At 33.7% G+C, this 288,358-nt stretch overlaps 1 protein-coding gene across 6 annotated transcripts; it reads right to left on the bottom strand.

Annotated features, from left to right (window-relative positions):
* Nucleotides 1-47,160: 47,160 nt before the first annotated feature.
* On the bottom strand, nucleotides 47,161-171,844 carry PI15 (peptidase inhibitor 15). 6 transcript variants are annotated; one of them, XM_074278913.1, is made up of 6 exons: nucleotides 171,644-171,844; nucleotides 170,754-171,098; nucleotides 138,228-138,346; nucleotides 133,868-134,000; nucleotides 133,637-133,752; nucleotides 47,161-47,565 (listed from the first exon to the last, which is right to left on the bottom strand). In XM_074278913.1, exons 2-6 carry the CDS (start codon nucleotides 171,024-171,026, stop codon nucleotides 47,514-47,516), a joined length of 693 nt encoding a protein of 230 aa, XP_074135014.1. In that variant the 5' UTR covers nucleotides 171,027-171,098; nucleotides 171,644-171,844; the 3' UTR covers nucleotides 47,161-47,513. The 6 variants fall into 6 exon arrangements, with proteins under 6 accessions (XP_074135014.1, XP_074135015.1, XP_074135012.1 ...); XM_074278914.1 differs by lacking the exon at nucleotides 47,161-47,565 and adding an exon at nucleotides 105,550-105,592 and having other exon boundaries at nucleotides 171,644-171,843; XM_074278911.1 differs by lacking the exon at nucleotides 47,161-47,565 and adding an exon at nucleotides 118,250-125,338 and having other exon boundaries at nucleotides 171,644-171,842.
* Between the last annotated feature and the right edge of the window lie 116,514 nt (nucleotides 171,845-288,358).

The following is a 288,358-nucleotide window of genomic DNA, read 5'->3' as shown; positions in this document are numbered from 1 at the left end:
TATTGAGTAAATAATTTGAGGGTACTTAGTGAACATCTAGGAATGAAAATATTAGCTTTGAAGAGTGAATGTAACTCAACAAGAAATTTTTTTATAAAAAATTATTTTCAGACCACATGCATAGATAATTTTTTAAAATTATTATAACTTTTTATTTACAAGATATATGCATGGGTAATTTTTCAGCATTGACAACTGCAAAACCTTTTGTTCCAATTGTTCCCCTCCTTCCCCCTACCTGCTCCCCAAGATGACAGGTGGACCAATACATGTTAAATATGTTAAAATATATGGTAAATATAATATATGTATGCATATCCATGCTGTTATTTTGCTGCAAAAGAAGAATCGGACTTTGAAATACTGTACAATTAACCTGTGAAGGAAATCAAAAGTGCAGGTGGACAAATATAGAGGGATTGGGAATGCTATGTAGTGGTTCACACTCATTTCCCAGACTTCTTTCTCTGGGTGTAGCTGGTTCTATTCATTGCTGAACAACTGTAACTGATTTGGTTCATCTCACTGTTGAAAAGAGCTATGTCCATCAAAACTGATCATCATATACTATTGATGTTGAAATATATAGTGATCTCCTGGTCCTGCTCATTTCACTCAGCATCAGTTCATGTAAGTCTCTCCAGGCCTTTCTGAAATCATCCTGCTGGTCATTTCTTACAGAACAATAACATTCCATAACATTTATATATCACAATTTATTCAGCCATTCTCCAATTGATGGGCATTCACTTAGTTTTCAGTTTCTGGCCACTACAAAGAGAGCTGCCGCAAACATTCATGCACATAAAGGTCCCTTTCCCTTCTTTAAGATCTCTTTGGGATATAAGCACAGTACTAACACTGCTGAATCAAAAGGTATGCACAGTTTGATAACTTTTTGAGCACAGTTACAAATTGCTCTCCAGAATGGCTGGATATAGTCACAATTCCACCAATAATGTATCAGTGTCCCAGTTTTCCCACATCCCCTCCAACATTCAGCATTATCTTTCCGTGTCATCCTAGCCAATCTGACAGTGTATAATGGTATCTCAGAATTATCTTAATTTGCATTTCACTGATTAATAATGACTTGGAGCATCTTTTCATATGGCTAGAAATAGTTTCAATGTCTTCTGAAAATTGTCTGTTCATATCCTTTGACCATTTATCAATTGAATAATGGCTCAATTTCTTATAAATTTGAGTCAATTGGTATAGCACTAAATAAATAGATTAGTTTAGGGAGTATTGTCATCTTTATTATATTTACTCACCCTATCCAAAAACACTTAATATTTTTTCAAATTGGTTAGATCTGACTTTATTTTTGTGAAAAGTGTTTTGTAGTTTTGCTCTTATAGTTCCTAACTTTTCCTTGGCATATAGATTTCCAAATATTTTATGCTATTGGTAGTTACCTTAAATGGAATTTCTCTTTGTAATTCTAACTGTTGGATTTTGTTAGTGATATAAAAGAATGCTGATGACTTATGGGGCTTTATTTTGTATCCTGATAACATTGCTAAAGGTGTGAATTATTTCTAAAAGCTTTTTAGTGGAATCTCTGGGATTCTCTAAGTATGCCATCATATCATCATTAAAGAGTGATAATTTCATTTCCTCATTACCTCCTCTAATTTCTTTAATCTCTTTCTCAACTCTTATCACTAAAGCTAGCATTTCTAATATAATATTAAATAGTAATGGTGATAGTGGGCAAACTTGTTTCACCCCTGATTTTATTGGGAATGGTTCCAATTTATTTCCATTACATATGATGCTTACTGATGGTTTTAAATAGTAAATTATTTTAAGGAAAAGTCCATTTATTCCTATACTCTAAAGTGTTTTTAATAGGAATGGATTTGGATTTTATCAAATGTTTTTTCTGCATCTATTGAGATGATCATATTTTTTTGTTAATTTGATTATCAATATAGTCAATTATGCTAATAGTTTTCCTAATATTGAACCAGCCCTGCATTCCTGATACAAATCCTACTTGTTCATAGTGTATTATCCTGGGAATGATTTTATCATATTTTGCTAATATTTTATTTAAGATTTTAGTATCAATATTGATTAGGGATATTGGTCTATAATTTCCTTTCTCTGTTTTCAACCTATCTGGTTTAGGTATCAGTACACAGACATAGTACCATATCTGTGTCATAAAAGGAATTTGGTAGGAGTCCTTCATTCCCTGTTTTTTCAAATAGTTTATATAGCATTTGGAGTTAATTGTTCTTTAAATGTTTGATAGAATTCACATGTAAGTCCATGTGGTCCTGGAGATTTTTTCTTAGGGAGTTGACTAATAGCTTGTTCTATTTCTTTTTCTAAAATGGGACTATTTAAGCAACTTATTTCCTCCTCTTTTCATCTGGTCAGCTTATATTTTTGAAGGTAGTCATCCATTTCACTTAGGTTCTCAAATTTATTGGCATTAAAATTTGGGCAAAGTAACTCCTACTTTGATCAATAATAAGTTACATCAAAAATTTCCTCTTCATTGGTGGAAAGTTCTCCCTTTTCATTTTTAAGACTAACAATTGGATTTTCCTCTTTCCTTTTTCTTTTTCTAATCAGATTTATGAAAGTTTATCTATTTTATTTTTTCATAAAACCAACGCTTAACTTTATTAATTCAATAGATTTTTTGTTTGTTTGTTTGTTTGTTTTTTACTTTTCAATCTTCCCACCCTCTTTGAATCTCTTCCCCTTTCTTTTTTCTTATTGCTCTTTTCCTTTTCCCTTTTCCTCTCCCACTTTTTAATTAGGTGAGATAAGTTTCTCTGTAAAACAAATATGTCAATTATTTTCTCTTTGAGCCAAATCTGAGAAAGTAAGGTTCACACAATGTTCCTCCCCTCTCTAAATTCTCTCAGATATGATAGGTTTCCTTTGGCTTTTTATGGGATGTAGTTTTCTTCTTTTTATCTCCCCTTTTTCCTTTTTCTGATCTACTGTTTTGCAACCAGAGCAGAGCAAACAATCTGTGGTAGAGTCTTTCCTTCAAATTCTCCACCTGCACAGAGACCACCCCCTTCAGCTCAGTGTGCTAGCTTCTGAATCTGCCACCCTGCCTGCTCTGGCCTGCTCCTGCAAATCAGAACAAAGCTTTTCTGGCAATCTTCTAGATTATCTTCGGCTGGTAATTTGTTGTACTTCCAGTATTTGTGGATTTTATTAATCAAGCACAATTTCTGAGGCTGAATTTGGTAATTAATATTGAGGGTAGAAGCGAAGCTTAGAATGAAGCCTGTGCCTTCTCCATAGATCTTGGCTCTGCCCCCTCCATAGATAATTTTCAACATTCATCCTTGCCAAACCTTGTGTTCCAAATTTTTTTGTCCTTTGCTTTCCCTTCATCCCCTCCCCTAGATGGCAAGTAATCCAATATACATTAAACTCGTGGAATTCTCCCATACATTTTACACAATTATCATGCTGCACAAGACAACTCAGATCAAAAAGGAAAAAAAAAAGAGAAGTAAAATAAAATGCAAGCAAAATGCAACAAAATTCTATATTATGATCTACACTCACCCCCCACATTCCTCTCTCTTGATGCAGATGTCTCTCTTCATCACAAAAACATTGGAACTGGCCTAAATCACTTTGCTGTTGAAAAGAGCCATGTCTGTCAGAATTTGATCATTGTATAATCTTCTTTTTGCTGTGTACATGTTCTCCTGGTTCTACTCACTTCCTTCAACATCAGTTCCTGTAAGTCTCTCCAGATCCTGAAATCATTCTGCTGATCATTTCTTATAGAAAAATAAAATTCCATAACATTCAAGTCCCACAGCTTATTTAGCCACTCTCCAACAGATGAACATCCACTCATCTTTTAGTTCCCTGCCATCACAAAAAGGGCTGCAACAAACATCTTTGCACATGTGGATCCCTTTCCCCTTTTTATGATCTCTTTGGGATACAGGCACAGTAGAGACACCACTGGATTAAAGGGTATGCAAGGTTTATAGCCCTTTGTGCACAGTCCTGTATTGCTCTCCAGAATGGCTAGCTAAATTTACAATTCCACCAACAATGTCCCAGTTTTCTCACATCCCTTTTAACATTCATCATTATCTTTTCCTATCATCTTAGCCACCTGAAAGGCATGGTACCTCAGAGTTGCCCAGAATTATCTTAATTTGCATTTCTCCATCTAGAAATTTTTATCTCAGAATGGAAACCAAGCTTACTTTTATTGATAGGGTTACTAAACTCAAAAATTTGTTATAGATGAAGTTTACCTAGATATTAGCAAAACATTTGATTAGATTCCTTTTGTCATTCAATGAAAAAAGTATTTGTTAATGTGTCAGATACTGTTGTAGCTGTTATGCATATAAAGACAAAAATTTAACAGACCATAGCTGTCAAGGAGCATTAAATTTTAGTGAAGGTAGAGAAGACAATGCATTTATATAAAAATCTACATTTTTACAAAGGTAACTTTGGATTATGGGGAAGCATTAATAGATGAAAAAGTAATAAACTTCATTTAGGAAGTTTTACTTCAACTTAATTTTGAAGGAAACTTGAGATTTTAAAAGGTGAGAATAAATTTCAGGCATGAGTTTGTGCAAAGACAATGAATAGTTAATTAGTTTATGGAGTTATTAGTTATTAATGAAGAAACATACCTGGTTTTTCAGGTACTTCCGGGGGGGGGGGAACCAGTGACAGTGGAGAGTTATGCTTCAGAGAACAGAAGTAAATGACATAGAAAGTAAAGAAATGAATGAAGTGGGGGGTAAAGAGGCAAGGAATGTGTGGATGGCGATGGGGTATTGGAGAAATAAAGGAAGTGTATGGAAGAATATGGGAAAGAGGAGACTCACATATGTAATTGGATTGGCATTGGGAGCATTTGGGCAGCATGTACCCATAGAAGATTGAACACTGCTTAGAGGTCAGGAGATTCTGGTGGGGGGCATGGTCAGACTAACTTTTATACATAGCATCTTGGGGTTAATTCATTAACATAACCACATCATCTCAAAGTTATCACCAACATCTGGTATTGTGCTGGATTTACTATGAAGATCTGGAACTTCTATAAGGCCTGTAGACTGGAGCAGTTAGCAGAACCAAAAACTTCCAGCAAGGCCTAATTGTCTTCTCCTGTTTTAGCACATCGTCTTAGGATATGATGTGTAGTTAACATGTGATACAACCTGACAAGTAATTGTTATTTTCTTGTGATTGATAGAGGACAAGCTATAAGTGATTTCTATGTTGCCCTTTGAAATGTTCCTGTTGTTGTTACTGTATACTTTAGTGTTACTATATACTGGCTACTAACTAAATATACTGGCTGCTACTAAAAAGTGGGAGTGGTCATCAAGAATACTAGTATAAGATATAATTTCATCAGAGCCACAGAGAAAGAAAATAAAATGACATTTGTTAAGAAAAACAAGTTGAAGAGTTCAAATGAAATGTGTAGTTTATATTTTACAAGTTTGAAAAAGTATATGGGATTCAGATGAAGAAGATATTTGTCACTGATTTGAAAAGCATTGAAAGCCTCCAGATTTTTCTGAACAAGGGAATGATTTGATCAAATATGGGCATGAGGAATATCAATTTAGTATCGGTGAGGCATCTAGGTGCCACATTGGATTCTGAATCAGGAATACTCAGATTCAAATTTAGACTCAGACACTTACTGGCTATGTTACCCTGAGCACATCACTTAAATTCCTTCTTTCTCGATTTTCTTATCTATAAAATGGGGATGATAATAATATCTTCTTCCTAGGGTGGTTGTAACAATGAGAAATTTTTAAAGTATTTTGCAAAGCTTAAAGTTTTCTATAAATCATTATCTGTATTGTATCATTATTATTGCTTTTTAATATTTTAAAAAATTTTTATTTCATAGACGAAAACAAGCATTTCCAAACTATAGCAAAATAAAATGCACATGAAATCACAAATCCACCATGGACAATTTTCTATTTTTTACAAACATGCAACAAAATTATCATAAGTTTCTTTCTCTCTCCCTTTTTTTCCCTTCCCCTCTATCCTAGAGATGGCTACCATTAGAACAAATAAGTTTGTTTGGGTGGGGAGTTACAATACATATAGATGTTTATGTAACATTATTCTATATATACTTCTATTTATCACTTCTCTCTCTGGATGAAGATAGTGTCTTTCTTCATTTATTCCTCATAGTTAATTCAGAGATTGATAATAAACATGGATAATGACTCATCAAAGATCACATTTATATTAAAATGAATAATAAGAAACAGTTTCATCAAAGCTAACATAGGAGAGCACAGAGAGGAGAACGTGTCAGTAGAATCAAATGCTATATGGAGATCAAGAATGATGAGACTTGGAAAAAAGTCCCCTGAATTTGGTAAGTAAGAGATCTTTATTAAGTAGAGGTAAGTATAGATATGTTTTAATCAACCAATACTTATTAATGGTGTTCTACAAGCCAGTCTAAAGGTTAGTTATACAAAAAAGGCAAGGGGAAGCTAGGTGGCATAGTGAATGGAGCACCAGCCCTGAAGCCAGGATGACCTGAATTCAAATCTGGCCTCAAGACACTTAACACTTCCTATCTGCTTAATCCAGGGCCAGTCACTTAACTACTTAACTTCATTTGCCTCAGGAAAAAAAAAAAAAAAAAGCAAAAACAATTTTTCTCTTCAAAGAGCTCACTGCTGAGGGAGATACTTTACAAACAAATATGTGCATAGAAAATATGTAATGGTAAATTGGAGATAGTCTCACAAACAATACACTAAAATTAAAGAAAATTTTCTCACAAAAGGTGGGATTTAAGCTGATGTTAGAAGGAGGCCAAGAAAACCAGGAGGCAGAGATGAGGAGGGACAGCTTTGCTGAAATGGCAGATAGTCAGTGAAAATTAATAGACTTGGGAGATCAGTTGTCTTGTATGAGGAACTGCAAGAAAGCTATTGCTGCTGTACTGTAACTATGAAGGATATAGCCTATGTTTCTGGTAGCACTTGACCCCATATTCTTTATACTCCTATGTTGGAATCTTTGGGAAAAGTTAGTTTCAATGGGGTTAATTAGTCCTGGAAATCAGAATTGCAACCAGTGTAAGTAAGAAAAGAGGAAATGTATATTGTATATAGATAGTTTTATTCTAAGCATTTGGCTATAAAGGAGAAGAGTAATATAAAATGAAAACTTGAGTATATGGGAATGATAGAGTCAAGTGAGTGGATTTTTTGTTTGTGTGTGTGTGTGTGTGTGTGTGTGTGTGTGTGTGTGGTTTTTTTCCCCCCAAAGAATAGGGTTGGGTGTGTTTAAAGAGAGAAAGTAACATAAGGAGAAATTGAAGATTAAAGAGAAAAGGGATGATTGTGAGAGCAATCTATCAGAGGAGAAATAAGGATTTTTGGTCAAGGGTACAAGTAAAATGATACAAGTTGAATTTTTGGTAAGAAGAGTTACCTCTTCATCAGAGAAAAGTAGGAGAGAAGAATGGGGAATATTATCAAATGGTCTAGACTGTCAAATGCTCTTCCTGATGGGGTGATAGCCCCTTTAAGATTCCTTTCCTGATTTCCAACTTCCTTTGGGACTGATCTTTGATTTCAAGATCTGGTCAAAACAACCCTTTTGTATTCCTAAGGGAAAGATCTGTATCTGAGCCAGTTTGGGCTTTTACCCAGCCCCCACTGGATCTGAGCTGGCTTGGATTTTCTCAACCCCCCAACTATCTGCTCAGGTTTCCCCAAAACAGTTTCTTCCTTATCTGAAAAGCTCGGCAAGAACTTTGCACTGCCCTAGGCTTCTTGAAGCAAATGAAAGAGCCAAGGTGGAATCATCCCTTGGTGGAGAATTGAAGGATACCAGAAACCATGCTTTGCATAAGAGACTCTCTGTCCCATTGCTGCCTGTGGTGTATTTCTTCCTCCATCTAATACCTTTACTAACCAGACTTTAACCTTGCTTCCAAACCTTGCAATAAACCTCTTTTTATCAATCTAGGTTTTGGGGCCTGTAAATTCATTTACAGGGGACTCTCGCCTCCACTAGACCTGATTAACTTTGTATCCTTGCGCCGAATCCAAAGGGGGTTGCAGGGGAGCTCCATGAGACTCCCCTGTACCCCAATCCTGCCACTAGACCTCAATCCTAATTTTAATGAGGTATAAACCTCATCATTATGTATTTACCTCATCACCTGCTTCCCACTTTTCCAGTATCCTCACCTTCAATGACCTATTCCACATTATCCCCATCACAAGCAAGAACAATCACCATTTTGATAAACATCTCTTACAACTACTTCCATAATTAACAACTCTATAAATCTTTATCCTATCATCACTCCTTATCATTTCTTCTCCTTCTAAAAGTATTCTTTATCCTCACTAAGAGCTTCATTTGTTCTCTCTAACCCTTCTTTTTCTTTCTTTTTCTTTTTTATAATAGTTTTTATTATATTTGCATGGATTTTACAATGTTGACAACTGCCTAAACTTTTTTTTTCCCTCCCCTCCATGGCAGGTTGACCAATACATGTTAAATATGTTAGAGTATAAATAAATACAATTAATGTATATATGTCCAAACATTTTTTTTGCTGTACAAAAAAAAAAAAATCAGACTTTGAAATAGTGTACAATTAGCCTGTGAAGGAAATCCAAAATGCAGGCAGACAAAATAAGTGGTTCATAATCATCTCCTAGAGTTCTTTTGCTGTAACTCTTATTTTTCTACCAAACTATCATTCTTGACTCAGCTTTGATTTTCTCTATTCCCAGTTTTTACTTTTATTTAATCAAGTCACCATCTACAATACTTCATCACTCAAAATGCTAAAGGATTCAAGGTACATTCTTGGCATCAGAACATCCTTGCAATAGTCTCCTAGATGCTTTGCCATCCCATTCCATAGTGAAAATTCCCATCTCCATGGCAATTCTTTTTCCAAGAAATTTTTCTTCTAAAACATTACCTGTGATCATTATCCCACTTTTGACACCAATTTAGATTTTATAAGGAGGACACAAAGCTACACAGAAATATCAGGTAATAAAATTTTATTATACACATATGCCATCAAGGGACAATGTTATTGTTCATTTCCAGGCAAGGGCAGCACACAGCTGGTGGCTTAGATTATGAAACCATGAAATGATTACTGTATTCTTTTTGAAGTCCCCCTCAGAACATAAAATTTATAGAATTTTAGACAAAAGATCACCTTGGCACCAATATCTTGTTCTGTTATCTATAGGATTATAGTCAACACCAGTAAAATAAGGGTATTTGTAAATTGCTTAATAAGGATTGAAAAAAGAAAGGAAAAGATATAGGAAACTTATAAGTTCCCTCTGTGCCATCCAGAAAGATACTAGAGAAGGGCTAATTTCTATATTATTATTATACTTCTAGTACCTGTATGGTGCTTAGAATATAGTAGTGCCCTAAGAAATGTTTATTAATCCCTGATGTCAAACATGAATTCTTGGGGGCAAGGGGAGTATGATCTTATCAGTCAAACTAGTTTTCATCAGTTTACATGTTTTTATTCTCTTGATAACTCTAGTACATATTTCCTATTTCTTCCTGTTAGCCTGTTTTTTCTTTTTTTAAACGTTATTCAAAACCTCTATATACAATGCACACCAGCATACACATGTGTGGGATAAAGACTATTGATTCAAATAATCATAGAGACTTCTCAAAGTAAAAGAAAAAAGGAATTTTATTACAATTTCACAAGAAAGCACATCTCTCTCCCAATAAGCGGTTAGGAAAGGAAAGGCAATTACAGAAAGAGAGCACTAAATTATACAACCCTAATGCAGAAATCCTCCACTCACCACTGGCCTCCAATCCTGGTGCAGGCTCATAATCTAAACTAAATTAAAATATAAAGAGTAAGGAAACAAATTAACTGATACAAACTCATAAAAGCATTCATAACCATATTTTCTATATCTCCCTGCTAATCAGACAAAGTCTTACAAAAGCACTCAGGGAGGGGAATTTCCTAGAGTCCCTGTTTCTTATAAGTCAGATTACTTCTGATAAACTGAAGCCTAGGGTTTGAATAAATTTATCCTAGTGACCCTGAGAAGTTTTTGCTTATCATTTTCAATCCTTCTTCTTCCAACTCTTTGAATACTTCTCACACCATTGCTTACATAGTTTATTTACTTCTTCATTATCAATTCCTCTTCATCAAAGTTAGACCTTTCTTTCACATCAACAGAAGCCCTTCTTTGACCCTAAGAACAATTAACCTGACAGATCCTCCAGCCTGGTCCTCCATTCTTTCTTTCTTTCCTTTTTTTTTTTTTTTTATTTTTTTTTAATTTCTTTTTATTTATTTATTTAGTAATTATAACATTTTCTTTGAGAGTACATATGCATAGGAATTATTTTTTTTACAACATTATCCCTTGTACTCCCTTCTGTTCTGAGTTTTTCCCCTCCTTCCCTCCACCCCTTCCCCTAGATGGCAGGCATGCCCATACATATTAAATATTTTATAGTATATCCTAGGTACAATATATATGTGCAGAACTGAATTTTGTTACTGTTGTTGTTGCAAAGGAAGGATTGTATTCTCAAGGTAAAAATAATCTGGGAAGAGAAACAAAACAAAACAAAACAAAACAAAACAAAACAAAACAAAACCAATGCTCACAGTTTATACTCATTTTCCAGTGTTCCTTTTCTGGATGTAGCTGATTCTGTCCATCATTGATCAATTGGAATTGGATTAGCTCTTCTCTATTTTGAAGATATCCACTTCCATCAGAATACATCCTCATACAGTATCATTGTTGAAGTGTATAATGATCCCCTAGTTCTGCTCATTTCACTCAACAGCAGTTGATGTAAGTCTCTCCAAGCCTCTCTGTATTCCTCCAGTTGGTCATTTCTTACAGAACAATAATATTCCATAACATTCATATACCATAATTTACCCAACCACTCTCCATTTGATGGACATCCATTCATTTTCCAGTTTCTAGCCACTATGAAAAGGGCTGCCACAAACGTTTTGGCACATACAGGTCCCTTTCCTTTCTTTAGTATTTCCTTGGGATATAAGCCAAGTAGTAGTACTGCTGGGTCAAAGGGTATGAACATTTTGAAAACTTTTTGGGCATAATTCCAGATTGCTCTCCAGAATGGATGGATTCTTTCACAACTCCACCAACAATGCATCAGTGTCCCAGTTTTCCCATAGCCCCTCCAACATTCATCGTTATTTGTTCCTGTCATGTTAACCAATCTGACAGGTGTGTAATGATATCACAGAGTTGTCTTAATTTGCATTTCTCTGATCAATAGTGATTTGAAACACTCTTTCATATGAGTGGAAATAGTTTTAATTTCATCATCTGAAAATTGTCTGTTCATATCCTTTGACCATTTATCAATTGGACAATGGCTTGATTTCTTATAAATTAAAGTCAATTCTCTGTATATTTTGGAGATGATGCCTTTATCAGAACCTTTAATGGTAAAAATGTTTTCCCAATTTGTTACTTCCCTTTTAATCTTGTTTGCATTAGTTTTATTTGTGTAGAAACTTTTTAATTTGGTGTAATCAAAATTTTCTATTTTGTGATCAATAATGGTCTCTAGTTCTCCCTTGGACACAAACTCCTTCCTCCTCCACAAGTCTGAGAGGTAAACCATCCCATGTTCCTCCAATTTATTTATGATTTCATTCTTTATGCCTAAATCTTGGACCCATTTTAATCTAATCTTAGTATGTGGTGTTAAATGTGGGTCCATGCCTAGTTTCTGCCATACTAATTTCCAGTTTTCCCAGCAGTTTTTGTCAAATAATGAATTCTTATCCCAAAATTTGGGATCTTTGGGTTTGTCAAACACTAGATTGCTATTTTTTATTTACTATCTTGCCGTGTGAACCTAACCTATGCCACTGATCAACTAGTCTATTTCTTAGCCAATACCAAATAGTTTTGGTGACTGTTGCTTTATAATACAGTTCTAGATCAGGTACACCTAGTCCACCTACATTGAATTTTTTTTCATTACTTCCCTTGAAATTCTCGACTTTTTGTGGTTCCATATGAATTCTGTTGTTATTTTTTTGAGGTCATTAAAATAGTTTCTTGAGAGTCTAATTGGTATAGCACTAAATAAATAGATTAGTTTAGGGAGTATTGTCATCTTAATTATATTGGCTCTGCCTATCCAAGAGCATTGAATGTCTTTCCAATTATTTAAATCTGACTTTATTTTTGTGGCAAGTGTTTTGTAATTTTGCTCATATAATTCCTGACTCTCCTTTGGTAGATATATTCCCAAATATTTTATACTATCGACCATTATTTTCAATGGAATTTCTCTTTGTATCTCTTGCTGTTGGATTGTGTTGGTAATGTATAAAAATGCTGAGGATTTATGTGGATTTATTTCGTATCCTGCAACTTTGCTAAAATTCTGAATTATTTCTAATAGCTTTTTAACAGAGTCTTTAGGGTTCTCTAAGTATACCATCATGTCATCTGCAAAGAGTGATAATTTGATTTCCTCATTTCCTACTCTAATTCCTTGAATCTCTTTCTCGGCTCTTATTGCCGAAGCTAGCATTTCTAGTACTATATTGAATAGTAATGGTGATAGTAGGCAACCTTGTTTCACTCCTGATCTTACAGGGAAAGGTTCTAGTTTATCGCCATTACAGATGATGTTTACTGACAGTTTTAAATACATGCTCGTTATTATTTTAAGGAATAGTCCATTTATTCCTATACTCTCAAGCGTTTTTAGTAGGAATGGATGTTGGATTTTGTCAAATGCTTTTTCTGCATCTATTGAGATGATCATATGGTTTTTATTAATTTGATTATTAATATGGTCAATTATACTAATAGTTTTCCTAATATTAAACCAGCCCTGCATTCCTGGTATAAATCCCACTTGGTCATAGTGTATTATCCTGGGGATACTTTTCTGAAGTCTTTTTGCTAATATCTTATTTAAGATTTTAGCATCAATATTCATTAAGGAAATTGGTCTATAGTTTTCTTTCTCAGTTTTCGATGTACCTGGTTTAGGTATCAGTACCATGTCTGTGTCATAAAAGGAATTTGGTAGGACTCCTTCAATCCCTATTTTTTCAAATAGTTTACATAGCATTGGAGTTAGTTGTTCTTTAAATGTTTGGTAGAATTCACATGTAAATCCATCTGGCCCTGGGGACTTTTTCTTAGGAAGTTGGTTAATATCTTGTTCTATTTCTTTTTCTGAGAGGACTATTTAGACTACTTACTTCTTCCTCTGTTAATCTGGGCAAGCCATATTTTTGAAGGTATTCTTCCATTTCATTTAAGTTATAGAATTTATTGACATAAAGTTGGGCAAAGTAGATCCTAACTATTGTTCTAATTTCCTCTGCATTAGTGGTGAGTTCTCTCCCTTTTCATTTTCAAGACTAACAATTTGCTTTTTCTCTTTCCTTTTTTTAATCAGGATTATTAAGGGTTTGTCTATTTTGTTGGTTTTTTCATAGAACCAACTCTTATTTTTATTAATTAATTCAATAGTTTTTTTACTTTCAATTTTATTAATCTCACCTTTTATTTTTTGAATTTCAAGTTTTGTGTTTGTCTGGGGGTTTTAAATTTGTTCTTTTTCTAGCAATTTTAGTTGTAAGCCCAATTCGTTGGCCCTCTCTTTCTCTATTTTATGCAAGTAGGCCTGTAGAGATATAAAACTTCCCCTTATTACTGCTTTGGCTGTATCCCACACATTTTGGTATCATGTCTCATTATTGTCATTTTCTTGGGTGAAGTTATTAATTATGTCTATGATTTGCTGTTTTACCCAATCATTCTTTAAGATAAGATTATTTAGTTTCCAATTATTTTTGGTCTATTTTCCCCTGACTTTTTATTAAATGTAATTTTGATTGCATTGTGGTCTGGAAAGGATGAATTTACTATTTCTGACTTACTGCATTTGATTTTGAGTTTTTTATGCCCTATTATATGATCAATTTTTGTATAGGTTCCATGAACTGCTGAGAAGAAAGTGAACTCCTGTCTCCATTTAGCTTTCGCCAAGGACCTATCATGTCAAACTTTTCTAGTATTCTATTTACCTCTTTGACTTCTTTCGTATTTATTTTGTGGTTTGATTTATCCAATTCTGAGAGTGCAAGGTTGAGAACTCCCACTATTATAGTTTTGCTGTCTATCTCTTCTTGCAGCTCTCTTAATTTCTCTTTTAAGAATTTAGATGGTATACCACTTGGTGCATATATGTTTAATATTGATACTGGTTCATTTTTGATGCTACCCTTTAGCAGGATATAATGCCCTTCCTTATCTCTTTTAATTAGATCAATTCTTGTTTTTGCTTGATCTGAGATGAGAATGGCTACCTCTGCTTTTTTGGCTTTGCCTGAAGCATAGTAGATTCTGCTCCACCCTTTTACCTTTAGTTTGAATGTATCACCCTGTTTCAGGTGTGTTTCCTGTAAACAACATATAGTAGGATTCTGACTTTTAATCCAGTCTGCTAACTGCTTCTTCTTTATGAGCTAGTTTGCCCCATTCACATTTATGGTTAGAATGACTAATTCTATATTGCTTGCCATCCTATTAACCCCTGGTTATGCTTTTCCCCTTTACTTCCCTCTTACCCCCCTACCCAGTATTAAACTTGGGAACACCACTTGCTTTTCACAGCCCTCCCTTTTTAGGATCCCTTCCCCACCTTAAAGTTCCTCCCCTTATTTTACCTCTTTTCCTAACAATTTCTATATTCCCTTCCCCTTAGCTTATTCCTTCCTTCTCACTTTTCAATGAAGTGGAAGAAGTTTCACCATAAATCGAATATGTCTATTGATACACACTATGTTCATCTCCCCCCTTTCTTTCTCTTAGATATAATAGGTTATCTTTGCCTCTTCATGAGATGTAGTACCACCCCTTACAATTTATTATGATATAATTTCCATTCCACCTCTAGTTTCTAGGACAAATTATACATAAGTTATTTACATATTTTTTATGGCAGAAGTATAGTTCTCAAGATTTCTTTTTACCTTTTTAGAAATCTCTTGAGTTCTGTATTTGAAGATCAAACATTTTATGTAGGTCTGGTTTTTTCATCAAGAATAGATGGAATTCATTTATTTCATTAAATGTCCATCTTCTTCCCTGGAAAATGATGCTCATTTTTGCTGGGTAAGTTATTCTTGGCTGCATACCAAGTTCCTTAGCCTTTCGGAATATCATATTCCTGGCCCTTCGTTCTTTTAATGTGGACACTGCTAGATCCTGGGTTATCCTTATTGTCACTCCTCCATATCTGAATTGATTTTTTCTAGCAGCTTCCAATATTTTTTCCTTTGTCTGATGGTTCTTGAACTTGGCCACTATATATCTTAGCGTTTTGATTTTAGGGTCCCTTTCAGTAGGTGATTGATGAATGTTTTCAATGTCTATTTTACCCTCTGTTTCCAAAACGTCTGGGCAGTTCTCTTTGATTATTTCCTCAAAAATAGTGTCCAAGCTCTTTTTTTCCTCACATTTTTCAGGGAGTCCGATTATTCTCAAATTGTCTCTCCTGGATCTGTTTTCCAGGTCTGTTGTCTTTCTAATAAGGTACTTGACATTCTTTTCAATTGTTTCATTTCTCTGATTTTGCTTGACTACCTCTTGGTTTCTCCTTGAGTCATTCATTTCTACTTGTTCCAGTTTAATTTTCAATGATGTATTTTCTTCACTCACTTTTTTTTATATCTTTTTGTAATTGTCCAATTGTGTTTGTATCTTCTATGGAATTTTTTTCCATTTTATCCATTTTATTTTTAGAGAGTTGATTTCTTTATCCAGCTCACTAATCCTGTTTTCCTTGGAGTTGTTTACCTTTTCCAGCTCACTAATCCTATTTTCCTTGGAGTTGTTTGCCTTTTCTAATTCTCAATGATTTGATCTCTTTATCCCCTCTGGATGACTTCTCCAGGCTCTCTTTCCAAGCTTCCCTTTCCTTTTCCCATTTCTCTTCTAGCTCTCTTGTGAGAGCCTTTTTGATTTCCTCTATGAAATTCTTTTGTATTGAGGAACAGATCATATCCCCCTTAGGGGATTCCTCTGGGGACAGTCTGTTTTTAGTCTCCTCAGTATTTGAAGTCTGTTCTCTCTCCATACAGAAGCTGTCAATGGTTGGAGCCCTTTTGAATTTTTTGTTCATTTTGTCAAGAGCAGAATGGAAGAAGACAAATTGACAAGAGAAACAATTGGTCTGTTTTGGGAGGGATGGGGCTGGATGGTGTTAATGGGCTTCCTCTACAGACTGGGGGTAGGGCAGCAGAGAGCCACTAACAGAACAGTGATGGCTGCGCTGAGTCTTCGCTCTGAGTCTCTGAGAACTCAGAGTCACTCCAGGTGGGGGTTGGGGGTGGCTGGGTCCCAGAGAGATGCTAGCTTTCTGTGGTTTTAATCTTCACCTCTGGTGTTTACACCCTCTCTGCTGCTCCTGGCTTGTTGCCAAGATGGAATATCCACACTGGGGTAAAAGTCTTTTTGCAGAAACAGCAGAGATCTTACCCCTCCCCCCTCTGGTCTAAGCTGTGTGAGTTGCCTGTCTTGCTCTGGCTTGCCTGCCCTCAGTCTGGGGCCAGTCTGTTCGACCCTCCCCCGAGCAAACACAGACGTTCTCTGGTGAATTTCAAGGATGTCGTCTCTTGGTGATTATTTGTGGGTTTCTTTTCCGGTCAAGCATTAACTCTGAGGCTTGTCACGAAGTAAGTCCTGAGAGAAAACATGGAGCTCAAGCAGCTGTCTGCCTCCAAGCTGCCATCTTGGCTGGAAGTCCTGGCCCTCCATTCTAATGATCTTTTCATGATTAATCTTATAGAGGATGGAATACAGATTGGGAGTAGAACCCCAAAAGCTATGAAAATGACCTATAAAATTTGTTTTCACTAACACCCTCCAAACCAAGACCATCAACAAGTATTGAGGGTGAAGACCAAGTTTTAACTTGGGATGTGCCCTTAACTTTCTAATACCTGCTCTTATTTCCTTACCTTTCCATTATTATCTATTTTGATAGCAGAAATTAAACTTTGCACATACTGCTTCTTCTGCCAATAAATAGTCCAAGACCAGCCTATGTTGGAGGACTGCTTCTCTAGTCTGTGTAACTTGATCAGCTAACTAGTTCAGTACCTGAGCTATTTGGTTAGTAATGATTTCAACTACAGCTTACAGCCTAATAATCCCATTTAACATATAAGTTAGTGTTCTGTATGCCCAGTTCCTATTCTGACCCCATTTGCCTGTCATTATGTGTGAATAATTTTTTTCAGGAGATCATGAATCACTCCACCCATTGGTATTCCCAGGAACAGTTAAAGAAGTATCTATTCCTCTCCTAGTCCTTTCTAGTTCATCATACAAGTTCACCCTCAGATGCCCTCCCAACTGAAGTGACAAAAAGAAAACAAATTTTGTCTCACCTATCCAATGTGAGAATTTCTAGCCTAGTTTTTAGGAATGTGGGTGTAGGCAGTGAACCCACAAATCCAATAGTGTCCCTTTAGTGCCCTCCAGTTGCAAGTAGTTGGGAAAGTAGTCTACTAAGTTCTAAGAGGTAGGTATACTGGGTCTTATTTAGAGTAGTATCCTCCTACCATCCCCCCCAGAGGATTCCTTTGGCACTTCTCAGGATCACTCCAAGTGTATTTCCACAATTTGCTAGTAAGTTTGATCACACAATTGGCCCCCATTTCACTCATGTCAATTGTTGCACAGAAATTGGGAAAGCACCACTGCACCAGAGTCCCTATATTCTCTATTCAATACCTCCCTTGGACTCACAACCTGACTTTTCAGTTTTCTTGGGCTTTGTTTTTTTTTTTTTTTTTTTTCCCTGTAAGGTGGCCAAGTAACTTACTAATAAGTCAATCTGTGCCTGAACCTTACATTTTGGATCTTGTAACAGATGTTCACAAGATTCCTTAGTTCTTCCCTTCCTAATGATGTCTCAAAAGTCAGCAGGATCTGGAATGGCCTTTCCTGCATGGGGATGAGTTTCTCCTCATTCCAGGTCTTAATAAGGACCCACTCTCTTGGATAGAACCTATGGACTAAAAATTCTAATGGTGGGGTTTGGACAATTAATCCTTTGAGCTGCAATTTCTGGAGATGTTGAGTTAGTGAGGAATGTCTTAAGTTAATTGTTTTTCTGGTTTTGCAGAGAGTCACAGTTTCCCTCATTCCTACGTGGGTATGGGTACCCAAAAAGGAGTTCTTGTACCTTCTGGTTTCATCCTAATCCTGAGCAAAGCAAGAGGAAGGCACTTAGTCCAAGGAAGTTGAGTTTCAAAGCCAATTTTGTGTGAGCTCTCTTAATATTTTGATTCCTCCTCTCAGTCTTAACCAAATGAGGGAGGGTGCCAGGGATTAATATCCAAAGCCCAAATAATGGCCTGCAGGACCTTTGCTGTAAAATGCATTTCCTGATTTGAATCTATCTGTCCCAAACCTTGGAATAATCTGTTCTGATAAAATCTTCCTTACAATTGAAGTGGTAATGTGGGGTGATGAAAAGGCCTCTACCCAAGTGGTTAAATGGTCCATTATGACTAATAGGCATTTGAGACATCACTGTGGGGATAGATTTCTGATGTCTATCTGTATGCTTTGGAACAATCTTAGTCCTGGGGGCCTTCCTCCTGACTGTTGGTGCAAGAAGAAGAGCTTATTTGTCCTTCAAAACCCAAGGTACTCATCCACCAACTGTCTTGCCAGGGTATGTGTATAAGCTAGGAATATATACCAGGTTACAACATAATCATACAGATTTAGGATGCCCCAATGACTACCTTGTTGTAGGTACTAGAGGACCTACCTCATACCTGCTTTGATCAATATTTCTCTTCTATCAGGGAGGACCCATGTTCCATCCCATTCTTGGACCCAAATGATTAGGACTTTTTGCTTTCCTTCCTCAGTATAGGAGGGGGATGGGAGACTCAGAAAAGAAGGGATTAACATCATCAAGTTTTCTGAAGCTTGGGTTCCACTATACCAGTTCTTCATGCTTCCCCTTATGCAAGGAGATCCCCTTAGGGCCTCAAAGATTTGGTGTCCCTTAAAGTGTACCACTGCTATGCTTTGGGGCAATAATAAACTTTCCAAAATTTTGGTAGCCATGGTTGTTAAGTGCCAGGTCCTTTTCTTTGCTATTAACTATCCCTCTTTCTTCCCAAATCTTTCCAAATACGTGTACCACTCCACAAACATACTTGGAATCTCTATAAATATGTCCTTCTTTTTCTTGTAATATCAATGCCTGGTTTAGGCCATAAAGTTTGCAGATCAAATGTTTGAAAATTTCCAAAATTCAACCAGGGAATCTTGATCCCCATCAATAATTACATATCCATTAGTCCTCTTTCCCTCACCCATCTGTGGGGAGTGATCCACAAATAGATTTATCACCCCAGGAATTGGAGATTTCTGAAAATCCTCTCTCACCTGAGTCTGGAGGTTGATAAAATCAAAACAATAATGTTCCAGTTCAGCTTTCCCATTTCTGGGACCAAAAAGGAAGCCAGTTTATGTTATTATCCTGCAAGATCAGGTCATCCTTTTCTAATAGTATTGCCTCATATTTGAGAATTCTTGAACTCCTGAGCCACCAACCTGCACTCTGGTTTAGAATGGTATGAATTGGATGAGGGACAATGACAATCAAACTCCCTCCAAATGTCATTTTTCTACTTTCTTCTATCAGAAAAGCAGTGGTTGAGACAGCCTGAATACAAGAGAACCAGCCCCAAGCCACTGGATCCAATATTTTAGATAGTTATTTTGCTGCACAAGAAAAATCTGACTCAGACATAAGGTAAAAATAACCTGAGAAGGAAATAAAAAATACAAGTGGACAATAACAGAGGAAGTGGAAATGCTATATTGTGGTTCATATTCATTTCCTATAGTTCTTTCACTAGGTGTAGCTTGTTCTCTTCATTATTGAACAAATGGAACTGATTTGGTTCATCTCATTACTGAAGAGAGTCATGTTCATCAGAATTGATCATCATATAGTATTGTTGTTGAAGTATATAATGATCTCCTGGTCCTGCTCATTTCACTAAGCATCAGTTCATGTAAGTCTCTCCAGGCCTTTCTGAAATCATCCTGCTGGTCATTTCTTACAGAACAATAATTTTCCATAACCTTCATATACCACAACTTATTCAGCCATTCTCCAATTGATGTGATTTCCATGCAAATTCCAGTTTCGAGACACTACAAAAACATTTTTGCCTAAACATTTTTGCATATAGAAGTCCCTTCCCCTTCTTTAAGATCTCTTTGGGATATATCCATTAGTAACACTGCTGTATCAAAGGGTATGCACAGTTTGATAACTTTTTGAGCACAGTTCCAAATTGCTCTACAGAATGATTGCATTCGTTCAGAATTCCACCAACAATGGATCAGTGTCCTAGTTTTCCCACATCCTGTCCAACATTAAGCATTATCTTTTCCTGTCATCTTAGCCAATCTGACAGGTGTGTAATGGTATCTCAGAGTTTTCCTAATTTGCATTTCTATGATTAATAATGATTTGGAGTATCTTTTCATATGGCTAGAAATAGTTTCAATTTCTTCATCTGAAAATTGTCTGTTCATATCCTTTGACCATTTATCAATTGGAGAATCGCTTGATTTCTTATAAATTAGATTCAATTCTCTCTATATTTTGGAAATGAGGCCTTTATCAGAACCTTTGACTATAAAAATGTTTTCCCAGTTTATTGCTTCCCTTCTAATCTTGTCTACATTAGTTTTGTTTGTACAAAAGCTTTTTAGTTTGATATAATCAAAATTTTGTATTTTGTGATCAACAATGATCTCTAAATCTTCTTTGGTCACAAATTCCTTCCTCCTCCACAGGATTGAGAGGTAAACTATACTTTGTTCTTCTAATTTATTTATAATCTCATTCTTTATGCTTAGGTCATGAATCCATTTTGACCTTATCTTGCTGTATGGTGTTAAGTGTGGGCCAATGCCTAGTTTCTGCCATGCTAATTTCCAATTTTCCACAGTTTGTGTCAAACAGTGAATTTTTATCCCAAAAGCTGGGGTCTTTGAGATTGTCAAACACTTTGACTATTTTGTCCTGTGAGCCTAATTTATCCCACTGATCAACTAGTCTATTTCTTAGCCAATACCAAATGGTTTTGGTGACTGCTGCTTCATAATATAGTTTTAGATCTGGTACAGCTAGGACACCTTCATTTGATTTTTTTTATCAGTTCCCTTGAAAGTCTTGATCTTTTGTTCTTCCAGTTGACTGTTCTTGTTATTTTTCTAGGTCATTAAAATAGTTTTTTGGGGAGTCTGATTGGTATAACACTAAATAAATAGATTAGTTTTAGGTAGTATTGTCGTCTTTATTATATTGGCTCAACTTATCCAAGAACACTTAATACTTTTTTCAGTTGGTTAAATCTGACTTTATTTTTGTGGAAAGTGTTTTGTAGTTTTGCTCATATAGTTCCTGACTTTCCCTTGGCAGATAGATTCCTAAATATTTTAAACTATCAGCAGTTACTTTAAATGAAATTTCTCTTTGTATTTCTAACTGGTGGATTTTTTTAGTGATGTATAAGAATGCTGATGACTTATGTGGATTTATTTTGTATCCTGCAACTTTGCTAAAGGTGTGGATTATTTCTAATAGCTTTTTTAGCAGAATCTCTGGGGTTCTCTAAGTATACCATCATATCATCAGCAAAGAGTGATAATTTGGTTTCCTCATTACCTATTCTCAAGGAATCATTCATTTCTATTTGTTCAGTTCTGATTTTTATTATGTTATTTTCTTCATTAACTTTTTTTACTTCTTTTTATATATGTCCAAATGAGTTTTTAAATGAGTTGTTTTGCTGTATGTAATTTTTTTTCCATTTCACTAATTTTTTTTTACTGAGTTATTTTCTCTTTCCAATTCACAAATGCTACTTTCCTGGGAGTTCTTTATCTTCTCAAATCATACTTTCTTGGGAGTTCTTTGTCTTTTCCAAATCATTAATTCTGTTTCCCTGAAAGTTCTTTACATTTTCCATTTCACAGGGACTTGTTTTCTTTTTCAAATCTTTCTTTTAATGAGCCTTTTCTGTACTGTCTTGCTCAGCTTCTCTTTCCTTTCCCCATTTTTCTTCTAGCTCTCCTTTAAGATCTTTTATAATTCTTCTAGGAGAGCCTTGTGTGATGGTGACCAGGTTACATCCCATTTTGGGGTTTGTCTGGAGACTGTCTGCTATTAGTCCTCTCAGGGTTGGAAATATGCTCTCTTTCTGTATAGAAGCTATCTATAGTTAGAGTTTGCTTGGCTTTTTTACTCATTTTATTAAAAACCTGTGGGATCTGCCTTCAGGTCAAGGAGGTTCTCAGATTTCACTACAGACAGGGATAGAAGAACAGTAGCTATCCTGCTAATGGCTGCAAAGAGAAGAGCGACCATCTGCTGCAGAAGTGTTGTTGCCCTGAACAGAGCCACCACTGTGCCAGAAGTAATACTGCCCTGGGAAGAGCCCCACTGTGTGGATCAGCAGCTGCCCTGGGACAAGCAACTAAGCAGCGAAAATGTGACTACCCTGGTGAAAGCCCAGCCTGCGGACTGTGGCTGCACAGCTGCACTGTGATTGTACTGAGTCACTTCTGGTGCTGGGTGGGAATGGTCAGTCCTGTTTAACTCTGGGGTTTGGGGCACACTCTACCTTTGGCATTTGTGTACTTTCTCTGCTAATCTGTTTTGCAACCAAAGCAGAGCAGCCAACCTGTGGTAGAATCCTCCCTCCAAATTCACCCATGGAGATCACACCCGTCCCTGGTGCACTCAGTTTGGGCTAGCCTCTGTGTTTTGTCTCCCTGCCTGTGCTGGCCTCCTCCCACCTGATCAACACAGATCTTTTGTGGCAATCTTCCAAGTTATCTTTGACTGGTAATTTGTTGCACTCCCAATATTCATGGATTTTACTATCCAAGCACTATTTCTGAGGCTGTATTAGGTAATTAGTAAGTGAGGGTAAAAAGGAGCTCAGAATGATATCTGTGTCCTCTCCACCATCTTGGCTCCACCCCTCGAGAATGCAGTATGTTTTCAAGGACCTGACCAAACAAATTTGGGAATTCATGTATTCCTGACAAATTGATAGTAATATTGCTATTTTCTTCCCTTTTTCAGAGTCCTCCCAATCAAATGCCAATTTCTCAGCTTTCTGAGTCTAGAGGACAGGCTTAGAATGCATCTTTAAAGTCTATTACACTAAACCATTTGCTTCTTTCAGTTATCTTCATTAAAATGGTGTAAGGATCAGTGACTACAGAATGTGATGGTAAGACAATCCTTAATTTCTCTTAAATTTTGTATCAGTCTATATGTCCCATGTCACTTTCATATTGGCAAAATAGGAGTAATATAAGGAGAAATACAGGGTTCAATGAAAACTTTCAATAGTCCCTGAATCACAGGTTGAAGTCTTCTCCTTTCTTCCAGAGAAATAAGCTATTGTTTTACCCTCACTACCATTTTAACAGGAATGATTTGGGTTCCTTCAGGAGTCATTTATATGATTTAGTAATCAAATTTCTTTCAAGTAAAATTGTTCTGGCTTTGGGAATCAAAATAGTCTGTTTAAGATAATCATCCCCTCACATTCAAATTTTAATACTTCAGTGAGGAAAACAGTAAAATTTCCACCCTTGACCCCAGAGATCCTAAGATTATTCTAGGAGAGTTTAATTCCCTGGGGCAGTTGAATTACAGGTGAATAGGCAGCTCTGGAGCTTACTAAAAATACTATGTAATCTCTCTATGGTCCCCCTACTCAAGTTTATCAAGGGCTCTGGGTGGAACTTTCTATGAACCCCTGACACCCCTATTCTTCTAATTCTACCAGGAAAAAAAAAAGCTTTCTGCTCTGCGTGTTGTCCAGGACAGTCCCTCCTTACAAGTCCAGCAAATAAGGGGTTCCTGGTCCTTTCTTTTTTCCCCCACTCTCCTTATTGTCTTCCCTCTCTCTCTTTGGTGGGGAGGGGAGGAAGCATTCCATGTTTCTTTGGTCTATTTTGATCCAAGACTGGGGTAATACTCCCTACAGTCTGGACCATGATCTTTGCTTTTTGCTTTTGCTTCTCATCATCTCTCCTTATATAGATGTGTGTAATGTTCTCTATCAAGCTTTCCAGCATTCTCAATCTTCTAAATTTTTCTTCTTATGTCTGGCCAAGCATTAGTGGCAAAATTTAAATTCAGGATGTCTTGCATTGCAGGGTCAGACATATCCAGACCTGAGTATTTCTCCATATTTTCCTTTAAATTTTCTTTAAAATTGAGGGGTATTCATCTTTCCCTTGTTCAAGACTAAAGGCTTTTCTTAGTTTTGGGATTCTTGGGGCCACATGTTTGATATTCACAATCACTATTTCTCTTAGATCTTGCATATGGGTTTTATGGCCCTCATTATGATGATTTCACTGGGGATCAGAAGCAGGATATTTTTGGTCAATAAATACTACTTCCACCACATAAAGATGTCTCTTTTCCCATTCTACTATAGCAGTCCTCCTAATCATCCCTCTTTTCTCAAGGGGGGTTGGGCTAGGTTTGCTAAGCTGTCAAGTAGTCATCAGGCACATATCAGTGGAAGTACTATTTGAAGGCCTCGAGTAAGGATTAAGGTTCGGCTGTGGACTCATAGTTAGTATTAACTATGAGAAAAAAAGATGTTCAGGATGGACATAATTTCATTCCAATTATAAATATTGGGTCCCAAGAAATTATCTAACTCTTTTGATAATCCCCCAGGTGTTCCATAAGGGTTTTCATTTCCCTTTTAAAGTTCATCACTTCAAGAGTACTGAGGGAAGCATTAACAAACCCAGTTTTCCTGGGCCCTAGGGAACCTCTTGGAAGGAAAACAAGGAGGTGTTTTGGATTATAAAGGGAAGTTATTTTTTTCCTATATAAGTTTTTCCGATTCCCTCCTGAGGGGACCATGGGGAGACTTTCTAAGAGTAAATTAATTTTCTCCATCTTCATTAGGGACTCGAGAGGCAGTAGCTACTGCAGCAGGAAGAGAAAGTACATATGGAGTGGGAGAGACAGAAGTGGATCTCACAATGGGGCTTCTGTTCTTACCTCTTTCTACTCTCCTTTTGCATCAGCAATTTTTGTTCCCCTGGCAACCAAGGTACTGCATAGAAGTTTGCCTCCCTACTGAAAGGCTTCTTAGCATTCACAGATAAGTTTAAATTTTGACTTGCCCAAGCTTTGGAGGAACCATACTTGGCCAAATGCTGACCCTTCCAATATAATGTTCTTCCCATACAGAGCTACAATGTTTGATCATTTTCCTTTTATCTCTCGATTTATTTTTAAGGGAGTCCATCCCAATTCTGAAGTTTATTTCCCAAGGGGCTTTCTACAAGTATCTCAGGTTTAGACTCTGACTTAATGGGTTTAGAATGTTACTTGCCCATTTAACTGAATTTGGTAAAGATCTTCCTTACAAACCAATTATGGAGGGGTCTCCCCCTTTCGTCAGTCACATATGGGCTTACTAAGCATTGCCCCTTTCTCTAGATTTCTATCTCTAACAATCCCAGGGTCCCTGTTTAGCTTAATTCTCAATTACACATGTATATCTTATGTGAATGATCCACTCACCAACTGATCAAGGTTTCATTATGTACAATCACAGTCTTTGTTTTGTTTTGTTTCTGCTTCATTGGTCATTCTTTGGTCATTTAGCACACCAGGAGGCAAAGTCCCCTCCAGATCCGGGGACCACCAAACTCAAGCAAAGCACACCTATCCCTGGCTTCAGAGAGAAAGTTCTTCTCTTAACTGGGTGTCAAGATCTCAGATGTCGTGCCCTCATAAAATGTGTAGGATAAAGATAATTCAAACAATCAAGGATATTTTTCTAAGTGAAAGCAGAAAGAAATTTTATTTAGATTTCACAAGTAAAGGTATCTCCCACCCAATAAACAGGTAAGGAGAGGCAAGTTATAGAAGGAAAGTACCAAATTATATACTTCTAACTCAGAAATCCCCCATCCACCACTAGCCTCCAATCCCAATGATGAGGGTGCAAGCTCACAAACTAAACTTATCTAGATACAAAGAATAAGAAAATAGAAATTAAACAATACAAACTCATAAAGACATTCATGACCTTATTCGGCTTAACTCCTGCTGAAATGGCAATGTCTTACAAAAGTATTCAAGGGAAGGGGACTTCCAAGAGTCCCTGGTTCTCATAAATCAGATAATTTCTGATCAATGAAACTGAAGCCTAGGGTTTGAACAAATTTATCCTAGTGACTTTAAGAAGTCTTTACTTATTACATTCATATACACACAAACATACAAATATATATGAAAAATATACACATACATGTGTGCATAAAATCATTCTATACACACTTCTATTTATTAGTTCTTTTTCTGGATGCATATACTATCTTCTTTCATAAGTACTTTGCAGTTGATTTGGGTATTTATAATGGCCAAAAAGATTTAGTCACTCAAAATTGTTCTAAAAACAATATTGCTTCTATTGTATACAATATTGTTTTAGTTCTACTTATTTCATTCTTTATTATTCCATGCAAGTCTATCCACAATTTTTACCTTCTACCATTAATGAACTCAAAATTTCTCATAACATAGTCATATTACATAATGATAATATGCAACAATTTAATTTATATAGCTAATCCTCAACTGACAGGCATTTCCTGCAGTTTCCACTTCTTAGCCACCATAAAGGGAATGACTACAATTATTTTAGACCATACAGATTTTCTTTTTTCTCTAATCATCTTTGGAAATAGACCTAGTAGGATATGGAGCCAAGATGGTGGAGTAAAAGCAAGGACTCATCCCTTTACTTCTCCAAAAACATTTCAAGTTGTTTTAAATAATGACTAATAAATTTTAGAGCTTCAGAACCCACAGAAAGATAGAGTGGAATAATTTTCCAACTCAAGAAAACTTAAGAAAGTTGAGACTGAAGCACAATACTGGCACAGGCCTTGACAGGACAATCCCAGGCTCATCAAGCCAGCAGTGCACCTTGTGGCCTCCAAAGCAGTGGTAGCACCAGTAATAACCCACAGACATCAGGGATAATTTGAAAGTTTGTCCAGAAGAGTTTGTGGAACTAGAGTGTGATGGGATAAATCCCCTAGCAAATCCAGAACAAGATTTGGGAGCCCCTGAATCAATAGTGGTGGTATCAGTTACAGCAAAGACAGCAGCAAAAAGAACAGCAGTGAGAGGGAGAGCAGAGGCTGCAGCATCCACAGCTCTAAGCTCACAGATAAAGTTGGGCTGCTATCTCACAGTATAAGTCCCTAGAATGATGTCTGAAGAGAGCAGCCTTAAATCATGAAACTTGGGATATTGTACCTTCCACCCTGGAAATAGAGCCCTACTTTAACCAAGAGTCAAAAGTAAAGTAATAGCCTGGGAAAATGAGCAGATCACAGAAAAAGTTACCATACAAAGTTACTATGGTGACAAGGAATATCAAAATACACACTCAAAAGAAGATAACAAAATCAAAGTTCCTACATCCAAAGCCTGCAGAAAAATTCTAATTGAGTTCAATAAAATAAGGGATTTTCAAATATTCTTGATGGAAAAAAACAGCTGAATAGAAAATTTGATTTTCAAATTCAGGACTCAGGAGAAGCATAAGGGTAAGGAAAATAATAAGGGACTTAAAATAGATTAATCTGTTTACATTTTTCATAGGAGGATAATACTTGTAACTCAGAATAACTTTATCATTAAAGCAGTTAGAAGAAATATATACAGAGGGCATAGCTGTGAGTTGAATATGAAGAGATAATATTTTAAAAAATAAAATTAAAGGTGAGAAAAGAATATATTTGAATAAAAGGGAAAGCAATGGGTAGAATGGTATAAATTGTCTACCACAAAAGAGGCAAGATAAAGCTTTTGCAATGGAAAGAAAAAAAGGAAAAGAAAGGAGAGTGAGTAAACCACTTTCTCAACAGAAGTGGCTCAAAGAGGAAATGACATACATAGGTGATATGAATATAGAAATCTATGTTGTCCTGCAAGAAAGTAAGATTGGAAGGGAATGTGAGAAGGGGGAAGGGTAATAGGATTGAGGGCATATTAAAGGAGGGGGTCATCAGTAGTAAAAAAAAAAATTGAGGAAGATCAGGATGAAAGGAGATAGAGAATAAAATTAACTAAATGGGGGATACAGTTAGAAATTGTAATTGGGAAAGAATTTTCAGGAAAGTTTCTCCGATAAAAGTCTCATTTCTCAAGTGTACAGGGAACTGAATCAAATCTATAAAATAATAAGAACCATTACCCAATTGATAAAAGATTGAAAGATCTTTGCTCAAAGGACTATGAAATCATACATATACTTTAATGTCATAATTCCACTTTTAGACATGTATCCCAAAAGCGTTTTTTTTTTTAAAGGAAAAGGACACTGGAGAGACTTACATGAACTGATGCTGAGTGAAATGAGCAGGACGAGGAGATCATTATATACTTCAACAAACAATACTATATGATGATCAATTCTGATGGACAAGGTTCTCTCCAAAAATGAGATGAACCAAATCACTTCCAATAGAGCAGTAATGAACTGAACTAGCTATACTCAGCAAAAGAACTCTGGGAGTTGACTATGAACCACTATATGGAATTCCCAATCCCTATATTTTTGTCTGCCTAAATTTTTGATTTCCTTCACAGGCTAATTGTACAATGTTTCAAAGTCCGATTCTTTTTGTACAGCAAAATAACTGTTTGGACATGTATACATATATTATATTTAACTTATACTTTAACATATTTAACATGTATTTGTCAACCTGCCAGGTAGGGGAAGTGGTGGGGGAAAGGAGGGAAAAAGTTGAAACAAAAGGTTTTGCCATTGTCAATGCTGGAAATTTACCTATGCATAAAATTTTTATTAAAAAAATAATTTAATTAATTAGCTAATTAATTTTTTTAAAAGGAAAAGGACCTATGTAAAAAATATTTATAGCATTTCTTTTCTCAGGACAAAGAATTTGAAATTGAGGTGATGCCTATTGGGGAATAGCTAAATAAATTTTGGTATGTGGTTTTGATGGAATACTATTATTCTGTAAGAAATTATGAATGGAATGCTCTTAGAAAAACTGGAAAGTTCCTCCACGAGCTCATGCAAAATGTAATGTACTATATACAAAATAATGGCAATGTTGTGGGCTGATCAATTATGAATGCCTTTGCTATTTTAAGCAATGTAATGATCTACCACTACCCTGGAGGAAATATACTATCCATACCCAGAAAAAGAACTGATTGTGTCTGAAGACAGATTGAAGCATATTTTTAAACTTTTTTTTTCCTTGAGGGATTTTTTTTGGGGGGGGGGCAGAAGGGACTAGCAGAAGACTCACATTTGATGGAAATGTTTTACATGTCTTTTTATGTACCTTCTCAATGGGGGCTTCAGAGGGAAGCAAGAGAATCTGTAGCTCAGTTTAAAAAACAAATATAAAAATATTATCCTACATATGACAGGGAAACTAAAATATTAAAAAAGAAAAAAATCACATATTGATGCTAAAAGGAAAAACTAATATTTCTAATATTTCTGGGTCAAAGAATATGGGCAGTTAATAATTCTTTGGACATAATTTCAGATTGCTCTCTAAAATGGTTAGATTAGTTCAAAACTCCACACACACTGAATTAGTTTCTAAATTTTTCTCCAATTCCTCATTTGTCACTTTCCTCTTCAATCATTTTAGCCAATTTTATAGGCATAAATTAATTTTCAGTTTCCTAATAATAATGATTTAGAATATTTTATATGACTATAAATTATTTCTTCATTGGAAAAAAAAAATTTCTTCATTGGAAAAATTGCCTGTTCATATCCTTTGACCATTTATCAATTGGGGAAGAAATTACTTTCTTATAAAATTGATAAAGTTCTTTATATATTTGAGATATGCTTAAATATTTGAGCATAGCTTTATCTGAGAAACTGTTTATAAACCCACCCCCAACAGTTTTTTCCTTTCCTTCTGATCTTGGCTACATTTATTTTATTTGTACAAAATCTTGTTTAATTCAGTGAAATGGAAGTTATTCATTTTACACCTCACACTGCTTTGTATCTCTTGTTTATTTATAAAAACATAAATCATTATGTTTCATGTTCTTCAATTTTTTTTGTATCTTTCTTCATATATAGATGACATGTCATTTAATTGATGATCCTCACAACATCCCTTTGAGTTAGGTTTTCTTACTTTACAGATAAGGAAACTGAGCGGTTGAATATTTTGCCCTAGGTCACAAACAACTAATAAGCTTCTGAGACTGCATTTGAACTCTGTTCTTCCTAACACTAAGGACAGTTGTTTACCAATACAATAATTTAGCTTTAATGATACTAAATTTAATGATACTAAATAGTGAGCTCCATGAAGACAGGGACTGCATTGTATCTAAATTTGATACTTGACTCTGTGCCTGGAATGTTGTTCTTTATGGAGCAGGTAAGGTAATTAATAAATATATTATATTGTTTGTTGAATCAGTCAATGGAGGAATCACTAACCACAGCTTGAAGCTCCCTTTCTTTTTTCCAACTTTTCTCCATCAAGTTTTTACACTGGAAATATTTAAGAGTACAGTACCATTATCTCAACTGCTAGAGTGGTGACTTCTCATGCAAAGGAAGGATCCATATAAACATAGCATAGCAGAACATTTATGCTGAATTGAAAAGACAGGAGATCTGTTAATGTGCACTCTGTTTTGTTTTTGTTGTTGTTGTTTTTATCATTGTAGACTTCTCTTGGGTGATGGAATGGAGCTGCTCTGGCTGCTGGTTGGCTCTGACTATAGGAAGATAGTTCCCATAAGCACTCTAAGTCAGGACTACAAATGTGACAAGCCAAGTTGTTCAGGGTTACTGCAAATATTTCTGCATTAACACAACTCTTTAGACTCTTGCAAAGATTTTATAATTCTGAGTATTAAAGAAGGACTTTCATACAGTGGCAGAGGTGTGAAAAGAGCATTCATGTAAATGTTATTTTCTTTGGCAGTAATCTTCCCAATACCAAATTCTACTTTTAACAGTATGAGTGTATAATTTTTCACTTTCAATTTTTAGTAACCATTGTCTTAGATGGGAGTTCCCAATTTGTTGGAGAAATGATTGAATCCTCAGGAAATTGAGTTAAAAAATAACCCCAACAATTTAAGTATTTGATAATATGGAGTAAGTTTCAGCAAAGGAAAACAAGAGAAAGTATGGGATGACTGCCTGTTCATTTAATTGCCAGAAAACCACCCAGTTGCTGGCCAGCACTCTGTTTTTTGGTGTTTCTTTACTCTCTATGGAAGTGTGTTGACTGTGATCACATGTTTGATGAGTCCAGAGAGATGAACTCCAGTGGTTGGCAGAAGGGAGATAATAAAGAAAAGCAGTGTTCAATCATGTGGGAGTCTCATGAATTCTGATGCTTTTAATAAAAAGGGGAAAGTTAAAGTTACAGAGAAAGTGAGAACTTTTCACATATCACAAGTCTTGGTTTTAATAAAAAAAAAAAAAAAAAGAAAAAAGGCAGGAAGGCTGAAAGAAGAGGAAAATTACAGTAGTTTTTAAATTCTGCTCCCTGATTCTTACAGGAATAGTTCCTTCCTGCTGTTCTCTAACCACCACCACTCAATCTGTGTTCAGAGCCATTTTGTCAACACAATGATATATCATTCATGTAGGTGGTTTTCAAAAATTCTTCCAACTTCTTAGAGCTGCCAGTGGGTTTTATCCACCTTAGCCACAGGTGATCTATTCATCTGTTTGGGCTGTTTAAGCAAATGAAAGGGATGACCTTAATTTGCCGTGCTAGTTTTCTTATTAACTAGGAAGATTTGCTGTTCCTTCGGATTGCTCTGTGTGTGTTTGTGTGTATGTGTGTGTGTGTCTGTGTTTCTCCCTCTTCTTCTTTTTTCTTCTCTCTCTCTTTTTTCCTATCTTTATCTAACCATCATCCATCTATCCATCTATCGACCTATCTATAAAAGAATATTATTTTTACACTAGTAATTACACTAGTAGTGATAAACATTCAAAACTGTCTTTTATGACCAGAAGGAGGGGAAAAAATTCTATCTTAAAAAAAGCCAAACCAAATCAAAACAAAACTAAAAAAGCAATCAAAACCTTCCCCTCCTGTCTTCTGATAATTGTCTCATAAAAGAAGCAGTATGATATAAGGGAAATAATATAAAAGAATCTCAGACTTGGGCCTGATTTCTATATTAAATACTATCTGTGTACCTTTGGGAAGGGTACTTCTCTACTTTAAATCTCAATATTTTCAGCTGTTAAAAGATAATGATGATTTTTATACTTAAATAAGAAGGCTGTTGTTAAGATCAAATGAAAATATATGAAAAATATTTGTGACTACTTGGTAACCATATAAATAAAAAATATAAATAAAGTATTAGGTGTGCTTGAAATTTAAAATATTATCATATATCTGCTCTTATCAGCTATAATTGCTCTTAGTCACCTCTAACCATTGCAGACAGCAGCATTTAATATTTTCAGTTGGAAATCCAAATTTTTATTTAAGAAATTTAACATAAGAAAACATTAAAATTTAATCTTTATTTTTCCCCCCCCTGAGGCTGGGGTTAAGTGATTTGCCGGGGTCACACAGGTAAGAAGTGTTAAGTGTCTGAGACCAGATTTGAACTCGGGTCCTCCTGAATTCAGGGCTGGTGCTCTATTAACTGCACCACCTAGCTGTCCCAAAAGCATTAAAATTTGAAATAGAAATTTTCCATAGGTTTTGTCATATCCTTATTCCCAAATTGTCACAAATTCATTTATTATCTCTGAGTGTCACTTTCCTTAGCTGAAGAATAGAATATATCTAGTATTTTCCTATAAATTTTATGATCATATCAATATTAATATGTACTATCGTTTTATAAGATTAGTTTTTCAAGTCTTCTAATCAAAAGCTTTTATTTTATTTTACATTTTCTTCTCTTTTTTCATTTTTTTGTTTTTGTTTTACTGAGTCTTGATGTTTCATTCAGTTATTCACTTCCATTTGTCCAATTCTAATTTTGAATAAATTATTTTCTTCAGTTGACTTTTTAAACCTCCTTTTGAATTTGCCAAGTTGAACTTTTAAAGGAGTTGTTTTGTTCATTAGAATTTTTCCCCATTTCACCAATTCTAATTTTAAGGAATTATTCTCTTTTTCCAATTCACCAATTCCATTTTCAAGGAGTTATTTTATTTTTCCCATTTTGCCAAATATATATTTTGATAGATTTGGGCTTTGTGATGTATTAGAAAACAGAATTTGTCCTTCTGGGAGTGGAGTGAACATGATGGAGTAAAGTCTGGAAGCTCTTTGAACTCTCACAGTTTCCCTCAAAAAACACATAAAACAGCCTCTGAACAGAGTCTGATGGAATAAAATCATTCTCCAGCTCAAGACAGATTGGAAAAACTTCAAGAAAGGTCAGTCTCAGTGGTTTGAAAGGGGTGTTCAGTCCATCTCAGATACACTCTAGGAAAGCTGGTGAAAGGATCTTAATCACAGTAGATCAGCAACTGAGAACTTTAATCCTGGCTCAGTAGAAAAGCAGATCAGTGGGACAGCCTCCAGTAGAAGATCAGAAAGGAAACTTAGGAAAACCAGACTGATTCCTGAACAGAATAGGCAAAGATATGCCCTGCAACCACAAAGGGTTCCCTGGTGCTCAAAGCCAAGGCTCAGAGCTGTACAGGAAGCTTGGGACATTACCCCTTTTACTCCAAAAGCAGAGCTTGACCATAAAAGTTTAAAAAAAATGATATACTAAAAGAAAAGGAAAGAAAATGGACAAGAAATAGAAATAAACTTTGACCATAGAAATCTACTACTATGGTGCCAGAGCAGACCAAAACACCAACTCAAAAGAGGAGAAAATGTCCACAGAGGAAATCTCAAAGAATGACATAAATTGGTCTCAAGCCCAAAGAGATTTCTTGAAAGTGCTTATAAAAGAGTTTAAAAGGCAAATAAGAAAGGAATAAGAAAAAAATGTTAAACTAAATGAGAGGTATGCAAGAGAGAGTCAACAGCTTGGCAAAGGAAGGGGGAAAAATGACTCCTTAAAAAATACAACTGGTCAAATGCAAAAAAAAAAAAAAAACACTGAAAAAAAAACCCTTCAAAAGTAGAATTAACCAAATGGAAAAAGCTAGGTGAAGAAAATCACACAATAAAAATTAGAATGAGGTTAATGAAAACTAATGGATCTATGAAACAGCAACAATCAGTTAAACAAACTAAAAAAAAAAAAAAAAAAAAAAAAAAAGAAGAAGAAGAAATGGAAGAAAATGTGAAACATCTCACTGGAAAAACAGCCAACTTGGAAAATAGATCCAGAAGAGACAATTTAAAAATGATGGGCCTACCTGAAGGCCATGACCAAAAAAGGAGCCTATACAGCAAACTTCAAGAAATCATCAAAGAAATTACTTTTTTTTTTAAGAATCTATCAATCACCTTTGGAAATAGATCCAACAAGGAAAAGCCCAATGATTATTATTGCAAATCTCCAGAACTACAATCTCAAGGAAAAAAATACTGCAGACTGACAGACAAAAACAATTTGAATATTAAGAAACAACAGTCAGGCTTGCCCAGATCTGGCAAATTTTACAATAAAAGTTTATATGAAGTGATGCTAAGCAAAAGAAGCAGAACCAGAAATATATTATGCACAAGAATAAGAAGAATGTGCAATGATTATCTATGAAAAATGTTATTCTTCTCAGTGTTTCACTGATCCAAAACAATCCCAATAGACTTTGTACAGGAAATACTATCTGCATCCAAAAAAATAACCATGGAGTTTCACTATAAAACAAAACGTGCTATGATCACATCTTTTCCAGTTTTTTTTTTTCCCTCTCCCATGTTTTTTCCCTTTTGCTCTGATTTTTCTCTCCAACATGATTCACAAGAACAATGTGCATTAAAAATAAATTAAAAAAAAAAGATACATGAAAGAAAAAAAAGAAAGAAAAAAGAATTAAAAAATACATTACTTACTAAAAATACATAATGATTTCTCCCAGGGAAAATATATTTAAAACTTAATAAAATAGAAGTGGTTTCCTTTAGTGTGTGTGTGTGTGTGTGTGTGTGTGTGTGTGTGTGTGTGTGTATGTGTATATATATATATATTTCCATTTCATCAAAAGCATTTTTAAGGATATTTTTTCCTTCAGACAATTTCTGTGTTTCTTTTTCCAAATTCTCCTGCAAAGCTCTAATTTCTTCTCCCCATTTTTCTTTTAACTCTCTTTTAAGATCCTTTTTGAATTCTTCCAAGAGAGACTTTGAATTGGAATTTGAAACTTCATTTGATGGTGTTTTGCCTTTAGTATCCTCAGGGTTTGAATTCTGTTCTTTCCTATCTCCATTATAGCTTATGTTTTTCAGAGCTTTTTTTATTTTTTTTGCTCATTTTTAACAGTTGCTCTTAAGGCACAGGGAAGATTGTCCCAAGATTCTTCTACAATGTGACAAAGGTTTTGCACTGTCCTAGGACCAAGCTGCCTCCCTGTGCTGGGTGGGCCTGGACAAGACCTGCCTACTAGGCTGGGACTCAGAGACTCACTATTTGTCTTCTCTACTTGCTTTGGAGGTCTCACACTTAATCTGCTGATCCACTGACTTTTGAACCAGGGACAGAGTAGCCAATGCTGCTATATTTTGGCTAATTGCCTCTCATTAAGTACCCTTAGGGGATCCTTTTCTCCCTGGGCTTCCTTGTGCTGGACCATGTTCCCCTCACTCCTGCCCAATTGAAACATGTTTCCTAAAGTCATTGCAAAATATATTCTGATGGAAATTTGTTATATTCCAAATATCTGTGCATTTTGTCACTGCAGAATGGATTCAGAGGCTTGATCTAGTCTTGATTCTGAGAGAAGCCCAAAAGAACTCAGGCAAAGTCTTGTTTACTCTCTGCCATATTGATTTTATTTAGATATTTTCTTCCAGCTGACATTCATTGTCATGTGGGTAACCTGTGGTGCTTCAATTTTTACTACAGAAAGCCCTAATACATGTATTTAAAATATGGCAAACAATAAAATCAAGTCAAAGAAATACTAAGGCAAGAAATTGGAAACTGAATGGATATCCTTCAGTTGGAAAATGGCTGTTACAATATATGGAGGTTATGGAATATTATTGTTCTATAAAAATGATTAGCAGAATAATTTCAGAGAGGCCTGGAAAGACTTACATAAACTGATGCTAAGCTACTAAGTAGAACCAGGAGAATATTGTACACAGTAACCAAAACATTATATGATAATCAATTCTGATGGACATGGCTTTTTTCAACAGTGAGATGATTCCAATGTTCTTATGGCGAAGAGAGCCATTTGCCCCCAGTGAGAAGAATATAGGGACTGAATATATATCACAACATACTATTTTGACCATTTTAAAATGTTGTCTGTTGCATTTTGTTTTCTTTTTCATTTTTTTTTCTTTTTGATCTGATTTTTCTTGTGCAGCATGATAATTGTGGAAATATATATTAAAAATTGCTTAGGTTTAGCATATATTGGATTACTTGCCATATAAGGGAGGAGGTACAGGAAGAGAAGAAAAAACTGGAACACAAGCCTTTGCAAAGGTAAATGTTTAAAATTATGTGTATGTTTTGAAGATAAAAAGTTTTAATAAAAAAGAATAAAAAGAAACTTTACAATAAAAAATACTAATACCTAGATTCACTTTCTGACAATTTCTTGATTATTATTCAGTGCTTTATCTGGATTTAAACTTTCACTCTGAATCATTCTTTAAGAAAGGATCTTTCATGATCCTAAAATTTGAGAGAAGCCTTTGGGGAACATGATGAGTTCAATAGGTACTCCTAATGGACATTTAACTGGATCTAGCATTGAATAGAATAGATTAAATCATAGAATCATAGTTTAAACTTTTTCAACATAAATTGAACTTTAGCCATCTAATTATTCATTTTCTTTTATGTCTTTTTTCCTTTTCACAATTTAAAAAAATTTTTCAAATAACAAGTATTTCATATGTATTTGTCCCTTCCATTAACCACCTCCTCCACTAAACAAAACAAAAAAACTTCAATGTATATTTGTAGCAAAACAAATTGCTACATTAGCCAAGTCCAAAAATGTATATCTTATTCTGATCACCATTCATCAGAAGAAGAATGGCATATTTCATTTTCATTCTTTTAGACTTGTGGTTTATTATAATTCTAAAGTATTTCAAGGTTCTTTTTCTCTGCAATGTTGTCATTGTATAAATTGTTCTTCTACCTCAGCTCACCCTGATCTGCATCAATTCATAAAAGTCTCACCAGTTTCCTATGAAATTACACTTCATCATTTCCCATGGCACAACACTTCACTATACCCACACACCACAACTTTTCCACTCATTCCCCAAAAGAAGAACAATCCCTTAGTCTCCAACTTTTGGGCACTATGAATATTGCTGGTACAAACAATTCTGCGCATATAGATTCCTTCCTACCTTCCTTAATTTCCCTGGAACATAGGACCAGCATTGGTATATTTGGATCAAAGAGTATGTATATCCCAATAACCTTCTGGTCATAGTTCTAAACTGTCTCCACATAATAATTGGATCAGTTTACAACAGCATCAATAATATATTACTGTACCTGTTTCCAATAGTCCTTCAAACACCAGTCATTTTTTTTCTTCTCTGCCATCTTTGCTAGTCCAGTAGAGGTGAAGGAGAATCACAAAGTTCTTCAAACATCTTCTGTTTGTGAAGATAACCCAAGGAACTAACCTCATCATTCTCCACTTATCTGATCTCCTAAATTTCATGACCTCTAAAAATTCATCATTCTATAAGATGAAATAAACTCTGAAACTCACACCTCCTTATTGACACAATCCTGCCTTCCCCTTTCTGATTAGAGGTGGTAAAAGTTGATTATTTTACAACTCTTCCCCAATCCTCCACCATTTAAGGAGGACACTGAGAGCATTCACTTCATCATTCCTCACTGTATTGATTTTCTGTATTTTATGATCTTCAGAAATTAATCATTCTGTTTGATGAGTTCAACTCTGTAACTCATACCTTTCAGATCATTTCACACTCCAGCTTCAGGACTTCATCATGATCCAACATATAATATATTTTCTTCCCTTCTCTTCTTCTTCCTACTTTTTAAATTCTTTTTAAGTGTTGTTTCCTCCATTAGATTTGGTTAGATTAGTTCCTCGATAGCACAGACTGTCCCATTATTCTTTGTATTACCAATATTCAGTATAGTTCTTGGCACATAGTAGTTTATTGACTCCAATTGTTTGAAAAAGCAAGATTTGTTACTTAATGATCAAATATCACATAGATGATCTGCAGTGATTCAAGGGGCACCTATATTAAAGTGATCATGGCTCCAGCTAAGCATCTGATTATGAAGTTTAAAAAATAAAACTTTTTTTTTTTTTAAGAGTGAAAATGCTATATTGAGATCCACTTTCAATTCCTACAATTCCTCTCTCTGGGTGTTGATTGATCTTTTCATCACAAGGACATTGGAAATAATCTGAATTGTCTCATTGTTGAGAAGTGCCATGTCCATCAAAATTGATCATATAAACTTGTTATTGCCATATACAATGATTTCCTAGTTCTGCTCATTTCACTTAGTTCAGTTAATGTAAGTATCTTGAGGCCTCTCTAAAATCATTCTCCCAATAATTTCTTATACAACAATAATATTCTATAACATTCATGTACCATAACTTATTCAGCCATTCTCCAACTGGTGGGCATTCTTTCAGTTGCCAGTTTCTTGCCACTTAGAAAGGACTGTCACAAACATCTTTGCCCATGTGGGTCCCTTTCCCTCCTTTAAGATGTTGTTGGGATATAAACTCAGTAGAAACAGTGCTAGATCAAAGTTTGATAAGGCTTTGGGCATAGTTTCAAATTGCTCTCCAGAATAGTTGGATCACTTCACAACTTCAGCAACAATTTATAAGTGTACCAGTTTTTCCACATGCTCTCCAACATTTGTCATTGTCCTTTCCTGTTATCTTAGCCAATCTCAGAGGTGCATAAGGGTATTGCAGTTGTCTTAATTTGCATTTCTCTGATTCATATAATTAGAAATGGCTTTCATTTTTTTTCATCTGAAAATTGTCTGTTCATATCCTTTGATCATTTATTCATTGGAAAGTGGCTTAAATCACTACAAATTTGAGTCAATTCTCTATATGTTTTAGAAATGAGGCTTTTATCAGAACCTTTGAATGTAAAAATGTTTTGCCAATTTATTGTTTACCTTCTAATTTTGTCTGCATTACTTTTGTTTATACAAAAACTTTTTAAATTTTATATAATCAAAATTATACATTTTTTGTTCAATGATGATTTCCATTTCTTCTTCACCACAAATTTATTCCTTCTCCACAGACCTGAGAGGTAAACTATATTTGTTCTTTTAATTTGTTTCTAATATCACTCTTCATATCTAAATCAAAAACCCATTTTGACCTTGTCTTGGTATAGGGTGTTAGGTGTGGGTCAATGCCTAATTTTTGTCTTAATTTTTTTTTCAAAAAAAAAAAACAACAACAACAACAATGCTCACAGTTTACACTCATTTCCCAGTGTTCCTTTTATGGATGTAGCTGATTCTGTCCATCATTGATTAATTGGAATTCAATTAGCTCTTCTCTATATTGAAGATATCCACTTACATCAGAATACATCCTCATACAGTATCATTGTTGAAGTGTATAATGATCCCCTAGTTCTGCTCGTTTCACTCAGCAGCAGTTGATGTAAGTCTCTCCAAGCCTCTCTGTATTCCTCCTGTTGGTCATTTCTTACAGAACAATAATATTCCATAACATTCATATACCATAATTTACCCAACCATTCTCCAATTGATGGACATCCATTCAATTTCCAGCTTCTAGCCACTATGAAAAGGGCTGCCACAAACATTTTGGCACATACAGGTCCCTTTCCCTTCTTTAGTATTTCCTTGGGATATAAGCCCAGCAGTAGTATGGCTGGGTCAAAGGGTATGCACATTTTGATAACTTTTTGGGCATAATTCCAGATTGCTCTCCAGAATGGTTGGATTCTTTTACAACTCTACCAACAATGTATCAGTGTCCTAGTTTTCCCACAGCCCCTCCAACATTCATCATTATTTGTTCCTGTCATCTTAGCCAATCTGACAGGTATGTAATGACATCTCAGAGTTGTCCTAATTTGCATTTCTCTGATCAATAGTGATTTGAAACACTCTTTCATATGAGTGGAAATAGTTTTAATTTCATCATCTGAAAATTGTCTGCTCATATCCTTTGACCATTTATCAATTGGACAATGGCTTGATTTCTTGTAAATTAAAGTCAATTCTCTGTATATTTTGGAGATGAGGCCTTTATCAGAACCTTTAATGGTAAAAATGTTTTCCCAATTTGTTACTTCCCTTCTAATCTTGTTTGCATTAGTTTTGTTTGTGCAGAAACTTTCTATTTTGTGATCAATAATGGTCTCTGATTCTCTCTTGGACACAAACTCCTTCCTCCTCCACAAGTCTGAGAGGTAAACCATCCCATGTTCTTCCAATTTATTTATGATTTCGTTCTTTATGCCTAAATCTTGGACCCATTTTAATCTAATCTTAGTATGTGGTGTTAAATGTGGGTCCATGCCTAGTTTCTGCCATACTAATTTCCAGTTTTCCCAGCAGTTTTTGTCAAATAATGAATTCTTATCCCAAAATGTGGGACCTTTGGGTTTGTCAAACACTAGATTGCTATTTTTTATTTACTATCTTGCCCTGTGAACCTAACCTATGCCATTGATCAACTAGTCTATTTCTTAGCCAATACCAAATTGGTTTGGTGACTGTTGCTTTATAATACAGTTCTAGATCAGGTACAGCTAGACCACCTTCACTTAATTTTTTTTTCATTAATTCCCTTGAAATTCTCAACCTTTTCTTGTTACATATGAATTCTGTTGTTATTTTTTCTAGGTCATTAAAATAGTTCCTTGGGAGTCTGATTAGCATAGCACTAAATAAATAGATTAGTTTAGGGAGTATTGTCATCTTGATTATATTCACTAGGCCTATCCAAGGGCACAATCTGACTTTATTTTTGTGGCGAGTGTTTCATAATTTTGCTCATAGAATTCCGACTCTGCTTTGGTAGATATATTCCCAAATATTTTATACTATTGACCATTATTTTGAATGGAATTTCTCTTTGTATTTCTTGCTGTTGGGTTGTGTTGGTAATGTATAAAAATGCTGAGGATTTTTGTGGATTTATTTTGTATCCTGCAACTTTGCTAAAATTCTGAATTATTTCTAATAGCTTTTTAGCAGAGTCTTTGGGGTTCTCTAAGTATACCATCATGTTATCTGTGAAAAGTGATAATTTGATGTCCTCATTTCCTATTCTAATTCCTTAAATCTCTTTCTCAGCTCTTATTGCTAAGGTTAGAGTTTCTAGTACTATATTGAATAGTAATGGTGATAGTGGGCAACCTTGTTTCACTCCTGATCTTACAGGGAAAGGTTCTAGTTTATCGCTATTACAGATGATGTTTACTGAAGGTTTTAAATACATGCTCCTTATTATTTTAAGGAATAGTCCATTTATTCCTATACTCTCAAGCGTTTTTAGTAGGAATGGATGTTAGATTTTATCAAATGCTTTTTTCTGCATCTATTTAGATGATCATATGGCTTTTATTAATTTGATTATTAATATGGTCAATTATACTAATAGTTTTCCCAATATTAAACCAGCCCTGCATTCTTGGTATAAATCCCACTTGGTCATAGTGTATTATCCTGGGGATGATTTTCTGAAGTCTATTTACTAATATCTTATTTAAGATTTTAGCATCAATATTCATTAAGGAAATTGGTCTATAGTTTTCTTTCTCAATTTTCAATCTACCTGGTTTAGGTATCAGTACCATGTCTGTGTCATAAAAGGAATTTGGTAGGACTCCTTCAATCCCTATTTTTTCAAATAGTTTACATAGCATTGGAGTAAGTTGTTCTTTAAATGTTTGGTAGAATTCACATGTAAATCCATCTGGTCCTGGGGACTTTTTCTTAGGAAGTTGGTTAATATCTTGTTCTATTTCTTTTTCTGAGATGGAACTATTTAGACTACTTACTTCTTCCTCTGTTAATCTGGGCAAGCTATATTTTTGAAGGTATTCTTCCATTTCACTTAAGTTATAGAATTTATTGACATAAAGTTGGGCAAAGTAGGTCCTAACTATTGTTCTAATTTCCTCTTCATTAGTGGTGAGTTCTCCCTTTTCATTTTCAAGACTAACAATTTGCTTTTTCTCTTTTCTTTTTTTAATCAGGTTTATTAAGGGTTTGTCTATTTTGTTGGTTTTTTTATAGAACTAACTCTTAGTTTTATTAATTAATTCAATAGTTTTTTACTTTCAATTTTATTGATCTCACCTTTTATTTTTTGAATTTCAAGTTTTGTGTTTGTCTGGGAGTTTTTAATTTGTTCTTTTTCTAGCAATTTTAGTTGTAAGCCAAATTCGTTGGCCCTCTCTCTATTTTATGCAAGTAGGCCTGTAGAGATATAAAACTTGCTCTTATTACTGCTTTGGCTATATCCCACACATTTTGGTATGATGTCTCATTATTGTCATTTTCTTGGGTGAAGTTATTAATTATGTCTATGATTTGCTGTTTTACCCAATCTTTCTTTAGTATAAGATTATTTAGTTTCCAATTATTTTTTGGTCTATTTTCCCCTGGCTTTTTATTAAGTGTAATTTTGATTGCATTGTGGTCTGAAAAGGATGCATTTACTATTTCTGCCTTACTGCATTTTATTTTGAGCTTTTTATGCCCTAGTATATGATCAATTTTTGTATATGTTCCATGAATTGCTGAGAAGAAAGTGAACTCCTTTCTGTCTCCATTTAGCTTTCGCCAAAGATCTATCATATCAAACTTTTCTAGTATTCTATTTACCTCTTTGACTTCTTTCTTATTTATTTTGTGGTTTGATTTATCTAATTCTGAGAGTGCAAGGTTGAGATCTCCCACTATTATAGTTTTCCTATCTATTTCTTCTTGCAGCTCTCTTAATTTCTCTTTTAAGAATTTAGATGCTGCACCACTTGGTGCATATATGTTTAATATTGATACTGCTTCAGTATTGATGCTACCCTTTAGCAGGATATAATGCCCTTCCTTATCTCTTTTAATTAGATCAATTTTTGTTTTTGCTTGATCTGAGATGAGAATGGCTACCTCTGCTTTTTTGGCTTTGCCTGAAGCATAGTAGATTCTGCTCCACCCTTTTACCTTTAGTTTGAATGTATCACCCTGTGTTTCCTGTAAACAACATATAGTAGGATTCTGGCTTTTAATCCAGTCTTCTAACTGCTTCCTCTTTAGGAGGCAGTTTGCCCCATTCACATTTATAGTTAGAATGACTAATTCTATATTGCTTGCCATCCTATTAACCCCTGCTTATGCTTTTCCCCTTTCTTTCCCTCTTACCCTCCTATCCAGTATTAAACTTGTGAACACCACTTGCTTTTCACAGCCCTCCCTTTTTAGGATCCCTTCCTCACCTTAAAGTTCCTCCCCTTATTTTACTCCTTTTCCTCACAATTTCTGTATTCCCTTCCCCTTAGCTTACTCCTTTCCTTTCACTTTTCAATAAAGTGGAAGAAGTTTCACCATAAATCGAATATGTCTATTGATACACACTATGTTCACCTCCCTCCTTTCTTTCTCTCAGATATAATAGGTTACCTTTGCCTCTTCATGAGATGTAGTACCACCACTTTACACTTTTTTATGATATAATTTCCTTTCCACCTCTAGTTTCTAAGACAAATTATAGATATATTTTTTACATATTATTTTGGCAGAACTATAGTCCTCAAGATTTCTTTTTACCTTTTTAGAAATCTCTTGAGTTCTGTATTTGAAGATCAAACATTTTATGTAGGTCTGGTTTTTTTCATCAAGAATAGATGGAATTCATTTATTTCATTAAATGTCCATCTTCTTCCCTGGAAAATGATGCTCATTTTTGCTGGGTAAGTTATTCTTGGCTGCATACCAAGTTCCTTAGCCTTTCGGAATATCATATTCCAGGCCCTTCGTTCTTTTAATGTGGACGCTGCTAGATCCTGGGTTATCCTTATTGTGACTCCTCCATATCTGAATTGATTTTTTCTAGCAGCTTCCAATATTTTTTCCTTTGTCTGATGGTTCTTGAACTTGGCCACTATATTTCTTGGTGTTTTGATTTTAGGGTCCCTTTCAGTAGGTGATTGATGAATGTTTTCAATGTCTATTTTACCCTTTGTTTCCAAAACATCTGGGCAGTTCTCTTTGATAATTTCCTCGAAAATAGAGTCCAAGCTCTTTTTTTTCCTCACATTTTTCAGGGAGTCCGATTATTCTCAAATTGTCTCTCCTGGATCTGTTTTCCAGGTCTGTTGTCTTTCTAATAAGGTACTTGACATTCTTTTCAATTGTTTCCTTTCTCTGGTTTTGCTTGACTACCTCTTGGTTTCTCCTTGAGTCATTCATTTCTATTTGTTCGAGTCTAATTTTCAATGATGCATTTTCTTCACTCACTTTTTTATATCTTTTTGTAATTGTCCAATTGTGTTTTTAAGTGAGTTTTTTTCTTCTATGGAATTTTTTCCATTTTATTTTTTAGAGAGCTGATTTCTTTATCCAGCTCATTAATCTTGTTTTCCTTGGAGTTGTTTACCTTTTCAGCTCACTAATCCTGTTTTCCTTGGAGTTGTTTACCTTTTCCAATTCACTAATCCTGTTTTCCTTGGAGTTGTTTGCCTTTTCTAATTCACTAATTTTATTTCTCAATGATTTGATCTCTTTATTCACTCTGGATAACTTCTCCAGGCTCTCTTTCCAAGATTCCCTTTCCTTTTCCAATTTCTCTTCTAGCTCTCTTGTGAGAGCCTTTTTGATTTCCTCTATGAGGTTCTTTTGTATTGAGGAGCAGCTCATATCCCCCTTAGGGGATTCCTCTGGGGACAGTCTATTTTTAGTCTCCTCAGTATTTGAAGTCTGTTCTCTCTCCATACAGAAGCTGTCAATGGTTAGAGCCCTTTTGAATTTTTTGTTCATTTTGTTAAGAGTGGAATTGAAGAAAACAAATTGACAAGAGAAACAATTGGTCTGTTTTGGGCGGTGGGGGATGGGGCTGGATGGTGTTAATGGGCTTCCTCTACAGACTGGGGGTAGGGCAGCAGAGAGCCACTAACAGGACAGCAATGGCTGCGCTGCATCTGCGCTCTGAGGCTCTGAGAACTCAGAGTCACTCCAGGTGGGGGTGGGGGTGGCTGGTTCTGAGAGACACTAGCTTTCCGGGGTTTTAATCTTCACCTCTGGTGTTTACACCCTCTCTGCTGCTCCTGGCTTGCTGCCAAGACAGAACATCCACACTGGGGTAAAAGCCTTTTTATCAGGAACGGCAAAGATCATACCTCTCCCCCCTTTGGTGTGAACTGTGTGAACTGTCTGTCTTGCTCTGGCTTGCCTGCCCTCAGTCTGGGGCCAGTCTGTTTGACCCTCCCTCGAGCAAATACAGACCTTCTCTGGTGAATTTCAAGGATGTCTTCTCTTGGTGATTATTTGTGGGTTTCTTTTCTGGCCAAGCATTAACTGTGAGGCTTGTCATGAAGTAAGTCCTGAGAGAAAACACGGAGCTCAAGCAGCTGTCTGCCTCCACGCCGCCATCTTGGCCGGAAGTCTCCAAAAATAAAACTATTAAAAGGCTTCAAGGCAGAACACAAACATCAACCTAGATTCTAAGTACCCTCCTGGAATCCCCTATTTTTCCAATATCTTTAATCTATGTGCTAGAAGTTGGCATTTACTCGCAAATTTGAAAATAAAATATTAACAGAGTTCCAACGTTGTTTAAAAGTCATTAAAACTTACATCTGTATGTGTGAGTGTATATATAGATACATATGTATATGTATATGGTGCTATATGTCTATATATAGAGTCATATATGATGCATGCACTTTTGTATTTTTTTGTTCATACATACAGTGCAAACATATTATGTATTTGAAATAAGTATATGGTCATTACACATGTCTAATATGATGAGAATAAGGGTTCTAAGACCCCAGGAAATTTTCTTGATGACTGACCTTTATTTCTTTGTTAGAGGCTTTTGAGTACTTTTATATGTTTTTTTTGTTTTGTTTTGTGGACTGCTTTTATCTTTTGGCTGATTCGCTTTACCTGGGGGTATTGAATAGGTTTTTATTAAAGAAATTATTTATCTGAGTCTTCAGGCTTTGAGTGATCCATTGTACCAGATATGGAATAACTATGGGACACCAGTCTTCCATGTGCTGGATTGAAATCAAAAGAGAATAGGATGTGTCCTCTGGCTCACACACCAAAAAGGACATATCTGTATATGCTTTAAGGAAAAGACCTTCAATTTCCAATCTTCCATTCCTATGGAAATAATGTTATAGAAAGAAATAAAATTTTAGTTGTGGAATTTCAGAGATTTGAGAAAGGAATGTAATAGATAGCTTTCTTGGATAGGGTCCTTTCTTGTGCCTCTGAAATTATACTACATTTATATGTATATTTATATCTAAATATTCATCTATATATATTGGCCTGGCAAAGGAAAATAAGGCAAAAGAAAATTCACTCCTGTGTAGAAGTAAATCATTATAACTCATTCAATGAAGGAGAGAACAGAGCACACATCCCAAGCACTTATGTTTATTTACAGTTTATGCTAAACATTACCTATTTCATTAGGCTAGCTATGAATATTAGCTAAAATAGATTTCTAAATACCATCACTTTCTTCAAGCAGTATTGACATTTCAAAGATGTTTTGAAAAGCACAATTTAATTAATTCTTTGTGTTTTAAATTCCTACTTTGAGACAAACTGATGATATTGATATTAATCAAACTAATAATTAGTGTTAATCATTAAGTAATCATGATAAATTAATAACACATAAACTAATGTGAATGAGATCCTTGTTGAATTGTCACTGGTGGTAATTTTTGAAGATGCTTACTGGAGCACAATTTGAAAATATAAAAGAATCTCACACCTTTTATTTTATTTACTTAAGTTTTCCTCTCCATTTCCAACTTCCATTTTGTCAACTTGGCTTAGACATCTTTGAGCTAATGCTGGCAAGATTTTTAGTTTTTCTTTTTTTGAATACATAAACATTCTATTAGCTAATAATCCAACCCAGGCTTTGTCTAGAAATCATTGTCATTTTTAAAGTGAAATAAATTTTCAGCATCTTGTCATTCTTTTGTTCCCCTATTTGAACCTGAGGTATCCAGAAAGAATGAGTACCTGAAATTGCAAATTTTAAATCTTGAAAGGAAAATTTACCTAGTATGTTATCATTAGAAGTTAATTGCCAATAGAGAAGACATGCTTGATTTTCTTTTTAAAAAAGTCTAATACTTTTATGCCTAAGTTTCATTTAAACTTAATTCATCTTGATTTATTTACATGGTGAGTATTCTGAAACATTTTAAATGCAGTTGATATCCAACAGATGGCAGTGAAATACTAAAATATATATATAGTTTTACTTGAGTATTCTCTGCACTATGGGTTCATCTATTACCAATTACTTTTCAAAAAGCAATCAAAAATTTCTCAAATCCTGAATCATTTTGTAACCATATTACTTTTCTAATTTCTGTGAGGTCTTTGGATGGTTTGTATAGTAGAAATAAACTGTCTATTTCTTGGAGGTCATTGTGGCTTTGTGGTAGTTAAGGACTTGCTTGAGGTTACCAAAGCATTTGTGGTAAGCCCTACAATGGAATGACTGATTCTACACTTTTAGTTAGAATTCTAGATCTTTCTTTCCACCCTGATACTATTTGAAAGACTGAATCTGAATTTAATTGGGGATAAGGATCTGTAAATCCCAACTTTTTATTTTAATATTAATTGAAAATAATTATACCAGAAACTCTGAAAATCTGACTATATTTGAATCATCATCATTGGCTTTTCCTCTATATAATTATTTTAATATTTTCTATAGTATGTTTCTTTGCTATTAATTAATGAATTATGCCTTGAACTACTTTAAAATTGCATGCAATGTTAAATCACCTCCTATCATATTTGCTTGGCATGAAATAGTCCATTGTATAAAAGTATTCAATTAACATGAGTAATACTTCACTAAAGCAATTTATGATGGCATGATTAGTCTCAACATTCAATTCAATTAGCATTCATTGAGGATATCTGACATTAGGTGCACACTAGATAAACAACCTCAGTAATGTTCTAGTTTCTGTATTAACATTATAGCTCACACTTGTTTTGTATTTAACTTTATGCTTGTAGAGAAACAAGATGTTGTTTTATTATTAGCCTTTAGAAGAATGTAATTTATACTTAGTTCACCAGGTGGTGCTATACTTAGCCCTCAGCCCAGGAAATTATTTCATCTGTGATAAATATACCACTATGAACTAAGGGTTCCAGATTAAAATATTAGAATTCAAAATATACATTGTATGTATGAATATATGCATATATCTTTTATAAGCTATTGATTTTCCTTGTAATTTCTCTCTCTCTCTTTCTCTCTCTCTCTCTCTCTCTCTCTCTCTCTCTCTCTCTCTCTCTATATATATATATATATATATATATATATATGTATATTGATATAGATATAGATATAGATATATAGATATATATCTATAAATATATATATATGTATATATAAATTTTAAGCATTTAAAATTATTCTAAGGGTGAAATGCTCCATGACAGAGGTGTGCTTGACAGTTTCTTTAGTTTTAATTTGTTATGACCCATAAACAATAAAATGATGGAAAAGTCAAATGTCTTCATTATTTAAATATGGAAGAATGGTCTGAATCTGAGACAAATAGAGACTGTGCTGAGATATTTTTTAAAAATATCTTAGATCAGGATTTCTTAACTTTGTTTTATGTCAAGGACCCCTTTGACAGTCTGATGAAACACATGAATTCTTAGAATTGTAGGAGGGACTAGGGGTGGAGTAAGACAAGCCAGAGGGACTTTGGTGGTAGAGAGAGAGGAAAGGTCATGCAGATCCTGAATTTAATCCAATTTTACATCTATCCCTAAGACAAAGAATAAAGACCAAGGACTTTTGCTTATCCTGACTCTGGCTGATTCTAAAGTATCCAGGGTGCTAACTTGGTCTTCATATTTGGTGCCCAATGTGTGGACCAAAGACCCTACTTTCACTGAAGTCCCCAGTGAACAGGAAATTAGGTGAGTATTTTAATAGACAAACAAGGAACTTACTTTGTTAAGGGCTAAACTAGTAATTTTTCTAGCTGAAATGGGGCAGATATTAGGAAAAGATTCTCCTCCACCCCCACCCCTGCCCCGAAGGGTCACTATAGAAAGCATACTTAAGTTGATCAAGGGAAAAGGCTTAATTGTAACCTGGGAGCAGATCAGTGGACTTTTGGGACATTAGAACGCAGTCCCTTTGGTTCTTAGAGGAAGAAGAAATAGGGCCAGATAATTGGAAACTAGTAAGAGATCAACTATGTGAATACTACAATGATAAAGGTCCTCATTCAATTTCCAAGAAAGCATTCTATACATACAACATAATACAATTGGCCTTAAAGAATCCTGTAAGTTTATAAAAAAGAAGTTTTAGGAACAGCCAGATGAGGAAGTGTGAGGAAAAAGAGGAAGAAAAGGAACAAATTAATGACATTATCACCTGGAGGCATGAGGAATTAAGTCAAGTTCAAGGTCATGGTGATTCTCCTTCTCATAAGGCAGCTTCAACTCAGGCTACAGAGCAGATCTTCTACACACCCTGTCAACTCCACCTTCTGGGATGGAGGGAGGAGGAGTAGTGAGAGGGACAGTGATATCACTAGAACCTCCCCTCCCAGCAATCACCCCCTGCTATGACTAGATTGCAAAAGGCAGTACTTAAAGCCACAGAGGAAGGGCAAGCTCTCTGAAAATAGTAATGTATCCTGTGATTCAACAGTTTAACTCTTCAAGTCAAGAAAGTAGAAGATACACTCCTTTTGATATAGGAATCCTCAGACACTCTTTATGGGGCTACATGAGCTTATATTAAGATGTTATTATAGAATTTGGCTTATGAAGTCTTAACTCCTAGTGACTGGAAATTTATAACAAGGGCATGCTTAGAACCTGGACAAAACTTGTTGTGGCTTTCTGAATATAATGAGCTCTGTAGGATAGAAGCCCAACAAAATAGTCAAAGTGGAGTTAATCCTCCAATCACCTATGATCAATTAACAGGTGTATGTTCTTATGCAGATATTTCAGTACAGATTAATTACCCCATAGCAGCATATGAGCAAATTGCTGCTGCTGCTATAAAAGAATGGGCTTTTCTCTCCAATAAAAATGACAAGAGAAAGGCCTTCAGAAAAATAGCACAAGGGCCAAATAACTGATTTTGCAGGATGTTTGCAGACAGCTATCATATGAAGTAATGGTGAAAATGCAGTAACAGACATTATGATAAGGCAACTTGCTAAAGAAAATGCTAATGAGGTTTGTAGAAGGATTATACTAGGATTATGCAAGGTTGCTCCTTTAGAGGAGATCATAAGACACTGTGCTACAGTGGGCAAAATACCTTTTAGAGCCAGGCTATGATGCAGACTTCCCAAGATCTCAACATGGGAAGATAGGGTCCCTTTTGGCAAGGGACTTCTAGAGAGACTCATCAACGCTTTCAATGTGGTACAGTAGGGCATCTGAAAGCTCAATGTTGGCATGGAGACATAGTAAGAAAACAGAGTGGGAGAGCAAGACCCAATACCCCATGTCCAAAATGCAACAGAAGCTTCTATTGTGCATCAAAATGTAGACTGATTCAGAGAAATGGGATGAGGGGCCCAGCCCCAGGGCCCAAGGCAAAAAATACTTGGGGCATGATGGCAGCCAATGCTACACCCAGAGAGTGCCTAGAAGTTCAGTACCCAGACATGACCAATCAGCCAGGAAGCCATCTAATGCGAGAAAGGGATTACATAATCAATCAGCCAGGAAGCAACCTGATGGGAGAAAAGGATTACAATTGGGGAGGATAGAGTTGTATGCAGCTGGGACAACTGAGATACCCCCTAAAGAGGTGAAATCTGTTCCTCTCCAGCCTATGGATCCCTTGCCTCCAGACACAGTAGGCTTGACCATCTGACCTCCTGAGAATACTTACAAAACAGTATTCATCCATACACTGATGTGGGAAATTGGGAAATGTGTAGCTAATATTCTAGTCACTAATAGAGGTAAACAATGTGTGACTTATCAACCAGGAGAAGTAGTAGCATCAGGTTTATTGATACCCCTAATAAGCAATCTAGTGATAGTCACCTAGAGTCTGACTCCAAGCAACAAAATCCAGGAATATACTGGACATCAGCTGTTTCAGCTGACTGACATATGCTCACTATCTATATAAATGGCATACCATTAGAAGGATTGGTAGACACTGGTGCAGATTGTACAGTCATTAGAGGTGCCAACTGGCCCAGTCACTGGCCAAAGATTAAGGCAGATACCTACATGTCTGGCATAGGAGGATCAATAGCAGCTGAAGTTAGTGCTACCCCTTTGAGATGGACTTTTGAAGGTGAAACAGGAGTTTTTACTCCTTTTATAGTTGAAAAAATCCCCATCAATCTATGGAGAAGAGATATTTTACAATTAGGATTAAAAATGAGTAATTCAGTTTTTTAGGCAGGGCTGCTATTGAAGGCCTGCCAACACTTTTACTTGGTTCTATCCAATGGAAAACTGATTCACCAGTGTGGATAGAACAGTGGGAGTGATAAAAATCAGGGCTTATTAGATATAATACATGAGCAAATTGACCAAGGACACTTACAACCTGCTTTAAGTCCTGGACTTCCATATCCTACTCAATTGTCTAGAGAATGGCCTCTTTGGGTTATAGACATTAAGAATTGTTCTATTCTATCCCTTAGATAAGGAGGATATGAAAAGATTTGCCTTTTCAGTGCCCAGCATTAACTTAGCTGAGCCTTATAAAAGATATGAATGGACAGTTTTGCCACAGGGAATTAAAACAGCCCTACTATGTGTCAAATGTACGTTGCTACTGCTCTTACTCCAGTAAGAAAAGCATTTCCAAAAGTAATGTTATTATATTACATGGATGATATATTAGGATGTGTACCTGAGGAACAAATGTTAGACGCATATCTACAAAAGACCATAGAAACACTAAGGAACCACAAATTGCACATAGCTCCAGAAAAAATGTTTCAATATTCAAATATTAAAAATGTTCAATATTTAGGATATGAAGTATACCCTAAGGTACTTACAGTACAAAAACTTTCCTTAAGAATAGAGAAACACTTTAAATGACTTTTAGGAATTGATAGAAGATATGCAGTGGATGTGTCCAGAGTTAGGCTTGACTACCTATCAGTTTCAACCATTGTATGACATTTTAAGAGGAAACAGTGCTTTAAACTCACCACACCAGCTTACAAAAGAAGCTCAAGAGGCTATGAGACAAGTTGAACTGGCTTTATCTAATGTAGTTGAAAGAGTCACTCAAGAAACCTTGGAAAGATCAGTTTTTGCTACACAAGAGACACCCACAGCAGTCCTTCATCAAGGAGACAATGTGATAGAGTGGGTGAACCTCCCAGCACAACCAGAATGCTGCCTTACTCCTTACCCAGTGCTTGTGGCTAGAACTTTATTAAAGGCCATTAAGAGAGCAATACACTTATCTGGGATAAGACTTGACAAGATGTACACCTTTTATACTAATGCACAAATTAATGTATGCTGTGAAACCATCCCAAAGTGGAAAATTTTATTAGCCATGGCTCCAAATTTTACACATGGGTTTCCATTAAAAATTACCAGACTATTACATATTTGGCAATGGATTCTTGAAAAAAAGGTTTTTAAAGTTCCTCTTAAAGGACCAACTATCTTTACAGATACATCCAAACATAATATTTGTGCTGTATACTCTTGTGACTTAACTATAAAGAGAGTAGTCAGAATTCCTTTTCAGTCCACTCAGCAGAATAATTGTATACAATCATTCTAGCTCTTACTTATTATCCAGGAGATATAAGTATAATATCTGATTCAGCCTATTCAGTAGATGTGGTACAAAGAATTGCCACAGTCCAAATAAAATTTGTAGCCTCTAACATATATCAGCTCTTCAAGGATCTTCAAGAACAATTGAGAAAGCATCCAGGTAAGATTTATATCTTGCATGTCCACTCTCATAGTGGACTTTCAGGTCTTATTTTTGATGGTAATTCAAAGGCAGATAGCCTTCTAACCATGTTGGCCAATACTTCTTTATTTCAGGGAGCCCAAGAATATCATTCTAAATATCATCAGGCTGCTTGACATTTATGTTTACAATTTAGAATAACAAGAGAGGAAGCTAGGAGCATAGTAAAAGCCTGTATAGCTTGAATTCCTTTCCACGCTCCTACACTCCCTTCAGGGAAGAACCCTTGTGATGTGAGACCCAATGAAATTTTGCAAATGGATGTGACTCATTATAAATATTTTGGTGATCTGCCTTTTATCCATGTTGTGGTAGAGACTTTTTCAAGATTCACTTTTGCAATACCAGCAGCAAAAGAGACAGCCTGAGTGGTCAATGAATTTCTTATAAAAGCATTTGCAATTATGGATGTATCACAAGCATTAACAACAGACAATGGACCTGCATATACTTCTAAATATTTTGCACACTTTTGTGCACAGTATAAGATTTTACACACTACTGGCATACCTTTCAATCCTCAAGGACAGGCTATAGTAGAGAAGAGAAACAGAGACATTAAAATGCTCCTCCAAAAACAAATGAAAGGGGAAACCACAGGTAACCCTAAAGAATTTCTAAATCTAGCTCTTTATACGATTAACTTCTTGGTTTTTTACAAAGGTAGACTGGCTCCAGCAGACAGGTTTTATAACCCACCGGAAGAACAGTGTCCAGTCTGAGCAAATCCAATGTCTTTAGACAATTGCCAGGTGATGTGGACAGACCCAAAAAATGGTGAATGGAAGGGATCAGATAGGTTAACTACTTGGAGGAGAGGGTTTGCTTGTATCTCTACAGATGAAGAAGGAGTCAGATGGGTGCCGATGAGCTGTATTCACCTTGTCCATCTAAGAAAGATAGAGCAGACCCTGGAAATGAAGGAGTAGACCCAAGAAACATTGAGTGGTTCAGTCACTGATTGTGCCCACCACTGAAAGAGCATGGCAGTTATGGCGTTTGACTCATGGATATCAAAAATTGTTGGAATCACTGGAGTCCCTGAGACATGAAAAGATTGTTATAGGACTTCAAAATCCTCAGGAATCATTGGATTTTCTGAGACATGATAAGACTGTTTTAGGACTTGGAAACCCTCAGAAATCATTGGATTCTCTGAGACATGATAAGACTGTTGTGGGACTTGAAAACCCTCAGGAATCATTGGATTTTCTGAGAAGTGATAACATTGTTGAAGGACTTCAAAATCTGCAGGAATCATTGGATTCCCTAACATATAAAAAGACTGTTGCAGGACTTCAAAAACTTCTAGGGATCATTGGATTCCCTGACATGTGACGCAATGGACAATAGATTGGTTTGGTACTATCTCTTGGCTGCTGAAGGAGGCGTATGTGTGACTGTTGTTTACATACCCTCCTTCTAGGACTTCTGGAAATCTTTTACAACACCATGTTTATTCATATTGTTTGTTATATCACTACTTGTATGTACAGTTCATGTTTGTTACACCACATTGATCCTGCATCTGCTGTGGGGAGAGTCATCACTAATAGCCTGTGTGTTATTGCTATGTGCTTGTGTAATACTTCCCATGCTGATGGATTTGTGCATACCTACCCCTAGTAAGAATCTTCAACCTAGAAACCCATTAGCAATATCTCGCTTGACTCCCCACTTCCCTTTGGTAGTTTTTATCTCCCTTCCTGAGAAGTCAGGGATGGTGTGAACACCTGTGTTCTAAAACAAAAGAAAGCGGGAGATGTAAAGGGCTAGAACTCTGAGTAGGTGCACTTGGACAACTGAGGACTTAATGCTAATTACTTATTGGACAATACTCTATTAGAATATGCTTGGAAAATGGCCCTTCACACTATTCTATACAGGATCAATCATTTGGTATATACAGAGAATTGTAGGAGGGACTAGGGGGTGAAGTAAGACAAGCTAGAGGGACTTTGGTGGTAGAGAAAGAGAGGAGAGGTCATGCAGATCCTGTGTCCATCCAATTTCACTTGTACCCCTAAGCCCAATAATAAAGACCAAGGACTTTTGCTTATCCTAATTCTAGCTGATTCTTAGGTATCTAGGGGGCTAACTCAGTCTTCACATATGTAGAAAGTTAGTTTGCCTGCAAATGTAATTTCAGTAGTGGTAAGCATATAAATACGGAAAAATCAAACACTATTATAATTGGATTTATTTTCCACAATATCCCTTCAAATTATGCAAATATCTCTTTTGCTCTTTCCCTCACTTTATCCCTAGATTGTTTCTAAAGCTACTTCATAATTTATTTCCAACCACTTCAAATGACCTAATATTAGATTCTGAGCTCCTTGAGGGACTGCTTTTTGCCTTGTTTTGCATCCCTAATACTTAGTACAGTTCATGGCACATAGTAGGCTCTTAATAAATGTTCTCTGATTGATTGACTTAACATGGAGATTCTAGAAAAATCTCCCTTTATTTCCTTACACAAAATATTACAATCAATTAGAGTAATGGTTGACCTCAAATTCAAAATGCATGTAGTTTTAAATTTCTATTAATCATCTATTTGCACTGCTGTTTTCTAAATATATTTTACAAATATTTATTTATCTAATTCTAAATGTACATTAAATACTATTTTGAGAGACTACAAGCAGCTTGATGAGGTTTCCTTAATTGAAATCTTTCCTTTAAAGCATCAAAATATAAATTCCTAATTTTAATCATAAAGATTTCTGTGGATTGTCCCATTTATTCTTTCTTCCATTCCATGCCAACAAGATCTTCTTTTAGGAAACATAATTAAAGTGACACTCTCAGTCCAATTAATCTACCACCACTTGAGTAAAGAAAATACGGAATAGAAGGTACTTACTGGATCACTCATAAATGGAGTATTTCTAAGACATTTTTTGAAAGTAATATGCACATATATACATGTATATATGGTGAACATTTGCACAATGAAATAAATATGTATTCTAAAATGAGATATGAATGTCAATTATCATAGATTCAGGAGCTAGAATGGACCTTAGAGATATACTAGTCTTATTCTTCACCTTATGAATTAATAAATCAAGGACCAGGTTATGGAAGTGATTTATCCAACATTAAATGAACAGGAGAGCAAGGACTAGTATCAGGGGTTTGCGACTTCATTTTAAGAGTTCTTTTCACAATATAATTGGCATTCATCAATTTGAGGTGGAAAAGTGATTTGGACCCAATTCCTATTTGTTTTGAATTTTTCTGTCAAGTTTATCTTAGTCAATATTGGAGAATTAGGCCTGATACCAATTGAGAGAGTAAGTTTAGACCTAGAGTTTTAGGTTTAAGTTGATTTTGGATAGAAAAGCATAGTATAAGGAGCAAGTGGGCTGAATCTCAGAGAGTTGGTTAGTTTAGTGACTCAAAATCTGTTTGGAATAGTAGAAATGCCTATTTGAACTCTGAAGAATGAACTGATCAGAAAGATTCAGTTTGGGGAAGCAGTTTCAAAGGACTAGCCGGAGAAGAGAAAGAGATGGAGAAATATATATATAGTAGTTTTAATGGAAGTCAGATTGTGAAATCTCTTGAATGAATAGTTGAGGGAGGTCAGAGAGGGAACAAAGATAAATTTAAGGGACAGACTGTTATTGATAGTTTTGAAAGAAAAAGGACACCTTCCAACAACATGGCTAGCTCCTTGACAATAATTAAACTGGATCACATGGAAAAAACACTTTTTCAAAACACAATTGCTCATATCCCTTAAGTGATAGATAGAGAAACAGAATTCAAAGGGATAAGACGCAGCAATTCTGAATAGCCTAATAATGTTAAGGAAGCTAAATTAATTTCAAGGCCAAAATGCAACAAGAAGAAATTAGACTGGCTATTTTGTGGCATTGTTACTCTTTTATCTGTTACTGTAATCTTCTAATCCTCTATTTTATGTTCTCTTAAAGTGCTTCACAAAAAATTCCTTTTCAAATGTTCAAGAAGTTAGTGTGACATTATAGGTAGAAAGGCATATAGATGCATATGACTGCAGAAAGTCATACTCTGGTCTTCTGCAGAAATCAGAAGGGTTGGAACATCAGAAACTTAGGAGAAATTGTGGTTATACCAATAATAACTGGGGTCGGGACTTGACTTTTGATTTCTCAAGTATAGAGAACTTTCTGGTAAGGAAGCATCCTCTAACAATTCCAACTGATGCATTCCCTGTAATATAGTCTTAGTTACTTAGCTAGTGACAACCAGCCATTATGTTTCAACTCTGATAGCCGTGACTCTAAGGCCAGTTCTTTCACAATTATGCCAAAGCTACCCCTATAATAATATTTATATAAATTACATAGAGGTTTAAATTTTATAAAGAACTTAACACATATTACCTTATTTGAGACTATTGACAACATAATAAAGTAGATAGTACAAATATTACCATCATTCATATGTAGATGAGCAGAGAAATTTTAACAATTTCCTCCATGGTCCCATAATCCAGCACTCTATTCATACACTAAATTGCTTCAAAAATCACAATTAGTGGTTTGGGCCAACGGACTTGCACATGTTGGTACAAGACAGGACAACATCTCTAAAAGCAGATGTCTTTTTTTTTTCCCTTTTTATGACCATGGGACTTCCTGGAATTACCAACACTAGTACCAATACCTTCACTTCATAGCCTCTGCTGGATGATGATGATGATGATGATGATGATTTTTGCTGAGGCAATTGTATGTGATTTGCCCAGGGTCACACAACTAAGGAGTATTAAGTGTCTGAAGTCAGATTTGAACTCAGGTCCTTTTGACTTCAGGGCTGATGCTCTATCCACCTAGCTGCCCCTCTGTGCTGTATTAATTTATAGTTGTTAAAATTTTGCCTCGCAAAAATTGCTCTGTGTGTATGTATGTGTGTGTGTGTGATCTTCCTGTCCATTCTATCTTCCTTCACCAATTTCCCCAAGGGTAAAAATATAGCTTCCTGTTTCTATTGTATTAACAATAAAATAAATTTCATGTTCCCTACACAAATGGTATGAACCCAGTTATTGCCACAATGAATTATATAATTCTCAGGCCATAGTTGTGGGAGAACACCAAGCATCTTTCTTCATTGATTCACTACTTCAGAAATTGAGTACTTTGTGGGATGCATAAACTCTAAGATGATTGATGCTTGATGTTCTCCCACAACTAGAACCTTAAACTACTTGGTGAGATTTACTACAGAAGAAAGTTGATTCAGAATATGCAGTCCTTATTGATCTCTGTAAAATCAGTGCCTGTGGAAAAATGTTTCTTCATGAAAACAATCAAATTTCTTTCAAACTACTGGTCTTATTCAGAATGGAAAAATAAAAGTTGAAAAGAGAGTCCCAGGAGCAAAGTTAGAGAGACAAGCACAGATATGTGGAAAGTATATAAGGGGGAAATATGTAAGGGAAGGAGTAAGGGGAAATGATAATATAGAAAATGGAAGTAGCCCTTGTAAATATTTGCCACTCAATATAATTTTAATATAAGTAAGCATATGACCAAAATCAAAATTGAGATTGGAAAGTTCCTACCACTATCTACATTGTTCCTTCCATAGTGAGCTACAGTTTGGGGATAGTATAGTTAGTGATGTATTTTTGGCAATTTCTTTGGCATCATCTGTATAATTTGGAGAAGTGTTCAGAAAAATCAGTATAAAGATTATAATGGGGAGAATGAATAGATTTATATTTTTATGTTAACAAAAAAAGGCAAAAGAAACAACCTCAATAAAATATAGAGTCAAATATAAAAATTGTATAGTCAGGATTTTTATTTATTTAAGGACTCTGTGAGGGGAATAAATGATATAAGAATAGATGTAACAGTACTTATCTACCCACAACAGCATGTTTTTATTGAAGTACTGTAAGATAGTCCTTATTTTTTTTTCTAAACAATTGGAAAAATATCATTTGCTCATGGCTGGACCAAGCTATTATAATACAAATGACAATTCTGTCTGAATTGGTCTACTTTTTTTTTTTTAGGCTTACCTCAGTTTTATTTGTTTTTTCTTAGGTCAATTAAATATTTTTAAAACATACCAAATTTTGACATTGCAATATAATTTATTTTCAGTCTCAAGTGCATGACTAAAGGTCCACACACACATTAATTTATAGATTTACCTGAGAATCCTTACTTATAAAGACTACATTTGGCTTAATATTTACCTTCTTACTTTTTCATTTTGTGATTTACAAATTTGTTATTTTACATAAATTTGGTTTGGTGATAATATTAGGGCTTTATAGATATAATGTTTTACATTTTTTTTTAGATTCCCTGTTCTTTTTTTTTTTTTTATAATATTATCCCTTGTGTTCATTTTTCCAAATTATCCCCCCCTCTACTCCCTCCCCCCGATGACAGGTAGTCCCATACATTTTACATGTGTTACAATATAACCTAGATACAATACATGTGTGTAAATACCATTTTCTTGTTGCACAATAAGCATTAGATTCCGAAGGTACATGTAATCAGGGCAGACAGATATTAGTGCTAACAATTTACATTCACTTCCCATTGTTTCTTCTCTGGGTATAGTTATTTCTGTCCATCATTGATCAACTGGAAGTTAGTTGGCTCTTCTTTATGTTGAAGATTTCCACTTCCATCAGAATACATCCTCATACAGTGTTGTTGTTGAAGTGTACAGTGATCTTCTGGTTCTGCTCATTTCACTCAGCATCAGTTGATGAAAGTCTCTCCAAGCCTCTCTGTATTCCTCCTGCTGGTCACTTCTTACAGAGCAATAATATTCCATAACCTTCATATACCATAATTTACCCAACCATTCTCCAACTGATGGACATCCATTCATCTTCCAGTTTCTAGCTACAACAAAAAAGAGCTGCCACAAACATTTTGGCACATACAGGTCTCTTTCCGCTCTTTAGTATTTCTTTGGGATATAAGCCCAGTAGTAGTACTGCTGGGTCAAAGGGTATGCACAGTTTGATAACTTTTTGGGCATAGTTCCAAATTGCTCTCCAGAATGGCTGGATTCTTTCACAACTCCACCAACAATGTATTAGTGTCCCAGTTTACCCACATCCCCGCCAACATTCATCATTATTTGTTCCTGTCATCTTAGCCAATCTGACAGGTGTGTAGTGGTATCTCAGAGTTGTCTTAATTTGCATTTCTCTAATCAGTAGTGATTTGGAACACTCTTTCATATGAGTGGATATAGTTTCAATTTCTTCATCTGAGAATTATCTGTTCATATCCTTTGACCATTTATCAATTGGAGAATGGTTCAGTTTCTTATAAATTAGGGTCAGTTCTCTATATATTTTGGAAATGAGACCTTTGTCAGAACCTTTGCTTTTAAAAATATTTTCCCAATTTGTTACTTCCCTTCTAATCTTGTTTGCATTAGTATTGTTTATACAGAAACTTTTTAGTTTGATGTAATCAAAATCTTCTATTTTGTGATCAATAATGATCTCTAGTTCTCCTCTGGTCATAAATTCTTTCCTCCTCCACAGGTCTGAGAGGTAGACTATTCTCTGTTCCTCTAATCTATTTATGATGTCATTCTTTATGCCTAAATCATGGACCCATTTTGATCTTATCTTGGTATTGGTGTTAAGTGTGGATCCATATCTAATTTCTGCCATACTAATTTCCAGTTTTCCCAACAGTTTTTTCCAAATAATGAATTTTTATCCCTAATGTTGGTATCTTTGGGTTCGTCAAAGATTAGATTGCTATAGATGTACCCTTTTTTGTCCTTTGTATCTAATCTGTTCCACTGATCTACCGGTCTATTTTTTAGCCAATACCAAATGGTTTTGGTGACTGCTGCTATATAATATAGCTTTAGATCAGGTACACTTACACAATCTTCCTTTGAGTTTTTTTTCATTAGTTCCCTTGCAATTCTCGACCTTTTATTCTTCCATATGAATTTTGTTGTTATTTTTTCTAGGTCATTGAAATAGTTTCTTGGGAGTCTGATTGGTATAGCACTAAATAAATAGATTAGTTTGGGGAGTATTGTCATCTTTATTATATTCGCTTGGCCTATTCAAGAGCACTGAATGTCTTTCCAATTATTTAAATCTGACTTTATTTTTGTGGCAAGTGTTTTGAAATTTTTCTCATATAATTCCTGACTTTTCTTTGGTAGATGGATTCCCAAATACTTTATACTCTCAACATTTGTTTGGAATGGAATTTCTCTTTATATCTCTTGCTGTTGCATTTTGTTAGTGATATATAAAAATGCTGAGGATTTATGTGGATTTATTTTGTATCCTGCCACTTTGCTGAAATTTTGAATTATTTCTAATAGCTTTTTAGCAGAGTCTTTGGGGTTCTCTAAGTATACCATCATGTCATCTGCAAAGAGTAATAGTTTGATTTCCTCATTTCCTACTCTAATTCCTTGAATCTCTTTCTCGGCTCTTATTGCCGAGGCTAGCGTTTCTAGTACTATATTGAATAGTAATGGTGATAGTGGGCAACCTTGTTTCACTCCTGATCTTACTGGGAAAGGTTGCAGTTTATTTCTATTGCATATTATGCTTACTGACGGTCTTAAATATATGCTCCTGATTATTCTAAGGAATAGTCCATTTATTCCTATACTCTCAAGAGTTTTTAGTAGGAATGGATGTTGGATTTTGTCAAATGCTTTTTCTGCATCTATTGAGATGATCATATGGTTCTTATTAATTTGATTATTAATATGGTCAATTGTATTAATCATTTTCCTAATATTAAACCAGCCCTGCATTCCCAGAATAAATCCTAATTGATCATAGTGTATTATCCTGGAGATGATTTTCTGAAGTCTTTTTGCTAATATCTTATTTAAGATTTTAGCATCAATATTCATTAAGGAAATTGGTCTATAATTTTCTTTCTCAGTTTTTGATCAACCTGGTTTAGGTATCAGTACCATGTCTGTGTCATAAAAGGAGTTTGGTAGGACTCCTTCATCCCCTATTTTTTCAAATAATTTATATAACATTGGGGCTAATTGTTCTTTAAATGTTTGGTAGAATTCACATGTGAATCCATCTGGTCCTGGGGATTTTTTCCTGGGGAGTTGATAAATAGCTTGTTCTATTTCTTTTTCTGAAATGGGACTATTTAAGCAATTTATCTCCTCCTCTGTTAATCTAGGAAGCCTATATTTTTGGAGGAAGTCATCCATTTCACTTAAGTTATCAAATTTATTGGCATAAAGTTGGGCAAAGTAACTCATTATTTCTCTAATTTCCTCTTCATTGGTGGAAAGATGCCCCTTTTCAAATGTAAGACTAACAATTTGATTTTCCTCTTTCTTTTTTCTGATCAAATTTACCAAAGGTTTATCTATTTTATTGGCTTTTTCACAAAACCAACTCTTGGTTTTATTTATTAATTCAATAGTTTTTTTACTTTCAATATTATTGATTTCTCCTTTTAATTTTTGTATTTCAAGTTTAATTTTTGGTTGGGATTTTTTAATTTGGTCTTTTTCTAGCTTTTTAAGTTGCAGGCCCAATTCGTTAATTTTCTCTTTCTCTATTTTCTTCAAATAAGCCTCTAAAGATATAAAATTTCCCCTTATTACTGCTTTAGCTACATCCCACAGATTTTGGTATGATGTCTCATAATTGTCATTATCTTGGGTAAAATTATTAATTGTTTCTATAATTTGCTGTTTCACCCAGTCATTCTTTAAGATGAGATTGTTCATTTTCCAATTACTTTTTGGTCTATTTACCCCTAACTTTTTACTGAATATAGCTTTTATTGCATTGTGATCTGAGAAGAAGGCATTTATTATTTCTGCCTTCCTACATTTAATTTTGAGATCTTTATGTACTAATATATGGTCAATTTTTGTATAGGATCCATGAACTGCTGAGAAGAAAGTATATTCCTTTCTATTGCCTTACACTTTTCTCCAAAGGTCTATCATACCTAGTTTTTCTAATGTTCTATTTACTTTTTAAATTTCTTTCTTATTTGTTTTGTGGTTTGATTTGTCTAATTCTGAGAATGCAAGGTTGAGATCTCCCACTATTATAGTTTTACTGTCTATTTCTTCTTGCAGTTCTCTTAACTTTTCCTTTAGAAAGTTAGATGCTATACCACTTGGTGCATATATGTTTAGTATTGATATGGCTTCATTATTTATGCTACCTTTCAGCAGGATATAGTTTCCTTCCTTATCTTTTTTAACTAGATCAACTTCTGCTTTTGCTTGATCTGAGATAAGGATAGCTACTCCTGCTTTTTTGGCTTTGCCTGAAGCATAATAGGCTCTGTTCCAACCTTTTACCTTTAGTCTGTATGTATCTCCCTGCTTTAAGTGTGTTTCCTGCAGACAACATATTGTAGGGTTCTGATTTTTGATCCAATCTGCTATCCGTCTCCGTTTGATGGGAGTGTTCATCCCATTCACATTTACAGTTAAAATTACTAATTCTGTATTTCCTGCCATCATATTATCCCCAGATTATGCTTTTTCCCTTGACCCCCCTTATCTCCTTCCCTGATATTTAATTTATAGACCCCCCCTTGTGCCGCGCAGCCCTCTCTTTTTTTAGTATCCCTCCCCCCTCCCTCCAAGTCCCTTCACTTATTCTCCTTTTCCTTTTCCCTTTTCCTCTCCCCCCTTTTAATGAGGTGAGAGAAAATTCTCTGAAAAACAAATATGTCAATTATTTACTCTTTGAGCCTCTTCTGATGAGAGTAAGATTCACACAATGATTCTCCCCCTCACTAAATCCCCTCAGATATGGTGTATTTTCTATGCCTCTTCCTGGGATGTAGTTTCCCTCTTTTTATCATTCCTTCCCCTTTTTCTGAAACGACCTCCTTCCCTTTACTACACCCCCCTTTTTTTCTTTTATATCAGTAAAATCAAATTATCCATGAGTACTTTTTATATACCCACAACAGAGTTACAGTTCTCAAGAGTTCTGTGTACCTTTTTCTGTTTCTCTTCAGTCTTGTGGATGTAGATCCATTTTTTTGTTTAAGTCTGGTTTTTTTCTTAGAAACATATAGAATTCCTCTATTTCATTGAATGACCATCTTCTTCCATGGAAAAAGATGCTAAACTTAGCTGGGTAGTTCATTCTTGGTTGCAGTTCTTGATCTTTTGCCTTTCAGAATATCAGGTTCCAGGCCCTTCTATCTTTTAATGTGGAGGCAGCCAGATCTTGAGTGACCCTTATTGTGGCACCTTGGTATTTAAATTGTTTTTTTCTAGCTGCTTGCAAGATTTTCTCCTTTGTGTGGTAATTATGCAGCTTAGCCACAATATTCCGTGGTGTTCTTTTTTTAGGGTCTATTTCAGAAGGAGTTCGATGAATTCTTTCCACATCTACTTTCCTTCTGTTTCTATTATCTCTGGACAGTTCTCTTTGATAATTTCCTGTAAAATAGAATCTAGGCTCTTTTTTTTGGTCATAGTTTTCGGGAAGTCCAATGATCCGCAGATTATCTCTCCTAGATCTATTTTCCAGGTCTATAGATTTTCCCAGTAAGTATTTGACGTTATTCTCCAGCTTCTCATTTTTTTTGTTTTGTTTGACTGATTCTTGGGTTCTCTGTGAATCATTCATGTCTATTTGTTCCATCCTGACTTTTAAGGAGTTATTTTCTTCATTCACAGTTTTTAGTTCTTTTTGTAAATGCCTAATTTCATTTTTAAATGAATTATTTTGCTCTATTGAATTTTTTTCCATTTCCCTAATTTTTTTGAGAATTATTTTCTTTTTTCCAATTCAGAAATTCTATTTTCTTGAGACTTTTTTATCTTTTCCAATTCAGAAATCCTACTTTCCTGTGATTTTTTAACCTTTTCTAATTCACAAATTTTGTTTCCCTGCATCTCCTGTTAATTCTTTATTTTTTCCAACTCCAATTTCAGGACGTTGTTATTCTCTATCATAGCTTCCCTTTCCTTTCCCAATTTTCTTCAAACTCTCTTAGCTTTTTAATAGTCTCTTCGAGAAGAGAGTTATGTGATGGGGGGGGGGAAGGAATCATTCCCCTTTAGGTTGTTATCTGCTGACTCTCTGCTATTAACTTCCTCGGGGTTGGATACCCGCTCTTTCTCTGTGTAGAAGGAATCTATAGTTTTTCTTGCTTTTTTGCTCATACTTAAAAAATCTTTTGGGGTCTGTCCCTGGGGTAGGAAATTATTTATTTATTTCTTTACCAGCTTCCTCCCAGACTGGATGGATGCAGCAGCTCCTGTGCCTGAGTTAAGAGAGAGCTCTGAGAGAGAGTTCCCCACCCCCTCCCTGGAAGTGCCTCAGAGGTGATCAGCACTGCTGTACTTTGAGGGCACTGTGTTCTAGGGGCTTCCCTGAGGTTTGAGACTGAACAGTAAAGGCAACACAAAGCCCAGCCTATGCTTCCTGGTGGGGTGTGGATGTCTGCAGCAGGTGATGTGAAAAGCCCCTGCACTCAAACTGGAAGTGTCTGCCAGAAACCGCAGTCCCTAGTTCAAAGGTTCCGCTTCTCTGGGGCTTCCGGGGCTGAATTCCACAGCCTTCAGCTGATCTAGGCAGTGTGTGTTGACTTGGGCCATATCAGCCCACTTCTCAATCTCTTAACTAGTCACAGGTGAGAGCTAGGGGCCACACCCCCAGTGCCAAGATCTGCTGAGTCACCCCCAGGATCCGGGAAGATCTAATCTATCTTTGAATTTTTAAAGTGGTTTAGATTTCTCTTCTGAACTGCTGTATTATAAGCAGAGAAAAGCTAACAGCCTGTGCCAGATTTCTTTATCTCAGTGGCTTCTCTGATCCCAGAGCCCTTCCCAGCGCGATCAGTGCAGTGTGCTAGCACCCAGTCGTCTGTGCTGGCCTCTCTTCTTCCTCCCCTGGGAACTGACCTTTTCTGTTGAAACTCCAGATTCTCTTCAGCTGGTAAGTCGTGCTTCCAGTCCTTGTGGTATCTATCAGTCCAGCGCTATTTCTGAGGCTGATTTATCTAATTGGTTGTGAGGGAGTAAGCACGTTCACAGAGTAATGTGTATCTTCTCCGCCATCTTGGCTCAAGATAGTCCTTATTAATGCAGTTGCTTCAAAATATTATTGCTGGAGATATATAAGTAATGTAATACAGACCTGATAAAGTTTATGCACCCCACAATGTACTCAATTTCCAAAGTAGTGAGTCAATGAAGAAAGGTTCTAGAAGATATCATGGTGATGGAATTCATGGCATGAAAGGAAGAATGAGTTTTGATAAAGCACTAGGATGCCCTATCATTTGGGGCTAAGTGTAGTGTGCTTTCTAGAGTCCTCAAGATAGGGTGCCAGAATGTACTGTGCTTTCTAGAACCCCCACACTGTGGTGCCAAAATGTAGTGTCCAAACTAGCTTTCTGGAGGATCTCTGGACTGGTCTGAGTCCTTGGTCTTCATGGAGGAGTGATTAGGCAGGGACCCATGTGGATGGTCAAACATGGAGTCCATTTATTTCAAGTTCTCTCAGTCCTAAATGCCTTAGTAAAATTACATCCTCACAATCCACTGGATATGTGCTAACTATAAGTACCAGGATATTAATATATAAATGCCTCTTTTACTGCAAGTATCTCTGTAGAAAACAGGTTGTCATGTGCCCCCTCTTCTCCTAACATCTCAGGAAGACTGAGATTCCCGAAAGGGAGATGAAAGCCAAACTAGACATTGTCAGCAGGTTCCCTCTGAGCTGACAGGTCTTATACCTCACTAAGAGTTCCCCTACTGTCTGTGGCTCTCTACAGCTAAGAGCACTAGGAAGGGGAGAACATGATAGAACATGTATATTTGAAATGTGGAGAATATGACCCTTGGAAGATAAGGATAAGGTCATTCATAGGGAGAAAAAAAATTGGGAAGCTATGTAGAACAGAAATTTTGGAATAAGCTACTATATGGAATGTGAAAAAGAATTAACAAGAGACCAACAGGATAATTTCAGAAAGGCCTCGAGAGACTTGCAGGAACTGATGCTGAGTGAAATGAGCAGGACCAGGAGATTGTTGTATACTTCAACAACAATACTATATGATGATCAATTCTGATGGATGTGGCCATTTTCAACAATGAGATGAACCAAATCAGTTCCAATAGAGCAGTAATAAAATGAACCAGCTACACCCAGCGAAAGAACTCTAGGATGATTATGATTATGAACGACTACATAGAATTTCCAATCCCTCTAATTTTGTCCACCTGCATTTTGGATTTCCTTCACAAGCTAATTGTATACTATTTCAAAGTCTTATTCTTTTTGTACAGCAAAAAAGTTTGGTCATGTATACATATATTTTATTTCATTTATACTCTAACATATTTAACATGGATTGGTCAACCTGCCATCTGGGGGGAGGGGAGGAGGGGAAAAATTAGAAAAAAAGGTTTGGCAATTGTCAATGTTGTAAAATTACCCATACATATATCTGGTAAATAAAAACTATAACTAAAAAAAAAAAGAATTAACAAGAAAAAAATTAACATTTATAGATACTAAATTTATAAATTGAATAAAAGGAAGAATTGCCACTATTGGGGCATTAAAAAACTGTATTATATTTGCTTAGGCCTGGAATAGGATATTATCATGTTGGAAAGAAAATCTTCCAAAGGAAGAATAATTTGAGAAGGAAAAAAAAACACACCAATAACTCTTAAAGGAGGATGAACTGTGGAAAAAGACAAATTCATATGCCCCCTAAGGAAAAAAAAATTACTTTGGAGCTACCTCTCTGATACTATAAAGGATTCTTGCTGTGCAGTATTTTTAAAATCATTTGATATATTTAAAATTCCTCCTTTTCCCTTTGTTTCCCTGCTGATTTTCTCCACCTATTAAGTGTTATTTTCTTCTAGAGTTGTTGATTATACACATTTCATAATTATTCGTGCTGAGAATTATGATACATTTGTCAGTTCTTTCTGGATGCACAATTTTACTATGAGGCACCCCAAAGAGAACAGGGTATCTAAGGCCAAAATCTTAATTTTATTTCATATAACTTTCTTACCCTCTGCAATCCATCATTGCTATTACCATATGCTATTCTTAAATTATTTTTCTTCTTCACAAATATAAAATAGTCATGTTGTGTGTAAGAATAAGTAAATTACTTTATAGTAGCTCAGAAGTTTTCATAAGATTAAGCTGAAAGGTAATATTATTTTGGAAATAAGATGCTTAAGCTGAAATTTAACATACTTGAAAAAGTACTTTCAGTCTCAGGCTTCTATTCTCATTGTGAAATTTCAATACAGAGCAGGAGTTAAGTGTGGCAATCAAGATTTCAGTGACAGATTGTCAAGAAAAGATTTTGCTCTGAAGATTGTGCTTCTCACACATAGGTCCCCAGTATCCTTGTTGTTGTTGTTGTTGTTGTTGTTGTTGTTGTTGTTGTTGTTGTTTTTGTATTGCTTCCTATCTTGGATTTTGAAATTTTTGATCCATCATGCCAGGTCATTTTGATAGGATTGTAATTTATTCTATATAGAGTTGGCTGGGTTTCCAGATTTTTTCAGGGGCAGGAAGGCTTTTCTTGGAATTTATTGTTTGAAGGATTAGGGTTTGACTCCCCTATTTAACTTCCTTGATCCCTAAGGTATAAAATGTGTAATTTAAAGAACATTGGTGCTCTGGAGGTTTTAGTAGAGTTCCCATAATCCTGGAAAAACTTTTTTTTTTTTTTTTTTTTTTAAGTATGAGTGTTCATGACTGCTATGACGAACTAGGAAGAAGAAGGGAGCTGTGTTTTATTTTAATTTAGTTTAAAATAATATCCTTTTAAAATCATCTTTTAAGTATATATTTAGGTTCTGGGTGCCTCATTTTTTTTAATTCCAATTCTGAATCACTGTCCTGGCTTGAGTTAATGTTTGTCTAAAATAACTATGGTCATGCTTGTCTACATACATAGCAAAGTGTCATCAAAGAAAGTCAAGGACAAGTTACAACTTAATGCAGGAAGATAGAATGAACCTGAAAAACTCTGCATGAAATAGCATGTTAAATATATATGTAGCTATTTCATAACTTCAGCTTCATCTCTTATAGGCATTATAGTTGAATTTATGATAAAGCTATGTTTGCCCCTGAGGCTCTATTGTAGATGTTTTGGAATTATTCTTTCCTTCTGAGTTGTATCCCCATCATCATAATGTCCTTTTATTGTAGAATTCTTCTTGTTGTTATGTTAACTCCTTCCACCCTACTTTCTGACTTCAGATTTTATGATAGGAATAGAAAATGTGCATTTCTGGAGGAAATACCTGTGCTGTTTCTGCTTCTGCTTGCCTGGACTATTAAATATTGCATTATTTCAAAATCAAAATGACAGCTCAAAGAAAAGGCTTGCAAACTTTTATTGCTCACCATGGTCTAATACAGGGCAAAATGTAGTTCTGCCTTTATAATCTAAGCTCTGCAAGTTTATGACCTGGGTTTTGGATCTGAACAATACATCTATGAGTTTGTTCATTTGGAATTCCAGTGGGCCACTGTTAATTTCGGCCAATATCAGTCAACTAGAAAACCTTGAAAGTTCAGAGTTCGAGGAAGACAGACTCTCCTTTTTCTGGAATGGTTATTCTACTTGTGGCTTCAGACTAGATTAGAGGCTATAACCAAGACCCTACTCCACTCCTCAGATCAGAACAGCACAGCTGCTATTGATTTCTGAATTTGCTTTTTGTTAATATATAGTCTCTGACACAATATTTATGCTGAGACAGAATTCCAGGTTTCCTCTTAAATCATCCCTGGAACCTAGAAATGGATAATAAACCATAGAGCTACATGCTTTTATCTATCCCTGCATCCTAAATATTTCTGAACTCTTTTTTTCCTGGAGTTTTGCCTTGTTTTGCCTTGCTCATAGCTCACCCTAAATTGAAATGTTGCTACATGCGACTACATATGGCAATTCCCATCTGAACACCTTTCCTAGAATCTTAGACTTCTCTGTCTTTCTCCCTATGTAAATGTTGCCTGGAAAAATAAGTTGCTGTGATTTTTTTTTTCTTGGAATTCCTGATCATGATAGGATCTGATGCATTTTATGAAGGGTGAGGGGGGAATTTGTCTTTGCTTTCAGTTACTCTACAATCTTAGCTACTGTTCCTGCAAGGAATTATTTTTAACCAAAGGGGATACTAATCACATATCTCTATCACAAGACGTAAGTCTAATTCTAGCTCAGGTTTGATTTTTGGAACAAAATAAGACAATTAGTTATAATTTTTGAATAGTTAATAGAAATAGATTCATTTTGCCCTAACATAGCAAAAATATGCAACAATGCTAAGCTCATAGATGTATTGGCACATCTTAAGATTTGGTAGATGTGGCTTTTCTTTCCTCCTGATAGTAATTTGTCAGGAAATCATCAGGACAGAGTATGGCAACCCTCATGGTCCCAGCATCTATCAGATCCAAAAGGCACCAATTTAATCTGTTTTTTTTTTTGCTCATAGATGTCTAGACATCAGGGAAATAGGAACCAATCCAGTAAGAGTGACTACTTTATCCCTTTTTAGAACAAAATATTCCTGTTGTAATAGGAAAACAGGTAGTATGCGCTTAAACCACATTGTAGGGGACTGTCCTAATTCAATGCTGTGGAGAAATTCTGTTAGCTTCACTATCATACCTATGAAATTTCATATTTTTAGATCTGGCTTAATGTTTTAAATTGTTGAAACTTTTAGCATTGTCATCAGTTGTGCTAGCTCTTCATTGCAGCTACTTTTGTCTAGAAGCTAAATATTTTTATTAATCAGATTGTGATTTTTAAGTTATGTAGCATAAGCAAAAATGATTAAACAATGAATGTGAGAAACTCTAAATAAATAAACAATCAAGATGGCTTCATGTTCTTTGAGACATCAAAATGATAGAATTCCAAAGTTTAAAGGAACCAGCCACATATAATGGGCCAGAACTCTGAACTTGAAATGAAAGATTCTTACAAGGTACTAAGTCAGTAGAATTGAAAGAGACAATAGTTATCTAATTTAGCATGGTTCAGTATGATTGATTTAATCCTACAAGGAGATGTTATGGGCCAGAACTTGAAATAAGGTACTAAGTGGAATTGAGGAGACAATGGTTAAATCTAGTTTAATCCTACATCTAGATTTAATCCAATGGTTAAATCTAGATTTAATCCTACAGCAAATAATAGTTTCCTAGTGATATAATGATTGGTGTATACTCAGTGTGGAGCATATAACATATAAGCTCTCAGAGGCAGTGATAGATTCATTCCATTGTCCATCTTTGTGGTGGCTGTAGGCTGAAGCATAATAAACCTTTGGATTCAGAGAGATTCAGAGGACAGAGAAGGAGGCAGGAGCTCAAGCTCTCGGAACCAAGACTACAGAAGGCCTCCAAGAAAGCTATCTGAAACCCTATGAAAAGAGAACAAGATTTTTGAAAGAAATAATAAAAGATTTGGACTTTAATACCTGGCTGCACTTGTGGTGCTTCCTGAACTGAAAGAAGGCTGCTCCCAAAGACCCCAAGAAAACTCAGCAGAGAACATTACATTGTAGAGAGAATATTAAATATATGAATATTTGTTATACTATTACTAAATATCATCTCATTTCACCCCTCTCCCTAAAATACTTGCACTGATATAGAATTCACAGTAAAAAGATTCTGGGAATGGAGCCAAGATGGCAGAATAAAGTCAGGAAACTATTACAGCTTTCTCACTTTCCCTCAAAAACCACATGAAAGCAAGCCTTTGAACAGAGTCTGATGGAATGAAATCACTCTCCAGCTCAAGATAGATTGGAAAAACTTCAAGAAAGGTCAGTCTCATTTGGGTGAAAAGGGTGTTCAGCCCATCTCAGACAGATTCTGGGGAAGCTTATAAAAGGATCTTAATCACAGCACATTAGCAACTGATCAGCTACTCTACAATTTTAGCTACTCTTCCTGTAAGGAATTATTTTTAATTCAAAGGGAAGACTCAGTCCTGGCTTAGTAGAAGAGCAGATCAGTGGGGCAGCCTAATCTGCCCTGATATAAATTGGTCTCAAGCCCAAAGAGGTTCATTTCAAATACTCATGAAAGACTTCAAAAGGCAATTAAGAAAATAATAAGAAAAAAATGAGAAAAGAAATGAGAAGTGTGCATGAGAAAGTCAACAGTTTTGAAAAGGAAAAAAAAACTGTCTGAAGAGAAAACTATTTCTTAAATAGCAAAATAAACCAAATGAAAAAAGTGATAAAAAGATAACTACAACAGGACAAAAAGAAAGTAATAATTTTGTGAGATAGCAAGAATCAGTCAAACAAACTAAAAATAATGGAAAAAATGGAAGAAAATGTGAAATACCTCATCAGCAAAACAGCCAATCTGGAAAATAGATCCATAAGAGACAATTTAAAAATTATTGGCCTATCTGAAGGCCATGACCAAAAAAAGAACCTGGATAGCATCATGCAACAGATCATCAAGGAAAACTGCCCCAATATCTAGAAACAGAGGGGGGGAATACTCATTGAAAGAATCCATTCATCACCTATGGAAAGAGATCCCAGAAAGAAAATCCCAAAGAACATGATTGGAAAATTCAAAAACTACAGTCTCAAGGAAAAAATACTGCAAGCTGACACAAAAACAATTCAAATATCAAGTCAGCTTTTACAATAAAAGATCAGAGGGCCTGGCATACCATATTCTGGAAGACAAAGGATATAGTATTACAAACAAGAATTAACTATAGAACAAGACTCAGCATCATCTTTCAGGGGAGGAGATGGAGTTTTAATAAAGTAAAAGAATTTCAATCATTTTTTTTTGGAAAAAAAAAACAGAATTAAACAGAAATTTTAATCTACAAATACAGGATTCAAGAAAAAGGAAATGGGAAAATATAGATATAAATATTAAACTGTGTACATCCCTAGACAGGAAAAGAATATCTGTAACTCTTGAGAACTGTATGTATCACTGGGGCAGACAGAGTGGGTCATCACAGGAACTGAGTATGTGGTTGTGACTGGTCCCTGATGTGATGACATTAAAGAAAAAAAAAAAAAACATTAAGAGGTGGAAAAGGTCTATATTGGAAAAAGAGGAAAGGGGAATTATAATGGGGCAATTATTTAATATAAAGAAATACAAAAGATCTGTTACAATCAAGTGAAAGAATGGAGAGGGATAAGTATTGTCTGAAGCTTAATCTCATCAGTTTTGACTTTTAGAGGGAATGAAATAATCATTTAGTTGGATATAGAAATTGATGTAACCCTATAAAGAAGCAGGAGGAGAAAGAGGAAAAGAAAAGGGAGAGAAAAGGATAGAAAAGAGGGCAGAAACACTAGAGGAAAAGGTAAGAGAAGGAGGAAAGATTGATAGAGGATAAGGTAGTGGGTGGAGAGAAAACTAAGAGAAGGGGGAGGGGTGATAGGAGATAAGGTAGTGGCTAGAAGGGGTTAAAAAACACTATTGAGAGAAAGAGGGAGGAATGATAGGAGATAAAGCAGGGGGAGGGTGAGTAAAAAACAGGTAATTAAGGACTGGGTGGAAAGAGAGAACAAAAGTATATCAGGGAGAGGGAGGGAATAGAATGGAGGGAAAAACAGAGCTGGTAATCATAACTGTTAATGTGAATGGGATGAATTCTTCCATAAAACAGAAGTAAATAGCAGAGTGGATTAAAAAACAGAATCCTACAATATGTTATTTATAAGAAACACATTTGACATACAGGAACACACGTAGAGTAAAGGTAAAAGGCTGGAACAGAATTTATTATGTTTCAATTGAATTTTTCAAAAAAGCAGGGGTGGCAATGCTGAACTCAGATAAAGCACAAGAAAAAATAGATCTTATTAAAACAGATAAGGAGGGAAAGTACATCCTGATAAAGGATACCATAAATAATGAAGTAGTAAAGATACTAAATGTGTATGTATAATTTGTCCTAGAAACTAGAGGTGGAAAGGAAATTATATCATCAAAAAGTGTAAAGTGGTGGTACTACATCTCATAAAGAGGCAAAGGTAACCTATTATATCTGAGAGAAAGAAAGGAGGGAGATGAACATAGTGTGTATCAATAGACATATTCAATTTATGGTGAAACTTCTTCGACTTCATTGAAAAGTGAGAGGTAAGGAGCTAAGGGGAAGGGAAAACAGAAATTGTGAGGAAAAGGGGTAAAATAAGGGGAGGAACTTTAAGGTGGTGGAGGAATACTAAAAAGGGAGGGCTGTGAAAAGCAAGTGGTGTTCACAAGTTTAATACTGGGTAGGGGGGTAAGAGGGAAGGAAAAGAGAAAAGCATAAGCAGGGGTTAACAGGATGGCAAGCAAAATAGAATTAGTCATTCTAACCATAAATGTGAATGGGGCAAACTGCCTCATAAAGAGGAAACAGTTAGCAGACTGGATTAAAAGCCAGAATCCTACCATATGTTGTTTACAGGAAACACACCTGAAACTGGGTGAGACATTCAAACTAAAAGTAAAAGGGTGGAGCAGAATCTATTATGCTTCAGGCAAAACCAAAAAAGCAGGAGTAGCCATGCTCATCTCAGATCAAGCAAAAACAAAAATTGATCTAATTAAAAGAGATAAGGAAGGGCACTATATCCTGCTAAAGGGTAGCATCAGTAATGAAGCAGTATCAATATTAAATATATATGCACCAAGTGGTACACCGTCTAAATTCTTAAAAGAGAAATTAAGAGAGCTGCAAGAAGAAATAGATAGCAAAACTATAATAGTGGGAGATCTCAACCTTGCATTCTCAGAATTAGATAAATCAAACCACAAAATAAATAAGAAAGAAGTCAAAGAGGTAAATAGAATACTAGAAAAGTTTGATATGATAGATCTTTGGCGAAAGCTAAATGGAGACAGAAAGGAGTTCACTTTCTTCTCAGTAGTACATGGAACCTATACAAAAATTGATCATATACTAGGGCATTAAAAACCTCAAAATCAAATGCAGTAAGTCAGAAATAGTAAATGCATCCTTTTCAGATCACAATGCAATCAAAATTACATTTAATAAAAAGCCAGGGGAAAAATAGACCAAAAAATAATTGGAAACTAAATAATCTTATACTAAAGAATGATTGGGTAAAACAGCAAATCATAGACATAATTAATAACTTCACCCAAGAAAATGACAATAATGAGACATCATACCAAAATGTGTGGGATACAGCCAAAGCAGTAATAAGGGGAAGTTTTATATCTCTACAGGCCTACTTGCATAAAATAGAGAAAGAGAGGGCTAACGAATTGGGCTTACAACTAAAATTGCTAGAAAAAGAACAAATTAAAAACCCCCAGACAAACACAAAACTTGAAATTCAAAAAATAAAAGGTGAGATTAATAAAATTGAAAGTAAAAAAACTATTGAATTAATTAATAAAACTAAGAGTTGGTTCTATGAAAAAACCAACAAAATAGATAAACCCTTAATAAACCTGATTAAAAAAAAGGAAAGAGAAAAAGCAAATTGTTAGTCTTGAAAAATGAAAAGGGAAAACTCACCACTAATGAAGAGGAAATTAGAACAATAGTTAGGAGCTACTTTGCCCAACTTTATGCCAATAAATTCTATAACTTAAATGAAATGGAAGAATACCTTCAAAAATATAGCTTGGCCAGATTAACAGAGGAAGAAGTAAATAGTCTAAATAGTCCCATCTCAGAAAAAGAAATAGAACAAGCTATTAACCAACTTCCTAATAAAAAGTCCCCAGGACCAGATGGATTTACATGTGAATTCTACCAAACATTTAAAGAACAACTAACTCCAATGCTATGTAAACTATTTGAAAAAAATAGGGATTGAAGGAGTCCTACCAAATTCCTTTTATGACACAGACATGGTACTGATACCTAAACCAGGTAGATTGAAAACTGAGAAAGAAAACTATAGACCAATTTCCTTAATGAATATTGATGCTAAAATCTTAAATAAGATATTAGCAAATAGACTTCAGAAAATCATCCCCAGGATAATACACTATGACCAAGTGGGATTTATACCAGGAATGCAGGGCTGGTTTAATATTAGGAAAACTATTAGTATAATTGACCATATTAATAATCAAATTAATAAAAACCATATGATCATCTCAATAGATGCAGAAAAAGCATTTGATAAAATCCAACATCCATTCCTACTAAAAACACTTGAGAGTATAGGAATAAATGGACTATTCCTTAAAATAATAATGAGCATATATTTAAAACCGTCAGTAAACATCATATGTAATAGCAATAAACTGGAACCTTTCCCTGTAAGATCAGGAGTGAAACAAGGTTACCCACTATCACCATTACTATTCAACATAGTACTAGAAACGCTAGCCTCGGCAATAAGAGCCGAGAAAGAGATTCAAGGAATTAGAGTAGGAAATGAGGAAATCAAACTATCACTCTTTGCAGATGACACGATGGTATACTTAGAGAACCCTAAAGACTCTGCTAAAAAGCTATTAGAAATAATTCAGAATTTTATCAAAGTTGCAGGATACAAAATAAATCCACATAAATCCTTAGCATTTTTATACATTACTAACACAATCCAACAGCAAGAGATACAAAGAGAAATTCCATTCAAAATAATGGTCGATAGTATAAAATATTTTGGAATATATCTACCAAAGGAGAGTCAGGAATTATATGAGCAAAATTACAAAACACTTGCCACAAAAATAAAGTCAGATTTAAATAATTGGAAAGATATTCAGTGCTCTTGGATAGGCTGAGCGAATATAATTAAGATGACAATACTCCCTAAACTAATCTATTTATTTAGTGCTATACCAATCAGACTCCCAAGGAACTATTTTAATGACCTAGAAAAAATAACAACAGAATTCATATGGAACAACAAAAGGTCAAGAATTTCCAGGGAAGTAATGAAAAAAAAAAATTAAGTGAAGGTGGTCTAGCTGTACCTGATCTAGACTATATTATAAAGCAACAGTCACCAAAACCATTTGGCATTGGCTAAGAAATATACTAGTTGATCAGTGGCATAGATTAGGTTCACAGGGCAAGATAGTGAATAAAAATAGCAATCTAGTGTTTGACAAACCCAAAGATCCCAACTTTTGGGATAAGAATTCATTATTTGACAAAAACTGCTGGGCAAACTGGAATTAGTATGGCAGAAACTAGGCAGGACCCACATTTAACACCACATACTAAGATAAAATCAAAATGGGTCCAAGATTTAGGCATAAAGATCGAAATCATAAATAAATTGGAGGAACATGGGATGGATTACCTCTCAGACTTGTGGAGGAGGAAGGAGTTTGTGTCCAAGGGAGAACTAAAATAGAAAATTTTGATTACACCAAATTAAAAAGTTTCTGCACAAAAAAAAAAAAAAAAAAAAAAAAACTAATGCAAACAAGATTAGAAGGGAAGTAACAAATTGGGAAAACATTTTTACAGTTAAAGATTCTGATAAAGGCCTCATTTCCAAAATATACAGAGAATTGACTTTAATTCATAAGAAATCAAGCCATTCTCCAATTGATAAATGGTCAAAGGATATGAACAGACAATTTTCAGATGATGAAATTAAAACTATTTCCACTCATATGAAAGAGTGTTTCAAATCACTACTGATCAGAGAAATGCAAATTAAGACAACTCTGAGATACTACTACATACCTGTCAGGTTGGCTAAGATGACAGGAACAAATAATGATGAATGTTGGAGGGGATGTGGGAAAACTGGGGTGCTGATGCATTGTTGGTGGAGTTGTGAACGAATCCAACCATTCTGGAGAGCAATCTGGAATTATGCCCAAAAAATTATCAAAATATGCATACCCTTTGACCCAGCCATACTACTGCTGTCCTTATATCCCAAGGAAATACTAAAAAAGGGAAAGGGACCTGTATGTGCCAAAATGTTTGTGCAGCCCTTTTCATAGTGGCTAGAAACTGGAAAATGAATGGATGTCCATCAATTGGAGAATGGTTGGGTAAATTATGGTATATGAATGTTATGGAATATTATTGTTCTATAAGAAATGACCAACAGGAGGAATACAGAGAGGCTTGGAGAGACTTACATCAACTGCTGCTGAGTGAAACGAGTAGAACTAGGGGATCATTATACACTTCAACAATGATACTGAATGCTGATGTATTCTGATGGAAGTGGATATCTTCAACATAGAGAAGAGCTAATCCAATTCCAATTGATCAATGATGGCCAGAATCAGCTACACCCAGAAAAGGAACACTGGGAAATGAGTGTAAACTGAGAGCATTGTTTTTTTTTTTTTTTTTTTTGTTTTGTTTTGTTTTGTTTTGTTTTTTGTTTCTCTTCCCAGATTATTTTTTACCTTTCGAACACAATCTTTCCTTTGCAACAGCAACAACAAAATTCAGTTCTGCACATATATATTATACCTAGGATATACTATAAGATATTTAGTATGTATGGACATGCCTGCCATCTAGGGGAGGGGGTGGAGGGAAGGAGGGGAAAAACTCTGAACAGAAGGGAGTACAAGGGATAATGTTGTTAAAAAAAAAAAAATTACCTATGCATATGTACTGTCAAAGAATATGTTATAATTATAAAAATTAATAAAAAAAAGAAAAAGAAAGAAAGAAATCTTAGATATGGTACATCTCTAGAGAAAATTAAATAAAGATAGAAAGGAATACACATTTTCCTAAGCAGTATATGACATCTACACAAAAGTTGACCATGTTGCAGGGCATAATAACCTCATAATCAAATGTAAAAAGGCAGAAATAGTAAATGCTTCCTTTTCAGACCAATATTAAATAAAAATTATTTTCAATAAAGGGACAGATAAAGTTTTTAAACCAGTTGGAAATTAAATAATCTAATTCTAAAGAATAAATGAGTCAAACAACAAATCACAGAAACAATTCATAATTTCAGCCAAAAAAATGAGAATAATGAGACAATATACCAAAACCTATGGTTTTCAGCCAAACCAGTTCTTAGAGGAAATTTTATATTTCAAAATTGCCACATAAATAAAAAAGGGAAATCAGTAATTAAGCAAGCAATTTAAAAAGCTAGAAAATTAACAAATTAAAAACCCCTCCAATTAAATACCAAATTAGAAATTTCAAAACTCAAAGGAGACATTAATAAAATAAAAACTAAGAAAATAATTAATAAACAAAACTAAAAGTTGGTTTTATGAAAAATTGAACAAATAGTTATAATTTTAGTTAATTTTATCAGAAAAAGAAAATAAAAAACCAGCTTCAAAAATGAAAGAGGTGAATTTACCACTAATGAAAAAGAAATTAACACAATAAGTAGGAGCTATTTTTTCAACTTTATGACAGTAAGTCTGACAATCTAACTTAAATGGATGGATATTTACAAAAAATATATATTGCTCCAATTAATATAAGAGCAAATAAATTACTTAAATAGTCCCATTTGAGAAAAGAAATTGAACAAGACAATAATAAGCTCACTAACAAAAAAATCTCTAGGGCCAGATAGATTTACATGTGAATTCTATCAAACATTTAAAGAATGCTTTGTAAACTATTTGGAAAAATAGGTAAAGAAGTAATGACAAATTTCTATGCCACAAGTATGGCATTGACACCTAAACCAGGAAGGGCCAAAATAGTGAAAGAAAGTTACAGACCAATCTCCCTAAGGAATGTTGATGCAAAAAAAAATATTTCAATTATTAGAAAAGAGCTTACAACAAGTTATCATCTGGATAATATATTATGACCAATGGAATTTATACCAGGAATGAAGAGCTGGTTCAGTATCAGGAAAACTATTACCATAATTGACTATCACAATAACAAAAACAACAGAAATCATATGATATTCTCAACAGATGCAGCAAAAGCTTTTGACATAATATGGCACTCATTTCTATTAAAAACACTAGAGAGTATAGGGATAAAGGAAGCTTTTTTAAAAATTAAAATCAGTATCTATATAATACCTACAGCAACCATTATCTATTATGGAGATAAGATGAATGCATTTCTATGAGTGAAACAAAGATGCCCATTATTACCACTATTATTCAAAATTGTACTAGAAATGTTGGCTTTAGCAATAAGAAAAGAAGAAAAGAATTAAAGGAATTAAAATAGGCAATGAGGAAATAAAAATATCACTCTTTGAAGATAATTTGATGATATAATTAGAGAATCCCGGAAAATAATCCAAAAACCTACTGGAAACAAATCACAGCTTTAGCAAAGTTGTAGTATATAAAATAAACCCAAACAAATTATTAGCATTTTTATAAAGTACTGACAAAGTCCATAAACAAGAGACATAAAGAGAAATTCTATTTAAAGTTACTGTAGACAAAATAAAATACTTGGAGGGATATCTGCCAAGACAAACCCAAGAACTATATCAATAATTACAAAACACTTCTCACACAAATAAAATCAAATCTAAACATTTGGGAAAATAGCAATTGTTCTTGGCTGGGACAAGCTAATATAATAAAAATGCCAGTCCTACCTAAATTGGTCTACTTGTTCAGTGCCATATCAATCAAATTGCCAAAATATTATTTTATAAAACCAGAAAAAAAATAATAACAAAATTAATCTAGAAGAACAAAAGGGAATTTATGTACTATTTATCTTTCATTTCCTAGAAAAAGGGCCTTTGTAGTATGTATTTAAATAAATACTTGTTTAATTTATTTAAAAGTCAGAGTAGTTAATTAGAAATTAATTTAAATACATCAAATTCAAGAACTCAAGAAAACTCAAAAAAAAATATTTTGTTGCACTTGAGATTGAAAGTCTCAAGCATTTGTTCTTAATCCATGGGCCTCAGATATTTGAATCTATATTTCTCTCTAAAAATTTTTAACATTATAATAATCTTGATACTCGAAAAGATTAGAAATAACTAATTTAAGTAACAATTGCAAAAAGACTTCACATGATAGTGAGGATTAGACTTGTATTAGAGCTCACATTTGACTTTTCCCTGTGAACACAATATAACATTTAGTGGAAAATGCTTCCCAAAAAAGCAGTATTGAAATATTAACTCTTTGCAATCCTAGCTAGCCTAGTTCCTCTACAATTCTACTGGACTGAATGTGCACTTTAAAAAGTTGCAAGGATAAGAATCTTCAAATAGCTATAATATTTCAGTCTGAAGTAGATTACCTACAAGCAAGGTACTTAGTAGTAGTCTGACAGAGGAATTTAGAGAAACACTAAAACTCTGCTTCGCATTATGGGACATCACTGTGGTCTATAAGGTAACCACAGTGATGGACAAACCAAGCCAGCACACACAGTTGAAGAAGGGAAGATTCTTTTTGGGCAATAATATTGGGTAATCTGGGAAGAGAAGAGGCAAGATGGTAAACAGGATCAGGCTCGGCAAATAGTGGCTATAGCCACAAACCAAACCACTTTTTCCCCCCAGATTTATTTTGTAAAAAAGCTTGCTGGTTTAGAGGATAATAGAGGCAGTAATTAGCTTCAAAGCATCAACTCCAAATGCAAAGAAAAATGATATATAGATCAAGTTACCTTAACAATAGCACAACTTGGAACCTTAGGGCCAACATATTGCTTCTTTAATAATACTGATGTTATACCACACAGAGCAATTGCTTTAAAAAACCCTATATGTTATATCAAAGAGCAACTATTGTTGGCTTTTCAAAGAGCAACAATTTTGTGTGAAATTGTATATGTAATAAACTGAGCAAAATAGCTCAAGTATTTTGACTTGCTTCTAACTAAATGTAACTAATACTTGGCATAGAGTAGGCAATAATTGACTGAGTAATTAATTTAGTGACTCTGAATGTGATTTTTTTTTACTGGCAGTGATAAAATCTAAAATCAAACAACAAAAATGTCATTAATTTCAAAGTAATTGCAACTTAAAACTGAAGATTAAAAAATAACCTAATTACTATTCATATGCTCATATGTAGATATTGACAGAGGTGGATATTATACCAAAGAAACATAATGGGGTTAATTAAGGACCCCAAGAATAATTTTAACCTATTCTCAGACAGTATATGCCATGTTGCCAATCCCACTTGTGGACACTGCTCTATTAATGATACAATATTTGCTTTAGAGGTCACTGAAGATGCTTGCCAGGTTAAACATTTGTAATCTGGACCAAGCTTTAATGTGTCCTTTCAAAGAAAGCCACAGCAGCTATACACAACATCAACAGTCCCCTTCAATCTGCTGGTTTGTCAGGATTACAGATGTAATAGAGCCAGAAATAACAATCACCTTCTATGTGGATGCTAATTAGAAGGTTGAAATAATAAAACTTCTTACTAGGTAACAACGTTTGAGTCTTTCAAGTTTGGTATCCTCTGCAAAAGACCTGTGTAAAACTTTGACAGTGTAATTTATTTCCTTACAGAGTCAAAGACTGAACACAAAACCTTCAGCATCATTTGTGCCTTATGTGTGATATGTAGAAGAGGGATCTGTGCATCATTTCATTGGTAAACACTGTCCTCTTGTGGGTAAACAATGGTTTGTTTTCATTTTTCTTTCTCAAAAAATATTTTAAAGTCCATTCATCACTTTTCTAAGTCTCACATATAAGTGACATCAGATTATAAAATCATGCAATCAATCAGCATTTATTAGATGCTTCAGGTAGGTTTCTGGAGGCACAGATACAAAAGAGAGTCAATTCTTATCCTTGTATTCTAACTTGGACTTCTTTCTCAGTGATTTAAATGCCTTAGAAGTACACTTTTTTCATGACACAATTACTTTCTGCATGTTTTGTCTCACTATGTTTAACAATATGCCTGTGAAATAGGGTGGTTTGAATTTTATGCAGATATAATGCAGCAAAAGATAGCTAGATGATTTGGTGGATTGAATGCTGGGCTAAGAGTCAGGAAGACCTAACTTCAAAGTCAGCCTGAGACACTTTACTAGCTATGTGATCCTGAACATGTCACTTAATATTTTTTGCCTTAATGTACTAGAGAAAAAATGGAAAAGTGATCCAATGTCTTTGTCAAGAAAACCCATGGTCCCTGAGGATATGGAAAGTTGAACATAAATTGAATGACAGAACAACAATTGTAACAAAAAAGTCATGTCTTTGAACCCATTTATTTCACTCAGGTTCTGGCTCTGAATTTCATCTCAGATATTTACTAGCCATAGGACCATAAGAAAGTAATTAAACTCTTGAAACTTCTCTTGTCTATAAAATCTAAGAATACAAAATGCTGAAATGTACTGATCTGTGCTAGAAGACACAGTTTTTTTAAAATGCTTCAGGGAATATTCTACACATAAAAGGTGCAGGAAAAACATTGGTTTAATCATTTCTTAGACAGAAAGCTCCCTCTAACTAAATCAACATTTTTCTTTAAAGGCGAAATCTTATTTTTTTCTTAGAGCTGTCAGGAAGGAAAAGCTGTATGACTTAAAGCATAAAATTAATGAGTTATTAAATATTATTTCCATTTTGTAACTGGTATGAATGAGGCACGGGTATTGCTATTTGTTCAAGAATAAATCAATGAAATGTTCAGACTAAATATTAGTTCTCCTGACTCTCAATTCAATGTTGTATCATACTCCTGTTTCATCTTTTTGTGATTCTCCATTGTCTAGCCACAATGTAAAGTAGAAATATATTCTGGCCTACTAGTTATATTGAGAGGCACTGTTGTATAATACAAGCACATTGATCTTTGTAAGTCAGAGGATCTGATTTTAAATAAAGCCAATCATTTTATGATTTGTATTATGCTATTTATTTATTTACTTATTTTTATGTATTTATTTATTAGTGTATTTATCCCTGAGCCGCAATTTCTCTATTAGTAGAACTAGATGATTAAATTGAATGACTTTCTGAAGTCCTTTTTTCCCTCTAGAGCTGTGATTGTGTTTCCTTTTTTAGATTTTAAAATCAGAGGAGTGGGATGTTTTATTTTTCTCTCTTTAGAAAAAATACATAAAAGCTACCTCTATATAAACCTAAATTATATGTGTAACCCTGAATCAGTAGCCCCAGACCAAAAATATGATAGCTTCTAACCCCTACATTAAATCACATTGAATTTTTGGCACAGGTTCTACATTTGAAACATCCATGAAGATTACCAAAGTAGTCACAGTAAAGAGGAAATTGCTACACTCCCCTCAGTGATTTGCTAAAATCTGTTGGAAATTAATGACCTCAGAAATTATCTTGGGATCGGCAATGTAAAATAAAAATAAAGAAAAGTCATTTACAAACTGAGCCTCTACCTCTTTGAGGGAAGCATCACTTAGAAATATTTAACACTTTTTGATTAGATCCTCTAAGAATCACAGATTTTAAGAGGTGGAAGAACCTCAGCAGCCTCTTTGTCTGACCTATTCATGAAAGGAATTTCCATTACAGCTATCTAGTAAGAGATCCTTCAACTTCTGCTTAGATATATCTAAGGAGGGGGAACACATGGTAAAGGTGTCTTCAGTCCAATAATTCTAATAGAAGCTGTATCCTGTAATGGATAATTCAGTATTATAAAGTAAATCAATAAAACACTTAGATGGTAAAGGAAAAAAGACTTTCTTTCCTGACATGGTACCCATAAGGACAATTTTACCTTTCAATATAAGGAAGGTAGGATATATCAGTTAATCTTCTGTCATCCACTTAGAATCATATCCCTTCAAATGTAATCTATTAAATCATAAGGAGGTTTTTAGCTTGCAATTTATGAAATTGCTATTTAAAACATGTTGGTAACTATTTTAATATAATTGATTTTCTTTGTAATCCTATGCAGTTTAAGCATTTAAAAACAATATTTAGAGAGTCTCACCAAACTAGTAAAGAGCTTATAAGATAAAAAAAATTACAAATAGAGAATCTTTATATTTATGTTCAGCTACAATCATACAACAAACAATACTGAATTTTAGAAGCAATGCTATCAAAAGGCTGGGTTAGTCAGGGACAAAGGCATAAGATCAGTTTTCTAGAGTGTTATAGGCAATGCCTGTGATTTTTTTCCTTTTTTTCTTTTTCTTTTTCTTTATTTTTTTCCCCCTGAGGCTGGGGTTAAGTGACTTGCCCAGGGTCACACAGCTAGGAAGTGTTAAGTGTCTGAGACAAGATTTGAACTCGGGTCCTCCTGAATTCAAGCCTGATGCTCTATCCACTGCGCCACTTAGCTGCCCCCTTTTCTTTTTTTATTATAGCTTTTTATTTGCAAGATATATGCATGGGTAATTTTTCAGCACTGACAATTGCAAAACTTTTTGTTCCAATTTTTTCCCTCCTTCTCCCTACCCCCTCCCCAGATGGCAGGTTGACCAAAACATGTTAAATATGTTAAAGTATAAGTTAAATACAATATGTGTATACATGTCCATATTTATTTTGCTGTACAAAAAGAATCAGACTTTGAAATAGTATACAATTAACATGTGAAGGAAATAAAAAATGCAGGCAGACAAAAATAGAGGTATTGGGAATTCTATTCAGTTGTTCATAGTACTCTCCCAGAATTCTTTCACTGTGTGTAGCTGGTTCAATTCATTACTGCTCTGTTGGAACTGATTTGGTTCATCTCATTGTTGAAGAGGGTCATGTCGATCAGAATTGATTGATCATCATATAGTATTGTTGTTGAAGTATATAATGATCTCCTGATCCTGCTCATTTCACTCAGCATCAGTTCATGTAAGTCTCTCCAGGCCTTTCTGAAATCATCCTGCTGGTTATTTCTTACAGAACAATAATATTGCATAATATTCATATACCACAATTTATTCAGCCATTCTCCAATTGATGGGCATCCACTCAGTTTCTAGTTTCTGGCCACTACAAAGAGGACTCCCACAAACATTCTTGCACATACAGGTCCCTTTCCCTTCTTTAAGATCTCTTTGGGATGGATCAAAGGGTATGAACAGTTCAATAACTTTTTGAGCATAGTTTCAAATCACTCTCCAGAATGGCTGGATGTATTCACAATTCCACTAACAATGTATCAGTGTCCCAGTTCCCCCCCCCCAACATTCTGAATTATCTTTCCCTGCCATTCTAGCCAATCTGACAGATGTATAGTGGTATCTCTGAGTTGTCTTAATTTGCATTTCTCTGATTAATAATGACTTGGAGCATCTTTTCATATGGCCAGAAATAGTTTCAATTTCTTTGTCTGAGAATTGTCTGTTTATATCCTTTGGCCATATATCAATTGGAGAATGAATATCTGTGATTTTTGAAGGATACTGAATCATCTTCAACTTGAAGACAATCAATTGCATTCACCAGGTCTTCCACCATTACTATTTGTTGTTTGTTTTTGCAAGGCAATCTGGGTTAAATGACTTGCTCAGGGTCACACAGCTATTGAGTATAACGTGTCTGAGGTTATATTTGAACTCATGTCCTCTTGACTTTACCATTTCTATTTCAACAAAAATATCTGACCAACTCTAATTTATTATTTATTGAATGTTAATGAAACCAATATATGGTTTATCCATGTGACTAAATGTGAATGAATTACACAAATATTTAATATGGGCATGACCCTACCTTACATGTGATTGTTACAAAGGCAAAAAAGTGCAAAAACAGTCCCTTCCTTCAAAGAAATTATGCTCTATTGGAGTGTAGGATGAGTGAAGGGAAGTGTTATTTTTTAGTTTTACGGAATACTTAAAGAATACAGCAGAGGAAAAAAAAAAAAAAAGAATACACCAGAGGTTCAAATGAATAATTAAGACATGATAGTTATACTCATAGAGTAATTTCTTCCTGGCTTTTTTGAATGTTTGAGTTAAGTATGTCCCAGTTTACCAAAAATATCATTGAAGCACAAAGGTATAGTCTATCATATAGTCTTTCAGAATTTTTCTCTGTCTAAAAAGTAAAAGTTTAGAACTAGTTGTTTCATATAAATCATATTAATTTGCCCTACATGAGCAATGAATCCATTTTAATTCAATTCAATAGATTTTTCCTGTGTGCCCACTACATGTTTGTACCTTGTGAGGTCTTGTGAAGAATATTGTAGAAGAATAAATCTAAACAAGGAGGTTAGGAGTAAGTATTTCTGTTCCTGCCCCTTGAAAACATCCTTCCCTAAATCTTGGCTCTTATCTCCATTATTTGGGATGTCCCTAAACCATTAGTTACACTAAAATGGGAGAGAGGTATGGAACCACAGTGTTATGTTGTTGCTTACATTGTGGTAGGTGGGTAACCGATTTAGGAATGGAACAGTTGTTTTCTTTTTCCTGTTTTTACTACTGAGTTAAACAGTACATTTATTGTGATGTTCTTTGAGGTTTAGGAAATTAATTTATTTCAAAAGTTAAAATGAACATTAAAGTTTTAATTGTTACTGTTATTATAAGTAAAAGGAAAATTACTTCCATAGGATTTAGAATCATATGCAGAATGATTCGAAGATCAATAGAAACTAATTAAATGAATGTCCCAAGACTAGAATAGAAATAAAGTTTTCTTTTTTACTTTTGATTTTCCAGGACAAGTGATAAAAAAACTTGCCAGCAAATTTTGGCAAAAGTTCTGTTTAAAAAGGAGAAATGGGGGTGGAGGGGAGAGCAGTGATGTGTCCAAATAAGGCATAAACACAAAATTCTATATTGGAAATAAAGTATGGGTACATTTTAAATTGGGGAATTATATATTTTCAACTTCTTACATTACAAAGCTCTTATTATAGTTTAAAATAAACTTCATTTTTCCTCTATTTTTTCATACTAAGCTGCCTATTGACTCAGCAATAAATGAATTAGCTTATTCCAGCCTGATGTAAATACACATGGTACACAAAGGTGTGCTGCTCAAAACTAAAAATACATAATCCATGTTAAGAAACTACCTCTGAGCTAGCACATGTAGTGATAGACTAAGTTATATCCCATATGAAGTAATGGTCTATAACCATACACTTTTTGACCTAGATGGAAATGCACCTCCCTTTAAGTTCTGTGGAGAATTATTTTCTTGGGCAGATCTATTCATATCTCTGGGACTCAGTTTCCTCACCAATAAATAGACAGGAGTCAGAATAGATGCTCTCTAAAGTCTTTTCAGATTTAATACTTTATGGGGGCAGCTAGGTGGCGCAGTGGATAGAGCACCAGCCTTGAATTCAGAAGGACAGAGAGTTCAAATGTGGTCTCAGACAGTTAACACTTCCTAGCTGTGTGACCCTGGGCAAGTCACTTAACCCCAGCCTAAAAATTAAAAAAAAAAAAAAAAAAAAAAAAGAAACCTTTCTCAGATTTAATACTTTATGGCTGTGTGATTTCTGGCCCTTACAATCTTGAAGACTAAAGATTTTCTTTACTTCTATGAAATGAGGGAGAGGAATAAGTGGAGGAGAGGATTAAGTAGTAGAATAAAGAAAATGGCCCACTTTTTTCTACCTTGAAGAATACAAAGCCTACCAGGAAGAGCTTGTAGTCACATCACACAGCTGCTTGCAATGTCCTGGGGAAAAATAGCAATTTAGGACATGAGGATTTCTCAGATTTCAAAGAAATCTCAGCCAATCCTGGAGAGTTGGCAAGTATTCAGGAACCTCACATTTGATACTGTCTCTCAAACCTTGGTTGCCAGAACATTGCCACAAGTAAAAATTAATGGTTTTTAGGGGATGCTTATTTTAGTGACCATGATAAATATTTTTCACTTTCTCAAGTGGCAGAGGTCTGCTTACTTTAGACACTTCAAAAGAGAGACCATGGAGAAAAGATCTCTGGCAGATGATAATGCAGCTTCTTTTTCCACATCTGTCCTAATTATTTGCTTAGTTTAGAATATTACAAAATTTAGGAATGGCCTTTAATTTTTTTTTAAAAAGTCAATTAATAAGCACTTTTCTCTCTCCCATTTATTCATTTCATCACCAACATTGAAAAGAAGATAAAACTCTTAAAACAATTATACACAGTCAAGGAAAACTAATTCCCATATTGGACATGTACAAAAATGCACAAATGGAAATGTACCAAAAAAAGGATATTTTGTATCCTGAATCCATCATTTCTTGTGAAATGGTGATAGTATGCTTTATCATCAATACTCCGGATAAAAAAGTTTCTATAAACTTTTTTGTATTTATGTGTCATTTTCCTCTCTGATTATTTTGAGTTATTGGCCTAATTGGGTCAAAGAAACAGTAGTGAACCTGTGTAGTTTAGTAAATTTGGAAGCATACAGTTCTGTATGTAAACTGTAGGTAGTGCTTGATAATTCTTTGGGTAAAATTGCTTCAAGGTTGTTTACTTAAAGATATATACATATGCATGTGCATAAGTAGGAACTTAAAGGAATTTTCATATATGTTCTTTTTTTAAAATAATGATATTTTTTATTTATTAAGCACATCTTATGTTTCAAGCACTTAAAGACACAAATATAATCAGAGAATAAATCAGTTCTTGCTTTCAAAGATCTTATATTATTTTTTTATATTTTAAGCTTTTTATTTTAAAAACACATACATGCGTAATTTGACAACATTGACCCTTACATAGCCTTGTGTTTCAGATTTTCTCCTCCTTTGCCCCACCCCCTCCCCTAGATGGCAAACAATTTAATATATGTTAAACATGTTAAAATACATGTTAAGTCCATATGTATAAACATATTTATACAATTATCTTGCCTCACAAGAAAAATCAGATCAAAAAAAATTAAATGAGTAGAAAAACAAAATGCAAGCGAATAACAAAAAGAGTGAAAATATTATGTTGTGATTCTAATTTAATTCCTATAGTCCTCACTCTGAGTGTAGATGGTTCTCTTCATCACAAGCTCATTGGAACTGGCATCAATCTTCTCATTGTTGGAAAGAGTCACATTCATTAGAATTTATCATCATATATTATTGATGTTGCTGTGTACAATGATCTCCTGGTCCTGCTCATTTCATTTAGCATCAGTTCATGTAAGTTTCTCCAGGCCTTTCTAAAATTATCCCCCTGATCATTTCTTATAGAACAATAATATTCCATAACATTCTTATACCATAGCTTATTCAGCCATTTTCCAACCGATAGGCATCCACTCAGTTTCCAATTTCTAGCCACTAAGAAAAGGCCACAAACACCTTTGGGATATAGGCCCAATAGAAACACTTCTGGGTGGGTCAAAGACTAGCTATAAACTCTTACATATATGAATATGTGTGTAATTACCAGGAATTCTTTTTTATTTGTTTATTTCATGGATCTATTCCTTTCGCAGTCTAGTGACACATAAAAACATTTTCTCATTATGATTTTTATTTAATTCTTATTTGAAATAAATCAATTTTCAGTTGGAAATTAGTGAAAATACAATGCAATTTCTCTTCACCTAGACACTCTGAAATCTATACAAAGACTCCTGGGTGTCCACAGAACTCCTTGTTAGGAACCCTGCCCCAGCAGAATATGAGCTTCTTAAGCTCAACAGTCTCAATTTTGACTTTTGTATAATTTATCTATAAATTTCCCCTAAAATAATCTCTTTCATTATCAATGAAGCCTGGCATTTGAATTTGATGCATCAGTTCTTCAAAGAGCCACAGTTACTTAGCGTGCATCTATCTACCAACCTAGAATGGTGTACTTTGGGAGAATGTCTTTATAAAGCAGTGTGGTCAAAAATTCATTACTCTGTGGCCAATTTATGTTTGAGCATCTATGAGTTTAAAAGTTCTCATCCTTAGACAATGGACATGCTGTCCTTGGCCTGTCTTTGTATTTGAAACCTTTCCTGCTTGGTAGGACTTGTGAGAGTTTGTGCTCTGCCTCATAGAACTAAGATTTCTTCCTGTGATGAAGCACTAGAACAAAACTTCAGTACCTGCATTCTAAGAAATCAATGCAATTGTTCCTCAATCTCATCTAAACTGAATTTATGAGATTAATTCTCAACACATTGATAGAATAATAGCATATGTTTTTTTTCTGTACTTATTTTTTTTTTTGTTTTGTTTTTTCATTCTGTATGTCTTTACTTATTAACCTGATAAATCTCTTCCTGGAAGTGATATTTATGATAAATAATTTGAATCTATGTGTGAAAACACATTTAGAAAGAGGTTAAGCTGTTTTTTGTATTTCAATTAATTGATTATTCTTCACATGAGTGTTGATTAAATGCCTTATCCTCTGAATAAAACTAATATAGTATATTTTAATGATATTATTTATTTTCAACATTCTTTAAAAAAAATTTAAAAAAAAAATTTTGAGCTCTATTCTCTCCCTCCTTTTCCCCTCCCTTTCTCATTAACTGAGAAGGCAAAGCAATATGATATCAATTATAAAAATGAAATCATGCAAAACATTTTATATTAGACATCAGAAAAGCAAGAAAAATGAATAAAAAGAGAAAATTATGCTTCAATTTGCATTTAGGATCCATTAGTTCTCTCTCTGAAGGTAGATAGCATTTTCATGAGTCCTTTGTGGAATTGTTTTAGATCACTGTATTAATCAGAATAGCTAAGTCTTTCACAGTTGATCATCATTATAATAATGCCCTTATTTTGTACAATGATCTTGTGGTATTGCTCAATTTGCAGCAATGTATATAGATCTTCCCATGTTTTTCTGAAACTATTCCCCTCATCATTTCTTAGAGAACAACAATTTTCCATCACAACCATTCACTATAACTTATTTAGCCATTCCTCAACTAATGGAGATACCCTCAATTTTCAGTTCTTTGCCACCACAAAAAGAGCTGCTATAATTTTTTTTTCTAAATACATCTTATTTTTTCTTATTGATCAATGTAGTTTTTTTTTCTTTTTAAGAAAAGACATACATAAATTATCAGTTGCTTATTGTTTTACATTTTAAATTTTATTTAGATGTTGATTGCTTTTTAAAAAATCACTATGTCTCATTTTTCTTTAACATATAAAGAATAGTATTGAGGAAAATTTATCTAGGATAATATAGAACATAGCCAAAAAGAGCTATAAAACCATTCTCTCTGTGTCTCTGTTTTTTCTCTGTTTCTCTGTTTTTCTCTCTCTGTTTCTCTCTCCATGTTTCTCTCTGTGTTTCTCTCTCTCTCTCTTTCTTTTTCTTTCCTCTCTTTCTGTTCCTCTTTCTCTCCTCTCTGTTCCTCTCTCTGTATGTCTCTTTGTCTCTCTCTTCCTCCCTTCTTCTCCCTCCCTTTTCCTTCCTTTCTCTCCTTTCCTCTCCCTTTCTCTTCCTCTCCCTCCTTCTCTCCTTCCCTCTCTTTTTCTCTCTATAAGATAAACTTTTGGTTAATTTTTTTTTTAGAAAAAGGAAGAAAGACAATGAAATTAAAAATACCAAAAATCAAAAAAGTGAATTTACCACAATGAAGAGAAAATTAAAACAATAATGAGTACTCTTTTGGCCAACTGTCAATAAATCTGACAATCTAATTGAAATGGATGAATATTTACAAAAAAATATATAAGTTGCACAGATAAGAGAAAAAGGAATAAATTATTTAAATAGTCCGAATTTAGAAAAAAGAAATTGAACAAGCCATTAATGAATTGCCTAAGAAAAAATCTCCAGTTCTAGATGGATTTACAAATGAATTCTACCAAATATTTAAAGAACAATTAATTCCCATATTATTTGGAAAGCTAGGGAAAGGAGTCCTACTAAATATCTAAACCTGAAAGTGCCAAAACAAAGAAACAAAATTATAGAACAATTTCCCTAATGAATATTGAAGCAAAAATCTTAAACAAAATATTAACAAGGAGACTACAGCAACTTATCACCAGAATAATAACACACTATGACCAAATAAAATGTATACCAGGAAAATAGGGCTTGTTCAATATCAAGAAAAATATCAGCATAATTGATTATATCATAACCAAAGAGAAATCATATGATTATATGAAGATGCAAAAAATGCACTTTACAAAATACAATACCTATTAAAAACTTTAGAGAGCTAAAAAATAAATGGAAATTTTCCTCAAAATCATAAGCATCTATCTAAAACCACCAGTAATCATTATATGTATTGGGAATAAACTAGAAGTATTCCCAGTAAGATCAAGAGTGAAATAAAGTTGTCCATTATCACCACTACTATTCAATATTTACTAGAAATGTTAGTTTTAGCAATAAGAGAAGAAAAAAGAAATTGAAGAAAGTAGAGTAGGTAAGGAGGAAACAAAAGTATCCCTTTGTAGATGTTATGAAATTATACTTAAAAAATCCTAGATAACCAACTAAAAACCATTAATAACTTTAGCAAAGTTCCAGGATATAAAATAATCCTATATAAATCATTGATATTCATATATGTTACCAACAAAGTTCAGCAGCAAGAAATAGAAAAAGAAATCCTATTTAAAATACCTGTAGACAATGTAAAGTATTTGGGAGTCTACCTGCCAAGAGAAAACCAGGAACTACATGAACATAATTACAAAACACTTTTTCACACATATAAATTTAGATCTAAATGATTAGAAAAAATATCAAGCACAAGCTAATTTAATAAAAATGGCAAATCTATTTAAATTAATCCATTTATTCAGTACCATATCAATCAAATTGCCAAGAAATTACTTTATAGAGCTAGAAAAAATAATAACAAAATTCATCTGGAAGAAAAAAAGGTTAAGAATTTCAAGAGAATTAATAAAAAATGCAAAGAAAGGTGGTTTAGTTTTACCAGACCTAAAACTATATTATAAAGTCATAGTCATCAAAACCATTTGGTACTGGCTAAAAAATAAAGTAGTGGATCAGTAGAATAGGTTAGCCTCACAAGACATAATAATCAAAGCCTATCATAATCTAGTGTTTAATAAACCCAGATTCCAGCTCCTGGGATTAGAAATAACTATTTAACAAAACTTGCTGGGAAAATTGGAAACTAGTATGGTAGAAACTAGACATGGACCCACACCTAAAACTCTATACTAAGATAAGATTGAAATGGGTTCATAATTTAAACATAAATGGTGATGTTATAAACAAATTAAGAGAACAAAGAGTATTCTACCTCTCAAAAGAGTGGAAAGGATTTGTGGCTAAAGAAGAACTAAAGCATATTATAAAATGCAAATTTATAAAAATATCATTCATAATTTTGATTATTTTAAATTTAAAGGTTTAAAAAAAAAAAAAGCAATGTATCCAGGATTAGAAAGTTAGGGAAGCAGAAAGCTAGGAAAGAAATTTACATTCAGTGTTGCTGATAAAGGCCTCATTTCTAAAATATATAGAGCATTGACTTACATTTATAACAATGCAAGCCATTTCCCATTTAATAAATGACCAAGGAATATGGACAGACAATTTTCTGATAATGAAATTGAATCCATTTCCAATCATAGGAAAAAAATACTCTAAATCACTATGCAAATTAAGACAACTCTGTGGTACCATTTCAGAATCTTTCATTTTGGCTAGGATGATAGGAAAACAATGAGAAATGTTGGATGGGGATGTGGGAAACCTGGGACACTAAGACACTATTGATGGAATTGTGAACTGGTCCAACCATTCTGGAAAACAACTTGTAACCATGCCCAAAGAGCTATAAAACTGTGCATATCCTTTGACCCAGAAGTATCCCTACTGGGCCTGTATCCCAAAGAGATCATAAAAAAGGAAAAAGTACCTATATGTGCAAAAATATTTGTAGCATTCCTTTTTGTGGTGGCAAGGAACTAGAAATTGAATGGATATGCATCTTTTGGGGAATAGTTGAAGAGGTTATGATATATGAATGTACTGGAATGTTATTGTTCTATAAGAAATGACAAGCAGGCTTATTTCAGAAAATCCTAGAAAGACTTACATGAAGTGATGCCAAGTGAAGTAAGTATAATCAAGAGAACGTTGTACACAGCAACAACAAGTTTACATGATGATCAACTGTAATGGGCTTGACTTTTTCAACAATGAGATGATTCATGTTCATTTCAGTAGACTTGTGATGGAAAGAGCCATCCACATTCAGAGAGAAATCTAAGAAAATTGAATGTTGATCAAAGCATGGTATTTTCACCTTTGTTGTTCTTTCTTATATATTTTGCCCCTTCTGATCTGAGTATTCTCTTACACAACATGAAGAATATGGAAATATCTTTAGAATAATTGCACATTTCCTATATTGGATTGCTTGTTGTTTGGAGGGTTCAGTGGAAGAGGGAGGGAGAAAAAAAATGGAATACATATTTTTTGCAAAGGTGAATGATGAAAATTGTCTTTGCATGGATTTGGAAAAATAAAAAGCTATTAAAATAGGTTTTCTAGGAAAAGATAAAAACAAACAAACAATATTATGCTTAATTTTGCAAAATATAATTTTTTGCTGCAGGCCTTTTGATTGTCAAAATATAACATTTGAGGACCTGCAGTCTTTTATTGTAGCTATTGATAAATTTTGTACAATTGATCTAGGAGTTTCAAAATTTAGCTACAACATTTCTGTGCATTTTTCTCATAAGATCTTTTTGAGATTGTGGTTGATGGGTTTTTCCTATTTCTTCTTTCTCCTTTTCTATCATGTCAGGACAAGTTTCTTTGATTATTTCTTGTATTGTTGTGGTCACAGTTTTCAGATAGTTCAGATTTTTAACCTTATTGAAAAGTTATTTAGCTTAAACACACTTTACGCCATTCTTCTGTTAATTTGGGTTAATCGTATGACTGCGGTGACTGGCACGAGATTTACCAACCCTTTTTACTGTAATTTAGTCAAACTTGCGTTTATTGCTCAATGTTAGTCACTGCTGTATCCCTTGGGGGTGTGGTTAAACAAGGTGTTATGGGCTACTTTCAGTAGTGTGCCTGATACCTGCTCCCTAAAGCTCTAGGCAGAGTTTTAAGGGCATACTCACCGGATTGTGGAGACTTGTATGTGTAGGTCTAATAAAAATTAACAGTAAGGCCAGGACCAAACCTTTGTGCTTGTGGAACTGATTAAAGTCCATCTGAGCATTTTCAGTGCTATGCTTTGGTTAAGCTACACAAGCTAATAAAAAGGAAAAAAATGTTTTATAAAAATTTAAATTTGTATACTATGTCAGTATTAATTTTTTTTTCACATTTGAAAAACTAAAAAAAAAAAAAGAAAGGAAACCAAGGTTTTGGTTTTAAAGTGAAAGATACCTCATTTATATAGTTTGCATAGTAAAATAATATTTGTAGCAGTAGACTATTATTTCTAGTGTATTTATATTTTGTAGTAATTTTTAATACTTTATGATGCTTTAATACACTGTAATACTCTGTAATAATTTATACCAGTAGTGTCTAATAGTAGTTTAAATAGGTTTAAGGTAAGCAGCTACTATTATATATGGGTTTGAACCTATTTCTCCACGTTACTTTGTACCATACTAGAGGCCTATCTTCCGGTTTTGGGGTTTGACAGAAGCGATAAAATTTAGTAAGGGGCGTAAGAGGGTTTAGCAGTAAAAAAATGTTATAAATTATTACAATCTATTAACACGTACACACTCACACATACACACGCACATGCATATGTGCATATGCATACACATACACACACATACACGCAAGGCATATGCACACACACACATACACATGCATGCACGTATGCACACACATACACACGCATATGCACATACACACCCATGCATACGTATGTGCACATCTACACTCGTGTGCATATGTAAAATGTGTTTTTTCGTGAACTTCGCATCTGGATTTGACAGGGGGGAGGTGAGGGGGGGGAGAACTATAAATGCATGTCTATTGAGGTTTAAATAATAATTAATACTTATGTCTATCGATCATTGATAGTTCCAGGGCTCCCCATTTGCTATTTCTTTGAAGTTGGTCTTGAGGTGTTTACACTTCACATTAATTTAAATCTCTTTTTATCTAACCTTCTTGGATTCAAGAAGGAGCTCTATTATTACCCAATGTTATTTGTTTTTACCTATCAATATTTACTCTGAAGTGCAATGTTATTTTGTTTGTTGGATAAATCTGGAGAACTTGAAATTTTCTGACTTATTCTGCTTTCCTCCCCATACTTTTCTAGAAGTAAAATCTAGTATCTAAGAAAAAATAATTTAAAATGTAGCAAAAGAGAGCAAAGAAATGTATGAAATCCAGCACTTAAATGAGAAACAGCTAACTCAATGGAAACCAATCCAACCATTTGGTCAAGATCAGATATTCTGAATCAACCAAATATTAATAGAAACATATACATATCACATTGCTGCCAGAAAATGATAGTATAGGAAAACATTGCACTTCACAGTAGTGTTAGTGGTCACATTCTTTCATAAGCAAATATAATCAAATCACCCAAAACTGCCACATCCCCTTTTCCTTCTATTATCTTATTATATCCATTCATCTCCCCAACTGACTTAATACATTTCAAAAATCCATTCTGTTGGGAAAGAAAGGTGGTATAAAGTTCCTGAATTCCATGATAGCAGATCACAAACTCTGACAAGTTATATCATGATGAAAAGGCTTCAGGCCTACTCTTAGTGGAATACTGAGGCTGCTGTTTAAGAAATTAACTTTGATTATTAAAGGGATGCTCATTATCTGTAAGGTGATCACTAGGTATTCAACCATGGCAAACTTTGAAACAAATAAACATTTTAAATGGTCCTCACTCCTATGCAGTACTTTTCTAAGGTAGTAATTGTTTTGGAGTGGGGGAAAATTGGTTTTAAGCATCATGAAATTTGAAGATCTCCCTGAATATACGTATGTTCTCTCAAATATGAACCCTTTGTTAAATAATCATGAAATTGTCATGCTGTTGAAAGAACTGGACAAGACCAGGATTCATATTCCTATGAGAAACAAGGCAATAGAATGAGGTATAATTAAATGAAAATTTACTGGTTCTCCTTGTGGAAACAGATAAAAATCATTGAAAGGATTGGTTATATCAACCCATTAATTCATGGTCATCTCATCTTACAATCCTCATGATAAGCATAAGTCAAAAAACTATATAAATTATCTTATATAAAATTATATTTATATCATATAAGAAAATCACTGGAAGATGTTGAAGAAGTAGAGAAATTTTAAGAACTTGAGATGATACTTCAAATTAAATTAACAGATGCTTTTATAACTCGGGGATTCAATACAAAATTGGGTTCTAGAGAGGATAGTAAAAATATGTTAGAAAATAAGATTCAGGTAAAATTATCTTTGCGTATAAGGTCTTAATCCCCGTGTTATTTTTGCTAACAAGGAGTTAACCTTTTCATGGGGGAATTTCACAAGAACATCTTACCACCATCTGCATATTCCATGTGTATTATCCCTTCCCAAATATACCAATAGAATATTCTCTGCATATTCCATGTATATAACCTCCCATACACATCATACTACATGAACACATACACATAGACATACAAACAGAGACACGGAAACACACACTTTCTTCTAATAGTAAGGAAAGAATTAAATAAGTTTCATTCAGTATCTAATCACTGGGATCCTATTCAGTGTATTACAGAAAATATAAACAAAGATCATGTATAATGGAGTTAGTAGGAATTACAATCATAAAATGAGAATCTTTTATTCTTATATTAAAATCTCTTTTTTAATGTCAATTAAGCAATGAAGAATTTTTAAATGAGGAAAGAATATTTCAAAGGACCTATTAAGGTGCTAAATAAAATTCATTTAATAAAACTATCTTCAAAGATTTAATATCAATAGATTCTTATTTAGAAAACATATTTGAAAAGCATACCTATATATCTACTTTATACATTAATGAATTCATAAAGAAAGTTTAGAGATTGTGTTTATAGGAAAATCCTTTTTTCTGTAATTAACTAAAGGCTTAGTTCTTTTAGTCAACATATAAAGGTACAAGACTCTTGGATGTTTAGAGGTCTGTAAAGTATTCACATAGAATAAGGCACACCTGATACAAAGCTTAATTAAAACTAAAGACTCTAAGAATTAATGGTGAAAAATGATTGCACTCTAAAGTATGAACAAAGCCTATGCAGATGCAGACAGATCAGAGATGAAATGATAGATTCATTCAATAGAATGTATCTATAAGCCAGTTTTACAGGAATGTAGAATGAGTGAAATAATATTAAATAGATCCATAAAAGTAAGTTGAAGATACTAAACCAGGGGTGTTAACTCAGATAAAAATGGAGTTCACTGAGTAATATATAAAGATCCTTGAGGGTTACTTATTGACTTAGAAGACCACATATGTTCTACTGTATTTTTATTTATTTTTAAAAAATATTCCCCAATTGCATTTTAAGCTGGTTCAGCCACATTTATTGTTGCAAGCCACATATGGTGTCAGCCATGTTTGACACTTTTGTTCTCAATGATGTTAAATGTCAAAGCGAATTTTTATTTTATCCTTGAGGCAATAGTGACTGAACATCAACAATAAAGATTCTTGAATAAAAGAGTAATGTGGTGAGATATTTGTATATATGGTGTATTTAAATATGTTAGAATGCTTAGTTTTCCTTGAAAAGCTTGTTCAAATACTACCTTCTACATTGAGAATTTCATGATTTCCCCAGATGCTTGTGTCTAACCAATTTTCTTTTGTTTTTATAGGTATTCATATATGTACATGTAACCTTCCCAAACATAATATAAGCTCCTTGAAGGAAGAGGATGTGTTAGTCTTGTCTTTGGATTTCTGACATATGGCAAAGCTCATAGAACATATTTGATACTCCCTGGATTCTTATTGATGAATTGAAGGAAGAGCCTGAAGGCAAGAAAACCCAATTGGGAGATAATTACTCTAGTCCAGATAAGAGATGATGAAGATTTGAATGTTGTGTGAGTAAAGAGGAGTGCAAATGAAAGACAGTGTTTCCAGGGAGAAGAGGCAAGACTTAATAACATTTTGGACAATGATGGAGGCATTTAAGATGACTCTGAAGTTGTGATCATAGATTCCTTGAAAGGTGGTGATATTCTTAATAGAAAAAAGCAAAGTTTGGAGTAACACAAGTCCTTTTGGGCTCAGAGTTTGAAATACCTTAAAAAATAACTATTTGGAAAAATTCAATAGGCAATCTATGATATAGCACTGGAGTTCAGGCGAAAGTTTAGAGCCTGACATATAGATCTAGGAGTCATCTTCACAGAGATTATGAGATTATTAAAAGAAGGTGGTGTGAAAAAAAAAAAAGAGGACAAGATAGTATAGTGAGAAATACTCATGTTTAGGAGATACAAAGTGAATGGGTATCAAGGGAATAAAACTAATTAAGAACAATTATAGAGATAGGAAGAGAACCAGGAGAAATCACCAAAACAACAACTAAAAAAAAAAAACTGTGGGAGAGAAACTAGTAAAGATAAAGGATATTTAATAGTGTAAAATGCTAGAAAGAGGTCAAGAAAGATGAGCTCTAAGAAAAATTCATTGAATTTATTAATTTTATTAAAAGCTGGTGAAATAAGCTTACAAGGACAAAAATGATCTGAGAATTTAGTAACTAGAGAAGAACCTCAATGAAGTGAGAATAGATGGAAGGTACAATGGAAGCAAGACTTTATAGATATAGAAGACTTTGTCTAGCTTGACTGTGAGAAGTAGGAATGATGTAGGAAAATACTTTGAGGGATTGGAAGAATCAAGTGAAGGATTTTTTTAAGGATACAGAGGATGTTAGTATGTGTATGGATTACAGAGAATCTTCTACCTATTTATAATATTTATAAGTATATGGAAGATAATAAAGAGAGGGTGGAATGAAGGATGCAAAAAGAGTTAGTTTTAGTCATTTTGGGGCTTGAGTTACTTCTTGGTATTATTTACAGTGGAGAAAATGAGGGAAAAGGGTCAGGGGCTTTAAATATGGGACAATGCCATGTCTTTGGTTCCTGGCTTAAGGTTGCAAATGACATTGTTTTTATACAAATTACAGAGATAGAAATATCTTTGAAGATATTCAAAAAGAAGGTGAAATTTGGTTTCCAGGGCCTTTATTACTCCTGAAAGTCCATTTTATTTTCCTAATAACTTTTTATATAATCAGTCACTATTCTCCACCCAACCAAACTTGGGTCGTGGTTAGTAGAACAGCATATTTGTTTTCAGAAGAGGAACCAGTAGGGGGTTGCAGGGGAAATTTTATTTTATTTTTATTTTTGGACCAGAGTACAAGAAAGAAATAGATCTGCAGAATTTGGTCAGATTGGAACTTTTTTAATCCAAAGAAGATAATAATAACTGAATGGAAAATAATCTTCATACTATTAGATTTAGACTTTAAGTTTTGGAAACACGATTTATGGTCTAGAAACTATTGCCAACGTTTTGAATAGTTGTTGCCTTGTAGGCAGTTGTTTATTGAGCATGTTGAGCTTGTTTAACTATTTGACTTCCACTGCACCTGAAGATGACAATGCCATTTTATAGGGGCAATACCCTAAGACAGCTCTTTCATATCTCCAGTAATGTAGATGGATCCTTCATTTGCTAAAATCAAAATCACAGATAGTATTGGCACATGGAAAGACAAACATATAAAAATGAGATCTCCCTTAATGTCTAAAGTTTCCTATATCCATCATTCCTATACAACTTCTATGCATACCCTCCAGATGCTAGCATTATTATTAAGATTTTAAGCCAAAATTGAATTTAAATATCATCTAGTCTAGTTTCCTCATAAAGAACTGGAAGCCCTGTGAGCTTAAGTAATTTATCAAAAGTCAAAGGAACAGGGTCATAAATCTGCATTCTACAGCTATAACAAATATCATAAGCTATATCTTGGATAAAGCATGAAAGACACATAGTTTATAAGGAATCAGAACAGGAGACCACAGAGTAGAGCAAATAAAGGGCTCATTCTCTCCCACCATCTGGCAAGTTCTTATTCTAAATAACTGCTCTTGCTAGCTAGTTACTAAAATTGGTTATTTCTCCCTAGATTAGAACTGGAGGTAGTATAAACTATTTTCTAAATTCAACATCCTGAAGCACACCCATACTAGGTTCAGGATCTGAACCTAGAGCATAATATTCTAAAACCACAATGTCAATTAATTAGGCTTATTGCTTTGTAGACGTTTCCCCATTTTTTTCATGATGTACTCACTGTGCTTCTTCATTTCTAATTAAAATGTCATTTTCAATACAACTAAGTATGTTTAAGTTCCCTTCTCTGCTGTTGTCAATTGTTAGTTCATATTTAATGAGCAATGTAATATATATATAAATATATATATATTATAAAGAGAAAAATAGCTTATATGTTTGACATTTCCTCTGCAGTATGAATGTAATGGTTATTAATGACACATTTTATTTGTAGACTTTTATTTTGCTATTGGAAGCTATCTAATTTTAAAATTCTCTTTTCTGTATATCTTTATATGCATTAAATGCTGTCTTGTTAAAGTTTACTGTGACTCTCCTTTATCTATGCCTTCCAATGAAGCAATTTTATAGCAAATACTTAGTTTGCAATGATAAATTTTATACTTTGATGTTTCTTTTCATCTTTTTCTGAAATTTTTGGGAATATTTTTACTTTTTTCTGTAAACAACATTTATAAAGTATTTTAGGATTTATAAAACACTTTCCTTATGACAATCTTATAAGACATGTTGTACAGGTATAATATTATAATTCATCTTATATATTGGGAAATTTCGGAGTTCAACTTTGTCTACGGAAATAAAATAAAAATTTCTCTTTTTAATAAAACCATGATACAAAAGTTTATAATAATATATGTGAATATATCTAAACCTTGTAATTTGTTTTGGGTTTTTTTTCAGAATGCAGTGAATATCTATTATTTTTTTCTGTCCATTTCTTTACTCTAATATCATTGTCCAACTGTAGTATGGCTCAGATATAAATATCAATGGATGAAATCTATGCATTTTATTCAAATGTATGTGATAACACAAGCAAAATAAATTCTCTCTTCACATGGTCTTCACGTTATGGATGACAAACCAACTTCTTTTTATTGGTTTCAAATATCTTCCAAGTTACAGATTATTTTCAGCAATGTTCCAGGACTTACATCATTGGAATTCAACCAGGATAATACCATCTGCAAACAGGAGCATTGGGAAGACTTCGCTAGCTGCAGTGAGTCCTTCTTTATTTTTTAGTCTATGCTGGATCACTTTTATCCCATTGGCAAACACTATGAACTAAATATTCCAATCTATGTCACTTTGACCTTGTAAACCATGAATTCATTTAAAATAGACACCACAGATAGTAACATGTAGTTTTTAATCACCATGTATTACATCACTCTTATAAATTTATTCCAAAGGACATAATATATTATTAGTGGGGCAGGAGTTAACAGTGTATTTTCCCCCTAGTTATTGACTTGCTATGTTAGGCATTCCTTGGCTTCTCTCTATTATTTCCCACTGTCAGTCTTTTTGTGCCCAAATCCCAATCATATTTGGACATAAAACAAGCCTTTTGAAAGAAGTATATGATATTTAGACAAAAATCAAAGCCATCTTAATTTTATTGTAGGCTAGTTAAGGTACTTATTATTCTATTTTCTTATTCCCATGGGAATGTGATCAGATTCTGTACTTAATATGGTTAATGGACCTACTTTCTTTATTTGATGGAAGACTGAAAAGCATGATGTACTTAGCAAAAGATGAAAAAAAGTAATTAATTTTCAATGTTGCATATATGTTTGATATTTTTGTCTTTATATAGTATGAAGACATAACATGAGTCAATTTCCATTAACAAATTAATAAAATGTTATTTTGGAATTTTTCCCTTAGCCACCTCCCCTTAAAAGCTTAGATTACTGCAACATATTCTTTCTAAACTTGGATTTTAAAAAGCTTCTCTTTCTGACAGAGGAAGAAAAACTTCAAATAGTAGACCTATTTACCAAAAGTCTGAAAGAGAACATAAAAGAAGAATTGTGAACACAATAATAACAGTGAAGCAGCTAGTATGGCACACTGAGTTTGGAGATGGAAAGACTTGAGTTCAAATTTGGAATCATCTACTTCATAGGTGTGTGACCTTAAACAAGTCTTAACTTCTATCTATCTCACTTTCCTTATCTGAAAAAAAGAAAAAAATAATATTAGCCTCTACCTCTTAGGGTTGTTGGAAGAATTAAATTAAATAACATCTGAGATGGAATGCCATCATATAATAACAATAATGTCTGGGCAGTTCATAGTACTTTATGTATCACAGCATTTTATAAATATTAAATCATTTTGTGAGTTTGTTTTGCAAACCCCAAAACACTTTCAAAATGCTAGTCTTTATTATAATAATTTTGCTTCATTCAAAGCACTTTTAGTTGAAAATCTCATTTGTATATAATATGTCTAAATATTTTGATTTATGACTGATGAATATTAAAAAAATAAAAAAGTTGTCCTGTATCCTGGAGAAGAAAGACAACAATATGTCTAATATATGTGTGTGTGTATGTTTGTGTGTATAGATTTATATATTTGTGTGTCCATGGAGATACTGACTACACATATTTATGTATACATACATACTCACATATCTTTATTTCCATCAATCTCTCTATTACTCTGTCTTTCTATCTCTTGGAAGCAGTATGACAGAGTGAGATGGCCTCATTAGGAAGACCTACATTCAGATCCCACTTCTTATATAAATTGACTGGATTATGAGCAAATCACTTAAATTCTTAGTGTCCCAAGAAATGTTAAGACCATAAATTCCAAAGAAGTTGCTGATCTGTGTAAGAAAAATGTTTTTACAAGGTGTTCTCTACAAAGATAAAATCACAATATCACTAACATACACACATACATTAGTATCTGTATAATTCACATAAATATATGTGTATGAATATATACATATACTTACATTTTCATTCACATACTTATTCATTTAGCTAGGTGGCACAATGTGTGGTTAGCATATTGAAATCCAGAAGAGGTAAGTTCAAATTCAGCTTTAGATGCTTACTGCATGACTCTAAGCATCCCTTAAGCTCTGTTTCTCTTAGTCTGCTCATTTATAAAATGGGGGGAATAATGGGAGTGCTGTAAGGATTAAATGAGATATTTGTTAAGGTGCTATTTTAATTCTAGATGCAATTATCATACATTTCTGCTTATATACATATATAAATATCTATATTCATAAAAATATTATGTTGATTAGAAAGACAAAATCATTCTGTTGTAGTGATTCAGCAAATACAGACTCAAAATATCTAGACATAAAAACAGCACTAGTATGAGCTTTTATATAATAGCATATTGGATAGTCAGACTTGCCTCTGAGACATCATAGCTATGGAACTATAAAAAAGTGACTTAATTTTCTCTATCCTAAGAAACTACAACTAAATGAGAGGCAAAGTGGCAATTTTCATCTAGTTCAAGGATTACTAAGAAAACTCTAAAATATTTTAGGGAGATAGTTAATATCTAAAAAGGAAGTAATGGTGATAAAGTATGATTTTGTCAAAAACAAGGCTTTACTTATTTCCTCTTATTATAGATTTATTAATCTAGTTTCATTGAGGAAAACTCTAGATACAATTTAAGTAGATTTTAGCAATTTATTTGATAAATTTTATTCTGCTAGTCTTAAAGGACAAATGAAGATATGTGGGTTAAAATTATCATTTAACTATAATAATAATTAGATGGATTAGATAGATTGGTTGGATTTCAAAAGATACTTATTATTTCATATCAACTTTAAAGGGATTTCAAGTGGGATGACCTATAGGATGCTTGGCCCTCTGTTTAGTGGTTGTTTTCAAAATTTGGATGAGGACATGGGTCACATTCTTATCAAATAAAGGATAATTACAAGAAATAATTAAAACACCAGATAACTTAATCAAGTCCCCTAACTTCCAATATTATAAAATTATATTTAGGGTGGTTAAATGTAATATATCACACTTGGGCACATGAAATTGATTTTACAAGCAAAAGACAGGAATATATATTGTTAGTGATTTGTTTGAAAAAGAAAAAGCAGGATGTTTTGTTTGTTTACTTCTTTGTTTTTTAGGAGAACACCAGCTCTCTGGTGTCAATCAGGAGTCAACAGCAATGATATGCAGCTAACAGAGCTCGTTTGGATTACATTAAGAGTAGCTCAGCTACCAATTAAAATGAGACAATAATTCTGCTATATCCTGCCCTTATTAGGTCATATCTGTAATATTATTTTTATTTATGGTTGCCATGGTTAAAAAAAAAAAAGATTGGAAAACAGCACAACATCTAGAAGGCAGACTAATGTTCTATGAATATTGGCTGAAGGAACTGGGAACTTAACCTAGAGAAGAGAAGGCTGGAGTAGGAGGATGAGAGTGTTAATAGATGTGTTCAACAACTGAAAGTTTGAAATATGGAAGAAGTATTAGATTTTTTTGGACCCAGAGTCAATTAGTCAGTCAAAAAACATCTATTGTTTATTGTTATAATTACAAACTATAGTTTGTAAGACATAAAGTTATGTATTATATGTCAGATATTGTGTTAGGTGTTTGGTATAGAAAGAAAGACAAAAGACAATGTTTCATAAAGATGCTTATGATCTAATGAGGAATACAAGAGATAACTACCTACATAGAAATTATATACAAGTTAAATAGGAAACAAATATGCAATAGATGGCACTAGAATTAAGTGGGGTTGTCATTGGGATTTTATGTAGGCTTTGGGGGAATATATACATACATATATATATATATATGAAAAAATATATATATATAGGAATATATATAGGGGAAATCTATAAGGGAATCTAGGAAGCATAAGTGAGGAGGGAGAACATGTTAGGTTTGGGGAATAACCAGTGAAAATGCTCAGAATTAGGAGTGTAAATTTTCTTTTAGGAGGAACACCAAGGAAACCAGAATCACTTGATTGAAGAGCCATGTGGGAAGTGGGAACAATTAGGTATAAGAAGTTTGAAAAGTTGTGGAGGGGTAGGTTATGAATGTCTTTCTATGTTTAACAGATGATGTTATATTAGATTCTGGAGGTGATAGGGATCCATTGGAGATTATTGAGTAGTGCTGGTAACATAACTGAACCTTCAGAAAATCAGAAAATTCAGAAAATCATTTTGGTGGCTGGCTGAGTATGTGATAGATCGGAATGGAGAGAATTCTGTGGTAGAGAGACTGAACAGCAGCCATTACCTTAGGCCAAGAATGAGGACATGATTGTCTGCTCCAGTATTGTGGCAGTATCAGAGAGGAAAAGAGAAATATTACAAAGTTGAAATCAGCAGGCTTTGGAAATATGCTATAAAATGGGGGAGAAGGAATTAGAGATCATGAAGAGTCAAGAATCTGAATATGAGGAACTAGGAAAATGATAGTTCCCCTGGTAATAATAGGAGAATTTTAAAGAAGAGTCGAGTTTGGGAAGAAAGATTATGAGTTTAGTTTTAGACATGTTGAGCTTAATGAGAATATTCATTTTAAAATATCTAATATCCAGTTGGAAAAACAAGACTGGATAGTCTAACATAGATGTTAGAGCTGAATAAATAGGTTTTAGAATGCTAAGTATAGACAAGATCATGAAATCCATAGAAACTGATGAAATCACAAAGTGAAAGAGTATAGAAGGTGAAAGAGCACAGGACAGAGCTCTATGGGACACTGACCATTAATACAGACATGTGAATATCCAGTCAAGGAAAATGAGGAATCAGAAGAAGAATGAGAAGGAAAAAATGTTCCAAAAGCTAGAAGGAAGAGAATATAAAAGCAAAGTTGATCGATTGTGTCAAAAATTATGGAGAAGTTAAGAAGGATAAAAATTTACAAAAGGTCAATAGATTTGTTAATTAAGAGATTATTAGTAACTGGAGAGAATGTTTTTGGTTGATCAAAGCCACAATGTATAAAATTAAGAAGAGAATAAGAGAAAAGAAAAGTAGAAGCACTCCTTTAAGGAATTTAGCCAGGAAAAAGTAGAACAGAAATGCAATGATAATGGGAATGAACAGATTAAGTGAGGATTTTGTTTCCCCTAGAATGGGAGACAAATGGCTATGTTTGTAGATATCCAATTCCTCAAGAGAGATGGAAGATGAGGAGGAGAGTGAGGATGATAAAGGGATCGATCTGCTTGGGGACATATGGAATGGAATCACTTTTGAATGAAGAGAGTTTTCCTTGGCAAGGAGAGGGTGTCACCTTATTATATGAGAGAGAAGGGAAGGAGGACATAATTGAAAAAAAGAATTTAGATGATTTTAGATAAGAGGATGGGAAAAGGGGGAGATCTTAGTGGATAGATTCAATTTTTTCTATAAAATATAAGTCAAGGTTTTCAACTTACAGAGGTGAAAGAGGGAGAACCATGGACATGTGAGGAGAAATAAAAATGTTTGGAAGAGCTTCTTCCAAAGAGTGGGATGGAGGGAGCTAATTAGGATGGTGTAAAAGGATTACCTAACAACTGTGAGGTCTCTATTGTGATTATATAATATGATTGCAAATGAGTTTAGTCAGGCAGGACATTAATGGGTTTTTTCCACCCATTTTCCATTCAACTGCATGTATGTAGTAGTGAAGACAGAGGACAGTGGGAGTAATTCAAGTAATGTCAAGAAGTTTGATAGGAAAGAATCATCAACATCAGGAATAAGGGATTAAAGAGGTGAGGATTGGGTCAAGGAATCAAGATAAATAAAGAAGGAAAATATGGTCTTTGCAAAAATGGTAACCTGAGAGATTACTGACAATTCAAAGGATAAAACATCACAGTATGTATGAAGAGTAGGTTTGATTTGGGAAGGCCTAGGGAAAAAGTATGTAGAAAGTCAGTAGGCTTTAGATAATAAACTTTATCTTTTTTTTTTTCCCCTGAGGAAATTGGGGTTAAGTTACTTGCCCAGGGTCATTAGGACATATTAAGTGTCTGAGGCCAGATTAGAACTCAGGTCCTCCTTACTTCAGGGCTTTATCTTTTTAAAAATAGATAATAGATTTTATCTAAACTCAATAGAACATAGATAAAGGAATTTTGGAATTATTGACACTGAAATGGTACCTTCATTGATGATGATCATAGTGAACATCAAAGATATGACTATATTTCTGTTGCCTGAGGTGAGGTGAAGGAGTAAGTCATGAGGAATGAGTAGTTGATAATGTGGGGGTTAGGATAATTGAGGAACTATAAAATATGAATGTTGATGTACTCTGTTATGAAGGCAGCAATTGGACAGGAGGGAGAGAAAGGGAATTGTTCTAGAAGTCTACAAATAACCAAAATTGGAATTTTTATTCTATTCCAAAGGACATAATGAGAAGACAGAAAAACCTTTAATCAGTATGTGTTTGTGTTCATTTTTACTTTGCTCTGGAGGTTATCTTACAAAAATTATTTTCCTTCTTTTCTTTTGATTGTCAGTTTTTATTACACATGGAATATTTCTCACTACTTTTGAGGAGGAAATGTGGCAAAATATGATTTGGGTAGCATCTTAAGTCATTCTCTTTTATCTCTTTTATCCACTGGCATTTTATCTATGACCTTATATGTTTCTATTTCCCTATACTTAAATATGAATATTATTTGTAATTATGATCACTTATTATAGTCATATTCTTAAATCATCATCATTTATCTTTTCTCCACTTTTATAACTGAACTCAGATTAAAAAACAATAACAACACACACACTAACCTTTGTTAAACTACTTTCAGTCCTGTTCAACTCTGTGTGACCACATTTGTACTTTTCTCAACAGAGAATCTGAAGTAATTTCCTTCTTTTACAGCTAATTTTACAGGTGAAGAAATTGAGGCAAATGGGATTGTGATTTGCCTGGAGTCACATAACTAGTAAATGTCTGAAACCAGATTTGAATTAAGAAACTAAGTCTTTCTGACTGCAAACCTAGCACTCTACTGTACTGCCTAATTTCCTTCAATTCTTCACCTTTCACTAAATGTGACATATACATACTATATGTAAAATTTTGTTCCAGGTACTTGTGATACAAAGGAAAAAAAATGAAGGAAGAAAAAGGTGCCCTACACTCTTGGAGTTTATATAGTTTGTTAGAGTGAAATTGCATTTACAATCCTCTCAGTCAATTAATGGTACTCACTAAAAGATTAACAATGATATCTTAACTTCTAACTCAAATAACCTACTTCAGAATATCACAGAATTTCAGAAGTGGATGGGACTTTAATGGCCTTATAATTTAGCCTATACCTTAAAAAAATCATCATCTTTATCACATATTCAACAAGTTAAGTTTTTTTTTTTTAAACCCAATGAAGAAAACACTATATCTAGAAACAACCCATTTCATTTTTATACTTACATCTGATAATAAATCTATTCTTGCTTAACACAATTCTACATACATCTCTTTTCAATGTCAACTGGAGGCTTGTTAAAAGGAAGTAGGAACTCATAATTAGCTGAGACACTTGATTTCCTTTTTGTGTTCTAGTGACAACAAAATGCCAGAGAGCAGACCTACACAGGACTGTCCCCCTCCTCCATTCAGACAATGTTGTCCTTCCCTGATCTCTGCTTCTGTCTGGGAGAAGTTGAGCAGTTTATGGATACTTACAACTTATGCCAGAAATACACGTTTTTATATTGCTCAAGAAAGTAATTCATGGGAAATGTTTCTGAAGAGGAAGGTTCTGAATTCCCTGTAGACTATGATTCCAGAATCTAGAGTCAGAAAAAGGTGACAGCAGCAGCAGCATCTTTGGGACTTGCTTCGGCTTAGTCCAAACTCAAAAATTTAGAAATTCTCATTTCCAGCTTTCAAGATTCGCTTAGTTACTTAGAGAAAATAAAGACTGTTCACAATATTCCAGATTATTCAAGGAGAAAAAAAATGACTTTTTTGGGGGAGATCACTGAGGAGAGACCCCAGTGCCCTACAAGTCTCTGTACTCACATGACCTGAATCTGATCCTGAGGCTGACTCTAAAAGGCTCTTTTTCTCTCTTTGATACAAGAAAAAGATCTAAACCTGCCTTTAATATACAAATGGCCAGAATTTAACAGAGCAAACTAGAGACAAGAGGGGAAAAAAAGGCTCAAACAGAAGTTTCACTTCATAGTGACGAGAATAGCTGTAAGTGGATGCCCTCCTTCTTGAGAAGTGTTCAAGTTGAGAACCAGGATTAGCATGGTGGGAAAGTAATATGGTATTTAGTTCGGCTCACTTGGCAGTTACCAGAAATGAACTGTGGACGTGTCAAAAGAAGTGATGGATGGTTTTCAGGAACCTGAGAAATAGGGGAAGCTCCAACAAACCTAAATAGTTTTGTAAAAGATGAAAATCAAAAATCCCTCAGTGAACACCTAGTGCTGTTTAGAGAAATATACTTGTCAGAGGGTGAAATGATCTAGAGCAGAGGATTATTGTTATATCAAGCTCAGGACACAATTTGCTTGCTGGACTTTAGCTCTGAAAAACAGGGTTTCTCCAAATATCTTTACTGTTCCCCCTTTTGGTCAAAGGGAAGAGATCTAAAGGTATACCCAGGAGCTTAGTTCTTTAAGAGGACCTCTTGGAGATGTGTGCCCCAGTATCATTGCTAGTCATTAGTTGCTTGAAAGCAGAAAAGAAACATGGAATAGGGATACTAAAATGTAAAGGGAGAAAATGCTAACACATACTCAAATTAGGACCTTAGTGATTGAATATATAACTCACAAGATTGGCAGTTGTGGGAGTAGTCAGAAGAATATGATAGAGCTCCTTCAAAACAATGATTATCAATTTTAAGATAGTTGTGAGAATCTTTGGATATGAATTTATGGTTAGTATAACAGAGGTCTTAAACAGAACACAGAGATGGTCCAATTTACCAGCTACACAGGACTAGATTCAAACAACGCACTAAAATATTCACACAATTCCCATAATTTCAAAATAACATTAAATATAGATCATGCTACTTAGAGGACTTACAATGAACTAATTCTGAGAAAGGAGATTTACATGTTATCAAAGTAACCAAGAAATCATTAATATCAAGTTCCCTCCAACCACTCTCCTAAACAGAGTGGGGTTGAAGCCAGAACAGAACAGGAAGAGCCTTCTAGTTTGTGGAGGCTAGAACCAAAGCAGATAGGAATAGTTGGTTAGAGTAATAGATGTTTCATGTGATTATCTAGCCCCTAGATATCTTCTCTTGAATGATATGCTTTATTCTCAAGATATGTCTAAAGCAGGGTTCTGCTTCTCTGGTTCCAAATCTAGAGGCTAGTAAAATAATTTTTTGGTTTTCCAATTTTTGAAACTTCAGAGAATTTCAGCTTCTGTGGTATTTATTACTTCTATCCTAACCTAAATCTTGTAAGTCATATAGGAATCTTTAAAAATATTTATGAGGATCCCATTGTAAAATGAACTCTTGCCTCTTAAAATTATTGGACAGAGACTTTAAAATAGGAAAATAATTTCATTTGTTTTATCATTATTATTATAACATATGAGTGAAATCCAATTAATCCTTAATTAATGAATCTTTAACCTAATAATGTAAATTTATTATCAACACATACTCAAAACCTCATACTCAATGATAAATAAGAGAGAAGTCAATCATATATGTCTGTGTAGAGTTTTTAGAGAAAACAGTCTAATGTTGTTGCTTTACTCAAAATTTACTATTCCATTTAATTTGAAAACTTTTACATTACATGCTTGTCTTATCTGTTTAATCAGTTTCCCCTTTGGAGGATATAATCCCTTTGTTATAATTTGACCACAAATACAGGTTAAAATTGTAAATGTTCCATTATGACTTCATTATTTAATAAATGTATTTTGTACTTAATAAGACTAAATTTTTATGGAAATTTGATATAAAAGTAAAATAGAGACAAAGTTATAATAATATCATATATCATAATAGGAAAAATCCCAATCTTGTAGTAATAGGGTTTTGAAAGCAAGACTCCAAATTAACCAAATAGGAAATTTTCCTTTTCAGAAAGGAAATAATGCAGTGGGAAAATAAAATCATGGGGATCCTGCCTAGACTGTATCCTTTCATCTTCGAAATCTTTCCCAGGCACAAAAATTAATCTTCAACAATTACCAGATTGCAACACATGCCGTTTTCTATCATTAGCTTCAAAACAATTCAAACAACTATCACTGTAATAAAAATTCAGAACAATCCACAAATTTTACCTTAAATATTAAATATTAAAATTTCACTTACCACAACTGAGGGTTTGAATATTTTTCCTGATGTTTCTCTAACAATTAACATTTCATTAATCCTTTATTTATAAATTAAAACTGCCTAAATTCTGGGTCTTCAGACCTATCAGCAAATACTGCAGAGATGACTGATCATTAATATGCTGAAAATACATCTTTAAGCCACTTAATACACTTTCATAATAATGAAGGATTTCTTTTTTTTTTAATTGAAGCTTTTTTTATTTTCAAAACATTTGAAAGGATGATTTTTCAAAATTGACCCTTGCAAAACATTGTGTTCCAATTTCCCCCCCTTCCCCTCATTCCTTCCCCTAGATGAATCCAATATATGTTTAACATGGTATATGTGTAAATCCAATATAGAAATACATATTTATACAATTATCTTGCTGCACAAGAAAAAAATGATCAAAAAGGAAGAAAAATGAGAAATAATATAAAATTCAAGCAAACAATAACAAAAGAAGTGAAAATGCTATGTTGTGAGCCACACTCAGTTCCCTCAGGCCTCTCTCTGGGTGTAGTTGGCTCTCTTCATCACAAAATCGTTGGAACTGGCCTAAATCATTTCATTGTTGAGAAGAATTGATCATCAGAATTGATGACTGTATAATCTTGTCATTGCTGTGTACAATGATCTCCTGGTTCTGTTCATTTCTCTTAGCATCACTTCCTGTAAGTCTCTCCAGGCCTCTCTGAAATCATCCTGCTGATCATTTCTCATAGAACAATAATATTCCATAATATTCATATAACCTTAACTTATTCAGCCATTCTCCGACTGATAGACATTCACTCAGTTTCCAATTTCTTGCCACTACACAAAGGGCTGCCATATTTTTGCACATGTGGGTCCCTTTCTCTCCTTTAAGATCTCTTTTGGGGACAGCTAGTTAGTGCAGTGGATAGAGCACCAGCCCTGAAGTCAGGAGGACCTGAGTTCAAATCTGCTTCCTGGCTGTGTGACTCTGGGTAAGTTACTTAACCTCAATTACCTCAGGGGGGAAAAAATCTCTTTGGGATATAAGCCCAGTAGAAATACTGCTGGATCAAAGGGTATATACAGTTGATATCTTTTTTAGCATAGTTCTAAATTGCTCTCTGGGATGGCTGGATCAATTCACAATTCCATCAATGTGTCCCAGTTTTTCTACATCTTCTCCAACATTCCCCATTATCTTTCCTTATCATCTTAGTCATTCTGAGAGATGTGGTACCTCAGAGTTGTCTTAATTTGCATTTCTCTGATCAATAGTGATTTAGAGAACCTTTTCATATGACTAGAGATGGTTTCAATTTCTTCATCTGAAAATTGTGTGTTTGTATCCTTTAATCAATTATCATTTGGATAATGGCTTAAATTCTTATAAATTTGTGTTAGTTCTCTATATATTTTAGAAATTAGGCCTTTATCAGAACCCTTGAATATAAAAATATTTTTTTCAATTTATTGCTTCCCTTCTAATCTTGTCTGTATTAATTTTGTTTGTATAAACCCTTTTAATTTAATAAAATCAAAATTATCTATTTTTTGTTCAATAATAAACTCCAATGTTTCTTTCCTGCCTTCTCCACAAATCTGAGAGGTAAACTATCCTATATTCTTCTAATTTACTTGTAATATCACTCTTTATGTCTAAATCATGACTCTATTTTGACTTTATTTTGTTATATCTTTGTTATATCTTGTTTCTGCCATGTAGTCAAGAATTTTCAAATGAAAATTTGCTATTATAGTAAGTAGTAGTAGCAGTAATTATTTTATAAGAAAATATACCTCATTAAATGATTAACAATTTTCAAATGCCTCATTTTAACATATATTTTAAAAATCGAATTCATAATCTAATAGCATCTAAATTAAAGGAAAGTTTTTTTTTTTCTAATAGTATTTCTGGTTTACAAAAGTCTCTCAAATTTCCCAATATAGAGTTAATGATGCATTACAATTTAGAAGAACAATAACAAAAGCAATAAAGTTCAGATAATATCAACTGCATTTCTAAATGATCATATATGAAAATCATTGATCTTATTACCTTTGCATTTTAAAACCATTTTAGAATCATTAGGCATGGAATAATAGCATTCAATTAACAAATAATGTAGTGCTTAGCATATGTCAAGTCTCTCCTAAGCACTTTACAACCATTATATCAACTTAGTAGGTGGATACTACTATTATTTTTTCCCATACAGGTCAAGAAATTGGAGCAAACAAATCCAAGATAATTTACCTAAGATTACACATATAAGTTTCTGCAGTCTGAACAGAGAATGATGTGTTCACCAATGGTAGAGACTGGTTGGCTCCCCCAAGCATGTATTGTCACATTAGGCACTGTCCAGGGGCACCTGAAACTTCCCAGGCAGCAGCTGGGGCACTGACTGGGTTTTGTTGTGTGGTTTCTGAGGGTACCAACTAGGGACTGGAGTGATTGATGCCAAAATCACCTCATTGGTGTTAGTTCTTAGGTGATAGGGCAAAGTAAATTCTGTCCATGTGGCCTGATGTGCCCATTCTCCTGTCCCTCCCTCATCTCCAAACAGCTGTAGGTTTGGACCAGGCACAGCTAGGATTGGGACCATTTGCAGCTGCTGGGATAGGATGAGCAGGATACATTGTGCATGGATGATGCCCCCAAGCTTGCCTAGAGAGCTGACTGAAGAATACCTAGGAGCCTAGAACCACTGGGGTCAGTCTCTATGGAGCATTGCAGCAGCTGCTTCCCACACCTCTCCATCACATGGGGAAGAATATGATTCAGATTTCCCTACAATTGCTTGTGGTCATATTAAAATAAAAGGATGGTATCTTCCAAAGGGGCAAATTATTAGAAAAGGTAATAAGACAAAGATGTAGTGTAAGCATTTTCTAATTAAATGGAATAGTACATGTTGAGGAATGCAAATGAATAAGTCTGTTTTCTCTAAAATTGTATATAGATATGTATGACTAAGAATTGCTACTTATGGTTTATCCTACTTGTGCTTTTTTGTTTTAATGCGGAACAGTTCTACCTTTGCCCTAGTATATTAAGTCCACCTTCTCAGCTATGGGGGTGAGAGGTAGTACTTCCACTTGGAAGCATTTTCCTTTCTCTGAAATGAAACTTCTTTGATCCCTGACTCTTTCTGTCTCTATCCTGCTTTGTGCAGCTCTGGCTATTCACAGATTAGAGGCCAGTTTTGGTCCAGACTACACCTCTTACTAGAATCGTCCAAAAATTTTTTAAAATAAAGCTTGGTCTAGGATTCTTCCTGAAGTCATCTTTATTTCACCATATATATATATATATATATGTATATATATATATATATATATATATATATATATATATATATATATATATATATATACATACATATATATATATATACATAAAATCAAATAGCTTAAAATAGCTTACCAATTACTCTCAGAAAGTAACTTAGAAGGGCAAGGCCATTAGGGCAATCCTTTGGCAGGCAGGTGAGTTTCTGGTTCTCATAGAATCTTACTCTCCTTTCCAAGATTCATTATATCACCCTTAGTTTAGATTTTCCCTAAATCTTAAATATACATTTAAAACTAAGCAGTCAGGTCCTTTCCCATTGTAGCTATATTGTATGAATAGCTCATTTTATTTGCTCTTCAAATTGGATGTTTCCAAAAAAAAAAAAATTGGAAATTTTTAAAAAGTGTTTTTAACCTAAAATGAGAGAATCTATAATTTTTCAGAACCATATTAAATGACTATGAATTGGGGACATTAAAAAAACACCACACACAATAGACAAGGAAATGAAGAGGCCAGTAAGAACTTTGTCTTTCTTGTAAAAGAAAGCTATTGTAGATCATTCAAATGTAATTATAACAGATAATGTTTACATAATACTTTAAAATTAGCAAAGTGTTTTATAAATATCTCATCTTATCCTCACAATAATACTAGGAAGTAGGTACTACTATTGCACCCCTTTACAGATGAGGGTAAAGCAGATAGTGAGGAAATAATATACCCAAGGTCTCAGAACTAGTAAGCATCTGAAGTGAAATTTGAACTCAGGTCTTGCTGATTCCAAGTGCTACAATCTAGATTTAAGTGTTGAGGGGATTGTGAAATCTCATAAGCCTCAGTTTTAGATAGGTTAGGCAAATGAACATCTTTCAACAAAATAGAAAATAATGAAATATTGTGGTAGAAATATGGTGAAGGAAAAAGAAATAGAATGGAATAAGGAGGAGAACTGGGGGTTAAATGGCACATAGACTCAAGGAGATAGGCATAAGTGAAAATGGGGAAAGAGAACTTTTTAATAGGATTTTAAGGAGAGAAAACAAACTTAAAAATCATCCCTGTGTACTTAAATAGGATGAATTTAAATAGGATGAAATATAGAAAATTGTGAGAATGAATTACAAATCATGGGTATAAATTTTTAATTAGAAGTATATGCAAGAAGAATATAGAGTAATGTTAAATATATTTTGAACCAAAGACAAAAGTAATTATAAAATTTTATTTAAATGACAAGGTAACAAAAAACATCTCAAAATGAATTACATTTTTATGTTTGGGAACAGTTGAGGTTGAAGAAAAAAGGGAACTGACATACCATAATGCATAGGTGAGTGTGTGTGTGTGTAGATACACACACACACACATACACATATATATATATATATGTCTATGTATATGTATACAATTATGGGATATCACCATGTGAAAATGGTATATTTTAAAATTCATAGCAACATTTATATTAGGCAAAGGACTTTAAAAATCATTTTAAAACATACAGGAACTTCAAAAGTATATAAATACATAAAGACTTTGGTTTATGTCTCGAGTTATATTGTTTGTATGTGAACTTCACAACATTTTCATTCATAAGATTTCAATTCTAAAATATTATTATGAAATTAGAGTAAACATACAAGCACTAAGAAATCATTCAAAATTAGATGTCACTCTGTGTGTACAATCATGCCTCATGGGTTCAGCCCTTAAACACTTCATGACACCAAAGTTCTGATAATAGGCAAATAGCCAAGAAACTAAGGCCCCAAATGCATCTGCCTTAATAGTCAATTATTTTAGCCACAAACAATGTTTTGGCAGATAGATGATTGAATAGTAATACAAATTCCTTTTTTCCCCATCCCTCAGACCCACTCAAAAAAACAAGCAAACAAACAAACAAACAAATAAAAAAAACAGGATAACTGCACACTTTTAGACTTTCTACTCTTTTAGAAGCTAGGAAGAGATGTTTGAATTTGGGACTAAAATTCTATTACCTAGTGAGTCTAGGATTCCTTGAAAATTATAGCATTCCTCCAATAGATTGTACACCTAAAGGTAGAAGGGCCCTGATTCATCCTCTGTTCCAACACCCTCAGTTGAGAAAATAAAGGTCAAGGCAGTGAAATAACTCTTCCAAAATTACTCTGCCAATAAAGGCAAATTGAAGGTATGTTCAAAGTAATTAACAGTAGTAGGTCAATTAAATATCTATACTGAAATCTTGATCCAAGTTTCATAACTGTATTGTTTAAAATAAACAAAACAACCACTGAAAATTATTTCTAATTTAGGAGAATTAAAAAAAAAAAACAAAAAACAGCATTAATGTTAACCAAGAGTAAAACTTTTGAAGTTAAATGTTTATGCTTTACCAGTCCATTCAAAAAAGAAAATTATCAAAATTTAAGGACAGCATAACTTTTGTTTATTATATCTTATATTCTAACATTAGATTAAAATATGATTAAGTAATTTCATAGACTAAAAATCTGAATTTGCCAGAAATTAACTTCTGATACAAAAAGTCCATAGAAAAGCAAAAATGATTGGTTCAATTATTTTTCCAGTATTGTAAGATATAAGTGCATAATTGATAATAAAATACTCTGCTCAAACTTAAAGACCTAATAGATGTTTTCTTATAGCAATTCTAACAATATAAAGCTTAAAGGGATGGGGGTGGGAGAGAAATGTAACTCTTAAGGAACATACTAAATGTGGAAATAATGAAAACTGTCAATTTTTAGTTCTGTTTCAGGGTTTCTTGATTTTAATCATTTAAAGGACCAGCACAATAAACTATTTAAGACTGAGGCATTTACAGGAACATATTAATGTTGGCGTCTGATGAAGATTGGATTTAAGACTAAATGGCACTCAGGTGCATTTTAACGACCACAAGAGGGCACCAGTGCCTGTAGAAGAGCTGGTCTAGGATGGTGCGTTTCCCTGCTTGGAAACATATAACTTCGAGATCACATAATGTGTGTATTGATATACAAATGCATATATGGGTGCACATGTAACATTTCAGAACATTTCTCACTGCTAAGTTGTTTTAAATCTATAAAGTCAAGTTGTGTATTACATTGTGTTTCCTTTCAGAAAACAGTAATCCAAAAATAAATTGCTCATCATTTTAGTCTTCTAATTTCTTACTTATATGTCTCCAAGTTAATGGAAGCTCATGAAGATAGGAAGAATTTACCTTATCCATTTGTGATCTATTTAGGTTACTAAAGGAAAAGATGTGAATCAGGAATTGACATTTGATATATTATTTTGATGGAATTAAAATTTCTTTACATTAATATATTTGATTCTGTAATTAAAAGAAATTAATTGTTACATTTGTGTGGGTTGGTTTTTATCATGAAATAACATTGAACTTTTTGAGTATTATAACTCTTTCATTTGCATTCTTTCTGGTAAATTGGAAAATGGGAACAGGTTGGATTTGGGACCAAAAACCTGTAAGTTTAAAATGCTAGCATTTTTTTTCCTGAGCATGAAGAAATATAGAGTGAGTTTCTCATAATGACTTAATTGATTGTAGAATTTGAGCTGGAAGGACCCTGAGTGAACCTCTAGTCCAATTTCCAGATGAGAAAATGGAAATCAAAGCTGATAGATAATTTGCCCAATGTTATGCAAACTTTTTTTTTTGTTTGTTTGTTATTGTTATTACACAAACCTAATAGGGGGATTTCAAAGCAGGTCCTCAGACTTCTTGCTACTAGAGGTTTTTGTTTGTTTGTTTGTTTGTTTTTGTTTCTGTTTTTTCCATCATACATTTTCATTGAGTACATCTTTTCTCAATACACAAATGAAAATGTTAGCTTCTGTTAATATTTACAAGAAATCTCACAAGAAGTAACATTTCTGCCTGACTATGGCTTGTCTAACTGGAAAGTTAATATTATAAACATACTTCTAAAATTTTAGTAATTAACCTAATTATTGCTCAATTTCTTATAGCTAAAAATGAAGGTAAGCCAAACCTGATTTGTTGGATAAAACTGCAATTTTCCTCATTCAACAACTATTTATATGTCAATAGTTTCTATGGAACTATAACTTCCTAAAAGTCATATTGAAAGACCATCCATGAAAAAGGAGTGGGGTGGGAATAGAAGGAAGAAAATGAACTTTCCAATATGTTAATTCTCTCATGCAAATATGTAAAGTGAAGTAAGCTTTTGTATTTTTATTCTGGAGAATTGATGCTGATTCTTTAGGTTTCATCTTTTAGGATTTCAAACTAAATCTCATTCAAATTGAATACTCATAGTGTAAATCAAAACACCACCATTAGGTAAATGGTATTTAGGAAAACACATTCCCTTCTCTTAGAAAGGACATAGTTTTGAGAGAGTAAGAAAGCATAATATGAATGCAATTAAAACTAACTATACAAAATGTTTTTACTCTTTTCTTTATCCTGAAATAAGTAATTTTCCATAGCTTCAATAAGAACACTTTAGTGCTCACATTTATTGTTTATATAACACAGAGTTGAAATGGACAGTGAATATAGTCTATGGGAGGACAAACTAAAATTTGGATAATGGCAAAAGGATGAGATTTGAAAAGCCAGAATATTAGAATGCCTTGCCTTTGCCATTTGCTTATTATTTTTATTACTTCTTATGGGAAAAAGAAAATAGAACTATAAAATGAATCTTGTTTTACCATGAAATCTTTCAGTAGAATTTCCCTCTATATTAATGAAAGTAAGTCTACTTGACTACTCCTTTAAGTACCTAAATTGCTTATTTTGCCATATTATTCATTTTGCTTAATTTTGGTAAAGATGAATTAATATAAAAATTATTTTTTGTTGTCACTGTTGTCAAATTCCTTAATTAGATACAATATTTTCAAAAAGCCCTAATAGAAGAATGAAGGAAAAGACCCCCAGATAATTTCCTATCATTAACAATCAGTTTAGCACCAGGATACTTAGCACCAAAATGTAGTCTAATTGTTTACAATTAGTAACAATCTTCATTGTAAAGGAACCAAAATATAACAAAAATGCTACACTGATTGAAATGATTTTAGCACCATTTTCTACCAAACTGTTAGGGATTCAAGATATGTAATTGACCCTTCCTAGATCAGCACTTTGATTCCACTAACAGATTTACAAATCTGTTCAACATTGTCATGAACCCAACTTCCTTCTCCCTGAACAGTTTAGTACATAAAGGATCTCATTCAAGCCAAGACTGAATCCAAAAATCCATAGAAATAAGGGTTTATTACACAGTGTAAGACATTAGACCGGATTCAAAGCATGAGTCCCTTTTTAATGTAATAATAGTTCACAATGGACAAGTTAGCCTAGGTATATCCAACCAAATTATCTGGCTAGTGCATTTAAGTAATAAATGTGACTGTCAAGCACTGTCCACAAGCAAATTACTCAAAATTAGCAGTCAGAATATAGATTGAATTCCATAATCTGTTTGCTTGATCCAACAATAAAGCTAGTTCAGTACATTACAGTACTTGAAATGAAAATATAACCCTTTAAACAATCATCTGAGTCAGTTATGTACATGGAACCTATCATACAATTTTGCCCACTCTATTACATAGCTAGATGGGGCATCGAAACATTCTGTGCCTAGACTTAGAGCACTGTATATCAGCTAACTTGCAGAGCTGCATAAACTGGCCATGGAGGAAATATCAATTACTTCTACTAAACAAGAAACAAGCATAATATTATGCAACACTTATTAAGGCAAGATTATCTACAACCACCTGAAATATTGTGGTTCTATCTAAACAGTATCCAAATAACTATCTATCCTTGAGGAAATTTACCACAAATCTATCCTTAAGTAAATTTACCATGTAAATGATAACAAATGCCAATGAAGTCATACTGATTCTTTGCTGTTGTAAAGACAAAAGAACCTATTGAGTAAGTTCTTTAAAATCTTTGTTATTATTGTTAAACATGCTGTTATGGAGATACAATCTATAATTCTGAGATGGTAAACAAAGTTCAATAAACTATGAATACATATTACTCCATCTTTTTACTGAAACATTTTCAAATAAAAATCTTAATTCTTGCTACATATTTAATAGAAAGCTGCTTTTATGAAATTGTCTTTAACCAGTGTGATATAATATGCTGTTATATTTATTCCAGCACCATTGTTGTGTGTTGCATATATATAAATACATACTTATATATATATGTATATATATATACATATATATATATATACATACATACATACACATACACACACACACACACACACTTAATTGCTATTAGCATACTTTCATTAGCTTTAACCCAGGAAAATAAAATATTTCACATGGGCAGTTTATATTACTAATCATTTTAAAGTAACAGCTACAATAACAAATATACCCATTATATTATTTTCAGCTGAATTACTAAATTAGAAATCAGTGTACATTCTAGTTGTTTTTGGAAAACATCACTCTATGAGTGTCATTTAAAAATGTACAGTCCATAGTCATTAGTCTGACAAGTAATGTAATTATTTTAATGAATACATAATTTGATATTTATAACCTTTTCTTGGTCTTTACAAAGATTTGGTGAAGCAATGATCCTAATTATTGCTGTTGTTGTTTTTTCATTCTCAAATGTGTATTCACTAATATTTAAGAGAAATTTCTTAATTTTCATAAAGATTAATTATTGTCTCTATTGTTTTTTTTTCTTAGTTAACAAAATCTTCATTAATATGACATTATTTCCACAGGGACTGAAATAGGCACTATCATTCTTGCTTTACAAACTAGAAATAAAGTATAGAAAGATAACTTATCTTTCTCCAAACAAATATAGAATAACTGCTCCCATGAAAAGTGTATTGAAGTTTTACTGTAACAATATTAAGATAATATACTGTATCACTAATTCACAAAATAGATTGATTCATTCACCTCAGGCACAATTTTAAAGTTGGCAAGGTAATTCTTCACTATCCCATGTGTCTCCTTTTAGAAATGTTGTGTACGTATAGTCTTTTACTCAAATTGTCCCTAACAATTTAGGGTTTCCTGCCAAAACTTCCCAAATGATCTTGTCCTTTGTGGTCAGAGTCCTATACTTCAGAGATTATTCATCCCTTCCTTAGATTCTTCAAAAAAAAAAAAAAATTCTACTATCCCTGTGTCCCAATTCCTTAAGAGTCTTGTTTTCTAAGGTGTTAGTCACCTGATCTGATAAATCAGCTACTAATTATATATTAACAAGTAATAATGGTTCTCTCCTTCCTTCCCATTTTAAAAATTTACATTTTAATAATTGGCAAAAGATTTAAACCCCTTTCAAATAACATCTATTCAACCAACATATGCTCCCTTTATGAGTCTGTGCAGTAGTGATGATAATACTATTACAGGAAACAAGTATAGAAATCAATTTGTCCAGGACCTGCAGGAAGTAAGTGGCAATACAAACCTAAGAGAAAAATCATTCTATCATATTGCTTTTTGAATTGGTTTATGTCTAAGTTAATTGCTGCTAAGAAGTAATTGGGAAAAAAAATATTTTGTGAACTAAAAGAAGCCCCGTCCCTTGAATATTTACTTTTTGCACTTTTATGACAAAAATGAATTTGTTTCTGATATTGCTGGGTGCCATTTTGTGAAATTTCCTAATAAATCACCATAGCACTTCTGAAAATGTCTTTCATTTCATGCATTTTTACAATCAAAGAAAAAGATTTCTGTCTTTCAATATTAAATTACATTTACATTCTTTCATATATTATGCTACACCATAAATTAATTTTTGTTATTGGCAAAAGATTAATATTTTTCTTAAAGAAACTGTTGCCAAAGAAAAATAAATTTTGCAAACGAGTAAATTATTACTTATTCCTTTAAAAAAAAAACACTTAGAATAATCATATTTTTTCTTTTCAAATAATTTATGCTCATTCTCTCTTAGGATTGGGGGATAATCAATGAAGACTCTTTACTTTCCAAAGGAGCACATGAATTTATACTATACAAAACTAATTTATATAAATGAATATCAAAAGATAAGTGATTACTATAAAATTTTGCATAATATGTGCAAAATTCAATTTACAAGCTTTGATCTTGCAGAAAACCATCCTACTGAATAAAAAAAAAATGGACAAATTTATTTAAACCAATATAAGTAGTTTGATGTCACTCCAGGAAAACAAAGATTATCAGTACAAGATCCTCCATAAGTGGGAGGACAAGCTGAACATGGCACTCCTACTTTGTATGGTGCTTCTCCAATCCAGTTTCCCCTAAGAAGAAGGAAAAATACATATACATAATTTTAACATTTATAATGTAGTTTGAAAATTAAGTTGCCCCTACATCAATGCAAAAGAAAAAGGTAGGAATTTGGAGATGGTGTATCCTGTTTAAAAAGGAAGGAGGATGGTTACACTGGATCATAGTATATAGCAGATTTACTATAGATAGATAGATAAAATAAAATATCACAATATTTGAATGGCATGAGAGACCACAACCTTGATTTTAAAATTAAATCTGGAGGAAACAGGGACCCACTGAAGTTTACTAAATGGAAGAATGACAAGTTGCACCTATATATATTTTTTTACTGTAACTGATAGTTGAGTTTACTGTAACTGATAACTGGAGTAGGAAGAGATGAAAAATCGAAATCAATCAAGAGGCTGTCAAAATATTCTAGGCATGAGATAATGAAAGCCTCTTTGGAGATGGCAACTCCATCAAAAGAAAGATGGTGAGAGACAGGAATATGTGAAAGTAGAATTGGCAGGATTTAGTAAGAAATAAGAAATATTTGAAGAGTTCAGAATGCATGCTTAATTTGCAAGCTTGGATGACTTGAGATAATATTAGTATCTTTGATTGGAAGTTCGTAGGGTTGGAAGTCAACAGGGACAGGAGAGAAAAATAACGAGTTTTGTTTTGTGTATGTTGAGTTGAAGGAATATATAGAGTTTATATGTCTAATAGTCATTTGGAAATGGAAGATGAGCCAGGCCATAAGAAAAAAGTTTGTATTGAATAAGTAGATATGAGACTCATGGGCATGCGGGTGATAACTGAATCAATATGAACTGATAAGATTACCATTGGAGATGATATATAGAGAAAAAAGGGCTCAAAATAGTGCTTTATAATTATAACTGAGATGATCATCTATCAGAGAAATTTGAGAAGAGGCACTCAGGAAAATAGAGGAACAAAGAGAGGTTAATGTTATAAAAACCTAAAGTGAAGAGGGTATCCATGAAAAGTGGATACAGTGTCAAATGCTGTAAAAGTCAAGAAGTAGCATTAAGAATATGCCATTAGTTTGAGAACTAAGAAATCACTGGTAACTTTGGAAAGCACAATATCATTTGAATGATGGAAGAGAGAGCCAGAAGAGAGAGTATAGGTGAGAGAGAGAGAGGAGCAGCGAGAGAGAGAGAGAAAAAGAGAGACAGAGACAGAGACAGAGAGAGACAGAGAGAGACAGACAGAGAGAGAGAGAGACAGACAGAGAGAAAGAACCAGATACAGAGAGAGAAAGACAAAGAGACAGAGAGACAGAGAGAGGAAGAAGAAGAAGAAGAAGAAGAAGAAGAAGAAGAAGAAGAAGAAGAAGAAGAAGAAGAAGAAGAAGAAGAAGAAGAAGAAGAAGAAGAAGAAGAAGAAGAAGAAGAAGAAGAAGAAGAAGAAGAAGGAAAAGAAGAAGAGGAAGAGGAGGAGTAAGAGGAGGAAAAGAAGGAGGAGAAAGAGGAGGTCCCAATTGTAGACTCTAGTGAAGTTAGTAGGGGATAATGTCATATGTTTTATGTTTGCTATTTCGTTGTCAAAATATTTTTATTCTTTTCTGAAATAAGGTTCAATTTGTGTATAAATTATTAGAATGCATAGACCCAAGGTATAAAGAAAAATTTAATGATATAAATAATGTGTTTGAAACAATACAATACTTAGAGGATGACAGTCATATTATTTTCATATAATATATATATAAAGATATAATTATAACCAAATAAATGAGAGTGTAACTTAACAGGCTTTAGTCAGAGATGAAATAAAGAAGTTGAAAGAGTATATTTCTTTGTGTGCCAAAATACAATGACAATATCACTTCATGATACATTAAGCCAAGGCAGACCAAGAATTATGAGAAATGCAAAGACCATAAGATTCAATAATTAAAAGATTATTGGCAACGTTGAACAGTTTCAGTTGATTGATGAAGACTGAATCCAGATTACAAGTAATGGATGAGAAAAGATGAAGTTGAAGCAATGAGAGTAGATAATGGGTATTAATATTAGCAATTTACTACAGCAATTTAGCTAATGGGGTCAAAATAACCCAGAAATTGCCTTAGTCAGCAAATAAGTGGAATTCTTGCTTAGGAGAAAGATATGATTGCCAATGGAAACAATATATTAGAACCTAAACTCATTAGAAAAAACATATAGACAGAAACTATGGAAGAGTAAAAGTAGCAGTCTTCTACAAAATAACAAAAATTGGTGTCAAAGGAAATGAATCTACAAAAAAATTGGTGTGGGATCCAAAAAGAACAGATCATGCCAAGAGCATGAATTAAAAATACGGATGGAAAATTAAAAGTGAGTGAAAAAATGAAAAAGTATGCTAATGTTTTACATTAATATTTTGTTCATAACTGATAAATTTATAATGATAACCAACATTTATAATAGTTTTACTAAAAGCACAAGCTAGATGGTGCAGTCTAATACCTCTTCTGTTCCACACTTTCCCTCGGAGCCTCCCAGACAATGAGCTAGTTCTGGCTATGTGTGTATCATCCTCATTATCAATGTGGACATTCCTGGAAAGTATACTGCCAAAGTAAATGAATTTATCCGCAGCATTCAAAACTTCATCATTTGTTATAACCCACGTGGTGCTGGCTGATAGAGTATCTGCGTTTTCTTGGTGTTAATTGTTAGGCCAAAATTAATCCAAGCAGAGAATTAATCCATATGTTGTTGTAACTCTGCTATGGAAACTGCATTGAGTACACAATCATCTGCAAACAAAATAATCATGCATCAACACTCCATCTAGTTTAGTTTTGTTTTGTAGCCTTATCAAGTTGAAGACTTTACTATCAGTGTATAGCTCACTTCAACTTCATATTTTCCTCATTGAAGGAATTTGATAGCATGGCTGAAAATATCATGCTAAAAGGCTAATATGGAAGGAAACATAAAGACTTGTTTCACTCCATTGGTGATTGAGATCATTGTCCTTTGTCCAGAACTAGGGCAAGCATACCATCATGAAATCAACATACTATACTGAAGAACTTCTCTAGACAAACATTTTGGCATAAGCCCTCATGATATCAAAGGCCTTAATCAGGTCTACATTGTTGTACACAAACCTCTGTTCTGTTCCTGGCATTTCTCCTGAAGTTTTCAGGTAGGAAAAGACCATATGGACTATTCCTCAGACATTTTTGAAGCTACTCTCAGGTAGATAACCTTTTTCTAGGTGTAGAATGAGTCTATTTAGGAGGACTCTGGCAAGAATCTTTACAGCAATGACTAAAAGAGAGACTGCTCCTGTGATTGTCTCATGACAATCTATTCACATTACCTTTATATATATGGACAATGGAGGCTTCCTTGAATTTCTGGGGCATTAAGCTCTTCTTGCCACATAATCTAGAAAATTTCAGTTAGCTTTGTATGAGCAATAGACCCTACCACCATTACCACCATGTTGTAGATCTCAGCTGAAATAAAATAAATACCAGGTGCTTTGTCATATAACAGTAGACTAATGGCATTCAAAAACCTCTTCAACAGCTAGGAAGTGACTGATTTTAACTTGAGGCAAACAGTTATTAGTTTCCATATTGTTTGACTATGTTTTCTTGAGAACACTAAGGCAGTATTCAGTCCATCTCTTTAGGATTATGTCATTATTGCTAATTAATATGACACCATCAGCACTGAGTAGCTGAAATGCATACTAGGTCTTTGGCTTATACATAGCCTTCAGTGCATCATTAAAATGATTTGGATTATTACTATAAGCATAAAACTGAATTTCATCTGCCTTCTTACTGAGCCAAGATCCTACATTTCTCTTGTTTCACTTCTATTTTACTTTTGATGGAATTAAATTTTACCTTCTTAGAGATGGATTGACTATCCTGCTAGTATTCTGTAGAGTTCTTGTTTTGAACTCAGTGGCTTCCAAATTTCCCTATAATTTTCATCATACCAGACTTGATGTCCTCAGATGAGCAAATGAAGTGTTGTACATCAAATCTCTGAAAGGTACCCATTCATTTTTCTGCTTTACTCTTGCCAAATGTGTGTTGGCTCAACATTTCCTCCAAGTTAGAAAAAAACTGTTGACACTAATTTTTCTAGTAGTCTTTTTGCATTGGGGCTGCCACTTTTATTGAATGTGAATTTTCAGCTTGGAGAGGAATGTTGGACTGATCAGACTTATCCTCTCCAAAATGAATTATTTTCATCATTCTCACATTCTTTGGCTCTTCTCCTTACATTCACATAGTCTATTAAATCTCAGTGTTTGCTGCGAGTATGAATCCATAAACTTTCACTACCCTTAGGAAAATGGAATACAGTGTTGGTGATGAGGTCATGAGATGCACAAGTCTTCAAAAGCAAATGATCATTGCTATTGCTGTTTCCAACTCCATTCCTTTCAAGGAATGTGACTGCCATGGCTGGTAGTCTAGCCTACTCTGACAATAAAGTCACCCAGAATTATAAGCAGCATTGTGACTACAGCTTCTACTGTATGCACACCTGTTTTGTCATTCACCCATCATCATAGGGCTTTGATATAGGTAGAAATGATAAAATAGTATAATAAAATCTTTTGATTATAGTGCAAATTAGATTTATGTGAAACAGAATTGCACAGTCATCAGCCTCATACTCTATTCCAGAGTCATCATTGCCTAGTATCAGGATAGAATCAAGACAACCGATGATGACTCAAAATGCAGTAGATGATCCTGGAATCTTCTATGTTAAATAAATTCTAAGCACTCCACAACAGTTATTTCACCTGCCTTCATGGCCAGTGGAACAAATTGTTCTCATCCATCCATTTTATCAGAGGAAGTCTTCATTTCCTTGGGGAAGACACCTCCCCCTAAACCAATCTACAATTTGAGACTCCTTGGGTACCTTCAACTTGGCTTAGCCCATCTTCTGAAACAGTTTACCAGGGTGTGGCCATTGTGCTTGCTAAGATTTCTGGAACCACAAAGGACAGTTAGGTGTATTGGATGGACAGCAGAAGTGGAAAGCAGATTTGTTAAGGACTCAGAAATCCTCACTCCAAGGAATATACTCCCTGAATATACTCTACTGGTACTTGAAGGAAGCCAGGGACCCTAGGAGATGGAGATGAGAGACAAGTCTAGGCAAGAATGGAGATAGAACCTCTTGTGCATGGAAAAACAAAGAAGTCATTAATATTGAGAAACAGAGAATGTGGGAAAGAATCAAACATAAAAAACCTTGAAAGGTAGAGAAGATCAGGTAGATATATACCAATTAATTGTAAACTCCTATGGGGAAAATGTGTGAAGAGCATATTATTTACATTAACATTTTCCCATCACTTTCTTAAATCTAGACAATCAACAAAACAACAATTAAAGCCCTCATTTGTATCATTTGGCAATTCCAAAGGTGTAAGTTTTCACAGAGAGGGGAAAATAATCATCCAGTAAGTTCTCCAGCATACCTCTAGGGCCATTAGCATTTTATATTTTATCCTGGAGGTGAAAGAGAGCCATTGGAATTCATTGGATAAGCCAGTGAACATAATTAAATCTGTAATTAAATTAAATCTGTAAAATTAAATAATTTTACAAATAAGTTAATAATGGTAAATAAGGCTGCCATCTAGGGTAGGGGGTGGAGGGAGGGAAAGGAAAAGTCAGACAGAAGTGAGTACAAGGGATAATGTTGTAAAAATTTACCCATGCATATGTTCTGTCAATAAAAAGTCATTAAAAAAAATGGTAAATAAGAAAGAGACTGGAGACAGGGAAACAATCAAAAGACTATTGTTATGAGATGGGTGAAGGCCTGCATAGGATAGTTGCTGTGTTAAAAGGAGAAAATTAGGGATACAAGAATGATGTTATAAAGGTATGACTGACAGAACTTGACAACAGAATGGATATGGTGAGTAAGAGAGAGTAAAGAGAGAAGGATGATACTTAAGTTGCAAATATAAACTATTGGGAGGACAGTAGTGCCCTTAGCAATAAAAAAGAAGTTTAGAATAGGGAAGAGTTTGGGATGAAACATAATGAGTTTGATTTTCTATGTATTGAGTTCAAGATAGCTATAGAGTATTCAATTTGAAATATCTAATACGTATTTGAAGATCAGAGGTTAGAAAGGTCATGAAAAATATTAGGTATAGTTAAAAAGGCCTAGTAATCATCAACATGGAAATGACATTTGAATCCATGAGAGAGGATGAGATTAGCAATGAAAATGGTGTATAGGTGAAAAGAGGGCCAAGAAAAGATCCTTGCTTTATATCTAGTTAATGGCTACAACTTGGATGAGAGCCAGAAAAGGATACTGAGGAAAGGTTAGATAGATAAAAGAAAAACAATGATAAAAATAGTGTCAGGAAAACCTAGAGAGAAGAAATTATTAAGGAGAAGAAGATATCCAAAAGTTTCAGAGGCTGCAGAGAAACTGAGAAAGAGAAAGTCTGAGAAAAGGTCATAAGATATGGTGAATAACAGAGCATTGGTAACTTTAGAGAAAATAATTTCCATTGAATTGTAATGTCATAAATCAGACTGCAGATAATTATGAAAATATCAAGAAGAAAGTGGAAGTAGCCTTCTCAATTATTTGAGACACCAAAGAGTAAAGATATATGCTGTGACAACTAGTAGGGATTGATGCATCAAGGATAACTCTTTTTTTTTGGAAGGTGGGAAACACAAGGACTTGTTCATATTCAGTAGAAAAGTTACCAGTAGATATTGAGAAACTGAAGATTAATGAGAGTGGGATAATAGAGGAGAAATCTGCTGAAAAAGAGAAGTAATGGGACCATTTGTTTATGCAGAGTGGTTAGCCTTAGCATAGAAAAAGCCACCTCATCTTCATGTGAAATGAAGTAAAGGAAGAGATAGAGATAGAAAGCAACTGAGTGATCTGAGATGAGGAAAAAGAGATAAGAGAGAGCATGTCAAAAAGAGAAATTGGTATTTTATACTCGGTCAGAAGGCAATTAAGCCCCTTGAACAAGAGAGTGATGTGACCAAATAAGTATATTAGGTATATTAATTTGGTGACAGTTAGGGCTTTTTTTTTTATTTTTTACTTTTATTGGAGAGGGAAGTAATTAGATATAAAAAGATCAACAAAGGACCTTTGGAAAAGTCCAGGAGAAAGAAGATAGGGGTTTATTTGCATATAAATTGAAAGGTGAGCATTAAAAAGAGAGAGAGAGAGAGAGAGAGAGAGAGAGAGAGAGAGAGAGAGAGAGAGAGAGAGAGAGAGAGAGAGATGCTATCTATATTTAAAATCTACTTCTTGATCAAATCTCCTTATTTATCTTTAGGCATCCACAGGGTACCACATGATTATGAAATCTAGTTTAAAAAAATAAATGAAGGAGCTACCTTTCCAATGTTCTTTCCTTCCACAGGAACTACTTTTTGCTGATAAAAATTTAAAAACTAATTTTGGGGATTCAACAGCTATAATAACCTGACATCCCAGTTTTATAATGGAACTTTTAAGTTTCATAATCCATGCCAGGATGAAAGATACAAAGAAAAAATCCCTGTATGGTTCTATTCTGGGAATCCTGCACATAATTGTCAATAAAGCAAGTCTCATCTCTGATACATATTGACATGATAGAAGCTTTCAGTGCTGTAGGGCCTAGAGTCTAACACGTGCAGACCTGCATTAGTGTAGAGGTTTTCCATGTTAGAAATTCTTCAAACAAATGAAACAGCAAGTCACATTTTTTTAAAGGAACGAACTGAGAATGCTATGCAAATATTCATATTAAAATAATTTGCCTAGTTTAGAGCCTGGAATTTCCCATGCTGAAGGGGGAGTGGTAGAAAAAATCTTTCTTGGCCAAAGGCAATTTGTATGACAGAAATCTCAAAGTTGGATAGAACTTAACTTAGATTCTGCCAAATTAGTGTCTTCCAACCCTGTATGCCAGCAAACAGATTTAAACAACTCTAGGACTCAGGTAAGGGGCTGGAGAGAAAACAAAAGCAGACGTTCTTATTATCTTCTCCAAGTATACCACATAACCCTTAACCATATATTCCTACTTTATTCCCTATACCTTGATTAATGAGAAACACAATTATTTTAGGCAAGATAAGTTTTAAAAATTAAAAGGATTTACATTCATGTTCAATGGAAAATCGCTCCTTTCTTAATGAAGTACAGGTAATCAATAACATTTCTCATGTCAAAGGAGACCTGGTAATAACAGAATTAGAACAAGTATTTGACAATAAATGAGGATTCTGTAAAGTGTCTATTAAATAAAAGTTAAACACTTACTTGGGGGCATAGTTGCATACCAAGTAAATTGCTCGCCGCCACACAGCGCCCCAAACATTCATATTCTGGCAAGTATGGATTGCACAGCCAATACGATTGGAAGTAGCCCAGACCATCTAAATAAATAATTATTTTTTTGTTGAAGTCCAAGAATCAATAAAATGCATAATACTAGGAAGGTAGCAAATATAGTTTAAATTTAGATTTAAAAATGATGACAACTCTGATTACCTGTGTGTAATGTGTACACATTGGCCCATAACATCTCATAGGACATCTAGGGTTGCAGTCTTGAGGATATGGAAAAGCATAGTCTTTCACTTCATCATACCATGGTTTAACCAATTGGAGAATGGAACGATATCTAGATTTAAACATAAAAAATGGGGGTGGAGGAAAGGAAATGAGATGGAGAGAAGGAAAGAGATTTGGGAGAGAAAAGGAGAAGGGGAGACTGAAGGAGAGTGGACTAATTTGTCACATATCACTTTCTTCATGTGTTACATATAATCAGCTTGGATTCATCTATGAAGTTTAGTGACCTTGAATATTAATTATGATGAACTAAATCATTTCTCCCTCTGTACCACTGCTGAGTGGGTTCTTAGATCACTATCAATAAGTCACACAAAAAGGAGTCCAGGATTAAAGGATAGTTAATTCATATTTTCTACTATGTGTGGTCAATTGTCTTCCAAAGACACTTTTTTATTTACTATTATGTTGTTTTCCATTGTTAATTTTTCCTTTAATAAGCAAGATTTTTCTACATGGTTTTTGATACTTTGTAGATTGCAATAATGTGCATATTTCCTCTATGAAAAATGTACATACAAATAGATAGCTACATATTGATGTAGAAATAGATCACAGTCTCTCAACATCTTATCCTTTGTGAAATTTAGTCCATATCTTTCTGTTGGGAATTCACCTAAATGTCCTGTTTCTCTTATTTTTATTCTTTTAATATGTCAGCAATACCATTGCATCACTTAGATCTGTTATTCCGCTAGATAACTTTCCCATAAATGCGGGTCTTTGATAATAACATGGACTGCCTACAAAGATGAGGACAACCTTTTAATGGATGTCTTCAAGCAGAAGACTGGCTAACCACATGTTAGGAATTTTATAGTAAATATTATTTTGGGGTTTCAGGTAGATTACATGGCCACTAAAGGCCTTTCCAACTCTAAATGACACAAAGAATAGAAGAATAGGCTTTAATCAGGAAACAAGTTCAAATCCTGCTTCTGACATGAACTAATGGTTTGACCCTGGGAACATAATTTAACCTCCTTTAGCCTCTGTTTTCTAATTTGTAAAATGAAAATGTTAAACTCAATGGTTTCTAGTATCTTTTAGTTCTAAATCTATGACACTATGAAATATATTTTATACTGCTTCTCATGCAATGACAAAATTGAATTATTTAAAAATATATTTCCTTTCAACCATGTATGCTTACAGTATTATTTATCTTAGATGACTATCATATTCATTTTCTTGAAGACTAGTTTTTTTCACACATTTCATTATCTACATGTTGACTTCTCAAAAAAATGAGCCTGTCTTCTAAAGAGATATTATTCTTAGCTTCCATCTTCAGTTGTCAATTAGATGAATGACTTGTTTCCTGAAGGATTTTTGGACTCTATCAACATTTTTATTGTAGTATCTGTTTCTTTAAGAAATTTTTAATAGAATCAATGTCTTTATTTTGTCCTTTTTTCAGTTAACAACTTGTTTAAACAGGTTAGGCTAAAATTGTTGCTATTACACAAATTTCATTAAGATTTATTCAAATCTGAATTGAATTTTGCCCTTTGCTTCAAATAAATATTGCTCTAAGGCCATGCTGACAATTTATTCTGAAATGGCTACTATGTCTTTAGCCTGTAGTTTTCTGTCTGTTTTTTTTTTAAGTTCTCACTTCATTCCATAGTTCCTACCAAATTATCCATAATATTTTTTGGAGTTTTCATTTTGGGTCTCTTTCAGGAGGAGATCAGTGGATTCTTTCAATGGCTATTTTATCCTGTGGTTCTAGGTCATCAAGGCAGTTTTCCTTCATGATTTCTTGAAAGGTGTTATTTAGGCTCTTGTTTCTATAATGGTTTTCAGGTAGTCCTGTAATACTTAGATTGTCTCTCCTGGTCCTATTTCCCAGATCAGTTGATTTTCCAATGAGGTAGTTTACATTTTCTTCTATTTTTTTTTTTTCTTTTTCGTTTGTTTGTTTGATCCTTGATCTCTCATTGAGTCATTCACTTCCATTTGTGCAATCCTAATTTTTAGTGAATTATTTTCTTCAGTTAACTTTTTTACCTTTTTATATTTAAACCAATTGAACTTTTAAATGACTTGTTTGTTCATTGAATTTTTTTCTATTTCACAAATTCTGTTTTTCAGAGTTGTTTTCTTTTTCCTTTTTGCCAAAACTATTTTTAAGGAGTGCTTTTCTTCAGACAATTTCTGTTTCCTTTTCCAAAGTTTCCATTTCCTTTCTCCATTTTTCTTCTAATTCTCTTTTAAGATCCTTTTTGAATTCTTTAAAGAGAGCCTTCTGGGATGGAGACCAATTAATATTAACCTTTTGAGGCTTCATCTGGAAATGGTTTGCCTTTAGTGTCCTCAGGGTTTGAGATCTGTTCTTTCCTATCTCCATAAAAACTATCAATGGTTACAGCTCTTTTTGCTTTTTTCCTCATTTTTAAAGGTTAAAGTCTCATCTTAAGGAGAAAGCGAGATTGTTCTAAGCTTTCTATACATGTAGCTTCACACTTCCCTGAGTCTGGTGCTGCCTGCTTCCATCTCATACTGGGTGGGCATAGCCAAGTCCCACTTTTTTATACTGGGGTTCAGGGATTCACTATTTGCCTTCTACAGTTGTGTTGGAGGTCTCACATCTAGTCTGATAATACAGTGGTTTCTGAAACACAACAGAGTAGTAAATGCTGCTGTATTTTAGCTATGAGCCTCCTGCTAGATTCCTTAAATAAACTAAGTCTCCCTGTACTTCACTGCAACTGTGCAGGCTTCAACTTTCCCTCTGCCCTATTAAGACAGCCGTTTACTGAAGTTCTTTCAAAATATCTTCTACTGCAAATTTGTTATACTCCAAATACTTGTGGGTTCTGTCACTTCAAAACTCATTCAGAGCCCAGACAAAAGCCTGTTTTCTCTCCACCATCTTGGCTCCACTCCCTCCTATCTTAAAGGAAACTTTTATTTCATACAAACATGAGCTTTTGAGGAATCTGAAAGTTTTTGTCTTATTTCATTATGGGACTTTTATTGTAATCTTATTTTCACTATCCTGAGACAGTGTGGTGTATGGGGACAGCTAAGTGAATAGGAGTCACAATAGATAAAGTGGTAGACCAGTAATTAGGAAAACCTGAGTTTGACTCTTAGAGATGTGACATTCTAGCTGTGTGATAAGGAAATTTACTCTTGTCTTTCTGTTACAATTTCTTCATCTAAAAATAGATATAATACTAGCACCTACCTCTCTTATAAAGTGCAAATGAGACTAAGGATAAAAACATATTATGTGTATTGTAGATATATTAATACTGCTTGGAAAACCTTAAAGTATTTTTAGAGGTAAGAGATTCCCCTCAATCAGTCTTTAAATTGACATAATCAGGCAAAAAGATATATATTGATTTGGTTTGTTTTGGAGGATCTTATTAAATTCCTCATAGAGCATCTCTGTTCTATCAGTAATATAATGAAAATGCTACATATGCTAAAATATATTCAAGATGGTCTCTTTGGTTATGATCATTGTGAGTACAGCAAGATAAGGTGATCAAAACCCCCATTTCTTATTGCCTCTGGGTGAAATAAACATCAACCACTTTTTTAATACTCTTAATAGGGAGAAGCTGTGAACAACCTGTTTCACTTTCAGATCTTTATGTCCTCTGTTTATTTTTAAAGTATCAATATGCTTGGAACCTTATCCTAATTTAAAGGCTTTTAGATAAAGATGGATATTAACATAACTAAATTAAATTAACTATTTGTTAACTTTCTAAAAGAGCCCAAAGAAAATAATCTTCATGTAACTAAATAGTTCCAGAGCTGGATAAATTTATTGAAGCAGAGTCATTGTACAAGGGGGAAAAACCTGGCAAGAGTTGGGTTGGGAAGAAAAGAGGAAGATGAGTTGATGACTCACATTTATAGTAATAGTGTCATGGTTATTTCCAACTCAGAATTCTCCAACTCCTTTCCATAAAAATGGACTTTTCTCATGCATTGAACAGCCATAAATATGGATTCTGTAGCCACTAAGGAATTTCCCTATTTCATCTGGGAGGAAGACAGTATAAAATTGATCATCCCAATAATTTTAGTGGGTGGTTTGAGGGAGAGTTTTAGCCTGTTCATACTCACAAGGGTATTTAATTTCCTAGAATGAAAAGGAAAATTGGCTTCACTAAGCCCTATTCAAATGATTTATTGATAGTTGAACAAAATGAAAAATCTTTATTAGACCAACAACTGGTATTGTTCAACCCAAGGTGCTATAAACAATAAATTCATGTGGATGAATTATATCAGTGAAACTGCCTCCTACCTTCCAGTTCGGACAGACAGATTTTGGCCCAAAAATCTCAGTAAATAAGAAGGTCCATGGTCCCAAATGCATGTGGCAGCCCACGCCTCAGCTGATTTTGCAAGATTTTCATCCCAAACCTGTTCCAAAAGTAAAATGTTTTTAACTTTCCCAAAATTATTAGTGACAAAAGTGAGAAAAAAAATCCAGGTGAAATACAATTACTTTTAGGTGTCCTTTAAATTCTAAACTTGGAATTATTTTTACCAAAAGAGATTAACTGTTGTTCATAACATAAACTACTTTGATACAGGATGATTGTGGTGTTTGAAATTTTTTCAGAGATGATTAGATTTAAAGTTAGTGACTTGTAACCAAAAAATTAGCCTACAAAAATTCAAATGGCCTGGGATATTATTTTTGCCCTCAAATGGCTAGAATATGAATTTCTTTGGGTCTGAATTTCTCCATCTATAAAATGAGATTAAATATTATCCATTTGTAATATTCCTTCTAATTCTTTATTGTTTTTCTAGTGATCCTATTTAACTAAAAGAAACAGTCTATAAAAGTAATGTAACTGAATTGCTTTGCAAAAGATGGAAAAAGGTTAAGAAAACCTAACTTCAATTTCTCTGTTATTAATACAGGAAGATAGTAAAATCTGTAAACAAAAGTTAATTAAGTGCTAATTAACTAGAACAATAATAAAGACATACTACATACTAACTAATCTATTTTGTTGTTATATAGTAATTTTTGGTAGTACCAGACTCTTATTGGCTCCTTTTGGAGTTTGCTTGGCAGAGAAATTGTAGTACTCCGCCATTTTCTCCTCCAGCTCATTTTACAGATGAAGAAACTGAGGCAAATAGGATTAAGTAACTTAGGTTCACACAGCTAGTAAGTATTCAAGGTCAGATTTAAACTCATGAAGATGAGTCTTCCTGACTCAATGCCCTGCACTCTATTCATTATGCCACCTAACTACCCAAACTAATGTGCTAGAAAGAATTTATCAAAATATAATTGATCAAATAAATTGTGATCAATTCTAAGACAATATATAGCATAATCAAATTTAGATAAACTGTAACAGGTTTTTAAAAAAAAATTATTTATTGAATGAATGAAAGATTTGTAGCTAATGTGATAATTTAGAGATTAAAAATCCCATTAATATAAAATAGACCTTTAGGCTTGTGATCCAGACCCACATACTTATAAGATTTAGACTTAGCAGAAACCTTGTATATATGAGATACTGAGTTTCAGAAAGGTTATAGGACTTGACCATGGTTATATTAAAAGTAAGTAACAGAACCGGATTCCAAGCAGCACATTCCAACTACACATCTAATGTGAACATTTTGTTATACCATGTTGCATCATTATGAGGCTTCCAACATTTTGCAAGGTCACAATTTTCTTATAAGTATTCCAATAAAAAAAAAATTATTACATATAAAGAACAAAATTAAAATATTATGATTATAGCACCTTTCATTTGCAAATCATTTTAAACTGTCTGAAAATGTTCCAGCATGATAATACACAGCCATATTTTTGGGGAAAATAGTTGAAGAAACTGATGCTCAAAAAATATATCTCCAAGGCGACATAATGAATTAATAACAACAGAGACAAAATTAGAACCCCTAGCATTTCCATCCTATTTTATTGATTATTTTTCCCTTCTTTACCCCAGAGCATTTGAAGTTTGAAGAGGCAAGGTGTAAATGCAAATTAGAAAGTAAAAGGAAATGCTTTGAACCCAGCTGTAGAAGGGGCCTTTCTTTTTTTTCCTCCAAGTTCATAAATATTTTTTTATGTTTCTTTTTGGTGGATGATTTGGGATATTTAGGGACATCTAAAAGGAAATTGTAATTGACAGCAGAAGAAAAGGCCCATGAAGACTTTAGGTCTTTTTCAGCATATAATCATTTCCATCTGTATAGTGAATGAGTGTCACATACAGAAAGAAAAGAGAGGTCATTCATTCCACGAGATTTCTTCTTGTAGTGTGTAAGTTGTAACAAATTTTTGTTATTTTGGGCCACCCAGTTGGACAGTGAGAAAGATTAACCATAGGTGAAGACACATAGGTGAATTCCACTGGAGGTAAAAGATCATCTAAATAAACCCTGATATAAATCATATTTTTAACACAGGGATAATGTGATGAGTATCAGAAATTGTAGTCCCTATTTCTTAGCTGTAAATGAATTAAATATGAATGTAGCTGTTATAATATATATATATATATATATATATATTTAAAAACACAAAATAGAGGATATCCTAATTCTCCAAAATGGTTTCAATTGCTATAATTGCTATGGGACATATTTCAACTCTTTATTACAGAAGATTTTAGGTGAATTTCTTTTTTTTTTTTTATTTTCCCTAATTAATTTGTTGAGTCATGAAATCTGTTCTGAGTTAGAGCTGAAAGATATTTCAGAGAGATAGGGAATATCCATTCTAACTCATATAGACAAGGTGAATAGAAAGCTAAAGTTCAGTGATTTACCCAAGATCATACAGAGAATTTAATGTTAGCCTTTCTTCTCCTGCACCATTTAATTCCTATGTAGTGTCATATTTATATTGGAGGTATGGAAAAAAGCATATCATCTCCATAATAACTAGTGGAAAGCATATTATTTGTAGAATTGTCAGAAGTAAATTATCTCCTAACTAATTTGCTGAGTGGAAGTTTGGATATCTGATTTTGGAGTTCAAATTCAGCTACACATACTCTAGTTGTTTGACCCATACCAAGAATGACTTCTGTTTAGCATGATCCTTCATCTCTATAGTGTGATGTTTGTAAAGATCTTTGCAAATCTTAAAGCACTATAAGAATAGTAGTTATTATTGTTATTATTATTAGAAAGTGTCACCACTCAACTATATGGGAAGTACATTAAATAAAAACATTTAAGCAAGACTTTTTAAACATAGAAAAGTGCTTTTACAAAGTCATCCACCTGGTGTCAGTGGAAGCTTAGCATTATGTGCCTATTGATGTCAAAGCAAGTGGAATTCTATTGGGTACATGGAAATCATAGCATTGTTTTTTGATTTCTTGAGACAAATTTTATTTATTGTATTACACCTTTATTCTTCACATCCCCCTTCCTCATGGGCAATATTCCTTAAATCAAAGAAAGACAGTGGGCTGAAGAAAAAAATATAATTATAAAAATATAAGGAGGTTGGATGGGATGACCTCAAAGTTCCCTTCAACTATGATTCTATGATCTAAATTTAGTGGTAATATTATACAAGAATTTCACTAAGGTGCAAATAACAATCTATAAGGCATATGTACGTAGAAAATGCCCTACTCTAGCAGGTAAGACTGAAAGATTAAGTTTATCTTTAAAAAAGGGAAAGAAAATTAACTTAAACAGAACTTAAAATGACTAAGAAAAAGAAGTTTGAAAGAGTACCTGTCTGCTCAGTTTCAAATTTCCTAGTAGTTTGTCTGTAAATGAATAGTAAAGAAGGAATGATTTTATCAATGTGGAGAATTTCTGGTTTAGAAAACTCTCTTCACCAAGTCACCCACCATTGGCTTATTTTTTTTTTTAAGTACCAGGGGATTGCTTGAGGAATATGTCAGGTTGAGTCACTTGTTCAGGGTACTACAGCTAAATAGAGATCATATATACATGAGCTTTCAACTTTAAAAGGGCACTGTAGCCTGTACACCACTTAGCCTCTATGAAGAGCAGTCTTTTTAATTTTTAAGTCATCAGAAATTCCAAAAAAATAACTGATGTTGAACAAATCAAAACTAATGAAAAACTTCTCTCTCTGATATAGTAAGAGAGAGATGAGTATGTAGTATCTAGAAATTATCTGTTTCTTTTTTGTCTAAGCAAATTTGGCTTAAGATAACATATAATAAAAATTAAGATATAGTTGAGATCTCTAAGTCAACTAGTGGGACTTCCTGACCATTCAACTTAAGAAAGGGGTTTATTGACTTTGTTCTTCAAGATCGTCTCCATATAATACACTAATGTGATCATCCTCTTAAATATGTCAGAATAGTATGGCTAAAAAACCACTGGTTCTGAAATTAGATTAAAGTTTCTAATTTTATTTCTGGTGTTATTGCCTCTGTAACTGTCAAAAGTCACTTAATTCTGCTTGGGTCTTACCTTTCCCATCTTTCAAATAAAGAAGACCAGTTTCCAGGACTTTCCCATTCTGGGCTTTGATGCTATGACACTTATTTTAAAGAAAATTATCTAACAATAGAATTTATAATGAAATCATGAATCTCACAACTTGAAAATATTTTATTATTAGTGATAAATGTTACATAATGCCTTGACCTAATAATGTCATGAAATTTCTTAAATCGTAGGTAATAAATAAAGGCTTAGAATGGATCTTGCTTATGAGGCCAGAAGACCTCATAATCTTGGAAACACATTAATTTGGGAATTGCTCAGAAACTAAGCTGAAATATAATTTTTCTTACATTGATTTTTCATTTCATTAAAGGAAATATTCATTAATTAAAATTCAAGATAGAATTGGAAAAAAATAGTTAAAATTTTGTAATGATAAAGCTTAGGCTTCCATAATTAATGCATGTGCTTTTTAAAGATTTTTGAGATAATTGTGTTAGGAAAGGTACCAGGATGCATTTTTAAGGATCAAAGGATCAAAACTAAACACAATTATTTAAAATCAGAAATAGTAATACATATTTTATAATACTGTAAAAAAATCTACTAAGTTTTTAAAATAAATTTAATGCCTCATTAGTGGACTTGTTGAGTGTTTGATTTTTTCTTTTAACTATTGAATAGTAAATAGCCTCCCCAGGAAGCTTTTTAGTATCTAATTATCCTACCAATTCAGGTGAAATTAATATTTTGGTATGGCATTTGTCATTGCCTAACCTGTAGAAGTCTATGCAAATAATATTAGTGATATATTGCTAGTTAGATATGTTTGTTTCCCTTTAAAATCTTCTGTGTCTGCTTTTATACAAATGATCAATTATAGAATACACATCTTCATGATGTATCAAATTATGCCAGGAAGTACAATTTACAGTCAACTTCAGAAGGAGCTGCATGGGCAACTTGCACACTGTGAAAAAGTGCTTCATATTTTTTTCATGTTTTGGCTAAGATGAGGTGATAAATCACTTCTAAGGTCTAGTCCAAATGTATTATTATTCTATATTTCTTTATATACTACTCTGTTAACTAACAGATATAGGAGCCTCATTCAATAGCTGACAGAAAGCAAATCAGTTGCATGAAGAATTGGAGATTAATAAATGGAAAATATTTTATGATATAAACTTATGGAAATAACCAACTTTTGATAATATATTAGGTTTCTTTGCATAGTATCCTTGTGAAGATATGCCATTGCATCAGAAAGAAAGTAACTGGGATCAAACCATAGGCTTATTCCATTCCAATTTAGTTCCAGGACTGAAAATATATTTTGTTGTTTCATTTATGATGGTAATATTGAAGGTCATGAAAGTGTGCTGTAAGTGTAAAAATAACATGAATTGATATGTTAGATGCTTAATAGAGACTGAAGTTGAGATCTAAACTTTCCCAGTAGATTTGTTCTCTGCAAATTCACTTCAGCTCAAGATTTTGGTATAAGAAAACAGGAAACATGATGGAGTAGAAAGATTTTGTTTCTCTGCAGGAACTCCCAATATGGAAACACCTTCTACTAAATCACTTTCACCCAGTGAATTACTTCTAAAGTTTGTTTCATATAGAAACTTAATGATTATCTGGCCTCTGCTTTTATCCACAGAACTGATTTTTTTTTTTTTTTGCACAGGGGAAAGTATACATATTCACAACACACCACTGAAGACTCCTTAAAAATGTGACAATAAACCATAAATGTCTGCTCTTTGAGGTCACCTTTTCTTAATGTCTTCTAATTATCACATTAATAATATGTTCTAGATCTTGGCAGAAATTAAAATAAGGCTATAAACTTTACTCTTCTTTTTTTGAAAACTGGGACAATTTTTGCCCTTCTTCAGTACTGTGCCACTTCTTTACTCCATGATATTTTGAGAAGTCATTGATTGTAGCCCAGGAAACATATCTATCAGGTCTTCTGCATCCAAGACTTTAGTTTTTTCTGGGGCTTGTGATTTAAACTTCTATATGACAAATTACCCTTACTCTAATTCCACTTCTCCTGATTCAAAGTCCTTATTATCCAAATTATATTATACAAGTCTTTATTTCTTTTAACAAGAATATGCAGTTAGATTAATAAATATGTCAGAAAAAAACAAATATTTGGTTACCAGTTGTACAGCTACATGGAGAAGGAAATGACAAATCATTCCAATATTTTTGCCAAGAAAACCCCAAATAGGTCATGGAGACTCACATAGAACTGAAATAACAAATACAGCTACAATGCTAAACTAAATTTGAGTTTGAGAGTTTTTATACACTTTAAATTTTATGAACATTAATAATCATAATAATCAATATTATAGTGGGTATTTGTAACCTATTGATTATTCTAACTACAAATTCATTTGTTTTAGAACCTATGGGTCACCTTCAGTACCAAGGCCAGAGGCAGACAAATGACATATCCTATGCTACAAATAAATACCACAATCCCTGAAATTGATGTAATGATGCTTTATTTCAGTGCTCAGTTTATTCTTTATAGTGTTTATTTACATGAGTGGTTTTGATACAGCTGTAAAGTATTCTCTGCCTTGAATAAAAATAACATATAATACTTTCTTTATGTAAAGTTACAATCATTATAATAGAGAAAGACTGTAGCTATGATTTGGATAGTACATGGAGGTGTGTATCCTATAAAAACACATAGGAGATGTTCTTCTCTACAAAATCTCACTCTGATCAATCAAATAACATTGCTTACTATAAAGAGCTCTAGAAAAGAAAACAAAATACATGCATTCTATTTCTGATTTCATTACTAATTAGTGGTATGACATTAGGTAAGTACCTCTCTAATTCCATCTATCACATTGTGTCTATAGAACATGCTCTTTTTCTCATTAATAAATTCAAGTTTTCATTCTAACTGATATGACCTTATTCCTTTGGTCACCTTACCTACAAAATGAGAGAATTAAACTTGAGGGCTTCTGAGTTTCAATCTAGAGTTAGATCGTTGATTCTATGGCTTGATTTTGAAGATAAAAGGAAACTTTCTAAGAGTGACTCCAAAGTGCCTATCAATGGTCCTCAAACTTTTTAAATAGGGGGCCAGTTCACTGTCCCTCAGACTGTTGAGGGCCGGACTACAGTAAAAACAAAAGCTCACACTCTGTCTCCACCCCTAAGCCCATTTCCCATAACCCTGTGAACGGCATAAATGTCCTCAGCCCACACGTCTGGCCCATGCGCTGTAGTTTACTACTCCTACACTTTATGTAGCATATATTTCTATTTACTAAAGAGCAGTTTTTGATATATTGCCCTACAAAAGTGTTCTTCATTTACTTCCCTACATATTCTATCACCTAGTTCTATTCCCCTCCTTAAAGACAAAATTATGCCCATATCTCTTTGGCATCAAATACTTGATAGTATAATACATACATAAGAGATTAAATATTGCTTTCTAAGCTTTGGGGAGTCAAAATAATATCCTAAATGATTTGCTCTTTTGTTTGCCTTTTGATTTAATATACCAATAATGTAAACATTTATAGGGGCAGCTAAGTGGCATAGTTGATAGTAGTCCTGAAGTCAGGTGTACTGAATCAAAAATGCAGCATTTTCTATGGCTCTTGTAGCATATGACAAAGGAAGATTATGAAATATATTTACCTGATTTAGGCATTTGGTTTTATCTTCTCAATGGCCATGCAATTTAGTAGATTTCAACATTGTTCAGTGGAAAAATAAGTTTTTTGAGGGTAGTAACTACTTTTGATTTTGTCATATTGTTCCTTTATAACAGAGGGCTCATCCATAGTAGGGACAGCTAAGTGGCAGAGTGGTTAAAGAATTGGACTGAGACTTAGAAACATCTGACTGAATTCTCAAACACCAGCTGTGTGAAAGTCACTTAATCTGGATTTCAGATGAATTTTAAGCATTGCTAATCCTGGGTAGTCACCTTGTGGCCAACATGGTGATAAGCAACTTTAAACTAAAGTCTAGTTAGTCTATTTTTTATAAAACAGACATTTTATCTGATTTCAGTTTTATATCTGAAGTCTTTCTACCTTGGAAATACTTGATCTTGAATTCCATTGGCATAATTTTAAAGAACCCAAGGTCATTTTTTAAATAAACGTACTCTTGGGTGTAAATAGCCCTCATATAAGAACATTTTGAGAAGATTAAAATAAAAATGAAAGGTAACATATAATACAGTAGATGAAGAATTGACCTTGGAGTCAGAAAGGCCTGAGTCTGCCACATACCATCTGTGTGATCCTGGACAAATCCCTTAACTTTTCAGTGCCCCATGTGACTTTTTCTTCTTTTTTTGGCAAGGAAATTGAGATTAATTGACTTGTCCAGGGTCATTCAGCTAGGAAGTATTAAGTGAATTCATATTTGAATTTAGGTGTCCTAACTATAGGACCAGTGTTCTGTCCACTATGTCATCTTGCTGTCCCTCCCTTTCCCTCAGAGTACATATGACTTTTTAAAACTATAAATTACAGAAAATATGTCATCCTGCATTTATAAAGAGAATTCTTCAACTGGAGTCCCTTATATGAATGAATTTACAGATCCAATATCTATCCTTGAAGTACAAATGAATAAGAAACACAGAATTTATAAATTACAGTAGGGAAAACAAAACTTCAGAAGTGAACAGAAAATTCAAAAGAGTTTCCTCTTCAGCTGTTTTTAGTTTCACTCACTGATGAAACTACAGGTAAACTCTAGAATGAATATGATAAGAATAGGTTTTAGTGTAGAAGGAACAGGAGTGCCTATTTGTAAAGGGCTGAGAGTTGAAGGGCATTATATCCTGGTTATATTCAAATTTATTTAACCAGAGGGTAAGGACTGCAACAATATGAGAGTGCCCAAATATAGCATAATCATAACATTAGTTACATACTTTCATATATAATATTTAATTGAATCTTCCAAACAATTCACGATACATACAAGAAAAATACTTATATGACTCTTTGAAGAGGAAAATAAGGCTCAGGAGCTCAGGAAGGATAGATACAAGGTTAGTAAATGGTGAAGCATAAGTTTGAACTCCAATGTTAAGTTTCACTCCTGTACTTTCAATACCATGGTCAACCCTAGAATATGGTCAAAAGAAATAAGAGCATTTTTAATGGTCTTAATTCTATGTTTAAAAGTAGTTTCTTATTATTTTAAAATATCTTAAACATACAGTGTATTATACACATGGAGTTTACTCATTTATCAAATATTTGATCATGGATTTAAAACTGGAGATGATATTAGAGAACATTAAGTCTAACTTCCACATTTTCCAAAAGAGCAATATGAGCCCCAGTGGTATAAGTAGCTTGCTGAGGGTCACACAACTGTTGTTTGAGGCAGAATTCAAAATCAGGTCTTCTTGACTTCAAGTCCAGTGCTTTAACTACTGTACTATTTAGCAGTCCCTACTATGTACAAGTCCTGTGTTAAGAAGGAGCAATATAATTACAAAAAAAGGCAACCCTGAATTAAAAAAACTTACATTTTCTTGGAATATGTTGCTATCTCCTATATTGCATGACCATTGAAAAGATAAAATGAAATGTCTGTCAGAAAAATACATTTCATAGTACTTCTTTGTAACTTGCTATAAAGACATGAAATCATGTGTCTTTGTGAGTAACTATCCATATTTTCAAGTGATCAGATTTCAAAGTTTTCCTATATTTCCAAAATTTTCTTCAGATTTTCCAATTAGCAATTGAAAGGATGATAATTAATGCATTGTGCCCCTGCAGGTTCTATATGGTTACAGACAACAGAGCCAAGTAGATTTCTATCCTGCCTTAGTTTTGTCAAGACTGGCCATGCCCTTTCAAGCCTCTCAGAGGTAAAAAATGCTTAGAGAACTTCTCTCCAACTAGATAAAGAAAGACTACAATGGTTATATGGGCAGCAAAGTGGCTCAGTGTATAGAGCACTTTGCCTGAAGTAGGGAAGACCTAAGTTCAAATCCAGCCTCAGATACATACTAGCTCTATGATCTTGGGCAAGTCATCTAACCCTGTTTGTCTCAGTTTCCTTATCTGTACAATGACCTGAAGGTACTCCAGCACCTTCACCAGGAAAACCTCAAATGGGGTCACAAAGAATCTGAAAAGATTAAACAACAACAAAATGGTTACAGAGAAAATGCCAAGTGTTTTTATATACATTATTTGTTTTTAAATTAAAGGCAGTAAATTCCAATAATTTGGGAGAATAACTTTTTAAAAAGCAAATTTTATACATGATAAAGCAGAAAGAATGCTATTTGGCTATGAAATCAGAGGATTTCTTCTTAAATCCCATCTCTGCCATTTACTACCTACTCTGGAAGAGATCTTTTGACACTTCTGGATCTCCATTTGCTCATTTGTAAAACAAGGGGGTAGAACTGGATGATTTAGGAAGTATATTAAATATCTTGTTTTCTACTTTAGCAAAAAGATACATTATTTATTTTAAAAGTCATTTGGCTTATAAAGGGAGAGCTGATTAACAGAGGAAATGACCTCAAAATATTTTATTTTTAAAAAGTGTTGACAAAAAATATTTTCCCCAAGGACAGCCAACAGCTTTTGAATCACTTTCTAAGCAAAATGACCATGGTTTAATTTCAAAATAAAAATATTTAGTGGATGTATGCCCATTATGTAGAAACACTTAAGAAATATTTATCATTGGATTCTGTGTGAAAGGATCATCTTGAACAAGAGAGAGAGGAGTAGATATATATATATATATATATATATATATATATATGTATATATATATATATATACATATATATATATATATATATATGTATATGACATCTGTGACTTCATCAGTAAATAAAAAAGAGATAATTTGTATTGTGGTAAATAGAGAACTAGTTTCAGAATAAGGAAAACCTGGCTCCAGTCTGGTCTCTGACACTTACATAGTAGATGTATGTTCTATGAAAAGTAATTTAATACCACACAGAGTCCTCTAAGACTTGACAAGCTGATCCTGATCTTCACTGCTCTTGAGAATTTCCTCATTGGGTTTCTTTACAATGATAAAATCACAAGTCTAATTAAAAACAAAACAATACTGCAACTCTCACTATGTAAATATCTTCCACCAATATTATATAGTGATCATTAAGCTTTCTATGGCATAGTAGAAAAATCCTAGGAATTGTCTGGTAGGTGACTAGATGCCTGCTATGAATTACAAGTCAGGTAACTTCCTTTTAGGGTCACAAAATTAATGTTTAAGGATTTAATCCCAAATTTTCTTAACTGTAAACATTCTATTTACTCCAAATATTTCTATTTAAGGAATTCTGCATTGTTTAGGTACAACTAAGGTACAACTTAGATACAGCTAAGTAGCTCTGGGTGAATTTTACTTAGTGCATCCTGGATTCAGGAAGTTCAATTCACTCATTTTTTTTTCTGTAACTCATGATCCTCCTCATGCTCAACTCCTCATGATCTCATTTGGGATTTTCTTTGCAAATATTTGCAAATTTCCTGAAAAAATTTGCAATTTCCTTTTCTAGTTCATTTTATATAGAGAAAAACAAAGGCAAAGAGTAAGTGATTTTGTCGTGGCACAGTTTCCTTTTATTGTCCTGGCTCGGTTTCCTTAATTGTCCTGACTCAGTTTTCCTAAATTGTTCTGCCTCGGTTTCCCCAATTGTTCTGCCTCAGTTCCTTGAATTGTTCTGCCTCCATCCCCCTGGTTGCAACCCCCCTTCTCTGCTCATTAGAACTGACATAATTAGGACTGTGTAGATCTGACATTCCAGAAGATGAGACTCTAGATGTCTTATCTCACATACTTAATTGGCACTGTCTATATCTCTAAGTTTTAGCCTTCCTGGCTATAGTTAGACACCTCCTAAGTCCTCCCAATTTGTAAAAAATTATGATTCTACCCCCAACCTGTCAGAACCGGATTGATTGTCCCTGCCTGGAGATTCCTGCTCAACAGATTTTGGACTCCAGTCCCTTGCCTTTGTTTATCTACCTAAGCTTAGAGCCATATATGTGTCATTGAAAACTCATATTCCCTGCTGGATGCTTTGAGACATCAGCCCTGGGGGCAACATGCCCCCAGCACAATCTCTCCCTCTCAAATAAAATATTAAAAACTCTCTTATCTCTATATTTCCTCAGTTTCTCTAGCATTATAATTTACTTAAGGTCAACACAGTTGAGTTTCAAAGGACGCCAAAAGGTTAAAGTTGCATATCAGTGTTGCAAGGTATCTGAAAAGAATTTGCCGGCTTAAGCCCATCTCCAAGTCAAGGGGCAAAATTTATTATAATTATAATGCCAATTGAAGTGGGTTAAATTCCAAAAGGAATTTATCCAAAAAGGTCCAAGATCAAGCAGATAAATTTGTAGAAGACTGAGATACAATTCTTCATGCCATTGATTTGTTAATTCTATGGCTTAGACTTAGAACTGTGGAGTGATCTGATATGTATCTCAAAAATGAATTTTATGGTTTAGAGGGCAGTTTGAGGAGTAGTCTGATATGCACCTTAACATTTGTCTCAGAAATTCTGTTATCACTGATCACAGATTATTATCTGTACAGTCAGAAGAATTTGTAGGACTGTACTATAGTATTCCTAAGGCCAGAAGACTTTAGGATTATTGACAAATAGATTCTTAGAACAATACTACTCCTAAGGTCCGGTTACCTCCAGATTTCTCCTAGAAGCTTTACTCTGTCAGTAAATGTTTAAGGTCAGATTTACACTCAAGGAGAAGAGTTTTCCTGACTCCAAGCCAAGATACAGAGGTCTCTGGAGCCAAGGAAGATTTGAGTTCTGATTCAAGTGGTCAAATCACTTACACTTTGTTTGCTTCAATAACCTTTTCTAAAAATGGGAGTATTAATAGCACCTACATCCCGGAGTACTGGTGAGAATCAAATGAAATAATAATATAAAAGCACTACAAAACAGTGGTTGGCACATTGCAAAGGTTATAAAAGTGTTAGCTATTACTATTTACATTTTAGTATTATTTTAGGCTTTCCTTGCCAGTTAAACATATTCAAGTTTTTGTTCATTTCTGTATTCACTGTGGTTGGAGTAGAAGGAGTTTCTCTTAGTGTGTTACATAGAATACTCTCAATAAATACTTGTGGAATGAATACATGAAGATATAAATGGATACCAATAGTCCAACATAATGGTATGACTTTTAAATTTGTTAATTATTAGTTCTGAATGCAAACTGATTTTGCAAAGTATGAATATCTAATCCATTAAAATGAGTACTTGTTATCCTAATATTTCATTGCTAAAGATCACAATCTCCTCATTAACAGATAATGCTCTTCTGTGACATCTTCAAGTGCAGTAATTATGTAAATTATGGATATGGCGGGAAGATGTGATATTCTTGCAAAGCAAGAGGAGATGAAAGTAGAGATGGGATTTAAGCCTTATCGCAAAGGTCAATCAATCTATTAATAAAAAGACTATGGGGGGATGATATGAAAGGTTAAATTTGCAGAAATATGTGTTGGTTGATAAAAATCACTGGGTTCAGTTTCCACATCTTCTGGCTTTAAGCACATCACCTAACTCTTTTTTTTTCCCCTTCTTATTAAGATATCTGTTGCACTAAATGTCCTCTGATGTCCCTTTCAGTTATATATCTTATCTCTATAATTATGTGATTTTTTTTTGTTTCTCCTGTTTTTAAGTAGAGTCTCGCTTAATGATTGGGAAATTTACATTCTGTAAAAGGACTTGTAGACTAGAGATAATTTTGTGAGCTGTGAAATAGAATTTGAACTGTGAAAATAGAATTTGTTTTTTAATCATGGTTCTGCTAATTACTGTTTAAAAATGTATTTTAAATGAGAACATTGAACTAGATGATAAATAATATTTCCTGATCTCAGGCTATGACTGTTCCACCTCAAGTTTTTGTGATAAAGTTAAGACCTCACTTAAGATATAAATGATGTGGAAAATTTAATGCACTAAAGATTAATCAAGTATCAGTTGAACTTCTGGGTGATCTGAAGTTAACTCCAATATCTTAAAGTCAGTATCAATATTATTGATCCCACTATATGAGAACTCCATATCTTAAATCAATGAATTAACTTAGCAAACATTTATTTAGCAACTACATATAAGGAAATTAAAGGTGGGAGAAATTAAGTGACTTGTCCAGGGCTACACACATACTAAAATACCCAAGACAGGATTTGAATTAAGGTCTTTCGTACATTGGGTTCAACACTCAATTCACAATGTTATCATGCTACATTCTCCCATGTGGTTGTTCACTGAAAATCCTTGGCATGAGGGATATCATCAGGATGGTTAATCTTGGTTGAAGCAATGAAAAATACTTTGCAAAACTGAAAAACTGCTGAAATTCTATTAAGTATGTGGGGAATTGGTGTGAGAGAGAGAGAAAATTTGTCCCTCACTATAATATAACTTCTACTTTGTGTGACAGGATTTGAAATCAGATTCTCTGGGCCCAAATACAGTATTCTTGATTGAGTAAGAATTTTAATAGTAGAGAATTCCAGTAGAGCAACTGTTGTTAATAACAACTATAGAAAGTGCAGGATAGGTTTTATCAAATCATTTTTAACAAAATCAACATAATTCAATGAGACTTGATTTTATTATATAGGCAATATAAAGTCATTAAAAGTTGTTGTTCTTTTAATTTGGAAAGTGATATGTTCAGAACTTTGCTTTAGAAAGATTAATTTATCAAGAATATGGAAATAAATTGGATGGGGAAAAACTGAAGACAGAAAACATTTAGAGAACTCACATTTTAATTCAGATATTTGGGACCAAAGCTATAGTACTAACAATGAAACTGAAGAGGATGGATGCAAAACATATTAAAGTGGTAGAAAGAAAAAAAATTTGGAAACTGATTGGAGGAGAGTTGAGGACACATTTACCATTTTAAGTGTCTTCTTCTCTGGGCCTAGGAGAATTTCTAAAGAATTTTTACAGTAAATATGGCAATGGAAGGTTTCACCATAAAACAGAAAACCTGAGTTTGAGTCTTGGCTTAAGCACTAATCAGCTGGTTGATGGAGGCCAAATCACTTAAATTATTTATGCCTCAGTTTTCTCCTTTAGAAAACCAAAGCTTATATTTGATGATCCCTGAGGCCTTTCCCATGTGTGCATATCCAGGTTTTATCTCTGGATATTACAAATGTGGTTTTGGAATTCATAGGGTTAAAGGACTTTAGACAACACCATCTAAAAACAAGAGAAAGAGCTGAAAATAACAACATTCTCCTTTCTGAATTGATAATGTCCTTTGCTTTCAAGTTCCTTATGAGTATCTCTTGGATCGACAATATTCTTTGCCCTATCATTCCCTATCTTACATATATTTATATAGATACTATATCATCCTTAACTGAATATAAACTCTTTGAAGACAGGTTCATTGAAGACAGGTCAGTATAATTCTCTATCTTTGTATCTCTAGCATTTCACACAATGTTCTACACACAAGACTTTAATATAAAATGCTTTTAAAATTGAATCAGAAAACCAATGTCTAATGGCATTCAGGTTCACTTTAGAAATTTACCAAAGTGTTCAAGTTATTCCATGACAGCTAAGTCATTAAGGACCTTCTAACAAGAGGCAACATTTTCTATTAGATTTTGATAGCTGAATCTGCATCCCTGCTCAGATAATTATTTCCTGAGATCTTGTAGAAGACACATAACTTTTCTTGACCTCAATTTTCTTGTCTTTTAAGGGATTTGTATCTCAGAAATCTTCTAAGATGCCAACCAGCCCTCAATCAATGGTTATTTAACCATCTCACAGTTACGGCTACTAAATATAGAATAAAATGGTATTTTCCTGCCTAAAAACCAATTGGGGCTAAATGACAAGTATCATTTTACCAAAAAAAAAAAAAATGTCCATTTAGTAGAAATATCAGTCAAATTGGTTGTGGTCCTTTCCCATTTAGCATGGTGTTTAATACACAGTGGTTGCTTAAGCTGTTTCTTAATGGACTGAATTGATTTGTGATTTCATTTGTCCATTTTTGCCTAATTTCTTCTAACTATTGCTAGTTATACACTGAATCACTTCACTGAACTTATTTACTGAGTCACTTAACAGTGAGTTTCTATGCGTAGAAGCTAGATATATTTCTAATCATCTAGAAAATCTTCATACTATCACAAGTCACCTTTCATCTGTAAAATGACATTCTCAAAAGTTCTCTATTGATAACCTCTCCTAGGTTCCCCTTTAAAGACATAGAAAAGGTGATGGACCATTTTCTAGGAATAGAATTGACGCATTTCAAGACTTTTCTGAAAAAAATTCAGTTCATTTTGCATAATAAACAAATATACAACAAATCTACAAAGCACAACTAAGATTACTTGTTATTATGGAGTAGGCAAACCCCAAATATTTTTAGACAACAAAACAGCACAAAACTAGAATTCCCACTGTCTTATTGTAAGAAAAGCATTCTTTCAAATGGCAGACTTGTAGAGCAAGTAGCTAGAAAACCAAGAAAAAAAAATTGGTGTATAGCTTGAGTCCCATTAGCAATGTAGTTTGGTATTAATGTGGCTTCAAACTCTAATCCAAGATAGACCAGACAGAAACCCAAATATAGGACTATTTTTCCCCTTGGATTAGAACAATTTAAACTATGATATAATCAGAAGCAGGGCATCTTGAATTAGTAATTGGGTGCTTAGAAATGAAAAAAAAAAAAAATAGCACCAGACTGGAGAAGATAGAAATTAGCCAAAAAGTTTAGGAGCTTTAGCGATATTCAAACATTGATTAAGTAATTTGTTGACTAAGTCAGCAAACATTTAACAAGTACCTAATACATACAAGGAATAAAGTGCAATGGATATAGTGCATAAAGGACTAATTTTAAAATCATAAAGGTACCTGGGGTTAGATCTACCTCTGGCATATCCTAGTTTTATGGCCATATATGAATTACCTTCTCAGTTCCCTTAGCTAACACTCCAAAACTTTCTCCAAGTGAGTATCTAATTAGCTTAGATGAAGGGAATATCCATATCTGGAAATTCATATGCCAATGAAGTAATAGGGCTATAGAACATCTCTGAGAGGGGAATCTATGAAGAGGAAAAAGTATTGATTGTCTTCAGGAAGTTTTTAATCCATTCTGATACAGAAGTGTTTATAATACAAAAAGTGACATAAGAGTATGAGAGGAACAAAATATTATGATATCTTTAAAAAGAGATTATTTCTGATTTGAAAATAGGAAGAGAGGCTGTGAAATATGTGGCATTTTTTAGGTTTTGGGAAAAAAAAGTATTTTGGATTCATACCTGCAATCTCCTGCAGTGGGGGAAGGAATCTACCTCAATAAATGATTTGGCAACTCTGTAATTTATAATTTAGAGCATTGCCTAGGGCACTGAGAGGTTCTGTAACACAATATTATATGCCAGCAAATGTGAAGCATAGGATTGGAATGCAGGTCTTTTTACCTGGAACAAGTTCTCTAGCTATTCTTTCTTAGTGCCTCACAGTGAAAATTTTTGCCCCTGGTTAAAAGATATTATAGAATAGATGATTAAGAGTCAGAAAGGACATTAGAGGCATTCTAATTCAACTCCCTAATTTTTAAAGATGGGCAAACTGAGAATCAGTGATAGTAAGTGATTTGCCCAAAAATCATACAAACAGTTAATGACAGATCCAGGATTTGAATAAGATTTTTTTTTAAATTTCAGAGACAATATTCCTTCTAACATGCCATTTGAGGCAATGATTTTTAGAATTTCCAAGAATGAAAGAATGATAATATACTTGAAAGAAAACCCCTATAACATATGCTATTTTTTTTTAGCCTTTGTCGGAAGGTCTCCAATGAGGAAAAATCTTGTGATTTCTCCCTCATGAAACAGAGCAGTTTTCTTTTGAGCAGCAATAACATTATAGGAAACATTTTCTTGCACCTAACTCAAATTTCCCTTTCTGTAACATCTAACCATTGCTCATATTTCTCCTCTCTGACCCCAAGCAGAAAAGAAGTATCTGCTTTATAATAGTCCTTCAAATCCTTTAAGGTAGCAATCATGTTCCTAGTAAATCTTCTGTTCTCTAGGCTAGACATTACCAATTTATTCAATAGAATTTAATATAACACATACTTGTGATCTTTCACCATTACATTGCACTTCTTTAAATGTTTTCAGATTATCTGTCAATACATTTCCTAAAATGTGATTCCCAGTGTTGAATATAACAGTCCTGATATGTTCTGACCAGGAAAAACTACAATAGAATTCTTAATTCCTTAGTTTTCTTGGTTTCCAATATAGGATAATATAATCCTATAATGAGTCTTTATTCTATTAAAAATTTCATGTATTTTGAAGATGAATTTCTAAGCCACCATCTCCCCCATCATCATGTTATACTTGCAAAGATTATTTTTTTAAGTTTCAAGTGTAATATGTTAAATTTTTCAGCATTAAATTTAATCTTATTTGTCAGCCCAATGTTCTTGAGCCAATTTTTTCTGAACCTGATTATCTCTAACAACATAATAACTGACCCTCTCATTCCTATGATTAAAGAATACTTGAACAAAGGAGGTAGATAATAATAGAGCACAACTGTGGGAATGTCTAGTCCAATTTGCTTATAAGATATATGAAAGAGAACTCTGTGAGCAAAGCCTGTAAAGCTAAATGTGTGCAATATTAATAAAGTCTTGAATGTTCACCTAAACTAAGTTTCATATCTTAGGCAAGAGTTATTGAGGATAGTAGGAACAAAATTTTTCAGAACAAGTTTACTCTGATAGCAGTGTAAAAGATTCATTGTGAGATACAAGAGAGGTGTGAGACTAAAAGCTATTGTAATAGTCCCTGAGAAGTTATTTGCATGCTATGGTTCGGTGGTAGCAAATGAATTTCTCCAAAAGGATTGGTGACCTGTGAATCTTCTGACTAGATATGGAAAATTATTGATTATGGACATCAATGGAAAGAAAGGAGTCATGCATTTCATTAAGATGGCTAAGAGAATGATACAACCATTTACATTTCTGTCCTTTACTCTTGTCTATTTTTTATTAAGATCCTTTCCCTTTACACTGCAAGGCCATTTCTAATCTATTAATATATCCTAGCCATGCTCTTTCTTTCTAAAGAATAATAAGTTTTAATAATTTAATAGTGCTATTAGGAATGATGGACTCATTTTTCTTTAATTTTCCCCAAATTAAAAAAAAATTACATTGTTATAATATTACAATAAATTAAGTTCTTACATGATGAAAAAAAAATTAAAAATATGCCTGGAATCCATGTTGTCTTATATAATGGAGACTTCACATTTTGTGATTTACCTATTTTGATGAAAAGTCAGCTAGATGGCACAGTGGGTAGAGTGCCAGGTCTGAAGACAAAAATACTCATCTTTCTGAGTTCAAATTTTTCCTTAGACATATAAGAGCTGTGTGACCTTGGGGAAAAAATCAGTTAGCCCTGTGTGCCTCAGTTTCCTCATGTGTAAAATGATCTAGAAAAGGTAATAGTGAACCATACCAGTACCTTTGCCAAGAAAAACCCAAATAATGTAACAGAAAGTTTGACAAGTTCAAAACAACTGAACAACAACAGCATTTTGGCAAAAGCATGCTTAACCACCAGGAGCAATAATACATCACAAATATCTTTGCTTCTACCTACTACCTGAAGAAGGCATATGATCACTTAAGAATGCAGAAAGGAATGTAGATTTAGTACTAGATTCACATTTAATTAGGTTAGGAAACACCTACATTCAACATCTAGTTTGTGCCCAAGTGGCATCTTCTTAAAAAGTTTCACTGTGGTTTATAGCATATGAAATTTTATGAACTTGATTTAATAATAGAGATAAAAATATAGTCTAAATACTAAACATTTAACTCACTGGGCAACTAGCCACATTCATCTGTGTCAAAATGTTTAACTTGTGGAGTTGGATATTTTGAAAGCATCTGGGTTAGACAGAAAAAAAAAATCTGCTCCCCCTAAACCTAAAGTCAATTTTCATTAATTGCCTTTTTCTTTCAAATAAAGTTTTTGACTCCTTTCTTCCTCCAACCTTTCAGGAAGAGTCACAAACAACTAACTAGCATTACACACACACACACAAACACACATACACACATTACATTATATATATATATATATATATATATACATATATATATATATATATATATATTTGATCATGGCTAAACCTGGAAGTTTAGAATTCATGGTAAGCCAGGCCAGGGTCCCCAGAGAGCAAATTCCTATTTCTAGTATCCAGAGATTATACAAGAAAATTCTTGTTTATAAGAATATATTATGACATCTTAGGATATGACCTTTGGTGCAGGTAGAGGTTTGGGTTGACCCTGGAATACTTGTGAATTTTCTAATGTTCTCTACCTTTATAATATAAAACATGTAATTAAAACATTCCTACAATTCCAGGGGTCTAATCCCCCAAGTCTGAAATGACGTTTACTCATCTTAGATGTCCCTTCTCTTTTAATGCTACCATTCCAACAGCAGAATCTTCCCTCAAGACCTTCACCTACAAAGTTCCTATTAGGGATTCTACATGATTAGATGGATGTTGCTTCATCAACTAATGTTTTCCAATGAATTATCACAAATTGAGTTAAGTTGCTTTCCCACACTTTGGTAAAAGGTTTCTCTGCCTAGCATCAAAACATCATCTGAGCCCACTTTTGGACAAAGAACTAAAATCTACCTGCATAAACACAATTAAACAGGGTAATAATAATATTTTACATTTATAGAGTACTTTGCCTTACCAAATGCATGTATATTTCATATAGTTATAATAATCCTATGAAGTTAACATAATTATCATTTGAATGTTCAAGATAATTGAAATGAGGTTCAGAAAGGATAGCTGATACAGAAAATCAGGAAATCTTACTCCAAGCTCATTTTTCTTTAGCACAATATTGACTTTCTAGAATATAATGTAATTTCCCAATATATGCTAAATCAATAAACTTTTTATAGCAAACACCTTCATAGTTGTTGTGGGTCTAATATGACAGGAAATATGATGGGCATTGCAGATGCAAAGTCAGAAATGAAACAGCCCTTGCCTTCAAAAAACTTACAATATTTTGGGGTGAGGTGACATATCCATAAGCATATATAAGATCTATAAAAGACAAATAGAATAATTTTAGGTTGGATAGGTACTAATGAAATCAGAAAAGACTTTATGTAGAAAATTTTGCTGAACTAGGCATTGAAGGAATTTTTTTTGTTATTGTCATTGTTTAATAACTTTAATCAAGTCTGAATCTTCATGGGCCCATTTGGGCTTTCAAAGATAATGGCATTGTTTGCCCTGGAATAGTGTGCCCTGGAATAGTTTCCCATTTCCCTCTCCAAATCATTTTATAGATGAAGGAATTGAAGCAATTGGGGGTTAAATGACTTGTCCAGGATCACACAGCTAGTAATTGTCTCATGCCTGATTTGAACTCAAAAAGATATCATTCTCACTCTAGACCAGACACTCTTTCTACTATGCCAATTCACTAACTATCCTCTTTTCAATTTTCTTATTTATATAGAATTTCTAATCTATCTTCAGTGAGACTCACAATCTTTGTTTCATACTCAAATAGTCATTTACAATCACCCTAAATATCTAACTGCTTAAATTTTGCCATTTTCGGTCAAAGAATATGAAAAGACAATTCTCAGATAATGAAATTGAAACTATATCCACTCATATGAAAGAGTGTTCCAAATCACTACTGATCAGATAAATGCAAATTAAGACAACTCTGAGATATCACTACACACCTGTCAGATTGGCTTAAGATGACAGGAACAAATAACGATGAATGTTGGAGGGGATGTGGGAAAACTGGGACACTGATGCATTGTTGGTGGAGTTGTGAAAGAATCCGGCCATTCTGGAGAGCAAATTGGAACTATGCCCAAAAAGTTATCGAACTATGCATACCCTTTGATCCAGCAGTGCTACTACTGTGCTTATATCCCAAAGAAATACTAAAGAGGGGAAAGGGACCTGTGTGCCAAAATGTTTGTAGCAGCTCTTTTTGTAGTGGCTAGAAAATGGAAGATGAATGGATGTCCATCAATTGGAGAATGGTTGGGTAAATTATGGTATATGAAGGCTATGGAATATTATTGCTCTGTAAGAAATGACCAGCAGGATGAATTCAGAAAGGCTTGGAGAGACTTGCATGAACTGATGCTGAGTGAAATGAGCAGAACCAGAAGATCACTATACACTTCCACAACAATACTGTATGAGGATGTATTCTGATGGAAGTGGATATCTTCAACATAAAGAAGATCCAACTCACTTCCAGTTGATCAATGATGTACAGAAACAACTACACCCAGAGAAGGAACATTGGGAATTGAATGTAAAATATTAGCACTACTGTCTATCTACCCAGGTTACTTATACCTTCGGAATCCAATACTTAGCGTGCAACAAGAAAATTGGATTTACACACATATATTATATCTAGGTTATACTGTAACACATGTTAAATGTATGAGATTGCCTGTCATCTAGGGGAGGGAGTAGAGGGAGGAAGGGGGGAATCTGGAAAAATGAATACAAGGGATAATGTTATTTAAAAAATTACTCATGCATATATACTATCAAAAAAATTTATAATTATAAAATTAATTAAAAAAGAAAAAGTTTTGCCATTTTCACTTTCACAATAATTCTGTAGAAGCCCCCTTCTTTGCATGCAGCCAGATATGGATTTTAATTACACCTTTATCCTGAGCCACTGCAGGAACCTTAGTTTCCCTGCTTGTTTCAGCTATCAAAATGATTTCCAGTAGCAAAGGTCTCACTATGCCACACTTTTACTCAAAAAACTTTAATAGCTGTCTTTTGCTTCTGTGATGAAATAAAAAAAAAAAAAACCTTCTGCTTCTTATTTGAAGCCTGACCTCTTCCTGTCCTAGTCTTCGTACATATTACTCCCCTTTATGTCTTTTTTGACACAACCATAATGCTCTACTTGTAGCTTCTCCATTTTCCAACTCCATGTCTTCGTACTAATTCCCTTCTCTATTTCCTCACCTTCAACTTTTGGCTTCCCTTACTTCCTTCAAGACTCTTCACTTTAATTCCTGCCTCTTATAGGTGACTTTTTCCATTCCCTTTCTTGTAAAATTACTTTCAATTTACATTATATATGTATAAAAATAGAAATATGCATGTATATACCCACATATATGGTTCATTTGGAGGAAAAGATGTGTTCCATTTTGGGAATGGTGCAGTTGAAATGCTTATAAGACTTTCAATTCAAGATGCCTGAAAGGTATTTAGTAATGCAAAACTGAATCTTGGCAGAGATATTAGGGCTGGATATATAGATGTAGGAATAATTTACAGAGAAAAATAGTTAAACCCATGGGAGTTGATGAGATTAGCAAGTAAGATAATAAAGAGGGAAAACAGAGATCCTAAGACAAAACTTAGGGGAAGTTTTCGGATTTGAAGTTTGAAGTTTTGGGATTGAAGGTCCAGCAAGAAGACTAAGAAGATGCTCAAACATAAAAAAAAAGAAAATCAGGAGAGAAGCATTTAATGAAAATCTTTAAAGGATAGAATGTATAGGAGTAGACATTCAACAATGTTCAAAGGAGCCCAGAAGGATGAGGTTTGAGTAAAACACATGTGATTTGGCAATTAAGAGATCACTGGTAAATTTAAATACAAAATAATGAGAAAAATAATTTCTCTTTGGTCTTAGAAATAATAGGGAGCCAATAAAGTTTATGAAGAAGAAGCATGATATGGTTTAAGTCTTCACATAAGGAAAACACTTTGGAAACTTTGTGGAAATCAAATATGAAATTAACTAATAGAATCTAATGGCAGAAAGGTAATGAATTCATAACTATGGATCCTATGTGTTTGGGCTATTTCTTATTCTCAACTTTCTTGTATTGCCAATGAAGCTATGAATTTACACTGATCCCTAGAGTTTACTTATACCTTTCACCTATTTAACATACATTTCACAACTGAGAAAAATAGTACAAACTTGTCTCCTTTTGGCTTTGTGTGTGGAAAGCTGACTAAAAGCAGGAAGTTTTCAAGGTTACTACCTTCTCCATTCATGTACAAGTTAGTCAAAGTAATGTGTACCTTGGATGAAAATTCTTGAAAAATGTGCCCTGTCTCTGTTTCTAGCCAAGGCACTGAAAAGGTTCTCCATTATGTAGAACAAGAATGTGGAGATCTGAATGTGCTGGAGAAATTCCTTCCTGTCAGGATTCTGCTGGGTTCATTGCTCTTTGGCAAAAAGTCTCAGGAGACTTTCTAGTGGTCGTGAAAACATTTATGGAAAGACTTCAGAATTAATACTTTAAATTTCTCATGCATAAAATAAAGAAAAAAGCATTTTCATACCCAAAAAAGTATAAATGCTTAGTCTGTAGACATTATATTTTATATGAATTTTGATAAAGATGGAGGCTATTTTTGGCTGATGTTTAATTCATCACTATGTAAATTGTAAAACGATTTACACTTTATACAGACTATCAATATTTTCTTCCAAATTAAAGAGAGATTATTGCTCTTCAATATTATAGGGTCACAAGTTATTAGAACAGTATGGGATTTCAGAGAAGCTATGCCTTTTTGGGAACCATTAAAGAATCTAGGGATAGTTAGCCTGGAGAAGAGAAAATTTAGAGGAGTTATGATAGATGTCTATAGATATTTAAAATGGCATTGTATGGAAGAGCAACTGGTATCTTCTACTTGGTCTCAGAGAGTAGAACAAGGGTAAGTAGGTGACATTTTGAAGAAGTCTGATTTTGACTTAGTATAAAGGTTGAGTCAACATCTCTAACAGAGCGTTGTCAAAAAAAATTGAATAGTTTTTCATAGGAAGTAGTCTATTCTATTGATCTTGAAGCAGAGGTTTGATGAATTCAAATAGAGATATTAATGACTTTGGCTAAATTGATGTTGGCATCCATTCTGACTATATGACTATGTATGACATATTGAAATGTTCTAGTCCAACTCTCTTACAGATCAGGAAATTTAGTCTGAGAAATTTGAAATGACTTGCCCAAACAGAGAAAAAGGGAGGATTAGAAACCCTCTCCCCAGCTACCAAATTAATAATCTAGTTTTCTTTCCATTATACCCATTGCTTCACCCAACACAGGAATGAGAGGTAGTAGATGAGGCTTGTCTCAAGGGATGATGCCTAAGACTGAACTTCTATGATATCATATTTTCCTTGCCATCCTAAGGAAATGGGAGTTGGTTTGCCAGTAATTCTATTGTGTTATAAATTACTACTAATCATAAATTATAACTACTCATAAACTATTACTACTAATCTTTGGCAAATAGATCACTGTGGTTATTTGCCAAGGTTATTTTAAAGTATTTTTCATTCATTCATTCAAATTATACTTCCAGGTGATTTAGTTCAAATTGATGATTCGCCTTCTTCCCTTTCTTTTTCCTTTCCCTTTCTCACAAGATATCAAAAGTAAGATCCAGTTAGATTTTACACATGATAATTCACATAAAATAAACTAGTAGCTTGGCATAATTAAGAATGTCTTTTTTGCATATATTTATGTAAGTTTTACTAAACAAATGAGCATATTTATATGAATAATTTATTGATAATAATTTGCTTTAAAGTCTGCACAAGTTTTTTTGTTTTGTTTTGTTTTTTATTCCAGATATCCCATACAACAACCCTATGAAGTAGGTATTATTACAATTTTATGGATGAAGATAGTCAGAGACGTTGTCATGTCCTTGGGCACATAGGTACTTAAGCGTCAAAAGTGGAATATGAAAATTACAGGAAGCTAGGTGGCTAGAATCAGAAAGATTTTTCTCAACTACTTGATCTTGGGAAGATCACTTAACTATGGGCTGCCTCAGTTTTCCTGTCTGTAAAGTGGAAAAAATATTATTGCCTTCCTCCTGAGTTGATGTGATGATAAAACAAGAATATTTCTAAATATTATATATATATATATATATGTATATATATGTATATATATACATATATATATATATATACAATTCCTTTGTCCTCTTCTCTTCCTATTTCTTCATATTCTTCACATGATAATATAGGGTTATGTACCACTGAGATGAATCACAACTGTAGATCACTTACATAATTGTGAAAAGAAGGCTTAAGTGGTATGTATCTCATTACCAACAAAAATATTATCATGAAAAAGCACAGACATTATTCATGGCATGTACGACAAAGAAAAAAGCTAAACAAAGCATATGATATGACAAAGGAATGATAAATGGATAAAGAGTAGTATAGTGGTAGTTTCATCAATAAAATATTAAAATAATTAGAAGGCATATGGAATATCAGGGTGGGTCCTTTATCAAAAAGATTTACAGAAAGCAGCTAGATGGTTCAATGAATAGAGAGCTGGGCCTGCAGTCAGGAAGACCTGAGTTCAGAACAGGCATCAGATACTCATTAGCTGCATAACCTATTTGACAAGTCTTGCAACTTATGTTTGCCTTACATTGTAGGAGGAAATGGCAAACTACTCCAGTATGTTTTTTTCAAGAAAACCCCATGGACAGTATAGTGCATAGGATCACGAACAGTTGGACACAATTGAAAGAACAAAAGCAATGGACAAGAAGGTCTCAAGATAAAAAGCCAGGAGTGCATTGTAATATGTGAGGGAAAGAAATATCTACACAAAGAGATCAGGAGATCAATGTAAATTTAAAATAAGCATATGTACATGTATAAACATAAATGATATCTACATATCCATGAATAAAATCCTCAATATTTTTAAAATCTGTGACTTCTTAAATATAGTCATTCCATCCACTGATGCACATTATGGTCACATAAAAGGCTTTAGTCAGTGTAGTCCCAGAAATCTTGATACTTTGCTAACTAACTTAAGAAAACAAAATAAAACAAAACTATGAACTAGAAATTTACTGGAGGTAAGAATAGATGAGCTACATGTAATGAATATTAATATCACCTCATATTACTGATTTCATAGTCTTACTACATTTATTTACTCTTCCCTTTACATCATATTCCCTCTTCTTTGTCTAAACATTTGCACAGAATATCCAACATTTCTCCATCCCTCTCTCTGTCTGGATTCCTCTGTCGGAGCCTCAACTCAAGAGTTATTTTCTCCACATAACTGTTCTGATTGCTCCCAGCCATATTACTTCATATTCATTTTGAATACATTTTGCATTTATTTATTTATGCAGATTTTGCTTCTCCCAATACAATGCAAGTGCCTTACAATTGTGACTGCCTTTACATCCCCACTTTGATATAACAGATGTCTTCTTCTAATTATCTATTATTATATTTATAACCATCACTACACAACTTACTATCCATGTCATTCTTTTTTCATACTACATATTTTGCTTAACTATTTTCTTTGTCATATATGCTATGAACAATGTCTTTGACTTTTCACAACAACATTATGATTGATAACAAGGTACAACCTACTTATGCTTACTTTACACAATTATGTGAGTGACCTACAGTTGTGATTCTTCTCATTAGTATTCCTTTGTTCATAACCCTGTATTATAATTTGAAGAATATGAAGAAGGAAGAGAACAGATATATAATCATTTTTTAAAATATTTAATTTTAATGAAATGTTGAGGAAATGACTAAGATAGAACATGATATATAAGTAAATGTTTTGTTTTATTCCTACTTTTTGAAGAAGAAACTCAATTCTTTCTAACAAAATTTGCTAAGAATGAATTTTTATAGCTTTACTAGATCTAAATAGCTTTAAAAGACCCAAAATAATTAAAATCTGGACCTGTTTCTCCACTATAGATTACAGTCTATATGCCTCAGGCTCATCTGGCATCAAGGTAAAAAACAGTAGAATTCACCAGTACCTTGATGCTAAATGGAAAAAAAAAAAAAATTCCTACTGTCATGCTTTTAAAGGTACTATTTATGGAATATATTTACACTATGACAAATAGCTTTAGTTTCAATTTGTGAATTACTCTCCTTTTTTTAACATATAGCAGTTTTGATTTATTCAAGGCTGATTTACAACCATCAGAAAGAAATGGGGTGTATATATTCTTCTAAGCTACCTAATGCCTTCTATGAATAATAATAATAAAAGCTTCAGAGGATAGTGAACAAAGTTTGTGATATTTGATCTCAAACGAATTCAGCTTATCTTGTTGGTTTTAGATTAAGTTCTTAACTAAAAAGAACCTAGTCCTTCTTGTAGAGAGAAGCTGTGAAAAGGGTCGATGAATCATTCAATAAATATTTATATTGAGCCAATTGAGCCAAACTTTATTATAAACTCTTGGAGTGTTTAGAAACAGATCATACTATCACATTGCCCATAGTATGCTATAATTTTTAACAAGTTGAAATAAAATCTGGAATCTTAAACTGAGCCTTGAGTTAGAAGGCAGCATTGCTAGAGATAATCAATATCCATTAAGAAATTGGCACCCAACAAACTAGTACAGACAAATTATTCTTTTACACCTTCTGCAGACTTTGGATTTACATTAACAAAATCAAAATCTACAAAACATACAATGAAACAGTCAGTGTTCTGACTGAATTGAGTCAATTTACTAAAGTTTTATAACTTTACATGAACTTCCATGTGGTCTTTTTGGCTGCTATTGTATTATTTCACAATATCACCTCAACTATATGGTATAACATGTTAAAAGGTAAGCCTGGAGCCTTTAAGACTATGTTAAAGTTCCCCTTCTAGAACATATTGACTGTGACTCTGGGTATTTCACTCATTATCTTGTCCTCTGAAAAACTCTTTGCAGGTAAGGTTCTTTTCTAGAAAAGTTCCTTATGTTTTTCCCTATATAATAGAAATGATAGGTCCAGTCCCTATTTCTTCCAGCCTATATTGGATTTGTTTAGGTTTAGCAGAAAACATGGAACAACAAGAATGTGCTGAGCTTCTTTGTATACCTAGCATTGTGGTTGGAGCTCTGAGAAATATAAAAGGATTACATAAAGTCAATTTATTCACACCATTTCCTTCTTTTCCCAACCCAAGAACAAATAAAAGTGGGAAATATCAAGTGGAAATCAATATTTCAAGGCATCCTCTAATTGAGAAGCAATGTAGAATAGTAAAAAGAATGTTAGCTTTTGGAATTAAAACATCTATATTTGAATCCTCTCTTTTTACATTTGAAGCTCTGTCACTTGGTTTTTTGTGACAATCTCTATTTTTCTCTATTCTCTCATCTATAAAATAGAAAATTTATAACAGAGAATCTAAGGCCATTCTCAGCTATAGCCTTTATATCTCTTATTTGATGATTTTATCTACCAGCTTTGAAAAAGGAAGTCTATAGGCATCAGCAACCTGATTCTCTACAAGTGGTATTAATGCCAGTCTTTTTGTACTTAGGCAGTGCAATATATTGCATTATTTTGCAAAGATGCACTACAGATTATCAAATTACATTCCTTTTAATTTATAGTATATGACTTTATTGGTCCTTTTACAAACACCTTAAGAATCATAAAAGTAGTGATTTTTTAGATATCATGTTTTTTATATAGGGCGTAAAATAGAAGTTTTGTGCTTAAATAAATTATACATATTCAGTACAGAAATTTTAAAATAAGGCCTATCGCTTCAAAATATGATCATACCAAAAGAGACTGAAAATCCATGTCATAATACTTGAATGATTTCTAAAATCTCATAAATTAAAAATAAATGAATGAAAAACATCTATGTAATGCCTACTATGTTCGAAGTAGAAAATGCAAACAGTACTTGCCCTCAAATAACTTACATTCTAATTGGGAGGGAAAGTGCATAGAGAAATAGTAGTTTGGGGAAAATGTTTTGGTCTGAGAAGCTGCAGATATGTTGAGTGAAACAATAGGGCAATCAGTCCATTGATGCTGATATTCATGAAATGAAAAAGGAAAGATGGTCTCTAGGATCAGAGACATTCCTTATCCTGGACCAGAAAGGGGAAAATGAAGTCAGCTATATCTGGTCTTTCTCTGAAAAATTCCAAAATCTTTTAGTTCCTAAATCTTTCATTTTAATAGTGTCCTCAAGGCCATTAACTAATTTTCTTGGTTTCCTTTCTGGAGAACAACAACAATAATAATTTTTAAAAGAACAACAATATTTCCATAACTTTTAAGATTAACAAAGAGTTTTCCATTTATGGTGTCATTTCATTCTCACAAAATCTATGGGAGATTAGAATCTATTATCATCCTCATTTCACAGATGTGGACACTAAAGCTAAGAAATTAAGTAACTTATCCAGGATCACGTAGCTAAATAAGCATCAAATACAAAATTTGAACCCAGGATTTAATAACTCCAAAAATGCATTTTATCCAGTGTGCCACATATTTGCTTGTGGGTCTATCTGATTCTTAATTTTGATATTATCCCCAAATACACAAGTAATTGAGATTTCACTAAATCTTATAGAAATAAGGATTAGATTGTTCTTTCATTATCTAAAAACAAAATCAGAGGGATCATGATATATTAGAAAGGATATTGAATTGACACTCATATGTATTAAGTTCAAATCCCATATATTATTGCTGTGGGAACTTGGGCAAATTAGTTAATCAGCTTGAGCATCAGGTTCTCCATCTGGAAAACTGAAATAAAATAACATAATTATGTACTTCACAAAGTTATTGTAAAGAAATATAATTAGGCAATGTATATAAAATATGATTATAGTTAGTCTGATACTAAAATATTTTATAGAATGTGTAATCTCTCCAATTTAACCTGTTCTCAAGAATTTCTATTCTTCATTCAAGTTGAAGTTGTTGGCAAGCTCTTTAGAGAAAGGAAAAAGTGGAATGGTTTAGTGAAAGAGTGCTGGATTTGTCATTAAGGACCTGCCTTCAAATTAGTTTTTCTTTTATTAACTTTATGACTTTAGACAAGTCACTTAAACTCTCAAGCTCTTTATTTCTTCATCTTCAAAATGATTATATTAGACTTGACTCCAATGTTTTGAAGTCAAGGAAGCTCAACTATAGCCCTAACACATTCTAAGCACTTAACCCTTTGAAAAAAAAAAAAAGATAAATAGAATAATTAAATAAGTTTATTTGTCATTCCCTGATAGAAGCATCTTATTTCTGTAGACATGTGCTCATTGAGTTAAAGGGATTCTCATTTTGATACCTTTCCTATTAAATTTTTTTAAAAGACAGTAACTGAAACTAATATGATCCTAAATTATCTTTTCTTAGAAGTCATAGAAGAGTTTGTTTGGACAGAAACTTAAATAACCTTGAGAAACTTAAATTAACAGAGAAATCCTTTGCATTTGAAAGGTGACATTTTTCCCTCCCTGATTTCTCCAGCTGATCTAGTACAATTTATTTGAAATTACATAGATGAAGAACAGGTCTGAAAGATTTCCCAATTGTTATTAATAGTATTATTCCTGACACTCACTTCTGGATACCAAGATGATGGTCTTCAAAGCCCAAAAGCTGCCTCCCTGCTACTCTCATTTAGGATTATGTTACACATCATCTTGAAGCATTATTCATTCAAAAACCAAAAAAGAAATGTGATTACCTTTTTTAAAACAACTTGAATATTTTACTTGCTAGGTAAAACCATTTACAAATAAATAACCTATTTAAAATTTTGAGAGTATCAAAGTTATTTATCACTGCAGGTTGGAAAAATTCCTAAGTTCCTTCATTGAGTTGTTATCTGAATGACAAAGCATTAAGTCATAATGAGGAAACAACAGAGAATAGTCTATTAGCAGAGCAATACTATTTCCAGAAAGAGTTTTAGACAAGAAAGGTAAGACAAGTACACTGGAATCTACTGAAACATGTTATTATTAGGTTAACTGTAATTGAAAGAGAAATAAAATCATTATCATGAAAACAAAATGTGCAAGTGTTTCATGTGAAAACTCCGGATTTTTCATAACTCTTTCTTTGACAAGTTCAAGCTTACCAAAAATCCTCTATTCCTTCATCTTCTAAGGCATTATCAATAATTATCAACAGTTACAGAGTTCCCCAGCAATGTCTACCCTAATACTTCTAAGGAATCATTATCATCTAAGAACCAATTTGTAAATACATCTCTCCTCCCCACTTAAAAACACCACCTTGAATTGATATTTTGGTTCTCCTAGAGTAGGCATCTCAACTAAGAACCTCCTTCTACATCCATGGGGGGGGGAAAAAAAAACTCTTACCATGTATTCCATGTTGGCAGCAGGTGGAAACACCTTGCCTCGAACTTGGTTGTGATAATCAAGGATGGCAATCATGTCATTCTGTGAGATGTAGCGCTTCCTCCTGGCTTTAGGAAGATCTGCTGAATTCAGATGTGCTTTTAGAGCAGCTTCAATATCAGTGAAGTTATTGGTTGGCAATGATGAGTCAGTGGCGTTGAGTAAGATCATTGCACTTGTTTCACAGAGAAGGGAGAACAAGAGCACACCACTAACAGCAGAGATTGCTATCATCTTGGGATGGAGGAGGGGAGAAGCCACAGTGTTTACTCTGCTTTGAAACAGGAAGGCAGAGTTAGGGTCAATCTATGAGAGGGAAAATAAAGAAAACTTCCAGAACACATGATTTAGCACACAAATGTCTCTCCTGAAAGCATCACTTGACATGATTATATTCTGTAATCCAAAAGACTTTAAAAAAAAAATGTTATGAGAAAGCCTGTAATTACTGCCAATGTTGCTTTGTTGGATAAAAAGGCAATCTAAGATAAACTCTCCAGAGATGGAGATGAATAAAACAGAATATCATGAACCTTCAGCTCTCAGATGTCTTACAAATCATTTGCCCACAATGCCTGAATATATACACACTACAGGACATTTGATTGTAAACGGGCAATTTTTAAAGAATTAAATCTCTTTCAGTTACTGAGGAGAAGAAATACATCTCAGGAAATAGCTTCTGCTACCTGCAGCAAATGTATGGATGCTGTGTCACAGACACATGCACAGAGAGTGACAAAATAAATACAAAAGTTATAATTCTATCTCAATTTCATTCAAGAAAAACAAATGTGAACTACTTTAGTATAAATGCATGCAAAACAGAGTCATTCAGCTAAATGGCTTACCTCTGAACAATGCCAAAATGAATATACTGTTCTTCCAATTTTTTTTTAAAAGTTCTTTGTTATGTTGTGGCATAAGGAGGAGTGTGTCTTATTACAAACCGTCTAAGAGCAAAAAACTCTTGCTAGTTTTGACGCGACTGGCCCCAAGAGCTGGTACAGCTTTTATATGTCACAGGCTGCATAGTACAGAAAGGGCAGGCTTTCGAAGGGTCTCTCCGGAGCCAAAATGAAAGAGGAGGGGCTTTTGGAAAGAAAACACACTGATTGGGTGGCGACCTTTTTCATGTGGGTGGTGAGGAAATGGAGTCACACCCACAGCTTGCAAAGTGCAGACTCTACAAGACAGCCTCTTTTCTGACCCAGCTTCTCACCTTTTCTGTGACTAGCTCATTTGATACTGGTTCGCATGCGGGGGAGGGGGGGAGGGGGGAAGAATGGTTCATGAAAGGGGGTAGTTTTTGAGGGAAAAAACGCAAGTTCTTGGGTAGCAAACAGAATATTTTACATGGGAGGTGAATGACCTGAGAATTAAATCAGGGGAATCAAAGCAAATGCTATTTCTAGGTGAGTTGGGGAGGGGGGGAGGGGAGAGACGGGAACTTAACTTTTTTTTTTTTTTTTTTTTTTTTTTTTTAATCAACAAGGGGCCACAGTAGTAGATAAGCAGTTAAGTTAGGACATGAATGCAATGATGCTTAAATGACTGCTGTTGGTCTCCCATTAACTTTTTTTTTTTCCTTTCATGTGTTCTCTCTTCTCTGTCTGCCTGTCTCTTTCCCTTTCTGTCTGTGTCTGTCTCCATCTCTGTCTCTGTCCGTTTGTGTCTCCCTCTGTCTCTCCCTTGATCTCTCCCTTTCCCTCCCTCTCTCTCTTTCTCCCTCTTTTTCTGTTTCCCCTTTCTATCCTCACTCTATCTGCTTGCCTATCCATCCTAAGTCTGTTTCTGTGTCCCTCTTTTTTCTTTTGTCTTTGTCTTTCTCTGTCTGCTTCTCTAGATCTATGTTTTCCTGTCTCTTGCCTACTTACACATTTTTTTCAGCCTCTTCTTCATTGCCCCACCCCAACACACATACCTTCCCACCAAACAAGCAATACCTCTGTCCCCACATGTATCTCTAGCTAAAGAAAGGATACATAAATTAGAATGTAGCACTACTGTCCAGCATCTGAATAATTTTGAGACACTCAAGAACCAATATGACAGAATGAAGAGCAGCCAGGCAAACATCTGTTTTGGGTTTAGAAGCCTATAGTTGAAATTATTTCAAGCAAAGAATGGCTCAGCCACTCAAGCAACAAAGTGGAGGGCACAGTACAGAGGCCAGGAGGAATTCAACAGCAGCAGCTAAGGCAGTCAGCCAGAAGTCCCATATTAGGAGGATGCACTTTGGAACTTATTCAGGGTCATGCTGGGCTAGAACCAGAAATAGGAATTCTGGGGCAATCTTTGAGGAGTGGTCTTCAAAAATGCAACTGATATATATTATGATGTCACCCACAAAATATAGACTAATTTAGTGACTAGAAAATGGAATTCAAGAAATGAATACAAGTTAGAAGTTTATAAACTGACTTAAGATACACTACCATGTATTCAGTTTGCTAATGCAATGGCCTTCACTATATTTCAAATGGAGAATATTTCAGTACGTGTTCTTAAGCAACAAAGACCATACTGTTAGAGGGAAGGAGAAAAAAGAACCAATTTCCAATCATACTACCATCTCTGTGTTTGATGCAAGAAGTACCTTCTTAATTCATCATTACTATCTGGGAAGGAAAAAAATAGAATATGCACAGCATCTGGCATATAATAAATGCTTTTTAAAAGCTAATTGATTAGTTGATAAAACACCAGTAAAATATTTTAAATCAAAGCTAGCAGATATATTTTAAAATCATCTTTTAGAGTTATATTGTTAAGGAAAGTAGGAACAAATTTTTTTATTTTAATTTTAAATTTATTGATTGTCCTCTCAAAATCATTGTGAATAGAAGATGGTCCTAGGTTCTCCAAGGCTCTGCTAGTAAAGCAAAAATTCTGGTAGCACCTACCTAGGTTTGGCAGTAAATTCAAGAAAGATGTTTGGCAGATCCTGCCCAGGACTAGGGCAAGCATCAGGGAATGAAGGCTTTGGAGAATTAAGAGCAGCCAGACAAAAAGCCAAGTTTTCGAGAATTTCTCATTTGGGATGCCTAATCTAGTTAGGACTTCTCTGATGCCTTTTCTAACATTAAACCATGTTCTTGTTTTGGCTTCTTGGATATAAGCATTCCACAAATACTTGGGTACCTACCTGGCCTGGCTTTTTTTTTTTTTTTTTTTTTTTTTAATGACTATTCTCTAAACTTGGACCTGACTTTCTCAGTACTAGGTGGAATTATCTTCTTCATCACTCAGGAATTTGTCTAATCAAAGGTACATATTTGCCCTCCCTCTCATAAGATATTATGTTACCAAGCTGAAAAGACTATCAGCCTAGCAACAAACTTTATGCTGGAGTCAAGCTAAGTCAGGAGAGGTTCATCATTAGGAAGATGATCATCAGCTATTAACAATAATAATAATAATAATATTCACAAAATGATTTAAAGTTTTAAAAGATATATGTATACATATATATTCATATATGTGTATATATAAATATATATGTATTTGTATACATGCATGTGTGTGTGTCTTGTGATCCTGATAATAACCCTGACAGGTAAGTATAAATATTGTCTCTTTTTATAGATGAGACAAAGAGAAGTTAAGTGACTTGCTCTACCTCACAGTAATACTAAGTACAACATTTGAATTCAGGTCTTTCTGACGCCAAATACTATGTGTATACATTGTACCACCTAGATGTTGAAGTTCAGACCTTTGATTTCTCCAGTCTCATAATTATTCTGTGTCTTAGTTGTTACTTTAGTCATTAACAGTTGTTAACATGTTTCTAGAACTTTATGGGTTATGCCATTATGCCATGTGCAGTGAATAGAGTACCAACTTTGGAATCAGGAGGACATGAGTTCAAATTCAGCCTTAAAAATACTTAATACTGTAATCCTGAGCAAACCACTTAATCCCAACTTCTTCAAAAAACAAAAAACATCCCCCCCAAAAAAACTATGTATTATGCTATGCTTTCTTTCATGAAGACCAAGAGGTATATGATTTATAATTTGTATCAATAGAGTAAATAACCATATTAAAGGAGACCACAAAATGTAGCAACTTGGTACAGTGGAAGGAACCTTGGCTCTGAAATTCCATTTATAAAATGATTGCAAATAATATAAAATATTTGGGACTCTACCTGCCAAGACAAAGCCAGGAATTATATGAACACAATTACAAAGTACTTTCCACACAAATAAAATTAGATCTAAACAATTGGAAGAATATCCAGTGTTCATGGGGAAGTCTAGGGAGTGTAATAAAAATTACAAGTCTACCTAAATTAATATACTTATTCAGTGCCATACCAATCAAACTGCCAAGAAGTAATAACAAAATTCATCTGGAGAAACAAAAGGTCAAGTATTTCAAGGGAATTAATGAAAAATGCAAATGAAGGTGGCCTAGCTGTAACAGACCTAAAATTATATATAAAGAAATAGTCATCAGAACTATTTAACACTGGTCAAGAAATAGAGTAGTTGATCAGTGGATAGATTAGGTTCACAAAACACAATAGTCAAGGATTATGCTAATCTAGTATTTTGACAAATTAAAAAACTCCCACTTCTGGATAAGAACTCAGTATTGGAAAATAGTATGGCAGAAACTAGACATTGACTCACACCTAACAATCTATACCAAGATAAGATTGAAATTAGTTCATGATTTAGACATAAAAATAATACTATAAGCAAATTAAGAGAATAAGGGACAGTTTATCTCTCAGATCTATGGGAAAAAAAGGAATTTATGGCCAAAAGGAACATTAAGAAATGAAAAAAGGATAAATTTTATTATATTAAATTTAAAAAGTTTTGTGCAAACAAAAATGCAGCCAAGATTAGAAAGGAAGCAGAAAACTGGGGGAATTTTTTTTTTTTTAAATCCAATGACTCTGATAAAGGTCTCATTTCTAAAATATATAGAGAATTGACTCAAATTTATAACAATACAAGCCATTCTCCAGTTGATAAGTACTCAACGTATATAAACAAACAATTTTCAGATGAAGAAAATAAAGCCATTTCTAGTCATATGAAAAATGATCCAAAACATTATTCATTAGAGAAATGAAAGTTAAAACAACTCTTAGATACTACTACACGTCTCTCAGATTGGTTAAAATGACAGGAAAAGGTAATGATAAATGTTGGAGAAGATGTGGGAAAACTGGAACACTAATACATTATTGATAGACATGTGAACTGACAATCATTTTGGAGAGCAGTTTGGAACTATGCCCAAAGGGCGATCAAATTGTGCATACTTTTTTTTTTAATTTAATAGTTTTCATTTACCAGATATATGCATGGGCAATTTTTACAACATTGACAATTGCCAAACCTTTTGTTCTAATTTTTCCCCTCCCCCCCAGATGGCAGGTTGACCAATACATGTTAAATATGTTAAAGTATAAATTAAATACAATATATGCATACATATCCAAACAGTTGTTTTGTTGTACAAAAAGAATCAGACTTTGAAATAGTGTACAATTAGCCTGTGAAGGAAATCCAAAATGTAGGCAGACAAAATTAGAAGGATTAGGAGTTCTATGTAATGGTTCACAGGCATCTCCTAGAGTTCTTTTGCTGGATGTAGCTGGTTCCGTTCATTACTGCTCTGTTGGAACTGATTTGATTCATCTCATTGTTGAAGAGGGCCACATCTATCAGAATTGATCATCATATAGTATTGTTGTTGAAGTATATAATGATTTCCTGGTCCTGCTCATTTCACTCAACATCAGTTCATATAAGTCTCTCCAGGCCCTTCTGAAATCATCCTGTTGGTCATTTCTTATAGAACAATAATATTCCATAATATTCATATACCACAATTTATTCAGCCAATCTCCAATTGATGGGCATCCATGTAGTTTCCAGTTTCTAGTCACCACAAAGAGGGCTGCCACAAACATTCTTGCACATACAGGTCCTTTTCCCTTTTTGAAGATCTCTTTGGTATATAAGCCCAGTAATAACACTGCTGGATCAAAAGTGCATGCCCATCAATTGGGGAATGGATGGATAAATTTTGGTATAGGGATGTAATGGAATATTATTGTTTTATAACAAATGATCAGTAGAATGACTTCAGAAGGTCCTGGAGAGACTTACATGAACAGATGTTAAGTGAAGTGAGTAGAACCAAGAGAACACTATATTAGGCAATAACAAGATTATGTGATGATCAATTCTGATAAACTTGGGTCTTGAGTTGATTCAGGCTAATTCTAATAAACTTGTGATGGAGAGAGCCATCTGAATCCAGAGGGAGGACTATGGGTACTCAATATGGATCACAACATAGTATTTTCACCTTTTTTGTTGCAGTTTGGTTGCTTTTTTTTTTTTTTTCTAATTATTTTTTTTTCCTTTTTGATCTGATTTTCATTGTGCAGCATGATAAATGTGGAAATATGTTTAGAAGAATTGCACCTATTTAACCTATATTGGATTATTTGCTATCTAAGGGGAAGGGAGAAAAAAAAATTGGAACATAAGGTTTTGCAAGAGTGATGTTGAAAACTCTTTGCATGTATTTTAAAACTAAAAAACTATTATTTTCTTTAAAATGGCTTTCAAGTTAGAAGATTTGTGTTCAAATCATTCCTCCAAAGCTTACTAGCTACTTACTTACTAGCTTCTTGACTGACAATCAGTCAAGCACTTACTATGTACCAGTATTATGCTAGATACAACTATGTACTGGAGACATCTTGGACTTAACTTTCCACATGTACAAAAAGTGGGGGTTGGACTGGCTGACCTCTGGGGTCTCTACAAGTAGGTTGCACACTAGGAAGATTACTGATCTGTTGAACCTGAGTTCAAATCTAAGTTCAAATACTTATACATACCTGTCATGAAACAGGATAAGTCATTTAACCTCTATCTTCCTCAGTTTCCTTATCTATAAAATTGGGAAAACAATAGCACCTACTTCCCAGAGTTATTGTGAGGATTGAATGAATAGTATTAGTAAAGTACTTAGTATAGTGTTATATGAAGGCTAACTATTAAGTTCTAAATTTCCACAGATGCCAGCATAGTGTTTTGTATAAAGGTTCTTTTAAAATGATAATTGATTTAATTTAAATTAAGAGAGCTCATAGATGTAATACAATAGGCTAATAACCAGAGCCTCTGCCTCCTGGGTTTATATTATGCTATCTAGGCACATATGCAAACTTCTCTGAGCTGCTCCCTTTCTCAATCTTTGCAAAACAGTCCATTCCACCTATGACTACCATAGTTAGATTTCTCAAGAAATCTACCAATATTGTTTTCTCTCTGTCTCTATTAAGCATGATACACATGACAGCTCTGAGTTTAAATGTTGAGGCCACTGGGTGGCTTTGTGGTAACTTCTTTAAGATAGTCTTTGTTTCTGTGCCTCCATATAACTCTTTTCCCATTACATGTAGGCACTTTCCTTACCCTGATTGAGCTTAAAATTCAGTAGGGAAAGTAAGTGATAGTGCCCGAATAATTCTCTGAGGCAGGAACAAAGAAAAGAGTAGAAGCAGAAAATAGGGAGGAGTGACTTCTTGTTGGTCTGAATCAGGAAAGGTTTCATAAAAGAATTGATCTGGGCATTAAAGGATAAGTAGAATTTTAAAAAAAATTTTAAAAAATAGATGAACTGAGGATGAGATGAGAACTGATTAGAGTTAGAAACAAAGACAGAGAGAGAAACAGAGACAAAGAAAGAGACACAGAGAGAGACAAAGAGACACACAAAAAGAAAGAGACAGAGAGAAAGAGACAAAAAGAGAGGTAGGAAGGGAGAGAGAAAAAAGATAGTTCTTGGATTGTGTATAGAAAATAGTTAATATCAGCCTGCTTCTAATGGCTCAGAGTGACCCTCTTGTTGGCTCCTTTTGGTCAGTGGCAAAAAAATACAGGATTCAAGAATTCAGAATTGGTACAAAAGAAATAACCTACTTTTATCATAGCTATGGTAATGTCTATTGGTCATCTGATTTTCCCAGGGAACAAAGGGACAGCTAGATTCTATGGTGGATAGAGCACTTGGCCCAGAATCAGGAAGACTCATCTTCCAGAGTTTAAATCCAGCCTCAGGCACTTATTAACTATGTGACCCTGGGGCGAATCACTTCACTCTGTTTGCCTTAATTTCTTTATTTAGATAATGAGTTGGAGAAAGAAATTACAAATCACTCCAGTATCTTTGCTAATCCAAATGAGGGAGGGCATAAGAGTCAGACATGAATGAAGAACAACTGAACAACAACATAAAAAAAAAGGAAATTACCTCAAAATGTATTATTTATACAGGCTATAGTACACTTTTTGAAGTGATTTCTTTGAGAGGCAATGGAATAAGGGAGTGCATGATCTTTTGCTATTCTGTTCTACCTAGAGGGTTTCAGTTAAAATGTGCCCCTTTGAGGAGTCAACCACAAATAATTGTAAAGTTGGATTTCCTTAGTGAATGACTCCAAAAGTATTAAAAAGAAAGCCTCATTCATTTCAGAATTCTTAATATAACCTTTGAGATCTTAGAATTTAATTATTCAATCTACAAACATTTATTAAATTCATATTGTATTACAGGTATTTTACTAGATGTGAGGGACAGAAATAGCACTTCCTTTTAAGTAGCTTACATTCAACCAAGAAAGATAAAATGTACACATATACATTTATTCAAAATTTATACAAAATAAACAAAAGGTAATTTTTGGCCTCTGGGTAGCAATGGATACAGCATTGCACTTGAAACCAGGAAGATCTAGGTTCAAATCTAATCTCACCCACTTACTAGCTGTATGACCCTGGACAAATCATAGAACTTGTTTTTCTTAATCCAGTGCAAAAGGACATGGCAAACCAATAAAGTATCTTTGGCAAGAAAATTCCATATGTGGTCACAAAGAGTCACACATAACAATGGAACACCAAATTTAGGAAGAAGCACTAGAAACTGGGTGATGAAAAGCTTCCTATAGAAAGTAGCTCTTGGACTTAGTTTGGAAAGAAATTACAAATTCTAATAGGTTTAGACAGGCATTGCAGAGAGGGCAATACTTCTTCCCCCAAAATGAACAATCTTCAGAATGTTAGAAGGCTAAAATCTTATATTCTGCTCTTTCCCTCCCCCACAACATTCACAGATTAAGCCTCCATTAAAAATGGCTTCTCAATAGAGTGTAGGCTCTTTCCCAGCATTTTAATGATATTTAGAGAAGGGGCTTGCATTGTTCAATGAAACTATGATCCTGCTGGGAGGGATTACCCAAGACAGACAGGTCATAATGGACAATTCTGACAAATGATGATCCTTTGGAGAATGAAAGGGCAAACCACTATCTTTGCCAAGAAAACAATATTAAAACGATAAAATATAAGACACTGAAATATGAGCTCCTCAGGTTAGAAAGTGTCTGGTCCGTTACTGGGGAAGGGATAGGAAAACTACTAGTTGCAGAAAGAATGAAGCAGCTGGACTAAAGCATAAAGGAAGCTCAGCCATGAATGTGTCTGATGATGAAAGATTAATATTGCATAGGAGCTGAAATGTATGATATTAAAGCTGAAGCTTAAGTACTTTGGCCACATGATAAAGGCTGCATTGGAAACAAAAAAGACTCTGATGTTTAGAAAAGATTGAAGGCAGAAAAGGAAATTGAGATTGAGATGGAAAGAGTGTCATAAAAGTGTCATAAAAGAAACAAACATGAGCTCAAACAGATCTAGATGCTATTCTGTAAGTGAGAAGGTCCAAAAGCAAAGCTGACCCACAGTTTAGCAGAGTATCTCCACTTTCAAATTATCAAATACACATTTATTTCAGATTTAACAGTGTTGCTGAACTTGTTGAAGAAATGTTGAAAAGAAAATGTTGAAGTAGACATTGAAGCAATTTATCATTTTTTTTTTTTTCAGAAAAATCCTTGAGACAAGACTGTATATTTCTGAAGAGAATTCATTGGGGTTCATTTTACCTTTGGAAAATCTCTCACATCCTCCCTCCTCTCCCATGACATTGCCATCATTTTGGCACAAGCCATAATCATCTCATGCCTGAATGATTGTAAGAACATGCTGGTTGCTTTATCTACCACAGAATCTTTGGTGTTCCAGGTTTTCTCCACTCTTTGTCAAAGTAATCTTCCTAAAAATAAGTAGATATGAAGATGTCACACTTCCTGCTTCAAAAATCTTGATGGCTCCCTTTAGCCAAATTTTAAATCCTTTTTTGAAGTCCAAAGGCATTCATAACCTGCCCCCCACCCATATATACTTTTCTAGTCTTTTTGTACCTTATACCCTTTTCTTCCCCCCTAATTCTATAAGAGTAATACTGAACATCATCCTGCTCTTCAAACAAAATACTCCATCACTAAACAAGCAGACACTGTCATTGGCTGGCCCTTATACTTGGTGATTTTTCCAGCTTCATCTAGGCCTCTTGCTTTTCTGATTTCTTTCAAATTCCAAGTGGAATCCCACATTCTAGAAGGTCATTCCAGTCCCCTCTTAATTATCTTGTCTTTCTTCTATTATTAATCCGTTCATCCTGCATATGGCTTGTTTGCATGTAGCCATTTGAATGCTCATTAATCTCTAAGAGACCAGACAGTCTTTTATTTTTTTCTATCTCCAGTGCTTACCACAGTGCCTGGCAAATAGTAGATGCTCAGAGAGTGTTTATTGACTGACTGAATATGTTTTGTTTCCTAATCCATCACCTACCACATAAATTACTACTATAATTTTTTGTCATATACAATTTAAGTTTTTTTTTTTCCACAATGGCTCTTCAAATACTAGAAGATTGTTAACCTTGTTAACCCTAAGTCTATTCTTATCCCAATTAAACATTTTTCCATTATTTCCATTGATTTCCATTTCTCATTAATAAAATTTTTAGATATCAGGGAGACAAGGAGAGATCTCTAAGGAATTACATAAGAAATCTAAATTGATAGCAAATAACCACTGACTTTTCTTTAGGCATGGCCTAAACTTCTCTAAGTTCCCACTGCATTAATTTTTGTAATTCTAATAATGCACTGTTATTTCTATCTTCCTTCAAGGCCTTAAACATTTACATATTCCAGCTTTTATCATCAGACTGCTTTTTTTTGTCAATTGGCAGTAGATGAGACGAAATATCAGTATTATTTCAGATAGTTGTTAATGTTTTGCTTTTTTATGAACTGTTCATATTTTTGACCACATATTTTTGGAAATGGCTTTTAGGGTATGTATGTGCGTGTGTTTACACACATACATATACAGGTATAGATGTATATCATGTACATATATACTTATATATACATAGTCTTTTCAAAATTTTAGTTTTATTCTTTCTATAGTTTTGTTTTCTTTGGTTTTGTTTTTTTGGCTTTTAATTTATCAATTCTTCCAAAAATTTTAAATATTTTCTCTTTTGCTTTTTTTTTTTTTTTTGGCTCTGTAATGGAAAAAAATGCATATTCAATTCATTCATCTCCACTTCTCTATTTTCTTACTGTAATTTTGTAAAAATGTGCTCTTTATTATGAAGATTCTAGCTGAATTCTAGAAATATTGATATGATGTTTCAGAACTATCATATTCTGTCATATAATTATTATTTCTACTCTTCTGATTTTGACAACTCATAATATAGGAAATCATTGTTAAAACTTCATTTGAGTTTGTCTTTTCTGCTCCCTGAACTGTTGAGTTTGTTGTGCTCTAAAAATATATGCTTACTATATCTGTCTTTTGACAGTTACACTATTGCATCAATTTTAGTAAAAACTTCTTGTGGTGCAGAGAAGCATGTAAATTCTTTAGCAGTCCCATTTAGAAATTTTGTAAGTCTTTTAGCTTTAGTTTCTCCATCAATTTGTTTCATTGTATATTTCCCCATTTGTTCTCTTTCTGTTAAACTTATAACTGAAAAAGCGACAACAAAAATATCCTGCCATTATTGTATTGTTATGGTTTTGATTTGGAATTTTAAAGTTAAGTAAGTTTTTTTTCCTTGTGAATTTAGTTGCTAAGGTAACTCTAGCACATAAATTTAATACTAATATTGGTTTATTGCCTACAGTTCATTTTGGTATAATATTTTTTTCTGTATTTTTCCCTTTTTTGAAAATATTACTAACCATTTTCTGACCATAGCCATCTTTTCCTATTTTACATGAAATGTTCTCCTTGGGTCTATTGCCTTCCTCTCACTGATTGTCATTTGCTCCTGAGGCTTTGATTCCCTTTCTTCTGAGGCAGGATGAATGATATTTCTAAACACAAATCCTTGTAGATAATGATCATTTACATAATTTGGTAAGTATTCTAGTTTAAAATCTTGGGAGTCAGAAAATTTAGTTTACAAAACTAATCCCAATTTCTCTTATAAATTCTCTTTCCTCTTATCTTGAATGTTACTTGTCTGACCTCTGGAAAATTCATATTCAACATTTCTAAACGGAAGTTTCCAAAATCTGGATTTCCTAGAGCAATATGGTGTGTGAAAATTTTGCTATAATGGAAAAAACAGTGAAAACTGGGGTCCAATTGTCACTTCATCTCTGGACTTCAGTTTACTGATCTACAAAATCCAGGGGTTGAACTATATGACTTCCAATTCTAATTTATTTCTAAATCTTAAGAATTTCCCTATGGGGAGGAGGGGAAGGGATTTGCAACCTTGAAGTAGGATAATCTCCTTTGTTTAGCAGCCTTTACCTAATTAATTGCACTAATAAAAAGAGAGCTTGTTGAGAACTAGGGAGAAGAATTGCATAAATTTGGCAAGTACCAACATATCCATCCATGAAAAAGAATTTATTCTAATTGAATAAATTTCATGCCAGAAAATGTTTTCCAATGGTAACAATGTGTAGCTTTTTATATGTAATTAAATCTGTCTTTCTAAAACTGAGATCTCCTATTAATTTATAGCTTTTCTCAGTTTTCAGAAGAAATTTATACTTTTATAAGTATATATTTAAGATAATGTATTCATTTCAGAATTGCAATAGTTTACAAAAACCATAGGTTTGTCATATGAATTGCTTTCTAGCTGAATCATTCTCATTTTTTTTACTTGTACAATGATTTTTTGAACCATAGAACCAGAGTTTACACTTATACTTATTGAATTAAATTTTACTAGTTTCCACCCAACATTCCAAATTTTGAAGATAATTTGGATTCCAGTTCCAATGAAAAATCAATATATTGGTTACCTCTGACAGCTTTGTGCTTAGCTACAGATTTGATAAACATGTTTTCTATTCTTTCAGTATTACTCTTAACATAACCACATTTCACCAGAGCAATCCTTCCATAAAGATGTTAATTCATTAATTGGCACTCAGTGTCCAGCCATGAAGAGCTGGAAGGGATATTGGAACATCTAATAAAACTCTCTGATTTTCCAGATTAAAGAACCAAGTCCCATGGATTTATTCAACTTTCTCAAGGTCTTGAACTAATTTTTGTTAGAGCTAGAATTATAATTCAACATTTCTGACTTCAAGTGCTCTAGTCTGTTCTTATTTTAAAAAACCCAACAATCTTTTCTATTCCAATGCAAGGTATTGTACTTTTGCTTTGATCTTGCTCTAATTGCTGGGGCATATTATAAAAATCTATTATATTTATGTGAACACCAAGGACAGAAATTTTTCAGCAGAAATCTCATTTTGAATTATTAAATTATTTAGTAAATGAGTTAAGTTTATAAGCATATATATCTATGAGTGACTGAGACAAATACACACACACACACACACACACACACACACACACAAAGACTGAGAGATACAGAAGGGGGGGAAACAGAAAGAAAAGGAAATAAGAGTAGAATTAGAGGATTTGTTTGTGAAATAATGGAATAGAACGCCGTACAATGTGTCAGAAGAGTTTTGGTCCAAAGTAAGATCCACTGTGCCCTCTTGTTCTTTGAAGGAGAAAGAAATGGCAATATTCTTATACTTATGTTAAAAAATGATTTCATCATTCATTTAAAAATGTCTTTTCAAAATATTTTGTTTCATCTACATAGAAAAAATAATCCCCCCCCAAAAAAAGGAAATCTGAATGTTTATATTTTAACTCAATGATTTTAGGAAGTAGTGATAGAGTACACTTGGAATCAGGAAGCCCTGGTTTAAATTGAGCCTCAGACACTCACTAGTTGTGTGACTGTACTAGGCACCTAGCCTCTTTCTGCCTCAATTTCTTCAGTTCTAAAAAGGGGATGATAATAACAACTATTCTGTAAGGTTATTGTGAGACTCAAAGGGGATACTTTTTTTGTACATCACTTAGTACAGACCTTGGTACATAGTAGGTGCCACATAAATGCTTAGTTCTTTATTTCCCTTTTTAAAAATGTTTTTAAGATTTCTATTACAAAGCAAAAATTCATACAATTGTGGAGAGGAGTCAGCATTATTGATGGAGCTATACCACCTTTTTTATGTTCTTGAAATTGAACTCATCTCCCTGGTATGCCCCTCTGGCCATGTATAATAATATCCAAGAAAACTTATATCTTCACATGTGGCCCAACTTGATTTTTCTTAATGTAAATGATTCTTGAAAGCAGGCTATATATTTGAGTTCTTACATGTTGACGTAATAACATTTTTTCTGAACTAAATAATTAGGAAGCATACAATAGGAATTTTAAAGAGTGCTAATGAACTACAATCAGGATGTGGACAGATGAAATATAGTTAGAATATTTTATTTTTTTTAATTATGTATACTGATACACCTGAGAAATCTTGGGAGGACAAAAAGAGAAGATGGAGAAAATTGGAAGAATACCAGTGACCTAAATTCAGTTTAATTCAGACTCTTGGAAGAATTTCAAAAAGGTCATCTTGACTCAATAGATATGTGGCTGACACAGAACCTTGGAATAACAGCAAGAGGGAATCTAAATAGATAAGATTTTATACTATTTGGCTGGTTTTCATCTAGACTTTAATGAGAAGCATAAAAAAGTCTATAAAAATTGGAAAGATCATTAATTGTACAGAGTTAGAAATGAGTTGGGATTCCCTCCTCCTCTGAAAGATTGTTAAAAAATTTTAAGGGAAAAATGTAGGATAAAATATTATAATCTTTAGCTTGGGAGAAAGTTTCCTTTCTTTTATGTTGTTATACATACATAATGATGATATTCTGAAGTCTTTGGAGGAAGATCCATTAAGATTTATTTCAGATGTCATCATGGTCAAAAGCTGAGGTATGAAATCCTCTGTTAAAGAAAATAAATTACTATTGTATTTTCAGAGAGTGGTACAAATATAATTTAATTCATGAATCAATTTTAGTTCCTGGAACTGAAGGTATGTGATTTCTACAATGAGAGATTACTGAATCTGTAGTTAGGAATACTTAAGCTTAAATTCAGCATCAGACACTTAATAGCTCTCTCAACATGGGCAAATCACTTACCTGGGTTTCTCAGGTTCTTCATCTGTAAAGTAAAAATGGAAAAATTGGCTACCTCCCAGAGTTTGAAAAAAATTAAAATTTGTAATGAAGTGTTATGTAAAACTTAAAGCACCATGCAAATATTAATCATTATTAATGTAATATTAAATGGGAAGACTTCTCACCGATGGGATTTTTTGGTATCTTTAAGATATCTTCATGATCTCCACAATAGCTTATTAGTTGGTCAATCAACAAGTGTTTACTAAGTATGTACTATGTAACAGACACTGAGTCTGGGTGGTAGGGACAGAAGGACAAAAAAACATTAACTACTCTTGGTTCTTTTAAAGGAACTCCAAATTCCTCATTACCTTTAATGACACTTTAGTATAGAAACTTCTCCACATGTTCAGCTAGAGCTCCAAATTTATTGTATCCAAAAATCAACTCAGTGTTTTATCTCTTTGGGGCAGGACCAAAATAGTTTAACTTATAATGCTTTCTATGTCTTGTACCTGTATTTTATTATATAATAGTACTTTATTTTATGGATATACAAAATTGCTTCTACTAATTTTATAAATGGAAGTGCTAACCTTCATTGTGAGGAATATAATATATATGGGGTATATGGGAACAATTCATTAGAAATCATGTAAACTGAAAAGAATTGGAGAAAAGGCAAATTTAATTCCTTGTGCTGAAGGAAGATACTATAGCATATTACACACACTCTCTGGGAGCCAATATATATTGGATACAACATACACTGAATCCCAGAGAGTATGTATAATACATAGGAATTGTTCCCACATAGGAAATTCCAGCTCACTTTTTGAAAAGAATGTGGGTCTTGGAATTGCGGTTTTTTTTCTATCTACATGTCAGCACTACCTGTCAGCTCCAGAGTTCTATAAGATATGGGTGGAGCCTTCCTAGGTACTAGATGGAAGATGATTTTTCATGTCCATGATTATTGCCATCTAAATCTTCTCTAACTCTCAATGGATTTCTTCCAGTGGATAGGAATTTAAATGATGAAACTAGGCAAACTTTATGGATACAAATAACAGATTATTAGTTTTGTTTTCTGACGCCAAAGTCCTTTTAATCAACAAGGAATTTGTGCTTTTTTTTTTTTTTTTTTTTTTTTTTTTTTTTTTTCTTTTTGCCAAAACTGATTTAGGTGGTTACCTGTGTTACCACAAATCGAGTGGCAATTAGGGTGGAGAAAACAATTAGTTCCCTGGCATAAATGAACATTTCCAAGAGTTGGAAAGAAAACCCTTGCTTTGAATCAAATAGATTTATGTGATAATCAATTAAACTAGAATTTATTAAGTGCCTAATATATGCCAGGAACTATGCAAAGTACTGATGATACAAAGAATGGCAAAAAAAACAAACAAAAAAGAAAAAAAAAAAAACAACAACAACAAACAATAAACTCAACAACAACTCCGGTCTAACTCTCAATAATCTGCCAATAAAAGTTGGGAAATATGCAAATAATTATCTAAAAATAATATATATACAGGATATATTGGATGTGGTCTTAAAGGGAAGATCCTAAGATTATGGAAGTCTAGAAAAGACTTTTTTTTTTTTTTCGAAAAGTGAAAACTTAGCTGAGATTTGAAATGCTTTCCCTTAACCACAGGTTCCCTCTCTTTTTGACATTATACTAATCTTTCTCCTATTCCTTAATTGTGAGTATTGCAATGTATTTCACATCATATAACCTCATACTCAGGATTTAAGAGCAGTTTTTTTTTCTACAAATGGCTCTCTTTCTCTCATGCTATTTGTTCAAAACTTTCTTTAGTCTTCTCAAAAACTAATCTTACCCTCTCTGTCTCATCAAAGAACCTCAATTAATACTTACTGAGAAAATAGAAACTGTCTGTTGTGAACTTCCTTTTCTACCTAATTTCTTCCACTCACATGTTCAGCTAGGGCTTCAAATTCACCATTTCCAAAACCAAATTCAGTGTTTTACTCAAAAATATTACATCTTTGTGGCAGGATCAAAACACTTTAACTGCTATAATGCTTTCTATGTCTTGTATCTGTAGTTCTATACTATTTTATTATATGAATACGCAGAACTACTTCTTCTAATTTTATAAATGGAAGTCCTAGCCTGCTTCATTATGAGGAATATAGCATACATGCATACATTTTTTAATATATCACTATATTAATAAGCCAGGTTCTTTTCACTTTTTAGGATCTTCATGTATTGAAAATTTATTCCCCCTTTTCAATACAATTATCTAGCATTTGACATATAGAATCCTAAATGGTGAGAAAACATGAGCTTTCCCCTAAAATATTTATATAGTCACTTGAAAGAAGAGCCTCAAGCCATTTTTCTGGTAGTTTATAGAAAACTGGTTTGTATCCTGTGTTAAATATTCCTTGTTTTTTGCTTTCATGTCCTTGCCATCATTTATGCTTTCACAGGATAATGGATTTCAAATTGGAAGAAACCACAGGCACCATATAGTCCAACTTCAACTCCAATTAAAGCCCATGGAAATTGAGTGACTTGCTAAAGATCACACAGGTAACAAGGGTAAGTGACTTACTTAAGATCACACAGGTACAAGAGTAAGAAATTTAGGGCATTTTCCACTGGGCTAGGTATTCCATTCTTTCCCAATTATTTTTAATTATATTTTTGAATTCTGACCTTAAATACCCAAAACATGACTTTTTTCATATATACAGCAAGACACAAATATCAGGTCATATATAAAATTCAAGATCTCTATTGGATAGCAATTTAGTTTTTAAACAAAGATTATATTTTCCTATATCTCCTGGACTAGAAATGCAGAAGCTACACTTAGGTTTGATAAATTCATTATATATCAGTTAGAAATCTATTCCATTTCCTACTTAATTTGATTTGTATCTTCATGTGGAAGATTGTATTCCAAGAAAATTAGCAAGTGTTATATATTAAAAAGACTATGATTGTAGGTCTACCTGCCAAGATAAATCCAAGAACTATTTGAACACAATTGCAAAACATTTCTCACACAAATAAAATCAGATCTTAACAATTGGAAAAATATCAGTTGTTCATGGCTAGGCCGAGCTAATATATAAAAATGATAAAATTTCCATTGAACTGCCAAAACACTATTTTGTAGAACTAGAAAAAATAATAACAAAATTCATCTGGAATAAAAGGTCAAGAATATCAAGGGAACTAATGAAAATAATACAAAAGAGGGTGTGTGGCTTAGCAATACCAAATCTAAAACTATTATAAAGCAGCAATAATCAAAACCATTTGGTGTTGGCTAAGACATAGAGTGGTAGATCAGTGGAATAGATTAGATACACATGACACAATAATCAAGGCCTATAGCAATCTAGTAATTAATAAATCCCCAAACTCCAGCTTGTGGATTAAGAACTCACTATTTGACAAAAATTTCTGGGAAAACTCAAAAATAATATGTCAGAAAACTGGCATAGACCTACATCTCATTTCTCATACCAAAATAAGGTGAAAATGGATACATGATTTGGACATAAACAATGATACCATAAAAAAATTAGGACAAACAATGGACAATTTATCTATTAGATCTTTAGAGAAGGGAGGAATTTATGAGCAAAGAAGAACTATAGAACTTTATGAAAAAAAAATGGACAACTTTGATTACATTAAATTAAAAAGGTTTTACAGAAATAAAACCAACAGAAACAGGATTAAAAGGGAAGTACAAAACTGGAGAAAAAATTCTTTATAGGCAGTATTTCTGATAAAGATCTCATTTCTAAAATGTATCAAGAACTGTGAAATTAATAAGAATACATATCATTAATAATAAGAAGAATACATAGCATTCTTCAATTGATAAATAGTCAAAATATATGAACAGACAATTTTCAGATTTTAAATTATGGTTTTCAGGGAATCTAATTTTTAAATTACATCTCCTTAATCTGTGTCTAGATAAGTTGGTTTTCAATACTGGATATCTTATGTTTTCTTTGTTTTTCAATATTTTCATTTTGAAAATATTTTGCTATATTGCAGAATCATTGATTTATTTTAGTCTTATAATTTTTAGGGAGTTCTTTACTTAGATAAGGTATATAACATTTGGTTCAAAAGAATTGCTTCTTCTAATTCTTTGCTTAAGCACTTTTATTTCATTTCTTATCTCTATTTGATTTCTTCAATTTAATCAGTATTCTTTGTGTACAGTTTTTTTTTTCTCTGGATTTTTGCTACCAGTTGATATGGTTACTTACTCCTTATTTCGCAGAATGTCCAGACATAAAATATGTATTTTGAAATACTGGTTAATATTTTCCTCACTTTTACAGATTTAGTGCCTGAATTTAGGATTTGTTCCACAGCCAAGGCACCTCTTGTCTTTTGGGTGGAAAATCTGCCCATTTTGACCTGGGTTTCCTGCTTTGTTCCAGGCTCCACTTCCAAGACTTTAGCCTTTCTGAATTTTTGTGGTTCAGTGTTGAATATTCAGAACCCTCTGTGCATCTCTGAACAGAAATGCTCTCAAGATTTCTTCTAGATTTTAAGCTCCTTGAAGTCAAGAACTGTCTTTTGCCTTTTTTTGTATCCCTAGCACTTAGTACAGTACCTGGAACAAGGTAAATGGTTAATAAGTGTTTATTGACTGGGTTTTTCTGACCACACTAGGGTTTTCTGATATCCTAATGGAGAGGAATAAGTTTTATTCTTATTATCTCTCCTCATACATTCTTTCATCCTACAGTGTTACTTGTTGCTCTAGGAGACTGAGCAAGTTTTCCTAAGCTGATGGTGGTATTTCTGGTGTCTTTTCCTACTAAATTCAGGTTTCTTTTTGCCCTTCGTGCAGCTTTTGTGTGTAAAAAGGAACTTACCATATAGTTTCTTGTTGTATTTTGTCACTTTTATTTGGTATTCCAAGAATTTTAGGTTTTTTTTTTTTTTTTTTTTTTTTACTTCAGTAGGTATGTGGGAGCTTGGAAATCTACCTCTATTTAGGGAGCGAGTTTGGTCAGAAGTCTCTATGAAGTTCTTCACAAACTGCCCCATCTTCATTTTTGGCAACAGATGCTGGTGCATTATGTTTAATTTTCAGTTATAAGATTCTTTATTCAATGACTGATGTGTTGCTATATTATAGGGAAAAAACTACAAGATTAATATTAACTTTCTTACTGTGAAGAAAATCCAGTGACAAAGGGAAGCTTCAGATAAGTCTCATACAATTGTTTATCAGACAATAATTCTTTATCAGATAATAAAGGAATTGGCAAGCTGGTTTCACAATGTGTTTAAGGACAATAAGGAACAGCTTTTTGTTGGTGATTTGGCTTTTTCTCCTTTTAATGATTATAATAAGTATAAGCAAAAGCATTAATATGCAGATAATTTAAATTGATGCATAAACATTTATTGCAGCCAATAAAGGTATACAATAGTTCTATAAAATGTAAAGAAAGATGTTGCTAACCAAGTCTATGTGTGCCTATAAATTACAACAAATCTGTAATACAATTTGGTATTAGGCAATTCAAATGACTAAATCTTAACATCCTTTGACTTAGAAACTCTATTGTTAGGCATATAAGTAAAAGAGGTCATTGACAAAAAGAAAGATTCCACATTAAAAAAAAAAAAATATATATATATATATATATATATATATATATAAATATATATATAAGAACTTTTGTGGAATCAAAGATATTGAAGCTAAGCATTGTCTATCAGTTGGAACATGTTTAAGCAAAATAAACAGGAAATTTGTTCATAGAAATGTGTGCATGAAGTCAACAGAGCTAGAAAAACTATATACTCAATGACTATATCAAAGAACAATAACCACAAAATGGGTATAGCTGAAGATTCCAAAAATGTGATGACTAAATAACTCCAAAGAAGAGAAATGAGAAGATATCCCCTCAAATATATTCACTGGTACTCGATGATGGCAATCTGAAAGGATAATGAAAAATATGGTTGAAGAATCAGAAGGGGGAAAAAACCCTTCATATTTGTATGACACCAATAATTTTTGCAAAGCTTGAATTGCAAAGAATTGGAGATGGCAACCACCAAACAGTATCATAATAAAACAAATCAATTTTACTCAACTCAGTGCTGAATTGGTATCCACTTCATATTAGAAAATCTAAAAGAAGGCCTCTAGAATATTAGGTGTCTTCTCTATGGAAGGTATGTAAGTGAATATGAAAATGATTGCTCAAACTGAAAAAGCATGTCTGGATTTTGATCTGGCATGACATATGAGATCATGGATTCACTGAAGAAAGTGAATGGAAATCTACCTGGTATTGCCAAGGTTATTTTCCTCATACACTACTTTCATTGTTTTGTTTCTATTCATAGATTCCTATAATGACTCCCTATTACCTCCTAGCAAGTTCAAATTCCTCTTCTTAGATTTCAGACCCTCCACAGTCTCATTCCATCTTTACCATCCAACTCTATTACCCTCATGCCAGCACAGACCTTCTAAATAGGTTCAGCTGATTTGCTCTATGTAAGTGAACATTTCAGATTCACTCTCTTTTCTTTATTTTCTTATGCTATGTTATCTACTTGCAATATGCGTCTCACTTTCCCATTGCTTAAGGACATCCAACCTTCAAAGACCAAGTCAAGACCCATCTTATCTATGATATTTTTTCTGACAATGCCAAATGATGTCAAGGTTTGCTGTTTTTTTTTTTTTTCTCTCTCTGAATTCCCTTAGGGACTTATCTATGATTAATTTAATAATTTAATTTAATTAATTTAGTGAGCATTTAATCCTGTACTGTCCTCAATTGTGATCATTCAATGTTCTCTCTCTCTCTCTCTCTCTCTCTCTCTCTCTCTCTCTCTCTCTCTCCTCCCTCTCTCTCTCTTGTCTGAGGCAATTGGTGTTAAATGACTTGCTCAGGATCACACAGCTAGGAAGTGTTAAGTGTCTGAGACTGATGAGGTCTACAATTGGGGTACCTAAATGAAATTAGGGTTTAATTGAGGTCTAGTGGCAGGTTCAGGGTACAGGGAGTCAAATAGAGCTCCCCTGCAACCCCTTTGGGTTCAGCGCAAGGATACAGAGTTAAATGAGGTCTAGTAGTGGCGCAAGAGTCCTCTGTAAAGGAATTTACAGACCCGAAAATTAGATTGATAAAAGAGGTTTATTATGGGGTTTGGAAGTAAAGTTAAAGTCTAGTTAGTAAAAGGTGAAGGTAGAGATAAGAGGGCACTGGAAACAGTGTTCCAATGGGCAGAGATCCTTGCCCAGGCATAAGGGTGCCATGTTTGGGACCTCTGCAAAGAGAGGACTCCAGCTTGGCTCTTTTATAATGAGAGGTTTAACTAAATCCGCCTATGGGTGGAGTCCCAAGTTGGCTCCTCACTGGGTTTCATCAAGGGCTAGAATTTGCTTGGTGGGGGTTAGGAAACCGGAGCAGATCATTAGAATGGGGGCTGGGATAGCTCAAGTTGGCTTTTGACCAGAATTTGTGAATCAAAGGTCTTAGTTTCTTGTATTGGTAATGCCTCAGCTAGGAACGGCTGGGAATCAGAAAGGAATAAATCAATCTGAAAGGACTAGTTTCTTAAAGGGTCCACAGCCCTCATCAAGACCAGATTTAAACTAAGGCCCTCCTAAGTTCAGGGCTGGTGCTCTATCCACTGCACCACCTAGCTGCCCCATTCATATGTTATTTTAATTCAGCACACATTTTTGAAATGTCTACCATATCCAAAGTACTGCTAGGAGGTATATATAGCTGATAGATGAATCACATGGGTATTATTAAGGGATTTACAAAATACTAAGGGGTAAAATTGAGAGCATTATAGTCTCACTAAAGAAATAAGTATTATGAAATTCCTCTACCCTACCCACTACTCCTGCTCACACTCAAAATTTGGATCCTAGAAATATTGTTACAAAGTAATCCAAAGTGTTCTGTTGGTGAAAACCTAAAATTACATTACCTTTACACTAGTCATCCAGGGGCCATGAGTAATTCAATTTAAATTTGTTATGTAAAGTGGAATAGCATCTGTAATGTTTGGACTAGCTTTCTGGAGGTCCTCTGGAAGGGCTTTGGTCTCAGCAGGATAGTTACCACCAGGATGGACAAGAAGAGCCCAAGTCTTTATTGTCTCCTTCACAGTCTGTGTCTGTCATAGTCTGACCCAGTCTCCTCCAGCATTCTGACATTCTGCCAGTCTGCCAGTCTCAACTAGTCTCAGTTTGAGTCTGACTTTGTCCCCAGTTCTCTCAACCTTTAAATACCCTATTACAATTACATCATTACAGTATACTGAGTATAAGCCAACCTAGAGTGATTCTATTATTAAATAAAACTAGAGTGATTATATCATTATATCATATTAGATATATGTGAACTAGAGAACCATTATCTCATCAATTCCCCTGAGTTAACACCTTGTTCCAAGTATACTTCTCCAGAGTTCTGGCCCTCTACAGTATCAATATATTTCCCCAATACCTGGTATACACTGCCTCACAGATATCAATGGAAAGAGGGGACATACATAGAAATCATGAGTAGAACACTGAAGAAATGTGTGTTCAGAATACATGCATGCTAATTCTCTGGGTATTTCTAAATCTCTCAAAAAAGTATAATTTTTTCTCCTCTTTATCAATATATGTGACTTTACCTTTTCACTAATCATTATCATTAACATTATAAAATTATGTCATTAACTAATGACATAAGGGACCGTTCTTGCTCATTTATATTTATTAGGAACTTTCTTTCCTCTGAATTTTTGGATATACTGCTCTATCTTTTTTCTCATTCTATCTAATTGAACATTCCTCAGGCTTTTCTGTAGTATATCATCTATACCACATTCCTATACTATGAGTGTTCCCTAAGACTTTGTCCTAGGTGTTCTTCTCTTCTCTTGTGTATTGTCTCTGTCTGCTTCTGTTTCTTTCTCTGTTTTTCTGCCTCTGTGTGTCTCTCTGTATCTGTGTCTCTATCTTTGTCTCTCTGTATCTCTCTTTTCTTTTCTTTTTTTTATTTGAAAAAATAAAGAGAAAAACAGAAAAGTAATATAAAACAAAATAAAGCAAAACAAAAGATAGCATTGTCATGCACCCAGCAGAACATCAGGGAGGATTTAAAATATATAACAACAAACTACCAAATCAAGAAAATATATGTATATTTGCATAAGAAACTATGTTCATGAATGTCCATTTTTTTTACTTCCTTGTAAATTGTTCTTTGTTTCCCTGCTGTGCATGTTATTTACTTTATTCTTTTTTTTCCCCTTTCACCCCCCACCATCAAGCAAGCTACACTTAAGAAAAGATATTTATGTGTACATATGTAGATATATACAGACACATAAATCTTCCTTATTCTTGCTGGCTTTTTAATTAAATTCTACTCCCTAACTTATCTTACTATTACTTAACCAGCCCTCACCCAACTATTCCTCCCTTGTGTTCTTCCCTCACTCTTTGCTTCCCCATCTGCCAATCCCTTCCCTCATTTCTTTATTCATTTTGGAGGGTGCTATAACCTTATTGATATATATAAAATATAGTGTTGCCTATTGAACCCATTCCCAATGTGAGCAGGTTTGCACAACTATGAGCTCTTCTACCCCCTCTAATGCCTCTGTGTCTATTCTTCCTCTGCACCTCATTTATATAGCATGATTACTATTTTTACATTAACTCTTTTTTGGATGATTTTTATTTTTTATTTTCTACTTTTTTCTTCAAAGTCTCTCATTTGATATTAAATTTTTTTGAGTTCTTCCACAAATTTTCTCTGGTCAGAAAGTCATTTTATGTTACTCTTTGGGGTAAAAGCTTTTTTTTTTTTTTTTTTTAAACTAAAGAATCTGATGATGAACTCTGGTCTTCCCTGTTCCCATAGTAAGTTTCTATGGTAGTTTTTTTTCCTTCTTTGCAGGTTTTTGTAATGAGAGGTATTAGTGTAACACCTCTAATCATGGGGTGAGGAGATGATGCCTCAAGATTCCCTTCAGCTCTCTACTCTTAACCAAGAATCCCAAACCAAGAGTTCCACCCTCCTGAAAATGCTCTCAACCAGCAGGGTCCTTGCATCACTGCCTCTACACTCACAGATGTGCTGTTTCCTTCTCTCCTAGGGCCAAGTCTCAGCAGTACAGCTGGGCATGGTGTTCCCAATCAACTGAGATTCACTTATCTTGGGGGACTCAGATCCCAATAGGCCAGGAGTTGAAAGTTTCCTCAGTCCCTACTGAAGCTACAGTTACAACTAGCTCACCCCAGGGCTTCCCATTTGGTGTTTCTAAGGAGCTAGACCAGAAGTGTTTGCATTATCCGCAGACAGGTTAATCTGTAACCTGGGGTCTTTCTTCAGATCTTCTTGATTGTGTCAGAGACACCTTTTTTTTCCCCAAAGTCTTCATTTTTTCACCAGTCTGTGTTCATCTTGTGGTGCAAAATTGATCTCTTTATGGCAGAAATTGGGAGAGCTTGAAATTTAACAATCTACCTCTCTATCTTCCCAGAATCCACCCCCATCTCTCTTTTTCTGGCATATAACTCCCCATCCTTTCCCTTTTCATACAAAGCAGGTTATTATAAGAAAGAATGAAAAAAGAAACAAAAAGCAGAATTAACAAAACGCCTGATGGATAAGCTCCAATATTTTATGTAGTTTCTAATTCCCTAATTTCCTAGCTCATAAATGTAGGAAGGGGAATAAATTCTCATCTCTTCTTTGAGGTCCAACTTGGTTACTAGAATTTTTGTAACATTCATTCATTTTTAATAGTTCTGAGGTTGTTCTTTATAAATGTATTTTTGTGTATATGGATTTTGTGTATCTTGGATTTTTGTGTATATTTTACTGGCTTTACTTCAAATTGTATCAATTCCTCAAAATCTTCCAATGTTTCTCTATATTCATCATATTAATCATTTCTTAAAGCACAGTAATATTCCTTTACATTCACATATGTTGAATCATTCCTTAAATGATATGCAAACATTTTTTTTTTCATTCTTTGCTTCAGTAAAAAGCAGTAGATAATTTCTCTTCTGAGATTCAGTACTAAATCATCCATTGCCAATTTGGCATTATGAATTGGATGTCCTTACAGGCATTTCAAACTCAACATGTTTAAAGTAGAACACATTATTCTCCCTCCCCCCCCCAAAAAAAAAACCTTTTTAACCTACCTCTGACTATATCACCCTCCTATGCAGCTCACTCCTTATTACTTTATTACCTCCATGATCAAATATTAAATCCTAATCTTTTTGGCTCTTCACAACCTGACTCACCACTACCTTTCTATCTTCTTGTACCATACTTCTTCTATATATTCTATAATCCAGTGGCAGTGACCTTCTTATTGCCCCTTACAAATAATACTCAATATTCTATCCCTAGGTTTTTGTTTACTGGCTGTCATTTATGTTTAGATTAATTACTGTCCCCTCATTTCTACAGTTTTGAATCCTTTGGTTTTACCAAGATTTCAGTAAAAATGCTCCCTTTTGTAAATGGCCCAAGATTAAATCCTTTATATACATACATCTTATGTATTATATCTCTAATATACATGATTTACATGTTTTATCCTCCCACTAATACATAAGCTCCTTGAGGGCAGGTACTATTTCCACATTTCCTCTAGCCCAAATCTCATTTGGTCATTGTTTGGATTTTAATGATTCAGAGTTAGTATAAATAACAATTGTTCCTGTTTTGGCCAGAAATTCTGAAGGTTTTCTCCTCCCAGATTTATTTTTAACGAGGTAAAAGTGGCCATTTTTTGGTCTCATTTCTTACCTAACCTAGTCACTAAATAGGCATTGCTTCAAACAATGTGAGACCTTGGAAAGACCTTAGCTCATAAAGGTTAAGGTCTCCCATTGTATGTTGGGGGCCATCTCCAATTGTCCTGATCTGTATCTTTCCAATGGACCCAGATGGCTCCCAGAGGAGAGAATTAGGCTGGTGATTTTGCACTATCCTGCTTCTTCACTTATATTGAATTCACTCACAAGTCCTGACATATTCTTTCTATTGTCATCAGTTCTCTTAAAGAATGAAAGATAGAGGCAGCTAGGTGGTGCAGTGGATGGAGCACCAGCCCTGAATTCAGGAGGACCAGAGTTCATATCTGGTCTCAGACACTTAACACTTCCTAGCTGTGTGGCAAGTCACTTAATACCAATTGCCTCAGGGGGAAAAAAGAAAAGAATGAAGAACAAACAATAATAACAAAGAGTTCTTTTGAATTCCAGTACCTAGCATAGTGATTCTGGGCTTGATTAATAAATGCCTATTGAATCCTTGATTTATTCAATGTTACATATGGTATTTTTTATCATTTATTTCTGTGACTTAAACTGTTAAACAGATGATAGACCATACCTCACCCTTCCTCCCCACTCCCACTCTGGGAAAACTGGGTTTGGGGAAACTGGGTTTGAAAAAGCTCTAAATTTAAGGTAATCTAGAAATCCTAATCTCCTTCACTTAGGAATGGCAATGAAAACCTTATGCATACCCCTTTCTCTCTGTTCCTATCTTTGAAATATTTCCTTAAAGATAACAATAGCTACAAAGATGTTAGATAAGGAAGTAGGCTAACCACTTATCTGGTTCAGTCAACTCTGCTTACACAGAAGCCTATAAAAGGACCTGTGCACCCTTTGTTTGATGACACATGCTTTGGATGAAACTCCCATGTGGTCAGTGGACTTTCAATAAGTTCTCCACTTAAAAATAAATGGTCTCTACTTGGGGAGATGAGGAAAGACATCACACAGAGAGATATTGGATATAAAGTTTTTTCTGTCCTTTTCCAGGTGAATTATATTTGAAGATGCAAGAGCTTTTCAATTTCACATAGTGAAAATTATCTTTCATCACCTCTAGTCCTCTGGTTACAAATTCTCTTCTCAGCTATAGCTGGTAAAAGGGACATGATCCAATTTCTTCTATTTTTAAATGGTATAATCGTTATTCACATATCAATTTAGAACTCATGTCATATACTGTAAAATATTGATCTAAACCAAATTTTTAGTAAAATGTTTTCTATATCTCTCAACAATTTTCTTTAAATAGGGAGTTCTTTAAAAATAATTTATATTCTTTGGGTTATTTTACATTGATTCATTAATTTCATTTTTTCCCCTGATCTTCCCTCTATCTTCTCTGTTGCACTGATCTACTTATATATTTTTTAAAACTCCTACCAAATAGTTGTGATGATTCTACCTTGACAGTATAATTTGAGGTCTGGAATTTCTATTTCTACTTCCTTCCCAGTAATGTTCTTTTTAATTATTTTACTTGATATTCTAGATATTTTGTTTCATCACATTAATATTTATTTGGTATCTTTCCATAACTTATTTTCTTGGGGGTTTGATTGTTATAGCACTGAATTGGTAGATTATTTTAGGTAGTATAATAGTTGCTTTATTTTGGGTTTAGTATAGCAATTCATATTGAATATATCTTCAGTTATTTAATTTTTTCTTTTTTTCCTGAACATACCTTGGTTGATTGGTTCTCAGATATTTTATGCTTTTTAAAGTTATTGCTATTTATTTATTTTTTTTTTGGCAAGGCAATTGGGGTTAAGTGACTTGCCCAAGGTCACACAGCTAGGAATGTCTGAGACCACATTTGAACTCAGGTCCTCCTGACTTCAGGGGTAGTACTCTATCTACCATGCCACTTAGCTGCCCCTTTTTAAAGTTATTTATAATAGGATTCTCCTTTCTGATATTCCCTCCTGCATTTAAACAATAAGGAATGTTGATTTTGTTTGTTGTGTTAAATCTGGGAATATGCTTTATTGTATCTATTAAAATAGTTTCACTTTGTTGTTTGTAGGATAAAGTAAAATATGTCTTCAGCAATAGAAATAATTTTGTCTCTTCTTGGTTTATATTTATGCCCTTTATTTCTTTTTTTGTCATTGCTTCTAGCTTTTCTAGCACTATGCCAAATAATGGAGGGAAGGGGATATCTTTGCTTCATTCCTATATTTATCAGGAAAGCTTTTAGTACTTTCACATTGCATTTAATGTCAACTTTTGTTTTAAATACTTTTTGGGGTTTTTTAAAGTTTGTTTTAGGATATTAGAAACCATGCTGGCTCTTTATGTTTGCCATAACTCATCATTAATGTGTTCTAGAATTTGCCCAGCAATCAAAATCAAGTCTACTGTTATCTAAGTTGCATATTACTTTCTCTTTCCTTTGCTTGAAATTGAAAACTCTTCTGTTCCTCTTAAGGCCTTTCTTCTTTCAATTTTTTTTAAAGCAAATTGACAGTTGTTCAACAATTATATTTGCCGACAATCACATGATGAAATGCCATGAAAAATTATTTTAGCAATTATACAAATTACTAATTGAATATAGGTACTAGAGACAGAAAGAGTAGTAAGGAACTTCTGAAAGTAATTTAGGCAAGAAGTAATGAGCTCCTGAAAAAGGGATATATTAGTATAAGTGGCAAGAGCTATATTAGATCTAATACTAGAAGTAATTAAGAAATAATCAATCCTAACTTTTATATTTTGCAGGCAAGTAAAGTGAGAACTAAAGAAATTGAGTGTTCATTTAGGTAGTAGCAGAAAAAAAAATTGAACACAGGGCCTCTGATTCCTTCTATTTCATTGAATAGCAGAGATATTGTGGTGGAAGAAATGTCACTATACAGTAACTGATTGGATGTGGATAGATTTAGGAAAAGTCAGTGGTAATTTAGAGACACTAGAAAACCACAGGATTTTAATATTAAAAGTCTGGTTTTTTTATTAACTTTTTAAAATTTTGGAATGCTATAATTAATAATTTTTGACAGTTTGCAGTTTGTTTACTGCATCTTTCATTTTAAAACAATGATGAAAATAAATCATAGATTTTTAAACATTGTGGTGATCTCGTAGGAAAATCAAATCAGTTGTTTATTTTTCTTGAAATTTTTTGTTGTTTATTAAACACACATTTTTTAAATATATACACATCCCAATACAGTATATTGTCAGTGTTGTAATCTCTCTGCTTCTCAAAGTTGAATACGTTTGGCTGTGGTCTATGTCCTCAAGCCAATTTTTCAGAGATCTGAGAAGTGGTACCAAAAGCTACATAATCACTTAACATTAATAATAATGTTCTCTTTTTACCAGTAAGTAGTTGAAATCAAGTCATGGGATAAGCAGCTAGTCTTTGTCCTCTTCTTTCTTACAAGTTAAAAATCATTCTGTCTCTCAAACGATATAATACTATGCAGGAATACTAGATACTCTCAAAATGTGTCTTTCAGAAAAAGTCCTTTTTTTCCAAAATTTCATTCCATAGTTCCTTCTGCTTTTCCTTTCCTTCCTCTTTAAAAAATTTAAATGTTTATGATTTTGCATAATAAATATTTCTGAAAAATCTATAATATTTGAGAGAAAGGACAGTGCAAAGGAACTAAAGGATAATGTTAGAAAGTGGAGGTTACCACACCTAAAAATAAAAGGATTATTTGCATGGAGAGTGCTGGTGAAGAAGGATATGGAATAAGGTTTTGAAACTGTATAGAGAGACAGGCAGAATGGTCTAGGCTTTAGAGAGTCAGTCTTCAAGTCATCACAATGTGACTCTAGGTCCTACCTCTGATATCTGAAGTCTATGCTGGTTGAACAAGGAGGAGAGTTTCTCAGCCTCTCTGAAAATCTTCCATAATATGTAAAACAATTAAAGATCTGGATTGGATGCCTCCTTTGCCATTGTAAAGAAACAAAATCCATTGTGTGAAAGAGACTACAGTTCTACATTTAAAATGGAACTCTAGCTTTTTAATTAGTCTGCCATAAACTATGAGAGAAGTTGCAAATCTCTCTCTTCCTCTCATATCTCACTGTCTCTGTATCTCTCTCTCTCTTTTTCCTCCCTGAAGTTCTAGAAAAGAGAGAGGGGCAGACAAGAGGAATTACTACGATGAAGAAATCACTAAAAGGAAGAGGGAGCATAGAATAGGGAAAGATCAAGAAAGGAGAGGGTGAGACATAACAAAGGGAAATATTATTTAAGTTATACCAAAGTTTGTTTATAAATATCACTGTGAAGTTCAAATAGCTTATGGAGAATCCCTAGAGAACTTCTTATTGGGGAAGATAAGAGGGATGGGGGAAGGTACACGTATTGACAATAAGAAAAAAAGAAAGAAAAATGTGGGGCAAGTGGGCAAAAAGGCCTTTAAATTGGGACTTTCTGAAAGCTCCGTGGATTCACCAGGGATATCTTACTGAGTCCTAACAAAGAAGGATACACCATTTTAGGATAGAATAAGTTCTCTGCATGGTGTCTTCCCTCCTCATCCCCACCAAAAGGTCAGCTGCCTAAGTGCTTGCAGAATAGCTATGTATAATTGTGTATCTAGTAGTACATTGAATGATGCACTTGTTCAGAGAATTCATATGTGTGACTGTCCAAAATTCTGGGCCAGCTTCAGAGGATGCCAAGTGAGATTCAGTTGAACAGATCATAATTATTCTGGCAGCTGGACAGACAAAAGCAGAGTGACGCATGAGCTAGCTTAAGAAAATTGTTAAGCCTCCCCTGACTGCTTGTTACATTACTCTTAAATGTTTCTAAATAGGTCAGTTAAAATAGCATCATGTGGCTCAGGAAGTTGGAAGAACAGAATTGCCCCTTGCTTGCAGCAAGGTGAATGTTTCCTTTAAATGTCTTTGCTTTAATACTTTAATTTCCCCATCTTCTGACTGAGGGAAATAAGGCTTTTGAGGTTTTGTAGTGGTCAGCATTCTCACATTCACATCTCATGTTGGCACTGTAATAACCATGAGTCCTTTCCAGGTGGTTTCTGGCACTAGCCACATTGTTGGTCATACAATGTATTTTGCCTTGGAGACTGAAGGAATAATAACAATGATTCCATCCCTTCTGAGTGCCTCTACTTTCACTCAAGCAACATTGGTGAACCAACAGCAATAAGTACTGGGCAAGCGACAAAGTCCATTGTCCAGGGTCACCCCAGTTCCTATTCTACGATATTCTATTTTGGATATTACCCTTGGAAGTGGCTTTAGTTTATTCATAACCAAGGAGGGAGCAACTAATAAGAGAAGTAAATTTCATATTATGGTTTCTACAAAATGGATGGGCAAAATCAGTCACAATATTTTGAATTTCAACTGAAAGAAATAAAGGAAATTAGGTTCGATAAATTACCTTATTATGCTCATGATATATACTAATATTATGTACTATCTGTAATCCTAAGCATAGAAATCTATGTGGGATCACTTTTTAAGCAAATAAAATCCTATGAGGGAAACAATTCAGAGTGATTATTTTCATGATTGTTTAAGGGGAAATTAAAGAGAAATTAAAGGAAGACTTCTTTGCAACATTGGAAAATATAGCTATGGAACCTTCATTTAATACTAATTAAATACAAATTTTGCTAACAACTGACAAACCTCAGAGAAAAAATGATTGAGCATTTTGTCCTAAATTAGCACACCTACTAACACCATTTCTGAGCAATGTTTTAAGCCTTCCCCTTTCTCTTCCCTGTCCTTTCTTCTAAAATCACTATAGGCAGCTAAATGGTATAGTGGATATAACATCAGCCTGGAGTCACGAAGTCCTAAATTCAAATCCATCTTCAGGTGGTCACTCCCTCTGTGACCCTGAGCTAGTACCTTAAGTTGTATCTGCCTTAGTTTCTTCATCTGTAAAATTGCTTAATAATAGCACCTCGTATCAATGTAATGTAACATTATTGTTCTGTAAGAAATGATGAGCAGGCTGATTTCAGAAAAACTTGCAAAGATGTACATGAACTGATGCTAAATGAAGTGAGAAGAACCAAGAAAATATTGTACATAGTAACAAAATTATGTAATGGTCAACTTGTGAAGGATCGGCTCTTTTCAACAATGCAATAATCCAAGACAATTCCAATAGACTTGGGATGAAAAGATTTATCCATATGCAGAGAGAGAACTATGGCGACTGTATGTGGTTTGAAACATAGTATTTTCATCTTTTTGTTGCTGTTTGTTTACTTGGCTTTTTTCATTTTGATCAGATTTTTCTTTTGCAGCGTGACTAATATATTTAGAATTGTACATATTAAACCTTTACTGGATTGCTTGCTATCTTGGGGTGTGGGGGTGGGGAAAGAGGGAGAGAAGGGGAAAAAACTGGAACACAAAGTTTTACAAAAGTGAATATTGAAAACTCTCTTTGCAGGTATTTGGAAAAATAAAATACTATACATGCATACATACACACACATACATTTTTTCCTAAAACTTGAAAGTAAAAGTAAAGAATGTTATGGGAAAAATCTGCTAGTGACTGCTTGGTATGATGGGATCCACTTTCTAAATGCTACTGCTGCTGGGGATCTAATTCAGACCAGCAGAGTAGATCCCTTCATGTGAGAGGATGATAACCATACAAGGAGATTAAAGGGCAGTTGTATTCTCTGACCTCTCTCCTCTTCCTTCCTCCAATTTGTTTCATTCCCCAAAAAATAATACTTCCTTCCCAGAATTGTTATGAAGATTAAATGAGATAATATTTGTCAATTGCTTGGTACATAATAATTAAGTTAATAAAATGTTGGTTACTTTCTTCCCTCTCAGAACATTCCCCCTCAAAACATATTGTTTTGATCAGCTACAGTCAGACACAATAACTTGACTCTAACATAGTAATGTCATTTTGATCCTCTTTAAAAATGAAGTATAACAACAAAATATCTTTTTTATCCTTTCTTCCCTTTTTCCTTCCCTTCCTAGTGTGCATACATACCTCTACTGGACAAGGCACTATTCTTGCTTCTTAGATGGGATGAAGAACATAATGTAATATTGTGAACAAAACAATTTGGGCATGGGTTTTTTGGTTGCCTTTTCTGGAATCAAATAAGCTTCTCACCCTACTCATTCCATATGGGACAGAACTTTTTTAAATAAAAAAAAAAGATCTTAGTGGAGCTGTGATTTAATAAACAGGTGTCAGAACAAACATTTAAAAATGAATATTGAGAAGACGATGTCTTAAACTTTATATCTTTCCAAACTAATAGAAAGATTATCATTTCTAGGACAGAGCCTTAAAATTGGATGGTATAATCTGTATGATGCCCCCGAAAAAAAGAGACTTGGAAGGTATTCTTTTTTTCCCTAGTAAATTTATTTATTTTTAATATACATTACTTTATGAATCATGTTGGGAGAGAAAAATCAGAACAAAAGGAAAAAAAAACCATGGGAAAGAGAAAAAATAGAAAAAAATGAACCTATCATGTATTGATTTACATTGTCTTCTTAGTTCTTTTTTTGGATGCAGATGGTATTTTTTGTCCAAAGTATGTTATAATTGCTTTGGATCATTGAACCATTGAGAAGAAACAAGTCTTTCATATTGATCATGCATATTCTTGCTGTTATTGTATACTATGTATTCCTGGTTCTGATTGTTTTGCTTAGTATCAGTTCATGTAAATCTTTTCAGGCCTTTCTAAAATCAGCTTGTTCATTTATGATAATATTCCATTATCTTCATATACCACAACTTGTTCATTTATTCCCCAACTGATGGGATATCTATGCATTTTGTAATTCTTTGCTACCACAAAAAAAAGAGATGCTACAAACATTTTTGCACATGTGGGTCCTTTTCCCTCCTTTAAGATTTCCTTGGGATACAATCTAACACTGCTGGGTCAAAGAGGAATTCTTAAAACAATTGTGAATACACCCAACAGAGAAGTGTGAGAAAAACACAGAAGAGAGAATGTAAACAAACAAACAAACAAACAAAAAGGGACAGATAGATTGAAGAAGGATTACTGCTATTATAAAAGAACATCAATTTTGGCAATTACATGAACACTAGTAATTTTGGCAATATAGGTATAGTAGAATGGTGAAGTCAGATGTCAAATAGTCAAGGGGAGAGTGAGAAGAGAAATAGTAGAAGTAGTAGGTGTAGAAATATTTTTGTCCTTAGAAAGAATCTGAAAAATCAAGGAAAGATATAGAACAATAAGTTGAAGAAATGGTAGGGTATAGTGCAGGATGATAAGAAAGAAACATGTTTGAAAACAGACGGATAGGACCTAGTAGATAGGAAAAGTTTGAATTAAGTTTGAAAAAGTAAAAAAACAAAAAAAAAACAAAAAAAAAAAAAAAAAAAAAGAAAACTAAAAGATTGATTCTGTTATCCAGATCTATTGTAAAAGATTAAAGGAGCGGGAATCAAGAACATATATTGAAGCAAAAAGAGAAGTCCCTTCAGAGACTGAAGGAATCAAAGAGAAAATATTGATAATCTGTTGGAATTCTGAGACATGGAAAAGGGAAAAAATAGATTTTTTGTTTGTTTGTTTGTTTGTTTGTTTTTGTAGGAACTACCAAAAGATTTTTAAATAAGAAATTTAATTTAATTAATTGAAATGCTCAGATGTGTTTTAGGAATACCACTTTGTCACTTGGGTGGAGAAACATGATAGAATTGGTGATTAACAGTCCTTTACAACAATCTAGGTGAAAAGCAATAAAGGTCTAATGTAAAGTATGTGCAAAAAGATAACGGAGAATTTTAGTTTTCCACTGATGATTTCTTAGAAGTTGTTCATTTTCTGGTTTCCATTAATTATATCATAACTCTCAGTTTCTCTTCCAACATTTCCAGTAATTTTTTTTTTCTTCAAGTATTTTTTTGCCACTAAAATTGGATAATGGATTTTGACGCAAGGAATTGTGTTCAAGTTGATCAAGTCTGGTGTTTAGGATCTATGTAATCTGGGTGAGGGGTGGAGAAGGGGAAGAATCACTCTGGTCCATAATTTCCTTATCTAGAAAATGAGGGAATTAGTCTAAGTAGTCTCTATTGACATTTCTAGCTCTTAAAATGCCAATTTAAAAAACGTTTCACTTTTTTGCTTTGAACTCTTCTGCAGACTTTTTCTAAAATTCCAGGTTCTTCTATCTCTCTTTCTTTCTCTGCCTTCATTTCTTAAGAACCTTATTTCCTTTTGTCTTCAATGATTTACAATTAAAATCTCCAGCTCTGAAAACTCACTTGTGTTTTTATTAGATATTCCCACTTACCTACAATTCAAAGTTAGTAAATATCTGCATCCATATCCAACACTTTATTCATTGTGCCACCTAGCTTCCCCTTCTCCTTACTTCTCTTTAACTGCCTCTTGAAGTACATTCTTTTCCTTTGAAATGACTTTTTTTCCCTTTTCCTATAGCTTTTTATCTATTTTTTTCATTTCTCTGTTCATTCTTTTCTATTCTTTGATTTATGTTTCATGTTCATGTTTAGAGTTTCATGTTCAGAGTTTGATATATTTATCTTAAAAACCCAAAGTCATGAGTTCAATTCTCTCTGGAGTCAAATTCAGTAGAATATAAATTCTTTGAAGACAGGGATTATAATCTTTTATGTTTCTATTTCCAGTACAGCACTCAAATGAATCTTTAATCTCATTAATACAGATAATCCCTCCAATGAAACATATCACAAGTCATACATAGTTTTTCATTCTCCCATAAATTCCACACAAAGGAATTCATTTTTTTGGCTTTGTGACTTTTAATTCATCTTATCTTTAACAGATGACTTTAGAGTAGAAGAGAAAGCTCTGAAAAAATGAGTTGAACTAGATGGTATTTATCAGCTCTTCCGGATTCTTGGATGCTGTTAATGGTGTAGAATTACAATCAACATAAATTGGCACCTATTTGACCTTGATATGAGAAAGAATTTAAAAAAACAGTATCAGGAATTAAAATATGGGAGATTCAGGGAATGCTAATTAAATTACTTTAATTCTCTGTTCCTGTAAAATGAGAGAATTGGATTATGCATATAAGGTCATAAATGGATCTGGAGCTAGAAGGTACCCTAAAGTCAATTTAGCCCAATTCAACTAGGGCCAGGTAGAACAAGTGGCATGTTCAATGTTACATTGTTAGCAAGTATCAGAAACAGGATTTTGAACCAGGGCCAGGGCTCTCTTCTAGACCAAATGGTCTTTCTATTATACCACATTGATATGCACATATGCACATTCATAGAATCATAGTATAATAAATGTGTAGTTGAAAGGAATCTTAAAGGTTACTAATCCAACCCACTTATTTCTACAAATGATGAATTTAAAACAAGATAAGTAGTATGATTTATCCAAGATCACACAGGTAGCAAGAAGCATAATTTGATCCTAGGTCTTCCATTTCCAAACCCAACATTATTTCCATTACACTAAAGGCAAATAAATTTCCTCACATTTACAATTATATTTCTCCAAATACTTACATAAATGTATAAATTTACATTACACATTAAATATTATTTTCTCATAGCACCATTTAAAAAAAAAGAAAGAATGTAGGGAACTGAACTATTATTTTTTAAACTTGTTGACATCTTGTTCTCCAATGCGAAATTCTAGCAAGAAATAACCAAGACATTACTATATATAGATCGTGAGTCAGAAAAGGAATGAAATCATCTCCTACTCTAAGAAAGCAGAATATAATACCTTAGTTGGAGGTTTAATAAGTGAAGTGTAGTGGTGGGGTAGAGGAGAATGGGGAAAAAAAAGAAAAAGAAATTCAGATATTCTACCTTAAGAGCTTCATTTTTCCATTGGATAGAATTGAATGAAATGTGATAAATATGTATTTGATGGAAGAAATGCTTATTCAAAGAATTTAGGCTGACCATCAGGATTGTTTTAGAATCTCCCTGAAAGTTTTTATCTTTTTCAATATATAGATCAGACACACAAAAAAAGAAAGAAAGAAATCATGATGATCAATTTCACAGTCATAATTAAGATCTGTGATGTGTTAGACCAAGGCTTTCTTATTTGGACTGAAAATACTACCTAATGAATTAATTTTTGAGTTTTTTTAGTAATGAATATATCATGAAAATAACTGCACCTGCCACAGCAGATTCCTGCCAGATAAAAGATTATTGTACAGCTGACCTTTTAACCAACTTATCAGAAAAAAATCAGACATTGTTTTCTTTTTTTCTCTCCTGGAGGAAGATGAGATGTTATTGTTTTTTCTTTTATTATTTTTAATAACACTCTTTATTAAAGGCAACTTAGATAAGAGGAAAGTGGTTGATGAAATAAAGATTTGGAAAAGAACCAGTTTGTGACATGTGTTGAACTAGTTCTCCCTGCTCCAAAGTGTATTACTTCTGTAAATCACAAATCAAAACTTCCAAGCTGCCCTTACAAAAAACCTGAAAGAGTATTCCAAATATTTCCAGCTGCCAATATGACCTAGAAGATTATGCTATACTTTTTTTTTTTGTACTCTTAGGATTTTCAGCATTTCTAGCTTTCTATAATTGCTTGCCCTATTATCAAGAAAAGCAAAATTTGAAGAAAACTATATATTTTTCAAAAAGGTAATATAAGCAGGAGACTTTAGAATTATAAAACCAATGAGTTATGGGTTTGAGGGGACATCAGAAATAATATAATCAAACTCCCTCTCTCAAAATATGAGCCCTCCTACAACATCCTTGACAAATGTTTAATGAGCCTCTACTTGAATATTTTCAGAGGCAGGCTTATTCCATTTCTAATTTATATGAAACACTCTTTGTTTATATTGAGTCAGAATTTGCCTCTTTGTAACCCTCATTTTGATTCCTATTTTTTTCCATATGGAATAAAACAATTACACTTACTTTCCTATGTGAAATCTTGAAATATTTCAAGACACCTGTTATGTAAATCATTTCCCAATCCAGTCTTTTCCCACTTCTACTTTTTCCTTTCATCATTCCTCATTTAACTTTCCAGTCTTTTAAAATTCCTGTCATATTTTCTGAGTAACCCCTATTTTGTTCATGTTCTCTTTAAGTATGAGAAATAAAAGTGGACAGAAATAAAAGTGGACATAGTATTCTAGATGTGGTCCAACCAGCACAAAACACATTGAGACTTCCCTTCACCTGAACATCACACTTCTATTAATCTAGTTCTGTTGAATTAGTTTTATTTCTTGCTTTTCTGGTAATAAAAGGGAATGCACTATGTCATACCTGTCAAAAGCACAGCTTCTTGAGTAGGATTTGTACCAGATTGCAATGTTATTGAGAAATTTTAAAATAAAAAAATAAAATACATTAGAATCCAGATAATGTTAATAGTGCTTTTCTAAATCAATATGAGGCCTAAGGAAATCCTTATGTATAGTTTAATGGCTTTTATTTATAATTGATTTTGACACGACAGGGCTAGATGATGGCTAAGGGACCTATTCAGCTCTAAATTTTTAATCTGAAAATAAAGTGACTTGCCCCAAGGTGACACACAGCTCATTAATGGAAGTCTTAGGTCTATAGGATATATTTCCTGACTGTCCAGATGTTTTTCCTTTGATTAAACTGCCTGGTCTTTCAGCAGCAAAATTAACTTAAAACTAAGGGAAATAATTTCATATTATTCAGGATTTCAGTCCCAGGTTGTAAAATAGAGAGTTGGAAGGGAGTTAAGAGATCAGATAATCCAATTCCCTCTTTTTTTTGCAGGTGAAGAAATCTCCATGGAAAATAACTGAGAGGTTAAGTGACTTGTGCCTGTATATTGGGTATAGAACTAGGATATTAATCCCATCCATCTCCAGACCTTGCTAATACACCATATTGCCTTTACAGAAAAAAATATAATGTAATTTTTGGAACCAAGTAGAAAAAAATGCAAGTTCTTTATCCAAGGATTCACAAGCTAATGAAGATTTTTTTTAAACCTCATAAAACTAGCAATAATAAAATAAATTCTTCCATTCTTCCAAACTAAAGCAAATCAGAACTTTTTTTTCAATTCCCTATATCTCTAGGTAATTTTTTTTTTTTTTTGGTAAAATGTGATGTCCTTTAGTGACATAAGATCAGAAGCACATTATCTAAAACACTATAAGATCAACTATTGGTGTGGTATTTTCATCCCATAAGACCAACATCAGAAAGTACTAGAAACCTCCTGAGATTTCCAGATCCCTTCTCAAGCCAACAAGAATTGTTTTGATAAGTCTCAGATAAGTATGCAAAGCTTCAGTTGCCAATCTAAGCCAAACTATCTTTAGCTTTCTGCCCACTGTTAATTTTAACCTTCTGTTATTGGGAATCAGTATTTCCCAATTCAAATAGGAGGGTTTTTCTGGTAATCACAGTCACTTACAATAGTGGAATCATAGTGAATTGGCTGCCCTCTGATGAAAAAAATATATTAGTCATAAAAACAAATGCATGTAAGTAAAATATTTTTGAAGTATGTTTTTCAAAAAGACAACTTTTGAAGGGGCTAAGAAAATTTTTCAGTTGAAGATATATCTAATAATCATGCTCATGGTAAAATTTTTCTAGAAATTTCACATTGTTAAAACAAAAATTTAGCATTTGATGAAATCAGATTTGTTTTTCCTTCACAGACCATTTTGTCTCAATGAAATATAAAAATGTTCCCTTATCACTTTTAATCAATTAAAAGCAAGCAAGCTTTACTGGGTCTTTAAGAATAACCAGTTCGGAAGATGAATGGATGTCCATCAGTTGGAGAATGGTTGGGTAAATTATGGTATATGAAGGGTTATGGAATATTATTGTTCTGTAAGAAATGACCAGCAGGAGGAATACAGAGAGGCCTGGAGAGACTTAAATCAACTGATGCTGAGTGAAATGAGCAGAACCAGAAGATCACTGTACACTTCAACAACAATACTGTATGAGGATGTATTCTGATGGAAGTGGAAATCTTCAACATAAAGAAAAAACCAACTCACTTCCAGTTGATCAATGATGGACAGAGGTAGCTACACCCAGAGAAGAAACACTGGGAAGTGAATGTGAATTGTTAGCACTAATATCTGTCTGCCCAGGTTACATGTACCTTCGGAATCTAAAGTTTATTGTGCAACAAGAAAATGATATTCACACACATGTATTGTATCTAGACTATATTGTAACACATGTAAAATGTATGGTATTGCCTGTCGTCGGGGGGAGGGAATAGAGGGAGGGGAGGATAATTTGGAAAAATGAATACAAGGGATAATATTATAAAAATTAAAAAAAAAAGAATAACCAGTTCACTTTGTATAATAGGCATGAAATAATTAATCACATAATATGACCATTGAAGCATATTATCTTAAATTGATTTATTGTAGAGGCATGGCATTGTTTGTAGCTTTCTCAATTGAGAAAAACAATTCTATCTTTTTGAAGTAAATTCTGTGGTAATACAAATGAATATAAGGAACTAATTATTAAAAAAAAATATGCTCTGGAAACATTTAATGATAGACTTTTTTAAAGACAATTAAAAGAAGATACTTTCAACTCTCTGCCCTTCAGAAAATTTTAAAGCTTATATTTATGTAACTAAATTTATCTTTCCCCAAATGATTTCATTTCTCTCTCTCTCTCTCTCTCTCTCTCTCTCTCTCTCTCTCTCTCTCTCTCTCTCTCTCTCTCTATATATATATATATATATATATATATATATATCCTCATTTTACAGATGACAAAACTGAATCTCAGAATAAAATATTTACTCAAAATTGCACAATAAGTGAACATGTAAGGATTTGGGTAAGGTCTTCACACTAAATTTTTGACATTTTTTACATACAAAGGAGGAGAATGAGTTCTGAATGATGTAAGAAAAAGAAAGTGGTTGTTTGATATTTTTATTAGAAATTAATTTATATGAGTTCGAGGAGGTGGAGCCAAGATGGCAGACAGCAGACATGACTTTCTGTGACCTCCTCTGACCTTCTCTCAAACCAACAGCAAATTAAGCGTCTAAACTGGTTTTGGAGTCAAAGAATCCACAAATATTTGGAATACAACACATTGCCAGAAAAAGATACCTTAAAAGAACTTCAGAACAAGTCTGCTTCAAATGGTCAGGGGGGACAGTCTGCTGAGCCCACACTGTAGCACTGGGAGCCTGAGGCAGGAATCATAGCATTGCAACCTCCATATACCTGGGAATACCTGTGAGCATCTTTGACTATTCTGTCCTGGTTGCAAGCTGGTGTTAGCAGATTTGCTATAAAAGGTAAGTTGTAAACCACTGAACCGCCCAGAAGAAGCCAGACTTAGCCACCATTAGCCAACACTGGAAATCAATCAGCAGAACTGCCCCAGGGAAAATTAAAGCAGTTGTCATTCCTTTGCATTGAACAGAATTTAAGCTTTAAAAAAATGAATAAAAAACCAGAAAGCACTGTCACCACAGACAGGTTTTATGGAGAGAGAGAAGAAGAGAACCCTGAGGTTTCTAAAGGCAAAGCAACTCCAGATAAAGCTACAAAGGGAGACATGAGCTGGTCCCCATTTCACTTGGAAGATTGAATAAAGGATCTTAAAAAAGAATTAGAAGAAAAATGGGGAAATGAAATGAGATCATTGCAAAAAAGGAATGGAAAAAGCATGTAATGTCCTACAAAAGAGATATGAAAAAGATACAAATTCACTGAAAAACAAAATTTGTGAAATGGAAAAAGCATATAATATCCTACAAAAGAGACATGAAAAAGACACAAATTCACTGAAAAACAAAATTTGTGAAATGGAAAAAGAATTCAATGAACAAAAATACTCAACTGGCCAATTACAAAAGGAGCTAAAAAAAGTAACTAAAGAAAATAATACACTAAAAACAATTGAACAAATGGAAGTGAATAACTGAATAAGACTTCAAAAATAAGTGAAACAAAAAACAAAAAAATGAAAAAAACAGAAGAAAATATGAAATATTTTCTAGGGAAAACAACTGACCTGGAAAATAGATCTAGGAGAGACCAGGGATTATTGGACTTCCTGAAAGCCATGATGAAAAAAAGAACCTAGACATTATCTTATAGGAAATCATAAAGAAAACTGTCCTGATATTTTAGAATTAGAAGGTAAAATAGCCATTGGAAGAATTCACTGATCATCTCCTGAAAGAGACCCCAAAATTAAATCCTCAAGGAATATCACACCAAGGAAAAGATATTGTAAGCATCCAGAAAGAAACAATTTAAATACCAAGGAGCCACAATTAGGACCTAGTAGCTTCCATCTTAAATGATCAAAGGGCCTGGAATCTGATGTGGGAGGAAAAGGGGGGAAAGAAAGGGAAAGACTAATGGAAGGGAAAATAGAAGTATTAGGGGAAAGCTGTAAAAGGGGGAGGGGCTCTAAAAGAGGATAATTGTTTGAGGAAGGTGGTCATCAAAAGCAAAATATTGGGGAGGAGGGAAGAGGGGAAAAGAAAGAGAAAAACATAACGTAGGGTAAATAAGATACCAGGAAATAGAAAATTAGTTATTTTACCTGTGAATGTAAATGGGATGAATTCTCCCATAAAAGAAAAATGGATATCAGATTGGATTAAAAGCCAGAATCCTACAATATGTTATTTACAAGAAACACAGTTAAAGTACAGTGATACATACAGAGTGAAGGTAAAGGCCTGGAGCAGAATCTATTATGTTTCAGGTAAAGTTAAAAACAAACAAACAAACAAACAAAAAAGCACAGGTAGCAATCCTGATCTCAGATCAAGTAAAAGCAAAGATAGATCTAATTAAAAGAGATAAGGAAGTAAACTATATTTTACTAAAGGATACCATAGATAATGAAGCAATATCAGTGCTAGACATATATGCACCAAGTAGTATAGCATCCAAATTCCTAGAGGAGAAGTTTAGAGAAATGCAAGAAGAAATACACGGCAAAACTATACTAGTGAGAGATCTTAACCTTGCTCTCTCAGAATTAGATAAATTAAACAACAAAATAAATAAGAAAGAAGTTAAAGAGGTTGTTAAGAGGCAGGCCAATTCCCCTGGACCTCCACAGCTGGGAACCATAAAATCTGAAGGAGTTGCAAGACAGCCTTTGCTGACACAGGTGTTGTGGACTGGGAACGAGATAAATTAAAGGCAGATGGAAGAAGAGAGAGTTCAGACAATGCAAGGGCCTCTCAGTTTCTTTGCATTATCCTCTCATAAGAGGAATCCATGTCAGGTGGTTCCCATGTACTGCAACAGCTCTCCCATATATTGTAACAAGAGATAAATAGAATACTAGAAAAACTAGATATGATAGATCTTTGGAGAAAATTGAATGGAGACAGAAAGGAGTTTACTTTTTTCTCAGAAGTTCATGGAACTTATACAAAAATTGACCATATGTTAGGGCATAAAAACCTCAAAATCAAATGTAGAAAGGCAGAAATAGTAAATGCATGTTTTTCAGATCACTGTGCTATAAAAATCACATATAATACAAGGCCAGGAGAAAATAGACCAAAAGTTAATTGGAAATTAAATAATCTAATCATAAAGAATAAATGGATGAAACAGCAAATCACAGACACAATCAATAATTTCATCCAAGAGAATGTTGGATACAGCCAAAGCAGCTATAAAGGAAAAAATTTATATGTCTAAATGGTTACTTGCATAACACAGAGAAAGAGAAGATTAATGAATTGGGCTTACAATTAAGCTAGAAAAAGAAAAAATTAAAACCTCTCAATTAAATACCAAATGTGAAATTCTAAAAATAAAAGAGGAGATTAATAAAATTGAAAATAAGAAAACTATTGAATTATAAATAAAACTAGGAGTTGGTTTTATGAAAAAAAAACAATATAGAATTTTTTTTTAACTTTACTTAATTTGATTAGAAAAAGGAAAGCAGAAAATCAAATTGTTAGTCTCAAAAATGATAAGGAAGAACTTTGAGGAAATTAGAGAAATAATTAGTAGTTATTTTGTCCAACTATATGCCTATAAATTTGATAATCTAAATGAAATGAAGGAATATCTATAAAAATATAGATTGCCCAGGTTAACAGAAGAGGAAATAAATCACTTAAATAGTCCCATTAAAAAAAAAAAAAATAGAAAAGCTATTAATCACTAACTAAAAAAAAAAAAAAATCTATAGGGCCAGATGGATTTACATGTGAATTCTGCCAAACATTCAAAGAGCAATTAATTCCAATACCATATAAACTATTTGAAAAAATAGGGAAATAAGGAGTCCTATCAAATTCCTTTTATGACACAGAGATAGTGCTGATAATAAACCAAGTAGGGTGAAAACAGAGAAAGAAAATTATAGACCAATTTCCCTAATAAATATTGATACAAAAATCCTAAATACAATATAAGCAATGAGATTACAGAAAGTCATCCCCAGGACATTACACTATGACCAAGTAGGATATATAGTAGAAAATCAGGTCTGGTTCAATATTAGGGAAACTATCAGATAATCAATTATATCAATAACCAAACTAACAAAAATCATATGATTATCTCAATAGATGCAGAAAAATAATTTGCTAAAATCTAGTATACATTCCTATTAAAAATACTAGAGAGGATAAGAATGAAAGTACTTTTTTCTTAAAATGATCAGTAGCACCTTTTTAAAACTATCATCAAGCATCATACATGATGGGGACAAATTAGAACCATTCCCAATAAGATCAGGAGTGAAACAAGGCTGCCCACTATCATCATTACTATTCAATATTGTATTAGAAATGTTACCTTTGACCATAAGAGAAGAAAAAATATTAAAGGAATTAGAGTAGGGAATAAAGAAAACAAATTATCACTCTTTGCCGATGATATGATGGTATACTTAGAGAACCCTAGAGAGTCAACTAAAATACTACTAGAAACAATTCACAACTTTAGCAAAGTTACAGGATACAAAATAAATCCACAAAAATCATCAGCATTTATATATATTTTTCCAACAAACAATACAAAGAGAAATTTGATTTAAAATAACTATTGGTAGTATAAAATATTTGGGACTCTGTCTGCCAAAAGAAAGTCTGGAACTATATGAACACAGCTACAAAACACTTTCCACACAAATAAATTCAGAGCTGATCAGTTGGAAAAATATCAAGTGCTCATGGGTAGGTCTAGTGAATATAATAAAAATGACAATACTACCTAAATTATTCTACTTATTTAGTGCCATACCAATCAAATTCCCAAGAAATTATTTTACAGAACTAGAAAAAATAGTAACAAAGTTCATCTGGAAGAACAAAAGGTTAGAATTTCAAGGGAATTAATGAAAGAAAAATGCTAATGAAGTTGTCCTAGACCTAAAACTATATTATAAAGCAGCAGTAATCAAAACGATTTGGTACTGCCAAAGAAATAGAGCAGTTGATCAGTGGAATAGGTTAGGATCACAGAACAAAATAGTCAATAACTATAACAATCTAGTTAGTGTTTGACAAATCTAAAGACCCCATCTTTGGGGATAAGAATTCAATTTGACAAAAACTGCTGGGAAAATTGGAAACTAGTATGGAAAAAACTAGGGCTTGACCCACATCACCACATACCAAGGTAAGATCTAAATGGGTTCAAGCAAATTAGAAGAATAAAGGATAGTTTACCTCTCAGATCTGTGGAGAAGGAAGTAATTTGTGTCCAAAGAAGAACTGGAACTCATAACTGAATACCAGATAGATAACTTTGATTATATTAAATTAAAAAAATTTTTGTACAAACAAAACTAATGTAGATAAAATCAGAAGGGAAGCAATATATGGAGAAATCATTTTACATTTCAGGATTATAATAAAGGCCTCATTTCTAAAATATAAAGATAAATTTATAAGAATCCAAGCTATTCTTCAGTTGATAAATGGTCAAAGGATATGAATAGACAATTTTCAAATGAAGAAATTAAAACTATTTCTAATCATATGAGAATATGCTCTAACTATTAATCAGAGAAATACAAATTGAGATAACTCTGAGATACCACTACACACCTCTCAGATTGGCTAAGATGACAGGAAAAGACAAGGATGAATGTTAGAGGGGGGTGTTGGAAAACCAGGACACTAATACATTGTTGGTGGAGTTGTGAATGGATCCAGCCATTCTGGAGAGCAATTTGGGACTATGTTCAAAAAGTTATCAAAATGTATGTACCCTTTGGCCAATCAGTGTTTCTATTGGACTTATACCCCAAAGAGCTCTTAAAGAAGGGCAAGGGACCTGTATGTACAAAAATGGTTGTGCAGCCCTTTTTGCAGTGGCAAGAAACTGAAAACTAAGTGGATATTCCATCAGTTGGAGAATGCCTCAATAAGTTATGTTATATGAATGTTATTGAATATTACTGTTCTATAAGAAATGATCAGGAGGATGATTTTAGAGAGGCCTGGAGAGACTTACATGAACTGATGTTTAGTGAAATGAGCAGAACCAGGAGATCATTGTACACGGCAACATCAATATTATTTGACAATCAATTCTGATGTATGTGACTCTTTCCAACAATGAAATGATTTATGTCAGCTCCAATGATCTTGTTATGAAGAGATCATCTACACCCAGAAAAAGGACTGTGGGAACTGAATGTGGATCACAACATAACATTCTTATTCTTTTTGCTGTTATTCACTTGCATTTTCTTTTCTCACTCATTTACTTTCTTTTTTTATCTGATTTCTCTTGTGCAACAAGACAATTTTATAAACATGTTTATACATATAGAAGTTAATATATATTTTAACATGTTTAACATATATTGAATTACTTGCCATCTAGAAAAGAGGATGGGGGGAAGGAGGAGAAAATTTGAAACACAAGGTTATGCAAGGGTCAATGTTATCAAATTATCCATACATATATTTTGAAAATAAAAAGCTTTTTTAAAAAAATAAATACATTTATAATTGATTATAAGGAAATTTCCTTTTGTTTCTTGATTTAAATTTGAAACCAGAAAATTAATTTTTATTTATTCATTTTTTCAGAATATTAAATTTAAAATCAATTCAGTTAAGCTAATATTAATCAAGCATCTAATTTGTGAAAAGATTTGTGCTAAGTGTTAGAAATAAATACTAAGTTCAAATAAAATATAAACTTTCCTTCAGATAAGATTATAATTCTATTTAATTAAATCCAATCCCTATTTGTAAGTACCTACTATGTGCCGAGTGCTGTGCTGAGTACTAGGAATAGAAAACAAACAAATAAAAAAGAAAATTTCTTTTCCTCAGCACTTAAACAAACTGGGGAAAACAACTTACACATGTATAAGTATATACAAAAAATAAACAAAATACATAATACAATGTAATTAAAGTAAGGAGTAGGAAAGAGCACTAATCCCTACATCAACCAGGAAACACCTTTTGTAGTATGAGATCTGTATACTGAAAACCACAAAATATAATGAACCATAATAAGCATTTTGGAGACTTATAAGTGAAAAAAGTTAAAAGTGCTTTAAGAAATCTGAGAAGGCTATTAAGCAGAAAAGTTTGGATTTTACTTAGTAGTCATCAAAATATACTTAATTTCTTTGGGTAAAGGATTGTCACAATCATAAAGAAATATTAAGAAACTTATAGATTGGAAGGGAAGAAATGAGGCAAAAACAAAACAAAACAAAAAAAAACCCAAACCCTTAGGAAAGACTATTATAACAGTCTAAATAGATGCTATAAGTCAGGTAGCAATAGATATAAAGAAAAGGGAAGCAACATAAAATCTATTTTAGTAGTAGACATCACAGATTTTGAGAACTGATGGGATGAATATTTCCCCACTTGTGTAGTTTGACCATTTTTTCCTATAACTCACTTAACTTTTCTAAGAATTTGGATGCTATGTCATTTGGCCCACCCATGTTTAGTACTGATATTACTTCACTTTTATGGTGCCTTTTAGTAAAATTTAGTTGCCTTCCTTCTCACTTTTAATTAGATCTATTTTTACTTTTGCTTTTTTTTTTTTTTGAAATCAGGATTGCTACCTCTGCTTTTTTTTCCCCTTAAGCTGAATCATAACAATTTATGCTGAAGTCTTTTACCTTTATTCTATATGTATTTCTCTGTTTCACATATATTTCCTGTATGCAACATTGAAGGATTCTGGTTTTTAATACACTGTATTATACACTTCTATTTTATGAGAGAGTTCATCCCACTCCCATTCCCATTTATGAATACTGTTCATTTCCCTTCATCCTATTTTCCCTACTTATACTTTTTTTTCTTTCACTATTTTTCTTCTGATCAATGCATCCTTCGATCTTCCTTGCCTTCTATTCACCCTCTATCCCTTTTCCCCCTTTCTCCTCCTATTTTCTATAGTATGACAAATTTCCATACCCAAATGTGTATGTTATCCCCTTCTTGAGCCAAATCTGAAAAAAAGTAAGATTCACACAATGCCCACCACCCCCCTCTTTTCCTGTACTATAATTGATCTTTTGTGCCTTTTCACATGATATGTTCCATCCTACTTTCTCTTTTCTTCTTCTTCCAGTATAATTCTTTTACCCCGCTTCTCATTTTTTAAACTATTATCATATGAAATTCAACTGATACCCATACTGTCTATATATATATCTCTTTTAACTACCCAATAGAGATACATTTCTCAAGAGTTTTAAGTGTCATCTTTCCATACAGAGATGTAACTTTATTGAATAACTTTTTTTCCCTTGTATTTTCTGTTTAGCTCTGGTTTTTTCATCAAGAAAGTTTGAAAGTCACCTAGTTCATTCAATGTCCAACTTTTCCTCTGAAAGATTATGCATAATTTTATGGATAGTTGATTCTTAGTTGTAATCCAAACTCCTTTGCCTTCCAGAATATGATATCCCAAGCCCTCTAGTCCTTTAAGGTAGAAGTGCTAAATCCTGTGTATAATCCTCATTATGTATCCTTGATATTTGAATTGTTTCTTTCTTGCTGTTTGTAGTATTTTCTCCTTGACCTAAAAATTCTGTAATTTGGCTATAATAGTCCATGGAGTTTTCATTTAAGGCTCTCTTATAGAAGGTTATAGTGTATTTTTCATGACTATTTTACCCTCTGGTTCTAGGATATCAGGACAGTTTTCCTTGATAATTTCTTGAAAGTTGCTGTCTAGTCTCTTTTTTTGATTAGGGCTTTCATAGTCCAATAATTCTTAAATTCTTTCTCCTGAACCTATGTTCCATATCAGTTGTGTTTCTATTGAAGTTTTATGTTTTCTTTTATTTTTTTTCATTCTTTTGATATTGTCTGACTGATTCATGATAACATAGAGTCATTATTTTCCACTTGCCCAATTCTAATTTTTGAGGAATTATTTTCTTTCAATTAGCTTTTGTGTTTCTTTTCCGTTTGCCCAATTCTACTTTTTAAGGAGTTGTTTCCTTCAGAGGATTTTTTCTGATTTGGCTAATTGCATTTTCTAAGGAATTATTTTCTTCAGTCAATATTTATCCTGTTTTCGAAGCTACTGGCTCTCTCTTGTGTACCTCTCCTTTATTTTTTTCCAATTTTTCTTCTACCTTTCTTATTTGATTTTTAAAATTCTTTTTGAGTTCTTTGAAAAAAGGCTTTAGTGGCTTGAAATCAATTCATTTTGCTGTCTTCTGTTTTTGTTTTGATATTTCCTGTTACCATAGTATCTTTCTATGGTCAGGGCTTTCTTTTGTTTATTTGTTTTTGCTCATTTTTAAAAGTCAAGCTCTGCTCCTGGGGCATAGAGGGCACTATCCCAAGTGTCTTGCACTACTAGCCAGAAGCCTGTTCACTGGCTTTTTGCCATGTGGCCTGAGGAACTGGCGGCTTGCCCACTGTACTGTAATGTCCTGGCCTAACCATGCCTTATGCCCTGGGTTACAGGGCTCAAAATTTACCTGGCACACTAGATGCAGGCCTAACACTGTGCCACTAGTTTTCTGAGCCAAGACTGAGGGACAATATTGCTGATAGTGCTATGGTTAAGAGCCTTCTGCTAGCTTGCCCATATATTGCCTCTCCTGGCCTCCATTCCCCTTTTACCCAAATAAACTCCTTCTAAGTTGCCTTGGGCTAGAAACTTGTTTAATTCTGTCTTTTTGTGAATTCTGCTGCTCCAGAATTTTTTAAAGCCCTGACTTAATGTTATTTCTGAGAAAAATTGGGGAGAGCTTAGGCACCTTCCTGACTTCTCTTTTCCATCTTGGTTCTACCTTTCCACCCCACCCCAATGAATATTCTTGCAAAAAGTTCAAGTAAAATATTATCAAGGAGATTATAGCAATATATCATAAATATGATTTACTAAAAACAAGTGGGAATTGTACCAAGAATGCATAATTGGTTTAAAATTAAGAGTCAACATAATTGATGATATCAACAACCAAAAGTAACAAAGAAGAAAAAAGCATAATATCAACACATCCTGAAAAAGCTCCAAATAAAACACAATAATTCTTTCTATTTAAATCAAAAGAAATCATAAGAAGAAATTGTCTTTCTAAAAATGATAAGTTATAACTATCTAAAATGAAGATCAAGCATTTTTTTTGCAATGGCAATAAACTTGTATTTGCACCACTAAGATCAAGCATGAAACAACTTACCAGCCAAAGATAATCTGGAAGATCTCCAGAAAAGGTTTGTCCAGAGTGGCAGGAGCAGACCAGCACAAGCAGGGATAGAACCAGAGGCTATTATTGAGCAGACCAGGCAGGTGTGGCCAATGTGGTTAGAAAATTTACAGAGAGGACTCTATCATAGGTTGACTGCTCTGCTTTGGTTGCAAAGCAGTAGACCAGCAAAGAAATTAAAGCCAAAGGTAGAGGGTACTCTAAAAAATGCCAGAACCTAACAGAATCTAGCTATACCCATACAAAACCAGAAGTGAGTGAACCAGGACAGGACACAGCTGTGCAGCCACATTCTGCAGTACCAGGGCAGTCACAAATATGTATGGGGGGGAGGGCGCAGCCTGGGGCAGCATCTAATCTGCACAGTGAGGGGCTTGCCCTGGGGCAATAGAACTTCCACAGAGTGACTGTGCTCCCCTGGGCAGAGAAACTTTCAGTGCCCTGTGGGGCGATACCCAGATCTGAGTCACTTCCCATGCAAAACTTTTCCCAGAGCACTCCCGCACCTCGGCCACTCTTTGCAGCCTGTTTGCAGGCTACTGTCCATACAGCTAATCTGCTCTGCAGAAAAAGCTGGTAACCTCCTTGGTCTGAAGATAGACTCTAAAGGCTTTTAAAAAAAATGAGTAAAAAAATCAAAATTATGATTGATAGCTTCTATACAGAAAGAGAGCATGTTTTCAACCCCAAGGAGACTAATAATATATACACTCCAGACAAAACACCAAAGAGGGATGTAACCTGGTCCCCATCACACAAGGCTTTCCTAGAAGGAACTATAAAAAAATCTTAAAAGAGAGCTAGAAGAAAAATGGGAAAAGGAAAGAGAAGCTATATAAGAGAGTAACAACATCCTGAAATATTAATTGGAAAGGGTAAAGAACTCCCAGGAAGTGCAGGGAAACAGAATTTGTGAATTGGAAAAGGTAAAGAACTCCCAGAAAAAAATAGGATTTGTGAATTGGAAAAGATAAAGCACTCCCAAGAAAGTAAGGTCTGTGAATTAGAAAAAGAAAATAACCCAGTTAAAAAAAATAGTGAAAGGGAAAAAAATTCCATAGAGCAAAACAACCCATTTAAAAACTCAATTGGACATAAACAAAAATAAATAAAAGAAGAAGAAGAAGAAGAAGAAGAAGAAGAAGAAGAAGAAGAAGAAGAAGAAGCTAATGAAGAAAATAACTCATTAAAAATCAGAACTGAATAAATAGAAATGAGTGATTCATTGAGACATCAAGAATCAGTCAAGCAAAAACAAAAAAAAAAATGAAAAATTAGGGAAAAAAAAAACATCAAATATCTACTTGGCAAAATGACAGACATGGAAAATAGAACTAGGAGAGATAATCTGAGGATTATTGGACTTCCTGAAAATTATGAAGAAAAAAAAAGCCTAGATACTATTTTATAGGAAATCATCAAAAATAATTGCCCAAATATAATCAGAAGGTAAAATAGGCATTGAAAGAATTCATCAAACACCTTCTGAAAAAGATCCTAAAACAAAAACTCCAAGGCATATTGTGGCTAAATTTCAGAACTATCAGACTAAGGAAAAAATATTATAAGAAGCCAGAAAAAAAAAAAAAGTCAAATACCGATGTGTCACAATAAGGATCACTCAAGATCTGGCTGCTTCCACATTAAAGGATCAAAGGACCTGGAATCTGATATTCCAAAAGGCAAAAGATCTTCTTCCATGGAAGAAGATAGACATTTAATGAAACAGATGAATTCCATTTGTTTCTAAAGAAAAAACCAGATATAAATAAAAAAATTGATCTCTAACCATAGCACTCAAAAGAAGCAGAAAAAGGTAAAAAGAACTCTTGAGAACTATATTTCTGTTGTGCATATACATAAAGACCACATGTATAACTTGATTTTACTGATATGCATTAAAAAATGGAAGTAGATATGGAAAGGAAATAGTATCAGAAAAAAGGGAAAAGGGGAGATAAAAAGAGGTAAACTACATCCCACAAAGAGGCAAAGAAAACCTATCATATCTGAGGGAATTTAGAAAGGGGAAGGAACATTGTGTAAATCTTACTCTCATCGGAGTTGGCTCAAAGAGAAAATAATTGACATATTTGTTTTACAGAGAAATGTCTCTCACCTCATTTAAAAAGTGGGAGGGAAAAAGGGAAAAGGAAAAAAGTAATAAGAGAAGGAGGGAAGGGTACAAGAAAGGGGAAGGGATTCAAAGGGGGTAGGAGGCATCCTAAAGAGGGAGAGCTGAGAGATGCAAAAGGTGCTCAAAACTTTAATACTGGGAAAGGGGGTAAAAGGGAGCAAGAAAAAGAAAAGCATAATATGGGGACAATAAGATGGCAGGAAATAAAGAATTAGTCATTTTAACCATAAATGTGAATTTGATGAACTCTCCCATAAAGCAGAGGTGGATAGTAGACTGAATGTACTATAAACAACATGTTGTTTACAGGAAACACATTTAAAGCAAGGAGATTCATACAGAGTAAAAGCAGAATCTATTATGCTTCAGGTGAAGTCAAAAAAGCAGGGGTAGCCATCCTTATTTCAGATCAAGCAAAAGCAAAAATTGATCTACTTAAAAGAGATAAGGAAAGAAACTATATCTTGCTAAAGTGTAGCATAGACAATGAAGCAATATCAATACTAAACCTATATGCACCAAGTGGTATAGCATCTAACTTCCTAAAGGAGAAGTTAAGACAGCTGCAAGAAGAAATAGACAGCAAAACTATAATAGTGGGAGATATCAACCTTGCACTCTCAAAATTGGATAAATCAAACCACAAAATAAAAAGAAAGAAATTAAGGAGGTAAATAGAATAGTAAAAAAAAAATAGGTATGATAGATCTTTGGAGAAAACTGAATGGTGACAGAAAGGAGTATACTTTCTTCTCAGCAGTTCATGGAACCTATACAAAAATTCACCATATATTAGGACATAAAGAACTCAAAATTAAATGCAGGAAGGCAGAAAAAGTAAAGGCTTTCTTTTCAGATCATAATGCAATAAAAACTACATTCAACAAAAAGGGGTAAATAGGCCAAAAAGTAATTGGAAACTAACTAATCTCATCTTAAAGAATGATTGGGTGAATCAGCAAATTATAGACACAATCATTTCACTCAAGATAATGAAAACAATGAGACATCATACCAAAATTTGTGGGATGCAGCCAAAGCAGTAATAAAGGGAAATTTTATATCTTTAGAGTCTTACTTGAATAAAATAGAGGAAGAGAAGCTCAATTAATTGGGCTTGGTATTTAAAAAGCAAAAAAAAACCCAAATTAAAACCCCTTAATCAAATACTAAACCTGAAATTCCAAATTTAAAGGAGAAATTAATAATATTGAAAGAAAAAAACTATTGAATTAATAAATAAAACTAAGAGTTGGTTTTATGAAAAAAAATAATAAAATAGATAAACCTTTGGTAAATCTGATTAGAAAAAGGAAAGAAGAAAATCAAATTGTTAGTCTTAAAAATGAAAAGGGGGAACTTTCCACCAATGAAGAGGAAATTAGAGTAATAATAAGGAGTTACTTTGCCCAACTTTATGCCAATAAATTTGATAACCTAAATGAAATGGATGACTACCTCCAAAAATATAGGCTTCCCAGATTCACAGAGTAGGAAATAAATTGCTTAAATAGTCCCGTTTTAGAAAAAGAAATTGAGCAAGCTATTAATCAACTCCTTTAAGAAAAAATCCCTAGGACCAGATGGATTTACATGTGAATTCTACCAAACATTTAAAGAATAATTAGCCCCAGTGGTATATAAACTATTTGAAAAAATAGGGAATGAATGAGTCCTACCAAATTCCTTTTATTACACAGACATGGTACTGATACCTAAAACAGGTAGGTTGAAAACAGAAAAAAATTACAAATCAATCTCCCTAATGAATATTGATGCTATAATCTTAAATAAGATACTAGCAAAAAGTCTACAGAAAATCATCCCCACGATAATACACCATGATCAAGAAGTATTTATATCAGGAATCCAGGGCTGGTTCAATATTAGGAAAACTAATACTATAATTGACCATATTAATAACCAAATTAACAAAAATCATATGATCATCTCAATAGATGCAGAAAAAGCATTTGATAAAATCCAACACCCATTCCTATTAAAAACACTTGAGAGTATAGGAATACATGGAGTTTTCCTTAAAATAATCAATAGCATCTATTTAAAACCATTAGTAAGCATCATAAGTAATGGAGATAAACTGGAACCATTCCCAATAAAATTAGGAGTAAAACAAAGTTGCCCACTATCACTATTACTATTCATTATTGTATTATAAATGCTAGCTTTGGCAATAAGAGTTGAGAATGAGAATAAAGGAATTAGAATAGGTAATGAAGAAACCAAATTATCACTCTTTGCTGATGATATGATGATATACTTAGAGAACCCCAGAGATTCTACTAAAAAGCTATTATATATAATCCACACCTTTAGCAAAAGTTGCAGGATACAAAATAAACCCACATAAGTCATCAGCATTCTTACATATCACTAACAAAATCCAATAGTTAGAGTTACAAAGAGAAATTCCATTTAAAGTAACTACTGATAGTATAAAATATTTAGAAATCTATCTGCCAAGGGAAAATCAGGAACTATATGAGCAAAACTACAAAACACTTTCCACACAAATAAAGTCAGATCTAACCAATTAGGAAAATATGAAATGCTCTTGGATAGGGTGAGCAAATATAATAAAGATGACAATACCAGCTAAACTGGTCTATTTATTTAGCATTATATCAATCAGACTCCCAAAAAACTATTTTAATGACTTAGAAAAAATAACAACAAAGTTCATATGGAAAACAAAAGGTCAAGAATTTCAAGGGAATTAATGAAAAAAAAAAATCAAATGAAGGTGGCCTAGCTATACAAGATCGAAAATTATATTATAAAACATCAGTTACCAAAACCATTGGTATTGGCTAAGAAATAGACTAGTTGATCAATAGAATAGGGTAGGTTCAAAGGACAAAATAGTCAATAACTTTTTAATAATCTAGTGTTTGACGAACCCAAAGACACCAGCTTTTGAGATAAGAACTCACTTTTTGACAAAAATTGCTGGGAAATTTGGAAATTAGTGTGGCAGAAACTAGGCATTGACCCACACTTAACACCATACAGCAAGATAAGGTCAAAATGTGTTCATGAGCTAGGCATAAAGAATGAGATTATGAACAAATTAGAAAAACAAAGGATAGTTTACCTCTTAGACCTGTGGAAGAGGAAGGAATTTATGACCAAAGAAGAACTAGAGATCATTATTGATCACAAAATAAAAAAAAATTGGTTATGTCAAATTGAAAATTTTTTGTACAAACAAAAGTAATGCAGACAAGATTAGAATGGAAGCAATAAGCTTGGAAAACATTTTTATAGTGAAAGGTTCTGATAAAAGCCTCATTTCCAAAATATATAGAGAATTGACTATAATTTATAAGAAATCAAGCCATTCTCCAAATGATAAATGGTCAAAGGATATGAACAGACAATTCCCAGATGAAGAAATTGAAACTATTTCTAGCCATATGAAAAGATGCTCCAAGTCATTATTAATCAGAGAAATGCAAAATAAGACAACTCTGTGATACCACTACACACCTGCCATATTGGCTAGAAAGACAGGGAAAGATTGTTAGGATTACTAAGTGAGAACTCAGGTTGTCTGGACAGTGACAAGTGAGAATTCAGGTTTTCTGGACAATTACAAGGTGAGAACTCAGGTTGACTTGATAGAGGGGGCAAGCTCATTGGCTGGGGTGGTTCTTCCCAGAAGCCCTTGCATTATCCCACGCCCATTCTCTGGGAGGATAAAAGAGACAGCACTGGGCCCAGAGAGCAGATCGGCCTGGAGAAGGATAAGAGCTGGAGGAGATTCAGAGCCAGGATTCAAGAAGAAGACTCTGCATTGCATCAGGCTTGACGGGGCTCTCTGCAGGAAGGGAAGTCACTTCTAAGGACAAGAGTTAACAGCAACTGCCTGGAGACAACGGTTCGTTACAGGAAGAAGAATCTGTCTGAGAGATTTGAGTAGACACAGCAGATCTCTTCCCAGAGAGCGATCCGGCAGCTTCTGGAGACGACAGCTCGCTACAAAAGATAATGCAGAATGTTGGAGGAGATGTGGGAAAACTGGGACACTGATATATTGTTGGTGGAATTGTGAATATATATAGCCATTCTGGTGAACGATTTGGAATTATGCTCAAAAAAGTTATCAAACTGTGCAAATCCTTTGATCCAGCAGTGGGCTTATATCCCAAAGAGATCTTCAAAAATGGAAAAGGACCTGTATGTGCAAGAATGTTTGTGGCAGTCCTCTTTGTGGTGGCCAGAAACTGGAAACTACGTGGATGCCCATCAATTGGAGATTGGCTGAATAAATTGTGGTATATGAATATTATGGAATATTATTGTTCTATAAGAAATGACCAACAGGATGATTTCAGAAAGGCCTGGAGAGACTTACATGAACTGATGTTGAGTGAAATGAGCAGGACCAGGAGATCATTATATACTTCAACAACAATACTGTATGATGATCAATTCTGATGGATGTGGCCCTCTTCAACAATGAGATGAACCAAATCAGTTCCAATAGAGCAGTAATGAATTGAGCCAGCTACACCTAGTGAAAGAACTCTGAAAGATGACTATGAACCACTACTTAGAATTCCCAATACCTCTATTTTTATCCACCTGCATTTTTATTTCCTCCACAGGCTAATTGTACATTATTTCAAAGTCTGATTCTTTTTGTACAGCAAAATAACTGTATGGACATGTTTACATATATTGTATTTAACTTATACTTTAACATATTTAACATGTATTGGTCAATCTCCCATCTGGGCAAAGGGGTGGAGGGAAGGAGGGGAAAAGTTGGAACAAAAGGTTTTCCAATTGTCCATGCTGAAAAATTACCCATGCATATATCTTGTATATAAAAAGCTATATTAAAAAAAGAAAGTATAAGAATCTCTACCTCTGACTCCTTATTCCCTCCCCTAAAATTATTACATCACATAGAAGTACATTTTTCAATACAGATATCCTCCTCCAAGTGATAATTTCTGATTTCAAATCTTAGAATATTACTATGGCTAAAGAATCAAAGGTTGAGGTGCCTCAAACATCAATACAGAAATATTGTATATATGAGTAGGATATGGTATTTTTTCTATTTTCCATTAATTAACAATGTCCAAGAAATGTCATTCAATAAATGGGTGTACATATATCATTGGAAAATAGGTGGAAGCACAGTTTGGGAATGTAGTAAAGGTGAAGGTTAACTGATGACCACTAGTTTAATATCTGAATCTGTAGATAGATAGATATAGATAATGATATAGACATATAGTATGTGAGTGTATGTATATCAGATAGAGAGACAGAGATTGAGAGAGAGAAAGAAGATCAAGGCAATATCAAGGTTTCAAAAAGGATAGCCTAGGAAATTAGTAGTGCATTAAAAGAAAGAAGGAAGGCAAAAGCAAGAGAAAATTTTGGGTGTAATGAAGATTGGCTTAAGATGTTTCAATTTGAAACTGCTGATGAAATACCCAGTTGAAGAGAATCTATGTGCAGTTGGAACTATGAGTCTAGAGCTCATAAGAAAAGTCAGGGGTAGAGATTCTCGAATGGGTAGCCATCTCCCTAAGATATCTTTCTATCACAATCCATCTTTCACTCAGCTGCCAAAGTATATTCCTAAAATACTGCTCTGATGTTACCTTCCCATTCAATAAATTTCTGTTACTCCATTTTAACTCCAAGGTCAAATATAAAAACTTCTTTTAGTCTTTCAGGCTCTTTATAAACCTATTTCCTACTTTTTCAGTTTTCTTATGGTCCTCTTTATGTACAGCAACACTGGCCTCTTTTCTGTTCCTTACGTACAACATTCTATCTCCTGATTTGTTATGTCTGGACTAGCTCTCTGGAAAATCTTGGTACCAGCCCTAAGTCCTTGTTCTTAGAAGAGGAGTGAAGAGGCAGGATTCACATGGATGGTCAAACATGGAGTCCATTTATTCCAAATTCTCTCAGTCTTATGTACGCTAATACTTTTATATAACCATAACATACTGTGCATGTACTAAGTATATACTGCACATGTGTATCATAAAAATAACTTGATATTATACATAGTTTGTCACCTGGTATCACTCTGCTTCAACTACAACACAGGTTATCACCACCTTCTGACTTCTTAGGAAAGCCTAAATACCTCAGGGGAGATGGATAGCTGAACCAGACCTTGTCAGCTGGTTCCCTCTAGGGTGAATGGTTTTATACCTCACCCAGAGTTCCCCCATTATCTGTAGCCCTCTACACTGACTTATGCTTTTTTACTGACTGCCCCTCAGACCTGAAATGTTCTTTCACTTCTCTCTTCACCTGGGCTTCCCTAGCTTCCTTCAATATTCAGCTAAGGCGCTACTTTCAGCAAGAGGCCTTTCTCAGTCTCCATTTCCCTTCTGAGCCTTGTACTCTCTATGAGCTTACCTCCCAGTTATAATATACTTCTACATACACAGTCATTTGTATGTTAGCAGATAAGCTCCCTGTTGATAAGGACAGTGATATTTTTTCCCCTTTTTAAAAATATTGCCAGTACTTAATAAAATATCTTTTTTTATATTTATTATGTAATAAATGCTTTTTGACTGGTCAATTAACTGTCTATTATAATTGACTAGATATAGATATATTAAAAAAACTATTATATATATACATATATGTGTGTGTGTGTATATATATATATAACTATTATAATTGACCACATAGCAATAATTGAAACAATGAAATTAGATGACAACAAAGGAAAAGAGTGTATGGAAAGAAAAAAAAAGTTCCAAGCAAAGAATAATGGGGAATATTAATACTGAAAAGAAAAGAATGTGGAGCTAGCAAAAGAAACTATGGAATGTAGGAGGAAACTCAGGGAGTACAACACTTCTTAAAGTAAGGGAAGAAAAGCTATCCAATAGAATATAGTGGTTAAAAATGTCTGAAATTAAAAATGAATCATTATATTTTGAGATTAGGATGTCATTGAGGGAATCCTTGCAATTTACTTGTGGGTTTAGAAATTCACACAACCCAGATTAGGTTTGTAGGCAAACCCTGGAGAAACATTTATTGTGGAAAATGAGAATGGCCAATGGGAATGCTCTCTGAGAGGGATGGCTGACCAACCTTGTCAGTCTTGACATGGTGATAGTATGGTGGTAAAAATCTTATTGAAAAGGAAAAAAGTAGAAAATAGGTGATTAGAAAGTATAAGAATTGGATATAGATTACTTTTTTAGTTAAATTATAGCTTTTTATTTTCAAAATACATGCAAAAATGGTTTTTTCAAAATTCACCCTTGCAAAACCTTGTTTTTCAATATTTTTCCCTTCTTCCACCCCTATCCCTAGATAGCAAGTCATGCAATACATATTAAACATATACAATTCCTCTATACATATTTTCTATCAATTAGTTTTTAAAAGAAGCTTGACAGTTCAGGGAAAAAGAAATATAGAATTATACTTGGTTGGGTAATAGGGAAAGATCATTGCATTTCATTTGTTTTTTATTTATTTCTTTGGTTTTTAAGATAAGAAGAATTATAGCACATCATAGGCAAATGGGATGGCTTAGATGATTCAGTGGATAGAATACTGGACTTGAAGTCAAAAAGGCCTAAATTCAAATATGGCTCCAGACACTTATGTAAGTCTGGGTAAGATACTCAATTTCTATTTGCCTTACTCTATTGGAGAAGGAAATGGCAAACCACTCCAATACCTTTGCCAAGAAAACCCCATGGGCAGTATTGGCATTCCATGGTCCACAGAGGCATGAAGAGTTGGACATGATAAAACAAAAGGCAAATGGTAGGAAAACAGAATCAAAGAAGAGATTCTACAAACTGAAGGGATGTTTATTGAGAATTTGTAAGCTATGATTTTGAGTAGGCGCTAAAAAAAACAAACAAACAAACAAACAAAAACCTTTTAGCAATTTTATAAGGAAGATTTCAGGTGTTACATTTCAATGCCAATTATATCCAATTTAAATATACTCTGATGAAAAGGAATACAGATAGATAAATATTTAGTTAGATAGATAGATAGTTAGATAGATAATATGTATGACTAAGAACACACGTAGAGGGAAACTACCTGGAGATGTACATGTTTAAAATACATCTAACCTGAACAATTCAACTTTCCAGCATTGAAGACCTCCCTGATGGTCCTATTTTTACATTGACTTGTGACACAACCATACCAAAGCCTCCTGTCACAGGATTGTGCTATTGCAGTGCTCTTATCCTAAGGAATCCCTTAGCCCTGTTAGTTTAATAGAGAAAATATTCATTGAGAGCGGAATCACCATAAAGCATAAGTGTCAAATTTAAAGTTCATAGGTAAAACACTGTAGAATGGCAGAATCAGATTAAAATATAGTTCAATAATATTCAACAAAATAAGTTAAAATACAACAAAACACAGATTATCTTACATTTTAAAACTAGGCCAATATGTGATCCAGAGGGATCCTTTCCTGTAAATATGTGGCCCTTATTCCTATTTATTTGATACCTCAGCTCCAGGGCATAGAGACCCTTTAGCACTGCTACAACCTTCATTGGCCTCTTTTTCACTGACTCCCAACACCATTTTGTGATTCTTTTGGTCACCATTATCACTTTTTCCTTTGTCCTATTCACCATCACTGCACTCTCCAAGCATTTTTGCTCTAAATGAAATATTTTCTACCCTGAATTTAAGAATGGAACAAATCTGAATGATGGAAAGGATGATAAAATATTGTTGAATTAATACCACAAATAGGTCAGTTGAGTTGGAATATAGAACCTATATGGGGAAACTAAATTTCAATTTGCAAAGCATTTCTCCTACAAAAAACAAAATTGCAACTCAGGGCAAATACAGGTGAAAAACAAATAAGACTTTGGGCAGAACAGAGATCCTCCTGGGACAATTGGAGAAATCCTGAAGAAAAACTGGAAGAGAAAACTTTAAGTGATATTAAGTGTGAATATTTCCAGGCTACCTTCACAGAAATATAAGTGGGGAACTATGGAGGTTTCTGGGTTAGGAGGTAACTTTAGCTCCAACCAAAGGAATGTTTACCTCCAAGACAGTGTGGAGAGTCAGGGGGTCTGCATCTGGGAAAATTAAGGAAAACAGCTTATTAGGAACACTAGGCTAAGAAGCAGCCCTAGGTAAGAAGAATCAGGAAGCCAGGTGAGTGCAGAAGCAGGAGGACAGCAATGTTGCTCGATGAGGGTATTTATAGTAGAGTAGAGTTCCAGGCCAAAAGGGAGAATTAAAGTGAAGTTAGAGGCACCATTCCCTACATTCCAGGACTAGAAGTGATTACACTAATAAGTCCTTATTAAAAAGATATTTTACATTTTCTTTTATATTTTTTGGTCCTGTTTGACTGATTCTAGATGGTTTATTGAGTCATTGGCTTCCATTTGTTCAATTCTAATTTTTAGTGAATTATTTTTTTAAGTTAGTTTTTTTGCCTCCTTTGCATATGGCCAATTGAATTTTTAAATGAATTGTTTTGTTCATTAGATATTTTTTCCCATTTCAGTAATTCTAATCTAAGGAGTTTTTCTCTTTTTCTATTTCACAAGTTGTATTTTTTAACGAGTTATTTTTTTTCAGATAATTCCTGTGTTTCTTTTTCTATGTTTCCTGCTCTTGCAAAGTTCTCATTTCCTTTCCTCATTTTTCTTTTAACTCTCCTCTAAGATTCTTTTTGAATTCTTCCTTGAGAGACTTTTGAGTTAGAGACCAGTTCACATATTTCTTTGAGAATTCATCTGGAGGCATTTTACCTTTAGTGTCCCCAGAGTTTGAGGTCTGCTCTTCCCTGTTTCCATAATAGCTATCTACAATAAGAAAATTTTTTGGTTTTTTTCCATTCATTTTCAAAAGTAGAGGTCTGCTTTTATGGCAAAATGGAGATTTTTCTCAAGCTTCTTTGATAGGGCACAACGGGAGCCTTATGCTGCGCTGGTACTGGTGGTACAGCAGCTCATCCCTAACCTGGGTGGGCATGGCCAAATCCCACTTGTTATGGTGGGTTCAGGGGCTCCCTATTTGACTTCTGTTATTGCATTGGAGGTCTCACAGTTAATATGCTGATCCACTGGCTTCTGCTCCAGGACAGAATAGCTGACACTCCTGTATTTTGGCTTCTTCCACTAAATTCCTGGTTCACTACTCTCTTCCCTGAGCTTCCCTGTATTGCACCTGTGTTTGGCCACATTGCTCCTTGCTCAATTTTCTGAAGTCCTTTTAAGATATCTTCTGCTGGAAATTTGTTATGCTATAAATATTTGTGGGTCCTTATCACTTCAAAATCTGTTCAAGCTTCGATCTGGGCTTGATTCTGAGGGAAGCCAGCAAAAGTTGTGGCAAAGTCCTGTCTACTCTCTGCATGTTGACTCTGCCTCCCTCCCTTTGGAACTCTTAAGCAAAGGCTGAATGCTCTTTACTGAGTTATGTTGGATGTGCTTTTGCCTATATGGATTGAAGGTCTTATCCAAGTAGGGATTCTGATTCTGAGTAATTAATACAGGATATAATGTAATACTAAGTGCAAAATGATCAGTTTTATTATCTATGGGTCTCTGATTTGATTTGGATTGATAGCAGATCCAAGTGGAGTGGATTTCTAAAAAGAAAAGAACAGTCAATGTAAAAACTATCTCAGATATACAGATAACATCTAGTCCATGTTTGATTCACATTCATGAATAGAGATATCACAGTCAATTTTTTATTATTAATACTGTAACAAAAAGAATATAGAACCTATTTAGGATTAAATCTGAGACAGAGGATTCTGAAAAACTATAGAATTCCAAGGAATAGTCTGAACTTAATCAAGTCTTATGGTCTGGAAGAAATATGCAAAGAAAGATTAAAATTGTTTGAAATTTTCAATTTCATATGCAAGCTTTAGCCTGCCCAATTTCCTCTGCAGTGAGCATTACCAAAAACACATGAGGGATTTATGAAGGTAGACATAAATGACTCATTCTTTTTGACTTAGTTACTTATCAAAAAGGATTAGTGTTCAACATGGCAAGGCTTTTGCTACATTCATGTGACTTTTAACCAAGTATTATATCAATGTACAGACATCCGATGACAAGATGGGAAAGATAGCTTTGATCCCTGGATTAAGTTTCCTTGTAAGCTTTTCAATGCTGTTTAGAAATAGGAAATTACGTTACCCTTCTTTTTGTTACTAAACTTTGGCTTTGGGTCAAAGTGAGAGCAATGTTAGGTGTAAATCACATGAGTATTTGGTCCAAGTCAAATATTATTTTTGAGCTCAATCTTAGACTATTCACTCACATATATAAGCTGTTCCTAGGCAAAATAGCAAAAGAACATCTGTTCAAAATAAAACAAACAATATGTTTATTTTAAACTATCTCTCAATATTATGCTCTGAAATAATATGATAATACTTAGAAATACATTGAGTTTGTATTCATGAAAGATTTCTTTCTATATAAAAAAGCAAGGATTTTTGAATCTATAATTTCATCTGCTGAATCTCATAAGATAGATAACATACATATACATACATACATATATATTTTTTTACTTTTGGATGTTGGAAAATCATCTTTAATTGTATATTTGCCTATTGCATGAATGCTTTTAAGGACTCTGGCCTAGACCTTTTCTTTTCTTTCCTATTTGCTTGAACTCCAAGGCATGTTGTTTATTTTAGCAGATTCATCTATCAAATACATTAAGGGGATTCAAAAAAAAAAAAAAAAAACTTCTGAGCTCTCCCTTCTCCCTTAGTCTTATTCTCTCAAAACATCATCATAAAGCAATCTCAAATCACAATCAATTTTTTGGCTATTATTATTTGGATCATTATAAATAGTAAAAATAATAGCATTTCTATACCTTGAGATTTGCAAAAATACCTTGTAAAGCTTGCTTTCTATTTGCTATTTTCTCCTGTCTCTGATAGAGTGAAAGACAAAAGGGAAAGATCATATTCTGCTACTTCTTTCTTGGAAGGCAAACGATATAGTAATACTGGCAAGTACAATGGGAAACAGGGACACAAAGAAGGAGCATGGAGGAAAAGACAAGTTTCTCTTCAACATTTTAACTGTATTGTCTCGAACTTTTTTTTAAGTGATTGGAATGTACAGTATTCTAGTATAGGGACTACAAGTAGGAATACAAAGAAACAAAGTAAAAATTAATTTCCCTATACTCAAAAAGCTTACATTTTCAAGGGTAACAAAATTATTTAAAATACAAGTAAATATACAACAATTTTAAGAAGGAAGGTGGCAAAGTACTAAGGGAATGATGAAAGGCATATCTTGGGGGAGAAAACTTTGATGTAGTGCATAGAGCCTGAGATCTGGAGTGAGGATGATCTTAGTTCAAATCTAATCTTATAAAATGGATGATTATTGACAATTCATTTAACTTATCTGCCTTAGTTCCTTTATCTGTAAAATGGAGATAATCATAGCACTTATTTCCCAGAGTTAAGAGGATTAATGAAATTATATCTGTAAGGTCTTTTGCAAACTTTAAAGTGTTATATAAATATATGATGATGATGAAAATTAATGAGTTATTACATTACTATTCCTGTGAGATAATGACTTGAGGAATTTGTTTCTTCAATAGCAGAGAAATACTTGGCCTCATAGTCATAAAGACCTGTGCAAGATTTATGCTTAACACATACTCTTTGTGTAATCCTGGACACAAACTCTCAGTGCCCCAGGCATCTTTCAGTGTAGCAGGTGAGGAAAGGGATGGCATAATTAATGGAAGGCTGGATTTGGAATCAGGAAGATCTTAGTTCATTTGGTATTTTAGACATTGATTCGCTGTATAAGCCTAGATGAGTCACAACCAGTTTTGGACACAATTTCCTCATCTATAAAATAGGAAAAATAAAAGCACCCATGTTGCAGGGTTGTAATATGTTATAGGGCTATAACATTATGTAATATGTAATAAATAAGTATTATGTATGTATATATGTATACATATTACATTTTATTGGACCTATACAACCCTACTATGTGTATATGTGTGTTCAAATCTTAAAGTGCTATTTCATTGCCAGCTACTACTACTACAACTACTACTAATTAGGAGGATATAATTGGCAAAGCAGTTACACATCTGTATTATTAGAGGAATTTACTCAATAGGAACTCACTACACTAAAGAAATCATATGTCTAATGGAGACGGGGAAGAATGGAAAAAGAAGATGAGATGTTTTATCATTCTTTATAACCCTCAAATTTAGGATGACAAAACCTAGCTTACCCAATTCCCAACACAGTTCCTTAACAATTAAATAATTAAATATTAGATTATAAACTTATTTATAAAAATCTGAGTAAGAGAATTGGGAAAAAAAAGAGCAATATCACCTTAAGAAAACATTAACAAACAGTAGAAGGGTCTAAGAAAATTTCATAAACTTTGATGGATGACCCAACTAAATTAAGATCATAAAATATACATATAAAGATGGAACTGGTAGAGTGAAAAACACAAAAACAGGGGAAATATATTTGAAAAGTTCTATTCTCTATCACAGTCAGTGCAGCTATAAATAACCTCTGTAGAAAGAACACAGGAGCAATTTTAGATAAATCAGATAGGAAGACAATTGGTCTATAGAATTTTGAGGGATAGATTAACTCTCTCAGAAATAATAGATGATACCAAATTCTTTTTTTTTTTTTTTTGAGGCTGGGGTTAAGTGACTTGCCCAGGGTCACATAGCTAGGAAGTGTTAAGTGTCTGAGATCACATTTGAACTCGGGTCCTCCTGAATTCAAGGCTGGTGCTCTATCCACTGTGCCACCTAGCTGCCCCTATGATACCAAATTTTTGAGGGAAACTATGGATTTTGTTATTATAAATAGTTACCATATCTATCTCTCTCATCTTTATAAAAAAATTTATGGAGGTAATTCATGGATGTATCAAGTATCCTTTTTACAAAAGTATCAGAAAAGAAGATGATTTTTTTGTTTATTTATTTCTTTTCATTTTTGTAAATAGCATCTGATGTGCACCATGTTTTAAAGTATACAATTAATTGAAGGGCCAAAGTTGTTTGTATACTTATTGTTTAATGGATTAAACAAATAGGCAAAATCCATTTGATCAAGATGCCATCATACTTACTTTCAACAAAAATCTCCCTATGCATATGAAAGAATCATATAAAGTCATTACAAGCATATTACATAAATAGCATTGCATCTTATCTCTGTTCATCAGACAAATCAGGGAAATGCCATGTTTTCTATTATATTTTTCTATTATATTTTATATAATATTGATTCTAGAGCCAGTAAGTTGTTGTTCCTGTCATGTCGAACTCTTTGTGACAATATTTGGGATTTTCTTGGCAAAGATACCAGAGGGATTTGTCATTTCCTTCTCTAGTTCATTTTACACATGAGGCAACTAAGGCCACATTTGAACACAACTTTTTTCTTACTCCAGGCCCAGTGTTTTATCCACTACGCTACCTATGTACCCAGGAAGAACTGAGTACAGACACTTACTAGTTGTGTGAACCTGGGCAAGTCACTTAACCCTGTTTGCCTCACTTTTCTCTCTCTCTTTTTTTTTTTGTTTTTGTTTTTGTTTTTCCTGAGGCTGGGGTTAAGTGACTTGCCCAGGGTCACATAGCTAGGAAGTGTTAAGTGTCTGAGATCACATTTGAACTCGGGTCCTCCTGAATTCAAGGCCGGTGCTCTATCCACTGTGTCACCTAGCTGCCCCCTGCCTCACTTTTCTCAATTTTTAATAGCACCTACTTACCAGGTTTTTTGTGAGGATCAAATGAGATAAAGTAATTAGCACAGCACCAGGCATATAGTAAGGATCTAATAGCTTGTTTCCTTTTTATTTTCCTTGAATAAGATATGTCTGGTACAGAGTCAAAATTGAATAGGAATCCATAACACATAGTGAGGTTCTCTCATTTCTCTTCTTTGGGCAGAAAATTATTTTTATTTCATTAAGTCTAATAACATTACTGAGTTCTCTAGATGAGATTTACACTTATTCAGAAGAAATCTATTCACACAACAAAAACCAAGTTTGTAGAGTAGATATTTTACAGGTTATTATATGAAGCTGTATCAACAAACCATAGAAATGGACCACTAGTACAAATATGAAGGATAGAGCTTGTGGATTGACAATGAACTGAACTCAAATTTAGAAGAAATAGGAGAGAAGTCTAGGTTGCCTTTAATATATTGTATCTGGTTTTTAATTATTCTTAAACTTCTGCTTGAAACAAAGGCCCATCTTTAATCTCAATTTTCTTCCAGCAATGTTATTTGGTAGCAAATAGTCTAACACTGTACTCTCTGAAACATTCAGCAATTTAAGAATTGTCCACTGGGCAATGGAAATATGCAAAGTGAGGGTAACTTGGCTCCTGAGTTACTAACAAAGAATGTTACAAGAGAAGCAGAGCAGAAGGTATCATTAGAGAGATGTATGACCAATCAAAAAGTGTCACTTCATCATATAGAAAGTGTGAGAGAGAACTAAAGGAAAATCCACATGCTCCATTTATGTGATACCATGATGAAGCCTCTTAGATTATTAGGTAGAACCATAGGGAAAAATTTTGGAAGAATTTGAATAAGAATGACAGAGACAAAACATAGTTTACATTTAGGAGACACAGGCATAATAGAGTAAGTCATTCAATAAAAATTTACTAATTGTCTATCATGGAACAAACACTACATACTAGGTATGCAAAGAAAGATAAAAGATGGTCCCTGATCAGAAAGTGCCAATAATTTAATGAAGAAGACAATATGCAAATAACTGTGTACAAACGAGTTATATTGAGGATGAATTGGATAATAATCAATATAAGAAAAACAAGAGGGTTAAAGGGGATCCAGAAAGACTTCCAAAAAAGGTGGTATTTTAGCTGAAACTTGGAGGAGTAAGAGAATCAGATATCAAGAGAAAGAGTTCCAGGTATGAGAGATAACTAGTGACAATACCCAGAATCAGGTCCTCACAAAAAAACTTGGTGAGTAGTCTTGGAGGGTCTTGGTAAAGAAATAGCAAGGTGGCTAGTGTCACTGGAACGCAAGAGTATATGACAAAAAGGGGTACGGGAAGGAGGGATAAAGTATAAGAAAAATGAAAAGGCTAGATGGTCCCATTTATGAAGGGCTTTGAATGCCAAACAGTAGTTTTAATATTTGATATTGGAGGTAATAGGGAGACACTGAAGTTTATCAATTAAAGGTATGAGGGGTAACAGGATCAGACCTGGATTTTAGGAAGATCATTTTTTCCAGCTGAATAGAGGATTGACTGGAGTGGAGAGAGAACTGAACCAAGGAGACTAATCAGTAGAAGGAAATTATCACCTAAGGAAAGAGGTGATGAAGGCCTGCTCCAGGATGGAAGGAAGGTCAGAAGTAAAAAGATGGCATAAATGGAGGATTGCACAGAGATAAAATTAATAAGACTTGGAAATAGCCTGGATTTGAGGATGAGAGGGGGAAGAATCAAGAATGACATCTAGTTTGTTAATGGGTAACTGGGATGATTATGATACCCACAACAGCAATAAGGGAATTAGGAAAGATAGAGTCTGAAGGGAAAGATAATGAATTGTTTTGAAACATATTAAATTTAAGGTTTACAGGACAAGATATTTTATATGGAGTAGAAGATACGAATCTAGAAGTCAAGAAAAAGAGGTTAATAAACATAGCAACAAATAGAAACAAATAGATTTTGATTGTATGAATGAATAAAAAGTTCCCAAAAGAAAAGAGATAGAATGAGGCTGAGAAGTGAATATTTCTCATAAGGCCTCCTGAAGTTATTTTAAAATATGAAATGCTATCATTTTAGAGAACTTCATGAAAAGAATCTGAGATAAAATTAGCCTGATGGAATTTTGGGGTTTCTTTCCTGCCACTCTCTTTTGTGTTTGCATGTTTCTCTTAAACCCAGGCATGAGATTACAGATTACAAAGTAGTTGGCTTTTCCTCTATTTGCTCTCACCATGCCACTAGAAACAGCATTTTCTCAGTATTTCTAATAGAAATACCTTTGGCACATCATACTGAGACATCTGACCACAGCTGGGACTTCAGACTGGCAACAAGGAACCTGGGGGAGAAATACACTGAAACTAGCTATGCACCATATTTTCCCATGCTTTCTAATGGCACCAAGAAACTGATGTCTCAAAGCTATTTTGGCAAAGTTCATGATTAGACCAAAAAACAAATGTGTAAGGATTCTTAACTGTAGCAAACCAAGAGTCTTGGTAATACTCTCGCATTAGAGTTTGCTACTAATGCTTCAAAAGAGATCAACTGTAAAAGAAAACTTTAGTTAATTCTGCCTCTATACATTATTCTGACACTGTCTGCTTTAGGTTTAACTTCATTATGAATTCCATTGGCTTTTAAGACCACCTGAAAATATCTGAACAAAGTAGGGGAGTAACCAAGAGTGAAATCTCATCCTCATAATTAATTTGTCTTTACTATAATCCCTCACTGTACTAAGCACTGGATAGCCAAGCAAATGAAAACATAATCTTACTATATCTTCCATTACTTAAAAGAATTTTTGGATATCTCATATTTACCCTTTTCCTCAGTAGTTGGCACCTGTTCTTTCCCTAAAGGCACCTTTTTCCTTTGGATTGTTTTTTTGTTTTAATTATACAACTTTATCCAGCAATCTCAAATAGCTTTATTAACATTATTTGGTGACAATCCATTCCAGTTCTGGAAAAAGCTGAAACTAGTGACAAAAGATATAATAAAATCACACATTAAGTCAGGGGCAGAGCAATTTCATGCTGAGTTTTTCAGAATCCCATCATTCTCCATGCTTTCTCTGTAGCACTATCCCTTTGAACAATATAAATTTCTATTATAAATAGAAATTAAAATAAATAAGAAATGGCACTTCTTATAGAATCATGGGTCTGAAAGAGACTTTGAATAATCATTACTTCATTATCAGGATTACACAAAAACTGGAATGTTAAATTAAATTTTAAAAATTGTTCATTGAATAGACCAGTTTTACATGAGAGCTCCTTGAAAATGAGGAACAATCTCTCATTTTTCTGATTTTTTCCTACTTTGGCATATCATTCAATGCTTTGCTTATATACGTCTTGAGTCAATGACAGATGTATTTGAATTTTAAATTATAGATTATTTACCATTTAACACAATTGCAAATAATTCCCTATCAATCTTGGCTTGCATCAAAGAGTATGAATTATTTAATGCCATAGAGGCTATGGCACACATCCTATTTATCCACATAGGGAATTTGTCTGCTGGCATACTGTCTCAGACTTGTAGAAATAATGTTTCCACAGGAACTGCCAGCACTGGGACATTTTCTGGTTGTCATTGGTGCAGATATTACCCAGATTGGTCTGAATCTGAATGTGACACAAAATGTAAACACATCATTGGAGGTTGAAAGAGAAGGAAATGGAGATTGAGGTTTCTGTGGCTATTGATGTCTTAGTTGAAATTATCTTCCATCCATTCTATATCTCCTACCACTATCCCCATTTGTGAGCACGGACCACTCTTTTATTTCCTGGTATTCCAGCATTTGAGGCAACTAAGTGATCCAATGGATAGAATATTGGGCTTGAAATCAGGAAGACACATGATTGTCTTACTTTCCTCATCTGTAAAATGAACTGGAAAAGGAAATGGCAAACCACTATGATATCTTTGCCAAGAAAACCACAAATGTGGGCACCAAGAGTCAGATATGATTAAATAATCCCAGCACTTAATACAGTACCTGATATGTAATAATTACTTAATAAATAGTTAAAAGCATTTATTAAACAATTGATATGTGCCAGGTATTACGTTACCAATTAACTTCTCAGAAATTGTTAGACACCTGTTACTTCCATATATTAAGGGCAATTTTCCCTTTCCCTAAGAATGTGACACCCCAAAAATCTATCAAACACTTCAAATATTCCAATTATCCCTTTCAATATCTAAAAAGGAAGAAAATAATAATAATATTTATCTCACAGGACTATTGCAAGTATCATATCTGATTATTTCTATGGACATCTCTGAAAACCATGAATGCTATATAAAATGTAGCTTCTATTACCTTTGATTCCAAAGTGATCAAAACAAAAGTGAGTTGTTTAGGGATAAGGAAACTAAATATCATTTTATGGATTAATGTGACAATGATATTTCTTTATGTCACCTTTAATTTGTTTCTGAGATTTTCAAGAATTTCTGCCAAAAGATTTCACAATCTTTCTGAGAACATTTGTTTTAGAGATTATTTATATAAAAACTAACAGCCCATTATTTTGTTTGATTTACCCAGTTATTCTTTTTTAATTGATATTTTAATAAAACAACTTTTCCCCTTTTCCACTCCCCTACCCCCAATCTCCACAATATACATTAAACTATATAACTTCAATAACAATAACCAATATGGACAATTAGTATTAAAAAAATATTCCCAACTCTTGTATGTTATTTAGCAAGAGGATAAGTAGATCTATTACTGTCTCACAAAATAAAATGAAAATAAAATAATCATATGAAATTATTCTAAGTGCATTATAAGGTTGTCTTCTTTTTTAATATGGAATCAGCATATTAATGACAATATAAAATGAAATTATATCAGTCAATAACTATGACAGTATCATCATCTAGAAATTATTTTTGAGTAAAACTTATGAAATACCTTTCCCTTCCCCTGAGGAAGTATTATTCTTTCAAAAGAGGAGACCTCATTCCACTAGTATTTCAAATGCAGCTCTCTTCAATGTTAGCACTTGCTTACTCATTATTTCAGTGACAAGGGGGTTAATAGATTTGTTCAGCTTTGTAACATTTGAGAGAAAAACCTTGGCACAAATTTCCTTGAGACTTGTGGAATGGTTTGATAAGGGCTGGCCTAGTTACAAATTGAAGTATTTGCCAAGACAATGGATAGCTCCATGTTTGCCTTGTATTGCAGACCTTTTTATGAACTTTCCTAACACCCAATTTTTCATCTAAGCTTTGGAGATGAAAAAGAACTGGTGACTTGGGATTTGATCACTTTTGTTCACTGTTTATTTAACTGATTCTAAAGCTCATTTTGGAGGTCTGTCTGAGTCCATAGCTCATACCTAGAAATCACATCATCCTGATGGTTTATTCAAATTGATGGCTGGTATCCAATCAACACAATGAATAAGGCTTAAGAACTAACATTTTTCCTCAGTTGGTTTAATTGGATCTACTTTCAGAAAGGTGCCAAATTCAGTACCCTACTAACTTTTTCTTGGAAAAATGAGGAGGCTGGTATGTTGAACTGAGTGTATGAGAATTGCCAGCATTGTTACTCTTGTTATTTCAGTAAGGAAATGACCCCTCCTCCCAGCCTTTTAGAAGGGAAGACTTCCAGGAATAACCAGGAAAAAAATTAAAACATGCCTAAATGGATTCTTGGTTTTTTGGTTTGCTTGGTTGAACATAATAGATAAACTTTTTTTCCCCTTTCTGTCTTTAGAATAGATTGTAATTAGGCTTATATTAAGTTTGATGTAATGAAAACAATTCCTAAAAATAGCATTATCCAAAACTGGGAAGAATCAAAGGAGAAAATTATGGATTCTCCTTATTTGGAAATCCTCACGCAAACAAAAGTTAAATGATCATTTGTTAATTCAGGAATCTTTTTCTTAGTACAAGATGGGCAAGATAGCTTCCATAGTGCTTTCAAATGCTGGTATTCTCAGATTCTACAATTGAAGGTAGGAAAGGACCTAAGAGATCCTCTTTATAAACAAATGAAGAAATTAAGATTCATATAAAGTCAGTAACCTCTTTCCAGCTTTCTTTTGTGCATTGATTTCCACCATTAGAAGGTAAGTTCCTGGGGGACAAGGATTGTTTCTCTTTTTTTTTTCCTAATTTGTCTCTCCAGCACTTAGCACAATGCCTTGCTCTTGGTTAGTGCTTAATTAATGTTTGTTGAATTGAATTGATTAGAAAACATGAGAATTAGGATTTGATCAGACCCAGTGACTCCTGGATTTGTTATTCCCAAGTAACCATGGCCACTGAATAATACATAGCTTCTTATCAAAGTCTATGTGATTCTAAGATCCTTCAACCATTAGGCTAGCTATTAAAAGTGAAAAGCACATCTTCTTAACTTTTGTTTTGGATCCTTTGTTAGTCATAGCTTTAGAGTATTCTGTTCTTCCTCAAAAGGCTACAGGTAGCCCAGTGAATCTGGAACTGAACTTCCTGGAATGAGGAAGATCAGAGTTCACCACTTTATCAACCATGTGACTGTGATCAAGTCAATTAACCTCTACTTAATCCAGTTTCCTCATCTGTCAAATGTGAATAACAATAGCACTTATCTCCTCAAGTTCTTGTAAGGGTCAAATGATATGATATTTGTAAAGTACTTAGCACAATGCCTGGCAAAAATAGACACTTAAATGTTTATTTCCTTTCCTCTTTTCCCCTCTTGAGATGGAAGCAGAACTCTGAATGACAACTCAGTAGCTATAAACTGGGAAGAAATATAAAATGAAGCTGCCCCAAGTGTATGGGAAGTTCAAGGAGGATGAGTACTTCTGGTGTGAAGATTTGCTGAGCTCTCTTCAGGGCTGCTCATCTATCTTTGATATCCCCTTCCCCTTCACCTATGGCTCCAAGAACTTGGCACATACAGCAGTCACATTCCAGTAAAACCATCTGGGCAGGTAGACTTGTTTTGCCACAGTTCTCTTTCATTGTCCTGATTCAGTTTCCCTAATTATCCTGACCCAGTCCTGTCTTATTCTGCTTCAGTTTATAATTGTCTGCTCAATCCTGCAAAACCACCCCTCCTTTGTTATCAAAATATTTGATAAGGATACTAAGGACTAAACTAGGATGAAAGAGACCAACAGGCCTCAGACCAACTGGTAAGTTAGGGGAATGTCTGCATGTGAAGACTTCACCTCAGAAAGGGAAGATGAAAACAGTTTGTTCCAACATCCATGAAAGTAGCCAAAGCACTAGCTATGGAGCACTTAGAACTTGATCAGAAATATAAAATGCCAAGGCCATTCACTGCATCCCAGAGCATAGCCATCATTCTGACTTTTGCCTTGCTACTGGACTTCAGTAACTGTAAAAGAGAGGTGATATTTTTGTGCAACTGTCTTACTTAATCTAATTCACTCTCAAGTTAAAACATTATCTTGTAGTAAGGAGAAACATTTGCCAATCACTTTAATCACCTTCATAAACAAAAGTCTCCTGACCAACAACAGTTGGTTGTCAGATTACTAATCTTTTAAATTTTTAACCAACTTCTTAAGCTTACTATGTAAGGGAAAAGTTTCATTTCAAAATTTTTTGAACTGGTCATCTCATATCACCTAATTGCTACCTTATGGCAGCTAGGTGACACAATGACTAGAGCCCTGAGCTTGTGGTTCAAATCCAGATTCAGACATTTATTAGTTGTGTAGCCCTAGACAAGTCACTTAGTCTCTGTCTCCTTCGGTTTCCTCACCTGTAAAATGGAGTTAGAAATGTAATGCCAGAGAAACTGAGGCAAGATAGAAATTAGAGAGTATTTAATATTTTATTTGAAAGGGAGAGATTTACTGGGACCAAATGGATCCATGGTTTGGTCCCAAGGCTGAATGAGACTATTGTCTCCAAGAACCCAGCAAACAATGTGAGTTCTCAATGACATATATATACGTGGCTCAGCTACTAGACTGAGACAGGGGCAGAGTCATAGTGCTAAGACAGGAACTGGACTCTGACAGGGTAGATGGAGGCACCTGAGATGGAGAGAAGCATCTTGATAAAACAGTATCTGATATTTTGATAGATTGGAATGGGGAAAGGCAGTCTAATATTCTAAAATATAAGATCTTTTATCCTTATCAAATATTCTGATGATTAAGAGGGAGGGGTGGTTTTTGCAGGATTGAGCAGAAAAATTGAGGCATAACAATTCAGGGAAACTGAGTCAGGACACCGAAAGAGAACCGTGGCACAACAATGATAGCACCTATCTCTGAGGGTGTTGTGAGGATCAAAATAAATAATATTTATGAAATGCTTAGCACAGAGCCTGGTACATAGTAGGTACTTAAAATGCTTTGGTTTTTTTATTCTTTCTTTCCTTATATAAAGCATCCCTGTTATTATTACATCCATTGAAACTGAGGCTACATATTAATGGATGAATTTTGCATCAGAGTATGGAGTCCTCTAAGTTTGGTCCTCTAATACATGTTAATTAATTTCCCTCTCTTCAGTACCTCTGTCCAAACAGCCACCTAAACGGACACTTCCCAAATTCAGGTTCCTGGTCACAGGGAACATTAATCAAGAGAATAAAAATGAACCCACTTAAATGTAAATGGATAAGAATTGGAAGAACTTTCTTTTTCTCTGTATCACTACTACTGTAGAAGTCATTCAGTCATCATGACTCATTGTGAGTCAATAACATTTATTTATAAAGCATAGAATATGAACTTAATATTTTCACATGTGCCACTTTTCAGTAGCTAAAGTTATTAAGTGAAAGGTCACAAAATTATAGATATAAGAATTTGAATTCACTTACTCCAATCTGCAGCTAAGTAAGTATCATCTCTGACACATTCCCGACAAGTGGTCATCTTGCCTCTGCTTACTACGTCCTTAGACAGCTCATTCTAATTTGGTACAACTATAATTATTGAGAAATTCTTTTTCTTCTATCTTCTGAAAACTTTGCCTTGGTGACCTCAAATCCATTGATATTGGCTTTGCCATCTGATGCCAAGCAAACCAAGACTAAATTAATTTTCCATATGATAATCCATCAAATGTTTGAATTCAGCTATTAAATCATCTTTTCTTTAAACTAATGACTTCTACTTGATTCTACCAAATTATTCTCACTAGATATTTTGATTTCATTATTATTCTTGAAAATATATTCTCAAGATAAAAGTATACTCTTTTAATATCACCAGAAAGCATCTTTATCTTTCTGAAAATGTTTATATTCTATTAAAGAATAGTTTTTTAATAGCAAAGTATACACATACAGTGCTAACTCTCATTAAGTAATGCAAATAGTGAGGCAAACAAAATAAAAATGCAATACGATAGCAGCCTACTACTAATACTACTACTAACAATAATAATAATAACATAGAGAGAAAAAAGTATGGGAAGTAGCATGATATAGGGGAATCTGTATTCTGCTGGTAGTGTATTGCTCTCCTCCACTAACTCTCTGAATTGCTTTGACAAATTGCTTACTATCTCTAAAACATTCTCTGCTAACTATGATATAGTTAATGGCTACTGAAACTGCAATCTCAGCAGATGAATTGAAAAAAGCTCAAATTAAGAGTTAATAATATATTGTATGATAACCACATGAAAATCTTAATACTGCTTGGAAACTTCAAATTTTAATAAACTATAAACATATAAATTAAATTCCCTTTTTTATTCAAGATAAAACATGAAGATTTCTCATCAAGGAATTCAAATGTTTTTCTTTTTTTCTTAACCTGAAAATATATGGATATTTAATCTGCTTTATGTATGCTCTATCTTCCGAAAAAATAAAACCAAAAAAAGTCTTTATGATTAGGATTAAATTAAATTTAACAAATTAAATATTATAATTATACCTCAAAATTAACTTAATGATGGTTACCAACTAAGATATGTAAAACTTTTTTTCAAACTTTAAAGTCCCATATAAATGGTACCATTATAATTATATTGATCAAATAAAAGAGTACCCAATTTTCTATGATTGGTCCTCTTTTAGCATGAATTTGAATCTCTTATTCATCTTGGTCATACTCCTCAGAAACTTAGCCTTGCCAATATCCACAGAATGCACTGGATTCAGTTCTAGCAAAGGACTTTCAGTGAAAGCATTTATACCTCAGAAATTGGCAATATAAATCAAAACTTGATTTATTGTTTTGTTGATTGTCTAGACTTTTAAAAATGTTAATAATACAGATTGAATTTAAAAGTTTGTGTGTGTATTTTTTTTTTTCTCAGAGAGTTTACTTATTAAACATTTACTGGTTCACTCCTATATTGCTCTACAAATATTGCCTGAGTTCGGCAAGGTTGCAGTAGAAAGTTCAGGAAATGAAGTCACCACTAAAATATGACACCAAAAATAAATGCAATATTATAGATGTACTTTGAATGGAAAAAACAATATAACTGTGGCCTTCTCAGTTCTGACAATCTTAATTTAGCAACTTCATCAGCTTTCATAGCACATTATTGACTCAAATTGAACTCCTTTTACCTATTATTTTACTTATAAAATGCTTTCAACCAAGCTTTCCTTATTTAATATTTCAGAATACTTCTGAAACTGATTTTTCAGCTCAAGTGTAAAACTTTACATTGAAACTTATCTAATGTAATTATATTTGCCTCAACATTTTACCTGAAAACATTCAGATCCTGAATGTCATTCAATGTAAGATAACTCTTCTTATCTCTGTGGTACTTTTTCACTTGAGGCTAGAACCAAATCCATAAAGTAGTCAGAGGTGTGGTCCATCCATATATTTTAGTTAGGATCTGTACTGCTTAGATGTTTAATCACAGTGGTTAAAAATAGGTGGGTTACAGAGTTGGAGGTAAGGTAAAGATTAGTCTAGGAATAAAGAGAGAAGTGATCTACCATTCCCCTATCTACAGTAGAAAACAAACCAGTCCTTGGGCAATTTTCTTTGATTGATTTTTAAAATTTTCATTTATTTTTTGTTTGTTTATTTGTTTATTTGTTGGCTAATCATTTATTTATTTTTGAGTTGGGGGCGGGGAAGGTTGTGATTAGATTCCAGATTCTGATCAGTGTTATAGTTTGGAAGTAGCATTGACTTGACATAATTCTCTTTAAATTACATCAATTCTTTCTCACTATCTCATCAGCTCAGAGAGAAGTTGAGAAAAGTGGAGGTTTTGAAACAAGATAACCAAATCTTATTATGATTAAATAAGGTACTTGATGTGTTTGTGTATAAATACATAAGTACTGGCAGGTTGCTGATTATATCTAATTTATCCAAATAAATACATCTAGGCAATTAAAAATAGATTTAATGGGCAGAAATCAAAGTACTAATTAGGTGTGGAAAAGTTTGACAAAGTATTTCATAGATCTTTGGAATTTCATTCCTCTTGGAATCAGCAGATCTCCTTAAGAATCCCAGTTTTAAGGCATGTAGGAAGGTGGAGTAACATTTCAAAAATCTTTTTGAGTTTTTTCAGAAAATCACACCATTGTGCAGTTATAGGTAAAGGTGATATTCTTTTAGATAGTCACAGTGCATTCAGAAACAATGAAGGTCACCTAAGTGCATTCTGTTAGCATTCTCTAAGATATGAAGTTAAATCTCCTTCACTAATTAAATAAATCCTTTTCCCAAAAAAAACACATGTGACAAAAATGCCATACTTTTCTTTCTAAGAATAAGGCTAAAAAGATTTCATTCTATTTGTACTGCTCAGAAATGTTTCTCAAATTGTCAAAGGCAATCACCTTTGATTAACAGAATGAGGTGGAGGTGCATAAATATTCTACATTGAATCTTACTTGTGAATCCCTTGCTGTAAAAATCAATAATCTTGAAACATTCCCAGGTCCATAACTTCTTCTCAACACTCAGATGACTGTGGAGATGTTGAGGTTTCAAAACTTTTGTTATATTGCTGTTGGTATTGGAAATTTCAAATTCTTCCCTACCATTTGCCAGCCATATATCTTAAGATCCTTAACCTTCTCTGATCCAGTTTCACCATGTAAAGAATAGGAATGATAATATTCCAACTTTTTTTAATGTATGCTCTATTACTCCAGTGTCAAGAATTTGTTTTGTAATAATAACCAAACTATTATTATCACTGCCAATATTTATTCCTTGTGTGGAAATGTTTATAGAAGTTATTTTGTTTCATTTGTTACACATTTTTGCTTTGGGATAATTAGTATAGTGTTATTACAAAAGTTTCCATCAATAGTCAAAGCTTCTGTATTCTGAAGTGCCCCCATTTCCTAGGAAATTCCATGTGGTTTTCAGTGGTTTCACTGCTGTAAGCATTTGCAAGTGCCGGATAATTAAATTTACACTTAAAGTCTACATGAATGACAAATACACACACAAAATACACATATATTAAGCTATTATGTGCCATAAACTTTGTACAGTGCCGGATAACAAATGAGGCAAAAGGAAGCCTCTGCCTCATGGAGCTAACAATTTAATGGGGGAGACAACATGCAAATAAATATATACAAAACAAGCTCCATACATACTACCTTGGGCAAGAGAAAAAGTAACTTTTATCTCTCCAAATCTAAGTTTTTCATATGTAAAGTAAGAGGATTGAGATAAATGATGTTTACTATGCCTTTCAGCTCTAAATCTATGATTCACATTTTCACTGGTGTTTTCCTTTGCAACTTCCTTTAGTCTCTTCAAATATTGTTTTCATAATTTGAACACAATAAGGAGCAAATTAGCTTGTCAGTAAAATAAGCTACCATAATATCAGAAACAAGCTGACTACAAGAATGGACAAAAGCAGAGCTATAAAGTCAGGAAGATTTGGTTTTAAATCTTTTTTATTATTATTTTAAATCTTTATATATTTATTTATTTATATTTATTTATATATTTATTTATATATTAATTTATATTATTTATATATATTTATTTATATATTATTCATATATATTATTATTTATATATTTATTTATATATTAATTTATATTATTATTATTATTTTAAATCTTTGATATTTCCTGTGTGACTATAGATAAGTTTCCACTTTTCAGGGTCACAAGCAATCTCTAATATCACAAGTTATATACTAGTTGTGACCTATATCAGATGGGAAGAGTTTTATACTAGGAATTCCCTCCACTGAAGAAATCACAAGTATATACATGCACTTTCGTGCATACACACACACACACACACACACACACACACACACACACACAGAGGATCTTAAAATTGAGATTTTGTGATTCAAGCTGAGATAGACCCTCTGTAGTTCTATCATTCAAGTGTGGTTAGGGGACCAAATCCTTTCAATGAGTCTTTGAGGTACAAACTATAATCATAATAAACTAATATTAAAATTTCTGATGTGGTAAATGTCAATATTGAAATATAGATATAGATCATAAATAAATATACATACACTATCTATCATTCTATCTATTACTTGTCTGCCTATTCTCCATCTACTCTCTATCCATCAAAAGCTCTTTAGATGGGAGGTACTCTTAAGAATTTAAAGTGTATTAAGAAAATGATATTCACACACATGTATTGTACTTAGACTATATTGTAACACATGTAAAATGTATGGTATTGCCTGTCGTCGGGGGGAGGGAACAGAGGGAGGGGGGGTAATTTGGAAAAATGAATACAAGGGATAATATTATAAAATATATATATATATATAATAAAAAAAAAATTTAAAAAAAAAAAAAAAAAAAAAGAATTTAAAGTGTATTGAAACCAAAATAGTTGAGAATCACTGCTATAAGCAACACTAACCCTCTGAAAGAAAATGTTCTTTTCTTTGATTTCACAAAGCAAGAAAATACATGCTTCTGAGAAAAGCGTTTACTTCTGAAAGCAGTTTTAAAGGTCTATGATCTGGTAGCATTTAAGGCAGGCCTGAAGGCCAAAATGTCAATTTTATGTTTTTACTTGCCTGCAAGATTTCTGTTTAGCCTTGTTTAAATAAACAATGGAGTGAATTAGTATGATTTTCTTCAGTCCTATTTCTTACAAAAAACATTTTAAGTGCTTGTCAAGATTGTTTCATCTGGGAAAAGAGCTTATAAAAAATCTGTATGTGTTTATTCCTTCCTTCTGTTCTTAAATGCTGATTTCAGTGAACTTTGGTTATATGGCAATAACAACAAGAAAGTTAGGTTCTTAATATGTTTCACAGTTTTAAATAATGTCATGGATTTTATACCCTTCTCTTATGTTTTAAAAGTTCATGAAAACAATAAAATGATTTCTATATAACAGTTCAATTAGGCAATTCAACTTGAATTCAACAAAAATTAAGCTCTTACTAGGTAAAAATATTGTTCTGAATTCTTGGCCTACAGAAAGTTATATTGGGGGGTGGGGTGGGGTGGGGTGGAATGGGAAGGAAAAAAGGAAGACCATAGTATCTACATTGATAATTAAATTCAAAACTATTTTAGGAGGCATAATATTTTAGAAACTATTTCATTAAAATAGATTCACTTTATCAATGGAAAATGTTGTCCCAAGAATTTAATATTCTAAAGGATATTCTACTCTATTAGAACAATTATGAAATATAGAGCAGACCAGTCTTATATTGTTTGGGATTCCAAGTTTAATGTAAACACAAAACATTAAAATCTTAACTAGGAAAACATCTTTTAATGGTTTCTTTATCACTAGAGAATTGTATGAAAACAGGTATGATTTGCTTACTGGATAAATTCATGATTAAGAAAAGAAAAAGGCAGTGCTTATTTCAGGAATCCCATCTCTCTTCTACCTCCAGCCTTAATCAAGTACCTGAAATATCATCTCCTCTCTGAACCATCGTAGGACACTGGCCTTTCTCTTACTCACCAACATGTCAGCCAGAATCTGAAATAGTGTTTTTATCAAACATTCAAACAATGTTAAGTTAAAAAAAAAAAAAAGTCACATTAATTTAATGTCTCACAATTAATACTGTCATTCACAATCTTTCAGGTTAAGATATTGTTCTTATCCAAAGGCTACATTTCATGTTTTAGCTTCAATGGCCTGAAATTGACTTCATTGTCCTCTATTGGCTGAAATCATCCTCAGGGATCCTAGAATTTGTTAAATTTCCCCTAGTACTCAGTTTGATCTCTGAGGTCATACATTTATTCACTCAAAAAATATTTCTTTAGAAGCTTTCATATCATACCATGATAGAAATGCAAACAACACTAGTCTATATCTCTTGAATAATATTTAAAAGAGCCATTGCTACTCCCAATAATTATTACATATATATGTATATATGCATGTATGTATATATAAATATATATACAAGTATATATGCATATGTGTATTTCCTGTACCATGTTAAGCAACATGAAATATTTTATCCTTGAGCCCAAGAAAAATTACAATGTAGTTAAAACAGATAAGAATTAACCAGTTTAAAAGCAAAGATTTAATACACCAAAGACATACAATTATCTGCCAAATTTTATGGACTATACTGTAAAAGATGAATTCTGTACCTGAAGAGACAAATATATCTATAGGTATTTGGAAATTAATTGAAGTCAGAGATGAAAATTCAACCAAGTTTTGAAGAATCAGTATGTGCAACGAAGAGTTTTTTAAGGGATGGAAATTGAAACCCAAGGAAAATCATAGAAATGAGAATGAGCCGCATGTATAGGAGACAGTGAAGAGACTCTTTTGGGGAAAAAAACAGGACTTCATGTTAGATAGTCATGGAAAATATATGCATGGGTTGGGATAGGGATTTAATAGAGAACATAGAGGCACTATGAATTCTTAAGCATGGGGGATGATGAAGAATACAGTGTTTTAGTATCAATGTAGACTTTGATATAGAAAGGATTAAGGGTAAGAGAAATTAATAAAAGAAAAAACTAGTTTGAGAACTAACAATAATGATGATAAAAACCTATAATTCTGAATTAGCATATGGACTACAGAAACATAAGAAAGATACCCAAAGAAATCATCATTGAGAATTTGAGAAGTGCCAGGAAACTGAAGTTGAGAAAATAGCTACATTTCCTGAAATATGAAGTGATAGATTATAGCTATTACAATTATAGCCTTACAAATTCTAGGAAAATTCTAGAATGGATTTTTTCTTTGAAAATTTTTTATTCTCATTTAGAAAGTAGTGTTACTAAGAGCCAATATGAATTCATGAAGAATTCTCTGGCAATTCTAATATTTTGCTTTTTTTATTGAGGAAGATTGCTACAATACTGAGGACATAATATTTTCTTGATAAAATTAATAGTCTATCAGGACATTGTTTGTCCCAAATAAGATAATAAAATATGAGTTGGATGACCATGTTACTTTTGGGAGTCTCCAAAACTTGAGCAACAAATATCCCAGGAGTATAGATTCACGACTTAGTTTTAACTTGGAAAGAAATTGCTGATGGGTGCTATGGCTCTCTCTTTGAACCTCTAATATAAAATATTTTTATCACTGATTCTTATAAAGACATAGAACACACTGTTAAGTTCTGTGGATGATATAAGTCTGAGAGAGATACCTAATATTATAGATGACAGAATGAAGATTAAAAATTATCTCAGCTAACTGAAATGTTTGGATGAAACCAACAGGATGAAATATAACTAGGGTAAATATGAAGGCCTATAATTAGCCTTTAAAAAAGAGATCAATTGCAAAAGTGCAGGATGGGAGAGACCTGGCTAAGCAACTATTTATGTGAAAAAGATTTCAGTGTTAGTTGACCACAAGTTTACTATAAGCCAACAGTATGATGTGGCTGCATGAAAAACCCAACAAAATCTGAGGTTTCATTCTAGGAAGTATAGTATTCAGATCCTAGAGGAATAATTCTTCTGTTTTCCATGATGATCAGATCACATCTTGGAGTACTTATATCTTTTTGACAACATATTAAAATGTATATTGGCAAAATAGAATGTACCTAGAAGAGGCTGAGCAAAATGATGACAAATATGAAGTAGACCTGAAGTAAACAGATGATTCTAGGAGAAATAAATGAATAAATTGGGTGGATGTGGAGAAAGGTAGTTTTGTATAGAGGAAAGAAAACTAAATTTGGGCTCAGATAACTATGGCCCTATATGTTAACTAATACTGGGTACACTCAATTTTTCTAGACCTCAGTTTCCTCTTTTAAAAGAAAAATGAGAATGAGGGACTATAGGATCTTTGTGTTTCCTTCCAACTCAGTCTATGAATCTGTGTTCTTTGATTTGGAGAAGGGACAAGGAAAGTAATTTAATGAGCTGATGTGAAGAAGAAGAAAAAACTTGTTCTGAGTTGCATGTTACTCCAACAACAGAACTAGGATGAGTATGTAATGGTTATAAAGATTGTAGTTCAATTAAAGGAAAATCCTATCATGGCAGCATGGTGAACAATGGACCTCAAATCGAGATACCTGAATTTAAATATAGGCTTCTTCATACACAAACTAGGCAACCATGGGATACTCACTTTATTTCTTCCAACCTAGTTTCCTCATCTGAAAAAAAGGGGATGGCAATTGTTCAATATATCTTGGGGTTTATAGTGAAGAAAATCCTTTGTAGACCTTGATGTACTATATAAATATGAGCTAGTAGTAACTAAAGCTGCCTAACAGTGGAATATCCTTCTTTGAGAGGAAGTAAATTTCCTTTTCTTCTCTATGAGTCCATATGGCCATCTATTAGGGAAATCACTTAAAGGATCCCTGTACTGGGAGGGAAGTTGAATTAAATGACCCCTCAGTCCTACTCCCACTGGGGGGGTATTGACAGAATTTTGCTAGGCTGTGAGGCTTTTTTATATGCATGCCTTTCAAGTTCATTTAACTATCAAAGTCATAGAATCACAAGCTTAAAGGGATTCAAATGGCATTTTGTCTGGCCCTGAGTCTCTAAGAATACACACACACACACACACACACACACACACATAAATGATTCACAATTCTCTACCTATATCTTTTGTTTTTTCTAAGTATGGCTATTCTAATTATGACAACAATGATGATAGCTGACATTTATATGCACTTTAAAGGTTGTGCAATATTCGTTTTGATGATTCCAGTTCAGTATACCAGCAAGGATACCATCTACATTCCAAGTTTTATAACCTAGATACCATCCTCAACGACTTATTTCCATTCACCCATATGTTAAATTTGTTTTCAAATCTTATTTCTTCTACTTCATAGTATTTTTATGTGTGTATGGTCAAAGCACTCCAGACTCTTCTTAACTATGTGACATCAGGAAATTCACTTTTTCAACCTGTTTTCTCATGTGTAAAATGAGATAATAATATTAGCTATAGCAGTAAAAGAACAATTGAGATATTAAATGTAAAGCACTTTTCAAACCTCAAAGAACTACATAATTCTAATTATTGTTATTCTAGATTATTTCATATGTTTAAAATAGATTAATCTTTGCTGTTCTGAATTTTTCTATTTTATGGGTCACTGGTTTATATAGCATGAAACACATACCATAGATGGAAAAGAAGATGGGTTAGCCATGTATTAAAAATGGAGGATAAGCAACATGTCACCCAAAGTTCTATACATGAAATATTGAAAGAACCAGAAGAAGGTTTCTAGCATTTTGAGCCAAGCCTAAAGGAAGCATATGCAGAAAGAAATAGTCAATCCAAAATCTACCAACAAGCATAGCTCAAAATGTTACATAAATGCTGTGATTATTATGAGGATTAAACAAGTTGTGGTATATTATTGTGATGGAATAATATCATGGTATATGAAATGATGAGTTCAATGATATTAAAAAAAAATGGAAAAATTTGCATAAAATAATGAAAATCAAAATTAGCAGAACCAACCAAGAGAACATCATATAAAGCAATAGCAGTATTGTTCTAAGAATGATTTTGAATGAATAAGTCATGTTTACTAGTATTAATATCCAAATTAACTACAAAAGAACATATGAAGAGAGATACTACCTATATTCAGAGAAAGAACTAATAAATAGAAGAATATGTATAATAATTTAATATATAAACATGCATATGAAGTCTAATGGTAGCCATCTCTAAAATGGGGGAAGGAAGGGAGAGAAAAAAGAAATTTACATGAACACTTTGTTGTATATATAAAAAAATAGCAAGTTGTACATATTTAAAGTTTCATGTACAATAAATTATTTTATGAATTGTTTCTTTTATTCCTTAATTTTAAAAAATCAATTAAAAAAAAAAGATTGTATTGTACTAGTGCTAAGGATTTATAAGATAAAAATGAAATGATACCTGCCCTCACAAGGGCTCATATTCTAACAGGGAGACAGAATGAATATAAGTAATTATAATTATAATTATATTATAAAATATATATAAAATGAATGATATTTTACAGTACAGTATTGAAAAGTTATACTAGTCTCAAGGAACTCACAGTTTAATAGAGGAGAAAATAACTATGTATAAACAAGATCTAGATTGGGAGTTTTCTTTGAGTGAAGGCACTAAGATTAAGGAAATCTAAGAAAGGCTTCATGAAGGTGGAACTGTAATTTAGAATCAAAATGAGCCAGCAAAGCCAGGAGGTAAAAATTAGTGAGAGTGTTTCAAGAATAGAGGGGTAGCCAGGGAAAACTCTGAGTGTTGGGAAATGGAATGTTTCATGCCAGGAAAAGCAAGGAGGCCAGTGTCACTGAATTTCAGAGCACATAAAAGAAAGAGGCATAAAACTTGGAAAGTTATAACAGGATAAATTATAAAGGGCTTTAAAAGCCAAACAGAGGATTTTATGCTTGATACTGTAGACAAAAAAAAAAAAAAATGCTACTGGAGTTCATTGAATGGGGGGCCTCCTATCTCATAATTCCAATGAAATTGGCCTCTACAAATTAACAGTGATTCCTAAGTGACCAAATCTGATAATATTTTATATCTTCATCCTTCTTAATTTATTTTCTGAATTTAACAGTATTGATCATCCTCCCATCTTGGATACTCTTCCTCTTTGGATTTGTGAGAACCTACTATTTCTTTGATTTTATCTCTCTCCTCACCACTGACCATTTGACCCATCTGATCTACCTCTGACAAGTTGTCAGTTTTCTTTACTATTTCATCAACTATATCATGTTCTCTAAGTACATCTATTTCCTGGGGTTCAGTCCTAGGCCTTTTTCTCTTCTTCTTTTTACAGATTCTTTTGGAAATCTCATCAGCATGCCTAAGATAAGCCATCACTTCTATGCAGATGACTGTTATAGTGACATATTTAACCCTACTTTTTTTTTACTCTGAGTTCCAGTTCTAAAATCACCATGCTTAGTGTACATTTCAAATTGTATTAAAGACATCTTATATTCAATATGTTTCAAACTGAACTCATTATTATTCTTGCTAAAATGCATTCATCTTTCAAGTTTGACCATGTCTATCAAAAAGGTTCATTTCAGTCTCCAAGGGTGATAATTTTGGTATATGTTAATTAAGACATCTTATAAGTAAATATGGAATACTTTAAGCAAATTCACTCTTTATGTATAGTAGATCAACTAGTGCATAGAGGGTTTAATTGCATGGTTTTATAAAAGGATTGGAAATATATACATTAAAACTGACTCCAAATCTCATCATTGAAGCTATAGAAAATAGCCAATCGAATAATTGCTAAAGCTCTGGTTTTGGGGACACAATGGATAGAACCAGACATGGAGTCAGGAAGATTCATCTCCCAGAGGTCAATACTGGCTTCAAACATTTGCATCCAAGTCAACTTAACCTTGTTTGTCTTAGTTTCCTCATCTATAAAAATGAACTGAAGAAGAAATGGCAAGCCATTCTATTATCTTTGCAAAAAAAAAAAAAATACAAAAGAGTGAAAGAAGGAAGGAAGGAAGGAAGAAAAAGGAAGAAAGGAAAGGAGGAAGGACAAAAGAGGGAGGAAGAAAGGAAGGAAAGAAAAAAAGAAGGAAGGAAGGAAGAAAGGAAGGAAGGAAGGAAAAAAGGAAGGAAGGAAAATGGAAGAAGGAAGAGAAGAAGGGAGGGAGGGATGGAAGAGAGAGGGAGAGAGGGAGGGAGGGAGGATGGAAGGAAGAAAAGATTAAAAAGCTCCAGTGGAGTCACAAAGAGTTGGACACGATGTAAAACAACACAAGAACAATGACAACATTTGGACTTGCTGGACTAGCTAGCCTTTTACCTTGAATCTTCCCTGAATGTATGAGGGTTTGTCTCCTTGAATCATCTCTTCCATTCCATTCTCACATATGTTTCTTTCTCCTTCTAGCTCTGCTTCTGACTCTGAATTTTGGCACCATGCCATACTCCCTCTCATAAGACTCAGTTTCCCTTTCTATAATGTTATTTTAATTAAGATATAAGCACCTTGAGGACAAGGTTGTATGTATATCAGTAGCTTCAGCACATGACAGCATCTATTCTTGATACAGGTGGAAGCTCTTCCTTTTCTAGAGGCTCACATTGCTTTAATAATAATACCTAATAATAATAATCATAATAGTTGCTAACATTTATATAGAATCTACTTTGTCCCTGGCTCTGTGCTAAGGAGTTTTACAAATATTATTTCAATTGATCCTCACAATAACTCTGAGAGGTAGGTAATGTTATTATTCCCATTTTACAGATAAAGAAATTGAGTAAGTAGAATTTAAGTACTAGTTAAACTGAGGCTAGATTTTAATTTAGGTCTTTCAGATTATAACCCTGCTGCTCTATCTACTATGCCACCTTTGCCACCATGTTCTCAGATCATATATTTTAGAATTGTGCTAGTAATTAAAGTCAAACATTTGAGTTATAACATTTAGACTTTATTATCTTATGTATTTTTTTTTAAATCAGTGCAATTATTTTCTCCAGTTCTGTGACATCTCTCATATTCTACACTATCTTCAAAAAAATCTTGTGGTACTAGCATTGTGACAATGTTCTTAAGTTCTTTCAGCACCTTGGTATATAACTTAGCTTGGCCATGATGAATTCAACTCATTGACAACAAGTAAATATTCTCTTACTATCTCTTTTGTTTTTGTTGGGCCTTAACTCTCTTTTTTTCCATTTGTAGTTTATCTACCTAACCCCCAAATCACTCACTTTGGCATAGAAAATAGAAGTAAAATTTGCATTCTCTCCATCATCTGTTCATGTCAATAAATCATATATCCATAAAGGAAATTCTCATGTTGATTCATCAAAAGGGTTCAGAAAAAGGTAAGGTAATAGAGATTTTATGAGGTACTAACCCTATTATAATATTTTATTTCAAAATATATCCTGTGTGCAAATTATTGTGTTATTTAAAATTATTTAATTATTTTTTAAAAAGTCTTTACTCCATCTCCTCTCTCAACCTCCTTCCATGGAAGTGAAGAGTACTGGACTTGGAGTCAGTAAGAATTGCATTCAAATCATTTCTCAATCACTTACCAGTTATGTGGACCTATACAAATCACTTAATCTTTCTACATTTTTATTTCCATCTTTTTACATTTTTATTTCCTCAATGGTAAAATGGATATATTAATAACAGCATCTACAATACAGGATTATTGTGAGAATCAAGTGAATAATTCTTTGCAAAATATACAAATGTCAGCTATCATTATATACAAGATGCTGTTCAAATATCATTTTTTAAAGTCCTGGGCATTTTTAAAAATCAGTATCATAAGGCTATTTTATCTTATAAAGAGAAAAAATTAATAGCATATAATAAAGACTTTAAAAATTTTTTTTAAATTAATTTTTATAATTATAACATTTTCTTTGACAATACATATTCATAGGTAATTTTTTTTTTGCAACATTATCCGTTGTACTCCCTTCTGTTCCAAATTTTTCCCCTCCTTCCTTCCACTCCCTCCCCTAGATGGCAGGCATTCCCATACATATTAAATATTTTATAGTATATCCTAGGTACAATATATATGTGCAGAACTGAATTTTGTTGTTGTTGCAAAGGAAGGATTGTATTCGGCAGCTAAAAATAATCTGGGAAGAAAAACAAAACAAAACAAAACAGTGATCACAGTTTATACTCATTTCCTAGTGTTCCTTTTCTGGATGTAGCTGATTCTGTCCATCATTGATCAATTGGAATTGGATTAGCTCTTCTCTATGTGGAAGATATCCACTTCCATCAGAATATATCCTCATACAGTATTGTTGTTGAAGTATATAGTAATCTCCTAGTTCTGCTCGTTTCCCTCAGCATCAGTTGATGTAAGTCTCTCCAAGCCTCTCTGTATTCCTCCTGTTGGTCATTTCTTACAGAACAATAATATTCCATAACATTCATATACCATAATTTACCCAACCATTCTCCAATTAATGGACATCCATTCATTTTCCAGTTTCTAGCACTACAAAAAGAGCTGCCACAAACATTTTGGCACATACAGGTCCCTTTCCCTTCTTTAGTATTTCCTTGGGATATAAGCCCAGTAATAGTATGGCTGGGTCAAAGGGTATACACATTTTGATAACTTTTTGGGCATAATTCCAGATTGCTCTCCAGAATGGTTGGATTCTTTCACAACTCCACCAACAATGCATCAGTGTCCCAGTTTTCCCATATCTAATAAAGACTTTTAAAAAGATTCTGGTTAAAACCTTTCAGGGGAGGGAAGGGATGAAGGCATTTACAAAGCAAGAAAGAAATCCTTTCAGAAGCAATCAGGTTCAGGCATAGATAACTGTAATCCTTTGTGGACCCTGAAGAAGTTGAGAAACCAGCTCTATCAATATATGCTGCATTTAAGATTAGCTACAGTATGTAAGAGAATTTCTATATTCAAGAAATAAACTTAAAAAGCTGCTTCTTTGATTTTGCCAGAAACTCAAACTGCTGCATTTGACATTTATTTCTAGTCACTAGTCAAAAGATCCTGGACCAAAAGGAGAAAAATGAGCCATCAGGTATGGCTGTTCTAGCAAAATATTCTTTTTACTTCTATCAAAGATGGAGAAAGATTAAAGATAATGGGAAATTCCATTGAACTTTAAACAAAGTATGCTGATTGTTTTAATGGCAATTAAATCAATTATTCCACCTTATAAAAACTTTAAAATTTGCTGCAAGTATCTTTTGTTCTAGAAACAAGCATGACAATTTTCCCCCAAGTATCACATTTCTATAATTGCTCAATAGGAATCATTCTAAGCATGTTTTATATTTTCTATCTGCACTATGAAGAGTAAAAAAATAACCACAATTCCAATTAAGTAAGTGTAGCATCTCCTTAATGCTACTCTAACCTTGTAGCTCCCCTTTGAACTACTCTTAATGCCTGTCCATCAACAGCATGGCTAGGCCACACTTACCCGTCTTTGGGCACCAACCTGGATAACATAGAGACAGACCACCAGGAGGTAGAGGTGAAGGGAAAGAGAACTTTATTCTTAAATAGCATATATTTATACCTCCCTGAGGATCTGGGGAAGGGAGAGGTCCTCTAGGAACCTGGCATAATGGGATTGGCCCAAGTAGAGGGAGGGAGGTGTGCTAAGTTTTGAGAGCTCTAAGGAGGGAGACTTGGTAGCTGGAGTCAGACATCTCCTCTTGGGGCTATGCTCCACCTCCACTTAGGACTCACCTTCACCTCAGTACCTCTCATCCCTCAGGTCCTCCCACATGTCTTGAGCTGCAGTCCTTGCTTCTAAAGGCTTTTTAACCCTTACAACTAATGGCAGCAGAGAATGATAATAATTGATATTTCTATAGTTTTAAAGATTTTCAAAGTATTTCATATACATTCTTAATTGAAACCTACCACAAGCCTATGAGATAGATACTGTACCTATTAATCCCACTTTACTGATTTGGAAACTGACATCCACTGCAGGCATTAAGAAATTGAAGTCCCATAGCTTCCTTGCGTCAGAGACCAAAATCTAAACCAAAATCTTCCTAATTCAAAGTCCTGAAAATAAAGCTAACAAGTAATACTTGTGTTTGATATTTTATTTTGTTTGGTTTTCATTTTGTTTGCCCTAGAATTTAGCACAATGCTGGGCACATAGACAAGAAACAAATATTTCTTGGGGCAGCTCAATGACAAAGTAGATGGAGTCTGAGGCCTCAAGTTAAAAAAACAAAAACAACAACAACAACAAACAACACCTGAGTTCAAATTCAGCCTCAGATAATTTTTAACTCTGTGATCCTCCCCAAGTGACTTAACCTTTATTTGCTTCAGTTTCCTCATCTATAAAATGGAAATAAGAATAGCACTTCCATCTCAGGGTTGTTGTGAAAATCAAATAATGTTCTCAGTACAATGCCTGGGATAAAGGAAGTACTATATAAATATTAGCCATTATCATTTTTTTTCAGTCCCAAAGGTTAAAATATACATGGTTAACATAAGTAGAATGTGGCTACTTGTTCTCATTTTTTTTCCCTCAGGCATGGGAACATATACTTGTAATCCCTATTACTGGAAAAGGGAGAAATTAGCAAATCTCCAGGGCTTGAAAGTCCAAAGGTATATCTCACTAAACCTATGAAGTATACCCATTAAGTCTAGGTCTTTCATATTTGCAAATTCTGTTCTTCCCAAAAGCACTAGACCTCATCTTTAATACTCTAATATCTACAAATTTAATGTTAGCAGTACAATATGTTCATGACAATACAGTTTCAGCAACCTATTTGCATAAAGAAAAGTAATAAAATCCAGATGTCTGTCTACATTACATTTTCAAAAGTAACACAATGGTGTTGAATAGATTTGAATTCATTTTGCCTGTGACATATAATCATCCCTATGGTGTTTGCTTCTCCAGATGAATACACAAGTGGAAAAGACAACATTGGTATAAAAGTAATATAGGTTTGGCCTCCCAAAGTAGCACTTGACTTTGCTGTTGCTATTTTGCAAATAGATTTGAATTTAACCAGAAATATATATCAAAGTTCATTTTTTTCATCCTTTTGAAAATTTATGTAAATGGTTAGGGATAGAATCCAATTTGGAATCAAATTTTACAGATGAAAATGAAATAGAAAGCTTTATAGTGTATGTGATACCTGAATGTGTGTATGTGTGTATGTGTGTGTGTGTGTATGTGTGTGTGTATAAAATTTTTGGAGGAAGAGTGGTTGAAATAGATATTACTTGTATTTCAGGCCCTATCTTTAAAAGCAAAAAAAATTTTTCACTGAGTCTAAATTATCTAGAATATCTATATGGATTAAATATACTGAATAATTTGTGAAGTTGTTTTTTGTTTTTTTTTTCCCCATCCGTCAGGAGCCATGTAGGAATAGACTTCAATTTTTACAGATGTCAGAATATGAAAGAAATAATTTCAAATATTTATTGAAGGTCACGTGGTACTTATGATTAAATAGTGAAAAAAGTCTTCGGATATGTATTGTCACTCATAAATTGTGATGCTTTCTTAGAAGGTAAGGAGAGAGATCAAGAAATAGTCATTATTTTTTCATGGCTATTGGTTGACCCTTGGTGTGTATATAGATAGCATAAGCATAACTGCACTGAGAAAACAAGCCTGGCCTGGTAATGGAAACAAGGTAGCAAAGATTATTTGGAAAAGCTTTGAAATGGATATTTGTTATATTTTTTGAGTTGCCTTTTTTTCCATAGTCATTTCTGATTCTCCCTGACCTCATTTGAGATTATCTTGGCAGATACATTGAAGTAGTTTGCCATTTTCTTATCCAGTTCATTTTGCAAATGAGAAAACTGAAGTAAACACCTTTAAGTGACTTACTTAGAGTCAAACATCTAGTAAATCTCTGAGGTGAGATTTGAACTCAGCAAGATGAATTTTCTTGACTTCGCCTGGCCATCTATCCACTGCACCACCTAACTGCCCTTTGAAACATACTATAGAGACCCAAAATGCAAAATTTCTGTATAAGTGAACAGTTTTGTATATATGACTTTCCATTTACATAAATGGAATGTTGCCCAGATGCTTTTGGTGATTGAAAACATTTCTATCTTTTATAATAGCAATCATCACAGCTACTGTCTTTTCCTTTGTTCTTTTCCACTAAGTAATAGTGCCTGGCCTATATGAAGTACCTTACAGATATTATTTCATCTGACATTCACAATGATCCTGAGAGGTGTATATAATTATTATCTGGATTGTACAAATCAGGAAGCTGAGACAAAAAATATGGATTGACTTGCCCAGTATCATATAGAAAGGCAGTGTCTGAGCCTTGATTTTAACTATCTTCTTTACTTTCAATGCACTATCCATTGTGCCACTTAGCTGCCTCCTCCTTTTTCTTTTGCATCCCATCTCCTATTTAAACAAAGCATAAGGGTCTTGAGTTAAAAGTAGTTGGATTTACTACACTATAGATCAATTACTACTTCAGGAGCAAATTCTGAGGAAGTTAAAATCATTTGCAAAATAGAAGCATCTTTCCTCCAATATGTATAAAGTTGGAGGAAGAGTGTAGGAGTAGAAAGTGGTACAAGGCTGTGTGTATATTTTTCAGAAAGATGTGACAGTTAAGATGAGCCAGATCTCACACACACACACAAATGTCCTGAGGAGAACCAAGATCTTTACCCTGGTAATCATGGAATATAATTTATTAAGTTACTAGAAGATGTTAAATGATGGCAATATAACTTATGATAATGTGTCAAAACATGATGGAGTTAGGTAGCAGAGAAGATAGAGTACTGGATTTTGAATCAGAAAACTCTGAGTTCAAACCCAATCTCAAACACTACGAGCTGTTGGAGTTACTTAACCTCTGTTTACTTGTTTCCTCAAATTTAAAATGGAGGTGAGGGGGCGGAGCCAAGATGGCGGAGAAGAAACACACGACTCAGTGAACGTCCTCACTCCCTCACAACCAATTAGATAAATTAAGTCTCAAAATTAGCTCAGGACTGATAGATACCACAAGGACTGGAAGCACGACTTACCAGCTGAAGAGAATCTGGAGTTTCAACAGGAAAGGTCAGTTCTCAGGGGAGGAATAAGAAAGACCAGCACAGACGGTGGGGTAGGGGCACACTGCGCCCATTGCGCTGGGAAGGGCTCTGGGATCAGAGAAGCCACTGAGGTAAAGGAATCTGGCACAGGCTGTTAGCTCTTCTCTGCTAATTATTTAGCAGTTCAGAAGAGAAAGCCAAAATATTTTAAAACTCAAATTAGATTTTCCCCGATCCGGGGGGTGACTCAGCAGAACTCTTGGCACCAGGGGGTGTGGCCTCAGCTACCTCCTGAGAATAGTTAAGAGATTGACAAGTGGGTGGATACGGCCCAAGGCAACACACTCTGCCTAGCTTAGCTGGAGGGAGTGGAACTCAGCTCCAGGAAGTCCCAGAGAAGCGGAACCTTTGAACTAGGGACCGCGGTTTCTGGCAGACACTTCCAGTTTGAGCGCAGGGGCTTCTCACGTCACCTGCTGCAGACATCCACTCCCCACCAGGACACATAGGCTGAGCTTCGTGCTGTCTTCACTATTCTACGCCCTCGAAGCACAGTAGTGCTAATCACCTCTGAGGCACTTCCAGGGAGGGGGTGGGGAACTCTCTCCCAGAGCTCTCTCTTAGCTCAGGCTCAGGAGCCGCTGCATCCATCCGGTCTGGGAGGAAGCTGGTAAAGAAGTAAATAATTTCCTACCCCAGGGACAGACCCCAAAAGATTTTTTTAAGTATGAGCAAAAAAGCTAGAAAAACCATAGATTCCTTCTATACAGAGAAAGAGCGGGTATCCAACCCCGAGGAAGTTGACAGCAGAGAATCAGCAGACAACAACCTAAAGGGGAACGATTCCTGCCCCCCATCACATAACTCTCTCCTAGAAGAAGCTCTTAAAAAATTGAGGGAGATCGAAGAAAAATGGGGAAAGGAAAGGGAAGTTATGATAGAGAATAACAATGTCCTGAAATTGGAGTTGGAAAAAATAAAGAATTCACAGGAGATGCAGGGAAACAAAATTAGTGAATTAGAAAAGGTTAAAAAAACACAGGAAAGTAGGATTTCTGAATTGGAAAAGATAAAAAAGTCTCAAGAAAATAGAATTTCTGAATTGGAAAAAGAAAATAATTCTCAAAAAAAAAAATTAGGGAAATGGAAAAAAATTCAATAGAGCAAAATAATTCATTTAAAAATGAAATTGGGCATTTACAAAAAGAAGTAAAAACTGTGAAAGAAGAAAATAACTCCTTAAAAGTCAGGATGGAACAAATAGAAATGAATGATTCATAGAGAACCCAAGAATCAGTCAAACAAAACAAAAAAAATGAGAAGCTGGAGAACAACGTCAAATACTTACTGGGAAAATCTATAGACCTGGAAAATAGATCTAGGAGAGATAATCTGCGGATTATTGGACTTCCAGAAAACTATGACCAAAAAAAGAGCCTAGATTCTATTTTACAGGAAATTATCAAAGAGAACTGTCCAGAGATAATAGAAACAGAAGGGAAAGTAGATGTGGAAAGAATTCATCGAACTCCTTCTGAAATAGACCCTAAAAAAAGAACACCACGGAATATTGTGGCTAAGCTGCAGAATTACCACACAAAGGAGAAAATCCTGCAAGCAGCTAGAAAAAAACAATTTAAATACCAAGGTGCCACAATAAGGGTCACCCAAGATCTGGCTGCCTCCACATTAAAAGATAGAAGGGCCTGGAACCTGATATTCTGAAAGGCAAAAGATCAAGGACTGCAACCAAGAATGAACTACCCAGCTAAGTTTAGCATCTTTTTCCATGGAAGAAGATGGTCATTCAATGAAACAGAGGAATTCTATATGTTTCTAAGAAAAAAACCAGACTTAAACAAAAAATTTGATCTACATCCACAAGACTGAAGAGAAACAGAAAAAGGTACACAGAACCCTTGAGAACTGTAACTCTGTTGTGGGTATATAAAAAATACTCAAGGATAATTTGATTTTACTGATATAAAAGAAAAAAAGGGGGGTGTGGTAAAGGGAAGGAGGTCGGTTCAGAAAAAGGGGAAGGAGTGATAAAAAGAGGGAAACTACATCCCAGGAAGAGACATAGAAAATACACCATATCTGAGGGAACTTAGTGAGGGGGAGAATCATTGTGTGAATCTTACTCTCATCAGAAGAAGCTCAAAGAGTAAATAATTAACATATTTGTTTTTCAGAGAATTTTCTCTCACCTCATTAAAAGGGGGGAGAGGAAAAGGGGAAAGGAAAAGGAGAATAAGTGAAGGGACTTGGAGGGAGGGGGGAGGGATCCTAAAAAAAAAAAAAAAAAAAAAAGAGGGAGGGTTGCGCGTCACAAGGGGGGTCTGTAAATTAAATATCGGGGAGGGGGATCAGGGGGGTCAAGGGAAAAAAGTATAATCTGGGGATAATACGATGGCAGGAAACACAGAATTAGTAATTTTAACTGTAAATGTAAATGGGATGAACGATCCCATCAAACGGAGATGGATAGCAGATTGGATCAAAAAGCAGAACCCTACAATATGTTGCCTACAGGAAACACACTTAAAGCAGGGAGATACATACAGAGTAAAGGTAAAAGGTTGGAACAGAGCCTATTATGCTTCAGGTAAAGCCAAAAAAGCAGGGGTAGCTATCCTTATCTCAGATCAAGCAAAAGCAGAAGTAGATCTCGTTAAAAAAGATAAGGAAGGAAACTATATCCTGCTGAAAGGTAGCATAAATAATGAAGCCATATCAATACTAAACATATATGCACCAAGTGGTATAGCATCTAACTTTCTAAAGGAAAAGTTAAGAGAACTGCAAGAAGAAATAGACAGTAAAACTATAATAGTGGGAGATCTCAACCTTGCACTCTCAGATTTAGACAAATCAAACCACAAAACAAACAAGAAAGAAATTAAAAAAGTAAATAGAACATTAGAAAAACTAGGTATGATAGACCTTTGGAGAAAACTGAATGGCAATAGGAAGGAATATACTTTCTTCTCAGCAGTTCATGGATCCTATACAAAAATTGACCATATATTAGGACATAAAGATCTCAAAATTAAATGTAGGAAGGCAGAAATAATAAATGCCTTCTTCTCAGATCACAATGCAATAAAAGCTACATTCAGTAAAAAGTTAGGGGTAAATAGACCAAAAAGTAATTGGAAACTGAATAATCTCATCTTAAAGAATGACTGGGTGAAAGAGCAAATTATAGAAACAATTAACAATTTCACCCAAGATAATGATAATGATGAGACATCATATCAAAATCTTTGGGATGCAGCTAAAGCAGTAATAAGGGGAAATTTTATATCTTTAGAGGCTTATTTGAAGAAAATTGAGAAAGAGAAGATTAACGAATTGGGCTTACAACTTAAAAGGCTAGAAAAAGACCAAATTATAAACCCCCAACCAAAAATTAAACTCGAAATACAAAAATTAAAAGGAGAAATCAATAAAATTGAAAGTAAAAAAACTATTGAATTAATAAATAAAACCAAGAGTTGGTTTTATGAAAAAGCCAATAAAATAGATAAACCTTTGGTAAATTTGATCAAAAAAAAGAAAGAGGAAAATCAAATTGATAGTCTTACAAATGAAAAGGGGGATCTTTCCACCAATGAAGAGGAAATTAGAGAAATAATAAGGAGTTACTTTGCCCAACTTTATGCCAATAAATTTGATAACTTAAGTGAAATGGATGACTTTCTCCAAAAATATAGGCTCCCTAGATTAACAGAGGAGGAGATAAATTGCTTAAATAGTCCCATTTCAGAAAAAGAAATAGAACAAGCTATTAATCAACTCCCCAGGAAAAAATCCCCAGGGCCAGATGGATTCACATGTGAATTCTACCAAACATTTAAAGAACAATTAGCCCCAATGTTATATAAATTATTTGAAAAAATAGGGGATGAAGGAGTCCTACCAAACTCCTTTTATGACACAGACATGGTACTGATACCTAAACCTGGTAGATCGAAAACTGAGAAAGAAAATTATAGACCAATCTCCTTAATGAATATTGATGCTAAAATCTTAAATAAGATATTAGCAAAAAGACTTCAGAAAATCATCTCCAAGATAATACACTATGATCAAGTAGGATTTATTCCAGGAATGCAGGGCTGGTTTAATATTAGGAAAACTATTAATATAATTGACCATATTAATAATCAAATTAATAAGAACCATATGATCATCTCAATAGATGCAGAAAAAAGCATTTGACAAAATCCAACATCCATTCCTACTAAAAACTCTTGAGAGTATAGGAATAAATGGATTATTCCTTAGAATAATCAGGAGTATATATTTAAGACCGTCAGTAAGCATAATATGCAATAGAAATAAACTGCAACCTTTCCCAGTAAGATCAGGAGTGAAACAAGGTTGCCCACTATCACCATTACTATTCAATATAGTACTAGAAACGCTAGCCTCGGCAATAAGAGCCGAGAAAGAGATTCAAGGAATTAGAGTAGGAAATGAGGAAATTAAACTATCACTTTTTGCAGATGACATGATGGTATACTTAGAGAACCCCAAAGACTCTGCTAAAAAGCTACTAGAAATAATTCAAAATTTCAGCAAAGTGGCAGGATATAAAATAAATCCACATAAATCCTCGGCATTTTTATATATCACTAACAAAATGCAACAGCAAGAGATACAAAGAGAAATTCCATTCCAAACAAATGTTGAGAGTATAAAATATTTGGGAATCCATCTACCAAAGAAAAGTCAGGAATTATATGAGAAAAATTACAAAACACTTGCCACAAAAATAAAATCAGATTTAAACAATTGGAAAGACATTCAGTGCTCTTGGATAGGCCGAGCGAATATAATAAAGATGACAATACTCCCCAAACTAATCTATTTATTTAGTGCTATACCAATCAGACTCCCAAGAAACTATTTTAATGACCTAGAAAAAATAACAACAAAATTCATATGGAAGAATAAAAGGTCAAGAATTGCAAGGGAACTAATGAAAAAAAACTCAGAGGAAGGTGGTCTAAGTGTACCTGATCTAAAGCTATATTATATAGCAGCAGTCACCAAAACCATTTGGTATTGGCTACGAAATAGACCAGTAGATCAGTGGAACAGATTAGATACAAAGGACAAAAAAGGGTACATCTATAGCAATCTAATCTTTGACAAACCCAAAGATTCCAACATTAGGGATAAAAATTCATTATTCGGAAAAAACTGTTGGGAAAACTGGAAATTAGTATGGCAGAAATTAGATATGGATCCACACTTAACACCATATACCAAGATAAGATCAAAATGGGTCCATGATTTAGGCATAAAGAGGGAGATAATAAATAGATTAGAGGAACAGAGGATAATCTACCACTCAGACTTGTGGAGGAGGAAGGAATTTATGACCAGAGGAGAACTAGAGATCATTATTGATCACAAAATAGAAGATTTTGATTACATCAAACTAAAAAGTTTCTGTACAAATAATACTAATGGAAACAAGATTAGAAGGGAAGTAACAAATTGGGAAAATATTTTTAAAAACAAAGGTTCTGAAAAAGGTCTCATTTCCAAAATATATAGAGAACTGACCCTAATTTATAAGAAACCGAACCATTCTCCAATTGATAAATGGTCAAAGGATATGAACAGACAATTCTCAGAGGAAGAAATTGAAACTATATCCACTCACATGAAAGAGTGTTCCAAATCACTACTGATCAGAGAAATGCAAATTAAGACCACTCTGAGATACCACTACACACCTGTCAGATTGGCTAAGATGACAGGAACAAATAATGACAAATGTTGGAGGGGATGTGGGGAAATTGGGACACTAATACATTGCTGGTGGAGTTGTGAAAGAATCCAGCCATTCTGGAGAGCAATCTGGAATTATGCCCAAAAAGTTATCAAACTGTGCATACCCTTTGACCCAGCAGCGCTACTACTGGGATTATATCCCAAAGAATTACTAAAGAGCGGAAAGAGGCATATATGTGCCAAAATGTTTGTGGCAGCTCTTTTTGTTGTAGCTAGAAACTGGAAGATGAATGGATGTCCATCAGTTGGAGAATGGTTGGGTAAATTGTGGTATATGAAGGTTATGGAATATTATTGCTCGGTAAGAAATGACCAGCAGGAGGAATATAGAGAGGCCTGGAGAGACTTAAATCAACTGATGCTGAGTGAAATGAGCAGAACCAGAAGATCACTGTACACTTCAACAACAATACTGTATGAGGATGTATTCTGATGGAAGAGGAAATCTTCAACATAAAGAAGATCCAACTCACTTCCAGTTGATCAATGATGGACAGAAATAACTACACCCAGAGAAGAAACACTGGGAAGTGAATGAAAATTGTTAGCACTAATATCTGTCTGCCCAGGTTGCATGTACCTTCGGATTCTAATGTTTATTGTGCAACAAGAAAATGATATTCGCACACATGTATTGTACCTAGACTATATTGTAACACATGTAGAATGTATGGTATTGCCTGTCGTCGGGGGGGAGGGAATAGAGGGAGGGGGGGTAATTTGGAAAAATGAATACAAGGGATAATATTATAAAATATATATATATATATATAATAAAAAAAATATGGAAAAAAAATTTAAAATGGAGGTGTTGTTAACACTTCTTTCCCAAAGTTCTTGTGAGCATCAAATGAGATACTTGTAAAATATTTAGCACTGAATCTGTCATATATTAAGCCCTATATAATAGGTAGCAGCAGCAGAAGGAGAAAGGTGAACTGATGTCCCTCAAAATTAAAATAGAAAAAAAAAAAAAAGAAGAAGAATACCTGAACGCTTTATGTGAGTTCATGTGTCACCTTTGATACATTAGGCTATGTGCTCCTAAGCAAGTCTTTGAACATGCCAACATTTTAGGCATCCTATTTTGGCAGTCATAAAACTAAAATATTTTAGGAATGTCTTTCTAGTGAATCCAATAGCAAATGAGGATATAAACCAATATAAAACTTAGGAGTTAGACTAGAGGCCTCCAAGAGCCATACTGGTTCTAATCCTGAGATCCTATGATTTTATAAGAGAATGAGTATGTCTCAATGTGTGAAGTATATTTTTTAAAGCTGTCTTATGCAGATATCTACATAAATTTCTCAAACTACTGTTCCATCTCTTTCCTTCACTGCAAAACTTCCAGAAAAAAGTATTGTACACTTATTACCTCCATTTAAAGAATAAAAATACCTTACACAAACACACATAAACAATCACATACATATGTATAGGTTACAATGCATTCAAATGTTATATCTATTACCATATTTGGCCCTCACAATTATCCTATGGAGCAGGTTTATTATTATTCCCATTTTAAAAGTAAAGGCATAGACTCAGGAGGATTAGATTACTGTATCAAGGATTTAAGCTCAAATCTTCCTGATTCTCAGTTGCATGCTCTACTCAATTTTACCTACTATGCCATGCTGCAGCTTTTCACCTTGGCTTGACTTCATTTGTAGAAGGAAATTCTACAATTATACAATTCTACAATAGAGGCAAGTCCCTCTATGCAGATGTGCAACTATTACTCTCCTGATGACATTCTTAGAGAGATACCTGAGATGTTGATATATTTAGTAATTTACTTAGGAGTACATAGCCCATATGTCAAAAGTGAGATTTAATCTTGTCTTTCCTGATCTGATTCTGAACTCTCTATCCATTCTGCAAATTTTCTACCTTTCTTTTTGCTTTATTTTTTTTTTAAGAAAATGAAAAAATATGCTAATATGGTGGAATAGAAGAGATACAGGATAGATAGTGTCTGAGAGTTGATTGATCACAAGTGAGAAGATCAGAGAAGAGAGAAGAAGCAAGTAATGGCTAAGAGTTGAACTTCCATATAAGGCCTACTCAAAGACAAAAGCTAGAGGCAACTACAGCTTAATTGGGGTTTGGACTTAATCATATATTTACACCTGGAAGGGCCATTAAAGGTTAACTATTGTTGGAAGAAATCTAATAATTGAAAATCAAATGGAACCAAACTAATAAGTCTCACATCCTTAAATAAATAAATAAGCAGATAAACAGATAGATGAATGAATGAATGAATGAGTGAGTGAATGAATGAATAAATAAATGAATAGGAAAGAAAAACACAGAATAGCACAGAAAATCCACTGCACATAAAACTTTGCTCCAATAAGCCCTGTGACAGTGCCCATGGACCATAGAAGTTTTATGGTAACAGTGAGCAATAAAAACTAGTAAGAGTTGAAGAGAAATGGGAAATCATTTCCAAGCAAATATAATATATATGCTGAATTATTAAAAGATCTTCAGAAAATACATTGTGTTTCTATCAATTTCATGTAATAGCTGCATGTGTAAAAATTAATATGTCCACTTATTAGAGAAGTTAAAACAGTTGAGATTAATCCTTTTCTATTTCTTTGTCAAGAAGGTAGGGAGTAAAAAGAATTGTGGTACAGAGGAAATAAGGAAGAAGGCCCATTGAACTTCTGCTGTCATTGTTCAATCATTTCAGTCATGTCTGAATCTTCTGTGACCTCAGTTAGGGTTTTCCAGGTAAAGATACTGGAGTAGCTTGCTGTTTCCTTCTCATTTGATAAACGAGAAAACTAAGGCAAATGGTTACACTGCTAATAAGTATCTGAAGGTAAATACAAATTTGGGAAGATGAATCTTCATAGGTGGTACTCTATTCATTGCCACCTAACTACCCCTAATTGAACTTTGGAATTTTGAGGAGCTAGTCTCTCTGAAGAAGTAGCTGTATATAACCAAAGATTATTAAAAAGGCATATATATATATATATATATATATATATATATATATATATATATATATATATATGTATGTATATATATATATATATATATGTATGTATGTATGTATAGTCCATACTTCATATGTTATCTAGTTCCCCCTGCCGTCATTTTGCAGTCTTCTAGGCGAAATAACTTAATCCCACCTGGCCTTTGTTTTTTACTTTGAGATCTGTAGGATAATTTATTAAGCATGTGCCTATAACTGTGCCAAGTACTTTACAAACCAAATCAAATCAATATTACCATTATAAATAAATGTCATTATAGTTGATTCCTTTATGTCTTCATTCATGATTCTTTGGAATCTCTAGACCAAAATATTAATTGTGAGCTTCCTGTCTATTCTACATTGTCATCTATAAGAATATCAATAATCTATAAGTATTAAAAGTTCTTGAGTGTAAGGGCTATCTATTGTATTTCTATCTGCTGGGCTTATACACCTTGATAAATACATTTAAATGGATTCTTTCATCTTTGAAACTCAGAATGGGCTGAAGCTCAGGATTAATCCTAAGAACATCAAAGTTCTTTAAACTGTGTTAAAAGAAAGATTAAGGAAAGGATGGGATTGAAGCATAAAGGAAATGAAATGACAAAGAATAGACAAATATGCCCATTACTCAACTGTTATAATGCTTTTATTTTCTCTACTAATGATGCTCTACAAAAATGCTTAGCAAGGAATTGAAGCCCAATATAAGAAAAGAGATAAGTTAAAATGTTGTTTCCAAAAAATACGATCACTAAGGTACTCTCAATGATCCTCAAAAAGTGTGAAAAAAGAAGTGTCCCAGGATACTTGGTAATTGTTATCCATGTGGTCAAAAATGGGAAGTTAGCAGATTCTTCCAATTATAGACCAGTGAACTTAGATTTCATTTCTGGAAAAAGTCATAGATCTTATTATTAAAATAATAGATTATAATCATTTAGAAAAAAATAATGAACAATAAGAACAAATATGGTTTCCTCAAGAACAAAACAGGCTAAATGAATCTATTTTACTTTTGGAAAGAAGTTGACCAGAAGAACATGAGAATACATAATTACACTTACTGAATACTACAAGAAACATGATTCACTTATAGTCATTTTTTAGTAGGTAATTCAGGTATTATTATCACCACTTCATAGAAAAGGAGGCTTCTCTGAGACAATTGGCATTTCCATGTCAGCCAACTTAATTATGGTGATATATTTGGTAAGCATCAGACCCAGGCCTCCTAACTCCAGCACCAACAGCCTTTGTACTACACCATTCTTCAGTTAATGACTAAACATTTATGAAGTACCTACTATATCCAGGCAGTATTAAGTACTGGATATACAAAAAGAAACAAATGATAGTTCACAATATAATGAAAGAAACAAAAACAAATAAATATGTTCCTGCAAGCTATATAAAGAAAAAAAAATAGAAAGCAATTTAGAGAGGGAAGTCACATGTCACAAAATCTATCATAATCTTGGAGAAAAAATAAGAGACTTGAACTTAGAGAATCAGAAGTTTGGACTTAGTTGAATGAACAAACCCAAAGAGCAGTCATTAATGAGTTGATATCAACTAGAATTCTATCTATTCAGAGCACCAGGGATTTAGCTTAATAGTTTCATTACTAAGTTGAATGAAGACATGAGTGGCAATTTTAAAGTTGACCAATATCACAATGTTGGGAGATACATAGCTAGCATGTTGAATGATGGAACCAAGATGCCAAAGGAAAGTTGCTTTCAAATATTTGAAAAACTTTTGTTCAAAATAGGAATTAAACTTGCTTGAAGAAAATAGAACTAATAATTATGATTGGTTGGTGTGAAGACACCAGTCTGGGATGTAAGTAAGGAAAAGCTTTCCATTAGAGCTAGCTAAAAGTGGAACAATCTTCTCTTTGTGAGAGATCTCCAGACAGAGTCTGGATGATCAATTGTTTGCAAGTTTCAGATTGGATTTCCACTTAAGGAAACACTGTACTTGGGCATTAGTTGGAGTATATTGCCTCTGAATTTGCTTCCAACTTTGAAATTCTCTGATTATTTTATAAATCCTTCACACCAGCCTTCTATTTTCCACCACTCTGATCTCTTAAAGATTAACAGTGATCTGATTAATCATCAACTTAAGTGCTTTCCTCAGTCACTACTTTTTGATGTTAGTGCCATTGATCACATCTTAATTCTTGACAAATTTATTTCTTTTGCCTCCACAATTCCATTGATTATTCTCTTATATCTCTGTGCATTATTTCTCTATTTCATTTAACTGAACGTTTTCTACTACTTCATAAATACTATAGAGACATACATTCTATTGGGAACCTGTTCTAAGTTTTCGTTGAGACAATAATCCTTAAATACAGTCTCTTCATTGACCATGTTTTCCATTCCCTCAATCAACCACTTTCTATTAAGTACTAATATGTACTAATTATGTGTTAGGCACTGTGATTAAGGCTGGAAATAGAAAGAAAGGCAAAAAAAAAAAAAAAAAAAAAAAAAAAAAAACGGTTTCTACCATCAGTGAGCACATATTCTTTTGAAGGGACAATAAGAAAATGCACACATAAGATAAATGGATAAATAGAAGAAAGTATTAGCAGTGGATGATCTTCCTGCAGAAGATCAGATTTGAGATAAGATAGGATGAAAGCCAAAGAATTCAAGAATTTGGAGAGGAAATGAAGTACACAATTAACAAATTAGGCAAAGGTCAGTTTTTGAAGGCTTTTAAAAATCAATATCAGGGTTTCATAGTTGATCCTAAAGGTAATTCAGAGACACTGGAATTTGTTGACTAGAGGATGAAACAGTGATACTTGAGCTTTAAGACAATCACTATGACAACTGAGAGGGAAAGAATTAGAGTGGAGAGAGGTTTGAGTAAAGCAGACCAACCAATAGACTATAGCAAGTAGTCTAGGCAGAGGGTGATAAGTGATAAGAGTGATAAAAACCTTTACCTTTGTGGTGATTGTTTAAGTGGAGAAAAAAGGAATGTCTGTAAGAGATATGAAGATAGAAATGGCAAGGTGTGGCAAAAGATCGAATTAGTGAGATGACTGTGAGAAGTTGACAATAATATAGAGCTTGTGAGTTTGAATAACTGAGAGAATGGTGGTACCCTTGACAGTAATAGGAAAATTTGGAAGAGGGGAGGATTTTGGAGAAAAGACAATGAGTTCTGTTTTGGACTTATGGAGTTGGAGATGTTTACAGATATGCACTGAGAGATGTCAATAATCAGATCAACACTATAATTATTCCTTTAAAAGTATAAAAGTCATGTCAATTGACTACTGTGAAAATAATTATGATTTGCATATTAACTGATATGTATGTAGTAAATATAATTTAGATCTTTCAGACCTACCATTTTCCCATCTGACTTGAGAGTCTCTCAATGAAACTTGAAATGATCAATTAATGCTCTCCTATGTATGTTAAGTGAAGTGAATCAAAGATTGCAGAACCTGCTCCTGTCACAGAATTTTGGTCCTGTGCACTACTAAGTAAGGACTCTGAGATCTAAAACAATCACTTAAAAACTGTTTCCACAGGACTCCTGAACACCCATCTTTTCCTGTACTTGTGGGCTTGTTGTGGGAAACCACTCAGGCCTTGGAAAATGATTGTATTATAATTCCTCTTCCCCCTTCTTTTCCACTTGTGATTTATGTATATAACATTTGCCTTTATTCAGAAGGAGAAAATTCTCCATGGAGGAATTTCAAAGGTTTGCAGATCAATTCCCTGCTTTGAAAATAATTAATGGAATCACTAGTTGTTTCCTGGTGCACTCGTCTCTGGACTCCTTTATGTAGTTCCAGTTGTTCTCAGTTTAGAGACTGTCCTGTACATTTAAAATTCTCTTAATACTCCTCTATGGACTATAAGACATAGGGCCTCATGGGCAGAGTCCTGTATAACTTATCAAGCATCCTCTTCCTGACAACTAAATGTATATATATGTATACATATGTATGTATGTGTCTGTATGTGTATTTTTGTGTGTATGTATATATATGTATATGTATTATATATATGTATGTATATATGTATATATATGTATTATATACATGTGTATATATGTATATATGGAGAGAGAGAGAGAGAGAGAGAGAGAGAGAGAGAGAGAGAGAGAGAGAGACTTCCAATAGGATGTAAATTTTTCAAAGCTGGTGACTAACACTTTTAAGCCCAATTCCTGTTATATACTAAGCACTTTAATTTTTGTTGCTGTTGTTCATTCACTGCCCCCTTCAAATTCATTTTGTACAGAACTGACAAAATGATCTTCCTGATGTACAGCTTTCATTATATTCATTGCTCTATTACCTTAAAAGATTTCTCTTTTCTTATTAGCTGAAGTTTTATTGCCTTACCCTGGCATTCAAAGTTTAACTTGAAATGTGACCTTTTAGGCCTTGTTCCCTTCTATGAAAACTGAATTATTCAGCATTTTCCTGGATTTATTCCCTATTTTCCCCCTCCTTCTGTGGCATAGAAACATGTCATTCTCTCTATCTGGATTAAAATCATCTCCTTATTCCTTACCTCTATTCCATCATTAGTGTCCAAGACTTCTTTCAAGGCCTGAAATCTAATGGTACTTCCTACCCAAAAATCTCCATCTGAAAAGTTCCCTTGCTTTACAAGAAACTCACTTAGTACTTTGTTAGTAATAGTTATATTGTTTTAATTTGCATTCATACCAACATTTTAAGGTAGGTACTACAAGTATTATTCTCATCATTTTATAGATGAGGAAATTGAGAATTAGAGTGAAATAAAAATTACTTGCTATAGATCACACTAGTGAAGATGGATTTGAGCCACCACCAGCTCTTCTGACGTACATGTATCTTTTCCACTGCACCCCACCACTAACTTGTCTATGATTTTTGTTATAATTAGTCATTTAGACAATCAATTCTTCTTTTACTGTTTGTATCAGTTGTGGATAAAACCAGCTCTTAAAGGACTTAGTTACTTTCCACAATGATGGCATTATAGTTTTGTGCTTGTTTGTCAATTCATACAGGATGAATTTTGATGTTTTGGCTCTTTTAAAAATGTCATAATAATTTCTACTCTGTTGTGCTCTAAATCAGCAGAATTTCCTCCTTTATGGTGCTGGAAAAAATGTTGTGAATGTGTGTCTCAACCAGAAAGCTGTGACTCATACATTTCATTTCATTCCAGATGGTACTCATTCTTTGAGAAGGGGGGAGAGAGTTGGAAAAAAGGGAGTAGAAGTACAAAGAAAAAATGCATAAGATATGTAAAAACATAAAAATAACCTTTCCAAATATCTTTTGCTATGTAAAATGCAACAGGTATGAACTCATAGTTATGAGAACTGAATAAGGATAAAAATATCAAGTGGTTTATGGAATCCAAAGAAACTGAATGTATGCCAGAAATTGACTTTTCAGTAACTAGAACTTGTAAGGAAGAAGAAGGAGGAGGAGGAAGAGGAGAGAAAGAGAAAATTGGTAGAGACATTTTATTCTGGCCTATATATATAAGACCCATTCATTCATTTAATCAACAAGCATTTATTGGGTGCTTTCTTCTAGCCAGGCCTTATGTGATATTTGTTGCATTCCAACTTAATACCAATAGACGATATAATATTTCCCTGTATGGAGGCATGTTGCTCATAGGGCTTTGAATTTAAAACTTTTGTCATTTGGATAAATGCATGTTCAAGGAAATTTTAAATCTTTTGGTGGTGATAAACTCTTCTAGGAATGGAAATACACAAGGAATGGATAGAGAGTACAAAGCAACATGTGTGCAAGTAGTTTAGGAGACAAATTGATCCAGCTTAAAAGTCTTACAATTACAATTACACTGATTTGATCTCAACTAAGGATTAGTGCTTTTAAGTGTTTGACCAAGCTCTAAGCAACCAACCATGCTTGCTTCAGTTGCCTTACTGACCATCATTGATCTCAATAGTCCATTATAATAGATGACATCTTGCAGTAAATGTCCTCCAAAGACATCATTTACCCTCAACTTTATTTGGACCATCCCCTGAGATGATTTTACCAAAATGTGGCCCCTGTAAATGCTACAGCATCTTGGACTCATAGGTAAGAAAGACATTAGATATATATTATCCAGAGGAAGTATAAAGCAGTTATTCACAGTGCATTCCCAGCCTGATTAAATCAGTGACAATCCTTTCCCCTAACTCCTCCTTTTGGACCTCTGTCAGAGACAATACTGGTCTATTTCTTTGTCTTTGGAAGACTAAAGTCACGTGATATATAAATGTCATATTCCTTGTGTAGACAAGCAAAACATCCATATAACATTTTTTTTTCCTTGTTCAGAATCATCTCTCTGAAACTTCCCTTCCACTTAAATTTCCTGTGCCAAGTTACACTTCTACCCTTTGGATACTCCCTTACTCCTAGAATTCTCTTCCTCAAAGAATAACTTTGTCATTCAGAAAAATATCTCACCCAAGTAATTCTCCTTTATTTCAGGAAATACCCTCCTTCTAGAAATAGAAATTTTCCACTTGAAAAAACTCCTTCCTAAAATACTTTCTCTAGACCTTTAGAAAATCCTTTCTACAATGACATCTTTTGACAGTCCTGGATAATTATTCCTGGAAATCATAGCCCTCCAACTATTCTGTCATTGACCTTTAATGGCAGTGCAACTCCCTAAATGCCCCTTTCCCATATATTCTTCTTGTCTCTTTGCTCAGCATTGAATTTTAATCAACTCCTACTGATTTCCTAGTCATGAAAATACCCATTGGTCAAAATATCTAAAGTATAAAAGAAACCAGAGCTTATCTAGTGAAAATCAAGCAATGGAACTAATATAAATTTAATATTTCATACCTTTCCTTTCTTGTTTGGTTGTTCATTGTTAGTAAATGAATGCCAAGTGCATTTGCTAAAGGCATGTGCTTGCCTCTTCCTCTAAAGGGGTCACATTTTTCATATTACAAGAGATGAAAGGTAAAGAAAACATTGCATCACAACAGAGGTGGTGAATCCCTACTTACTAGGGATTCACTAGATTGGGATTTACTAGAAATTGTTTGGGGAGGGTGGAAGTTTCAGCCTTCATATGTCTAAAATCCAGGAATGTCCTAAATGTAGCCAGAAAGGAGAGGACCAAGCTTAAAAGCCATAACCAACTAAAAATTATGTGGAGTGTGGAAATCTGAGATCTTGAGAACAATTAGGATCTGTAGTTTAGCAAGATTTTATACTGACCCTTTAAACTGAATAAGGAGAAAGAAAAAAGGTAGAAAAGGGAATAAGAAGAAAAGAGGGAAAGTGTAGAATGATCTATTGAGGGAACAAATGTGTCAATAAGGACCATTTCAGGGAAGATGTAAGAAGGTACAGGAAGGGGCAACTAGATGGCACAGTGAATACATTATCAGCCTTAAAGTCAGCAGACCCTGAGTTCAAATATGACCTCAGTCACTTAATACTTCCTAGCTATGTGACTCTGAGCAAGTCATGTAACCCCAATTGCCTCAGAAAGAAAAAAAAAGAAAAAGAAGAAGAAAAAGGCTAAAACATGGATCAGCCCTTCCTAATGTGGGATGTTACATGATAATATAATAATTTTAAAAAGCAATAGGAAAAAATGTGGTAGGGGATAAGTTCATAATATTAGCTCTTGACAGTATATTTTTTTTGACCAAAGGGAAATATTGCATACTTAATACTATTTGAACTTATTTGAAAGACTGAATAAATGTAACAGAGCTCTATTTGAACACATTTGAATGTAAATCATTTAGCATTTTCCTTTTATGAGATATAGATAGATAGATATGGATATATCACATTTACTACCAAACTCTATCTGTAACCTATTTATGGCTTCTAGATATGATCTTTATTATTGTGAATAGGCATTCAATCTAGACTATACATAAAATAATATAAATTCTGTTTTGTTAGTGACTGTCAGAGTCCTTTTGATCTTCCTCTCTGGAACATCTGAGGAACTAATCATTCCTTTTCATCTCAAGTCAGTATTGTCTTGAATGGTTATCTCATCACTTCTTTTCTCATGCCATTAGATATTGCTCATCTTCATTTCTCCTATCATTGGACTTTTCCATTATTCCACACATCCTTCCCCCAACCCCCAATGTGCATTTCTGCAAATTAAATACTTAATACATATTTGTGGAATAAATTAATAAGTGTTTGTGGAATTAAAATTAAGTGAAGTTTAGATAAGATCATCTTTTTGACAGTATTGCAATCTTTGCCTTAATGAATCATATATGTTAAAAGTGCAACCTGGGTTGGGAACAATCACTAGTGATCCAACTCACCTACATGATGTATAGGAGTTATGGATAGTTGTATAATTATGTGAAAAATAGCAACCTTAAAAGGAAGGAGAATGAGCTGAATCCAATAGACCATTATGAAAGAGGTGATGATAGAGTTCAATTGTACTTAAAAGCCAAAAATCCCTAAGAAATTTGGGAAAGAAAAGGATACATACAAATATCAAAGCAAAAAGATACCTGCACCCAAGGTGCATCCCAACAGGAGATAAAACAGGAGATATGTCTGAATCCATACAAAACACTTACAAAGAAATAAGAGATGAGTTCCAGGGGTGGAACCAAGATGGCAAAGTCAAGAAGCTGTTCCAGCTCTCCCAGTTTGCCTTAAAAGCCACATGAAACCAAGCCTCTGAACAGAGTCTGATGGAATGAAATCACTCTCCAACTCGATAGTCTGAAAAAACTTCAAGAAAGGTCAGTCTCACTGGGTGAAAAGGGGGTTCATCCCAGGTCAGATAAATTATGGGAAAGCTGTTGAGAGGGTCTCAATTACAACAAATCAGCAACTAAGACCCTAAATCTTGTCCTCAGTAGAGAAGCAAATCAGTGGTGTAGCTTCCAGTCTCAGCTCAAAAGGCAAACTCTGGGAAAACAGGCTGTTTCATGAAAAGAGCAGGCAAAGCTACCCCCTATAAACACAAAGGGCCCCTGTGCTCAAATCCAAGGCTCAGGGCTGCACAAGAATCTTAGGACAGCACCCCCTTTACCCTATGAACAGAATTCAGCCATAAAAGTATAAAAAGAGAGGAAATACCAAAAGGAAAGAAAATGAGCAAGAAACAGAAAAGAACCTTGACCATAGAAAGCTACTATGGTGACAGGGCAAATCAAAACACAAGCTCAGATGAGGACAGAATTTCTACAGAGGAACGCTCAAAGTGTGATATGAATTGATCTCAAACCCAAAGAGGTTTCTTGGAAGTGCTCATACAAGACTTTAAAAGGCAAATAAGAGAGGTAGAAAAAAGTGAGAGAGTCAACAACTTGGAAAAGGAAAGGAAAAAAATATTTGAAGAAAACACCTCCTTAAACAATAGAATTAACAAAATTGAGGGAAAAAGATATAGAAAAGCTAACTGGAAAAAAAGTCACACGTTAAAACTAAAACAATGCAAATTGAAGCTAATGACTTTGTGAGACAGCAAGAATCAATCAAACAGATTTTTTAAAATGAAAAAATGGAAGAAAATGTGAAATATCTCATTGGAAAGACAGCCAATCTGGAAAATAGATTCAGAAGAGACAATTTTAAAATTATTAGCATCCCTGAAGGCCATGACTTAAAAAAAGAGTCTGGATAGCATGCTACAAGAGATTATTAAGGAAAATTCTAGAAACAATATTCTAGAAACAGAGGGGGAAATACTGTTTGAAAGAATACATTGATCACCTTCAGAAAGAAATCCCACAAGGATCACCCCAAGGAACATTGTTGCAAAAATCCAAAACTGCAATCTCAAAGAAAAAATATTGCAAGAATCCAGAAAACAAAACAAAACAAAATTTTAAAAAAATTGAACTATCAAGGAGCAAAAGTCAGGATTACCCAGAATCTTGCAGCTTCTACAATGAAGGATCTGAGGGTATGGACTAACATATTCAGGAAGGCAAAGGACTTAGGGTTACAACCAAAAATTATATATCCAGCAAGATTCAGCATCATCTTTCAGGGAAGGCGATGCAGCTTCAATGAAGTAAGAGACTTGCAATTTCTATTGGAAAAAAACATAACTAAACAGAAAATTTAATCTACAAACACAGGATTTAATTGAAAAATTGAAATATAAACAGGAAAATATATTAAAGTTAAACTGTTTATATCCCTAGATGAAAATGATATCTGTGACTATTGAGAACTATGTCACTGGAGCAGACAGAGGAGGGAGGGCATTACATGGACTGAAGTTGTGAATGGACTCTGATGTGATGACATCAAAGAAAAAGACATTAAGGGATAGGAAAAGGTCTGTACTGGAAAAAGAGGAAAGGGAAGCTATAATGGGAAAATTAGTTCACATGAAGAGCTGCAAATGACCTACTACAAAGAAATAAAACATAACTTTGAGGGAAGACCAAAGCAATTGGGACAAGAAAAATATTGTAGAAAATAATATTTGATTTGTATCTTGAAAGAAATCAGGGATTTCAAGAGAGTAAAAGATGTAAAAGTGTAAAAGATGGTGAATTCTAGACATGGGCTATAATGAATGCAAAGATACAAAGATAGGAAATGAAGAGTCACGATGTATGAAGCACCAAAGACCAGTTTGGTTGAACTGTAGAATATGTGAAGATGATCATGTAACATATAACATGGATACAGGACAATATGGAGCATGTTAAATGTTAAATAAAGTATGTATACATACAACTCAGCAATAATGCTTATTAAGAATTAACCAAGACTTCAGGTCTCTAAATTCTATAAAGTTAAAGCATAATCCCTTACACCATAATTTGGATTTACTCCTAATATAGGATGGGATTGTAAGAATTAGAGCCTAGATTTACACTATTTAATATAATGCCTTGCCCTGAATACATGTTTAATAAATAGTTGTTGGTTATATTTTACTTCAAGCAATTGGAATTCAAGCTATTTTTGAGAGAACTAATGGACGATGAGTAATCTGAGGCAATAAAATAACACCACCTACATACTCAGTTCAGTCATGGTATATTGAAAAGAATAATGGGTTTTGAACCAGAAGACTTGGATTCACATCCTATCTCTTCTGCCTGCTATTTAGTCTTGGTTTCCTTATCCACAAAATGTAAAGCTAGAACTACATTACTTTTAAGGACCTTTCTAGTTGTAAATTTATGATCTTAAATTTTATGTTTATAGCTGCATCTACCTTGACTTTGACTCCAAAATTTTTAATTCTGAGAGAAAAATGCATCTTTTAGAAGGATTTGGCTTCCTATATAATCCATATAAATGCTATCACAAAGGTTGAAATTTATCTAAAGGGATGGCTCTGATTTAATCCTATGTTTTAATAATACAAAAATTATGCCAGGTAAACATATTTTATATCTATTTACCTGGAGACAGTTTTGGATAATTAATCTTGCTCACTGAACTTCTAAAAATCTAGCAACATATATTGCAATAGAAGTAATAATACAAAAGTCTAGTTGGTGAGGGATTGCTTTTATCCTACATTTTAGGAGATCAGAAGACTTATCCAATCATTTCTGCTGATTTCAAAATTTTCCTCTCTTGAAATAATATTTTTTTTATTTTAAAAAATAGTCATTCTTCCACTCTGAGCAATGAGAAATATACCATCATTAATTCTTAGAGTACTTTCACAGATTTGTGGTTATCTATCAATTTTGGGGGGCATTTCTTATTTCTCAGTCTAGCATGAAACTGGCAAGCTTTTGTAGATCTCAAGTTTCAGCTATTCATTTACAGAGAGTATTATTTAGTAAAGACATTGGCTCACTAGAAGCTGGGAAAATGACCTAAAGCTTT

This window comes from Sminthopsis crassicaudata, chromosome 1, assembly GCF_048593235.1.
Source record: "Sminthopsis crassicaudata isolate SCR6 chromosome 1, ASM4859323v1, whole genome shotgun sequence".
In the NCBI taxonomy this organism is placed as follows: Eukaryota; Metazoa; Chordata; class Mammalia; order Dasyuromorphia; family Dasyuridae; genus Sminthopsis; species Sminthopsis crassicaudata.
This window is presented reverse-complemented; position numbering and strand designations above follow the sequence as displayed.

Excerpts from the sequence above, each read along its gene's own strand:
- PI15 (XM_074278911.1), bottom strand. The coding sequence starts at position 171,026 with ATGATAGCAATCTCTGCTGTTAGTGGTGTGCTCTTGTTCTCCCTTCTC. Across the intron at positions 138,347-170,753 it reads CTGCCAACATGGAATACATG|GTTTGGGATGAAAATCTTGC; the intron begins GTAAGAGTTTTT and ends CTTTTGGAACAG. Across the intron at positions 125,339-133,636 it reads GTATGCAACTATGCCCCCAA|GGGAAACTGGATTGGAGAAG; the intron begins GTAAGTGTTTAA and ends CCTTCTTCTTAG.